This window comes from Nuphar pumila, chromosome 10 (genome assembly GCF_984573655.1).
Source record: "Nuphar pumila chromosome 10, dmNupPumi1.hap1.1, whole genome shotgun sequence".
Taxonomy (NCBI): domain Eukaryota; kingdom Viridiplantae; phylum Streptophyta; class Magnoliopsida; order Nymphaeales; family Nymphaeaceae; genus Nuphar; species Nuphar pumila.
Window position 1 is genome coordinate 28,665,571 of NC_143258.1, and position 288,358 is coordinate 28,953,928.

Below are 288,358 nucleotides of genomic sequence, written 5' to 3' on the forward strand. Positions count from 1 at the left end.
TTCGTGATTTCGCGGACGAAATCCCTTTTTAGGAGGGAAGGATGTAAGCCCCACTATTTTTCTGAAGGATTTTGAATGATATATATATTTCCATTGTGGCAAAAATTCTTGTTTCGGCATGAGCGTTGCTCGTAATTTTGGCAATTATCGCTTTCTGAGGTTCTGAATCGCGTAGATTCGCTCTACGAGGTGATTCAAGACAAACCGCGATGAATCAAACCTCAATACTTGGGGATTATATTTATATTGTATTCATATGGGTTCGCTCTGATTTTGGAGCCTAAAGGAGGAAAATATCTCGTTATTTCAAGTATTTGGCGAATAAGGGGTATATCGGTAATTATGAATCATACCGAGGCCCAATTGGGAAATTAAATATACTTTATGATAGGTTAAATCTTAATTCACAAAATGTAATTTAAAATTTTAGTTTTTGAATTAGTTTAAACAAGTCCATTTAAATACTCATTGTATTGAGTTTTATAAAAAAAAAAAGAGGTAAATTGCAAATTCGTAAAAACCTAGAAGTGGATTTTTGAAAACACTTTTACATGGGGTGGGTTTTGGCATTTAGAAAGATTTGGCATGGGCTCCACCTCAGCCAATGTCATATTAAGGGTTTATGAAAAACATATTTATAAAAAACCTCTTTTCAAAAAGAAGATTTTGAAAAGCTAGAAAAATCCAAACTTGGGGCCTTAGAATGGCATTTTTAGAAGTGGATGGGATCAGCCCACGATTTGAGGCAGTAGGCTGGGTGCCCCTTAGGGGGGTAGCCCCTACTCATTTCAAAAAAAAAATTTATATTTTATAAAAAAATGGGGCAATTTCCTTTGTGGTGAGGCTTGACCTTGACCTTGAAAGGTCAATGCCAACCACTCCCCTTAAATTAAGGGGAGTGGTTGGGGGTGGTTGGGGCCACCTTTGACCCCCCCCCCTCCCATAGGCTCTAGGAGAGGGTGGGGCGTGGGAGGGGGAGACCTCTCATCTCCCCTCCTTCCCTCCCCACCGTCAATCTCTCCTTCTCCCTTTTTAAGTAAGGGAAGGGAAGAGAGAGATGGTCGACACCCTCTCTCTTCTTCCTCTCTTCTCCAACTCTCTACTCCCTCCTCCCCTCACGTAGTGGTTGCTTCAGCTAGGCCAACCCAGCTTCAAGGTGAGCTCCCCTCTCATGCTTTTTCATTTAAGTTTTAAATTTTTTTTTGTTCGTTTTATTTTTCAATAGTGGTTTGAATGCCCCTTTGGGGCGGATGCTTGGAGGGTGCTGGGCTGAGCCTTCCATGGCCAGCCCAGGTCCCTTGATGGCCTGACTGGGTCCGTTGCAGGCCTTGCAACTGGCTCCAGGACTGACCCAAGGTCGGTCAGTCCGGGTCCCCCCCTCCCCCCCCTTTTTTTTAGCCATGCGCCAGCCATGGCTGGGGCGTGCAGCAGTCCCAGTCGGACTGCTGCAGCCCACCGGCTGACAGGGTGGTCTGGGCCACCCTGGACCCAGACCTACCCGAAGTGGACTCACCTGTAAGGTGATCCCACCGTTGGAGAGCTCCCTCCCCTTGTTGGCCTAACCGAACCACCCGGGTGCCTTAGCACCCGGTGGTTTTGTGTGGGTGTTGACCTGCGTGGTCAAAGGGGCCACAGCTCTAGCCCGAGCCACCCTTTGGCTCCAACCAGGGGCCTGTGCAGGCTCCCTTTTTGCCCCTTGCTTGCTGCCTAGGTGCAGCTGAGGGCCCGGTGCGCGTGGCACCCTGGTCATCCTCTTGGCGCACCCACATGGTGGGCGCACCAAGCTGGTGCGACTAGGCTCAACCCTCGGCTGGGTTAAGCCAGGTTCTACAGACCTAGGGTCTATAGCAGGTGGCTGGACCCCCCCCCCCCCTTACCTGTTTAGCTGCTGTGCAGCTTGAGGCCGGGTGCTTAGAGCACCCGGGCTTATGCTAGGCGCGCCCCTTGGTAGCGCGCTGGCCCCCTTGTGGGCCTGGTCTGGACCCATGGCTGGGTCAGACCAGGCGTGGCCTGCCCCCAGCAACCTCAGTTGCTGGGGTAGTCAGGCTGGGTCTGGACCCCCAGTGGTCCAGACCACCTCCTTGGTGTGGCGCCACCTAACCCGGGTGGGCGCCCCACCATATCCCCCTTGGCGCCCCTTGTGGGCTGTTGCGCACCCACTGGGTGCCCTGGGTCTGGACCCAGTTTTGGGCCAGACCAGGGGTGCCTATGGGGCACACTCCCATGTGCCCCAGCCCCCTTTTGTCGGCTGGGCCTGGACCAATAGGGTCTAGGCCAGATCGGTGGGTCTGACCCACTTGGCGGTGTGGTTGGGTTAGCCGCTCCCTCAAGGGTGTGGGCTAAGGCCCAACACCCTGGTCCGAACCCACGGCTGGGTTCAGACCAAGGGTTTTTGTGACCCAGCTGGGTCTGGTCACGTGCGGACCAGACCTCGCTTGAGGTCTTGGTTGGCCCGTTGGGTCCTGGGCTAAGCCTAGCACCCTTGTGGGCGCTCTAGGCTTAGCCGGGTGTTGACACACCCGGGTCTGCCAGTGTGGGCTGAAGCCATTATGGTTATCAGCCCCACTTAGACTGCCACTGGGCATGGACAAGGGTGGCAGGGCCCCCGTGGCCTAGCCACTTGTTCAGCCTCTCCGGGTTTTTGGTCCCCCGTTGGCGCCAAATCGGCACTGGGTGCTAAGGCACCCGACCACCTTGAAATTCCACTAGAGGGGGGGTGAATAGTGAAATACGATAAAGATCGATAAAAATAAAATAATCAGGCAATAAGGCACAACACATAAAACACAAAATTTATACTGGTTCGGTCAGTACCCAGACCTACATCCAGTCCCCAAGCAAACCACTTGAGCTATCCACTATAACATCCGAGTCACCGGATAAATAGTACAACACCCTCTTCCTCAGAGGTCTTCTTCTCTGAACAGAGAAGGGGCACACCCTCTTCCACAGAGGTCTTCTTCTCTCAACAGAGAAGGACAACACCCTCTTTCACAGAGGTCTTCTTCTCTCAACAGAGAAGGGCAACACCCTCTTTCACAGAGGTCTAATTCTTTCAACAAAGAAGGAAAAACAGTGAATAACAGAGTTACAATACTTCCTATAGAACCTTCAGAATGATATGAATGCACGAATGAAGGATTCTCAGAATGTTCTGTTTATCACTCAGAGGATGCTCTTTGTCAAAGAGCTGGACTTGACTTTTTCTCTTTTCTTTTTCTTTTTCTCTTTCTTTTTCAAGGCTCTCTTTTCAAATATCGAATAGGAGTTTTTCTCGTTGTAAGCTCACACGTCTATTCCATTCCATGTTGAATAGTTTATTTGAGTGTGTTTATATAGCTTTTGAAAAAGTAGTCGTTACATTTTGAAATCGTAGCCTTTTTGAAATGTGAAATGTTATGTCATTTCAAAAATATCTTTTAGAGAAATTCGAGAATGCCTTTTTCCATAAAAGTAAAATATAGGGTACACTAGTCGTTGTAATATTTTAGGTAATACATATTTTATGTAAAAAGTCCATTTCTTACAATAGTACATTGAACGTTGGATTGCAGTTTTGTCTTTATTCTAATTAATGATTTGAGGTACATAAGTACTTCTTTACTTTAAATGAGTGTAAGTACACTGAGTGCTTTGAGATATATATTTGTACATAGTCATGTCAAGTGTTTTCTTTATGTTGTGTTTTTCAAAGTCTTCAGAGAGAATGAGGACTAAAAGAAAGTCGACATTCTTTGAGAAGGATATTAACAAGGATTTGTTACAGGAGGTATTTAATGCTTTGTACAAAGAGAATGATGACTTCAAGTAAGTTGACATTCTATGGTTTTGTAAAAAGGTAACTAGAGTCCTTTCAAAAACATATTATATTTGTATTTCTTTGTGTAGCCGATTTTATGTTTTTGTCTTCTTCTTATATTAAAAACATTTCTTTAAAGAAGGTAACTAGAGTCTTTTTAAAAACATATTATATTTGTTTTTCTTTGTGTAGCCAATTTTATGTTTTTGTCTTCTTCTTATATTAAAAACATTTCTTTAAAGAAGGTAACTAGAGTCTTTTCAAAAACATATTATATTTGTTTTTCTCTATGTAGCCGATTTTATGTTTTTGTCTTTTTCCTACATTTCTTTTTCATGTTGTCTTGTATATAGTGTAAGGTACAATTATTACATGACAAAATATCTTTTTCATAAAGGGTTGTAAGAAGGTACAATTATTAGTTTTCAAAAAGGAGTTTTTTGAAACTATTGTATACTTTTATGATATAGTTTTTATGAATGAGTATGTAATATGCAATATGCATGTTCCTGAAGGTTCTGTTACATATGACTCTAAAGAAGAAAAAAAGTCTTCATCTTGAGGTATCCGATCTCTTCATTTGAAATTCTAGGAATGCATGGCTCATCAAGCTTTTTCTTCAAGGAGTATGATTGCATCATAGTTGTACTTGAACAGGAAGTCTCCATCCTTTTTGGGTGAGATATCCTTGCATCAAATACTCGTTAGATTTATGGCAAAACATATTCAGTCATAATATAACATTTTTCAAGAGGACATATTATCATATTATATGAAATCAAATACGACAGTGTATCATATTATGTGACATCAAAACAGAGTTTCTCAACATTCTCCCCCTTTTTGATGATGACAAAATATGCTCCCCTTGTCAAAAAGACATTATGCATAGAAATAATAATATGATAAAATATTTGAAAAATGTTTAAAGAGAGTATTTCTCCAATAATGGAGACAGGTTTTCTCCCCCTTTGTCATAGACAAAAAGGAAGGGATCAGAGTAAGAGAGTTATTACAGACCAAAAGTAATTAAAAGTTATTACAGATAAAAAATAAGTTTATCCCGAAGGTGGAGTAGGTTGATGTGGTCGAACGGCACGATCCTGCTGTTGAGCTTGATGAGTCTGCTGCAACAAGGCTTGATTGCGAAGGATACGATCCTGAGAGCGCTCGATATCCATCATTGCAGAGAAGTAATCAAAGGTGGATGTTGGATTGTCTTCATCAGAGCCGGGCATGTGCAGGGACCTTAGATTGAAAATGGTAGCATCGAGGACCTGAGAGGGACGGAGGATGACTTCGTTGTGAAGGGGTACTTTGAAGTATTTGAGAATGGGAGTTATGAAACACCCGAAAAGGAGAGGCTTGAATTTTTGATAGCGAATAAAAAGGTCGAAAAGAATATAGGACCAGCTTATCGGAGTAGAAGAAAAAATTCCGTAGATAAGAAGAGAGATTTTTCGAGGAACTAATCCCTTGCGGGGAAGCTTGGGATAGATGTTGTGGAGAAGAATCTGGGCAAGTAATTGAGCATGAGGTTGGAGATTCCTCATGTGCCATGGAAGTTGGTAGCAGTTGGTGCAGAGAAGTATTTTTCGAAGAACCAATCGTTCGATTGGGACTATGTTGTTGAGGTCGGTGGCGGAGGAATGTAGGTTTAGAATTCTACCTAGGTCGGAAGCATCGAAAAACATCAGCTTGCCTCGAACTTTGGTGGTGATTGTAGTTTGTTCATGATAAGTGGAAAAGTTTGGATAGAATAGTCGAACTAGTTCAGGATAGTAGGCAGCTTGGGATGAAGATCCTAGTAGAGGTTTGAGTTCAGGGAGATAGTTGTCTAGGTCAAATAGCATGAAGTCGTCGAAGTTAACCAATTTACCTTCATGAATGGGGCGAGAGCATAGTAAGTTGTAATCGTGAAACAGATCTGGATACCTTAGATCTGCTGCAGTAATCACATTGTTGGAGGAGGAAGAGGCCATTGCAAGAGTTTGTAAGGAAAAAAGGAAGACTAAGAAGGGCGAGTTTGAAGTGGGTAATAGTTTGTAGGATGATAGATAGATACGAGTGGAATTGGTGTGTGATGAACCAATCCATTAAATAGAAGTATGAAAATAATTTTGATAGGTTTTGAATGACATTGGAAGTGAGTGATTTTTAGAATTTAGTCAAATAAGGAAATCCGTGTGTAGTAAGTTAAGAGACTTGTGAATGACAAATCAAATCAATGTTTGAAGATAGTGTATTATATTGGGTTGAGAAGGACATAGTTTTGAAATAATTTGTATATATATAGATTTTACTATGGGTGAGTTTATCGACTAGTGAGAGAAGTAAATAATAGAGTATGGGGTGTCATATATTGAACTTAAAAGAGTGAATGATTTTTTAAAAATAATGGCCTAATAAAACAAGCAATTTTTTCTTCATGATTTTACTTTATGTGGAAGTATTCTAAAATCGTGAAGGGTGAATTTGGAATAGGACAAGATATGAGTAAAAAGAAATATATATTGATAAGCGTGGAAAAGAGTGAATAGACATAAAAAGATGATACGGATATGTAGAGCAATGAGAAAGGTTATAAAGAACAATAATCACTTGATTTAGATATGACATAAAGTAGAGTTGGAATAAATAAAGTTTTGCTTGAAGACAAGACTTTAATGAGTCTCGATTTTAGGGAGATATACAATAAGAGAGAGTCATGGTCACGGATGAAAAGTCACTTCATATGAGATAAGGAGAGAAAGAGGAAATAAAAAGGTGGTACTAGTAGTATTAAAAACAATATGATTTCATAAAGGATGTGAAGGATGACTGGATAATAGATTATACTTAAGCTATGAAATAACCGATGATATAGTAAAAGTTTACGTGAAATATAACCACTTAAGAGGTGATACAAAAAATAATAATCACTTTGGATTTTTCATAAGAGGTCATAAAAAAGAAAATATATCACATGAATATAATTTATTAAGAATAATAATGAGGAGTCATGTTTGGAGGTCGGCTAACTTTTTGTATAAGAGGTTGTCACAAAAAGACAAAAGATATAAAAGGTGTAATGAAATGAGTGATGTGATCCAAGTCATGATAACTTTTTACTTAAAGTAAATGGTTCTTATGGATATATGTAAAAGGAGATAGGACAAGAAGACATTATGAGAGTGTACTTGAAAGATGACATGTTGAAAGACATAAAGAATGTGTTATGATGAATGAATTTCTATGAGTATTGTGAGTATACGAAAATATGAAAACATAGTTTGACTTTGAATAAAAAACTTTTAAAATAAGATTTTATCAAAAGCAATACTCTTAATAAGTGTGATTAATTTACAAGTCACTTAGTTTGCATATTCCTAGTTCTCTTCTAATACGTGTGAAGTCTTCATGTTTTAATGGTTTAGTGAATATGTCTGCTAACTGTTGATAAGTGGGTATGAATTCGAGTTTAATTATGTTGTTTAAGACTTGTTCTCTTAAGAAGTGGTGTCTTATTTGAATGTGCTTAGTTCGTGAGTGTAAAATAGGATTCTTAGATAAGTTTATAGCACTAGTATTATCACAGAAAATCGTTGTATTTTCAAAATTTAGACCAAAATCTTTTAAGGTTTGTTTCATCCAGATAACTTGTGTACAGGCTAGGCTAGCAGCAATGTATTCGGCTTCAGTAGTTGATAAGGATACACAGTTTTGTTTCTTACTGAACCATGATACTAGTGAGTGTCCTAGCATATGACATGTTCCACTTGTGCTTTTTCTGTCAGATTTACTTCCAGCAAAGTCAGCATCGCTGTATGAGATTAGATCAAATGTAGAGGATTTTGAATAGAATAATCCAAAATCAACTGTGTCTTTTAAATATCTCATTATTCTTTTTACAGCTTTAAGATGTGATTCTTTTGGATTTGACTGAAATCTAGCACACAAGCAAACACTGAACATAATATCTGGACGGCTAGCAGTTAAATAAAGAAGTGATCCTATCATACCTCGGTATACCTTTGTATCAACAGACTTACCATCTTCATCTTTGTCCAAAACAGTAGTAGTGCTCATAGGAGTAGATTTTGAAGCAGTTGAGTTCATGTTGAACCTCTTCAGAAGTTCACGAGCATACTTAGATTGATTAATGAAAACTCCATCCTTGGTTTGCTTAATATGCAATCCAAGAAAGTAGGTGAGTTCTCCCATCATACTCATTTCAAATTCTTTCTGCATGGACTTAGAAAATTCTTCACAAAGAGTGCTGTTAGAAGATCCAAAGATGATATCGTCTACATATATTTGAACAATTAGGGTATGATTATTCACTAATTTAACAAATAATGTAGAGTCTGCTTTGCCAACAGAAAAACCAGTTTTTAACAAAAAGGTTTTAAGTCTATCATACCAAGCACGAGGAGCTTGTTTTAAACCATACAAAGCACGTTTGAGTTTGAAAACATGATCTGGATATTGTTCATTTTCAAATCCTGGAGGTTGTTTTACATAAACTTCTTCATTTATAAAACCATTTAAAAAAACACTTTTAACATCCATTTGATACAGTTTAAAATCCATATAGCTTGCATATGCTAAAAACATTCTAATAGATTCAAGTCTAGCAACAGGAGCAAATGTTTCATCAAAATCAATACCTTCTTCCTGGTTGTATCCTTGAGCTACTAGTCTAGCTTTGTTTCTAATAATATTACCTGTTTCATCTAGCTTGTTTCTGAAGATCCATCTTGTTCCAATGATCTGATGGTCCTTTGGTCTAGGCACAAGATCCCAAACATCATTTCTTTGGAATTGATTCAATTCTTCAGTCATGGCTAGCATCCAGAACTCATCAATGATGGCTTCATCAATCTTCTTTGGTTCAAGTTGAGAAATGAAAGCCATGTTTGCAATCCGTTCTAGCTGAGCTCTAGTTTGAACCCCCTTTGTCAGTTCTCCCAAAATCTGCTTTTGAGGATGATCTTTGATATCGACAAATGTTCTTTGATGATCATCTTCATTAGACTTAGCTGTGTTATCTAAAAATAAATCTGTACTTTCAATATCATCATCGTTAGTTTGCTTATGAACAGATTGATCAATAGATTCACAAAAACTAACATGCATAGATTCTTCAATAGTATTATAACTCTTATTGAAAACTCTGTATGCTTTACTATGACTTGAATATCCTAAGAATATGCCTTCAACGGATTTTGCATCAAATTTATCCAGGCTATCTTTTGTGTTTAGGATAAAGCATTTACATCCAAAGACTTTGAAATAGTCTATTCTTGGAGTTCTGTCATAGAATAGTTCATAGGGAGTTTTATTTAATAAGGGTCTAATGAGAACTCTATTTGTTATGTAGCATGCAGTATTAACAGCTTCTGCCCAAAAAGATTTAGCAAGATTATTGTGTTGGAGCATAGTCCTGGCAGATTCCTGAAGGGTTCTATTCTTTCTTTCTACTACACCATTTTGAGGTGCAGCTCTAGGAAAGGCAAAGTTATGAGAAATACCATGCAAGTTACAAAATTTTTCAAAAAGTTTATTTTCAAATTCTCCTCCATGGTCACTACGGATTTTAACAATAGAACAAGATTTTTCATTTTGTAATTTTTTACATAAGATTTCAAATTGACAAAACGTGTCACTTTTGTTTTTCAAAAATATTACCCAAGTAAATCTTGAGTAGTCATCTACAATAACAAAAATGTATTTATTGTGATTATGATTAGCTACTCTAGAAGGACCAAAAAGATCTAGGTGGAGAAACTTTAAAGGTCTTTTACTTGAAATGATTTTTTTTTATTTGAAAGATGATTTTGATAATTTTCCTAATTGACATGCATCACAAAAGTAATCCTTTTTAAAAGATATTTTGGGTAACCCACGTACTAACTTATTTTTAGCTAATTTAGACATGTACTTAGAATTTACATGACCCATTCTCATGTGCCATAAATGTTGAGAGTCATTATTAGCTATAAGGCAATGTTCTGTGATGTTTTCTAGGTATAGTTCATATATATTATTCTTTCTTATACCTTTTAAGATGATGTTTTTGTTGGTGTCTGCTATGAGGCATGCATCATGATTAAAGCTAACATTATAACCTGTGTCACACATTTGACTGATACTTAGTAGGTTATGTTTTAAGCCTTTAACAAGGAGAACGTCTTTGATAAGAGGTTTATCTATGTTACCAATATTACCAATGCCAATTATCAAACCTTTGTTGTTATCTCCAAAGGTGACGGTTCCTCCTTCTTTATGATGAAGAACAACAAAAAGGTCTGGATGTCCTGTCATGTGCTTTGAACATCCACTATCTAGTATCCATCTGTTCTTCTTGTTTGGAGCCTGCAAATCATTAAGTAAAATTTCTTTTTGGTACCCAATCGGGTCCCTTTTTGTTAGACTTTGGAACCCATATCCATTTGGATTTGGGTTTGTCTACAACCTTAGAGGAGTAAAAAAAATTAACATTATAATACTCTTTATTTGGTTCAGACGAATTTTTCACAAACGTGGTCTTTTGATTCATACAAGAAGGCTTATTGAAATGAGAGTAGCCAATACCATTCTTGTAGAAAGAGACTTTCTGAGAGGATAAGAGTTTATCCAAGTTCTCTTTACCTTTAGTAAAGTTGAAAACCGTTTTCATGAGGTTCTCAGTTTTACTTTTTAGCTCTGAAATTTCTACTTGCAGATTTTTAGTTTTGGAGCTAGTAGAAGAAATTTCAGACATAAGCATAAGGTTTTTCTTTTTCAACTCAGAATTTTCACTGCTGAGTTTTTCATTCTTTTGGGAAAGCTTTAGATTTTCAGATTTTAAATCTTTATTTTTAAAACTCAATTTTCTAGATTCTTCAAATAGTTCTTGAAAAGCATCTAGAAGTTCTTCAAAGGAAAAATTAGAGATTTCACTTACAGAACTTTCGTTTGCCATGAAGCACATATTTGTAGTTTCGGCTTCATCATCACTTGACTCTTCACTGCTTGATGGTTCTGAATCATCCCATTGAGCATGCAGAGCCTTTTTCTTGAAGAACCTCTTCTTAGGTTCCTCAGTCTTGGACTTTCTTTTGAGAAGGGGACAGTCACGTCTCAAGTGACCTGGCTTGTTACACTGATAGCACATGGGATCTTCCTTAGAATCTTTTCTTTCCTTGTGCTTGTTTGGAAGCCGGTTCCTTCTCATGAAGCGCTGGAATTTTCTGGTTAGTAGCACAATTTTGGATTCTTTATCTGAGTCTTCATTCTCAGATAGAGCTGGGAAAGCCAAAGTTTTCTTTATTGGTTGCTCTTCTTCCCTTCTTTCTTTCATGTGGACTTCATAGGCCATAAGATTGCCTATTAAGTCGTCCAAAGTAAGCTTAGATAAATCTTGAGCTTCTTCAATAGCTGTAGTCTTTTTCTCCCAATCAGTTGTGAGAGATCTCAAGATTTTCTTCACCTTTTCAGTCTGGGAATATGTTACACCCAGAGATTTCAGATCGTTGGTGATGTTAGTGAATCTGGTAAACATCTCTGTGATGGGTTCATCTTTGTTCATTTTGAACAACTCATATTTTCTAACAAGAGATGAGATTTTGGCTTCTTTCACTTTGTTGGTTCCTTCATGAATAACTTCCAAAGAATGCCAAATATCATATGCAGATTCACATATAGATATTCTATTGAATTCGTTCTGATCAATGGCACAATATAAGGCATTCATAGCCTTTGCATTTAGGTTTGCCATTTTCTTTTCTTCATCAGACCATAAGCTATAGTCTGCGGATGGAGATGTGTATGGATGCTCAACAATTTTCCATACAGCAAAATCTATGGATTTGAGAAATATAGTCATTCTGCACTTCCAGTATCCATAGTTGGAGCCATTGAAGAAAGGTGGACGAGATGCGTGTTGACCTTCAATATCACGAGCATAGGAGGTAGATGTCATTTGTGCTGGAAGACTTGTTACGTCGAAACCAGAATGATATGAATGCACGAATAAAGGATTCTCAGAATGTTCTGTTTATCACTCAGAGGATGCTCTTTGTCAAAGAGCTGGACTTGACTTTTTCTCTTTTCTTTTTCTTTTTCTCTTTCTTTTTCAAGGCTCTCTTTTCAAATATCGAATAGGAGTTTTTCTCGTTGTAAGCTCACACGTCTATTCCATTCCATGTTGAATAGTTTATTTGAGTGTGTTTATATAGCTTTTGAAAAAGTAGTCGTTACATTTTGAAATCGTAGCCTTTTTGAAATGTGAAATGTTATGTCATTTCAAAAATATCTTTTAGAGAAATTCGAGAATGCCTTTTTCCATAAAAGTAAAATATAGGGTACACTAGTCGTTGTAATATTTTAGGTAATACATATTTTATGTAAAAAGTCCATTTCTTACAATAGTACATTGAACGTTGGATTGTAGTTTTGTCTTTATTCTAATTAATGATTTGAGGTACATAAGTACTTCTTTACTTTAAATGAGTGTAAGTACACTGAGTGCTTTGAGATATATATTTGTACATAGTCATGTCAAGTGTTTTCTTTATGTTGTGTTTTTTAAAGTCTTCAGAGAGAATGAGGACTAAAAGAAAGTCGACATTTTTTGAGAAGGATATTAACAAGGATTTGTTACAAGAGGTATTTAATGCTTTATACAAAGAGAATGATGATTTCAAGTAAGTCGACATTCTATGGTTTTGTAAAAAGGTAACTAGAGTCCTTTCAAAAACATATTATATTTGTATTTCTTTGTGTAGCCGATTTTATGTTTTTGTCTTCTTCTTATATTAAAAACATTTCTTTAAAGAAGGTAACTATAGTCTTTTCAAAAACATATTATATTTGTTTTTCTTTGTAGCCGATTTTATGTTTTTGTCTTCTTCTTATATTAAAAATATTTCTTTAAAGAAGGTAACTAGAGTCTTTTCAAAAACATATTATATTTGTTTTTCTCTATGTAGCCGATTTTATGTTTTTGTCTTTTTCCTACATTTCTTTTTCATGTTGTCTTGTATATAGTGTAAGGTACAATTATTACATGACAAAATATCTTTTTCATAAAGGGTTGTAAGAAGGTACAATTATTAGTTTTCAAAAAGGAGCTTTTTGAAACTATCGTATACTTTTATGATATAGTTTTTATGAATGAGTATGTAATATGCAATATGCATGTTCCTGAAGGTTCTGTTACATATGACTCTAAAGAAGAAAAAAAGTCTTCATCTTGAGGTAGCCAATCTCTTCATTTGAACTTCTAGGAATGCATGGCTAATCAAGCTTTTTCTTCAAGGAGTATGATTGCATCATAGTTGTACTTGAACAGGAAGTCTCCATCCTTTTTGGGTGAGATATCCTTGCATCAAATACTCGTTAGATTTATGGCAAAACATATTCAGTCATAATATAACATTTTTCAAGAGGACATATTATCATATTATATGAAATCAAATACGACAGTGTATCATATTATGTGACATCAAAATAGAGTTTCTCAACACACCTTGCCGCCAGTGTGAGCAGCCCCCTACTGGACTCCGGCACGGGGTCCGGACCCCCTTACGGGTTTCAACAAGGATGGCACGACCCCGTGGAGTTCCACGGGAACTCCTTCGTGGCGATGTTTGCTCTTTCCTGCCGATAGGCGATGTTCGAGCCTTATAGCAGAATGCGTCGCTTGCTAGCAACGTACATTGCTGTTTCAGGCTTCGTTGCTCGTACCCCACATCCCCGTAGGGGTGGCAGTGCGGTTGAGCTTGCAAGCGGTGTCGTGACACACGCTCGCGTGGGTTTGTCTGGTTCTACGGACCTTTCAGGCTTTCAGTCTTGTTCATGCCCCATTTGTGCGAGCAGAGTGTGGTTGCACATCTGGATATGCTAATGTGGTTCCCATAAGCAGGGGATTAGGTTGGATTTTATCCCTTGACACTCGTGAGTGTCGGGTTCGCGAGGATCCTTTGCGGATGGCTTTGCTTTGCGAGTTTTGCTGCGTTATGTTAGTTGTATGCGTATTTGGAGGAAATACGTAGTCCCGGCTATGGACGCTCCTCGCATATACAATAAGTATTGTATATGCCTTTAAGCCTTGTACCGCTTAAATTTTGTGACTTGTGCCACTCTACACACTTGTTGGCGTATTGTTGCTCACAACATGATACTTGGGCAAAGTTATACCTTTGTGGGTTGTCCTGTTTCGCACGTGCAAGTTGGCACATCCTGACACGTATGTCACTAGCTCAATTGTCGAGTGTCTTCTTGTTTGGCTCCCTTTTGTATATTGATGGATATACGCTGCACCAGAGGCGTGCTTTGCACTCGACATGACATACACTTGATAAGAACTGAAAATATTATAGGGTTCGACACCTTTGACCCGTTGAGGTTCTGAGACTCGGTTGGAGTCTACAGGCAATGGCTCGGGTTTGTGAGAATGTGTTCATGTGTTCGTGTCACCTTGGGCATAAAATAAAATTGTATATTATCATCTTTACAGGCAGTGTGCTCGTGGTGGCCGTGTGAGGCTGAGCACGTGAATGGGCAGGCCAAGTCCTCGTTTGCGTATCCCACGGGGACCACGAGGCACGACTACCTCGAGAGGAGGTATGATTTGAAGCTTGAGCCTAAATAAGATAAACATGCCGCGCCCTATTCACAATTTGGTCACCCAGGGAGAGGGTGAATGGTACAACCCTGAGTGACGTGTCGTTACTACGACTTGTTTTTTTTAGAGGAGACGATGTGCCCTCTGACCTCCAGTCACTCAGAGTTAGGGAGGTCAAGGTTGCCCTCTACAGGGACCTTTGCTACTGCAATAGCACGAATTGCAATCCTTTACCCCTGCGAAAGGTTTCTTCTGGCTGCGTGTCGCCAGCAGGTGGTTTTCTCGTTCTGTAGCATCCCCGGTTACCACATTAGAAATTAAATAACAAACGCCGGGTGCATGTCTCACAGAACTTGAGGGTTTCCTTCACGTACCCGAATGAGGTAAAAAGATGAACATAAGAACTAACCAAACAGACTGACTTACTGTAGTTATTACTTTAGAGCAGTACACACTTTCGTTTAGTTGCTACACTCTGTTGGTTGGTTCCTCCTCTGCTACTTTAGCTGCTACTTTCTGTTGTTTAGTTTCTACATTGTTACTTTGTTGTTGCACTGTTACTTACTTGTAGTTTTACAGTCTTGTGGCACGTGCACCTTCCTGACACGCACTTGTACTTTATTTCAAATGCTTCTAACTGTTCCATCATGCTAGTTAGTCTAGTACTTAGCACACTTGTAGCATGTTGCTTACTTTCTGCTTTTCCTTGAAAATGATAATGTATGGATGGTTTGTCTCACCAACTGGCAAGAGTACTGACCCCGTTTTATGGGGGTACAAGTGACGAGTAGATGTAGCGCGATGCGATGGTGCACAGCAGGAGCCTTGAGACCCACACTTTGCAACAGATTCTGGCTTCTTCTGGTTTTGGGGTTTGAGGGGTTGTACCTCTTCTTTTTGTGAGACTGTCCCTTTTTGTACCCAGTCTCGTTTTTGTATCATTGTAACTATTGTGAAAATGAAAAATACTTTACTTGTCTACTGTGGTTTGGTTTTCTCACTATGGCTCGCTCAGACTTGCGGCCTTTGCTTCACCCCTGTTTCCCTCCTTTACTTTTGCTAGTTGTTTTTCACTCTGTATATCCTCAAAAAAAATTTTTTGCTCAAAAACCAAGGGTTTTTACAAGGTCGGGGTCTGGGGCGTCACACAACATTACGAAAAAATGAAAATTCAGAAAGAAGAAGAAGAAGTAGTAGAAGAAGAAGAAGAAGAAGAAGAAGAAGAAGAAGAAATTTCAGAACTTACCATAGCTTCAGAGGGGTTAGAGGAGAGGTGGACTTCTTCCGTACGCCATCGCCGGATTGAAAAGTCCAAAATTCATTCTCAATTCTCAAAATTTCTCTATTTAGGCTCAGAAATATCTTCAAATCGCAAATTTTCAAAGCCTTACTCTTGAAAGGAGACTGGAATCTCCAATTCCTGGTTCAGATTTGCATTTCATAAGACATGTCTTTGCATAGCATCGCATGAATATTTCATATCACTTCACGGCACAACACGTCATTTCGAGATTCAGAACTCTTAATTTTCGAAATTGTCAATCCAGATTCGAATTTTAACTTTTTCAAAATCGATTTCAAATCCCTGGGTTTTCAAAATTGCAAGTTTCTCTCATTTTAACACCCAGGATCCCGAATTACAAAAGTTTTCTTGGGAAAACAATCTGGATAGTTTTTAATATCGATTTTTAAAATGTCGTCAGTTGGAAAGAAGGGGACGCAGCTTTAAATTTAGAGATTTTATTTCAACTTTTGCAGAAAGACTTTGAATTTTCTTACAAAATCTCTACATTTTTACTATTTTGCCCTAAGGGGCCATCTTTCTTCTAAAATTTTGCAATTAAACCAAAATTTTGTTTCATATTTTCTAATTAGTCTAGTTTTATAAAAAAATCCAAAAAGAGTTTTATTTATTTATATTTTTACTGTGGTTTTGCTATAAAGAAATGATGTGGGACCCACCCTGAGGTGGCGTCACACTTGATTTCCCTTTTCTTATTCAATTTTGATTCCATGTAGGGTCCACCTTGAGGTGGCGCAAATTTATAAATTTTTCTCCTTAATTTTCATTTTTTATTTATTTTACAAAATAATCAGTGGGCCCACGCATAGGTGGCACCACACTAGAACTCCCTGCAGAGAAAACCAAGTAAAAAAAAACTTTATTTCAATTTTTTTCTTTAAATCAGGCTGAGGTGGAACCACCATAAGACCCCCCGTTTGTACTCGTTTTACTTTTATTTTCTTTACTTATTTTTTTAATAAATGCAGCCCAATATGGCACCATAGCCGAACCCTGCTCCAAAATGTTCACTTTATCTAAATTTTAGGAAAATAAACCAAAATTTTCAAGTAGCTAGGAAGTCGTCCCCCTCTTAAAACAACGAATTTTCAAAATTTTTGAATTTTGGTTTTTAAGATTTTCAAACATTTTCAAAAACCAGTTACGGAGCCTAAAAAAGCTTCAATCTTTTTGATAAAAATCCCTCCAAATCTTTAAAAAGGGGCCTTTTGATCGCACAAAAGAGGCGAATCCAATCCTCGACTTCCTCTCAATTCCCCCTTATCGTCTCTCTTCCTCCCTTCCCATCAGAGGACCCTCCTCCCCTCACGGTGGACTCCTTCCATCTTCCTCCATCAGAATATTCAAAGAGCAACCAGGGAGAGCGTGGTTCCCTCTGAAGGCTCGATCCACTGTTGATGGAAACACTCTTCTCAGCCTCTGCCGAGCCAAGGTGAAGATCATTTTTCTGCCTTTGCTTCATATCCCCTTTTTTTCCTTCTCTTGGATTGTTGATTTTCTGTTCATTGACGCATCATATGTAATATTGGTCTGCATATAACATCACCAATTTATGTTTTGCAATAAAAAAATTGACCCTCTGCTGGGTTACATCTGTCCCCGTTGTCGTTGTACATATTTCTGTTTTTTTTGTATCCTACATGTTTCCATTTCATTATATGCTAGTTGCAGATGAACCGCCATATTCTGTTTTGCATCGTTATATGTATCCTTAGTTCTTGCAAGTAGTATTTTCATTGAATCCACTTGAGATGGCACAATTTATCCTTTTCTTTTACGACATTTCCCCTGTACTCACATTCGGTTCATCGCTGCATCCTCCTTTCCATTTCAGATCAGCAACATCTCACGCATATCATTGAGTCAGTCTCTGTCTGCATTGTTCTGAATTACAAATTTTAGATTCATGTTATCTCTATACATTATACTTGTTTGATTTCATTTTATCGTGTGCATACTAGCCTTTTGATGCAGCATCATGCTCATGTCCATCACCTCAAGTTTAGCATCATTCGTGTAAGTTCTGCATCGTAACTGTCATCATAGGACCAGAGCAGTCCCCTGTAAGTTAAGCCATTTCACAACTCCATGGCATCAAGATACTGACAAAGGTAATCGGCACCAATGAAAGATTTGTTTGATGTGTCGATCTAACACAGATTCAGAATTGTAAAATATATATATTCTAGAATCAGATCCGTTTCATTGCAGTCTCATCCTTATGATGACTCATCTCTGCATTTGCATTTTCATATTGCCACTGCATATATTTTCATTCCATGGTGTACTGAAAGGTATCATTAGCCCATTAATGACCTCATCTGATATCCGTCCACTCATAGGTCTATACTGAGTATCTTGCATTTTAGTAGCATATGGCTTACCAGTGGATGCCTATATACTATTCATCTGTCACCATATTACGGCCTTGATTAGGTAGCTTCTTCCTTTGATCCATTTAGTGTTCAATCACCACGTCTCAGCTAATCTCCAGATTATTGCATTAGTCATGCATTGTATTCTGCAAACTCCTTCTGAAAATCTATCTATGGATCTGGTAGTTTCATGTTTATATATTATGTTCCTATAAGTAATAAGATGCTTGGATTTAGCTTAAGTGATATTGATTATATGTGTATATACGGTATGAGTTTTAGGATCTATGTTTCATTACATTGCATCATGACATGCCACTCAATGTATACATATCATCAGCTTAGGTATAATTCCTATGTACATTATAATTTTGTTTTTTTTTTTACCGCATATGCCCTGCGTTTGTTGGCCTATCACAATTTCATTTTTTTTTAAATTTAGTCATTTGTGGTAATTCTAATGCTCATAGCATCATCTTGATATTTATCCATTATTTGCACATTATTGATAATATGGTATATCCGTATGCAATGCATTTATCTCAGTCATTAGTAGCATGCCCTGCTACTATGTATCTGTTCATCCTAGTCACTTATGTACCTTGCCATTGCATAATATGTTGTGTCTGTCTCGTTTTCATTCCCAATCTACCATCGATGTATCACCACAGTCCATTTGTGGTTTCACCCTCTTGTTTATATTCTTTCCGTTTCTATATGCTTTCTGTGACAAATCTATTGCGATGTCACCTGTGTTGTTTGTTGGCAATCGGTCATGACAGAAATTATTTTGTAGAAAATAGTTTATGAACCGCCAAATCCTTTTATTAACTTTTGTGGTATATCTTGTTATAGAGTCTCTTATAATGATTAGAAATTGACCGTTCTGAATGACTCTCATCGACTCTATATTTTTCTTAAGTGATAATTTCACTTCTGCGCCTGTTGCATTGTATAAAGTGTGTGATTATGATACCTTATTACTATACGTGTTATATAGCTATGTTCAATATATGTCAAAAATACCATATACATCACCTGTAGGTTATCTACCTTGTTATCCAGACTTCTGTATTTGGTCACCCCAGCATATCCCTGCAACTTCATATCTATTGCATTCTTGCCATCCAGTTCCAGCCTATTGATATCATTACCGGCACCACTGTCTTTGTATACTCTATAAAAGAAATCATATTGCCATCTTGCATTAACACTCAGCCGCAACAACTTTTCCATTTGCATACTTTACTTCCAGCATTTCTACTATTATATCAGCATCTTCATTACATCTTAACTCGACATACCGTAGTGTGCATATTTACTGTTACATATCCATTGCCATCAGTATTTTAATCCCTGCACTATTAGTAATTTTCACATATGCATTACCTGTCGCATATTCATTATGTATATATCCACTATTTCCCTTACCTAGTTGTCTGTTGCACTTTCACCCCTATATGAGTATATTCATTGATATATTTATGTATCTCTCATCATCCTCTGCGCTTCATAATATTCATCATTCAAAACTTTTCATAGCATATCAGATAGGTCGGTCATCATGCATAAAAGCTCACGAGTGCCGTCAAGATCATTGTCAGATGGACAATAAAATGATGTGTTTCAATGAACTGTTATATGTTTCATAACACCTTGTTATGAATGATTCATAGCAGTTTCTAAATTGTTATGATCTCATATATTCATGGCATATTTCACATTCATAGCAAGTCCTTAGATCGTTGCAACTCTTTGGTGCATGTCATGTGCATTTCATATTTCGCATATGTCATAAGCAATTTTACCTCATATATATCACACTTAAGTAGATTGTATATACTTTTTTTTTTCATTCAGCTTAAGCATGGCATCCAGGCATTTTCATAAGCGTCCCATCCATATCTTAGACATTACATTTTTATTCATGTATGGATTTCCACTATAATTCGGGCATAATCACCTGCGCATTGGTGTTAAGGAGAGATTTTCAATCTCTCTTTTGTATGTTGTATTTCTTGTGCTAACTCATACTTGCAGGAAAAATCTGGGAGATGCTGATTCTTTTGGCTCCATTTTTTTATTTTTGCTTTATATCAGCAATGTAATGATTAAGTGTAATTTTGGAATAAAATTTATTTTATTGCTTAGATTAGGGCGCATATCATATCGTTTATTTCTGTAATATCCTGATTATGTGAATCATGCATTTCCTTTGAAAACCACTATGGATGAACACGAATGACACGTGCACCTGCTATTAAGGAGTTAGTAAACTCGGAGGATTCCGTATTTTTGGCCCTAGTCAGAATACGGACGAATCCCAGATTTACTATCTTCTCATTAGTCACACTGAGGCCTACACTATTAGGCTATTTTCAAAATCACATCATACTTTTATTTTTTGTAAAATATCATGGAATTAAATAAATTAAATTCTAAACATGTTCACGGCTACAGTCGGAATATGTAAAGAATTTACTTTAATTTAATACACATTTTTCAATGAATTTCTCAAAAATTTCCTGAATATCTTTATCAAAGTGCATTTCATCCATTCAAATCATTGGCATCATGGGATTACATGCATTCCTTATGCTTTTCTCAAGAAAATTTCATCTCAAGGAAATTGATTCCTCAAGGAAACTCTGAAAACTTTTCAAAGTTTGATTTTCCCAAGTCAAATTTTCCCATGATTTTTTCAGAAAGTATTCATTTCTTAGAATTCATTTTCAATCTTTTCAAGTGAGGCCTGCAAAAGTCAAAATTGTTTTTCAAGTCTTTAAAGCTACAACTCTTAAGATTTCAATTTCCTAAGACTTGATTTCTTTTCTCAAAAGAGTTTTCCTATGAATTTTCAATCATTTCCCAAAGAAAATTTTTAAAGTTGGAGTTTTTCTGACAAACATTTTCCCTTTCAATGTCTTTTCTCAAGAATTCCCACTATTTTCTAAGGATTCTCATTCCTTCATGGTTTTCCTAAAATCTTTATAAACTTCCTTAAGATTTTAAATCCTTTCATCAGGGTTTTTTTGAGAAATCAACTTTGATCTTTTACCTTAGAAATACTTTTCCAACTCCAAATCATTTTCTAAGCATACATCATGTTTTTCAACTTACATTTTATAAAATTTCATAGCACATGCCTGAATTCTCTGTGCATTTAGGATAGAACATGATTTTGTTAATTTAGCTAAGTCAAACATACATTTGGTCCTTGGTTCGATTACCCCTGGTAAAGGTGCCAGGAACGGTCGAACCTCGTACCGACAGGTCGAGTCCCATTCTTCAGAATTTTCCTGCTATTTTCAAAACGAAGGCGAGTATGTCAAAACAATTTTCAAACTCTGGTCAATTTTGACTCGCAGGATCATTTTTCCTCTTTCCTGCAGGGAAGGGAAAAATTTTGCGACGATAACAGGTTTGACGACCGTGATGGGACCTGTAAGACCTGCGAATTTTTATGAGAAATTTATTGTTTATTTGGTGTTGATATGTATGCTCGTGTGTATTTATGAGGAATAATACATAATTTGATGGGAATTGAATATGCTTTGTGTTTTGGGCCTTGTACGCGCGACCCGAAAATCAAGTAGTTTCACTGTGTAAGTAAGAAGTGTCTAATTCTGGACGAATTAGCTTCTGAAAATTTAAGGGTTAATTTATAATATGTTTTCATGATTTGTCCTCGAATTTGGGACTTCTACGATGTAAAAACCTCGTCAGTGCATGTGAATTACGAGTTTTGACCCTAGTTTGGACCTGAATCGTAATATGCTTAATCCTCGAAAACGGATGAGAATTTTCTTGAGAGGCTACGTGCATTTCGTATTAATTGGGGTTTAGTACAACACTAAATGATTTATCGGAGTTTATTTGATATTTTAAGGCATTAAATAAGTATTGTTTTGAAACTTATAAATTGCCGATTTTGGATCTTGGATCCGAGTCACCTAGAGGACCCAAACCCTGTGTGCGCCCCTCTAGGGAGATAATTTTGTCTATGATTGACCAGCTGGTCAAGGTTTGACCAACTGGGTGGCAATTTTGAAAAGAATTTGGATGAGTTTAAAACATAGGCCACGATTGGCCATTCCCTCTTTTTGAAACTCATGATGAGCCTTGAAGCTCATCATGAAAGGCATTTTCCAATAAAGGGGACTATGGGGTTGGCGCCTCATGGTGTTTTTGTAATTGTTTTAAAGTGATTCAAATAACAAAACCTGATTGGGTGAGTTGGGATGGCTCTTTTGTAAAACTTTTAAACATTAAAGGCCTTCTTAAATGGCGTTTTTGAAAGAAAAGTTGGAGATTTTAAAAGATGAACATGCATTGGGCGTGGAGCACTCTAGCCCTCCATCTTGCTTCAATTGATCCCAGCCGTCCGTCCCTCCTAACCCTACATACTTAAGGGAAGTAAGAGAGAGAAAGGGGCGATTTTATTGGAGCCTTCTCTCTCTCCTCTTTTGCTCTACTCTCTCTCTCCTCACTTGCTCTTCTTCCCCAAGGTGTGTGAGTGTGGTGTGGAGCACCACCTAGTTCCAGTCGTGGTACCTTCTCCATTTTCTCCCTTTTCAAAGCCGCGAAGGTGAGACACTCCTACACCTTTCTAAAATGTGGTTTTTGGTTGGGCAACTCCTAAGGGTTTTGCATTTTCATAAGCTTTCCTTCGTTGCGAAATGTGGTAGTTGCCACTTGATATCGTTGGGTTCTTTCATATTGGAAATGTTTTGGTACTCACTATTGAAATCACTTTGGGTTTTACTTATTTCTATGGTTTTTCATTTCCTGCAAAGTATTGAGCGAAATAGAGGTAAGACGCCATGGGTTTAAAATTGTATTTGTGCTTCTTGCGTTCGTCATAGTATGTTTCTTTTTCTCATTTCAGTCTATGGGTTTAGCGTGTGTGCTGTATTCTTTGAGTCGGTTCTAGGTTGCACAATGGTTGGAAGCCATATTGTGCGTTTTGTGGTGGATGTGCATCTTGTTATTTGGTAGTGTCGTGTCTGCCAAAGCCCCCTTTTCATTCAAGCATTTTCGTTTTGTTGGACATTCCAGCAAATGTACCCCAGGCTGACCGCAGCTGGGTCAGCCCGGGACGCCACCCTCCTCTTGTTTTCGTTCCAACCTTGAGTCAACCCCTTGCCAGCACCCATTGTGGGTGGCTGGGGGTTTCGTTGGGGCCTGACATGGTCTGGACCGAACCCGTCCACACCTGTCAAAGGCCATGGTCGGACATGGCCAGGGCGTTAAGCCCTTTTGCCTTTTTTTTTTGGGTAGCATTTCGGCCTTGGCTGCAGCTGGGTGCAGGCGGTAGGCCTGCACCCCCACTTCCCCCTTTCCGATGCTGGCTGTAGCCAGCTGGGTTTGGACCAATCGGTCCAGACCGTGCTCAGGGTTGAGAGCACCTTCTTTGGTCTAGACCAATCGGTCCAGACCTGGTCCGATTTGTGAGTCGGACCCAATGTGGGTTCGTGGGGTTCGGTCACCCCTTGTTGACCTGTCCAAGGCCTGTCGCCCGCATGTTTGTTGGGGCAATTTCCTCCTTTCCCAATTCGGTTTTTCCTCAGCCTATGCTAGCACCCATTTCGGGTGGCTGGTGTATTTTGCTTGGCCTAACATGGTCTGGGCCGAATGGGTCCAGACCTGTTAAAGGCTCCCAACCGAACCCAGTTTCGGTTATGGGCTCATTGTTCGTGCCCAGCTTTGAGCTGTTATCGTTTGGGGTGCTGCAGCGAGTGGGTGCGGACCGAGGGCTTGCGCTCCCGGTTGTTTGTTTTCAGCAGGTCCTGCATTGTGAGGGTCATGGCGCCCCATGGTGCCGGGTGGCTAGTGAGCCGATCGACCTGTGTTCAACCTTTTAGATGCTGGTCCCAGATTTTTAGCAGCTTTTACGCATAGTTAGCAGACCTCCGGGAGGCAGCCCATGCGGCTGCATGTATGCTTATGTAGCACAGGGTCGAATACCCCAATGGGTTCTTCAATTTTGACTCGTTGTGACTTAGAAAAGTGCACGGTTGCCAAAGTAAGCAGCAAAAGTACATATAGTTATATGTGCGCAAATAATTGATAATGTCATGAATATCACTATATGGACTTAGCCTTGCACGTGAGTTCGCTTTCACTAAGGAACATGAATATTTTGTAATAACACCTTATGGAATAAAATTAAAGAACATAAGGCTTTGGCATAATTGAGAAGCCTATGGCGTAGATCAAAGGAATTGAATGATCATGGCTCCTCCCTTGCCTGATAAAGTAGTTGAAACTACATGTATGTTTACTTAAGAGTTTTAAACACTTGCTTGTGGCATGATTTGATGGTAGTGGAATGGCATGAGCACGACCATACACGCTTTGGCAGGAAAGCGATTGCTCAATAAATGTAATTACTTGTTTTGCTCGCACTACTTGGATGCGATAGTCACTATGGCAAATGAATGGTTTTCCCTAAGCATTAAGGGATTCTATGGATATTGCAGTCGTGCAAGACTTACGCGATCTTGGAACTCTTTAGCGAGTTGTTAGCGAGATTGAGATCGCTCATGATCGAGATGTATGAATTATGAACCTTGGCACTGCTTGTAAGTCACACCTTACTGTGGCAAATGCTTCTAACTGTCTTATCATAGTGTGCAATATTTGAATTATCATAGACTAGTTCTTTCACCTATGACACGATGCACATACTTGTCCACTTGTACCTGTGTGCAGTTCACAATGACACATCCACTTGCATAACATAGCTTATTGTTAGCACTTTATGTTCTGTGATGCATACCTCACTATTCGATATGAGCTGTGACATGAATAGTTGTAGTTAATCATTCATGCTTTGCCTACTCGCACTGATTCATGCTAGTTGCAGTCCTTCGTAGATCCATGTATAGTTTATACTTGTTCATGCTGTATTTGCTCAAGTAATGTAAGTTAGCATGCTACGTTTACCTTGTATAGCTTGCTTTCAATTTCCACACTTTTGGTTTATCGTGTTTGGTTTGTCTCACCAGCTCGAGAGAGTACTAACCCCATTTTATGGGGATGCAGGTTTTACTTAGGCGTGCGATGGAGCTCGGTGTGCTGCAGCGGACTCTGAACCCACACTTCAGAACCTCGCCTGTTGGATCCTGACAGTTTGGTTTTGTATAAGGGAATGACTTGTAAAATTGTAAAATGATTAATAAAAGTTGTTTCATATACTGTTGTTTCACTCCTGTAGTGACCGCCCATGGTTTTCCGCTTGTTTCTTTTCCTTTCGGTTTTTTCCGCGCTTGCGCTTGGGTTTTCAAAAAAATAAAAAGTTTACTAAAAAATACAAAGGATTTTCAAGTCGGAAAATTTGGGGGCGCTACAGTTTTGGTATCAGAGCAGTGTTTTAAAAGAGATAAAGAAGTGTGGTTCAAGTCTCTGCACGCATCATCCATCGCACTGTAAGTATTTCTAGTTCAATTTCTGTTGTTTAATGACTTGTTCTGCTTGACTTGATGATCTTGTGTGCTTTCGGGTGTCGTCCGAGGTGAGACCCCATTTCATGTTAAGCTTCGTATAATCGGGCTTAAGACACCGATTGTCGGAACATAAGGGTTCGTTCGCGCTTGTGGATCTAGTTCCCGAGCTGTGTCGAGTCGACTCCGGTGAAGATTGGAGATCCTCTGACTGAGACTTAGGGGACTACTTGCATAGTTTGCTCTTCTCGTTCCACATTGTGTGGTGGAGACAATTGATTTAACGTAGCGCTTGTTGAGCTTTTGGCCTCATCGTGTTGTAGACGAGAATCGTCGTGTGAGGCTCGGAGCGGATGTTTTTCCTCTTTTCCAACCTTGTTGGAGTTGTTCGTGACCCAATCTTTGACGAAGGCTATCTCGTTTGATGCGACCCTTTTTGGACAGAAAGGCGGAAGCCTTGTCTGTGCCAGTGAGCCTCTGCGTATCCCATTGGAGGATACTATTGTTTTTCCCAGTCGTTCTTGGTGATGAGGACATATCTGTTGTTCCGCGCGTAGCCTGTTGCGCTCGTGTTGCCGGTGATGGCCTTTGACTCCTGAGAGGATTGTTTTCTAGGGATTGATACTACCGGTCATTTGGGTGTTGTTGCTCGTGAGAGAGCTTTGCGAGAATCTTTGTTCCCTCCCCCCCCCACAGCCTGGAGAATTGTGGCGTGTTGGCTCGGGAAGTGATTCCTGGTAGCACCAACTGTGCCGCTGGATGGAGTAGCTCTCCAGCGATGCCGTTAGCATGATGATTTGCTAACGATGCCATCAGGGTGGTGATTCTCTGATGATGCCATTAGGATGGTGATTTCCTAATGACGCTACTGAAGAGGTGATTCTTCAGTAATGCCGTTAGCGTGGTGATTCGCTAACGATGCCGTTAGAGTGGTGATTCTCTAATGAAGGTCATTAGAGTATTGATTCTCCAGTGATACCGTTGGAGTGGTGACACTTCAATGATGCCGGTTAGCGTGGTGATTCGCTAACGATGCCATCAGGGTAGTGATTCTCTGATGATGCCATTAGGATGATAATTTCCTAATGACGCTACTGAAGTAGTGAATTTTCAGTAATGCCGTTAGCGTGGTGATTCGCTAACGATGCCGTTAGAGTGGTGATTCTCTAATGAAGGTCATTGGAGTGGTGATTCTCCAGTGATACCGTTGGAGTAGTGACACTTCAGCGATGCTGTTAGCGTGGTGATTCGCTAACGATGCCATCAGAGTGGTGATTCTCTGATGATGCCATTAGGATGGTGATTTCCTAATGATGCTACTGAAACAGTGATTCTTCAGTAATGCAATTAGGATGGTGATTTCCTAATGAGGTTGCAGGAATGGTGATTTCCTTAGCGAGGCCGTCAGCATGACAGTTCTCTGACGATGCCGTTAGCGTGGTGATTCGCTGACGATGCCATTAGGATGGTGGTTTCCTAATGATGCCGCTAGGGTGGTGATTCCCTAACGATGGTGTGCTTAGCAAAGTTACGATTAACGATGTTACGATAAATGATATCTTGTGATGATGCTAGATGAGTATAGATAACTCTTGTATTTTGTCTTGTCATGTGATGATGACTTTCCTTGTTTCGTTAGAATGGTGTTTCTCTAACGTTTGTCCTCGAGAATAGTGGTTTCCTGTGATAGCGACCTTGTTTGGTGTCGCTTGAGATTGTTCATAGAACGTGCTTTCGTCGTGTTGTGTCGCACGATTGAATGTGATGTAAATTTTGTCTGAATTTTGTGTGTTTTATGCTCATGATTGTTGTTTGACTGCTGCGATTGTTGTTTCGCGAGCTAGGTTTTTCAAACCTACATTTTGAATTACTTTGCCTTTCTTTTATGATAGATGACTTGGAAGACTAGATGCAACGATGTCATGGGCACTGTGAACAACCTTGCAGAGGTTGTGCATCAGCAAGCGGTTGCAATGCATCAGATGGGTGAGAATCTTCAGCACGTAGCCCAGAGTGTGCAGAACAGTAGTGCAGTTACGTATAAGCGATTCATGAAGTTAGATCCTTCTGCTTTTATGGGTAAGACAGACCCTGAAGCCGCTGAGTCTTGGTTACGCGAGATAGAACGTATTTTCCGTGTTCTAGATGTCCCAGAAGAGAAGAAAGTGGATTTTGGCACTTATCGTTTGAAAGACCATGCTGAGAAGTGGTGGGACACTGTTTCTTCGGTCAGATTTAAGGACGCGATTGTTACGTGGGACGAATTCGTGAAAGTTTTTAACTCTGCTTATTTTCCGAAGCATGAACGCAGTAGGAAGATGCAAGAATTTCTGGACTTGCAGCAATGAACGATGACCTTGTCCGAGTACGTCACGAGATTTCATTGTTTGGAACGATATTATCCGAACATTTACGTTGCGGAGAGTGATTGAGCAATGAAGTTCGCTCGTGGTTTGAGAACTAAAGTGTTGACTACCAGACCGAAATCGCTCGAAGAAGCTATTGAGGTAGCTACTCTGTTGGATGAAGATCAACCCGAGCATCAGGCTCAAGTTTTTGTGATTGTAGCTGAGAAGCAACCTAGTGGGATGGAGTCCTCGCCACCTACTAGGGGGCGGAAGTGTCAAAAAGTGTAGCAGAATGTCCAGCAGAAATGACGTCAGCGATCGAATCGCCAGCGAAAGCAACCTCAGCGACTGGAAGTTCAGCGAAAGTGTCGGCTATGTGACGTAGATCACGCTTTTGGAACTTGTCCTCGTTTCTATGGCAAGTGTTTCAAGTGTGGACAACCTGAGCCTATTGCCAAGTTCTGTCTAGAGAAGTCTGTGAGAGACTTAGATGTGGCCGATTAGGCGCTGCCAGACGAGATCTGACCCTTCTGTTGACGCTTGTTGTTTTGTGATTTCGCGGACGAAATCCTTTTTAAGGAAGGTAGAATGTAAGACCCGCGAATTTTTATGAGAAATTTACTGCTTATTTGGTGTTGATATGTATGTTCGTGTGTATTTATGAGGAATAGTACGTAATTTGATAGAAATTGAATATGCTTTGTGTTTTGGGCCTTGTACGCGCGACCCGAAAATCAAGTAGTTTCACTATGTAAGTAAGAAGTGTCTAATTCTGGACGAATTAGCTTCTGAAAATTTAAGGGTTAATTTATAATATGTTTTCATGATTTGTCCCCAAATTTGGGACTTCTACGATGTAAAAACCTCGTCAGTGCATGTGAATTACGAGTTTTGACCCGAGTTTGGACCTGAATCATAATATGCTTAATCCTCGAAAACGGATGAGAATTTTCTTGAGAGGCTACGTGCATTTCGTATTAATTAGGGTTTAGTAGAGCACTAAATAATTTATCGGAGTTTATTTGATATTTTAAGGCATTAAATAAGTATTTTTTTGAAACTTATAAATTGGCGATTTTGGATCTTGGATCCGAGTCACCTAGAGGACCCAAACCCTGTGTGCGCCCCTCTAGGGAGATGATTTTGTCTATGATTGACCAACTGGTCAAGGTTTGACCAGCTGGGTGGCAATTTTGAAAAGAATTTGGATGAGTTTAAAACATAGGCCACGATTGGCCATTCCCTCTTTTTGAAACTCATGATGAGCCTTGAAGCTCATCATGAAAGGCATTTTCCAATAAAGGGGACCATGGGGTTGGCGCCTCATGGTGTTTTTGTAATTGTTTTAAAGTGATTCAAATAACAAAAGCTGATTGGGTGAGTTGGGATGGCTCTTTTGTAAAACTTTCAAACATTAAAGGCCTTCTTAAATGGCGTTTTTGAAAGAAAATTTAGAGATTTTAAAAGATGAACATGCATTGGGCGTGGATTCCTAGGGGAGGGGCGTGGAGCACTCCAGCCGTCCATCTTGCTTCAATTGATCCCAGCCGTCCATCCCTCCTAACCCTACATACTTAAGGGAAGTAAGAGAGAGAAATGGGCGATTTTATTGGAGCCTCCTCTCTCTCCTCTTTTGCTCTCCTCTCTCTCTCCTCACTTGCTCTTCTTCCCCTAGGAGTGTGAGTGTGGTGTGGAGCACCACCTAGTTCCAGCCGTGGTACCTTCTCCATTTCCTCCCTTTTCAAAGCCGCGAAGGTGAGACACTCCTACACCTTTCCAAAACGTGGTTTTCGCTTGGGCAACTCCTAAGGGTTTTGCATTTTCATAAGCTCTCCTTTGTTGCGAAATTTGGTAGTTGCCACTTGATATCGTTGGGTTCTTTCATATTGGAAATGTTTTGGTACTCACTATTGAAATCACTTTGGGTTTTACTTATTTCTATGGTTTTTCATTTCCTGCAAAGTATTGAGCGAAATAGAGGTAAGACGCCATGGGTTTAAATTTGTATTTGTGCTTCTTGCATTCGTCGTAGTATGTTTCTTTTTCCCATTTTAGTCTATGGGTTTAGCGTGGGTGCTGCATTCTTTGAGTTGGTTCTAGGTTGCACAATGGCTGGAAGCCATATTCTGCGTTTTGTGGTGGATGTGCATCTTGTTATTTGGTAGTGTCGTGTCCGCCAAAGCCCTCTTTTCATTCAAGCATTTTCGTTTTGCTGGACATTCCAACAAACATACCCCAGGCCGACCACAGCTGGGTCAGCCCAGGACGCCACCCTCCTCTTGTTTTCGTTCCAACCTTGAGTAAACCCCTTGCTAGCGCCCATTGTGGGTGGATGGGGGTTTCGTTGGGGCCTGACATAGTGTGGACCGAACCGGTCCAGACCTGTCAAAGGCCATGGCCGGACATGGCCAGGTTGGGCGTTAAGCCCTTTTGCCATTTTTTTTTTATAGCATTTTGGCCTTGGCTGCAGCCTTGTGGCTGCAACTGGGTGCAGGCGGTAGGCCTGCACTTCCACTTCCCCCTTTCTGATGCTGGCTGTAGCCAGCTGGGTGTGGACCAATCGGTCCGGACCGTGCTCAGGGTTGAGAGCACCTTCTTTGGTCTGGACCAATCGGTCCAGACCTGGTCCGATTTGTGAGTCGGACCCAATGTGGGTTCGTGGGGTTCGGTCACCCCTTGTTGACCTGTCCAAGGCCTGTCGCCTGCATGTTTGTTGGGGCGATTTCCCCCTTTCCCAATTCGGTTTTTCCACAGCCTATGCCAACACCCATTTCGGGTGGCTAGTGTATTTTGCTCGGCCTAACATGGTCTGGGCCGAATTGGTCCAGACCTGTTAGAGGCTCCCAACCGAACCCAGTTTCGGTTATGGGCTCATTGTTTGCGCCCAGCTTTGAGCTGTTATCGTTTGGGGTGCTGCAGCTTGGCTGCAGCGAGTGGGTGCGGACCGGGGGCTTGCGCTCCCGGTTGTTTGTTTTCAGCAGGGCCCGCGTTGTGAGGGTCATGGCGCCCCATGGTGCCGGGTGGCTAGTGAGCCGACCGACCTGTGTTCAGCCTTTTAGATGCTGGTCCCAGATGTTTAGCAGCTTTTACGCATAGTTAGCAGACCTCTGGGAGGCAGCCCATGCGGCTGCATGTATGCTTATGTAGCACGGGGTCCAATACCCGAATGAGTTCTTCAATTTTGACTCGTTGTGACTTAGAAAAGTGCACGGTTGCCAAAGTAAGCAGCAATAATACATATAGTTATATGTGCACAAATAATTGATAATGTCATCAATATGACTGTATGGACTTAGCCTTGCACGTGAGTTCGCTTTCAATAAGGAACACAAATATTTTGTAATAACACCCTATGGAATGAAATTAAAGAACATAAGGCTTTGGCATAATTGAGAAGCCTATGGCGTAGATCAAAGGAATTGAATGATCATGGCTCCTCCCTTGCCTCATAAAGTAGTTGAAACTACATGTATGTTTACTTAAAGAGTTTTAAACACTTGTTTGTGGTGTGGTTTGATGGTAGTGGAATGGCATAAGCACGACCATACACGCTTTGACAGGAAAGCGATTGCTCAATGAATGTAATTACTTGTTTTGCTCGCACTACTTTGATGCGATAGTCACTATGGCAAATGAATGGTTTTCCCTAAGCATTAAGGGATTCTATGGATATTGCAGTCATGCAAGACTTACGCGACCTTGGAACTCTTTAGCGAGTTGTTAGCGAGATTGAGATCGCTCATGATCGAGATGTATGGATTATGAACCTTGGCACTGCTTGTAAGTCACGCCTTACTGTGGCAAATGCTTCTAACTGTCTCATCATAGTGTGCAGTGTTTGAATTATCATAGACTATAACTTTCACCTATGACACGATGCACATACTTGTCCACTTGTACCTGTGTGCAGTTCACAATGACACATCCACTTGCATAGCATAGCTTATTGTTAGTACTTTATGTTATGTGATGCATACCTCACTATTCGATATGAGCTGTGACATGAATAGTTGTAGTTAATCATTCATGCTTTGCCTACTCGCACTGATTCATGCTAGTTGCAGTCCTTCGTAGATCCATGTGTACTTTATACTTGTTCATGCTGTATTTGCTCAAGTAATGTAAGTTAGCATGCTATGTTTACCTTGTATAGCTTGCTTTCGATTTCCACACTTTTGGTATATCGTGTTTGATTTGTCTCACCAGCTCGAGAGAGTACTAACCCCGTTTTATGGGGATGCAGGTTTTACTTAGGCGTGCGATGGAGCTCGGTGTGCTGCAGCGGACTCTGAACCCACACTTCAGAACCTCGCCTGTTGGATCCTGGCAGTTTGGTTTTGTATAAGGGAATGACTTGTAAAATTGTAAAATGATTAATAAAAGTTGTTTCATATACTGTTGTTTCACTCCTGTAGTGGCCGCCCAGGGTTTTCTGCTTGTTTCTTTCCCTTTCGGTTTCTTTCGCGCTTGCGCTTGGGTTTTAAAAAAAAAAGTTTACTAAAAAATCCAAAGGATTTTCAAGTCGGGAAATTTGGGGGCCCTACAGGACCTGTCCTTGTCTGATCAAAAGTGTGCTTGACTTAATTCAATTATCGAAACTGTCTTCACAAAATGTCAGCTCTTTTACTTTCTGATATCATGCAAACCTAGGTGTTGAGACTCTAACCTAGCTGACATTGACTACATATAGCCTAGGTATGATTTGGTAGGACTATATTGAGGAGATATTTTCATGCTCACATAGACTTAGGTCTAAACACAACTCTCCTCAATTTAGGATCTGTATGAAAACAATGTATGTTTCTTCAAAATTTTTAAAAATCTATCTCTCTAGGACTTAGAGCCTTCTATTTCTTGCATGTGATCATTTTTCAAACCCCCTTACCTATCTTTACCCGGTCTTCACGTTGTTGGAGTCTCTTCCAGAACCCTAGTTCGGGACAGAGGCTCACAACTAGGCCACCTATTTGGGTTGATGCCCCCCTACCACGTACTAATGGCCACAGTCCAAAGTATATCGGTAGGCGCTCAAGGATGTTGGGAAACCTTACCTTAGAACCAGAGTTGAAATTCTATGCTACGTACTTCGAGTCTCGACTCGAGTATATCGGCATAACTGGATTGTACAAAGATGATCTGAACCTAGAGTTAGGATTAGGATCCTATAACTGCTTTTCAAAATAATGTATTTAGAGTCAGCCTTTTAGTGAGTGCTGTATGTGCATAAATGTATGTGCAGGATATGATTGTATGTACTTTACCTTTCTCAATTCCTCATATTTCTCATTTTTTTCCAAAATATTAGACCATTTTCCAAATATCCTTATTTTTCCATTTTCATAAAATATCTGTCTTATTTTCTCCAAACCCTGGACAATCTTTTTCAAACCACCTCATTTCTCTCAAAACTCCAGGTGATTTTCCATTCTTCCGTTCTATTGGATCTCGAATTTTCCACCTCATTTTTATCCTACCTGCAATTTTCAAAAAATTCCTATACTTTTTCTAAGTCTAATTCCGAGTCTGTCTCTGTTTTTCAGTTCGATGACATCCAATCAAATCGATCCTATTTTTCCTGAAGGTTACATCTCTTATGAGGTGCGACAAGGCCGTCCTGAACATCGAGCCCTTAGTACCAGAACTTTCATTCCCCGGTGGTATTATTCATGGCTCAAAAGCTTTTCTCGAATGTTTCTGGACCATTTGAGTGAGTGTGGATTAGAATTGGCGTCAGCAGTCGGAAAACATACCATCAATGACAACCTGATCCATGCAATGGCGGAGCAATGAAACCCACGTACATGCACATTTTGGTTCCCATGGGGAGAAATGACCCTTTTATTGGATGAATTTTCAGAGATTATGGAATTACCTGTAAGACCTGCGAATTTTTTTGAGGAATTACTGTTTATATTAAGTTGATATGCATGTATTTCGTGTGGTTATGAGGTCTAATCGCATAATTAAGTATAATTGACTATGCCTTGTGTTTTAGCTTTGCACGCGCGACCCGAAAATCGCGTAAATACACTGTGTAAGTAAGAAGTGCCTAATTCTGGACGAATTAGCTTCTGAAATTTTAAGGGTTAATTTATAATATATTTTTATAGTTTGTCCCCGAATTGGGGACCCACACGACGAAAAAACCTCGTCAGTGCATGTGAATTACGAGTTTTGCTCTACGAATGGGCATGAATTGTAATACACTTAATTCTTGCAAACGAAAGACAATTTTCTTGAGAGGCATCTAGCATTCCCTATTAATTGAGGCTTTGACAAGAACTAAATGATTTATTGGAATTAATTTATTATTTTAATGCATTAATTAAGCATTGTTTTGAAACATTATGCATAGGCAATTTTGGATTTGGATCCGGATTGACTAGAGGACCCAAACTCATTGGGCGTCCTCTCTAGAGGACGTTTGTGGCTATGGTTGACCAGCTGGTCAAAGGTAGACCAGCTGGGTGGCATATTTTAAAGTTTTGCATGACTTTTGAAAGGGAGGCCACTATTGGCCATTGATCTTCTAAAAAAAACTCATGATAGAGCCTAGAGCCCATCATGAGGGGCGCATTTTCCAAAGAAGGAGCATGGGGCTGGTGCCCCATGGCATTTTTGAAACATTTTTGAATTAATTCAAATGCTAGAAATCGAGTGGCTAGCTTGGGCGGCAGCCAAGGGGCATCTCATGTAAAAAGTTCAAGTTTTAAAGCCTTTTTCAAAGCCTTTTTCAATGGCATTTTTGAAACCTTTTTGAAATGATTCAAAAGCTAGACATGCATTGGCTATAGGGGGGCGTGGAGCACCCCAACCATCCATTCTAGCTGGGTTAATCCCAGCCGTCCATTAGTTTAGCCCTAACTATATAAAGATTTAAGAGAGAGAAAGAGGCCATTGCCTTGGGCGGTTTTTTTTGTAGAGCCTCTCTCTCTTCCCCCTTTCCTTATCCAAACGTGAGTGAGTGTGAGAGAGAGTTAGAGATTTGGTGTGGGTGAGCACCTAGCTGGAGCTTCTCAACCGTAGCTACCATCTCCATTTTCCCCCTAAAGCCTCGAAGGTGAGAAATCTAACCCCCTTTCCTGTTGCATGGTTTCATGTTTTGGTTAAGTGTAGCATATATTCTTTCTTTCCCTCGTCCGACATGAAACCAAACTCCATTTGGCGCATTTTATGAAATGCGTGGAGATGTTGGTGGATTAGGTTATGAATGTGTTACATTTTCATGAGATTCTCCATCCCCTTTATCTCCAATGTGTGGTGAAAGCGTGAGCTACCTTTTTCACATTTCATTTTATACTTGTCGATTTTGATAAGTAGGTTTGCATGTAACATGTTGTGGGAATCGATTTCGCAAGTGCATCCGTGGTCTTTGGCATTTTCCAAAAGCTACTATTAGTTGTATTTTGGATTATGGATTTAACGTATTTTTCTAGCACCCTCTATGAAGGTGCTTGCGGTTGCTCAATGACTGGAAGCCATTTCTTATGCAGACGTTTTCCTTTGTTTGTGTAGCATCACGCTCTTTTGGTTGTTTTGCGTCCGACAAGGTTATTCTTTCAGAGTCTTGTTTGGTTGGCAAGGAGGCACTGCTTTGGCATAAGCTCAACAACCCACCTATTCAGGTTCGCCCTTTTTGGGTGCTAATGGCTTAGGTCATGCAAGCCGAGCCATGTTGGGAGGCACCGGCCTTCCTTCGATTTGGCCTTTCCATTGTTCTTATTTTTCTGTTCGGCTTTTCATCTATATTTTTTTTCTGTTCGATGGCCTAGCCCGTTCTGCTGGACATGTCCAACAGTATTTAATGCCCCTGACCGAACCTTGGTCTGGGCATTTTCCTCTTTCTGTATGGTCTGGAATGACCTACAGGCGAACCCACGTTGGGTTCATGGGTGTCGGTCACCCCAGTTTGCCCTGACATGGTCTGGACCGAATGTGGTCCAGACCTGTCAAAAGTCGGTCTCACACCTGTTCGGTTGAGGCATCTTCTTCGCCTTCATTTCCAGTTCTTGACGCAACTCTTTTGGGGGTCCCTGTGAGCCTGACATGGTCTGGACCAACTCAGTCCAGACCTGTCAAAGGCCTTGGCCGAACCCAATTCGGTTGGGGCGTTGAGCCTTGCTGCATCCCTGTAGTGGTTAGGCTGCAGCTGGGTGCAGGCAGCCAGGCATGGGCCCCTCCTTTGGCCGTGGGCTGGAGCCGACTTGGGTCTGGACCAGTCGGTCAAGACCTGGACCTTGTTGTTGAGCCTGCTGCAACCAAGTCGCAGCAGGTGGGTCGCCTTCGGGTGCAGGCTGATAGGCCACGTCTCTTCGTTGTTGGTAGTCGAACCACGTGGGGTTTGGACACATGGTCCAGACCATGTCAAGACTGAGTGTAATCGTTGTGGGTCTGGACCACTCGGTCCAGGCCTGGGTCTTCGCGTTGGCCGCAACCCGTGAGTTAGTTTTGCCTTGACCAAACTCTGTTGGTCCCGTCTGTTCAGCACCAGCAGCAAGTATCTTGCTGTCACCTCGCTGATTGGTGCTGCCTCTTCGGTTACGCAACATTGCCCGCATCGGGCCTGCTGTGTGTGCGTGGTGCCATGTGGCACCGGGTCGCCGATGGTCACAGCAACTGAATTTTTCTTCTTCACTGTGTCTTTAGTATTGATTAGCGGACCTCCGAGCTGCAGTCTATGGGCTGCATGCATGCTTACGAAGCGGGATCCAATATCCCAATGAATACATTACATGTTTTTGACTAGTTACGCTTTGCACGACGGGTGCGCATTGTCTAATGCGAAATTACAAAAGAGAATATGTTTATGATTGCGAAATCAGTGCAAACCCATCAATACGGGTATGTAAATGCATGCATGTGTACACTTTTTGATGTCTTCTTTTAAATCATTGTAATTTTGAAAAGATTTTTATATGTAAAACATGTGAAAACCAGACATCAAATAATAAAAACCGGTTCTCACTAGTGGATGAGACCGGGTCAAACTCAGGGAACAAGAATATTTCGTATTCAAACACACAAATCTAAACTATTCTTTATTATCGAATTATTAAAATGTAAAATGTTCAAGAAAAGTAAAAACAACTATCTATTACAACAAATGAATACCCTTCGCAGAGGGCGTAAAAAACAATATTTACAAACCCAGAATTAAATTCCTAATTCTAAACTGAAAAGTAAAAAGAAGCTTCTACCCTTGCACCCTTCTGTGTCACGTAATCACTTCAGCTCCACTCCTGTGCTATCCTGCACAAATCACAAGAACACGAGCAGTACAAGATACTAATAGAGATTACACTAAAAGTATACTAATTAAATGCTAAAATACTATGACTAACCTATTCACTAAGTAATTTTAAGAACTAAATTTAAAATCAAAATAACTGACAACATTCTCTTAACTAAATAAAACTAATTTCTAATTAACTAAGATGCAACTAAATGACTAACAATTACTTACTTAACTAATAGCTAATTAATCACTTAACTAACTAAACAACTTTTAACAAATCAACTTGACTAACAACTAACAATTACTTAACTAACAATTAAGATAACCATTTCACATGACCTAACTATAACTAAAAAAAATTATTCTACTAATCAGCTAACAAATCACTCAACTAACACCCATTCATCAGCAGTTAAAACATTCACACAACAAATTAAACTTTCCATTGAATGTAGATAAGCAATCAATTTGTAACAATTACAATCTAACAATGCCCACCTGTATTCCAATTAGCACATAGATAAAAACTTTACGAACTTGCAACAGACTGCTGTCAGAAAGCAGTAGATTCGTCCTCACACAGACCTCAAACAATTAATAGCATTCACCGGAATTAACAGCATGCTATATTGATTAGAGTTTCAAACAACAAACTCAAATACACAGTGGTCAGCAACAGTAACAACTCACAACAGAATTTCAAACAACAAGTACATAACTCAACTCTCACCCGAATTCATGACAATTACATTCAGAAATCTTTAATGACTACTGAAACTTACATTAACTAGCATTTGATCCAAAAATTTCAGGTATTCCATTGCTAGAAATCACATTAATCACTTAATCATCAATTAAAAACACAACAATCGGGATTCAATAAGAACTGACGGAAATTGTTGATCGATTTTGAAATTTAAAACTTGCTAGAAAAAAATTCAGATCCACACCTTACAGTAAAAGGCACGGTGATTTCTACAGTGATCAGACATCAGAAATAACAAATTCTTCCTTTTCTTTTCTCTCTTCTTTTCTGTCTTTTATTTCCCCTTTAAAAAGGCAAATAGAGGCTAGAAAGGCAAAGAGAAGGAAAAGAGGAACAAGAGGAAAATTTTTGCATGATCACAGTATGACACCCTATCGAATGTTTTTAAGTAAAATAAGGGTCTTTGCAGAATCAAGGGACTAATGGCGCTTGTAAGATGAAATAATACAAATTTGGTGTTTCTCTTGTCACACGTTACGGGCACCTTGGCATTTCACAAATTTATTTAAAAGTATCATAAGGTGTTACGTAACGTAGAGTCATGAAAAAGTACGTGCACTGCCACTCACCCTAGCACACAAGTTGTTGCACAATGAATGTACTCACATGCTCGTGTTCATGATACTTGAATGTATAAATCACGTTGGCTATTGAATGCATTCTCCCTAAGTACGTAGGGATTTCTCGAGACTCATGTTTAAGATTACGGTCTTTTGAGACTTATGCAACTCCCTGGCCTGACAGGTCTGGACCCAAGGCTTGTCCCATATTTTTGTTCGAATGGGTGTCAGCTTTCTCGCTTTCAGTTCGGGCCTGCTGCAGCCTTGTGCAGTTGTTGGGCTGCAGCTGGGTGCAGGCAGCAGACCTGCACCCCTCTCCTTTTATCGCGGGCCCAGCCCAGTTGGGTCTGGATGTTCAGTCCAGACCATGCCCCAGCTTGTGCATGCCCTCCATGGTCTAGACCATTCAGTCCAGACCTGGACTGGTTGTTGTGGCTGAGCCACGCGCGCGGCCTAGACGCCCAGTCTAGACCTCTGTATGCCGTTGAGCCGGTCCAGCATGGGTCTGGACCGATTTGGTCCAGACCTGGATCTCTTCTTGTTGTCGTGACCATCATTGGTGGTTTTTCCCTGGGCCAAACCCACTTGGTCCAGGGGGTTCGGTCCCAACAGTATGCGGTTTACGGGGCAGTACAACTTGCTGTCCATCTTCTTCTTCAGTTGGATCCTTACAACAAATGGGTTGTTGTCACTTCGTCGTGGGTGCTGCCGTAGTTCGGCAGCACAGCCCAAACCGGGTCTGCATGTGGGCACTTGGTGCCTTTTACACCATGTGGCTGGTAAGGTTGCCGGCCTTTTTGGGGACTGTTCCAACACAGCTGTTGAATATTCCTCCCTTTCGTTACGCTTTCCACTACAATAGAGAGCTCCAGACTGCAGCCTATGGGGCTGCATTAGTGCCTACGACTCGGGTCCCAATGGCCCGACAATCCCATAGTAGTTGACTTGCCATGACATGGACGTAGAGCGCGCGCGATTGCCTAATATATATATATATATATATAGTTAGGTATGCACGAAGAAGCGAAAATGGTCAATACTTGTAGAATAGATTTCACCCTTGTTTGGGATTATGGCCGTCCTTGCATAGCACACCAAGCGTTGCAAATGATGTACCTTGCTTCGTAATATCCATATTGCTTGTTCGCATACCTGGTGCATTATGCTCGCAAGTGATTGCTATCTTCAATACCTTTAAATAAATAAGGTTTTAGCGAGATGGAGTAATTCATGGCATATGACAAACCAAATAAATGAATATGGCACCTTCCTTGTCATGCGAAACTGGGCACCTTGACACTTCACAAATTATTATCATGTGTTACGTAACGTAGTGTCATGTAGAAGTTGTGCACGGCCATACACTTTGGCACGTAAGCTAGTACATGAAATGAATGGAGTTGAGGCACACGTATGGAAATTATTAGTCCTTTGAGACTTGTGTGATTATTAGAACTCCTTGGCGTGTTATTTCGGGCTGTAGACCCACTTCGCGAGACGAGCTTGCTTATGATTGAGATACATGGGTTATGCACTTTTACACCACTCGTGAGTCACGCTTTACCATGGCAACATGTTTCTAACTGTCTCATTGCGAGACTCGAGTTCCTACATCATTACACTGCTAGTTCTCTTGCTTCGTAGTGTTACATAGTTTGCCCATATACTTGTCACATAATGCACTCGTATGCTCACACACACTTATGCTTTACTCGTCTAGTTCGTATTATTGCATCTGATTTAGAGATGATGCTTCAATGAAATATCATATGTGTATGAATGTGTATTTCCTTGCACACTTAATTGTCTCTCTGAAATAATATATGCAATGCCTCGTGTACTTATAGTTGTGCAAAAGCTAGTAAACATGTGGTACCTTTTACACTTTGCACGTGGCACATCCTGACACTGTTACTGAGTAGTGCATACCTTGAGGAGGTACATTGCTTGAGGCATTGGTAAGCGCACTAAGTGCACTTACTTCAAGAATGAAAAGACTGAAAATATAACACCATAGGGTATAAATGTAAATGACTTGTTGTGGGCTCAGTTGGAGTCCTTGGGCAGTGGCCCTTGTGTTGTGAATGGACTCTTGTGTGATATACCCTGAATATGAAATAAATAATATGGTGTTGTGACTGCTTTCACGAGCAGTGTGCTCTGTTGGCCGCGTGAGGCTGAGCACGTGAATGGGCAGGCCAAGTCCTCATTTTGCATACCCCGCGGGGACCACGAGGCAAATTCTTCGTTGAGAGGTATGAATGAACATGAGCCTAAGAAAGATAAACCTACTTCGCCCCATTCACAAAAACGGTTCACCTTGGGAGAGGGTGCATGGTACAACCCTGAGTGACTTGTCGTTACTACGACACGTGTTTTGACAGGAGCTGTAGCGTCCTTTGGCCTCCAGTCACTCAGAGTCAGGGAGGTCGAGGTTGCCTATTTAGGACCTCACTACTGCAGTAGTATGAATTACAATCCTTGCCTATGCGAGCGTTTTCTCCTAGTTGTGTGCTGCTCGCATGAGGTTGACTCGGTCTGTAGCTTCCCCGGTTACCACACTAGGATTGAATAACAGATGTTGGGTGCATGTCTCACAGAATGCGATGTTCCTTCGCGTACTCGGAGGAGTAATCAAAAGAACTTAAAGACTAACCAATCAGCTGACTTACTGTAGTTTTTACTTCACTAGTTCAGTAGTTTTACTTCAGTTACTGTACTTGTTCAGTTGTTACCTCAGTTGCCTTTCTTATTCAGTTGTTACTTTGGTTACTTTACTTGTACAACACTTGTTACCGTTCAGTTACTGCTTTAGTCACTTGCTTTACTGTTATTTTAGTTACTTGCATGTTCTCAGCACTTGTTATAATTCACAGTACTTGGTTAATTATGTCCCTTGATGCATACCTCTATATATATAATGAATTGTGCAAATGGGCTGTTCGGTTGATTTCTCACCAGCTCGAAAGAGTACTGACCCTGTTTTATGGGGATACAGGTGTTTGCTTAGGCGTGCGATGGAGCTCGGTGTGCTGCAACGGATGCGAACCTACACTTCTGAACCCTTGTTGGATCTTGGCAGTTGTTGGTTTTGTATAAAGGATTTGGTTGTACATTTTGTAAATATTAATAAAAGTTGTTTCTTTCACTGTTGTTTCACTTCTGCGACCCGCCCTGGAGTTCGCCGCTTGTCTTCTTTTTGGTACTTCCGCACTTGCGCATTTGTTTTAAAAAAAAAAAAAGTTTACCAAAAAATCCAAAGGATTTTACAAGTCGGGAAATCTGGGGGCGTCGCATTACCAGAACCAGCTGGTCAACCAGGAGATCCGTTGGAGCATCAATTTTTTATTAATGTCAAGGGTTTGGACCCTCGAGATGCCCTAGCCCGTATGACAGGCCACCGATCTTGGCCCCTGATCTAGATGGATGTAAATGAATATGTCAATCTGCTTGAGTTGTACCATCAATACGGGGCATTCACTGAAGTCAACTCACTATCAAGGACAGCTAGAGAAAGAATTCAGAATGCAATAGTTCTATGCACCGTAGGATTGACCCTCTTCCTAGACGGACAAAACTACATGGATATCAGAATAATTCAGCTCATGAGAAGATGGGGAAGTCGACAGACCAACCGCCTCTCCATAGCCATGGCAGCGCTCGTCTTCTTGTACCGAGGGTTAACCCGTTTCACACTCGGAGAGTCCATTCTCGTTGAAGGTTTACGCGCTTCAATCCTGGTTCTTCCAGCACATTCCAGCCCGAGCAAATTCTTTCAGATACAATGGTCAAGAGCTCCTTCCAGTGGCACAATATCGATCCATAATCGACAACATTCAGGAAGATGACATCGTCTGTGACTACTTTGATCGACAATTATCCCCTCCCAGATACATGTATGCTTATGGCAAGCGATTCAAGTTGTTGGGACCATTCTTCTGCACTTATTATCAGCCAGAGCGATGTGTTCGACAATTCTCCCAGAGGCAGCAGTACATCGAAGCTCGACTACTATCAGGAGTTACGCCAGAATTTGATCTCATCTCTGCACAATGGTCTGGGGCATATCATTCTGCCTACTACGGCTGAGACTACTTTGTTACTCTCAAGTTCTTTCCTGGTCCTAAAGTGTCTGCCGACTATCATGAATGGTGGCAAATTGTTTGTCCACCTCTTTGTCAAGATCAATAAAATCATATTTTTCTTATTTCAATAAAATTTTCTCTCTTTCTATCATGGTTTGACGACCTCGCCTAGGTAACAAGGCACATTTTTCGTTGTTTATTTCTCTTGCAAAGAATGACAACACCATTGTCGTGATTTCTGCGACGACTCAATCCCTAGTAATAAGATACTTTTTCAATTGTCTACCATATTTCCAGCAAATATTTTTTCCAAAAAAATAAGTTCCCTCAGAATCTAATCGAGTCTTTGCCCTGCAGAGAGCATTCACAAGCATTTGATGGTTCAGACAAGATCAGGAAGAAAGACAACATCATCTCAGTACTCATCAGCTTCAGAAGAAGAGATGGACTCATCGCGTTCAGTCAGGAGTCAGGGCCAACAAGAGGTCGATGACATAGATCCACAGATGTATGCCATATTCCAGAAAATGATGAATAAAATGATGAGCGAGCAGGCCGAGACCAGTTCAAAAAAGAATCCATTTAGGCAGAAGTTCCATGGTCACAAGGCTAAGAAATCCATAAAGAATTCCAAGAAGCAGGTTCAACCAGAAGATATCTCAGATGGAACATAATCAGCGGAAGATATCGATGAAGAATATAAGGTGCCCCCAACATTTCAGAAATATGGCCGGGAGCAAAGGGGTGCCCGCAAACTAAAAAGTCAGGTCATAGAAGATCAGCTGCAAGCACAGTTCAGAGAAATGGCTAGAGTTGTCAAAGATCTACAAGCCCGGGACAAGTGCAAGAAAGTCTTCGCTAGTGAAAACTTCTATGATGACTTAGAAGGGGATGATGATCTTGAAAACCTTCCCCGAAAATTCATCAAGTTCGATGGTTCTGGCGACCCCAAAGCACATCTCACCATGTTTTTCGCCGAATGCTCAAGGTTCAAGAGGGACAACATAGCACTATTTCTATGCTTCCCCCGCAACTTGGAAGGAGTAGCAGCTAAATGGTATGCTGAGCATATCAACCCCATCAAACTCAAAGAGTTTGATAAAGTTGTAAATTTGTTTATTGAGCACTTTCTGTTCAACACGGAGGCACTCCCAACAGTCACCCAAGTGCTGGCCTGAACCAGGGGTTCGGTCCAGGTGGGTGTCTCGAGAGGCTAACCCGCAAGAGCCTACACGTTCAGGAAACGCCCGACGTTCCAACCAAAAACATGACCTGACCACGGAGTCTGGCCCTTCGAACCAGACCCAAGGGGTCATAGGAGACCCTGGTCTGAACTCAAGGGTTTAGACCAGGCACTGCACTCCACGTGCAGTCTGGACCAGGGCCAAAAGGGAACCGGTTAGACCACCCGAGTGCACTAGCACCCGACGCCTGCTACCACGCCAAAGCAAAGGCCAAGGGGGATATGAGGTCTGCGGTTTGGTCCTTTGGACCAAACCTAGGACTAGCATGGACCCTGGTTTGAACCCACATTCAGACCAGGTTGCTGCTAAGGGGTAGCAGCCTGCCACAAAGCACCCGACCATCAAGGTACCCGGGTGCGGTTAGCACCCGGCAACCCACTGTTGCGCCAGGGCAAAATGGAGGAAGGTTAGGGCACAGATCTGGTCCCCTGGACCAGACCACATGGTCTAACAAAACCTCTGGTCTGAACCCACGGTTCAGATCAGGCACTGTCATAAGACAGTGGGTCCAAGGCCAGGCGCCCATGACGGCAGGGCTACCCGGGTGCGGTTAGCACCCGGCGGCCTGTCGCCACGCCAAGGGAAGGGCTAAGGTCATCTGGGTGCACCTAGCCGAGCCTTGCTCGGACCAGGGTGCACCTGGCTGGGTTTGTCTCAGTAGGGGACAGACCAACCAAACAACATAGCAACTAAAAAAAAAAGGTAAACTGCAGAAAGGGGCTGGGGCGAACCAAAAATGAAAGGGGTGGCCACGGTTGGACTGGGCTACAACCGTGCCCAGTCCGGTGCACTAACCACCAAAGGGACTCAAGAGGTGCCCCAACCAACCTCATGACAGTGAGAGGGGTTAAGGCCACGACATGCACACACCAATATTGGTTGTTCACGCATGAAAGAGCTAAAACAAAAACAAAAAAAAAAAAATGAAAGAACACGTTTTTGGTTGCATGCAAACATCTAAGGGGGAAAACAACTATTACATGGTTATGTTGGTTGAATGGAAACCTACAAAAGAGAGAGTATACAATATAGCTATAATGGAAACTAGCATTGTAGAAAAAAAATAAAAGAAATATGTGAACCGAATGGAGATTTGGTGGCTTAGGTCCCTCTCCTTCCATGGAACGGAACAGAGAGATGATCAAGCACCACTCAAACACCAAATAAGCACCTAATCCGCCAAAATCCATTCATACATAGATGCATTCGACCCACTTGGCTTCACATTTCATACCATAAGCCAAAACTCCAAGAAAAATGAAAATACAACGTTGAAAATCCTCACCTTGGTTTTTTTTTTTTAAAGGAGATGGAGGAGAAGCTTCAGTTGAGAAGCTTAGGGGCTTCCACGAAAATGGTGTCTAACACCCACACACACCCCATGGTTTGGGGAAGAAGAGGAAAATGAGAGGGAGAGAGAGAGAGAAAGAGAGAGGGAGAGAGGGAGAGAGAGAGAGAGAAAATGCCACTATGGGCCTCTCTCTCTTTCTTGTAGGCTTCAATAAGGGAGGGAACAAGATGGATGGTGGAGATTGAACAAGGAGGATGGAGGGCTGGGGGGTGCTTTAACGCCCCTCCATGCCATGGCAAATCCATAATTTCCATGCATGGCCGCCCATGAAGGCCATACATTTTCTTCTTTTCAAATGCTTTAAAAAGATTTTCAAAAATGCATCCCTTGAGGTTTTAAAATACCATTAAAACTTTGAAAATTTAAAAGGGGAGCCCCAAGGTTGCCTCCCCACACTAGCCAATAGGAATGTGCCTCTTTTTGCTATTCTTGAACTCTTACAAGATTGCCATGGGCTGCCGCCCACTTGGCCAATCCTTGGCAATCTTTCAAAAAGAAAATGGAGATTTACCTCCATGCCACCGCTCAGACTGGTCAACCCTTGACCAGCTGGTCCACCAAGCCCTACATCATCCTATATGGGGGTCGACCAAGGGCTTGGGTCGCCTCCTAGTTGGACCTATGACCAAACCTAAATAGTAAATAATAATTAAATTTTATTTACACACACGATTTCAATACAATTTTAAGACAATTTCTTGTTTAAATTTCCAATTACAACTAAATTCTCAAAGCACGTCTTTAAATTTTCATCTCTTGCGAAAATCACTCTCGTTATGACCCATATCCTATCGATATACGCTTTCCACTAATTCACATGAAATAAAGAGTTTTTTTTCTCGTTTGGGTCCCAAATTTGAGGATTGACTAATCTTATGTATTATGAATTTGATTGAGGATTCTCGGAAATTTATATATCATAGATTGCCCTCAATCACTCTATACATCCTACTTACGCGATTTAGGACCTCATATATATATATATATATATATATATATATAATTATGAAAAATCTTTGTAATCATAATTTTGAGAAATTTGATAAATGAAGGAATCCAGAAGCGACACCACCTAGCTGGGTCTCATCTGAGGATTGAAATCAGTTAAAAATTGATTTTAAAACAAACCTAGATTGTTTTTCTAAAAAAAATAAGATCCTGGAGGTTAACAAATAAAAAATATTGATGCAAAACCCAGGTATTTGGAATTGATTTTGGAAGAAAAGTTTTAAAAATCGAATCTAGATTAAATATTTTAAAAAACCAGAGTGCTGGATCTAAAAAATGAGATGCAATGACACATGAAATGTAAACCCTGGATAAGGGACTTGGAATTTTGATCCCTGGCAGACACAAAGGATTTGGAGATCCTCCTCTGAGGATGAGAACTGCTAATTGAAATCGAACCAAAATGAGGATTGGATTTTGATGGTAGGATGGGGTATTGAAAATTTATTGTAAAATTTGGGCCACGAGCAACTCTGATTCAGATATCAACTAGATGGTTTCCTGAAGTCTGTAGAGAATGGGTCCCAGTGGCAAAAGAAAGGGCTTGTGAATGAAGATGAAAAATTTGAGGTGTTTATAAATGCCCCTTTTTGCTACTAAATCGGTTGAAAGCTGAGCTTAGTGGCAAAGAAAAACATGCCAAATTTGGACTATAAAATGCCCCAGTTTGGAGAACCTGACTGGGTATGAAAAAAAAATTTGCTCTGACGATGATGGTAGATATGACATGAAGAATGAAGAAGAAAATTCACCTCATCGAAATGAGGCTCCGGCTTAGCCCTTAACCTGGATGAGACAAAAAATACCTCGTGGAAGTACGAGGTTCATGCTTGACCCTTAACATGAAGGGGAGAGAAAATACCTCATGGAAGAACAAGGCTCAGGCTTAACCTGAAGAAAAAAAAAAGAATACCTCATCGAAGAACGAGGCTCAGGCTTAACCTTTAACCTGAAGAAAAAAAAAGAATACCTCATCGAAGAACGAGATTCAGGTTTGATCCTTAACCTGAAGGGGACAGATGGAATTCTCAAAAGGAGAAACCATGATGGAACCATCAAATTTTGCACAATAAATCCAGGAGGGGTTTGCAAAAGGAAGAAAATGGGTGTCCCTAAAGCTTGAAAAGGAATTGATTTTGGGCGTCTCATTGTTGAGACTGAATGACTCTTAAAACAGATGACCTTTCGTAGAGACAATTCCTGTTTAACCCTTTCCCTGAACGGGAACTGTCTATGGTGGGACAGTGAGGAACACATGAAAGTTTGCGAATCTAAGAGCCCAGACACTCAGATTAAAATAAAAAGGAAGGACCTTGAAAACTCCCGTTATCAAGTCCTAAAAAGGAGTAAAAACAATGCCAAAATATATCAAAATGGACATCAAGCTCTCACTTCATGTCGGGATAACTTGAAAATATTGTCAATAAGATAAAAATTGTAGTTGATTAAAAAATGATTGAAATGTAAGCACATTTATATGAAAATATATTATCTCTTCTACCTAGAGTATTACCACCAACTGGGCTAACTCCGTAGAATCTAGAATCAAAATCAAATTATTCCTGTTGAGTTTCTTTAAGGAAGCTATAAATTTCCTTGATATGAAAAGAAAGGAATTTGTTCTCAGTATCATAAAATCAATTGATGAAAAGGATATTGATAAAAGAATTTCACATAAATAAAGATAGTTTTTGACAGTTTGGTAGTTTGATATCTGGGGTTTTATCCATGATGATCTTTTTGCACTCTTTTAAGATATAGAAATTGAGTTTTCCTGGGTTTTGGCGAGAATTTCATCACACCAGCCTTCAACTTGGTGATGTTCTGATTTTCCCTGGAAGGACACATCACATACTCCTTCAACTTGGAGATGATCCACATCTTCTTTATTCTCGAGAATTGAATTGATAAAATGGTCTCTTTGGTTGCAAATCTCTTTATGATAATAGTGATTAAATATCTTTTAGGGATTGTCGGAAGGTTTATCGCATCAGCCTTCAACTTGACGATGATTTAAACTTTTCCTGGAAGGACACGTCATATACTTCTTCAACTTGGAGATGATCTGAGTCTCCTTTGGCCCCGAGGGTCTTACTCATTTATTTGTCTTCAACTTTACGATGATTGAGACATCCCTTTTGCAGATAGTTGATTGCATCTTGATTGATTAAAGAAATATTGAAATTGAGATTGAGTGAATTATTTTATATCGCTCAGGATATTTTCACTGCCTTATTACCAAAAGAATGACCTTTAAAAATATGTCATAGCTATGGTCAATATCAATTCATTTATGGCTTTTCAACTTCATTGAATCTTTCCTTTGTTAGTCATATCAAGGATTTTTCTTCATCCTTTTGGTCGACCAACAGAAAAGCTTGAATTTTCTTCTTTTTTTGCAAGAGTCTTTGTCCTTTTGGAGGGAATACTGAAGATAATATAAGGTAAAATTTTGTGCTATAAAAATTTTGAGATCAACAACTATTTTTTATAGCAAATTGGCAAAATATTCTTGAAATCCTTGGTGAAAGAAATCGCTTGAGGTCTAATTAACATATCCTTGGCTAAATTCTCCTCTCCTTTCCCCAAAGGAGAGACTTGGGCTTGACACTTACCTGAACGGGTAATAAGAAATACTCATCTCTTCCCTAAAAAGGAGGTGTTTGAAAAACAAACTTTCGAAGAGAACTAAAGTTTTCATCAAAACTCTCTATCTCTAAGCTTCTCTTATGGAAAGGTGGCCGATAACAAAGGTCGAGAAAAATATCATAGAGGAGTGAGTCCATCACACTCTCCTTGGAAAAAAGGTCCTCAACGATGGGATGGCCTAACAAGAAATGTTTGGGGGTTATAAGGAGAACGAGCTTCTGTCGAAACTCACCCTGAACAAAGGGTTCCTTGTGCGACAATAATAATAAAAAATTGCTTTGCAAACTGTTCATGAAACACGAGTCCCTTCAAACTCTCCCTAAAAAAGGGGTTCAGCGAACCAACAAAATTGCATGCGAAAAAAGCGGGCTCCCTCGAACTCTCCCTAGAAAAAGGGTCATTCACAAGAGAAATAACTGATAATTGATTTTGGGCCAATTGGCAGATGAGTTTGACATAAAGGTTGAATCTTGAGAGACCATGATTGGTGGATGCAACCCAAAGGTTGGAAAATAATGATTGACTTTCATAGAATTGATAACCCGAAGGTTTGCTTGATAAAAATTGATGAAATGAGTGACCCACATGTCTGATTGATAAAAATTAATTTGATAAAAAAATGATTGATAAAAATTGATTGATGAGAATTGATTGATAAAATCGACTGGTAAAAATTAATTGACCCGGAAGTCTGACCAATGAAATTGGTGACCCGAAGGTAGGTTTGATAGACTTGAGTGACCCAAAGGTCTGATAAAGATTGTTTGGCTCACAGATATGAAGATTGGCATTGAGCCAAAACCCTAATGCGAGACTAGTGTTTGGATTGAATTTTGGAAGAACGACCAGGATAAAAACTGGATTTTGAAGAAACGACAGCATGAACACTAGGTTTTGAAAGAGTACCAGCACGGACACTGGGTTTTGGAAAAGTACCAGCACAAATATTGGGTTTTAAAAAAAATACCAGCACGAGCACTGAGTTTTGAAAAAGTATCAGCACAAACACTGGGTTTTGAAAAAGTATCAGCATGAACACTGGGTTTTGAAAAAGTACCAACACGAACACTGGGTTTTGAAAACAAAGTACCAACACGAGCATTAGGTTTTGAAAAAGTACTAGCACAGACACTGGGTTTTGGAAAAGTACCAGCACGAACATTGGGTTTTGAAAAAAAATGCCAGCACAAGCACTGGGTTTTGAAAAAGTACCAGCATGAACACTGGATTTTAGAAAAGTATCAGCACAAACACTGAGTTTTGAAAACAAAGTACCAGTACGAGCACTAGGTTTTAAAAAAGTACCCTTCGATTGTGATAGGAGATTTTCAATCTTCACCCTCACAATGACTTGGACAATTTGTTGGGGTCGCAGGATTATCTCTTATCCTGAATGGATAATTCAATGTAAATGCAAATGGATGCGGATGAATGCAAACGAATGCCAATGAACGCAAATATATGCAAATGAATGCAAATAGATATGCAAGTGACTGATAAAAGATTTGTTTGATCCTGCCTGCATACAGGGTAAAAGACAAGTTTCATAGCAAAAGATGCCTCAGTGTATTCTGGGAGGAAGATGTTCAGATAAAAGAATAATTAATCATTATTTGAAGAAAATTTATTGAGGAATACAAAAGATAGAATAGAAGTTTTCTAAGTATAGAATTTTTTCAGATGTCGGGCATTGATAGGATTAGGTAATTCTACCCCATCTGCATTAATCAGATGATATGAATTGCGTGGTAATGCTTCTTTGACCACGTAGGGGCCTTCATAGTTTGGTGACCATTTACCACGTAGGCGATGCTTGAGATGAGCTGTAGATTTAAGGATCAGATCGTTAACTCAAAATCTTCTTTTGATGACTGACTTGGCATATTGCCTAGCTATCCTCTAACGATAAGATTGAGTGTGCTTCGTTGCCTTGAGTCTCCTCTCATCGAGTAAATCAAGCTCTACCAACCTCTGTTGATGATACTGATCGAGTGCTAGCTCTAATAAAGATGCAAATTTAAGAGCGAGCTTCTGAACATGAAGAGGTACCACCCCCTTGATTCCATAAACAAGCTCCAAAGGAGTTGCGTCGATTGGGGTTCGAATGCTGGTTCGATATGCCATAGTGCCTCATGGATTTTCTAGTGTCAATCACGACCCGTCTCAACGGTTCTTTCCAAGATGCGAATCAGAATTTTATTTATAGCTTCCGCCTGACTGTTCCCTTTGGGGATAGTAAGGAGCTGAGAAATGATGATGAATTCTGAATTTTGAATAAAAGGTCTTCATTCTCTAATTCTTGAAATGAGTTTCATTATCTAAAACAATGTCGCGTGGTATGCCAAAATGACAAAGAATATTCTTATGGATGAATGAGACCACATGTCGGCCTTCCACTGTACGCAAAGTGACAGCCTCCACCCATTTGATAAAGTATTATGTTGCGGCGAGAAAATACTTGTGTCCATTGGAAGCAGAAGGAGTAATTGGGCATATAATGTTGAAGGCCCACATAGAGAATGACTATGGAGATACGACTGATTGCAAATATGTGGCTGACGCATGAATGAAAGGTGCGTGCATATGGCATTGAACACACTTTTTCATGAAACGATAGCAGTCTTGTTGCATGGTTTTCCAGTAATACCCTGCCCAAATGATCTGCTTAACAAGGGTTTGGTAACCGATGTGGCCACCACAAATACCTTCATGCGCTTTTCGGATGACTTCCTTGGCTTCTTCCTCGTCCAACCATCTGGAATACTCAGCATTGAACCCACGACGATAAAGAACATCGGCAAGAATAAAATATCGAGCAGACATACGCTGAATTTCTTTCTGCTCCCTCTTAGACAATTCTGGTAGAAACTCACTAGTTTCAATGAAATTCTTGATATCTTGGTACCAAGGCTTCTTCTTTTGTTTCGCCAGGTTTATTTGCATAGCTGGAATGAAAGCTGGTTGATTGAGTTTGCCAATTTTGAAAGAGCGACAAGCTTCATCATCTCTGAAAGACATAATAGAGCCTAGGATGGCTAAGCCGTCAGCTATTTGATTAAATTCTCTTTTGATATGAAAAAGCTGGAATTCATCAAAGCTATCGATGAGAGCTAGAACGATCTTCTGATAAGGAAGTAGCTTCTGATCTTTTACCTGCCATTTGACTTTAACTTGGCTGATGACGAGCAGCGAGTGACCGAAAGCATGCACTCTCTTAACATTGAAGTCTTGCAGAATTCTCAAACCTTGTATTAAAGCTTTATACTTAGCCATATTATTAGTGCATTGAAAATCAAGTTTGAGGGAGAAAGGGGTCATCTTGGTGATCCGTCCACTGAAAAATGGTTGTTCAAGAATATACTTGAGAGGATTAAGTTTTAATAAAACCTTGACTTATGATGCTAACAAGTAATGCATCAATTTCTGACACATCCAGACCAATGCTAGGCATGTCTTCTCTATTTGAGAATACTTCTTCTCGTAGTCAATAAAAGTCTTGCTCATATAGTAGATGACATGCTCTACTCGACTGCCTTCTTCATACTATGCCAAGAATCCGTCACAAGCGGTTTGATTGACTGAGACATATAATAAAAGAGGCTTTCCCGATTCTGGCAGCTTTAGAACAGGAGGATTGAGAAGATACTTCTTGATATGTTTGAATGACTAGTGACACTCTAGTTCCCATTCAAATTTTACTCCTTTCTGTGAAGATGATTGAAAGGTTCACACCTCATGGCCAAATTAGATATGAATCGACGAATCAATTGCAAACGTCCCTGAAGACTACGCAATTCTTTGAGATTGGTCAGAGGTGGCATATCGATGATAACCTTTGCCTTAGCGGGATCTACTTCTATCCCCTTTTTGCTGATCATGAAGCCAAGTAGCTTGCCTGACTCTACTCCGAAAACACATTTCTGAGGATTGAGTCTCAACTTGAATATAATGAGTCGTTTGAAGACTTGACTCAAAGCATCAATATAGTCTTCTTCCTCCTTAGGCTTGACAGGATATCATCGACATATGCATCCATAATCTTGTGCATCTGGTCATGGAAAATGACTGTCATTGCATGCTGATAGGTTGCCCCAGCATTCTTAAGTCCAAATGGCATAACCATGTAACAGAAAGTGCCCCATGGCGTGGTGAAGGATGTTTTAGATTGGTCACGAGTGCCCAACTTGATCTGATTATATCCAGAGTATCCATCTATAAAGAAGAACATGACATAACCAGTGGTGTTGTCGATCAGGAGATTGATGTTGGGGAGCGGATAATCATCCTTTGGGGTAGCTTTAATGAGATCTCAAAAGTCGATACAAATTTGAACTTTACCGTTCTTCTTGGGAACTACCACAATATTTGCTAGCCAATCTGGATAATCTATTGCTCGAATAAATTCAGCTTTGAGTAAGTCCTCAAGTCCTTCCTTGACCTGTTGCTCAATTCGAGGATCCATTTTCCTCAACTTCTGCTTAATCAGTTTGACATCCGGCTTTAAAATGAGGCAATGTTCAACCAATTTGGGATCTAAACCTGACATGTCCTCGTACGTCCATGCGAACACTTCTTGATATTGCTTGAGAAAATCAATGAGTCTTTCCTTCTCATCTGTGCTCAGACTGGTACCGATTTTGAGAATCTTCGGATTATCTTCTAAACCAATATTGATGTCTTCAGTTGGATCCTGAACTAGGGATGATGGCTCATCTTGCTTCTGAGTCATTGCAATTTCTGGCAATTCTTGAAGAGATGAATCGAATTCTACAGCTTCTCCTGACTGCTCCGCGACCTTAATGCTCTCTCTCTTGCCTTGACCCGATGGATCTTTGCAGGCTTCAACATGATTGAAGGATTGACGATGAGCTTCCTTATTGATCGGGAAGACATTCTGAAATTTTAGGTAAAAAAGTAGCATTCAGAGAAATTTGCTTATTAATTGTGTAAAATAGAAAAAAAATTGGTAACAACGATTTTCAAAGACAAATTGTAAGGAGAGAAGAGAAGGATGGCATCCGGATAGTCGAGAAAAATCAATAGCTTTATTGAGACTTTGAATGAAAAGATAGCATTAAAGATAATGAATTGAAATGGGACATAGTCTCTACAAAATGCAGAAATTAAAGAGGTGGAGTAAAAGAAGAATGATGGTAGATGCTTCTAATGGATCCCCTTGACGAAAATAGTGTTCTTCTGAGATCCCCTACCCGTGAATCCCAATCCTGCCATGCGCGAGTGATGGTCAGGGATTACTGGCTCTAGCCGGTCGTCTCCGTTCTTACCCGAGCCTCTAAAAGGCTGATAACCATGCTTTAGTAAGAGGTCAAATTCCTTTTTTGGATTTTATGAATTGAGGGAACAAGGGATGATCCTTAAAGGTGTTGTAATCAAGGCGACCTTCGATCTTGAAGAAATATGGTCCTTGCCATCGGACCATGGCTATGGTATGCTCTGTTGCTGGTGCCGCGTGCAAACACTTAAATCTCGTGAATCTCGTAGCTATACAACGAGGGACAAGTACCTCGAAAGGTGTGCAAAAGCCAAGTGTCACGAACACATGGGAGAAGATACATTGTTCGAATCATCGAACCAAAGCCTCCGAATAATCTAATCTTATGCAAACCAATACACACAAGGTTATAGTGAATCGTATCACACACCACATGTTTTACATTTGGCGAACCACACCTAACAGAGAGTGCTAACTCCGATGCATTTAGCAATAACATGGCATGCGTAACACAATACATATTTAACTACATATAATTGCTATCAAGGCAGCGACAAAGACAATCTTTGTGAAAGAGTAAAGTGACAACTACGTCGTGCAATGGGGAATGTACGGCTAGTCAGCTAGCTAACTCAAGCAAAGGACTGTGAAACCACAAGGGCGGAGCCCGAACACTTGCTGCACCAAAACCGCAGTAGCAACAACCAAAATATGGTTGTAACCGGGCCAAACTCTTGCCTAAAACTCGCGGCATCATCCTTCTAGAATGCAGCCCAAGTACTGTAGCCGTACAATTCGGGAACGAAGTCTCCAATACTATAAAGATGATACTGCCATGCGAGTCCAAGTGGCTCTCTGGTCTGGACCACGGTACAGACCTAGGTAGCAGGTTCATCGGGTTGTGAGTCGTAGGTATAAATGCAGCCCCATAGGCTGGAGTCCAGAGCTCTCTGACAAAATTAAAGAATGAGACAAAAAGGAAGGAAGGATCCATCAGCTATGTTGGAACAGTTCCCAAAGAGGTCGGCAACTATACCAACCACACTAATGTAAAAGGCACTAAGCGCACACACACATGCTCAGCTTGGACTATGCTGCCGAACTACGGCAGCAGCCACGATGAGGTGAAAGCAAACCAATTGCTGCAAGGGTCTAACTGAAGAAAGGGACAGAGGGGGACAACAAATTGCACTGTCCCGCAACCCGCACACTACTGGGACTGAATCCCATGGACCAAGTGGGTTTGGCTCAGAAAGAACCACCAAGGATAGTGATGGCAACCAGAAGAGGTATGCATCACAGAACATAAAAGTTACTGATGTAACATCGTGAATTATACACAGATACAAAAATACACGTATGGGCATCGTGTCTTAAGTGCGAGAACTAGTCAAGTGGCAATACAAACATTGTGTACTATGATGGGACAATTAGAAACATTTGTCACGGTAAGACGTGACTCACAAGTTGTGCCAAGGTTCTTAAAACCATGCACTGCGACCATAGGCGAGCTTATCTCGCTAAGTGGGGCCATTTCCCTCAACAGGACTCGTCAAGGAGTTCCAGATGTCGCCTAAGTCTCACGAGACTGTGATATCCAACATGGATCTGAGAATCCCTACGTACTTAGGAAAAACATGAAATTTGCCAAAGCTGAATCATGTATTCAAATACAACGAATACGATGGTAGCATTAATTTAATGGTACACCTTATATATTTCATAATTTAGTAAAACCTTATTTCGAAGGCATTCGAGAAGGCATCAATAGCAACAATTCGCATTCCAAGTGAAACAAGCACAAGTATAGGGATATGCATTTATGTTATCCATATTAATGGGTTTATCAACATATATAGTACGTAGTTTGTTACGATCTCTTGCAACCATTAACTCATGATGATTGCATAAACAAACACGTGGTTGGCCGTGCCGTATAGGACAAGAGAAGTGCTGTCAACTTCTCACTAACGTAAAAACCTTAATTTTAGAATAGCATAAAACAAGGTGTCACAATGTCAATTACGTACGGCAAGAGAATAGCCCATGCTATATTTATTCCATTGACATGAGCCAATGATTCCTTAACTACGCAAAACCCTTATCTTATTTTGAAGCCTTCGATAGGGTGCCATTAGCACGAAAATCACACTCTATAGCAAAGCGAACACACGTACGCAAGTAGGAGTCCATCACACCATAACAATGAATTCGACATTACTTTATACATTCGTAACCCAAAAATACATAAGTTGCTTTGATCAATATCGTAGTTTTGTCTAGTCCATGGTAAGTCCAAAATTGAGAGATGGCCGGGTCATTTGAAAACCGTGTCTTAGGCACTTTTGCAGCCCATAAGGCTGCGGTCCGAACTTGCTAACCTGCCTACAATGTGCGGCACAACGAAGGAAAAACTAGTAGCGGCTGGAGCTAATCCAACGCGGACTTACCAACCCAGCAGCTGCATTGGTGCCATGGGCACACCTCGCAAAAGCAGCATGGCCCAAAAGTGGGCAGCACTGCTGAAACAAAAGAAGGCAGCAGCTGCTGCGATATGACATCAACCAGTTGGCTGCTGGTGCTGCGCCACCGAGACCACCAACGTGGGTCAAGGGAAAACCACCCGCACGATTTGCGGGCATCGCAAGGACCTGGGTCTGGACCGACTGGTCCGAACCCACCAAACTATTATATTCGGGCCTGACAAGGTCTGGATCACGTGTCCAGACCCCATGTGGGTTCGGCCATCAGCAAATGAAAGGGGCGCAGGCCCTTCAGCCCGCACCCAGAGGCGACCCACCTGCTGCAACTCGGTTGCAGCAGGCTCAATAAACACGGTCCAGGTCTGGACCGACTGGTCCAGACCTAAGATGGCTTCAGCCAACCACCAAGAAAGGAGGTGAGGACCCTCCAGCTACACCCAGATGCAGCCCAACAGTTGCGCCATGCTGCAGCAAGACTGAAAACTAAAACAAAACCTAACAAGGTTCCACGCCCTACCAACTGGGTTCAGCCCGGCCTTTGACAAGTTTGGACCGGATTCGGTCCAGACCATGTCAGATCCACAGAAAACCCCCAAACGGGTTGCACCAAAATCTGGAAATGAAGGTGAAGAAGACGTCTCAACCGAACAAACTATGGACAACGTCTTTGACAGGTCTGGACCACATTCGGTCCAGACTATGTCAAGGCAAGCTGGGGTGTCTGACACCCACAAACCCAACATGGGTTCGGCTCAAGGGATGCACCAGCTCAAACGGGAAAAGAGAGGGCGCCCAAGCTAACCCGTTTGTGGTTGGCCTGGGGTCACTCAAAGCAAAGGTGCGTCCAGAAATTTCTGGACGCCCAAAACAGAAAGCAAATGAGTGGAAAAAGCGAATGGGGCTCAGCCCGACCTCCCCGATCTAGCATAGCCTGAACCCAAGAGGGTCGGCATGGCTGTTGGACAAAAAGGACTGTCAAGGGTGTCCCAGCCAATGGAAAAATGCTGTTTGGAAGAGAGACTTAGCGGACACGTAACAGACCGAAGTATCAAGATGCAGCCTCCCCCCCTACCAAAGAGAAATGCACAACATGGCTTCCAGCCATTGTGCACTCCTAAAACACATCCACCATGCATGCTAGAACGCTCGATGTATCAAACAATAAGAAAATAAAACTTGAAACATTATCAAGCCAACATCGACTAAATGGCGAAATGGGAAAAAGCAAATGCATGAAGACATGCTCATCCAAAACCCAACTTACAATGCATGCATGTGTGCTCAATAAAATCAACAAAGACAAAGGAAAACTCGAAATGTTCTTGGACGAAAACCCATGTGGCGATATGTGAAAAGATAACTCACACAATGCAATGGAAAGCATGCACTCATGCTTAGTAAAAATCCACACGCATCATGCGTGTAAACATACCCATTAAACTCCACGAATCTGAATAAAACATGTATTAATAACTCACAAAAGCACATGAACAAGTATGCATTTGTTCAATCGAAATCCACACTATGGATAGGAGGCAATGGTGTCTCACCTTCGAGGCCTTACAATGGAGAAGAAGGAGGTGGTGTCCACGGATGGAGGGCTGCACTAGGTTCACACACTCACAAGGTCTCCTTTCTCTCACACTCACCACGGTTTGGAGAAGGGAAAGAGGAGAGAGAAGCTCCTCCCAAGAGAAAATCGCCCAAGGCATTTCCTCTTTCTCTCTCTTCACAACTCTAAATAGCTAGGGTTAATGGAGTGGACGGGTGGGATTAACCCAGCTAGGATGGAGGGCTGGGGCTCTCCACGCCCCCCTCCTAGGAGTCCACGCCCAATGCATGTTGCTCTTTTAAAACTTTTCATAAACCTTCAAAAATGCCACTTAAAAGAGCCTTTATAGTTTTCAAATATTACAAGGGCTGCCCCTAAGGCTCAGCCAATCAGTTTCTAGCATTTGAAATCCTTCAAAAATGTTGCAAAAATGCCATGGGGCGCCAGCCCCATGCTCTCTTTGAAAAGTGCGCCCCCTTATGATGCTTCATAATGGTGTTTTGAAAAGACCAAGGGCCAATGGTGTCCTCCTTTTCAAATGCCATGCAAAATATTTCAAAAGTGCCACCCAGCTGGTCAAACCTTGACTAGATGGTCAACCAAGACTAAGAACATCCTCTAGGGAGGACGCCCAATGGATTTGGGTCCTCTCCTAGTTGGTCCAGTCCAAATCCAAAAATCGCCATTTGTTATATTTCAAAACCACGCTTAATTAATGCACTAAAATATTAATTAATTTTCAATAAATCATTTAGTGCTCTAAATAACATCAATTAATATGAAATAGTCAAGTCCTTTCAATAAAATTGCCTTTCGTTTGCAAGAATTAAGCGTATTATGACTTCGGGTCCAAAACTCATAATTCACATGCACTGACGAGGTTTTTTCGTCGTATAGGTCCCAAATTCAGGGACAAACTATAAAAACATATTATAAACTAACCCTTAAAATTTCAAGGATAAATTCATCCAGAATTAGGCACTTCTTACTTACACTATATATTTACGCGATTTACGGGTCGCGCATACAAAGCCAAAACACAAGGCACATCCAAAATATACTTAATTATGTAATATAACCTCGTAATTATATGAAAGCATACATATTATCATTAAGTAAACAATAAACTCTTTAGAAAATTTGCGGGCTTTACATCCTACCCTCCTTAAAAAGGATTTCGTCCGCGAAATCACAAAACAAGGAGCAACAACAAAATGGTCAGATCTCGTCTGACAACGCCTAATCGGCCACAACTAAGTCTCTCGTAGACTTCTTAGGACAAAACTTGACAACGTGCCTGGGTTGTCCATACTTGAAACACTCGCCATCGAAGAGATGACAAGTTCCAAGGTCGTGATCTACGTCGCATCGTCGACACTTCCGCTGAACTTCCGGTCGTTGGGGTTGCTTTCGCTGGACATACGATCGCTGGGATCGCTTACGCTGGTTGTTCTGAGATACTTTCTGACGCTTCTGCTCTCTCTCACGCATCAATGGTTCGACAGTCTCAGGGTTTGTCTCATTCTCAAAAGCAGGAAGATTCAAATCTATAGATAGCTTATAGGTATCCGCACTATTGTTCTGCCCATCTTGGGCTACGTGCTGAAGATTCACACCCAACTATTGAATCGCAACAGTTTGTTGTTGCATAACCTCTACAAGGTTGTTCACAGCACCCAAAACATCGTTGCACCCAGTCTTCTCAGTCATCTATCATGACAAAAAGACACAGTAAATCAATCGATAGGTTTGACAACCATGCTTGCTAAGCGATAATCGCCACAATCATGCAGAAATCACGAGCACACAACACACATAATCAGGCAACATTCATTATAATTCAAACAAAAATCACATGGCAACACAATCGTGCAACTACACGACATAGAAACACGTTCTACGAACAATCATCAAGCGACACCATATCAGGCCGCTATCGCTAGAAAGATCAGACTTATAGATCACAACTAGCCATATCCATCAATATCAGAAGTTCAAAATCACACAAGTTACTCGCCGGATCGCTTGATCTGGGAAACGTACAACCTCACACGAATTTACCGCCCTAGATGGTTTACCTGGTCTTGGACAACACTGTAATATCCGAAAATTTCTAAGTTCTTTTCTATAGCATGGTGAAATGTCATGAATTTCGTGCCAATATAGAACCCTAATTTCTTTAAAAATTAATGTTCAAGTATATTTGTAAGGCTTAGGGGGTTTAATAAGGTTGAATTGTAGTAAATATAAACCCTACACGGTTTGAATAATTGAGAAAACCCTAAGTGATGCCTAATTGAAAATGTCTCTCTTAAAAAGAAAATGTTGAATTTTCTTTAAGTAAAGTTAATTAAATAATGTGAATTAACAAAAGTAGGTTGTGAACATATACATATTAATATGCTTAATAAGTTGTAATTAGTGGATAATTAATGTCTTTACATTTTATATGATTTGTGGTTGTATAAAACAAAAATGATTTTTGTTGGAATTCTATGGTTATTTAATTATAGTTTAATAAAATAGATTTTTGTTATAAATTAAACTCATTTTATTAGTTTAGTAGGAGCCAATAGGTGGGCCGTCCCATCCTATGTGGCATCTTACTTTAAATTTATTTTGAAATTTAAAAGTTTAGTGAAATTTAAGTTTATTCAAAACTTGAAAATCAAAGTGGAGATCAAGGGCTCCAAATTGAGTTTCATTAAAGTGATCAAGGGCTGGAATTAATTCCAGCCCATAACCTAACTTAGAGAGGGTTATAAAACCCTCCCACAGCCCACGCCCCCCTCATTTTGGGCTGAAAAAATTAGAGAGCTTCTCTCTCCCCCAAAAACCCTCTTCTCTCTCTCCTCTCTTTCCCTTCCCTATTCTCTTCTTTTTAGGGTTTCTTTTGGTTCTTGAGTGCAAGATCCAGACCTCAAGGGGTGTGAAGAGGGATCTAAGGTCCTCACCTTGCTGGAAGGAGGAGCTGATCGGTGGATCGAGCAAAAAGAGCTATTCATCCATTAAGAAATACATTTTTTTCAACAAAAGGTAGGGTTTCTATGCTTTTCTTGCAAGAACGAAGTTCTTGGCATGGATTTTGATGCTTTTTCATGAGTTTAGATCATGATCGAACCCTCCTAACCGTGGGTTTGACTCAGATCTAATGATCCATGGCAAAAACACATTTTTTCCTAAAGAAAACCATTTTTGAAATCAGGTTTATCATAAAAATTGGTTTCTTAGAAATAGATTTGTAAAATAGATTTGTATTTGATTTATTCCATGATTTTTATGCAAATATTAGTTTGGATTGATAGATTATGAATTGTTCCATCTACTGTGAATATTTTAGAATTTTTGAAATTTTATTTCATGCGTATTTCCTATTTCTTTTAATTTTTCTTGGGATTCGGGTGACTCGGTTTGATTCACCCAAATGCAAATCTCGAAATTCCAGGTTTTCCACTTGACCTCCATTCGATAAAATGGTTGTTTCTCCCTCGTCCCGAAAATTTTTGACAAACATATTGTTGTGTTGGAAAGCTAACTCCATTGTGCATCTACGGTAGAAATTTGGGCTCTATTCATGGACCGAGCACGTCTCTGTGACAGTCGAAAAAAAAACTGATAGGTCTGTAGTAAAACATGCATAACTCCCTCATGCGGAAGAGTTTTTATGAACGGTTTGCGGCTATGGATAGCTGACAACAATTCCTATATACTGTAAAAGTTTCAGCTCTGTTCATAGAGCAAAAAAATTTTTGTGAGTTCTGTACCAGTTAGACAAAGTTAAGAAATTGGAAAAAAATTAGGGCAAATTCATAAATCAAGGCTCAAAGGGTGCATAGTATATATGTTTTTATTCAATTTCTTTATAGAATTAGTATACATTATGTGAATGATTATGCAGGTCTGATTTTATGCAATCTTATATGATTATGGCATGAATTGTAAATGGAAGGTTACACATTAAAGATTTAGGATCAAAAGGTCCAATGAATACAAATTTATGTTTTAAATTCTAAAAATGTGTTGACTACATGTATGTTCATGATATCGTGATGATATGATTGTTTCATTGATATGGATGTTCATATATATTCTCCTTGTTGCATTGGCCATGTATATGCATATGCCTTATGATGTGTGAAAATGAATAAGATATTTATGCTACGCATGTGTTCAAGTGTCTGTTACAAGTTTAATTAAGTGATTTTGTCCAATGCTTTATAAGAATGCATCCATGACCATAAAGTGATTTAAGTTTAATGTTGCATAAAAAGTATGGCTGTAATCAAGTAATCATGCGACATTAAAACCCAAGATATTTGCTGGGAGAGTAGCAAATGATACAAAACTTCGTGGGGCAAGTCTGTTATGGGCACGGAAGGTTTCTCCTCCCCTCCCACGATTTTAGGGGGAAAACCTCTGCATTAGACTACAACATAGATGTTATTGTACTCATGAGGAAAAATTGATGCATCGGGTTGAAAGGTGTTGGGAATCTCTCTCGTATTAACGTCCCTCATCCTGTCTTAGTGAATGGACCTTACCAGGCTAAAGCCACCTCTGTATGTAAAACACATCCTGTGCCATGGTCCTTATCTGAGAATGTTTGCCTGTGTCGTATCAGCAAGGATAAGAAGTGTTAACTTAAATGGTGTATGCATTAATTTGGCATCGCATGCATCATCTAATTAAGAAAATGTAACTAAAGATAAGAAAATATGCATGCATTGAAAGAGCTTCTGCATATGGTAAGTCATTCATATTATCTGTTCATGCATGGTGTATTTTAAATGTATGGATTTATGTTTTTCTGTTATATATGAAAATTCTAAACATGCATGAGTTGTTGTATGATTGTTTAAGTTAAATTAAATGTTAAACCATGAAATTTCTATTGAAATCTTTGTCTTGTTATTCTGTCTTACAAGTTTAGCATATTTACTCTACTGAGACATGTTGTCTGACCCTATATGGTTTAATATTTTTTAGGTAATGAGTAGGTACTTACGTGCGAAGATGCAAGGTTGCGACGGGGACTGAGCCTACCTTTCCTCTGCTTCATGAATTCTGAACTCTGATTTTTACTTTAATTCAATTCAAGGACAAATGTGATTAATTTGGATATTTGTGAAACCTAAATATTATTTCATGCATAGTTAATTAGTTGTTAAAGTTTAAATTTTATAATTGTATGGTTGCAAGCATTCATCTGAAGTAGCACACCTAGTTTTATGCCCAATGTATTTTTCCGCTGTTAACTGCTAAAAGATTTAAATGTATTTCAAAAAAAAAAAATTCCACCAATTTTGGGTTATAAAAATTGGGGTGTTACAAACATGGTATCAAAGCATAAGGAAAGTATGGCTCAAAGCTCGTCCAACGGACCACCATCACTGTAAGTATGCTTCCATTTTATTTGTTTTGATGACTTATGAAAATTGTATGTCTGTAATTATTTCTGTTGATATATGCAGCAAGAATTAGAACGTAGATCTAATAGGGTCACATGAATGAGAATTTTTGGATTTATGTCCAACTTATAAGTAATCTGAATCCATGTGTGTGTTTGTAGATGGCCGGAAAACAACCCTCAGGTTGGACTGCTCAGAGGGACTTCATTTTTGAAGCCCTCGCGAATCTGACGGCCTATTGTCAGAACCAGGCCGACAACGGGGGTAATGGCAATGGTGCAGGCAATCAGCATGATGGTCACATAGCGGCACTAGTTGTCGCAACCAATGGAGCATCATACAAGCGCTTCATGGAGTTGAGCCCTTCTGCTTTCACTGGTAAGGAAGATCCAGATGCAGCGGAGGAATGAGTTCGCGCCATAAGCGCCATTTTCGAGATTCTTGAGGTTCCCGCTGAGAGGCAAGTTTCTTTTGCCACTTATCGGCTCCAAGGGGATGCCAAGAGCTGGTGGGAGATGACACGCGAAGTACGCTATACGCCTGATGAGCGACGCACCCTCACATGAGAGGAGTTTACAGCGGTATTCATGGACACCTACTTTCTCCAGTACGCGCGCGATCGTAAGAAACAAGAGTTTTTAGATCTTCGACAGGGGTCCATGAAGGTGGCAGAGTACACTACACGTTTCCGACATTTAAAGAAGTACTGCCCACATACTTATACCACTAATAAGGCGTGGGCTAAGAAGTATGTGCAAGGTTTACGTGATGGCCTGAGGACGAGAGTGCTGACCAGCCATCCTCAAAACCTCAACCAGCCAATCGAGATGGCCACAATACTTCAGGTGGGGAAAACTAGAACCAACTTTTTGGTTTTTTCTAAAAACAATCTCGATAGATCGTAACGATGTCTTTGTGATGTAGGATGACTGGGAGTCTTCTAAGAAGACTCAGCCTAGCCGTTTCGACAAGTCGAAGGGCAATGCGAATAAGGCCTCTCGACCAACAGCGGAGAGTAGTAAGGCACCGCCCGCAAAGAAGGCCAAGGGACAACAGGGCGGCACTCAAGCACCGCAGTCTTATGCAGTATGTAAGCATTGCAATAAGAGGCACCTTGGAGTCTGCTATAGAGTCTCAGATGCATGTCTGAGATATGGAAAACAGGGTCACTTCATCAAAGACTGCCCTATGAGGCCAGCTTAGAAGGGAACTGCCCATGTTCCTAGAGGACCATAGCAGCAGCGACCCCAGCAGTCTCAGCCGCAAGGTCAGAAGAAAGCTACAGGACGCGTGTATGCGACTTCTGCAGAGGAGTTGCAAGAAGATGCCAACGTCATTGAAGGTACAATCCCTATTGCAAAGTTCGATGCCAAAGTTCTTTTTGACACTGGTGCTACGCATTCCTTCGTATCCGTACGTTTTGCGAATTCGATTGGTGTCACGCCGACTTCGTTGGGATATATTCTGGAAGTTATCACACCTTCGAGCGGTAGCTCTATTGCTCGTACCTATCTATCTAGAGTAGAGGTTATGATTGAAGGGCAGAACCTCCCTGCCAATCTTATCCTGTTGGATATGGTTGGTTATGATGTAATTCTTGGCATAGATTGGATGTATAAGCATTACGCTTGTATGCTTTGTCGTGAGCGACACATTCAATTTGCTCGCTCTGATCAGCCTGTACTCGAGTACAAGGCATGTAAAAAGAAGAGCAAAGGACGACTTATCTCGGCATTTAAGGCACATCGTTGTGTAGAAAAGGGGTGTGAGGCCTTTTTGGCCAGTGTTTCTTTGATAGACCCCAATACTACACCACTGGAAGACTTGGACATAGTTCAAGATTTTTCAGATGTTTTTTCAGATGACCTGCCAAGCATACTGCCAACCAGAGAGGTGAATTTTGCGATAGAGTTGGTGCCTGGAACGACCTCGATATCTAAAGCACCCTATCGTATGGCCCCAGCAGAGTTAGAGGAGCTAAAGAAGCAGCTGCAAGAATTGATGGATAAAGGCTTTATTCGGCCTAGTGTTTCACCTTGAGGAGCTCCAGTATTGTTCGTCAAAAAGAAGGATGGGTCAATGCTTATGTGCATTGACTATAGGATGCTGAATCAGGTAACAATAAAAAACAAATATCCTCTTCCTAGGATCGATGATTTGTTTGATCAACTTCAAGAGGCCAAGGTCTTCTCCAAGATTGATCTTCGATCAGGGTACCATCAACTGAAGATCAAAGAATCCGACGTGCAGAAGACAACATTCAGGACGCGATACGGCCATTACGAGTTTTTGGTGATGCCCTTCGGGTTAACAAATGCCCCTACGACATTTATGGACCTGATGAATCAGATCTTTCGACCTTACCTAGACCTTTTCGTGATCGTATTTATAGACGATATCCTAATTTACTCCGAGAGCGAGGAAGATCATAAGGAGCATCTAAGGATTGTCCTCGAGGCACTTCGACAACATCAGCTATATGCTAAGTTCTCGAAGTGTGAGTTTTGGCTGAATCAAGTTATGTTCTTAGGTCACGTGATCTCTAAAGATGGGGTGTCAGTCGACCCTGCCAAGGTGGAAGCAGTCATAGATTGGAGACAGCCTAAGAGCGTATCAGATATATGTAGTTTTCTCGGGCTTGCAGGCTATTATCGTTGATTCATTCAGGATTTTTTGAAGATCGCTTCACCTATGACGAAGCTACTTCGTAAAGGAATTAAGTTTGTCTGGACTCAGCAATGCGAAGAAAGCTTTCAAGAGCTGAAGAAGAGGCTTACTACATCCCCTATACTCACATTGCCTTCTGGGCAAGGAGGCTTTGTGATTTATAGTGATGCATCAGGTATTGGTTTGGGATGCGTTTTGATGCAGCATGGTAAGGTAATCGCCTACGCATCACGTCAGCTGAAGGTGCATGAGCGAAACTACCCCACTCACGACTTGGAGCTTGCTGCAGTAGTTTTTGCACTAAAGGTATGGCAACATTATTTGTACGGTGAGCAATTTGAGGTCTTCTCAGATCATAAGAGCCTCAAATATATTTTCTCACAGAAGGATTTGAACATGAGGCAGAGACGATGGTTAGAATTTCTAAAAGATTACGACTTCTCCATTTCTTATCATCCAGGCAAAGCCAATGCAGTGGCTGATGCTTTGAGTAGAAAGGCTGGGAGCCTTGCAAGTTTTATCAGCAGTGAGTGGAGATTACTCAAAGACCTGATAGACTGGAAGCCTTTTGAAGCAGAATCAGGTCAGATTCATATCGCTAGTACAGCATTGAGGACAGAACTCATGGACCAGATCATCACCCAACAGAAGGATAATCCCGAATTCAATAAGATGATTGCAACATGCAAGCAAGATCAGTCAGCATTGCACTTAGAGGAGGATGGAAGCATCTGGTATGGCTAGAGGCTCTGGGTGCCCGCAGAGCCCCAGTTGAGGAAAGAGTTATTGTATGAGGTGCATCGTACCAGATTTACTATACATCCCGGGAGCACCAAGATGTATAAGGATCTTCAGAGGAATTACTGGTGGCCTGACATGAAGAGAGACGTCGTTGAGTATGTGTCGAGATGCTTAATCTGCCCGCAGGTCAAGATAGAGCACCAGAGACCAGGCAGTATGATGCAGTCGATTGAGATTCCGTAGTGGAAGTGGGAAGACATTACCATGGACTTTGTGGTAGGTCTACCCAAGACACGCCAACAGTATGACACCATTTGGGTGATTGTGGATCGCCTTACAAAATCGGCACACTTCTTACCGACTAGGGCGAATCAAACCTTGGAGAGTTTGGCGGAGTTATATGTCGACGAGATTGTCAGATTACATGGGGTACTTGTTTCGATTATCTCAGACAGGGATCCTAGATTCACGTCAAAGTTTTGGGGACAACTTCAGAAAGCTTTGGGGACAAAGCTTAAGTTTAGCACAACTTTTCACCCCCAAACGGATGGTTAGTCAGAGAGGACTATTCAGACACTCGAGGATATGTTGCGAGTGTGTGCATTAGAGTGGAAAGGTGACTGGAGTAAGCACCTAAAGTTAGCTGAGTTTGCCTACAATAACAGTTATCATTTGAGTATCGGCATGGCTCCATATGAAGCATTGTACGGGTGACCCTATAGGTCTCCTGTTTGTTGGAGCGAGGTAGGTGATCGAACTGTCGAATCGCCTATAGTTTTGCAGCATTATATGGATCAAGTACAGTTGATTCGTAAGAGGCTTTTGACAACACAGAGCCGTCAGAAGAGTTATGCAGATCCAAAGAGGCGAGAGGTTTGTTTTGAGGTTGGTAATCATGTGTTTGTTAGGGTATCGCCAACGAAGAGCGTTTTTCGGTTCGGCAAGAAAGGAAAATTGAGTCCGAGGTATGTAGGACCGTTCCTCATCCTCGAGAGGATAGGAGGCGCTGTGTATAGATTGGAAATTCCCCTTCAGTTTTCCAACATCCACGATGTTTTTCATGTGTCAATGTTGAGAAAATATGTACCAGATCCTACTCATGTTATTCAGTATGACGAGGTCGAGGTTCAGAGAGATCTCACGTTTGAGGAACGACCGGTAGAGATAGTAGATCAACGAGAACAAGTGTTGCGACATAAGTCAATTCCACTTGTTAAAGTACGATGGCAACACCATGGGCTTGAGGAGTGTTCTTGGGAGCCTGAGGCCAATATGCGAGCTAAATATCCACACTTGTTCGGTACGTAATGTTAACCAAATTTCGAGGACGAATTTTTTTAAGGGGGATTGGATGTAATATCCGAAAATTTCTAAGTTCTTTTCTATAGCATTGTGAAATGTCTTGAATTTTGTGCCAATATAGAACCCTAATTTCTTTAAAAAATAATGTTCAAGTATATTTGTAAGGCTTAGGGGGTTTAATAAGGTTGAATTGTAGTAAATATAAACCTTACACGGTTTGAATAATTGAGAAAACCCTAAGTGATGCCTAATTGAAAATGTCTCTCTTAAAAAGAAAATGTTGAATTTTCTTTAAGTAAAGTTAATTAAATAATGTGAATTAACAAAAGTAGGTTGTGAACATATACATATTAATATGCTTAATAAGTTGTAATTAGTGGATAATTAATGTCTTTACATTTTATATGATTTGTGGTTGTATAAAACAAAAATGATTTTTGTTAGAATTCTATGGTTATTTAATTATAGTTTAATAAAATAGATTTTTGTTATAAATTAAACTCATTTTATTAGTTTAGTAGGAGCCAATAGGTGGGCCGTCCCATCCTATGTGGCATCTTACTTTAAATTTATTTTGAAATTTAAAAGTTTAGTGAAATTTAAGTTTATTCAAAACTTGAAAATCAAAGTGGAGATCAAGGGCTCCAAATTGAGTTTCATTAAAGTGATCAAGGGCTGGAATTAATTTCAGCCCATAACCTAACTTAGAGAGGGTTATAAAACCCTCCCATAGCCCACGACCCCCTCATTTTGGGCTGGAAAAATTTGAGAGCTTCTCTCTCCCCCCCAAACCCTCTTCTCTGTCTCCTCTCTTTCCCTTCCCTATTCTCTTCTTTTTAGGGTTTCTTTTGGTTCTTGAGTGCAAGATCTAGACCTCAAGGGGTGTGGAGAGGGATCTAAGGTCCTCACCTTGCTAGAAGGAAGAGCTGATCGGTGGATTGAGCAAAAAGAGCCGTTCATCCATCAAGAAATACATTTTTTTCAACAAAAGGTAGGGTTTCTATGCTTTTCTTGCAAGAACGGAGTTCGTGGCATGGATTTTGATGTTTTTTCATGAGTTTAGATCATGATCGAACCCTCCTAACCGTGGGTTTGACTCAGATCTAATGATCCATGGCAAAAACACATTTTTCCCTAAAGAAAACCATTTTTGAAATCGGGTTTATCATAAAAATCGGTTTCTTAGAAATAGATTTGTAAAATATATTTGTATTTGATTTATTCCATGATTTTTATGCAAATATTAGTTTTGATTGATAGATTATGAATTGTTCCATCTACTGTGAATATTTTAGAATTTTTGGAATTTTATTTCATGCGTATTTCCTATTTCTTTTAATTTTTCTTGGGATTCGGGTGACTCGGTTTGATTCACCCAAATGCAAATCTCGAAATTCCAGGTTTCTCACTACACCTTCGTTCAGTAAAATGGTTGTTTCTCCCTTGTTCGGAAGAGTTTTGACAAACAGATTATTGCGTTGGAAAGCTAACTTCATTGTGCATCTACTGTAGAAATTTGGGCTTTGTTCATGAACCAAGCACGTCTTTGTAATAGTCGAAACAAAAACTGATAGGTCTGTAGTAAAACATGCATAACTCCCTTATACTGAAGAGTTTTTACAAACGGTTTGTGGCTATGAATAGCTGACAACAATTCCTATATACTATAAAAATTTCAGCTCTGTTCATGGAGCCAAAAATTTTCTGTGAGCTCTGTACCAGTCAGACAGAGTTAAGAAATTGGAAAAAAATTAGGGCAAATTCATAAATCAAGGCTCAAAGGGTGCATAGTATATATGTTTTTATTCAAATTCTTTATAGAATTAGTATGCATTATGTGAATGATTATGCAGGTCTGATTTTATGCAATCTTATATGATTATGGCATGAATTGTAAATGGAAGGTTACACATTAAAGATTTAGGATCAAAAGGTCCAATGAATACAAGTTTATGTTTTAAATTCTAAAAATGTGTTGACTACATGTATGTTCATGATATCGTGATGATATGATTGTTTCATTGATATGGATGTTCATATATATTCTCCTTGTTGCATTGACCATGTGCATGCATATGCCTTATGATGTGTGAAAATGAATAAGATATTTATGCTACGCATGTGTTCAAGTGTCTGTTACAAGTTTAATTAAGTGATTTTGTCCAATGCTTTATAAGAATGCATCCATGACTATAAAGTGGTTTAAGTTTAATGTTGCATAAAAAGTATGACTGTAATCAAGTAATCATGTGACATTAAAACCCAAGATATTTGCTGGGAGAGTAACAAATGATACAAAACTTCGTGGGGCAAGTCTGTTATGGGCACAGAAGGTTGCTCCTCCCCTCCCACGATTTTAGGGGGAAAACCTCTGCATTAGACTGCAGCGTAGAGGTTATTGTACTCATGAGGAAAAACTGATGCATCGGGTTGAAAGGTGTTGTGAATCTCTCTCGTATTAACATCCCTCACCCCGTCTTAGTGAATGGACCTGACCAGGCTAAAGCCACCCCTGTACGTAAAACACGTCCTGTGTCATGGTCCTGATCTGAGAATGTCTGCATGTGTCGTATCAGCAGGGCTAAGAAGTGATAACTTAAATGGTGTGTGCATTAATTTGGCATCGCATGCATCATCTAATTCAGAAAATGTAACTATATGCATGCATTGAAAGAGCTTCTGCATATGGTAAGTCATTCATATTATCTGTTCATGCATGGTGTATTTTAAATGTATGGATTTATGTTTTTCTGTTATATATGAAAATTCTAAACATGCATGAGTTGTTGTATGATTGTTTAAGTTAAATTAAATGTTAAACCATGAAATTTCTATTGAAATCTTTGTCTTGTTATTCTGTCTTACAAGTTTAGCATATTTACTCTACTGAGACATGTTGTCTGACCCTATATGGTTTAATATTTTTCAGGTAATGAGTAGGTACTTACATGCGAAAATGCAAGGTTGCGACGGGGACTGAGCCTACCTTTCCTCTGCTTCATGAATTCTGAACTCTGATTTTTACTTTAATTCAATTCAAGGACAAATGTGATTAATTTGGATATTTGTGAAACCTAAATATTATTTCATGCATAGTTAATTAGTTGTTAAAGTTTAAATTCTATAATTGTATGGTTGCAAGCATTCATCTGAAGTAGCACGCCAAGTTTTATGCCCAATGTGTTTTTCCGTTGTTAACTGCTAAAAGATTTAAATGTATTTCAAAAAAAAAATCCACCAATTTCGGGTTATAAAAATTGGGGTGTTACAAGCACACTTCCTCATAGTTCACCGTCTCCGCAGCTATCCGATCTTGGACAGTGTTTCCTCATAGAGATTCACCATGCTAGTCGGGTTACCTGGTCTTGGTCATACCTACCCTCGCAGATACTCCATACACAGTGATACATCAATACAATCAACTGATCAAGAGCATTGACCGCACTCAGGGTCAGAAGCCACTAACAAGGATTTAAGCACATATACACATCGTATCACTTGACATGGCACATCAGAACGAAGAATCACACATTCTTTCAACAAGGTTCCACGAACCATGATCATTCCTCGGATCTAAACATCCATCGCATGCTCTCGACGATTCTATTCAGATAGCAACACAATCATATCACAAAGGAGATTCACACTATGCTACTCATTACTGCCACTATAAGCATTACGCTCTCAAAATAAGACCTCAAAGCATGCGTAATCAAATTATCTCATCCTTAACATCACTAGGATAATAATTCGATCGTCGCTATGATAAATCAATCGTCTCCACCACACAATGTGGAACAAAAAGGGCGAACTACGCAAGTAGTCCCCTAGTCCTTAATCAAGAGCTCCAACTCTCGTAGAAGTCTACTCGAAACAGCTTGGGAAACTAGGTCCACAAGTACGAGCGAACCTTTAGGTTCCAACAATCGATATCTTAAGCTCGATATACGAGGCTTAAACATAAAATGGGGTCTCACATCGGAAGACACCCGAAAAGCACACAAGATCATCTAATCAAGCAGAATAAGTCATTAAACAATAGAAACTAAATTAGAAATACTTACAGTGCGATGGCCGATGCTTGCAGAGACTTGAACCACACTTCTTTATCATTTTTAAAACACTGCTCTGATACCAGTTCTGTGGCGCCCCAGAATTTCTACTTGGAAAATCCTTTGGATTTTTAAGGAACTTTTTTTTTGAAAACCGGAGAGCACAAGTGCAGAAAACCAAAGGGAAAACAAGTGAAACTCTGGGCGGGTTACAGAGAACAACAGTAGTAAGGAAACAACTTTTATTAAATACATTTACAAATTGTACAAATTATTTCCCTTATACAAAACCAAAACTGCCAAGATCCAGCAAGCATCAGAAGTGTGGGTTCAAAGTCCGCTGCAACACATCGAGCTCCATCGCACGCCTAAGCAACCTGTATCCCCATAAAATGGGGTCAGTACTCTTTCGAGCTGGTGAGACAAACCAAACTCAATATACCAAAGTGTGGAAATTGAAGCAGAGCTATACATGACATACATAACATGCACATTTACTATAATTAAGCAGTTAGAGCATAAGCAAGAGTACAGAACTACTCATAGAGCAATAACTACTCTAATTCATTCCACATTCTAGATTAACTAGTAAAGTATGCATCAAGGAACATAAATAACCAACGTGATGTGAACAATGTCGGGTAAGTGCGAAAGGGACAAGTACAAGCCAACTGAAAGGTAACAAGTTGTAGTAATCGTCACAAGTGCTGGAAACGAACAAGCAACTAGAGCAGCCATACAACAAGTAACTAGAACAACCAATCTGAACGTTAACGAGTACTAAGCAGCAAGCAACTATAGTAATAGCTGAAATAACTATAAAGCAAGCGCACAAGGCCGTAACAAACTGTACCAAGTACTGAACAACAAGGCAACCAAAGTAACAACTGAACAAGAAAGGCAACTGAAGCACAGACTAAGTGAAGTAGAAACTACAGTAAGTCAACTGATTGGTTAGTCTTTAAGTTCTTCTGATTACTCCTTCGGGTACGCGAAGGAACCTCACATTCTATGAGACATGCACCTGACATCTGTTATTTACGTTCTAGTGTGGTAACCGGGGAAGCTACAGACCAAGTCAACCTCATGCGAGCAACACACGGCTAGGAGAAAATACTCGCATAGGCAAGGATTGCAATCCATACTACTGCAGTAGTAAGGTCCTAAAAACGCAACCTCGTCCTCCCTGACTCTGAGTGACTGGAGGCCAAAGGACGCTACAGCTCCTGTCAAAACATATGTCGTAGTAACAACTAGTCACTCAAGGTTGTACCATCCACCCTCTCCCAAGGTGAACCATTTTGTGAATGGGACGAAGCAGGTTTATCTTTCTTAGGCTCATGTTCAATCATACCTCTCTACGAAGAGTTTGCCTCGTGGTCCCTGCAGGGTATGCAAAACGAGGACTTGGCCTGCCCATTCACGTGCTCAGCCTCATGCGGCCAATGGATTACACTGCTCGTGAAAGCAGTCAAAACACCATATTATTTATTTTCTGTTTAGGGTATATCACACAAGAGTCCATACACAACACAAGGGCCACTGCTCGAAGACTCCAACTGAGCCCATATCAAGTCATATCATTATTCATACCCTATGGTGTTCAGTCTTTTCATTTCATGAAGTAAGGGCATGTGGTGCGCTTACCAAAGCCTCAAACAATGTACCACCTCAGGGTACGCACTACTCAATAACTGTGTCAAGATGTGCCAAGTGCAAAGTGTAAGAGTATCACATGTTTCTATCTTTTGCATAAATATAAACACAGAGGCATTGCATTTATCATTACGAAGAGACAATTAAGTGTACAAGCAAATGCACATTCACATGCATATGATATTTCATCATAATTCCATTATACAAAGCATTGTCTCTAAACATTAACAATGGCACTCGCATATTTACAAGCAAGGCAAAATAGTACGAGTGTGTACTGAACAATCAAGTGTGAGCATGCATCATAATTCAATGTAATAGCATGAGCTAAGCGAGTAAACCTCACGTGCAAGTAGTCATGCATGTGCTGAATATGACAAGTACACAAACAAGCTAAGGCAATATTGCAGAACAACATGCCTCACGATGAGACAGTTAGAAACAATCAGCCATGGCAAAGCAACTCTCGAACAGATCAAGTGGTGTGCACAAACATACAAAACATGTATTTTTAATGTAAGCGAGCTCATCTCACAAAGTGGGTTTGCAACCTGGAAATAACTTGCTAAGGAGATCTACGACATGGATACACAAAGTATTGTCGTACAAACACTTAAATCTCGTGAATCTCGTAGCTATACAACAAGGGACAAGTACCTCGAAAGGTGTGCAAAAGCCAAGTGTCACGAACACATGAGAGAAGACACATTGTTCGAATCATCGAACCAAAGCCTCCGGATAATCTAATCTTATGCAAACCAATACGCACAAGGTTACAGTGAATCGTATCACACACAAGCGTTCACAAGCTTTATATTTGGCGAACCACACCTAACAGAGAGTGCTAACTCCGATGCATTTAGCAATAACATGGCATGGGTAACACAATACATATTTAACTACATATAATTGCTATCAAGGCGGCGACAAAGACAATCGTTGTGAAAGAGTAAAGTGACAGCTACGTCATGCAATGGGGAAGGTACGGCTAGTCAGCTAGCTAACTCAAGCAAAGGACTGTGAAACCACAAGGGTGGAGCCTGAACACTTGCTGCACCAAAACCGCAGCAGCAACAACCCAAATCTGGTTGTAACCGGGCCAAACTCTTGCCTAAAACTCGCGGCATCATCCTGCTAGAATGCAGCCCAAGTACTGTAGCCGTACAATTCAGGAACGAAGTCTCCAATACTATAAAGGTGATATTGTCATGCGAGTCTAAGTGGCTCGCTGGTCTGGACCATGGTACAGACATAGGTAGCTGGTTCATCGGGTTGTGAGTCGTAGGTATAAATGCAGCCCCATAGGCTGGAGTTTAGAGCTCTCTGACAAAATTGGAAAATGAGACAAAAAGGAAGGAAGGATCCAACAGCTATGTTGGAACAATTCCCAAAGAGGTCAGCCACTATACCAACCACACTGATGTAAAAGGCACTAAGCGCACACACGCATGCTCAGCTTGGACTATGCTGCCGAACTGCGGCAGCACCCACGACGAGGTGAAAGCAAACCAGTTTCTGCAATGGTCTAACTGAAGAAAGGGACAGAGGGGGACAACGAACTGCACTGTCCCGCAACCCGCACACTACTGGGACTGAATCCCCTGGACCAAGTGGGTTTGGCCCAGAAAGAACCACCAAGGATAGTGATGGCAACCAGAAGAGGTACGCATCACAGAACATAAAAGTTACTGATGTAACATCGTGAATTATACATAAATACAAAAGGACTCGTATGTGCATCGTGTCTTAAGTGCGAGAACTAGTCAAGTGGCAATACAAACATTGTGCACTATGATGGGACAGTTAGAAACATTTGTCATGGTAAGACGTGACTCACAAGTTGTGCCAAGGTTCTTAAAACCATGCATTGCGACCATAGGCAAGCTTATCTCGCTAAGTGGGGCCATTGCCCGCAACAGGACTCGTCAAGGAGTTCCAGATGTCGCCTAAGTCTCACGAGTCTGCGATATCCAACATGGATCTGAGAATCCCTACGTACTTAGGGAAAACATGAAATTTGCCAAAGCTGAATCATGCATTCAAATACAACGAATATGATGGTAGCATTAATTTAATGGTACACCTTATATATTTCATAATTTAGTAAAACCTTATTTCGAAGGCATTCGAGAAGGCATCAATAGCAACAATTCGCATTCCAAGCGAAACAAGCACAAGTACAGGGATATGCATTTATATTATCCATATTAATGGGTTTATCAACATATATAGTACGTAGTTCATTACGATCTCTTGCAACCATTAACTCGTGATGATTGCATAAACAGACACGTGGTTGGTCGTGCCGTATAGGACAAGAGAAGTGCTGTCAACTTCTCGCTAACGTAAAAACCTTAATTTTACAAAGGCATAAAACAAGGTGTCACAATGTCAATTACGTATTGGAAGGGAATAGCCCATGCTATATTTATTCCATTGACATGAGCCAATGATTCCTTAACTACGCAAAACACTTATCTTATTTTGAAGCCTTCGGTAGGGTGCCATTAGCATGAAAATCACACTCTATAGCAAAGCGAACACACGTACGCAAGTAGGAGTCCATCACACCATGACGATGAATTCGGCATTACTTTATACATTCGTAACCCAAAAATACATAAGTTGCTTTGGTCAATATCGTAGTTTTTGTCTAGGCCATGGTAAGTCCAAAATTGAGAGATGGCCGGGTGATTTGAAAACCGTGTCATAGGCACTTTTGCAGCCCATAAGGCTGCGGTCCGAACTTGCTAACCTGCCTACAATGTGCGGCACAATGAAGGAAAAACTAGTAGCAGCTGGAGCTAAACCAACGCGGACTTACCAACCCAGCAACTGCATCGGTGCCATGGGCAAACCTCGCAAAAGCAGCAGGGCCCAAAAGTGGGCAGCACTGTTGAAACAAAAGAAGGCAGCAACTGCTGCGATATGACAGCAACCAGTTGGCTGCTGGTGCTGCACCACCGAGACCACCAACGTGGGTCAAGGGAAAACCACCCGCACGGTTTGCGGGCATCGCAAGGACCCGGGTCTGGACCGACTGGTCCAGACCCACCAAACTATTGTATTCGGGCCCGACAAGGTCTGGACCACGTGTGTAAGATCCACGATTATAATTTTGATGTATATTGTAATTATATGTGAATCGATGAATTCTTATGTTTTGGCAACTTATAAAGTTTTTCTTATTTTGAGAACTGGGTTAATCGCGTAATTTTATGTTAAAAGAGCGATTTCGGGAAATCCAGACTAAATCAACCTCAGAAACTTTTAGCATAAGTTAGAAATAGGGTTGTAGTGATACACCCCGAATTTGAGATCCGAACGACGAAAGAACCTCATCAGTGCATGTGAATTACGAGTTTTGACCTAATTTTGGGCCCGAATCTTAGAACGCTTAATTTTAACGAACGAGAAGTGATTTTCTCAAGAAGTATCAACCATTCTACGTTAATTAAGGTTATAAAGAGAATAAAATAATTTGTTGTAATTAAATTATTATTTTAATTCATTAAATAAGTGTTTTCTTATGATATACATATTATGCGGGTTTTGGTTTTGGATCCGGAGCACCTAGTGGATCCAAAACCCATGGACGACCCCTATAGTGGACGTTCATGGCCATGGTTGACCATCTGGTCAATGCTTGACCAGCTGGATGGCAATTTCGAAAAGATCTTGCATGGATTTTTAAGCTTAGGCCTTCATTGTCCATGTATCATTCCAACACCCTCATGATGAAGCCTAGGCTCCATCATGAGGGGCGCCTTTTCAAAAGAGAGGGCTATGGGGCTGGCGCCCCATGGAAAAATTGTAATATTTTCAAAAGGTTTCAAATCTTTAAAACCCATTGGGCACGTTGGGTGGCAGCCAAGGGCGCCCCCTTGTAAAATCCCAAACTTTTAAGGCTTTTAATGAATGACGTTTTTGAAATTCTGCAAAATCTTTTTGAAAAACCAACATGCATTGGTTGTTGGGGGGCGTGGAGGTCCCCAACCCTCCATCTTAGAGGGATCAAATCCCAGCCGTCCAACCTTTTTTCAATGCCTATAAAACCCTTACAAAAAAATGGGTCCCCCCTTTTTGCTTTGGGCGATTCTTCCTCTTCACTTTCTCTCATTCTCTCTCTCTCCCTAACTCCCTCTCTTTCCCTCTCATTTGCCTTCATCCTCCATCGGTGGAAGCTCCAAGCTTGGTGTGTATAGCTGCAGCACCTACCTCATCTCCAGCTAGCTAAGGTGAAGACTCACCTTCCTTGTTGACCTACGGATCCACATGAAGCCATTGGCACCTTGCATCGATGCATGCAAGCCCAAGTGGCAGATTAGTTAGAAAAAATAAAATGCAGTTTTGATTATTGAATCCCCATTGTTTCATAAGTTTTTGTATTGCATGTTCTTGAAATAGATTTCCTTTTTGATTCCTACATTGACGTTTTTGGTCTTGTTCATTTGCTTCTCCTACACATGATTAGTTATTCATTTTCCATGATAATGCTGCTATGCCATGGTTTTTCCTTTGTTTGCTGATTTATTTCATGGCATCCTCATCATAGGGGTGTGTTGGACCGAGCTGGGCTCGACCAGCTTACACCCAACCCGACAACCCCCTTGCATTTCCTTTTTCTCGTGTCCTTTTTTTTGTGTGCATTCTTTCTTTTGGGTTTCGTCTAAACCCAGTTGCAGCCTAGCATTGGGCGTGGGTCACTATGTGACCACTTTCTTGAAGACGTGCGAAGGTCAGGCTGTTTATGGTTAAGGTGTTAACCTTTGGTGTTTGTTTTAGTGATGATGTTCTTTTTTTTTATGGTTTTCCCTTTTGAGCACCGGACTGGAGCTAGCTGGGTCGGCTTTAGGCATGCCCAGCATGCACTCTTTGTTGCTGTGAACCGAGCCCTGGGGCTCTGGTTCACGTTGGCAAGAGTGGCACGGCCGAGTCCAGTGGACCCAACCCCCCTTTGTCCCCCCCTTTTCGCTCCAAGATGGAGCTGGCGCCACCAGGGTAGTCGGTGCATGCACTTAGGGATTGGCCCTAGCCTTGTTTTCTTTTTTTTGGTTGTTGTGACATTGTTCGACTAGACCCTTCGGTTCAGGTCTGAACCGAGGTTCAGATCTGATGTTTTGACCACTTGGGCGTGGCACAAGGTGCCAACCCTACCTACACTTTCATGGGAGCCGGATGGAGCCTTGTGGTACCAAGCACCCAGGCCCTTTTCATTCGGCCATTGTGGGTTGCATGCAGGTCCGAACCAAATGGTTCAGACCTGTGCATGTGTTAGAAACCAGGCTGGCACTTGGTGCCAGCCACGGTTTTCAGGACGGGTCGGGTGCCAGCCGAATGGTGCTGGGCACCCGGGCCACGCTAGCTGACCCTTGCAGGTCCGAGTCTGAACCAAGGAGTTCAGACCTGTTGTTGGCTAACCGCCGCCAGGTCTTATAGATCAGGCCGTTTGGGTCCAACTCCTTGGGCTCGACTTGCGGACTTAGCCACGGTTGCCTTTGCCGAGGTTGGGACTAGCACCAACCGAACACCTTGGCAGGTAGGGTCCAAACTGTGAGTTCGACCAGACCTGGATGGTAAGCACAGCCGTCTGGTCCGTAGGACTAGACTACCTTTAGCTAAAGCTTGTTGGTGGCAAGTGTGTGTGGACCTTTGTTTTGGCACACTCACAGCCCGTTACGCCTTTAAATTCGGCAGATAACCCCTTCACACTATCAAACCAGTTCGCACCAGCCGTGATCCGAACCATAGTGGGTTCGGGTTGACCTTTGACTTCCCCCGTACCCTCTTGTTAGTTGATTAGGGTTTGACAACAGTGTTCATGCCTCGGGTTTAGAGAATTCGATATATATATATATATATATATACATATCTATAAATATATATGCCAGTGTACATATATAGACATGTATTTTGGTGCGAATGAGTAAGAGTATATGTACATATATGTATATATATGTATACATGTAAGGTCGTATCTTATTGCATGCAATGTCATGGGAACACGTTTATAAATACGCATACATATAGGTATAGCTAAGTATACACCTACTTGTCAAATACTAAATGATTACTTGATATGACCGTATGGACACGCGACACTCCGGTGTCCCGTCCTCGTGTTTCCCTTAGTGTTTCCACTTTCTGAACAAGGTAGGAGTTACATATTGTGGCCCTGCGTTCGTTTTGGCAAACTGTTTGTTGCCGGTCCGCGGACGCGGCACCCCGAACCGTGGCAATGCCAATGTAATACCCCTTAGATGGGTTACTTCAATATCACCTTCGACATGTAAGTGTGTCATGTTGCGTAAGGAAGATCCTTATGCCTTGAGTTACGTACAATACCTAGTCAGAGAACCCCGACAAACACTATTGCAAATTCACATATTTGGTAACTTCGTTGAATTACAAGTGTAGTTGAAATATCCTTGCTTCGAGTCCGCAGGCACGGCACCACATACCGTGGAAATAGCTAATGTTATTCCCATAAGACGGAATATCCAAGATTCGCTTCAAACACCTAAGTGTGTTGAACCACGTGTAACGGTCTTTTGGGTCGCTATTGCATCTTCCCTGCAAGAGCATCGATCCACCTTGGGGAAACCAATGTTATTCCCATTAGGCAGGATGATTGGTTGAATTCAATTTCAAACCCTTGAGTACGAAAATGTTGTTAAATGCAATTATAACACTAAAGTATGTAATATAGTGCAGTTTAATATCATGTAATGCCTCTGTGGTTATACTTGTGCAAAAGATAGAAATTGTGATACTCTTACACTTTGCACTTGGCACATCTTGACACAGTTGTGAGTAGTATGTACCCTGAGGAGGTACATCGCTAAGACATTGGTGAGCGCATTAGGTGCACTTACCTTATGTAATAAAAAGAGAGAAATTTGAACACCATAGGGTATGAATATTGAAATGATTTGTCGTGGGCTCAGTTGGAGTCTTCGGGCAGTGGACCTTGTGTTGTGTGGAATCTTGTGTGATATACCCTAAACAAAAAATAAATAATATGGTGTTTTGACTGCTTTCACGAGCAGTGTGCTCTGTTGGCCGTGTGAGGCTGAGCATGTGGATGGGCAGACCAAGTCATCGTTTTGTGAACCCTGCGGGGACCACGAGGCAGATTCCTTGGTGTGAGGTATGATTGAACATGAGCCTTAAGAAGGATAAACCTGCTTCGCCCCATTCACAAAATGGTTTACCTTGGGAGAGGGTGGATGGTACAACCCTGAGTGACTTGTCGTTACTACGACACGTGTTTGATAGGAGCTATAGCGTCCTTTGGCCTACAGTCACTCAGAGTCAGGGAGGTCGAGGTTGCCTTCTTAGGACCTTACTACTGCATTAGTATGGATTGCAATCCTCGCCTATGCGAGTGTTTCTCCTAGCCGTGTGCTGTTCGCATGTGGTTGATTCGGTCTGTAGCTTCCCCGGTTACCACACTAGACTTGTAATAACAGCCGCCGGGTGCATGTCTCACAGAATGTGAGGTTTCCTTCGCGTATCCGAAGGAGTAATCAGAAGAACTTAAAGACTAACCAATCAGCTGACTTACTGTAGTTACTACTTCCCTTGTGATGTGGACTCTACTCCAGTTGCTTTACTTGCTTCAGTTGTTACTTAGTTACTTGTTGCTCAGTTTGTTGCTTTAGCTACTTGCTTTCTCTGTTGCTATAGCGTGTTGACTAGTACTTGTCACCTTACTCTTACCCAACACAGGCACTTACACTTGTTAGCTTTCCTGCTTTTCATATGTACATGATACATGTATATATGCTTGTGGTTGTTTCTTCACCACCTCGCAAGAGGATTGACCCCGTTTTATGGGGATGTAGGTGACAAACAGGTGTAGTGCGGATGCGGTGATACACGGTGGAGGCTCAGAGGACCCACACACTTGACTTGCAGATTCTGTACCTAGTGGGTTTTTTTGGGTTTTGGTTGATGTTGGGATATATTCCCAGTTTTGTACCTTTTGTACTTTTGTAACTTTTTAAATTGTTGGGGTGTTTCCCCTTTTTACTTCACCGTTACACTTCTGTACACACCGTTGGTTACACTGTTTCCACTTGTTGCACTCATCTGTGGTGGCCGCCCAGACTTGCGGCTTTGTTGTCTTTATTCCCACACCTGCTTTCAGCTGATTTTCCACTTAAACCCTTTCAAAAAAAAAAATCCTGGAAATTCTAAGTTTTCCAAAGTCGGGGTTTGGGGCGCCACAGTGTTTGGTATCAGAGAAGAGTTTAAGTGTGTGGTCAGAGCTTCATCGTGCATCATCCATCGCACTGTAAGTATAAGTTAAGTTTCTTTATTTCTTTTATTTCCTGCATTTTAGATAGTTGTGTTTGTGGTTCTGTGTATGTGATAGATGTCGACAAACCCTACTTACGGCAAGATTTTGGAGGCTCTCCAAAACCTGACTCGAGGCGAAGAGGCCCTGAGTGGAGGTGTGCGACATTTGGCACGTAATGTGCATATGTTGGCACCTCCATGTGCCAGGTGTTTGGAAGATCACGCGGAGCAAATTTGTCCCCGTGAGTTGGCTGAGTGCCCCTACTGTAGTCTTCGTGGGCATGTCGAAGAGGAATGCCAGACGAAACAGAGGGATGAGCTCTGGAAGAGCAATGCGGAAGACATCGAGGATGTATCTTCAGTCTCTGGACCATTGGTTGTGGAAGTGGATAGCCAGGACAGAGAAAGGCGTGGAGCGATCGATTCTCCCCAATATTCTCCTGAATCCTACCCCTATGTTGTTTCTTCGGAGTACGTGTCGCAGATTCTGAGGGAAGTTCAAGAGATCTCTTACACGCCGCTGAGGAATGTTGTTTCTCCTCCACGTGTTAGGCCGAGGCGCTGTGGTAGTCGGAAGGATTACAGGGACTTCTACACCAGCAAGACATGAAATTGTGATGTGACGTTTAGAAACACTGAGTCAGTGTTTCATTTTGCTTTGGTCGTGCTTAAGTTGTTGGCAGCGTTTGTTTAACCCTATCTTGATGAAGGGTACTTCTATAACGTTTTAGTTTTCTTATTAATAAAATAGAAAGTTTTCCTATCACTATGCAATTGATAGCTGCTTACGTATAAATTTTTGCGTATTTAGATGGCGTGGTGCACCAGGTGTGACGACCTTATGGAGACTCTGAACAACCTTAAAGAGGTTGTAGGACGACAAGCAGAGACCATGAGAAACATGGGCGAGCACCTCCAGCAGGCCGCTGTTATCATCGCAAAATTTTACTTTTGCAAATCAAACTGACCTTTGAAAATAGTTTTTTGAAAATAACTCGCCTCCGTTTTAAAATGCGGGAAAATTCCGTAGAATGGGACTCGCCTGTCGGTACGAGGTTCAACCGTTCCTGCCACCTTTAACAGGGGTAATTGAACCAAGGATCAATCTTATGCTCTACTCTATTCAAATTGTCTAAATCATATTCTAATTTCTAAATGCACATAGAATCAGGCATGTGCTATGAATTTTCAGAAAATGCACATTTGAAAACATGATGTTTGCTTTGAATGATTGAAATATTCAGAAAATGTAAATCTTGGAAATGATATCACATGAGAAATCGTGAAATGGGATTTGAAATATACTTCTGAGAGAAATAAAAATCGATTTTGAGGAATCCTTGACATTTGGTGAAAATCGATTCTGAGACTTAGTTTCTCTGAATTCAAACTTTGAAATTGAAATTCTAACTTAGAAAATTTGAATTTGGAACTTGGGAAATACTTGAAATACCATTGGCAAATCAATATTTTGAGAAAATTGATTTTGAATAAGACTTAGAGAATTTTGAGAAAAGGAACTTCTTTGAATTGAGATTTGAATTGGAATTGACAAATGCATGAAATGAATGAATATGGATTTGAGGACTTGAGAAATACTTTTTTGTATTTTTGAGAAATGCAGTGCATTTTTGAAGTTAGCCTAAGAGTGTAGGCTGAATGTGGCTAATGTGAAGATTATAAATCTGAGTATCATTCGTATTCTGACTATGGCCATAAATACAAATTCCACCAAGTTTATAAACTTCATAGAAGCTAGTGCATGTGCCATTCGTGTAGACCATGGTGAATTTGCAAAAATATGCATGAATCATCATCCATCACATATTAAAATTATAAAAATAAGCTATATGCAATGCAACCTAAGCTAAGCAGGAAATGTAAATTCTTATTCCAAAGTTTAATTACAAATTACATCACTATTGAAATTTAAATACATGAAAAATAAAGTCTTCAATGTACTTGCAAAACTAGAAAACTTTGTTAATGAAAATATGTTGGCTTTTTTAGATTTATCCAGCAATATCAGGAAATTGTTGGATTTTGCTAGATATAAGCCTTTTTGCCATGATTCCCTTAAATCAAAATGATAAAGTATGAAATAAAATTGAATAAATAAGGAAGATAAAATATAAAATTTCGAAATTGGGGTCAAAATGACCAAAATACCCCTAATAACAAGACTATGGCCTTGAAATTAGGGTTTTTAGAAAGATATTTTGATAAAATGCAAGTTTTGAAATTTGAATGTAATAAACTAAGCTAAATATGATGTGACATGCTTAAAAATATGAAAATTAGGGTTAGGGATTTCGAAATTTAGGTCAAATGACCAAATTGCCCCCGATAGCAAGACTATGGCCTTGAAATCAGGGTTTTTAGAAAGATATTTTGGTAAAAATTTAGGTTTTATGCACTAACTGAAATCAAATGAGCACAAAATTAAACCTAAAGCATCCTAATATGATTATGAACATGATTAAACCCTAAAAATATATGCCTATGCACGAAAATCCAACAATATCACAAAAACTGTGATTTTAGCAGTGTTTTTGGATCTTTCAGGAACCCGGTTTTGCAATTTGCTTAATTCAGCCATCAAATGGATTTCAAAATCCATAAAAATTGGTACCTGCACTTGTTATAACCCTAATGTCGAATTGGAATTATAAAAATAATTTTTTGACATTAAATTAATCCGAAAATTGCATTAAACCCTAAAAATATGCTATTTTTGAACTAATTCACCAACCAGTCTCAGTCCAAGACCTGAACCAGGGGTCAAATCTCCATGGAAATTTATGAAATTTTACAGAGACTAACTAGAAAAAAAAAAGAGATTTCCCAATTTACAGATCGGCATCTCCGGTTAGGGAGAAACCCTTCTGGCAATCTGAGCTAAAATATATCACTCTTAACAGGGATTAAAACAGCTATTCCAGATTGAAAATACAGACATAAATGGCAATTCTAAACAAAAATCTCTGAAATTTTAGTGGTGAACAGTAGACAGAAAAATAATAATACTCACTTTTTACAGATCTAAAATTGGATCTGTGGTTTGGGATTTATGACTAACACAAGTCTGATTAGGGTTTTGGTAAACCCTAACGAGCTTTAAATTTAATAACAGATTTTCTAAAAGGGGAAAAATATTAAACAGTAGTAAAAAAATCCGAAACATTCACAGAAGAAAGATCTATTCAATGTGAATCCATATCACTTTACAGATCTAAAATCGGATATAAGATGAGAGAAATATCATCACAGCAAGTTACCTTCTTGATTTTAACCACGATTTTAAAGCTTTAAAAACCCGATTTGATGTCTGATTTTTTTGACAGGGTTTCCGAGATCCAAAACCTCTGATTTTTCTATAGTAACTCAATAACTCATGCATGCATCACATATAAAAAATTCAGAAATAAACAATGAGAACTGCAATCCGAAATAACATTATCTTTACTATTCTAAACCTAAAACACACAGAAATTTAAGAAACTTGAAAAACCATGCATTAACTAATGTAAATAAATAAAATAAACCATAAAACAGTAAATAAAACTTATTTCTATGCTATAGAACGTAAAACAAACATGAATAAACCATGAAAATAAATTAAAAATAGGGAATCAATGGCTGGAATTTGATATCACCTTTAAAACATAGATTTAACCCATTAAAAAGGGTAAATCATATATTTTATTGGTTAATAATGCAAAGAATCATGTTAAAATCAATTCTAATGGATTAAAATCTCTGTAAATTATCCAAAACAGGGTTAGATCACCTTCTTGGATTGTTCTTGCTGATTCTTGATGGTTCTTGAGGTGAAACCATGGTTGATCTTCCATAAGGAGGGGTGTCCAAGCCTAAATCTAGGTTTAAAGCATTAAAAAGCATTAAATAAAATAAGAAAAGTGAAGAAGTTCATACCTTGGAGTTGCAGCAATGGAGGAAGGGCTGGAGAGGAGAGAGAAGCTCCAAGAATCCAATATGAGAGAGATGGGAAAATCGACCCCCTATGGCCTTCTATTTATAAAAAAAATTTAGGTTAAAAATCAAATGTTTTAAAAAAATTGGACTCTTCTAAGGGGGGGCGATTTTTGGGTGGAAAGACCTAACTACCCCTAGCCTAAATTATCTAAACTAATGCCTAATTAACCCCTAGACTTTCCTAAAAAATCTCCAAATGTAATGCCACTTGGCATTTTCTACATTTGGCTTTTTAAAACACCTTTAAAAACCTTTAAAAACACTAGTTTTAAAAACTAACTTTCAAAAAATGAGTTTTTCAAAATGGTTTTGACTCTTCTAAACCTCTAACACTAACCAAGATATCAACTAACCCTAGTCTACCCCTGACTTAATCGAATATGGCACCACCCCGGGTGGGCCCTACTTGAGTTTTTCAAAAAGCGATTTTAAAACTTGAAATTGAAGGAGTTTTCAAAAGATTTTCAAAAGTAAACTTAAAATTAGGATTTTTGAAATGGCATAAGGTCCTAACTGAGTTAGAATTCCTCTGGATATGGTGCCAACTGAGCGGGCCCACATCGAATTTTGAACATTTTTGAAATAAACACTGAAAATGGCTTTGAAAAAGGGTTAAAATTGACATTTGAAATTCAAGATCTTTGAAAATAGGGTCTCAAGCGAACTGGAACTCCGGGTTAGAGGCCTGAACTCTTAGGACTCTGAGATTTTAGATTTTAAAAGCCAAATGAAAGAATTTTCAAAAGATTTTATCAAGAAATGATGAAATAAGTCAGAAAACACAGTGAGGGTTAGACTCCTAACTCGACCAAACTCTAAAATAGAGTCCTGAACTAACTGGACTCTGTAAAATGACCTAAAATTTGAAAATAATCGAAAAAGACTAAAAATGGAAGTAAAACAGACTTAAAAACAAACTCCTGACTGAATTAGGACTCTGAGACAGAGTCCTAATTGGACTGAAACTTTCAAAAATTTGAGAAATTTGATGAATAGAGGAATTCAGAAGCGACACCACCTCAATGGGTCTCATCTGTGAATTGAAATCGATTAAAATTTGAATTTGAAAGGAATCCAGATTGTTTTCTGAGAAAATATTTCGAAATATAAAATCCTGGGGTTGGAAAATGACAAAGTATTGAATGAAAACCCAGGTTTTGAAATTGATTTTGAAATAAAGCTTTAAAATTCAAATCTGGATTGAATGTTTTGAAATAGGAGTGCTGGATCTCGAAAATGAGATGCAATGACATGCAATGCTATGCAATGACATGCAATGCTATGCAGAATACATGCAATGATATGCAATGATCTGTAATGACTTATGAAATGGAAGTACTGGATGAGGGTGAAAATTTGGTGTGTTTACAGCCGCCTAGGGACAAGGAACACCTGCCCAGGTTCATTTTGCAGCAGTCCCATACAAGCAATTTATGAGCTTGAACCCTCCCTCGTTTGATGGGAAGTTGTCGCCAGAAGCAGCTGAAGATTGGATCAGAGAAATAGAGTGTATTTTCTGTGTGTTACAAGTTGGTGACGATTGGAAAGTACATTTTGGGACATACCGTCTCAAGAAGGACGCAGAAAGATGGTGGGCGACCACCTGGGAGATAAAATTCGATAACCAACCTGTAGAGTGGGACCAGTTTGTAGAGGCATTCTATGCAGCTTATTTTCCAGCTCATGAGAGGAGCTGGAAAATGCAGGAGTTTCTTGACCTCCAACAGCGTAGTTCTTCTCTTTCAGAATATGTCACGCGTTTTCGCAGCCTCTAGAGGTTTTGTCCGCACTTATACACGACAGAGGAGTGAGCTCTTAAATTTGCTCGAGGCCTGAAGCTAGTCTTACGGATGAAGGTGTACACACGTGCACCTACGACGGTCGATGAGGCTTTAGAGACGGCCTCTTTGCTTGAGTATGACTGGACCGAATCGCAGAAGACTCCCGCACCACGTCAGTAGCAACAGAATCTTGGCCAAAAGAGTTGGCCAAGGAAGAGGCATTTTCAGAAGAACTAGGGTGGAAGGAAGTTTCATCCTCAGTCAAAGAAGCAGCGCAGCAACAACAACAACAACAGTAACACCCACCAGATTCAGTATCAGAACCATAGACCCCAGTACCAGCAATGCCAGCAGCAGCAACAGAAGCAGCTTATCGCGGCCAGTTGTCTGAAATGTACCACAGATCATCCAGGGCGACCTTGCCCACGAGACACAGGTGGATGCCTTTATTGCGGAAAGATGGGTCATTATATCTGGGATTGCAGGAAGAAACAGGCGGATGACCAATGCAGGAATACGCCGAGTACTTCCCAGCCAGCACAACAGCAACAGCCTGCTACACAGCAGCAGCAACATCAACCATATCCGCCAAAGCTAGCGAACCAGAAGGTCATTGCCGGTCGAGCATACACGGCAACAGTTGAGCAAGTGACCAAGGCAGAGTTGGTCCAAGGTATGATTTCTGTAGCCAGACATGAAGCGTTTACTTTGTTTGATTGTGGTGCTACTCATTCGTTCATAGCAGCTAGATTCGCTCGCACTTTACCTTTGGCAGTCGAGTCCTTGAATTTTTCGTTGGAGGTTCGCACTCCAACTAGAGAGCAGTCTTTTTGTGACTCGTATATCCCGAACATCGAGGTGTCAGTGGCAGAGCAGAACCTGTCAGCTGACGTTATCCTGTTAGATATGACTAAGTACGATGTGATTTTGGGCATGGATTGGCTTTTCGAGTACCATGCTCAAGTCTTTTGTCGGGAAGGCAAGATCATTCTTTTTCGGCCTGATCGTCCTATTTTGGAGATCAAGCTTCCTCGACCTCTGCGCGACAGCCGCATGATTTCTTCTTTCAAGGCTCAGAGGTATCTGCGAAATGGGGGTACTGCTTTCTTAGTCAGTATTGCCCCAGTTGAACCCGAGATGGTTTTGATCGATGACTTGGACATAGTCTGAGACTTCGCCGACGTGTTTTCGGAGGAACTACCTGGGTTACCTCCGAGGCGAGAGATCGAATTTAGTATCGAGTTGATGTCTAGAACAACACCGATTTCCAAGGCACCGTACCGTATGGCTCCAGCGGAACTTGAAGAGTTGAAGTGTCAGTTGGAAGAACTTCTCGATCAAGGTTTTATTTGACCTAGTGCTTCACCGTGGGGAGCACCAGTGCTGTTTGTACGGAAGAAGGATGGATCCTTGAGGTTGTGCATCGATTATTGGATGCTCAACCAAGCGACAATTAAGAACAAGTATCCGTTACCGAGGATCAAAGATCTCATTGATCAGTTACAGAAAGTGAAGGTTTTCTCAAAGATTGATCTCAGATCGGGTTACCATCAGCTTCGTATCCGAGAGGACGACATTGCGAAGACAACTTTTCAGACTAGATACGGGTTGTATGAGTTCGTGGTGATGCCTTTTGGCCTCACAAATGCGCCAACAACGTTCATGAATTTGATGAACCGGATCTTTCGTCCATTTGTGGACTCGTTTGTGATAGTATTCATTGATGACATCTTGGTCTACTCGGAGAGTCCAGAGCAACACCGAGAGCATCTGCGAATTGTTTTGAGTACTCTTCGTGAGCATCAGTTGTTTGCCAAATTCTCTAAGTGCGAGTTTTGGCTCAAGCGAGTCATGTTTCTTGGCCATGTGATATCGAAGGATGGAGTATCCGTCGATCCAGCGAAAGTCGAAGCAGTTCTAGGCTGGAAGCAGCCTCAGAATGTGTCTGAGATTCGTAGTTTTCTTAGATTGGCCAGTTACTATCGACATTTTATCCAAGACTTTTCGAGGATCACTTTACCTTTGATGAAGCTGTTACGTAAAGGTGTTAAGTTCGTGTGGAACATTGCCTGTGAGGACTGTTTCCAGATCCTAAAGACGAAGTTGACAACCTCGCCGGCGTTAGCTTTACCCTCTGGTAGAGGTGGTTTTGTGATGTACACAGATGCCTCTGGTACCGGTTTAGGTTGCATGCTTATGCAGCATGGCCGAGTGATTGCCTATGCCTCCAGATAGTTGAAGACTCACGAGCGAAATTATCCGGCACACGATTTAGAGTTGGCAGCAGTTGTGTTTTCTTTGAAATCGTGGCAACATTACCTTTATGGGGAATCGTTTGAGGTCTTTTCAGACCACAAGAGCCTTAAGTATTTGTTCTCTCAGAAGAAGCTGAATATGAGGCAGCGACGATGGCTTGAATTCATCAAGGACTATGATTTCACGTTGTCTTATCATCCTGGTAAGGCAAACATTGTGGCGGATGCACTTAGCCGCAAAGCGAGTGGTGTTTTGGCTAGTCTGATGTGGAGCAAGAAGCTTATTGAAGAGTTCGTAGCCTGGAAACCTTTTTCTATTGGTGATGGTTCGATCAGATTGTCTGGTCTGACCATTCGATCCGAGTTTTTGCCGAAGATTGTAGTGGCTCAGAAGCTTGACGACAAGTATGACAAGTTTCTAGCCTTGGCTGAGCAGGCAAATTCTTCTTTCAGAGTGTCTGAAGATGGCAACGTACGTTTGAGAGATCGTCTTTGGGTTCCGAGCAACCCTGAGCTGAAGAGAGAAATTCTTGACGAACCTCATATGTCGAAGTACACGATTCATCCGAGAGGAACGAAGATGTTCAAGGACTTACAACGGAAGTATTGGTGGCATGGCATGAAGCGAGAGATAGCGACTTACGTGGCAAGGTGTTTGACTTGTCAGCAAGTTAAAGCGGAACATCAGCGTCCCGGTGGTACCTTGCAGAGGATTGAGATTCCTCAGTGGAAATGGGAGGATGTTACGATGGATTTTGTGGTTGGTTTACCACTGTCTAGGCGTAAACACGATGCGATTTGGGTAGTTGTGGATAGACTCACCAAGTCTGCCCACTTCTTGCCGATCAGAATCAGTCAGTCGCTTGAGAGTTTAGTTGACTTGTATGTTAGAGAGATCGTTCGATTGCATGGTGTGCCGAGATCTATCATTTTTTATCGTGATCACCGATTCACTTCGCGACTGTGGGGTCAGTTGCAATCTGCTTTGGGAACGAAGTTGAAGTTTAGTACAGCCTTTCATCCTCAGATAGATGGACAGTCCGAGCGGATGATTCAAACGCTAGAAGATATGTTGCGAGCTTGTATGCTTGATTGGAAGGGTGAATGGGATTCACACCTATGTTTGGTAGAATTTGCACATAACAACAGTTACCACGCTAGCATCGGGATGGCCCCGTATGAAGCGTTGTATGGTAGACCTTGTCGGTCGCCATCTTATTGGGACGGCATCGGCGATAGATCGAGAGAAGTGCCGATCGTTCTTCAGCACTATATGCAGCAAGTGCAGAAGATTCGTGAGCATTTGAAGGCAGCGCAGGATAGGCGGAAGAGTTACGCCGATAAGAGACGTGAATTGTCTTTTGATGTTGGAGACATGGTTTTTGTCAGAGTTTCGCCGACGAAGAGTGTGTTTCGTTTTGGAAAGAAAGGGAAGTTGAGTCCAAGGTATGTTGGACCGTTCGAGATCGTGGCGAGGATTGGTGAAGTGACATATCGTGTCGAGTTGCCTCCACAATATGCACGCATTCACAATGTGTTTCACGTTTTGATGCTCAGGAAGTACATTCCTGACCCATCGCATATCATTCGTTACGAGGATGTGGTCGTGCAGGAAGATCTGACCTTATAAGAAAGGCCTATCGAGATTGTTGATCGACGAGATCAAGTTTTGCGTACCAAGACTATTCCGCTAGTTAAGGTACGTTGGCAGCACCATGGCATTGAAGAATGAACAAGGGAACCATAAGCGAGCATGAGAGAGACGTATCCAGGACTTTTTGTAACCTCCTAAGGGTGATTTCGCGAACGAAATCCTTTTTAAGGAGGGGAGGATGTAAGATCCACGATTCTAATTTTGATGTATATTGTGTAATTATATGTGAATCGATGAATTCTTATGTTTTGGCAACTTCTAAAGTTTTGCTTATTTTGAGAATTTGGTTAATCGCGAAATTTTATGTTAAAAGAGCGATTTCGGGAAATCCAGACTGAATCAACCTCTGAAACTTTTAGCATAAGTTTGGAATAGGGTTGTAGTGATACACCCCGAATTTGAGATCCGAACGGCGAAAGAACCTTGTCAGTGCATGTGAATTACGAGTTTTGACCTAATTTTGGGCCTGAATCTTAGAACACTTAATTTTAACGAACGAGAGGTGATTTTCTCAAGAGGTATCTGTAAACACCCCAAATTTTCATTCATCTCTCCAACATTTCCACCAAGCATCAACATCCAGCCTTTGAAATTGCCGGAGGGCAAAATGGTCATTTTCTGAGCTCGGACCTTGTAAAAGTCTAAATTTCATTTGGAACTCTCAAAATTTCTCTATTTTTAGCTCAGATGTTCAAAATTTTATTCCTGACAGGAGACAGGCATCTCCAAGTCTTGGTTCAAGATTACATTGCATAAGACATGACATTGCATATCATTGCATGAGCATCTCATATCACTGCACTGTACAGCATGTCATTTCGAGGTCCAGAACTCTTGATTTCAAAATTTTCAATCCAGATTAGAATTTCAACTATTTTCAAAATCGATTCCAAAACCCTGGGTCTCCAAAATTATCAATTCTTCCCATTTTACCCCCAAGATTCTGAATTTCAAAATATTTTCTCAGGAAAACGATCTGGATAGTTTTCAATATAGATTTCAGCCACTTCACCTCAGATTTTGCCCTTTTGTCAGCTATTTCAACTACCATTCTTTTACAAAATCGCCCTACAGGGGCCAACTCTTTTCAAAAATTTCTATTTTATCAATTAATCCAGATTTTATGAAAATTCCAAAAAGAGGATGTTGTCGTGTCCTTATTTCAATAAAGAAGCAATGTGGGACCCACACTGAGGAGGTGTCACATAGGCTTTTCTTTTGAAAAATTTGAATTTTGAAAAAACCCAAAAATATAGGAGCCTTGTCCCCTAGATTGGCGCCACTTGTCTTTTCTCTCTCCTGCCATTTATCTGTCAAGTGTCAGTGTGGGGCTACCTTAAGAAGCCGCCACATGTCATTCCATGCCATGTGTCAGTATCCACCATCTTCACCCTGCGCCATGTGTCATTCCAAAGATCACTCTGAGATGCCAAGTGTCATGTGTTGTCTTGGCCAGAAAAAGCAAAACTTGTCTCCTCTGAGGTGGCGCCATTTGAAGTGTGTCTCTTGCAGAGGACACATGTCACTCCTAGCTTCCTCCAGAAAAAGGTAGGTTGTCTCCTCTGAGGTGGCGACACTTGAAGTGTGTCTCCTGCAGAGGACACATGTCAACCTCTCATTTCCTCAGAAAAAGCAAATGCCATGTGTCATTCTCTGCTCTTCTCAAAAAAAGTAAATGCCACGTGTCACTTCCTGCTCTCTTTAGAGAAAGCTAGAATTCAAACATTCAAATCCCTCCAGAGGTGGCGCAAATCCTGAACTTCACCTTTTCTATTTTGCCTGAGATGGCGCCACATGGCTTGGACCTCCTTCTCTCCCCTCTGCCACGTGTCAATCTCTGCTTCTTTCAGAAAAAGCAGGATGACACATGTCTTTCCCCTACTTTTCTCAGAAAAGTAGATGACACATGTCATGTCTAGCTTTCTTCAAAAAAAGTAGAAGACACATGTCATTCTTGGCTTTCTTCAGAAAAAGCAACTATTCAAAAATTTTCAGACAAGACCTAGGTGGCGCAAATCCTGGAGTTCTACCTTTTTCTACTTTGTCTATGAGGGCGCCACATGTTCCTTGCTTTTCCCTCTTGCCACATGGCATTGTAGGAGCCACTCTGAGGAACTGCCACATGTCCATCCTCCATTCCTCCAGAGCCAACCCCCCATTTGAAATTCAAATCACCTTCTGAGGTGGCACCATTTGGGAAGGCTTCTCCAGACAGCTGACACTTGTCTGCCACATGTCCAGACCTCCCTGCATCAGAAAAAGTAGAAACCCCCCCCTCTGAGGTGGCGCATTTGGGTTCTTCCATTCCTGTTCTCCTGCCACATGGCAATGTGGAGCAACTTGGAGGTGGTGCCACATGTCAGCCTCTCCTTTCTTGCAGAAAAGTAGAATTTGAATTCCTCTGAGGTGGCACAGTCTGCTTCTTCCACTCTTGTCCTTTTGACATGTGTCAAGAGCTTCCAGAGGTGGCGCCACATGGCATGCTCCTACTGTTTCCATCTTTACACCTCAAACCTCCTTTTGAGGTGGCGCCAATCCAGAGCCCCACTTGTCTTCATTTCTTTTATTTATTTTATATTTTTAATAAAAATAGCCCCTGAGGTGGTGCCATTTGAGAAGCTTCAGAAAATGAGGAATTTGAATTTCAAACTCCAAGAAAGTACCCCCTGAGGTGGCGCCATATGGAGAGCTCCTGCAGAGAAAATCAAGCAAACCTCAATTTTGAAAATTTTCAAATTCTGCTGAGGTGTCTCACCCACAAATTTCCCATTTTATTTTCTCAAAAAATCAAAATAGCACCCCCTGAGATGGCGCCACATGGAGGGCTCAGATTGAGTCTGTTTAAAATTCAAAATTTTCAGAAAAATTCTATAAAAACAAGGCTCCACGCCCAGCCTGAGGGAGCTCTTTTGGACTTTGAAACCTAGACTTTCTTCAGAACTCGATTTTGAACTTTGGAATTCACGCCCCTTTTGAGCTCAGTGGAGAAGGTGCAGTGAAGTACCTACATTGCTCGTGTTGTGGCCAATTCGATTCAAGCGTGGGTCGATCTTGGTGAATCATCCGAAGCCCGGATTGAAGGACAAACGAAGCCCTTAGTAGCAGTCCCTTTCAAGAGTTTCAAAGCTGCGTAACGAAGCAAGGTGCACCTCTTTTCCTCTTGATTTCATATCACGATTTGATTCGGGAGTCGTTTGAAGAAAGAGCTCATCCGAGGGATGGATTGAGCTATTCTCATAAAACGACAAATATAAAAATACATAATTATGCTTTATTGATGATTTTTAGCATTCATACATTTAGCTAGATTTAATTTGCATTTTATTTCGTTAATTTAACATGTTTCATGAGTTAATTAGGATTAATTTAGCATTTATTTCAATTCTGCTCAGTTTCAGTAGTTCTCTGTTTTTGACAGTCAGTCCACACGTCATTTTATGCATTTTATTTTTGTTAAAAATTCTAAAAAAATCATGTAATTCGCCCTTAGGTGTCTCTAGAAATGTGCCAAAAAGTCAGAGAGATTTGAATTCGTTTACTATGTTAAACGTTCAAAAAGGTGAGTCGGGTTTTATTACCCAGGATGCATTTTAAAATTCCTTTTCCGACTTGTAAAATCGAGATATCCATCATGGGAGATCCGATTTTCGATCCAAAAGATGTTCTGAACTCGGGAGGATGTCTAGTTTTTAACATGATGTTATCAGATTTTTCAGATTTTGTTTAATGTCTGACAAAAATCCGAGAGTTCTGGACACGTGTCAGAGCCTGATTTGGGCCTCTAAGACTTTGGATCGACTTAAGGCTATGGTTTATCTTTGGGTATTGCTCCAAATCCAAATCTGTAAAAAATGAATGTTATGTCCGAGAGGTCATCTATTTGCATATGAAAGCCTATGATTTTTAGAACAGTTGTGATATCTGTTTCGGATTTTTCTTGTCAGTCACCTGTTTGGTCATATTTGTCTATTCTGTCGATTCAGGAATGAAAAGGTATATTTTTATCTGTGTTTCTGTTGATTAAATACCAAAGTCATGAAAATGAAAGTTGTCCCTGTAGGTGTCGTGAGTAGCTCTGTTAAATATCAGAAATTTCTATGGCCGTGTTCCATTTTGTTAGCATTTTATATTAGATTAGGTTGATTTTTACCTCTGTCAGAACCAAATCCTTGTTACCGAACTCACCATGGCTCACATCCCGAGGCTGTAAAAACCAAAAATGTTTGATTTCAGGTCCTTTAGCAGTCTGAAAAATATTAGAAGTTTTTATGGTGTAAATTTTGCATTATCATATTAAGCATTGCATTTGGTTCGGGTCCATAGGCGAAATCCACCATTTTTAGAACTTTGTTTAAATTTTAGCATTCAAATCATATCATTTCGTGAGTTTTAGCATTCTAGGCTGTTTATCAGAGTAGGAAGATACTTCATGCCGAATTTGGTGTAATTTGGAATTCATTTGAGGTTCGGTTTAGCCATAATATCAAAACAGGGCCCCGCGGGACCTGGATCCAAGCAAAAAACAAGCGAAATTCGTTATTTGGATAAATTGCAAAATGTCAAATTCTGATTTTACAGTCCTAATGTGTTTAGCAGCATGTCATCATGTCTCATACTGCATTTCATCATCATTTGATTCAATTTGAATTTCGAAATCTCAATTTTACCAAGTTTTCCTTCAAAAAACCCTGATTTTAAAGGTATAACTTTACTATTAGGGGTATTTTGGTCATTTCGACCCCAATTTCGAATTTCAAACTATTTTCCACTGAATTTCTTGCATTTACATCATTTCAAATATCAAGGAAGCATGAGAATAAGGTTTATATCCAATTAAATCCAATAATTTCAGAATATTATTGGAAAATCTTGGAAAAACCCACATATTTGAGCAAACCTTATTTCAAGTTTGGCAGGGACATTCAAAAGAAGGAGCTGAAGTATGCAATTTCCATTTATTTCATTTATTTAGTGATGTAATAATGTAAATGTTGGAATAAGAGATTTAATTTTCTGCTTAGACTAGGATGCATATCATATAGTTTGAATTTATGCAATATCATGTTTATGTGATTCATGCATATTATTTCAAAAGCACTATGGATGTACACGAATGGCACATGCACCAACTCTTAGGGAGTTGATGAACTCGGTGGAATCTATATTTACGGCCCTAGTCGGAATATGGACGAGACCCAGATCCATCATCTTTCTACTAGTCACATTGAGCCTACACTCTTAGGCTATCTTAAAATGCACATCATATTTCTAATATTTTCAAAGTATTGTGCATTAAATCAACTAAACTCTGAACATATTCATGGCCACAGTCAGAATATGTGAAGGATTTATTTTGACTTAATACACATTTTTCCAACAAATTTCTTAGAAAATCTTTCAAAGTGCATTCATTCACTCATATCATTTGCATCATGAAATCATTGGTTTTCCCATGATTTTCTTAAGAAAACTTCATTCTCAAAGAAATCGATTTCTCAAGAAACTGTGAGGATTTTCCAAAATTGGTTTTCCCAAGTTGAGTTTTCACAGTTTTCCATGGAAACCAGTCTCTCAAGAAACTTCTAAGTTGGATTTCCAAAATCAAAGTTTTCCCTCGATTTTCCCTGGAAAATGTTATTTTCTTAAGATTTTCAAAAAGAGTTTTCCAATCTTTCTCAAGAATCAAAAATCAATTTTCAAGGGTTTCAAGGGTAAAATTCCCAGGATTTCAATTTCCCAAGTTTTGAATTTCCTTCTCCAATGAGTTTTCCTATAAAATTTCCATCATTTTCCTAAGAAAATTCTCAAAGTCCGAGTTTTCCTGAGAAGTGTTTCCCTTTTCAAATGTTCACCTTTTCTCAAGAATCACTTCTATTTTCCCAGGATTTTCAACTATTCATGATTTTCCCACATCTTTATGAACTTTCTCGTGATTTCAAAACCCCTTTCTTCTGAGTGTCTTGAGAAATTGACCTTTTCCTTGAGAAATATCTTTCAACTCCAAATATTTTTCAAGCATACATCATGTTTTCCCAAGCTGCATTTTCCAAAGTCTCATAGCACATGCCTGAATTCTTTGTGCATTTAGGATAGAATACAATTTCTATAATTTCGCTAAGTCAAGCACAACTTTGGTCCTTGGTTCGATTACCCCTGTTAAAGGCGGCAGGAACGGTCGAACCTCATACCGACAGGTCGAGCCCCATCCCATGGATTTTCCTGCAATTTTCAAAACGGAGGCGAGTATTTCAAAACAATTTCCAAAATCCGGTCAAGTTTGAAGCGCGGAAGCATTTCCCCTTTCTCTCCCGCAAGGAAGGGAAGACGGGAAAAATTTCACGACGATAACAGTATCAACCATTCTACGTTAATTAAAGTTATAAAGAGAATAAAATAATTTGTTGGAATTAAATTATTATTTTAATTCATTAAATAGGCATTTTCTTATGATATACATATTATGCGGGTTTTGGTTTTGGATCCGGAGCACCTAGTGGATCCAAAACCCATGGACGACCCTTATAGTGGACGTCCATGGCCATGGTTGACCAGATGGTCAATGCTTGACCAGCTGGATGACAATTTCGAAAAGATCTTGCATGGATTTTTAAGCTTAGGCCTCCATTGGCCATGTATCATTCCAACACCCTCATGATGAAGCCTAGGCTCCATCATGAGGGGCGCCCTTTCAAAAGAGAGGGCTATGGGGCTGGCACCCCATGGAAAAATTGTAATGTTTTCAAAAGGTTTCAAATCTTTAAAACCCATTGGGCATGTTGGGTGGCAGCCAAGGGCGCCCCCTTGTAAAATCCCAAACTTTTAAGGTGTTTAATGAATGGCGTTTTTGAAATTCTGCAAAATCTTTTTGAAAGACCAACATGCATTGGTTGTTGGGGGGCGTGGAGCTCCTCAACCCTCCATCTTAGAGGGATCAAATCCCAGCTGTCCAACCTTTTTCCAATGCCTATAAAACCCTTAAAAAAAATGGGTCTCCCCTTTTTGCTTTGGGCGATTCTTCCCCTTCACTTTCTCTTATTCTCTCTCTCTCCCTAACTCCTTCTCTTTCTCTCTCATTTGCCTTCATCCTTCATCGGTGGAAGCTCCAAGCTTGGTGTGTATAGCTGCAACACCTACCTCATCTCCAGCTAGCTAAGGTGAAGATTCACCTTCCTTGTTGACCTACGGATCCACATGAATTCATTGGCGCCTTGCATCGATGCATGCAAGCCCAAGTGGTGGATTAGTTAGAAAAAATAAAATGCAGTTTTGATTATTGAATCCCCATTGTTTCATAAGTTTTTGTATTGCATGTTCTTGAAATAGATTTCCTTTTTTATTCCTAGAGTGACATTTTTGGTCTTGTTCATTTGCTTCTCCTACACATGATTAGTTATTCATTTTCCATGATAATGCTGCTATGCCATGGTTTTTCCTTTGTTTGCTGATTTATTTCATGGCATCCTCATCATAGGGGTGTGCTGGACCGAGCTGGGCTCGACCAGCTTACACCCAACCCGACAACCCCCTTGCATTTCCTTTTTCTTGTTTCCTTTTTTTTGTGTGCATTCTTTCTTTTGGGTTTCGGCTAAACCCAGTCCCAGCACAATGGGACTGGGGTTGCAGCCTAGCATTGGGTGTGGGTCACTATGTGTCCACTTTCTTGAAGACGTGCGAAGGTCAGGCTGTTGATGGTTAAGGTGTTAACCTTTGGGGTTTCTTTTAGTTATGATGTTTTTTTTTTTTTTACGGTTTTCCCTTTTGAGCACCTGACTAGAGCTAGCTGGGCCGGCTTTAGGCGTGCCCAATATGCACTCTTTGTTGCTGTGAACCGAGCCCTGGGGCTATGGTTCACGATGGCAAGAGTGGCGCGGCCGGGTCCAGTGGATCCAACCCCCCTTTGTCCCCCCCCTTTTCGCTCCAAGATGGAGTTGGCGCCACCCGAGTAGTCGGTACATGCGCTTAGGGATTGGCCCTAGTCTTGTTTTCTTTTTTTTTGGTTGTTGTGACTGTGTTTGACTAGACCCTTCAGTTCAGGTCTGAACCGAGGTTCAGATCTGCTGTGTTGACTGCATGGGCGTGGCACAAGGTGCCAGCCCTACCTACCCTTTCGTGGGAGCCGAATGGAGCCTTGTGGTGCAAAGCACCCAGGCCCTTTTAATTCGGCCATTGTGGGTTGCATGTAGGTCCGAACCAAATGGTTCAGATCTGTGCATGTGTTAGAAACCAGCCTAGCACTTGGTGCCAGCCACAGTTTTGTTTCAGGACGGGTCGGGTGCCAGCCGAATGGTGCTGGGCACCCGGGCCACGCTAGCTGACCCTTGCGGGTCCGAGTCTCAACCAAGGAGTTCAGACTTGTTGTTGGCTAACCGCCGCCTGGTCTTATAGATCAGGCCGTTTGGGTCCAACTTCTTGGGCTCGACTTGCGGACTTAGCCACGATTGCCTTTGTCGAGGCTGGGACTAGCCCCAACCGAACACCTTGGCAGGTAGGATCCAAACCGTGAGTTGGACCAGACCTGGATGGTAGGCACAACCGTCTGGTCCGTAGGACCAGACTACCTTTAGCTAGAGCTGGTTGGCGGCAAGTGTGTGTGGACCTTTGTTTTGGCACACTCACAGCCCGTTACGCCTTTAAATTCGGCAGATAACCCCTTCACACTATCAAACCAGTCCGCACCAGCCGTGATCTGAACCATAGTGGGTTCGGGTTGACCTTTGACTTCCCCCGTACCCTCTCGTTAGTTGATTAGGGTTTGGCAATAGTGTTCATGCCTCGGGTTTAGAGAATTCGATATATATATATATATATATATATATATATATGTATGTATATATATACATATATCTATAAATATATATCCCAGTGTACATATATAGACATGTATTTTGGTGCGAATGAGTAAGAGTATATGTACATATACGTATATATATGTATACATGTAAGGTTGTATCTTATTGCGTGCAATGTCATGGGAACACGTATATAAATACACATACATGTAGGTATAGCTAAGTATACACCTACTTGTCAAATACTAAATGATTACTTGATATGATCGTATGGACACGCGACACTCTGGTGTCCCGTCCTCGTGTTTCCCTTAGTGTTTCCACTTTCTGAACTAGGTAGGAGTTACATATTGTGGCCCTGCGTTCGTTTTGGCAAACGGTTTGTTGTGGGTCCGCGAACGCGGCACCCCGAACCGTGGCAATGCCAATGTAATACCCCTTAGATGGGTTACTTCAATATCACCTTCGACACGTAAGTGTGTCACGTTGCATAAGGAAGATCCTTATGCCTTGAGTTACGTACAATACCTAGTTAAAGAACCCCAACAAACACTATTGCAAATCCACACATTTGGTAACTTCGTTGAATTAAAAGTGTAGTTGAAATATCCTTGCTTCAAGTCTGCAGGTGCGGCACCCCATACCATGGAAATAGCTAATGTTATTCCCATAAGACGGAATATCCAAGATTCGCTTCAAACACCTAAGTGTGTTGAACCACGTGTAATGGTCTTTTGGGTCGCTATTGCATCTTCCCTGCAAGAGCATCGATCCACCTTGGGGAAACCAATGTTATTCCCATTAGACAGGATGATTGGTTGAATTCAATTTCAAACCCTTGAGTACGAAAATGTTGATAAATGCAATCATAACACTCAAGTTTGTAATATAGTGCAGTTTAATAACATATAATGGCTCTGTGGTTATACTTGAGCAAAAGATAGAAATTGTGATACTCTTACACTTTGCACTTGGCACATCTTGACACAGTTGTGAGTAGTACGTACCCTGAGGAGGTACATCGCTGAGACATTGGTGAGTGCATTAGGTGCACTTACCATATGTAATGAAAAGAGAGAAAATTGAACACCATAGGGTATGAATATTGAAATGATTTGTCGTGGGCTCAGTTGGAGTCTTCGGGCAGTGGCCCTTGTGTTGTGTGGACTCTTGTGTGATATACCCTAAACAAAAAATAAATAATATGGTGTTTTGACTGCTTTCACGAGCAGTGTGCTTCGTTGGCCATGTGAGGCTTAGCATGTGGATGGGTAGGCCAAGTTCTCATTTTGCGTACCAAGCGGGGACCACGAGGCAGATTCCTCGGTGTAAGGTATGATTGAACATGAGCCTTAAGAAAGAGAAACCGGCTTCGCCCCATTCACAAAATGGTTCACCTTGGGAGAGGGTGGATGGTACAACCCTGAGTGACTTGTCGTTACTACGACACGTGTTTGACAGGAGCTGTAGCGTCCTTTGGCCTCCAGTCACTCAGAGTCACAAAGGTCGAGATTGCCTTCTTAGGACCTTACTACTGCATTAGTATGGATTGCAATCCTTGCCTATGTGAGTGTTTCTCCTAGCCGTGTGCTGCTCGCATGTGGTTGACTCAGTCTGTAGCTTCCCCGGTTACCACACTAGACTTATAATAATAGACGCCGAGTGCATGTCTCACAGAATGCGAGGTTTCCTTCGCGTACCCAAAGGAGTAATCAGAAGAACTTAAAGACTAACCAATCAACTGACTTACTGTAGTTACTACTTCCCTTGTGTTGTGGACTCTACTCCAGTTGCTTTACTTACTTCAGCTGTTACTTAGTTACTTGTTGCTGAGTTTGTTGTTTTAGCTACTTGCTTTCTCTGTTGCTATAGCTTGTTGACTAGTACTTGTCATCTTACTCTTACCCGACACAGGCACTTACACTTGTTAGCTTTCCTGCTTTTCATATGTACATGATACATGTATATCTGTTTGTGGTTGTTTCTTCACCACCTCGCAAGAGGACTGACCCCGTTTTATGGGGATGTAGGTGACAAACAAGTGTAGTGAGGATGCGGTGATACACGGTGGAGGCTCGGAGGACCCACACACTTGACCTGCAGATCCTGTACCTGGTGGGTTTTTTTGAGTTTTAGTTGATGTTGGGATATATTCCCAGTTTTGTACCTTTTGTACTTACTTTTGTACCTTTTGTACTTACTTTTGTAACTTTTTAAACTGTCGGGGTGTTTCCCTTTTTTACTTCACCGTTACACTTCTGTACACACCGTTGGTTACACTGTTTCCACTTGTTGCACTCATCTGTGGTGGTCGCCCAGACTTGCGGCTTTGTTGTCTTTATTCCCACACCTGCTTTCCGCTGATTTTCCACTTAAACCCTTTCAAAAAAAAATCCTAGAAATTCCAAGTTTTCCAAAGTTGGGGTTTGGGGCGCCACAACGTGTCCAGACCCCATGTGGGTTCGGCCATCAGCAAACGAAAGGGGCGCACGCCCTTCAGCCTGCACCCAGAGGCGACCCACCTGCTGCAACTCGGTTGCAGCAGGCTCAATAAACACGGTCCAGGTCTGAACTTACTGTTCCAGACCTAATATGGCTTCAGCCAACCACCAAAAAAGGAGGTGCGGACCCTCCAGCTGTAAGCCCCACTATTTTTCTGAAGAATTCTAAATGAAATATTTCTACTTGTTGAGAAATTCTTGTTTAGGCACGGGCAATACTCGCAATTTTTAGCAATTATCGCTTTCTGAGGTTTTGAATCGTGTGGATTTGCTCTACAAGGCGATTCGAGGCAAACCGCGACGGATCCAACCTCAATATTTATAGATTATGTGTATATTGTGTTCACATGAGTTCACCCCGGAGTTGGGGTTTAAACGAGAGAAATATCTTGTTATTTCACGGATTTTGGTGAAAAAGGGTATATCTGTAATTTTAAGTCATACCGAGGCCCAATTTCGCCGTAACTGAGAAGTTAAATATACTTTATGAAAGCTTAAACCTTAATTTACGAAATGTAATTAAAAATCTTGATTTTTAAATTAGTATAGATTAGTTCTTTTTAACGTTTATTATATTGAATTTTTTCAAAAAGAAAAGAGGAGGTAAATTGCAAAATCCTCAAAACCTAGTAGAGGGTTTTAGAAAAATGTTTTACAAGGGGTAGGTTTGTGAATTTAGAGAAGTTGACATGGGACCCACCTCAGCCCATGTCTCCTTTTAAAGGCTTATGAAAAGAAGTATTTACAAAAAACCACTTTTCAAAATGAGATTTTTGAAAAGTTGGAAAATTTTCTATTTGAGGCCTTAAAGAGGCATTTTCAAAAGTGGGTGGGCACAGCCCACGTTTTGGGGGACTAGGCTGGGCGCCCCTTAGGGGGTAGCCCTTGCCCCCTTTTTCAAAAAAAATAAAAAAATAAAAAAAAAGGGAAGGGAGGGCGATTTTTATGGTGGGAGGCCTTGACCTTACCTTGAGGGTCAAGGCCAACCACTCCCCTTTGATTAAGGGGAGTGGTTGGAAGGTACAAGGTACCTTAGACCCCCCCCCCCCTTAGGGTGTTAGAGTAGGGTGGGGCGTGGGAGGGGGAGACCACACATCTCCCCTCCTTCACTCCCCACCACCCATCTTCCCCTTCCCCTTTTTTAAGCAAAGCAAGGGAAGAGGGAGAGGGTCGATGCCCCCCCCCTCCCTTCTTCCACTTTTCTCCTCTCTCTCTCTCCTCCCACACTTCTCCTTCTTCCTCTTCTTCACTCCCTCCATTTTCCCCTCTTGGAGCTGTTGTTCAGCTGGGCCAACCCAGCACTAAGGTGAGGCCCTCCTTCTTTGTTTTTGTTTAATTTTTTTTTTTTGTTTCAAAAAAAAATTTCTGTGTGTGTGTGTGTTCGGTTCGTGGTGATGCTAGAGCCCCCCCCCCCCTTTTTTTGGGCTGGAGCTGGGCTAGGTGCTGGGCTGAGCCCTTGCAAGGCCAGCCCAGGCCGGTTGGTGGCCTTGCCGAGCCCACTGCTGTTGGGCTGGGCAGTTGCAGGCCCGGGGACGAGCCCCGGACTGACCCAAGTCGGTCAGTCCGGCCTTTCCCTTTTTGCTGGGTTGGCTGCAGCTGATGCTGCAGCCTTTGGGTTAGCTTGGGTGGTCTGGGCCACATTGGACCCAGACCTACCCGAGGTAGGTCCACCCATGGGTGAGCCCACCACGGGTGAGCCCACCGTGGGTGCGCGCACACACCCACACTACCACTTCCCCCTCTTTTCCCTTGGTGGGTGCACACGCACCACCCGGGTGCCTTAGCACCCGGGAGATTTTTTTTTTGGGGTTAAGGCCTGACCTGCCACATCGGGGCTGCAGGCCCTGGCTCGAGCCACCACTTGGCTCGAACCAGGGGCCTGCATGGGCCCCTTTCCTGGTGCTTTGACCGGGCCCAGGGCCCTTTTGGCAGGCGGGTGGCCTGGTGCGCATGGCACCTGGGTCACCTCTTTGGCGCAGCCACTAAGTGGGTGCGCCAGGTGGGTGCGACCTGGCTCGGCCCATGGTTGGGCTGAGCCAGATGCTACAGACTTGGAGTCTGTAGCAGGCAGCCTCCCCCTCCTCCTTGGCCTGGTGGCTGCAGTGCAGCCTAGAGCCGGGAGTTTAGTGCACCCGGGGCATGGTGCTGGGCGCACCACTTAGTGGTGCGCTGGCCCATTTTGGGCCTGGTCTGGACCCTTGGCCGGGTCAGACCAGGCGTGGCCTGCCCCCAGCAACTTCGGTTGCTGGGGTAGTCAGGCTGGGTCTGGACCTCCAGTGGTCTAGACCGCCACCCTGCCTTGGGCGCCCCACCTTGGCCACCTCCTTGGTGCCCACTGCGGGCTGGCGAGCACCCGCTGGGTGTTTTGGTCAGGACCCACCCCCGGGTCAGACCAGGGGTGTCTGTGGGGCACCCCAGATAGTGCCCTGCACCCTTTTCGGTTGGTCGGGCCTGGACCAATCGGGTCCAGGCCAGAGCCTTTGGCCTGGCTCACCCAACCGGGTGGTTGGGTTAGCCGCACCCCTATGGGTGTGGGTTAAGGCCCGACACCCTGGTCCGAACCCACAGCTGGGTTCAGACCAGGGGTCTTTCATGACCCAACTAAGTCTGGTCATGAGCGAGCTGGACCTCGCTTAAGGTCTCGGTTGGCCCGTAGGGCCCTGGGCTAAGCCTAGCCCTCTTGTGGGCACTTTAGGCTTAGCCGGGTGCTTGCACACCCGGGTTGGCGCATGCGGGCTGAGGCCAGTATGGCCGTCAGCCCCATGGGGCCAGTTCCTAGGCGGGGATTAAGGGTGACAGAGCCCCGTGGCCTAGCCACTTGGTCAGCCCCCCCCCCCCCCCCCCTCCTTCGGGTTTTGGGTTCCCAATGTTGGCGCCACAACGACACCGGGTGCTAATGTAAGCCCCACTTTTTTTTTCTGAAGAATTTTAAATGATATATACTTCATTGTTGGAAAATTCCTTGTTCGGCACGAGCATTGCCCATGAATCTGGCAAATTATCGCCTTCTGAGGCTCTGAATCGCGTAGATTCGCTCTACGAGGCGATTCGGGGCAAACCGCGAGGAATCAAACCCCAATATTTGTAGATTTGACTTATATTATATTCATTTGGGTTCGCTCCAAATTTGGAGCCTAAACGAGAAAAAATTCTCGTTATTTCTTTGAAATTGCTGAAAAAGGGTATATCGGTAATTTTGAGTTATACCGAGGCCCAATTTCATTGAAATTGGGAAATTAAACATACTTTATTATAATTTAAACTTTAATTCATGAGATGTAATTTAAAATTTTGGTTTTTAAATTAATTTAATCATGTTCATTTAAATAATGAAGTGAATTGGGTTTTTCATAAAGCGAATTGCAATTTTCGTAAAATCTAAAAGTATATTGTAAAACATAAAAGTGGGTTTTCAAAATATTTTGTATGGAGGATTGTCTTGGGCATTTTTAAAAGTGGTTGGCATGGGCTCCACCTCAGCCCATGCCATTTTGAGGAGTTATGAAAATAAATTTACAAAAAAAAAACTCCTTTTAATAGGCAATTTTGAAAAGTTTGTAAAAAACCAAAAGTTGAGGCCTTGTTTTGGGATTTCAAAAAGTGGGTGGGCATAGGCCCACGACTTTTTGGGCTGGAATCCCCCTAGGGGGTAGCCCCTAACCCCCCCCCCCCATTTATTTAAAAAAAAAAAAGTTTTGAATTTGAAAAAAACGTATATTTTGGCTTGAGGGTTGGCTTTGAAAAGTCAAAGCCAACCACTCCCCTTGATTCAAGGGGAGTGGTTGGGAGTGGTTGGGAGTGGTTGGGGGCCAGCCCCTTGACCCTCCCATTTGACCCCATAGGATCTAGAGAGGGTATTATGGAGGACCCTCCATCCCCCTTTTTCCTCTCCCCACCCTCCATCTCTACCTACCCCACCCTCTTTCTATTTAACCAAGAGAAAGAGAGGAGAGAGAAAGAGCTGACCCCTTTCTCTTTCCCTCTCTCTTTCTTCCCTTCCTCTCTTCTCCCTTCCTCCCTCACGTAGCAGACTGGTGGCTCCCCTCCAGCTGAGAAGCAGCTCCTCCTTCCCAAGGTGAGTAAAAAACTTTACTCTTTACATTTCGTTTCTAATTGTTTGAGCATGGGTTACATGCCCTTGGACGAACCGGGATGCACTTGCAAAGTGCATACTGGATCGTCATGGCTTCGAGCCATTGTATGCTCGACGGAAAAGCACGAGTTTTCATGTTTCTATTTGATGTTATACACGTTCTATTAGGCCTGAATTACATTTTGTTGCAAAAAAAAAAAAAAACGCTACTTGTTCTCGTTTTTTTTGGGTTGACAGGGAACCCTCCGGTAAAACGAGCATATCTCCCTGGATATGCGTCGAATCGGAAAGTTCTTGGGCATTTCGGAAAGCTCAGACGAAGCTGCACCACTTTGTAGTTGTCTACTTTGGATGATTCGGCATGGAGGGCTGACGAAAAACCTCGTCTTTAGCTGACAGGTTTCTGCGTCAGCAACCCAGGAACGTCCCGAGGGATGCCTGGTTCTTCGGCGATATCTCCTGGACCGTATATCGGAACGGGGATATCTTGGTTGATATTGAGAGCTGACAAAACTCTCTATGAGTTTCGTGTTTAGCATTTTGGCCGGAGCAGCCTGTAGACTGCCGAAAACCGGCAGCCTTTCGGCTGCACATTTTGGAATATATATATATATATATATATATATATATATATATATATATATATATATAAGTATATATTTTGGGGTGTTCGGGTTGCGTGGGAAGGGCTACAGCCCTGGTTCGAATCTCTACAAGACTCGAACCAGGGGGCTGCGTAGCCCGTTCTTTCCCCCTTCCTTGGTCCGCCAAATGGCAGCACGGAACTGGGTGCCCTTGGCACCCGGGTTTTCTTTTTTCTCCTTGGCGCACCCACTTGGTGGGGTGCCGGCCAATGTATGGCCTGGTCTGGACCCACGGTAGGGTCAGACCAGGAGCCACATACCTTAGGTCTGTGGCTGGCCATTAGTCTGTGGCCTTGTACAGTCTGGACCTGCATGGTCCAGACCATGAAGGCTGGTCGGCACCGACCTGCAGGGTGACAGCACCATTGGCGCACCTTTGGGTGCGGGTGCAGCCTGGTCTGGACTCTTCTAGGAGACCAACCAAGAGCCTGGGCTCAGCACACGCCCAGTGTGCTGCCCTGCCCCTTCTTGGGTTCGGTAGGGACTGGTCCCATAGGGCCCAGACCCCGCCCCCTTGTTGGCCCGCCTAGTCGGGTGTTCTGGGCTAGGCCACACCCCACGCGGGTGTGGGCTTAGCCCAACACCCTGGTCCGAACCCCCTGGGTTCAAACCAGGGGCCCTTCTGTTAACCTAGCTGGGTCTGGTCCTTGTTGGACTAGACCTACAGGGTGGACTAGGCCCAGCCATTTTGGGCCTAGCATCGCCGGAGCCACTGTGGGACTCCCTTGTTGTTTCGCCGGGTGCGGGAGCACCCGGGTGAGCTCAGTACCTGCGAAACCAGTGCTGCAGCCCAGCAGCACTTGGTCTGCATGTAGGGTGCAGACCAAGACGGTTGTGGGCCCAGTGGCCCGTCAGTGGCAGGCCCTACATAGGCCTTGCCTCTTTTTCCCTTGGCGCCAAGACCGGCGTCAAGCGCTAAGGCAATCGGTAGCTTCGCTACCTTTGGGCAGCCTTGAGCTGGACCCGGGCTCCTGTTCGGAGTTGTTAGCAGACTCGGTATGGGTGCCCGTGTCACCCATGAAGTTCCCACGAAGGTCCGATGGCAGCACCCGTTTCTCGCGTCGCCGCCAAGCGAAACTAGTTTGTTAAGGGGATAATGTTTATTGTCGTGGCGGTCGCATGCTTCGCATGCTCACACCCCACTGACAACCTTGGCAGTAAGGTGTTTGCGTCGTGACTTATGTCACGGTACACGTTTGTGTGTACTTCGCTTGCTCTCTTCGGACACTTGCGATGATTGGGCTTTGTGCTCCGGTTGCGCGGGCAGAGCGCGACTATACTCCGATAGCGGCGATGTATTTTCCATCCGGATGGGATTGTTTTGACCTCGCTCTCGACACGCTTGGGTGTTGATTTTTGTGATGATTCTACGCCGATGGCCTCTCTACGTGGGTTTTGGCCGCAGTGTGAGGGATGAAATATGCGTATTGGGAAAATACGTATTTCAAGCCCTGGTCGCTCCTCGATCATACAGAGAGCGTCGAATATGCATTTTGAGCCTTGTGCCGCTCAAAATTTGTAGTTAGGGGTACGTTACCTGCCTGTCAACGTATCGTTGCTCACAGCACGATACTCAGGCAGAGTTCTACCTTTGGGGGTTCTTCTTGTTTTGAACATGCAAGATGGCACGTCCTAACACGTGTGGCACTAGCTCAGTTGTCGAGTGTCTTCTTGTTTGTTTCCCATTCGTATATCGATGGATATACGCTGCACCAGGGGCGTGCTTTACACTCGACATGACATACACTTGGAAGGAACAGAACACACTATAGGGTTCGACACTTTTGACCTTTCGAGGTTTTGCGACTCGGTTGGAGTCTACGGGCAATGGCCCGGGTTCGTGAGAAGGTGCTCACATATTCGTGTCACCCCAGGCATAAAATAAAATGGTATATTATCGTCTTCACAGGCGGTGTGCTCGTGGTGGCCGTGTAAGGCTGAGCACGTGAATGGGCAGGCCAAGTCCTCGTTTGCGTACCCCGCGGGGACCACGAGGCACGACTACCTCGAGAGGAGGTATGACTTGAAGTGTGAGCCTAAATAAGATAAACCTGCCGTGCCCCATTCACAATTTGGTCACCCAGGGAGAGGGTGAATGGTACAGCCCCGAGTGACGTGTCGTTACTACGACTTGTTCTTTTGAGGAGCCGATGTGCCCTCTGACCTCCAGTCACTCGGAGTTAGGGAGGTCAAGGTCGCCCTCTACAGGGACCTCTACTACTGCAGTAGTACGGATTGCAATCCTTTGCCCCTGCGAAAGGTTTCTCCTGGCTGCGTGTCGCCCGCAGGTGGTTTTCTCGTTTTGTAGCATCCCCGGTTACCACATTAGAAATTAAATAACAGACGCCGAGTGCATGTCTCACAGAACTTGAGGGTTTTCCTTCGCGTACCCGAAGGAGGTTAAAAGATGAACATAAAGACTGACCAAACAGACTGACTTACTGTAGTTTCTACTTTAGAGCCGTACACACTTCTGTTCAGTTGCTACCCTCTGTTGGTTGGTTCCTACTCTGTTACTTTAGCTGCTACTTCTGTTGTTCAGTTTCTGTTTTGTTACTTTAGTAGTTGCACTGTTACTTACTTGTAGTTGTACAGTCTTGTGGCACGTGCACCTACCTGACACGCACTGGTACTTTTATTCAAGTGCTTCTAACTGTTCCATCATGCTAGTTATAGTCTTGTACTTAGCACACTTGTAGCATGTTGCTTACCTTCTGCTTTTCCTTAAAAATGATAATGTATGGATGGTTTGTCTCACCAACTCGCAAGAGTACTGACCCCGTTTTATGGGGATACAGGTGACGAGTAGATGCAGCGCGATGCGACGGCGCACAGCAGGAGCCTTGAGACCCACACTTCGCAGCAGATTCTGGCTTCTTCTGGTTTTGGGGTTTGAGGGGTTGTACCTCTCCTTTTTGTGAGACTGTCCCTTTTTGTACCCAGTCTCGTTTTTGTATCATTGTGATTATTGTGGAAATAAAGAATACTTTACTTGTCTACTGTGGTTTGGTTTTCTCACTGTGGCTCGCTCAGACTTGCGACTCTTGCTTTACCCCTGTTTCCCTCATTTACTTCCGCTAGTTGTTTTTCACTCTGTATATCCTTCAAAAAAAAAAATTTCCTCAAAAACCAAAGGTTTTTACAAGGTCGGGGTTTGGGGCGTCACAGCTAAGGCACCCGGTAACCCTGTCCCTTCGTTGGGCAGCCCCTTGGAGTGCTCGGACCTTTAAGGTTGCGGTCGATTTCGTGCCCCAGGCGTGCGGACCACACTTTTGGTTATGCCAATGTTATTCCCATTAGTATGAGATAATATTGATTTTCTCTTCCCCTGACACTTGTGAGTGTTGGATTTGCGAGAACCCCTGGCGGATGGCCTCGCTACACGAGAATTGTCGTGTTAATATGGTACGCGTGTGGTTTGACGAACTTGCACCAATGCGGGTTGTTCCATCTCATGAGAGCAAGTTGGCACGTTTGGACACTCACATCATGAGCTCACTTGTTGAGTTTCTTCGGGTTTGGACCTCTGTCGTATATTGATAGATAAACACTGCACCAGAGGTGCGCTTTACATGGCATACACTTGAAGAGGTATTCAAATTATCATAGGGGTTGACACTTTTGCCCTGTTGAGGTTTTGAGACTCGGTTGAAGTCTACGGGTAATGGCCCGGGTCAGTGAGAATGTGCTCACATGTTCGTGTCATCCTAGGCATAAAATAAAATGGCATAATTATCGCCCTCACAGGCGATGTGCTCGTGGAAGCCGTGTAAGGCTGAGCACGTGAAGGGGCAGGCCAAGTCCTCGTTTGCGTACCCCGCGGGGACCACAAGGCACGACTACCTCGAGAGGAGGTATGACCTGAAGTAAGAGCCTAAATAAGATAAACCTGCCGCGCCCCATTCACAATTTGGTCACCCAGGGAGAGGGTGAACGGTACAACCCCGAGTGACGTGTCGTTACTACGACTTGTTCTTTAGAGGTGCCGATGTGCCCTCTGACCTCCAGTCACTCGGAGTTAGGGAGGTCAAGGTACCCCTTTTTTTTCAGGGACCTTTACTACTGCAGTAGTACGGATTGCAATCCTTCACCCCTGCGAAAGGTTTCTCCTGGCTGCGTGTCGCCCGCAGGTGGTTTCCTCGTTCTGTAGCATCCCCGGTTACCACATTAGAAATTGAATAACAGACGCCGGGTGCATGTCTCACAGAACTCGAGGGTTTTCCTTCGCATACCCGAAGGAGGTAAAAAGATGAACATAAGGACTAACCAAACAGACTGACTTACTGTAGTTGCTACTTTAGAGCAGTACACACTTTTGTTCAGTTGCTACCCTCTGTTGGTTGGTTCCTACTTTGTTACTTTAGCTGCTACTTCTGTCATTCAGTTTCTGTGTTGTTACTTTAGTAGTTGCACTGTTACTTACTTGTAGTTTTACAGTCTTGTGTCACGTGCACCTACCTGACACGCACTGGTACTTTTATTCAAGTGTTTCTAACTGTTCCATCATGCTAGTTATAATCTTGTACTTAGCTCACTTGTGGCATGTTACTTACCTTATGCTTTTCCTTAAAAACGATAATGTATGGATGGTTTGTCTCACCAACTCGCAAGAGTACTGACCCCATTTTATGGGGATACAGGTGACGAGTAGATGCAGCGCGATGCGACGGCGCACAGCAGGAGCCTTGAGACCCACACTTTGCAGCAGATTCTGGCTTCTTCTGGTTTTGGGGTTTGAGGGGTTGTACCTCTCCTTTTTGGGAGACTGTTCCTTTTTGTACCCAGTCTCGTTTTTGTATCATTATAACTATTGTGGAAATGAAGAATACTTTATTTGTCTACTGTGGTTTGGTTTTCTCACTGTGGCTCGCTCAGGCTTGCGGCCTTTGCTTTACCCCTGTTTCCCTCCTTTACTTCCGTTAGTTGTTTTTCACTCTGTATATCCTTCAAAAAAAAAAACTCAAGGTTTTTACAAGGTCGGGGTTTGGGGCGTCACAGAGATTGGTATCAGAGCTGCAGTTTATAAGTGTGGTCCAAGACTTCTGCGTGCAACGTTCATCGCACTGTAAGTGTGATCTGAATTATTATTTTCAATTGTTTCTTAATGATTTCTGTTGTACTTAGCTTTGCATGCTTAACTTGTTGCATAACCTGTTAGATGCCTGCTGACTCGAGAAATGAGCGAATGCTCGGAGCTCTTATCAACCTGATTCGAGGCACAGGGGCCCTCGATCAAGCGGTTCAGCAAATTGTGCGGAGTGCCCGAATACTTGCACATCCGGCACCTCCTTGTGGGAGATGTGACGAGTATCACGCAGGACAGATTTGTCCTCGTGCCTTGGGCATATGCCCCTACTGTGGCTTTAGGGGTCATATAGAGATCGAGTGTCAGCGTAAGTTGGGCGACGAACTCATTAGGGGTAACGCTGAGACCAAGGAGAATGAGGCCCCCGAGGGCGGTCCGGCACAGTCAGCAGTTGACCCTGTGGGAGATGCAATAGTTGCACCAGGTTCTCCCGAGTACACGCCAGCATCCTACTCACGCTCTGTTTCTTTCGAGTACACGCCAGCTTCGCCTCCGGGGTCTCAGGCAGTGAGTCCTCCAGAGTATTCACCTGCTTCTCCTCCCCGTCCGATGCAGAGGCGATACGGAAATCGGAACACCTACCGCAACTACTACACTCGTATGCAGCGGTGATTGTGTTCGTTCAGATGTGAACATGTGTGGTCGGAACACTGAGTCAGTGTTCCTTTTGTAGACTTGCTTTGTTTTTGCATTGTGGCGGAGATTTATGTATTGTAACCCTGTTATAGAAAGGGTAATTTTGGCTTGTACTGGTGATATGTATATATATGCTTTTTAAGTAATGAAGTTATGTTTTGACTTGTCTTATCGCTTACACGTGTCTTCCTTTTTGCACAAGATGGCTTGGCGCGAGCGTTGCGATCGTATCATGGACACTGTGAGCAACCTAGCTGAGGTTGTGGGCAAGCAGGCTGAGGCCATGCGTGCTATGGGAGAGAACATGCGGACCTCTCAGGAGCGAGAGACCCCGGTTCCTACTCCCTCTCCAGTTCCAGCGACAGCCGTGCCCTATAAGCAGTTCATGGCTATGAACCCTCCCTCCTTTGATGGAAAGTCTACACCCGAGGAAGCTGAGGATTGGATAGGAGAGATCGAGCGGATCTTTCGTGTGCTGCAGGTCAGTGACGACAGAAAGGTAGACTTTGGCTCGTACCGGCTCCGGAAGGATGCCGAAAGGTGGTGGGCGACCACCTGGGATGTCAAGTTTGGAGGTGGACCAGTTACATGGGAGCAGTTCGTGGAGGTCTTCTACGCGGCCTATTTTCCGACCCACGAGCGCAGTCGTAAGATACAGGAGTTCCTCGACCTTCAGCAGGGGAGCTCTACCTTGGCAGACTACATCACGAAGTTCAGAAGCCTGGAGCGCTTCTGTCCACATGTGTACGTGACTGAGAAGGAACGAGCGATGAAGTTCGCTCGTGGATTGAAGTTAGCCCTACGCCTGAGAGTGTTCACGCATGCTCCCTCTACTCTTGAGGAAGCCCTGGAGACGGCTGTACTTCTGGAGCAGGAGTGGACCGACTCCCAGAAGACTCCACAGTCCAAGGGTAACCAGCAGCAGCAAGGCCAAAAGAGTTGGCCTAAGAAACGTTCATTTCAGCAGAATTCGGGTGGAAAGAAGTCTGCCCCGCCAGCAAAGAGGAATCACAACAACCGGCAGCGACAGAATCGCCAGCCCCAGCAGCAGCAACAGCAGAGACAGATGGTGGCAACATCAGGTTGCCTAAAGTGTCGGATGGATCATCCTGGCCGACCGTGTCCACGGGACCTTGGAGGATGCATCTACTGTGGCAAGATGGGCCACTACATCAAGGATTGTCGGAAAAAGCAGTCCGACGATCTGAGGAGGAACACGCCAGGAACATCACAGCCAGCGCCTCAGCGACTTCCTCAGCAGCAGCCGCAGCAGCAGCAGACGTACCCGCCGCAGCAATCTTCCCAGCAGAAGATGGTGGCAGGGCGTGCCTACGCAGCCACTATCGAGCAAGTGACCAAAGGGAGAGTTGGTCCAAGGTACTATTTCAGTCGCTGGTCATGCAGCTTTTACCTTGTTTGACTGTGGTGCTTCGCATTCTTTCATAGCTTCGAGATTTGCTAGTTCCTTGCCTATGTCTGCTGTATTGTTGAATTATCCGTTGGAAGTTCGTACGCCAACTGGTGATCAGTCTTTATGTACCTTGTACATTCCGAGCGTGGAGGTGTCAGTGGCAAGTCAGGACTTGCCAGCTGATTTGATCCTGCTAGACATGATGGAGTTTGATGTCATTCTAGGCATGGATTGGTTGTTTGAGTATCATGCTCAAGTTCTATGCAGAGAAGGCAAGGTGGTTTTATATCCTCCTGATCGTCCAGTTTTGGAAATCAGCCTTGCTCGACCTGTTCGAGGCAGTCGTATGATTTCGTCATTTAAGGTTCAAAAATATCTACGGAATGGGGGTACTGCTTTCTTGGTCAGTATCGCCCCAGTTGAATCAGTGCTAACCCCTATCGAGGATCTAGAGGTAGTTCGGGAGTTCCCCGATGTGTTTCCTGAGAAACTGCCTGGATTACCCCCGAAGCGCGAGATCGAGTTTTATATTGAGTTGCTACCTGGAACGACTCCGATCTCGAAGGCACCATATCGTATGGCTCCGGCAGAACTCGAAGAACTGAAGCGTCAGTTGGAAGAGTTGATGGAGCAAGGGTTTATCAGAAACAGTGCATTGCCGTGGGGTGCACCTGTTTTGTTCGTTAAGAAGAAAGACGGATCCCTGAGGTTGTGCATTGACTACAGAATGCTCAACCAAGCGACGATTAAGAACAAATATCCGTTGCCGAGAATAGAAGATCTCTTTGATCAGTTGCAGAGAGCAAAGATATTCTCGAAGATCGACCTCAGATCGGGTTATCATCAACTCCGGATCTGAGAAGAAGATGTCTCGAAGATGGCATTTCGAACTAGGTACGGGTTGTACGAGTTTGTTGTGATGCCTTTTGGGCTCACGAATGCACCAGCAGCATTCATGGATTTGATGAATCGTGTCTTCCGTCCGTTCGTGGATACTTTTGTGATCGTGTTTATCGACGATATCTTGATCTACTCAGAAACCCCTGAGCAGCACCGAGAACATCTGCGTATTGTGTTGGGAGTACTTCGGGAGCACAGATTGTTCGCCAAGTTCTCCAAGTGCGAGTTTTGGCTTCGACGCGTCATGTTTTTAGGTCATGTGATATCCAGTGATGGGGTGTCAGTTGATCCAGCAAAGGTCGAAGCAGTGTTGGACTGGAAGCAGCCTCAGTCTGTCACCGATATTCGCAGTTTTCTCGGGTTAGCTGGCTACTACCGGCGTTTCATTCAGGACTTTTCCAGGATTGCGCTTCCTTTGACGAAACTTCTGCGTAAGGGAGTCAAGTTCGAGTGGACTGACTCTTGTGAAGAAAGTTTCCAAATCCTGAAGACGAAGCTGACTACTTCTCCGGTGCTAGCTTTACCTTCTGGCAGAGGCAGTTTTGTGGTGTACACAGACGCCTCGGGTACCGGACTGGGATGCGTGCTCATGTAGCACGGTCGAGTTATTGCGTATGCTTCGCGGCAGCTAAAGATTCACGAGAGGAATTATCCGACTCATGACTTGGAGTTAGCAGCTGTGGTGTTCGCCTTGAAGTCCTGGCGACATTATCTGTACGGAGATACATTCGAGGTCTTCTCTGACCACAAGAGTCTCAAGTATTTATTTTCCCAGAAGGAATTGAATATGAGACAGCGTCGCTGGCTCAAGTTTATCAAGGATTATGAGTTTACATTGTCTTATCATCCTGGTAAGGCGAACGTTGTTGCAGATGCGCTTAGTCGCAAATCGAGCAGTGTTCTGGCTAGTCTAGTGTGGAGCCAGAGGTTGATCGAAGATTTCGTGGCTTGGAAGCCATTCGCGATCGGAGGCGGAACAATCAAATTGTTTGGGTTGGCCATTCGATCAGAATTCTTGCCTAAGGTTATTGAGGCGCAGAAGCGGAACACTCAATATCAGAAGTTTGTTGACCGAGCTCGTGAAGAGGGCTCAGTCTTTTGCGTAGACGATAGCGGTGGCATCCGCATGAAGGATCGACTTTGGGTACCGAATGACTCTGAGTTGAGAAAGGAGATTCTTGATGAGGCACATCTGTCAAAGTACACCGTCCATCCTGGTGGTACTAAGATGTTTAAGGACCTTCAGCGAAAGTATTGGTGGAACGGGATGAAGCGTGAAGTCGCAGCGTATGTCTCGAGGTGTTTGACTTGTCAGCAAATCAAGATCGAGCACCAACGTCCTGGTGGCACCATGCAGAGGATTGAGATTCCTCAGTGGAAATGGGAGGATATCACGATGGATTTTGTGGTAGGTTTACCGCGAACTAGGCGAAAGCACGATGCGATATGGGTGATTGTGGACAGACTCACCAAGTCTGCTCACTTCTTACCTATCCGATTTAGTCAGCCGCTTGAGAGCTTAGCAGACTTGTATATCCGAGAGATTGTACGGTTACATGGTGTACCTACGTCTATCATTTCGGACCGTGATCCCAGATTCACGTCACGATTATGGGGACAGTTACAGTCAGCTTTGGGAACGAAGTTGAAGTTTAGTACTGCCTTTCACCCTCAGACTGATGGCCAGTCAGAAAGGACGATACAGACATTAGAAGATATGTTGCGAGCTTGTATGCTCGACTGGAAAGGTGATTGGGATTCACACTTATGTTTGGTCGAGTTTGCCTACAACAATAGTTATCACGCTAGTATTGGTATGGCTCCGTACGAGGCCTTGTACGGGAGACCTTGCCGATCACCGTCATATTGGGATGATATCAGCGATCGATCCAGTGAATCGCCGATTGTTCTCTAGCACTACACTCAGCAAGTGTAGAAGATCCGAGAACGTCTGAAGGCAGCCCAGGACAGACAGAAGAGTTACGCCGATAAGAGGCGGCGAGAGCTTCAGTTTGATGTCAATGACATGGTTTTTGTGAAAGTATCACCGACGAAGAGCGTCTTTCGTTTCGGGAAGAAAGGAAAGTTGAGTCCTAGATACGTTGGGCCGTTCAAGATCCTTGAAAGGATCGGTGGAGCAGCCTATCGGATTGAGCTACCGCAGCAGTATGCTCAAATTCATAACGTTTTCCATGTGTCGATGTTAAGGAAGTACATTCCGGACCCGTCACATGTCATCCGATACGAAGATGTCGAAGTTCAAGAGGATTTAACGGTGGCCGAAAGACCTGTTGAGATCGTCGATCGTCGCGACCAAGTTCTGCGTACCAAGACCATTCCATTGGTTAAGGTACAGTGGCAACACCATGGCATTGAAGAATGCACATGGGAGCCAGAGGCCAGCATGAGGGAGAAATACCCTGATCTTTTTGTGGCCTAGCGTTCGTGATTTCGCGGACGAAATCCCCTTTTTGGAGGGAAGGATGTAAGCCCCACTATTTTTCTGAAGAATTCTAAATGAAATATTTCTACTTGTTGAGAAATTCTTGTTTAGGCACGGGCAATACTCGCAATTTTTAGCAATTATCGCTTTCTGAGGTTTTGAATCGTGTGGATTTGCTCTACAAGGCGATTCGGGGCAAACCGCGACGGATCCAACCTCAATATTTATAGATTATGTGTATATTGTGTTCACATGAGTTCACCCCGGAGTTGGGGTTTAAACAAGAGAAATATCTCGTTATTTCACGGATTTTGGCGAAAAAGGGTATATCGGTAACTTTGAGTCATACCGAGGCCCAATTTCGCCGTAACTGAGAAGTTAAATATACTTTATGAAAGCTTAAACCTTAATTTACGAAATGTAATTAAAAATCTTGATTTTTAAATTAGTATAGATTAGTTCTTTTTAACGTTTATTATATTGAAATTTTTCAAAAAGAAAAGAGGAGGTAAATTGCAAAATCCTCAAAACCTAGTAGAGGGTTTTAGAAAAATGTTTTACAAGGGGTAGGTTTGTGAATTTAGAGAAGTTGACATGGGACCCACCTCAGCCCATGTCTCCTTTTAAAGGCTTATGAAAAGAAGTATTTACAAAAAACCACTTTTCAAAATGAGATTTTTGAAAAGTTGGAAAATTTTCTATTTGAGGCCTTAAAGAGGCATTTTCAAAAGTGGGTGGGCACAGCCCACGTTTTGGGGGACTAGGCTGGGCGCCCCTTAGGGGGTAGCCCTTGCCCCCTTTTTCAAAAAAAATAAAAAAAAAAAAAAAAAAGGGAAGGGAGGGCGATTTTTATGGTGGGAGGCCTTGACCTTGACCTTGAGGGTCAAGGCCAACCACTCCCCTTTGATTAAGGGGAGTGGTTGGAAGGTACAAGGTACCTTAGACCCCCCCCTCCCCTTAGGGTGTTAGAGTAGGGTGGGGCGTGGGAGGGGGAGACCACACATCTCCCCTCCTTCACTCCCCACCACCCATCTTCCCCTTCCCCTTTTTTAAGCAAAGCAAGGGAAGAGGGAGAGGGTCGATGCCCCCCCTCCCTTCTTCCACTTTTCTCCTCTCTCTCTCTCCTCCCACACTTCTCCTTCTTCCTCTTCTTAACTCCCTCCATTTTCCCCTCTTGGAGCTGTTGTTCAGCTGGGCCAACCCAGCACTAAGGTGAGGCCCTCCTTCTTTGTTTTTGTTTAATTTTTTTTTTGTTTCAAAAAAAAAATTCTGTGTGTGTGTGTTCGGTTCGTGGTGATGCTAGAGCGCCCCCCCCCCCCCCCCTTTTTTGGGGCTGGAGCTGGGCTAGGTGCTGGGCTGAGCCCTTGCAAGGCCAGCCCAGGCCGGTTGGTGGCCTTGCCGAGCCCACTGCTGTTGGGCTGGGCAGTTGCAGGCCCGGGGACGAGCCCCGGACTGACCCAAGTCGGTCAGTCCGGCCTTTCCCTTTTTGCTGGGTTGGCTGCAGCTGATGCTGCAGCCTTTGGGTTAGCTTGGGTGGTCTGGGCCACACTGGACCCAGACCTACCCGAGGTAGGTCCACCCATGGGTGAGCCCACCACGGGTGAGCCCACCGTGGGTGCGCGCACACACCCACACTACCACTTCCCCCTCTTTTCCCTTGGTGGGTGCACATGCACCACCCGGGTGCCTTAGCACCCGAGAGATTTTTTTTTTGGGGTTAAGGCCTGACCTGCCACATCGGGGCTGCAGGCTCTGGCTCGAGCCACCACTTGGCTCGAACCAGGGGCCTGCATGGGCCCCTTTCCTGGTGCTTTGACCGGGCCCAGGGCCCTTTTGGCAGGCGGGTGGCCTGGTGCGCATGGCACCTGGGTCACCTCTTTGGCGCAGCCACTAAGTGGGTGCGCCAGGTGGGTGCGACCTCGCTCGGCCCATGGTTGGGCTGAGCCAGATGCTACAGACTTGGAGTCTGTAGCAGGCAGCCTCCCCCTCCTCCTTGGTCTGGTGGCTGCAGTGCAGCCTAGAGCCGGGTGCTTAGTGCACCCGGGGCATGGTGCTGGGCACACCACTTAGTGGTGCGCTGGGCCATTTTGGGCCTGGTCTGGACCCTTGGCCGGGTCAGACCAGGCGTGGCCTGCCCCCAGCAACTTCGGTTGCTGGGGTAGTCAGGCTGGGTCTGGACCTCCAGTGGTCCAGACCGCCACCCTGCCTTGGGCGCCCCACCTTGGCCACCTCCTTGGTGCCCACTGCGGGCTGGCGAGCACCCGTTGGGTGTTTTGGTCAGGACCCACCCCCGGGTCAGACCAGGGGTGTCTGTGGGGCACCCCAGTTAGTGCCTTGCCCCCTTTTCGGTTGGCCGGGCCTGGATCAATCGGGTCCAGGCCAGAGCCTTTGGCCTGGCTCACCCAACCGGGTGGTTGGGTTAGCCGCACCCCTATGGGTGTGGGCTAAGGCCCGACACCCTGGTCCGAACCCACAGCTGGGTTCAGACCAGGGGTCTTTCATGACCCAGCTAAGTCTGGTCATGAGCGAGCCGGACCTCGCTTAAGGTCTCGGTTGGCCCGTAGGGCCCTGGGCTAAGCCTAGCCCTCTTGTGGGCACTTTAGGCTTAGCCGGGTGCTAGCACACCCGGGTTGGCGCATGCGGGCTAAGGCCAGTATGGCCGTCAGCCCCATGGGGCCAGTTCCTAGGCGGGGATTAAGGGTGACAGAGCCCCGTGGCCTAGCCACTTGGTCAGCCCCCCCCCGCCCCCCCCCCCCCCCGCTTTCGGGTTTTGGGTTCCCAATGTTGGCGCCACAACGACACCGGGTGCTAAGGCACCCGGTAACCCTGTCCCTTCGTTGGGCAGCCCCTTGGAGTGCTCGGACCTTTAAGGTTGCGGTCGATTTCGTGCCCCAGGCGTGCGGACCCCACTTTTGGTTATGCCAATGTTATTCCCATTAGTATGGGATAATATTGATTTTCTCTTCCCCTGACACTTGTGAGTGTTGGATTTGCGAGAACCCCTGGCGGATGGCCTCGCTACACGAGAATTGTCGTGTTAATATGGTACGCGTGTGGTTTGACGAACTTGCACCAATGCGGGTTGTTCCATCTCATGAGAGCAAGTTGGCACGTTTGGACACTCACATCACCAGCTCACTTGTTGAGTTTCTTTGGGTTTGGACCTCTGTCGTATATTGATAGATAAACACTGCACCAGAGGTGTGCTTTACATGGCATACACTTGAAGAGGTATTCAAATTATCATAGGGGTTGACACTTTTGCCCTGTTGAGGTTTTGAGACTCGGTTGGAGTCTACGGGTAATGTCCCGGGTCAGTGAGAATGTGCTCACATGTTCGTGTCATCCTAGGCATAAAATAAAATGGCATAATTATCGCCCTCACAGGCGATGTGCTCGTGGAAGCCGTGCGAGGCTGAGCACGTGAAGGGGCAGGCCAAGTCCTCGTTTGCGTACCCCGCGGGGACCACGAGGCACGACTACCTCGAGAGGAGGTATGACCTGAAGTAAGAGCCTAAATAAGATAAACCTGCCGCGCCCCATTCACAATTTGGTCACCCAAGGAGAGGGTGAACGGTACAACCCCGAGTGACGTGTCGTTACTACGACTTGTTCTTTAGAGGAGCCGATGTGCCCTCTGGCCTCCAGTCACTCGGAGTTAGGGAGGTCAAGGTACCCCTTTTTTTTCAGGGACCTTTACTACTGCAGTAGTACGGATTGCAATCCTTCACCCCTGCGAAAGGTTTCTCCTGGCTGCGTGTCGCCCGCAGGTGGTTTCCTCGTTCTGTAGCATCCCCGGTTACCACATTAGAAATTGAATAACAGACGCCGGGTGCATGTCTCACAGAACTCGAGGGTTTTCCTTCGCATACCCGAAGGAGGTAAAAAGATGAACATAAGGACTAACCAAACAGACTGACTTACTGTAGTTGCTACTTTAGAGCAGTACACACTTTTGTTCAGTTGCTACCCTCTGTTGGTTGGTTCCTACTTTGTTACTTTAGCTGCTACTTCTGTCGTTCAGGTTCTGTGTTGTTACTTTAGTAGTTGCACTGTTACTTACTTGTAGTTTTACAGTCTTGTGGCACGTGCACCTACCTGACACGCACTGGTACTTTTATTCAAGTGTTTCTAACTGTTCCATCATGCTAGTTATAATCTTGTACTTAGCTCACTTGTGGCATGTTACTTACCTTATGCTTTTCCTTAAAAACGATAATGTATGGATGGTTTGTCTCACCAACTCGCAAGAGTACTGACCCCGTTTTATGGGGATACAGGTGACGAGTAGATGCAGCGCGATGCGACGGCTCACAGCAGGAGCCTTGAGACCCACACTTTGCAGCAGATTCTGGCTCCTTCTGGTTTTGGGGTTTGAGGGGTTGTACCTCTCCTTTTTGGGAGACTGTTCCTTTTTTTACCCAGTCTTGTTTTTGTATCATTATAACTATTGTGGAAATGAAGAATACTTTATTTGTCTACTGTGGTTTGGTTTTCTCACTGTGGCTCGCTCAGACTTGCGGCCTTTGCTTTACCCCTGTTTCCCTCCTTTACTTCTGCTAGTTGTTTTTCACTCTGTATATCCTTCAAAAAAAAAACTCAAGGTTTTTACAAGGTCGGGGTTTGGGGCGTCACACCAGCTACGCTCAGATGCAGCCCAACAGCTGCGCCATGCTCCAGCAAGACTGAAAACTAAAACAGAACCTAACAAGGTTCCACTCCCTATCACTTGGGTTCAGCCCGACCTTTGACAGGTCTGGACCAGATTCGGTCCAGACCATGTCAGGTCCACAGGAAACCCCCAAACGGGTTGCACCAAAATCTGGAAATGAAGGCGAAGAAGACATCTCAACCGAACAAACTATGGACAACGTCTTTGACAGGTCTGGACCACATTCGGTCCAGACCATGTCAAGGCAAGCTGGGGTGTCCGACACCCACAAACCCAACATGGGTTCGGCTCAAGGGCTGCACCAGCTCAACCGGAAAAAGAGAGGGCGCCCAGGCTAACCCGTTTGTGGTTGGCCTGGGGTCACTCGAAGCAAAGGTGCGTCCAAAAATTTCTGGACGCCCAAAACAGAAAGCGATTGAGTGGAAAAAGCGAATGGGGCTCAACCCGACCTCCCCGAGCCAGCATAGCAACCCAAGAGGGTCGGCATGGCTGCTGGACAAAAAGGACTGTCAAGGGCGTCCCAGCCAATGGAAAAATGCTGTTTGGAAGAGAGACTTAGCGGACACGTAACAAACCGAAGTATCAAGATGCAGCCTCCCCCCCTACCAAAGAGACATGCACAACATGGCTTCCAGCCATTGTGCACTCCTAAAACACATCCACCATGCATGCTAGAACGCTCGATGTATCAAACAATAAGAAAATAAAACTTGAAACATTATCAAGCCAACATCGACTAAATGGCGAAATGAGAAAAAGCAAATGCATGAAGACATGCTCATCCAAAACCCAACTTAGAATGCATGCATGTGTGCTCAATAAAATCAACAAAGACAAAGGAAAACTCGAAATGTTCTTGAACGAAAACCCATGTGGCGAAATGTGAAAAGATAACTCACACAATGCAATGGAAAGCATGCACTCATGCTTAGTAAAAATCCACATGCATCATGCGTGTAAACATATCAATTAAACTCCATGAATCCGAATAAAACATGTATTAATAACTCACAAAAGCACATGAACAAGTATGCATTTGTTCAATCGAAATCCACACTATGGATAGGAGGCAATGGTGTCTCACCTTTGAGGCTTTACAATGGAGAAGAAGGAGGTGGTGTCCACGGTTGGAGGGCTGCACTAGGTTCACACACTCACAAGGTCTCCTCTCTCTCACACTCACCACGGTTTGGAGAAGGGAAAGAGGAGAGAGAAGCTCCTCCCAAGAGAAAATCGCCCAAGGCATTTCCTCCTTCTCTCTCTTCACAACTCTAAATAGCTAGGGTTAATGGAGTGGACAGCTGGGATTAACCCAGCTAGGATGGAGGACTGGGGTGCTCCACGCCCCCCTCTTAGGAGTCCACGCCCAATGCATGTTGCTCTTTTAGAACTTTTCATAAACCTTTCAAAAATGCCACTTAAAAGAGCCTTTATAGTTTTCAAATATTACAAGGGCTTCCCCTAATGTAGTGCCCCAATACCCAGATTTCCCGACTTGAAAATCCTTTGGATTTTTTAGTAAACCCTTTATTTTTTTTTTCTTTTTCTTTTTTCGGAACCAAAATGCAAGCGCAGAAGAAACCAAAAGGGGGAGAAACAAACGAAAAACCCTGGGCGGCCACTACAGGAGTGAAACAACATTTGAATGAAACAACTTTTATTAATCATTTTTCCAAATTTACAAATTATCCCTTTATACAACCAAACTGCCAGGATCCAACAGGCGAGGTTCTGAAGTGTGGGTTCAAGGTCCGCTGCAGCACACTGAGCTCCATCGCACACCTAAGTGAAACACCTATATCCCCATAAAACGGGGTCAGTACTCTTTGGAGCTGGTGAGACAAACCAAACCACAATATACCATATGTGGAAAATCGAAAATAAGCTATTCATACAAGACATAGCATGATTTTCTACCACAATTGAGCAATGATAGCATGAATAAGTATAAAACACTGATAACTACCCATGGAGCAATATTGACAATTACTAGCGGTAACATAGCATGCATTAAGGAACATAATTAAGCAATGGATCAATATTTATAACAAGGTATGCATCACAGAACATAAAGTACTAATGTAACAATATGAAGGAATGTAACTAGCATGAATCAGTGCAAGTAGGAAAAGCATGAGTGATTAACTACGACTATTCATGTCACAGTTCATATCGAATAGTCAGGTATGCATCACAGAACATAAAGTGTTAACAATAGGCTGTGCTATGCAAGTAAATGTGACATGGTGAACTGTGCACGAGTACATGTGGGCATGTAGGTGCAACGTATCATAAGTGGAGAACTAGCTAAATGATGATAACAAACGTTACACATTAAGATGAGACAATTAGAAGCATTTGTCACGTAAAGCGTGACTCACAAGCAGTGCCAAGGTTCACAACCCATACATTGCAGCCATAAGCGAGCTCATCTCGCTAACCACTTGCCAAGGAGTTCCAAGGTCTCATAGGTCATGCACGACTGCAATATCCATAGGCTAAATCGCATAAGTTTCATACGACTGCAATATCCATAGTGCACCCTAAGGCAAAACAAGCATGATTATGCCCACGTTCCTTAGGTGACCAACACTCAAGATTCACTATCATGGGTTAGCGATTACATTCATTATCCAAATGCTATTGTGCTATGCGTGTGTGTCCGTGTGCATGTCACTCCAATACCATCGGAAACCACACCACGTCCAAGTGTCAACACTTGTAATTATACAAGTTGCTTTGATCCGTGCAAGACGAAAGAAAAGCCATAGTTATCTAAACGCATTGAAGAAGGTAATACTTGTACGCATTTCGCGCTTTATAACGAAACAAACGCAAGTGCGAGAAGGCTAAGTCCACATGATCATATCGATGACATTAACAATTAGTGGCGCATGTACGACTATATGTGATCATAATTTGCTATGGCAACCAAGCGCTCTTGTCTGAGACGTAACGTGTTAAAAATCGTGGTGTTATTGGAACATTGGCCCCGTGCCGTGAAGGCACACATGCAGCCGCATGAGCTGCAGTTCGAGTGCTAACGAACAACATGAAGAAAACCTTGGGGTATTGGACCCCCGGGCTACAAGCACACATGCAGCCAACGGCTCTGCCAAAAACAAGCAACGGGGGTGCAGGCCCACGGCCCGCACCCAACTGCGGTCAAGTGTGTTGCGGCTAGGCTGCAGCAGCCCCACTTAGCACCAGCTTGCTGGGCACAAGGGTGAAAAGCCCTTAACCGAACTCGGTTCAGTTAGAGACCTCTAACAAGTCTAAAAGGGGTGACCGAACCCCATGAACCCACATTGGGTTCAGCACTCAAATCGGACCAGGTCTGGACCGATTGGTCCCGACCAAAAAGAGGGCGCACTCACTTGTGCACGATCTGGACCGATTGGTCCAGATCCAGCTTGCTACAACCAGCACCGAAAAGAGTGAGGTGCAGGCCTACCGCCTGCACCCAGCTGCAGCTGCAAGACTGCAGCCAAGGCAGAAACAAAAATTCAGAAGCAAAAGGGCTTAAGGCCCAACCTGGCTAGGTTGGGCTCGGCCAGGGCCTATGACAGGTCTGAACCGAGTTTGGTCCAGACCATGTTAGGCCAGAAGTGTGACCAACCCTTTAGCCACCCCATGGGCTCGGTTCAAGGGCGTCATCATCAACCGAAAAAGGGAAAAAGGCGTCCAGGCTGTCCCAGTTGTGGTCGGCCTGGGGTCACCCGAAGGCAGAGGTGCATCCAGAAATTTCTGGACGCTCAAACAGAAAACAAAGGGTGGAAGGGGCAAATGTGGCTCAGCCCAACCTACCCCAAGGCTGACCCAACTGCAATCGGTCTGGGCTAACCCTGCTGGAACGTGTCCAGCAGCAAAAGAAGTAAAAATAACTAAAAATGAAAAAGCTTGATGCACATAGAGTCGTGGCTTGACCTGTTTGGACAAAACCAGCAGCACCCTCAAAGGGGCTAACCCGCATGAGCTGGGTTTGCTGGCCATGTGCCAATCGTGGCCTCCTTGCCTCCTGCAACAAGGCATTAGAAAAAACTTGCTGCAACAACTAAACCATGCAAAAACAAACTTGAAGCTTTTGAGGAAAAAGGCAAGGCTAAAATGTTTGCTTGTAAACACATTTTACAAATGCTAAAACGAGGTTTAAAAGTACCAATAATCATGAAAACACGAAGAACCGTATGGCCTTAAGCTATAATGCCAATATTTCATGAAGAATAAGCTTAAAAACATACTCAACCGAACATTCATAATGCATGCCACCCATTTCGTAAAACACATAAACGAGAAATGAGGAAGGAATGGAAATGCTCAAATTGCAAGCCAAGGTAGAACCTTGCTTCAATGAAATCCACAATAGGCATAGGGAGGGAGGTGTCTCACCTTCGCAACTTTGACTCAACTATGGAGATGGAGAAGAAGGTGCTTACGGCTAAAGCTGCACCACACTCACACTCACAAACTCGGTTTAGAAGAAGAAGAAGGGGGAGAAGAGCAAGGGAGGAGAGAGAGGCTCCTCCAAGAAAATCGCCCAAGAGAGGGCTCTCTTCTCTCTCTTCAAGAGTTAAGTGGGTAGGGTTAAAACATTGGATGGCTAGGATTTACCTAGCCTAGATGGAGGGCTGGAGTGCTCCACGCCCCTCCCCTAGGAATCCACGCCCAAAGCATGTCCATCTTTTGAAATCCCCAACTTTTCTTTCAAAAACGCCATTAAAGAAAACCTTTAATGTTTAAAAGATTTACAAAAGTGCCACCCCAACTCACCCTGTAACGCCCCAAATATTTAACTTGAAAATTTGGGAACAATTTTTTTTCTAAACAACAACGGAAAAGCTTTATTAAATCCTTCGTCAAATTATTTGGGCGGGTTACAAGTAATAGCACAGATTCAAGGCATTTAAGTAAAATAAATTCTTGCATTGAAATACTACAAGTTATTATTTACAACTTAATCATTTATTACAAGTCATATTCCTTAGGACATTCGAAGAAGATATGGTCACATGGCACTGTCGTAGCGACGACCGCAACTGCTCGTCATTCAGTTTCCTGAAAAACATTAATTCAAAAAGGGTCAGACTACCACATCTGAGTAAGAAGCATAATATCCATATGAATGTGCACAGTGTCACGTGTACAAGTATATGTGCAACATGTTTAGATAGAACTAATAACTATTTAACGAGTGATAAATGTACAGGTCACTAAAGTCAAGTATTTCATGATATATTCCATCAACGTCAAAGCACGATACATCATATGCATGAACCATATTTATATAAGCAATAACAACTTTGAAACTAATGAGGATGTACACCTGACTTAACTAAAGCAATTAATGTAGAGTGTGTATAAAGCACAAACATCAACATTCAACACATCATTTATAAGTTATCACAATTTCCATGTAACGGAAAATTAATTTGAATCATGCTCTACAGGAGTCACAACTTACTCCAACAACTTCAACATCGAGCAGTATGCAACTACTTAAAGATCTTTCTTAATGCACTAACTTTATGTTTCATCTTGTTAATTACCCTGTGGGTACGCACAGGCATTCAACATCGTAGCAAACCGAGACCACACGGGGGTTTATTATTTTATAACCCGTATGACTAGTCGTACGGATATCCAAAGGGGACGGTACTCCCCAATGGCTAGAACTACAATTAGGATGCACCCTGTACTTCTGCAGAAGACTTAGATCTACCACCTAGGACGAATTGGTAGTCCTGGCCCCCTAACTCCGAGGATTGAGGATCGGGTGAGACGCCTCGCTCTCACAAAAACAAAAATGTCCCACGGAGTTTGTACCATATACCCTCTCCAAGGTAGATCGTGGGTCTGGTAACATACACCATCTTTTAGGTGTACCCAGAGCCCTGGAAAACCAGTAACATATACCGTTGTCAGGTATACCCAGTATCCCGGGAACCAGTAACATATACCGTTTCAGGTATACCCAGAATCCCTTAATTATATTATATGTGCATAATTTTCATTCTTGCTTTGTTTGGATCCAGTAACATATACCCTCTTTCAGGTATACCTAGAATCCCAAATAGAAACTGGTAACATATACTGTCTTTCAGGTATACCCAGAGTCTAGAATTTTCCTTTATGTCATCAGGTATTAATTTAACTTTTGTTTTTGGTGCTAGGGTATACATATCGTACCCCTCTGGTTACGCCGCAACATAACATCATTCAACTTTATCAGTTCTTAAGTGTTCGTATGGCACTACGATGGTCCCGCAGAACGCAAGCTCGATTTTTTTTTTTTTTTTTTAACTTTCGCCTGATCATGGCATGTCAAATGACCTTTATTTAGCATTTTCTCTTCAAACAACATATACAAATCGACTCTGAACATGGAAATAATCATTTTCATGCAATTACCATGAAATCAATTCATATCATAAGTGCCCACATGGCACCACAAGAGTTTTGTATGCCTAGCTTTAAGATTGTACCACCATGCCATGTGGTCTTCCTTAATTGATTAGTTATAACAGGCATATGCATTTAACAAGTCACATACAAAACTATAATCAATATGAATACTTCATTGCTATCCCGTTCACTTGTCATATGCATCAATATGTTTAACCTTCTTTTCATAAGCATATAATAAAATTGGCATATTATCCAAACATGTGTACTACCATATGCTTTTACCATAGCTAATGTATGTACATGATAGAAAATCCCATACCCACTCTGAGTATGTGCATAATAGTGAATCTCAAATGCAACACATGTTTTATAAGAAAATCTTATGGCGGCTTCAGGTTCCTAGTAGGTTTGAAATATGACCGTCATAATTTAGATAGTGGATTTGTATTCATCGTCAGAAACAATACTTTATACTATCAAAATTTTCACCTTTCTCTTTGTCATGAACAAGATCGCGCATTCTTGATAGGTATGCATATTCAATCATGTGTGACAATTTACCAGTGATAACTTGGCAATGGCCGTTGAGACCTACCTACATATATATATATATATATATATATATACATACTTGATGTTCTGTATTTTATTTTCTCTCTAGGCTAGGGTGGACGCTTTCATACCCCATTATTCGTACGCCTTCATGGCACATAACTCTTCATAAGTGCTTCCATATAATACTACGAGAATTTGCATATGCTATCACATGATAGTTATATAAGTTCAATGGCAGTTGTAGGTTCGCATGTACTGTAATGTGACTATCATGAATCCCATGACAGGTTTTCGTTCATAGTGGAGTCACACTTGCTACAACTATTTGGAATCTGGAATTTATTTATTCATTTTGATTGATTCAATGATGTGCATGCAGATCGTGTAGGTTGATTGGCACAATTGCAAGAGCCACCACTAACATATCATGTATGTAGGTTATTCACATGCTGGAAACACATTTAAGTGTATAAGTGCATGCAACACCATTTTCAAATTTATATTAATATGCAAATAAACTCACAGGTACATATATGGCAAAAAGAAAATGCACCAAATCACAATATGAGAATATTATCTTCATATACAACGTCTAACACATGATATTAATTCATATATGCTTAAACAAAACAGCATATAGCGCTGTCACAAAAAAACACATGTACTGTTTCAAAATAAAATACAAAGCATATGTGCCTTTCCTAAATGTTAGTTTCATACCTTGTTTTTCTTTTTCTTTTTTTAAACTCTTAAGCATACCTTTGTATGTCTGGGTGCAGCCAATATTCCTGGGTGAATCACCCACTAAATGTTTTATTTCCCAACTTAACACATGTTATTTCACTAAGGAAAAATCTCAGCCACGTAATGTCAAAAATAAATCAGCAACCACTAAACTACCCACTAAATATTTTTTTTCCTAACTTAACACATGTTGGTTCCCTAAGGAAAAATCTCAGCCATGTATTGTCAAAAAAATAAATCAGCAACCAGTGCATAATTGTTTAATGTCCAATGCAACCTGCCTTGTTTCAAATTAACTTCCAAACACTCACGATTGGGGCAAGACCAACAAACATGAAGTAAAAAAATAAATTTATCGTTTTTCTTTTCTTCATTTTCAGCAGTCAAAGTATTCAATCTCAAGGGTAGAACGTGTGTATCTACCTATCACCGGTTACAAGCGCACAAACCACGACATGAGTGTATGGCTCATGTGTATAATTTTTTTTTTTCTTCTTTATGACCAGATCAATAGGCATGAACGTGGTTATTTATAATTAGGAAAAATTCAAAAACAACTAAAATTCTATGTATCCTAATCAATCGGTGTGAACCTTTTATGTGATTTTATAGACCCATGTGAAAAAGAAACCAAGCGATGGGGTCGTTCAGAATGTATTTACATACACACGATTCTATTATAAGAGTGTATAGACTCCGATGATAAAAAGAAACTGGTGATGGGTTCCTCCAGAATGTATTCGCATGAACATTTCCAAACGTCATTGAATATACCCGCTATAGAAACCATCGAGGTTATTATATATATATATATATATATATATATATATATATATATATATATATATATATATATATATATATATAAACTGAAAATGATGTCTATGACATGGTGATCTAAACTATGTCTATAATCTCCCAAGAAGGGCAGATCGACATTCCATGATAGGAGATTCAAACATAGCCTATGCAACAAGGACCGATTGGATCTCCCATTCACCATTTTTCATTTTAAATGGATGTATGTAATTTTTTTATAGATGTGCAGGGTGCTGCAATATACTTGTGCTACTGTGCATCAAACACACCCATAAAGATATAGTACCCCTTACCTTGTGAAGATAGAAAAACCTGTATTTGAGCTTTGTTCGACCTCTCACATTTTTTTTCTCTCTTAGTGACAGAAACAGCCTGGTTCTCGTCTCTAATGGTGGAGGAACGACTCGTTGAAGACCATAGTTCGGAGGTTAACTTGCTTCTACTCCTCACGTGCGTCGAATGATCCCTTGCAAGGTTTCCCTCAAAGCTAATGGAGGTGAGGTTAGAACGAAAATGGAGAAACCTCGGTTGATAATGGAAAACGTGAAGGGATAGAAAGATTGATCTCCAGAAGGTCGAATTTTGTAAAGTCTCACCAACTACCATTTTTTTTTCTTTCTTTTCATTACAGCCTGCCCAAAACGGCAGGCCATCTTCCATTCTTGATGTTGCCTCTTCACCTTCCTCATTAAATGATTTTCCCAAATGCTCTTTCCTCCTCCCAAGTTCATTATTGATTAAAAATCTTATTAAATTTGGTTGGGGCTTTCCCCTTTGTGAAAAACGCCCAGTCCACTTCGTGTGCCACCCCATTCCACATTTAAAATTGTCTTAAATGGGAATGGGTAACATCCTCTCTAATTTCAAATTCCAAAAATATAAAAATATATTTTATTTTTAAAAAAATAACCCTCTTTGTTGGTGCACAGGGGGAATCGAACTCAGGTCTCCACCATAAGGGCAAACGTTTCCCACCAGTGTACCATGATGTTTTTCGTTGCAATACCTTGCAACATTAATGTATTTAATCTCGTTGTGGCTGAACGATATTACCAACCAAAAACATTTTCTACATAAAAAGCATTATGTTACCTGAGGGATTTGAACTTGTGACCTCCACTTTGTAAGTCCATTGCCCTGACCAATGTGCCAACTCCTCTTTAGTTGCTCTTTCTTGCAACTATATTTTTTTTATCTCCTTATGAAAATCCGTCCAAGTCCCTATCATGTATGTTTTCATAGGATTTTTCTGCGAACGAGGGTTTCGAACCTAGGACGTCTCTCCTTGTCTTGTCTCTTGACTCAATATCTTTTAAGCATGGGTTGTGTCTCATCGTCCTCTTAATTGATTACGACATTATTCTTCTAGAAATTTTGAACTTTTATTTACTGCATTTTCGGAACTGATTGCGATTTAACCATTTTTGGATCTTGATTGCAATTTAACCAAATTTGGATCCATTAAGGTTCAATTGGATTCTAATTGGGTTTTGGATCCATCCAGGATTCGAATCCATACGTCGTATCCAAATCCAAATACTGGGTCCATTTGATCCAGTTTGGATTTCAAGATCCATTTGGATCGACTCTATATCATTTTATCATATTTATTTCAAAGGTTTTTATCCTTTACTTAGTTTGATAATTATCGAAATTTTGAGGGTTTTACATCCTTTCCCCCTAAAAAGAATTTCGTCCGCGAAATTCGTTACAAGGATTAAACAATTGGATTTGGATATTTTACTACGTGTGTTATACTTCATGAAAAAAATCAAAATCAATTGAAATTTAAACCTTGTAACTTATTTAAAGTCTTATTCAGGGTATCCACAATCCCTACCTAGATCATTATAGTCTTTATTTAGTAGAAAGTGATATATGACCTAAATATATCACCGGACTCAGATATGATTCAGTGTTCAACGCGTATCTAATCTCGATTCATCAGATTGTATATTTCTGATAAGATTCGATTAAAGTTTGGTGTTGGATGCAGGATCAGTATGTATACAAATTTGTGAGATCTATATCCAACAAAACTTATATATCTATGTGTAGGGCTTTATGAACTGAAATTAGTCAAACCTAAGTTCTAAGACTTATCACCATTCAATCGAGATTCAATCTAAAGCATTAATCCTGACTTTGTATTGGGGTTGCCTATTATGTCGCAACCTTAGTAAAGTGTTTAGTGAAACTAGGAGATCATCACACCTAGCTCCTCTAGACATCTAGTCGAACAACAAGATAACATATGTCTCCTGCATATCTTGATCATAACAAATATCGAATGATGTTTCAAGCAACATATCTAGGTTTTGGATTTTCATACAATAAATCAATTTCTTCAAGAATTTAAAACATAATTCAAATACTATATACTTACATAGCTCTTGCAGGGTCGCTGGAAGGCCATGAATCATATTTTCTTGTCCTGCTCTGATACCATAATTGTAACACCCCAAATATTTAACTTGAAAATTTTGGAATAATTTTTTTTTCTAAACAACAGCGGAAAAGCTTTATTAAATCCTTCGTCAAATTATTTGGGCGGGTTACAAGTAATAGCACAGACTCAAGGCATTTAAGTAAAATAAATTCTTGCATTGAAATACTACAAGTTATTATTTACAACTTAATCATTTATTACAAGTCATATTCCTTAGGACATTCGAAGAAGATATGGTCACATGGCACTGTCGTAGCGACGACCGCAACTGCTCGTCATTCAGTTTCCTGAAAAACATTAATTCAAAAAGGGTCAGACTACCACGTCTGAGTAAGAAGCATAATATCCATATGAATGTGCACAGTGTCACGTGTACAAGTATATGTGCAACATGTATAGATAGAACTAATAACTATTTAATGAGTGATAAATGTATAGGTCACTAAAGTCAAGTATTTCATGATGTATTCCATCAACGTCAAAGCACGATACATCATATGCATGAACCATATTTATATAAGCAATAACAACTTTGGAACTAATGAGGATGTACACCTGACTTAACTAAAGCAATTAATGTAGAGTGTGTATAAAGCACAAACATCAACATTCAACACATCATTCATAAGTTATCACAATTTCCATGTAACAGAAAATTAATTTGAATCATGCTCTACAGGAGTCACAACTTACTCCAACAATTTCAACATTGAGCAGTATGCAACTACTTAAAGATCTTTCTTAATGCACTAACTTTATGTTTCATCTTGTTAATTACCCTGTGGGTACGCACAGGCATTCAACATCGTAGCGGACCGAGACCACACGGGGGTTTATTATTTTATAACCCGTATGACTAGTCGTACGGATATCCAAACGGGACGGTTCACGACCGAGAGAGTACTCCCCAATGGCTAGAACTACAATTAGGATGCACCCTGTACTTCTGCAGAAGACTTGGATCTACCACCTAGGACGAATTGGTAGTCTTGGCCTCCTAACTCTGAGGACTAGGGACGGGGTGAGACGCCTCGCTCTCACAAAAACAAAAATGTCCCACGGAGTTTGTACCATCTACCCTCTCCAAGGTAAACCGTAGGTCTGGTAACATACACCATCTTTCAGGTGTACCCAGAGCCCTGGGAGACCAGTAACATATACCGTTGTCAGGTATACCCAGTATCCTGGGAAACCAGTAACATATACCATTTCAGGTATACCCAGAATCCCTTAATTATATTATATGTTCATAATTTTCATTCTTGCTTTGTTTGGATCCAGTAACCTATACCCTCTTTCAGGTATACCAAGAATCCCAAATAGAAACTGGTAACATATACCGTCTCTTAGGTATACCGAGATTCTAGAATTTTCCTTTATGTCATCAGGTATTAATTTAACTTTTGTTTTTGGTGCTAGGGTATACATATCGTACCCCTCTGGTTACGCCGCAACATAACATCATTCAACTTTATCAGTTCTTAAGTGTTCGTATGGCACTACGATGGTCCTGCAGAACGCAAGCTCGATTTTTTTTATTTTTTTATTTTTTTTTAAACTTTCGCCTGATCATCGCATGTCAAATTCCCTTTATTTAGCATTTTCTCTTCAAACAACATATACAAATCGACTCTGAACATGAAAATAATCATTTTCATGCAATTACCATGAAATCAATTCATATCATAAGTGCCCACATGGCACCACAAGAGTTTTGTATGCCTAGCTTCAAGATTGTACCACCATGCCACGTGGTCTTCCTTAATTGATTAGTTATAACAGGCATATGCATTTAACAAGTCACATACAAAACTATAATCAATATGAATACTTCATTGCTATCTCGTTCACTTGTCATATGCATCAATATGTTTAACCTTCTTTTCATAAGCATATAATAAAATTGGCATATTATCCAAACATGTGTACTACCATATGCTTTTACCATAGCTAATGTATGTACATGATAGAAAATCTCAGACCCACTCTGAGTATGTGCATAATAGTGAATCTCAAATGCAACGCATGTTTCATAAGAAAATCTTATGGCGGCTTCAGGTTCCAAGTAGGTTTGAAATATGACCGTCATAATTTAGATAGTGGATTTGTATTCATCGTCAGAAACAATACTTTATTTTTCTGTAATATATATATATATATAAAAACTGAAAACGATGTCTATGACATGGTGATCTAAACTATGTCTATAATCTCCCATGAAGGGCAGATCGACATTCCATGATAGGAGATTCAAACATAGCCTATGCAACAAGGACCGATTGGATCTCCCATTCACCATTTTTCATTTTAAATGGATGTATGTAATTTTTTCATAGATGTGCAGGGTGCTGCAATATACTTGTGCTACTGTGCATCAAACACACCCATAAAGATATAGTACCCCTTACCTTGTGAAGATAGAAAAATCTGTATTTGAGCTTTGTTCGACCTCTCACATTTTTCTCTCTCTCTTAGTGACAGAAACAGCCTCGTTCTTGTCTCTAATGGTGGAGGAACGACTCGTTGAAGACCATAGTTCAGAGGTTAACTTGCTTCTACTCCTCACGTGTGTCGAATGATCCCTTGCAAGGTTTCCCTCAAAGCTAATAGAGGTGAGGTTAGAACAAAAATGGAAAAACCTAGGTTGATAATGGAAAACGTGAAGGGATAGAAAGATTGATCTCCTGAAGGTCGAATTTTGTAAAGTCTCACCAACTACCATTTTTTTTTCTTTGTTTTCATTACAGCCTGCCCAAAACGGCAGGCCATCTTCCATTCTTGATGCTGCCTCTTCACCTTCCTCATTAAAGGATTTTCCCAAACGTTCTTTCCCCCTCCCAAGTTCATTATTGATTAAAAATCTTATTAAATTTGGTTGGGGCTTTCCCCTTTGGGAAAAACGCCCAGTCCACTTCGTGTGCCACCCCATTCCACATTTAAAACTGTCTTAAATGGGAATGAGTAACGTCCTCTCTAATTTCAAATTCCAAAAATATAAAAATATATTTTATTTTTAAAAAAATAACCCTCTTTGTTGGTGCACAGGGGGAATCGAACTCAGGTCTCCACCATAAGGGCAAACGTTTCCCACCAATGTACCATGATGTTTTTCATTGCAATACCTTGCAACATTAATGTATTTAATCTCGTTGTGGCTGAACGATATTACCAACCAAAAACATTTTCTACATAAAAAGCATTATGTTACCTGAGGGATTTGAACCTGTGACCTCCACTTTGTAAGTCCATTGCCCTAACCAATGCGCCAACTCCTCTTTAGTTTCTCTTTCTTGCAACTATATTTCTTTTATCTCCTTATGAAAATCCGTCCAAGTCCCTATCATGTACGTTTTCATAGGATTTTTCCGTGAACGAGGGTTTCGAACCTAGGACGTCTCTCCTTGTCTTGTCTCTTGACTCAATATCTTTTAAGCATGGGTTGTGTCTCATTGTCCTCTTACTTGATTACGACATCATTCTCCTGGAAATTTTGAACTTTTATTTACTGCATTTTCGGAACTGATTGCGATTTAACCATTTTTGGATCTTGATTGCAATTTAACCAAATTTGGATCCATTAAGGTTCAATTGGATTCTAATTGGGTTTCGGATCCATCCAGGATTCGAATCCATACGTCGTATCCAAATCCAAATACTGGGTCCATTTGATCCAGTTTAGATTTCAAGATCCATTTGGATCGACTCTATATCATTTTATCGTATTTATTTCAAAGGTTTTTACCCTTTACTTAGTTTGATAATTATCGAAATTTTGAATGTTTTACACGCCCAATCAGCATTGGTTATTTGAATCACTTTGAAACAATTACAAAAGCACCATGGGGCGCCAACCCCATGGTCCCCTTTATAGATAAACGCCTTTCATGATGAGTTTCAAGGCTCATCATGAATTTCAAAACGAAGAAAGTGGCCAATCGTGACCTATATTTTAAAACTCATGCAATTCTTTTCAAAGGTGCCACCCAGCTGGTCAACCATGTCTAAAATGGTCCTTAAGAGGGGTCGCCCATAGGGTTTGGGTCCTCTAGTTGACCCGGATCCAAGATCCAAAATTGCCAATTTATAAGTTTCAAAATGATACTTATTTAATGCCTTAAAATATCAAATAAACTCTGATAAATCATTTAGTGCTATGCTAAACACCAATTAATATGAAATGCACGAAGCCTTATAAGAAAATTCTCATCCGATTGCGAGAATTTACCGTATAACGATTCGGGTCCAAACTTGGGTCCAAACTCGTAATTCACATGCACTGACAAGGTTTTTACATCGTATAAGACCCAAATTCGGGGACAGACCATAAAAATATATTATAAATTAACCCTTAAATTTTCAGAAGCTAATTCGTCCAGAATTCAACACTTCTTACTTGCACAATATATTTATGCGATCTTCAGGTCGTGCGTACAAGGCAGAAATACAAAGCACAGTCAAATCTCATCAAATCGCGTGCTACATCTCAAAAATACACACAAACATACATTCCAACTCAAATCAAACAGTAAAGCACTCAGAAATTCGCGGGTCTTACATTCTACCCTCCTTAAAAGGGATTTCGTCTGCGAAATCACGAAACAACAAGCAACAACAAAAGGGTCAGATCTCGTCTGACTGCGCCTAATCGGCAACAACTAAGTCTGTCGAAGACTTCTCTAAACAAAACTTGGCAATATGCCCAAGCTGTCCACACTTGAAACACTTTCCACCGAAACGAGGACAAGCTCCAAAAGCGTGATCTACGTTGCTTTGCCGACACTTCCGCTTAACTTCCGGTCGCTGAGGTTGCTTTCGTTGGCGATTCGATCGTTAAGGTCGTTTCCGCTGGACATTCTGCTGCACTTTCTGACGCTTCCGCCCTCTGGTAGGTGGCAAGGACTCCACCACACTAGGTTTCTTCTCCGCTACAATCGCGAAAACTTGAGCCTGATGCTCGGGTTGATCTTCATCCAACCGAGTAGCTACCTGGATAGCTTCTTCGAGCGATTTAGGCCCGTTAGTGAACACCTTAGTTCTCAAAGTAGGCCTCAAACCACGAGAGAACTTCATTGCTCGATTGTTCTCCGCAACGTAAACGTTCGGACAATATCGTTCCAAACAACGAAATCTCGTAACATAATCGGACAAGGTCATCGCTTCTTGCTGCAAGTCCAGAAATTCTTGCATCTTCCTACTGCGTTCGTGCTTCGGAAAATAAGCTGATTTAAAAACTTCAAGAAATTCATCCCACGTAACAATCGCGTCCTTGAATCTGACCAAAGAGACAGTGTCCCACCACTTCTCTGCATGGTCCTTCAAACGATAAGTGCCAAAATCCACTTTCTTCTCTTCTGGGACATCCAGAACACGAAAAATACGTTCCATCTCACGTAACCACGACTCAACAACTTTAGGGTCTGTCTTACCCTCGAAAGCAGGAGGATCCAATTCCATGAATCGCTTATACGTAACCACACTACTGTTTTTCGCACTCTGGGCTACATGCTAAAGATTCTCACCCATCTGATGCATTGCAGCCGCTTGCTGATGCACAACCTCTGCAAGGTTGTTCACAGTGTCCATAACTACATTGCATCTAGTCTTCCAAGTCATCTATCATTATCAGAAGGCAAGGTGAGTCAAAAGGTAGGTCTGAAAAACCTAGCTCGCGAAACAACAATCGCAGCAGTCAAACAACAATCATGAGCATAAAGCATACAAAAATTCAGGCAGGAATCACATCACATTCAATTGTACGACACAACACGACAAAAGCACGTTCTACGAACGATCTCAAACAACACCAAACAAGGTCGCTATCATCGGAAACCACTATTCTCAACGACGAACGTTAGAGAAACATCATTCTAACAAAACAAGGAAAGTCATCATCACAGGCCAAGACAAAATACGAGAGTCATCTACACTCATCTAGCATCATCACAAGATATCATCTATCGTAACATCGTTAATCGTAACTTTGTTAAGCACACCATCATTATGGAATCACCACCCTGGCGGCCTCATTAGGAAACCACCATCCTAATGGCATCGTCAGCGAATCACCATGCTAACGGCATCGTCAGAGAACTGCCATGCTGACGGCCTTGCTAAGGAAATCACTATTCCTGCAACCTAATTAGGAAATCACCATCCTAATGGCATCGCTAGAGAATCACCACCCTAATGGCATTACTGAAGAATCACCACTTCAGTAGCGTCATTAGGAAATCACCATCCTAATGGCATCGTCAGCGAATCACCACGCTAACGGCATCGTTAGCGAATCACCATGCTAACGGCATCGCTGAAGTGTCACCACTCCAATGGTATCACTGGAGAATCACCACTCCAATGACCTTCATTAGAGAATCACCACTCTAATGGCATCGTTAGCGAATCACCATGCTAACGGCATTACTGAAGAATCACCACTTCAGTAGCGTCATTAGGAAATCACCATCCTAATGGCATCATCAGAGAATCACCACCCTGATGGCATCGTTAGCGAATCACCACGCTAACGGCATCGCTAAAGTGTCACCACTCCAACGGTATCACTGGAGAATCACCACTCTAATGACCTTCATTAGAGAATCACCACTCTAATGGCATCGTTAGCGTATCACCACACTAACGGCATCGCTGGAGAGCTACTCCATCCAGCGGTACAGTTGGCGCTACCAGGAATCACTACCTGAGCCAACTCACTACAGTCCTCCAAACGGTGGCGGGGGAAACGAAAATTCCCACAACGCTCTCTCACGAGCGGCAAAGCCCTGGAAATCGGTGTTGAGCCATCCTTAGAACACGACCCTCTCAGGCGTTAAATGCCATCATCGGCGACCCATGCAACAAGCAAAGCACGAAACCACAGATATGTTCTCATCATCAAGAACGACTGGGGGAAAATGACAGTGTCAAGTATCCACCTACGAGATATGCAAAGGCTCACTGGCACAGACAAGGCTTCCACCTTTCTGTCTGAAAAGGTTCACATCAAACGAGATACCCTTCGCCAAGGATAGGGCTACCAAAAATTCCAACAAGGTTGGAAAAGAGGGAAAACATCCACTCCGAGCCTCACACGATGGTTCTCGTCAAAGCCATCTTGTCTACAACACGATAAGGCTAAAGCTCGATAATCGCTATGATATATCAATTGTTTCCACCAACACAACGTGGAACGAGAAGGGTGAACTACGCAAGTAGTCCCCTGAGTCTCAGTCGAAAACTCCAACTCTCACCGGAGTCGACTCGAAACAGCATGGGAACTAGATCCACAAGCACAAACAAACCCTTAGGTTCCGACAATCAATGTCTCAAGCCCGAGATACGAGACTTAAGCACGAAATGTGGTCTCACCTCAGAAGACACCCAAAAAATACACAAGATCATCAAGTCAACCAGAACAAGTCATTAAACAACAGAAACTGAACTGAAAATACTTACAATGCGATGGCTGATGCGTGCAGAGACTTGAACCACACTTCTTTATCTCTTTTAAAACACTGCTCTGATACTAATTCTGTAGCGCCCCAATACCCAGATTTCCCGACTTGAAAATCCTTTGGATTTTTCAGTAAACCCTTTATTTTTTTTCCTTTTTTTTTTAAACCAAAATACAAGCGCGAAAGAAACTGAAAGGGGGAGAAACAAACGGAAAACCCTGGGCAGCCACTACAGAAGTGAAACATCATTTGAATGAAACAACTTTTATTAATCATTTTTCCAAATTTATAAATTATCCCTTTATACAACCAAACTGCCAGGATCCAACAGGCGAGGTTCTGAAGTGTGGGTTCAAGGTCCGTTGCAGCACACCGAGCTCTATCGCACGCCTAAGTGAAACACCTATACCCCCATAAAACGGGGTTAGTACTCTTTCGAGCTGGTGAGACAAACAAAACCACAATATACCATATGTGGAAAATAAAAAATAAGCTATGCATACAAGACATAGCATGATTTTCTGCCATAATTGAGCAATGATAGCATGAATAAGTATAAAACAGTGATAACTACCCATGGAGCAATATCGACAATTACTGGCGGTAACATGGCATGCATCAAGGAACATAATTAAGCAATGGATCAATATTTATAACAAGGTATGCATCACAGAACATAAAGTACTAATGTAACAATATGAAGGACTCTAACTAGCATAAATCAGTGCAAGTAGGCAAAGCATGAGTGATTAACTACGACTATTCATGTCACAGTTCATATTGAATAGTCAGGTATGCATCACAGAACATAAAGTGCTAATAATAGGTTGTGCTATGCAAGTAAATGTGACATCGTGAACTATGCACTAGTACATGTGGGCATGTAGGTTCAACGTATCATAAGTGCGAGAACTAGCTAAATGATGATAACAAACGTTACACATTAAGATGAGACAGTTAGAAGCATTTGTCACGTAAAGCGTGACTCACAAGCAGTGCCAAGGTTCACAACCCATACATTGCAGCCATAAGCGAGCTCATCTCGCTAACCACTTGCCAAGGAGTTCCAAGGTTGCATAGGTCATGCACGACTGCAATATCCATAGGCTAAATCGCATAAGTTTCGTACGACTGGAATATCCATAGTGCACCCCAAGGCATAACAAGCACGATTATGCCCACGTTCCTTAGGTGACCAACACTCAAGATTCACTATCATGGGTTAGCGATTACATTCATTATCCAAATGCTATTGTGCTATGCGTGTGTGTCCATGTGCATGTCACTCCAATACCATCGGAAACCACACCACGTCCAAGTGTCAACACTTGTAATTATACAAGTTGCTTTGATCCGTGCAAGACGAAAAAAAAGCCATAGTTATCTAAAAGCATTGAAGAAGGTAATACTTGTACGCATTTTGCGCTTTATAACGAAACAAATGCAAGTGCGAGAAGGCTAAGTCCACATTATCATATCGATGACATTAACAATTAGTGGCGCACGTAAGACTATATGTGACCATAATTTGCTATGGCAACCAAGCGCTCTTGTCTGAGACGTAACGCGTTAAAAACCATGGTGTTATTGGGACATTGGCCCCGTGCCGTGAAGACACACATGCAGCCGCATGAGCTGCAGTCTGGGTGCTAACGAACAACATGAAGAAAACCTTGGGGTATTGGACCCCGGGCTACGAGCACACATGCAGCCAACGGCTCTACCAAAAACAAGCAATGGGGGCGCAGGCTCACGGCCCGCACCCAGCTGCGGTCCAAAGTGTTGCGGCTAGGCTGCAGCTGCCCCATGTAGCACCAGCTTGCTAGGCACAAGGGCGAAAAGCCCTTAACCGAAATCGGTTCGCTTAGGGACCTCTAACAAGTCTAAAAGGGGTGACCGAACCCCATGAACCCACATTGGGTTTGACACTCAAATCATACCAGGTCTGGACAAAAAAATTTCCTGTTTGTCAGGGGCATTTTTCCACAATTTCAGTCTTTTTCCCATCTGTTTACTATTTTCCCCACAGTTTTTACCGAAACCTATCTCTTTCCTCCAAATCCTAGAGTCGCCGGATTCCGATCCGACTTGTCGGAGTGGTACAGCTCCGACCATAGGTCAAAACCAGAAAGTATAAAAGTCAAAAATCTTTGCCTAACTGTCCTATGTCACCCCATAAAATTTGTGAAATTTTTATGTAAGTTTGATATCCGAAATCCCCTTTAGAATCAACATTTTAGGCAAAAATCAGAAAATTTAGGGTTTTTATTTGAATTTCCATATTTAAAAATACAAAAAAATTATATTTTCGAGCTCCATTCTGTTTTTAGGGTTATTTTAGGTGTCCATGCCAAATTTGGCTTAATTCCAAGTTCATTTGCTCCATGTGTTAGTTTATCTTTAAATTCAGAAGCGAAAATCAGATTAAATTTGATATTTTATGATATTTTCACAATTTTAGGGTTTTATTCATGTAAAATAGCATGTAGAATCATTATATGATTAATTTAAATGTCATTTTCATTTCACATTTTCCATTTTTGCAAAATTTATTTCAGAAAACCATGGTTTCAAAGCCATAGTCTTGTTATCAGGGGTATTTTGACCTAAATTTCGAAATTTCAATCTTTAATTTCATAAATTTTCATTCATATCATCATATTCCATCATATTGTATTTGATTTATTTCATTTGATTTTTAAAATTCCAAAATTTACAAAATTTCTTTCAGAAAATCCTGATTTCAAGGTCATCAGGGGTATTTTTGTCATTTTGACCCAAATTTCGAATTTTCAAGTTTATTTTTGAAATTTATTCATTATTTATCATGTTTATATCAAAGGGGGTATGAATTTGGGTTTATATCTGAATAATATTCGATAATTTACCATATTTTCGGATAAGTTCAGAAAAACCTACATTTTTGTGCTAACCTTGTTTTCTAGTTTTGCAGGAACATTAAAAAAGAAGACTTAGCCACTTTATTTCTTTATTTTATTCAATTCAATGTAAAAAGCAATGTAATATTTGGAATAAGAGTTACATTTCTGCTTAGAATAGGGCCACATTGCATATAGTTTAATTTCTGCAAATTCAATATTTGATGTATCATTCATGCACATTTTTCCAAATTCACTATGGTTGACACGAATGGCACGTGCACAAGATCTTATGGAGTTTATAAACTTGGTGGGATTCGTATTTATGGCCATAGTCAGAATACGAAGAAAACCAAGATTTATGATCTTCATATTAGCCACATTCAGCCTACACTCTTAGGCTAACTTCAAAAAAATGCACTGCATTTCTCTAAGTTTCAAAAGGATTTCTCAATTCCTCAATTGAAATTCCCTTTCAAATTCATATTCATTTATTCATATTATTCAAATTACATTGTTTTCAAATTCATTTTCCAACTTCAATTTCAGAAAAATCAATTTTCCCAAGGATTTATCAAGCTTCTCAGGATTAGATTTTCTAAGAATTATGGGTTTTCAAATGAGATTTCAAAAGCAGTTCCTAAGTTTAAATCAATATTTTTCAATGTTTTTAACATTCTCAAATTTCAAAATCCCAAGTTTTCAGAAATCGATTTTCTCAGAGTTCCCATTTGCCTTTTCAAAAATCCTTTTCCAATGAATTTCCTGATTTTCTCAGAATTCTCAAATCCATTTTCTCAGAAAAGAAAATTCCAAATCTCAAAAATCGATTTTCCCAAGACTCAAGTTTTCCTAAGAATTCATTTTCCAATCCACTTTCTGATTTCGAATGAAATTCAATAATTTCCTAGAAATTCTAATTTCAAGCACTTTTCCAATCATTTTTCCAGCATATTTCAATTTTCCAAAGCAAACATCATTCTTTCAAAACTTGCATTATTTTAAAATTTCATAGCACAAGCCTGATTCTTTGTGCATTCTAGAAAAAATAGAGCATAATTTAGATATTTGAGTCAAGTTAAAGCACATAATTGATCCTTGGTTCAATTACCCTTGGTAAATGCGCCAGGAACGGTTGAACCTCGTACCGACAGGAGGATCCCATTCCACGGAATTTTCCTGCAAATTTTCAAAATGGAGGCGAGTTAATTTTCAAAACTTTGGTCGAGTTTGACTCGTAAAATCCGTTTCTCTCTTGCAAGAGAGGGGAAAAAATTTTGCGATGATAACAGGTTTGGTGACCGTGATGGGACCTATCTTTGCCTGATCAATTATGTGCTTTAACTTAGCTAAATTATCAAAATTATGTTCTATGAACTGTCAGCTTTTAATTTTTGATATCATGTGAACCTAGGAGCCTAGACTTGAACCCAACTGACATGGATTGCATGTAGACTAGGCATGGTTTGGTAGGACCATATTGAGGAGAATTATGCATGCTCACATAGACGTAGGTCTGAAATACAACACTCCTCAATCTAGGACTTGTATGAAAACAATGTTTGCTTCTTCAAAAAAAATCAAAATTCTATCTCTTTAGGACTTAGAGCCCTCTGTTTGCTTGCATGTGCTCATGTTTTCAAAAACCACCCCACCTATGTCTACTCGGTCTTCATGTTGCTGGGCTCTCTTCCAGAACCATAGTTCGGGACAGAGCCACACAACTGGGCCACTTATTTGGGTTAACGCCCCCCTGCCACGTACCAAGGGCCATAGACCAACGTATATCGGTAGGCGCTCAAGGATGTTGGGAAAACACAAGCCTAGACCCGAAGATGATTTTTATGCCACGTACATCGAGCCTCGGCTTGAGTATATCGGCATAGCATGATTGGACACAGTTGATCTGAGCCTAGAGTCAGGATTAGGATCCTAAAGCTCTTTCAAAATTGATGCTTTTAGAATCAACTTCTTAGGGATTGTTGTATGTGCATAATTGTTTGTGATTGAATGTATGATTTTCGTCTTATTTTCTCATATTTTCCCAATTTTTCCAAAATATCAGACAATTTTTCCAAAATACCTCATTTTCCATCTTTTGTGAAATATCTCTTTTTCTCAAAAACCCTAGACGATTTTTCTAAATTATCCATCTTTTCTTCAAAACTCCAGGTGATTTTCCATTCTTTCGTTCCTCTGGACTTCAAATTTCCAGCTTTTATTTTATCCTGCCTACATTTTTCAAAATTCTTGTATTTTTCCAATGTCTAATTTTGATCTTCCTATCTTTCAGTCCAATGGCATCCAGTCAGCTTGACTCTGTTTTTCCTGAGGGTCACATCTCCTACGAGGTGCGACAAAGTCTTTCCGAGCATCAAGCTCTCAGCACCGGACCCTTCTTCCCCCGGTGGTACTACCTTTGGTTCAAAAACTTCTCTCGTATGTTTTCGGACCACTTAAGCGATTGCGGGTTGGAACTGGCATCTGCAGTGGGAAAGTTGACAGTTAATGGCAATCTGATCCATGCACTAGCAGAGAGGTGGAATCCGCGCACTTGCACATTCTGGTTCCCATGGGGCGAGATGACACTAATGATGGATGAGTTTTCAGAGATTATGGGACTGCCCGAGCCAGCCGATCAGCCTGGAGATCCGTTAGAGCAGCAATTCTTGATCAATGTCAAGGGTCTGGACCCTAAAGATGTTGTAGCTCACATGACAGGGTGCAAGTCTTGGCCACTGATTGAAGAAAATGGGAATGAGTATGTGAGCCTGATCGAGATCTACCGACAGTATGGAGAATTTGCAGAAGTCAGCTCGCTATCCAGAACAGCTCGAGAAAGAATTCAGCATGCGATGGTTTTGTGTACTGTGGGACTTGCTTTCTTTCCAGATGGACAAAATTATGTGAATATCAGAATAGTTCAGCTTCTGAGAAGATGGGGGAGTCGACAGACCAACCGTCTCTCGATAGCTATGGCCACGCTCGCTTTTCTATACAGAGGACTGACTCGCTTCACACTTGGAGAGTCCATCTTAGTCGAGGTATGCACCTATGCTCTTCAGTCTTGGTTCCTTCAGCATGTACCGACCAGGGTTAGTTCGTTTAGATACAACGGCAAGGAGCTCCTTTCAGTTGCGCGGTACCGATTCCTAATCGATTATCTGCAAGAAGAAGAAGTGGTATGAGACTATTTTGATCGAGAATTATCGCCTCCTAGATACACCTATGCATATGGCAAGAGATTCAAGCTGCTTGGTCCATTCTTCTGCGCCTACTATCATCCGGAGCGGTGCGTTCGACAGTTTTCTCAGAGACAGAAACACATAGAGATGCGGCTGCTATCAAGAGTCGTGTCAGAGTTCGACCTTACATCAGCGCAGTGGTCCGGAAGATACCATTCTGCCAGATATGGCTCAGACTCTTTTGTTACTCTTCCACTTTTTCCCGGTCCTCGTGTCTCTGCTAGTTATAAAGAGTGGTGGCAAATTGTTTGTCCGCCCCCTCTTTTCCAAGTTTATTATTGATACAATCATGTTTTCCTTTCAATAAATAAAAATCTTGCCAATTCTTCAATTCTTGGTTTGATGACCTCGCCTAGGTAACAAGGCTTAATTTTCAGTTGTTTATTTTCTTTGCAAAGGAATGACAACGCAATTGTCGTAATCCCAAACGACGAATCAATCCCTAGTAATGGGATACTTTTTCAATTGTCTACCAAAATCCTCAACAAATATTTTCTTCCAATCAAAATCTCCTTTAAAAGCCTAACCATCAATTTTGCCCTGCAGAGAGCATTTGTGACATTCAATGGTTCAGACAAGGTCAGGAAAGAAAACTGCACCAGTCGAGGGGATCACGTATTCAACAGCTTCAAATGAAGAGATGGATTCCCCGCGCTCGGGCAAAAATCAAGGGCAGCAGGTTAAGGATGACAGTGATCCTCAGATGTATGCCATGTTCAAGAAGATGATGACCAAGATGCTGGCAGAGCAAGCAGAAGCTAGTACAGAGAAGACCCAAGTCAAGCCAAAGGCTAGGGGTCATACAGTCAAGAAGCAGGTGAAAATGTCTAAAAAACGTGTCCAACATGTTGATACAACTGATGAAGAAGGATCAGTAGAGGATTCAGATGAAGAGTTTGAGACTCATCAGGCATTCCGCAAGTCTACTCAAGGGCAAGGGTCAGCCCACAAATTCAAAGAGCAGTCCGTCAATGACTCTGACTAGCCGCAATTCAAAAATGTGGTCAGAATGCTTTGAGACATGCAGGCCCGCGACAAGGGCAAGAAAGTCTTCACCAGCGAAGACTTTTACGATGGTTTGGACGGGGATGACAATCTTGAGAATATCCTTAGAAAATTTATCAAATTTGATGGTTCTGGCGACCCAAAGGCTCATCTCGCCATGTTCTTTGCTGAATGCTCCAGATTCAAGCGAGACAACCGCGCACTTTTCCTTTGTTTTCCTCGCAGTCTGGAGGGAACAACAGCAAAATGGTATTCAGAACATGTCAACCCTATCGAGCTAAAAGAATTTGATAAAGTGGTAAACATGTTCATTGAGAGATTTCTGTTTAATGCTGAGGCGCTTCCCACCCTCAGTCATCTCTGTGGCCTCAAGCAGAGAGAAAATAAAAAGACCAGAGATTTCATTCACCGCTGGAGGTCAGCCTGTAATAAAATGAGGGACCCCATATCAGAGGGACATGCTCTGTCCCTAATTCTGAGTAACTTCTCACAGCCTCTAAGAGGTCTCATCTCTATTGCACCATCAAGGACATTCATTGAACTGACAGAGCGAGCCGAATGGCTCGAGTTGAGCATGGAGAATGGTTTCTACGAAGGCTTCACTTTCACCAAGAATAACAGTCAAAATGAGCCGAAGAAGAAGACTCATTTCACTCATTCTATCAGAAATAATAATTGGAACCACCGTAAGGGGCAGAACAAAGATTTCTATTATGGGGCAGGAAGTTCAAACAAGAATGATAAAAAAGGCAAGTCAGTCCCTCAATTTAATAAGTCACTTCAACTAGAGCAGGGACCAAAGCCCCGAGAAAAAGTGAAGCGTGAAGGGTGGAGTTATGACAGGAAATTCACTCTGCTGGACCAATCACTCGAGACGGTGCTCGGATATATGTTGACTAAGGAGATGGTCAAACTGCCCAGGCTGGTCGATCCCCCCGTTCCCATGGGAAAATTCAAAGATCAATTTTGTAAATTTCATAGAACGGTGGGACATAATATTGAGAATTGCTTTGTTCTCAAAAATATCGTTCAGGATCTCATCGACAAGAATCTTCTGGTAGAGGGTGCTGAAGATGAAAATATGGATATTCTGAATAAACCCTTTCCCCATCATTCTACGGCGGTCATCTCTGAACAGCCTTTTCAACCACAAGAGCATATCAGACCATGCTCTAGAAAAGACATGCAAGATCAACATCAGGTCCTTGTACTGCAGCAGGCTCAGTCCAAAGCTCAAAAAATGGATCTCATTACAGCTTTTGGTAAAATGAAAGTATCTGACAAACCTGCTGGGGTATCTCTGGAGGTGGCTAAAAGAATGCCATGGCTCTCCAAGCACTTTATTAAGCCCGCCACGGAGAAAAGTGAGACATGTGCACCAAAGCCGATAACTGCATTATCTAATGTCTCAATTTTGGATTTGGCCCCAGCTTCCGCTAAGCATCAGCAAGTGTTGAATGATCTCCTGCGGAAAATCAAGGTAAAACCAAGCATAGCTCCTGAAGACATGGCCCAGATAGTCAATCAGGCCATGACGAATGCTCCAATTACTTTTTCGGATGAAGACCTTCCCAAGCCTCATGTATTTCACAACAACGCTTTGTATGTTGTGATTCGAGCCCAAGGAATGATGGTGCCTCACGTGCTGATAGATGGAGGCAACAACCTCAACATATGCCCGGAAATGACAGCCACAGCTTTGGGCATCAAAGAAGAAGAATACATCCCGGACCCGATCACCATCCATGGGTTCGATAATCATGGTCAGACAGCGAAAGGAAAAAATTTCTTGGAGATTTTCATTGACTATTCAGTCCACTCTATCCTTTTTCATGTGGTCAATATGCCGCCAACGTATAATCTATTGTTGGGAAGACCTTGGATCCATAACACGAACGTTGTGTCGTCTACTCTGCATCAGTGCGTCAAGTGGTCAAAAGGTGGAATGATCACAACAGTCTTGGGCGAGGATCCGGAACAAAGGCTTGCACAACCCATGGTTCCCAGACCCACTTTTACTACTGATATCCCTAGTATTAGGGGCATTGATGAGGTCAGCTTTGAAGAAAATTCGGGAATACTGCAGACGGCAGAACGACCACATCATACAGTGGCCATGACTCGATGGAGAGGCCCACAGTTTTTCAAGATTGGAGGACGAACTGACTACAACACATTCAAAGATCATCCTCTGTTCTCTCAATTCATGAAGGCCAAAAAGGGATTCAATCTGTTAGTAAAGCATAGTTATCAGCCTTTTCAAGGCCTGGGCAAAAATGGAGATGGTCGTCTTGAGCCAGTAATTCCTCAGCACTATCTTCAGAGGGCCGGATTGGGCTTCAATGGCAAAAGATCTCAGAAGGGCACTATCTTTGTCAAAGGGATGCACTAAGGGCATCTGCTTGTCTTTCCATTTCTATTCTTTTGTTGGGATGATATCCCATTTCATTTTCATCGTTGTCATTTGATCAATTCAATCTTTCAATAAAGTTGCAAATTTCTTTCATCTGTCTGGATGCCATTTGCCTCTTTACTTCTCGTTATCAAATCTTTGCAAAATTGCCATTATTTTTCTCTTTTATCTTTCAAATTATTTTCTCAATAAAAGCAATTTGTTTTATGATGGGCGATTTCCCTGAATCAATTTATTCTCCAATTTTCAGAATGTCTTCCCGATCTATCAAGAAGCTCGTTCTTAATCCAAATGTCTTTTCAAAGCCAGCAGTGATTCGATAAGTCAAAATAAGAGCAGAATGAAGTTAGACTACAAAGCAGTCAGAAGAACCTGCAGAATTTGATTCAGCTCTTCAAGAATTACCAGAATTTGCAGCAATTCAGAAACAAGATGAGCCATCATCCTTAGTTCAAGACCCGACTAAGGATATCAATATTGGATCAGAAGACGATCCCAAAATTCTCAAGATTGACTGCAGTTTGAGCCCAGAAGAGAAAGAAAGGCTCACTAATTTTCTCAAGCAGCATGAAGAAGTGTTTGCATGGACGTATGAGGACATGCTAGGTCTGGATACTAAATTGGTTGAGCATCGCTAACCAAATGTCAAGCCAGTTAAGCAGAAGTTGAGAAAGATGGATGCCCGAGTGGAGCAACAAGTTAAGGAAGGTCTGGAAGACCTACTCAAAGCAGGGTTCATTCAAACCATTGACTACCTAGACTGGCTAGCAAATATTGTCGTTGTTCCCAAGAAAAATGGTAAAGTTCGAATTTGCATCGACTTCAGAGATCTCAATAAAGCGACTCCTAAGGATGATTATCCATTTCTTAATATTGATCTTTTGATCGATAGCACGACGGGTCATGCCATGTTCTCTTTTATGGACGGATATTCTGGATATAATCAGATCAAGTTGGCCGCTCGCGATCAGTCCAAGACATCTTTCACTACTCCTTGGGGCACTTTTTGTTATACGGTCATGCCATTTGGGCTTAAGAATGCTGGAGCCACTTATCAGCATGCTATGGCCGTCATTTTCCATGATCAGATGCACAAAATCATGGATGCATATGTCAATGATATTCTGGTAAAGTCCAAAGAAGAGGAAGATCACATCGAAGCTCTCAATCAAGTTTTTAGTCGGCTCATTCTTTACAAGCTAAGACTCAATCCACAAAAATGTGTTTTTGGAGTCGAATCTGGCAAATTGTTAGGCTTTCTAGTCAGCAAAAAGGGGATAGAAGTTGATTCCGCTAAGGCCAAAGCTATCATTGACATGCCACCCCCGACTAATCTCAAAAAACTGCATAGCCTTCAGGGACGCATGCAATCAATTCGGCGATTCATATCCAATTTGGCCATGAGATGTGAGCCTTTCAATCATTTGCTCAGAAATGGAGTGAAGTTCGAATGGGGACCAGAGTGTCAGCAATCGTTCGAACGCATCAAAAAATATTTGCTCAATCCTCCTATTTTAAAGCCGCCAGAATTGGGGAAACCCCTACTGCTATATATTTCAGTTAATCAAGTGGCTTGCGGAGGATTCTTGGTGCAATATGAAGAAGGCAATCTGCTAGAGCATGCCATTTACTATGTGAGCAAGACTTTCATTGATTATGAGAAGAAATACTCTTAGATAGAGAAGACATGTCTAGCTCTGGTTTGGATGTGTCAGAAATTGAGACACTATCTGCTGGCATCTGAAGTCAAGATTCTATCCAAATTGAATCCTCTCAAGTACATTCTCAAGCAACCATTCCTCAGCGGACGGATTGCCAAATGGCAAGTCCTCTTGATGCAATACGATCTGGAGTATGTCTCCCAGCAGTCTATCAAAGGTCAAGCAATTGCAGATCAATTGGCAGATTTCCCTCTAGCAGCGGATGTTAAAGTCGAGGATGATTTCCCCGATGAGCGAATCTGCAATGTTCAACAATCTCTAATTTGGAATTTATTCTTTGACCGTTCCAAGAATATGGCAGGAATAGGAATCAGGATTCTGTTAATTACCCTTGAGAAGAAAATGATCCCCTTTTCTCTCAAACTAGATTTTCAGTGCACTCACAATATGGCCAAATATGAAGCTTTGATATAGGGTCTGAAAATTCTACAAGACTTCAATGTCAAAAGAGTGCATGTTTATGGCAACTCTTTGTTTGTCGTCAATCAAGTCTTAGCTGAATGGCAAGTGAAGGATAAAAAATTACTTCCTTATCAGAAGATTGTCTCAGCTCTTGCCAGCAATTTCGAAGAATTCCAACTTTTTCATATCAAAAGAGATTTCAATCAAGTTGCAGACAGTTTAGCCAATTTGGGATCCATCATGTCTTTCAAGAGCGGAGAATCTTGTCGCTCTTTTGAAATTGGCAGACTTGATCAGCCTACTTTCATCCCAGTAGAGCAGATAAACCAGGCTGAGCAAAAGAAGAATCCCTGGTATCATGACATTAAGAATTTCATTGAGACTGGCGAATTTCCTCTAGAACTCTCAAAGAAAGAGCAACGAGTAATTCAGCGTATGTCTGCTCGATATTTTATTCTCGCCAATGTCCTCTATTGTCGTGGATTCAGTTCTGAATATTCCAGATGTTTGGACGAAGAAGAAGCCAAAGAAGTTGTGCAACAAGCACATGAAGACATTTGCGGCACTCATGTCGGCTACCAAACTTTTGTCAAACAAATTATCCGAGCAGGATATTACTGGAAAACTATGCAGCAAGATTGCTATCGTTTTGTGAAGAAGTGCGTTCAATGTCACATGCATGCACCTTTCATTCATGCGCCAGCGTCATATTTACAATCAGTCGTCTCGCCATGTCATTTTCTATGTGGTCTTTTGATGTTGTAGGCCCCATTACTCCTTCTGCTTCAAATGACCACAAATATTTTCTTGCCACAACAGAATATTTCACTAAATGGGTAGAAGCAGTCACTCTACGCACAGTCGAAGGTCGACATGTGGTCTCATTCATCCACAAGAATATCCTATGTCGTTTCGGCATACCGCATGATATCATGTCAGAATATGGCAGTCATTTCAAGAATGAGAGAATGAGGACGTTCTGCTCAAAATTCAGAATCCATCATCATTTCTCTGCTCCTTATTATCCTTAAGGAAATGGTCAAGCAGAGGCCACCAATAAGATTTTGATTCGAATCTTGGAGCAAACTTTGGAAACAGGTCGTGATTGGCATGAGAAGATTCATGATGCGTTGTGGGCGTATAGAACCACCATTCGAACTCCAACTAATGCTACTCCGTCAGAACTTGTCTACGGAACTAAAGTAGTACTGCCTCTACATGTCCAGAAACCTACTCTGAAATTTGCATTACTTCTAGAATTACCTCTTGATCAGTATCAGCAACAGCGGCTGGTACAACTTGATTTGCTAGATGAAAGAAGGCTTAGAGCAGCAGAGCATGCTCAATCATATCGTCAGAGGATAGCTAGACAATATGCAAAATCCATCATTGAAAGGAAATTTTGAGTCAATGATCTAGTGCTCAGATCAACGGCTTATCTCAAGCACCGCCCAGGTGGCAAATGGTCACCAAATTGGGAAGGTCCCTATGTTGTCAAAGAGGCATTACCTCGTAATTCATATCGGCTCATCAATGCTGACAGAGTAGAATTATCAGATCCCATCAATGCTCGACATTTGAAAAAATTCTATACTTAAATCATGTATTATTTTTTGTAATTCCTCAAAATTTTCTTCAATAATGATCAAATTCTCTTTTCCCAGTTACACTGAAGCATTTTAAAATTTTGTTTTTATCTACAAATATCATGTATGCAGGCAGGATAAACAAATCTCTCATTTCGCACGCATGTGCACTCATTTTATATTATTTTCACATTTGTATACATCTGCATTCATTGGCATCTGCATTCGTTGGCATGCATTTGCATCAAGTTCAGTTACCCATTCAAGATAAGGGATAATCCTGAGACCCCGACAACCATTCTCGTTATAATTCCCAAATGCTCTAAGAGCATAGGTCTCTTTAAAAAATTCAAGTCTCAATTTAAAACAAGGTATGTTTTCAAAATCCAGTGCTCGAGCTAGTATATCTTCAAAACCCAGTGCTTGAACTGGTACATTTTCAAAATCCAGTGCTCGAACTGGTATGTTTTCAAAATCCAGTGCTCAAACTGGTACATTTTTAAAATCCAATGCTCGAACTGGTACATTTTCAAAATCCAATGCTCAAACTGGTACACTTTCAAAACCCAGTGCTCGAACTGGTATATTTTCAAAATCCAATGTCTATGTTGACACATTTTCAAAACCCTGTATTCATACTGGTATTCTTTCAAAGTTGAACACTCGTGACTAGTGTCTCACTGGTTGGTCGTATCAGTCGACCTCTTGGGTTCAGTCTTCGCACTGATCATTCATTAAAATTCAAGTTCTAATTACCAATTTCGACCTTCGGGTCAATCAATTTTCAAATTTTCAATTTTGACCCTCGGGTCAATTATTTTCCAATTTCAAATTTCAAATATCAAATTTCAAATTTCAAATTTCAAATTTCAAATTTCAAATTTCAAATTTCAAATTTCAAAATTTCAAATTTTCAAATTTCCAATTTCGACCCTTTTGGTCACCCAATACCGATTTCAATCATTCCTTTTGCGAGAGACCCTTTGTACAGGGAGAGTTCGAGGGAGCTCATTCTTTTCGCATGCTATCCTTTGTTCACTTAGCCCCTTTTTAAGGAGAGTTTGAAGGGACTCGTGTCTTTGTGAACCGTTTGCAAAAAAAAATTCTAATTTCATACAAGGAATTTTTAGTTCAGGGAGAGCTTCGACGAAAGTTCGCTTTCCTTGTGACCACAATTTCATACTAGGCCATTTCATCATGGAGGACCCTCTTTTCAGGGAGAGTGTGATGGACTCGTTCCTTCATGACCAATTCACCGACCTCACCATTATCGGCCCCCTTTCCATAAGAGAATCCTAATGTTAGGAAGTTTTGACGAAAGCTTAATTTTTTTTCGAAAGTTCATTTTGCAAACACCTCCTCTTCAGGGAAGAGAGGAGTAATTTTTATTTCCAATTTCTGATACTTCTCCTTTGGGGAAAGGAGAAGAAAATTTTTGTCATGGATGCGTTGCGTTGTGATTCAAATGCTCGCTTTCACAAAGGATTTCAAGAACATTTTGCCAATTTGTCATTAAATATTTGTTGATTTCAAAATCTTTATTGCATAAAAGCATTACTTCAAAATACCTTAAGTATTACTTCTGAAAGAACAAAGCTTTCGCAAAAAAGGATTCAAAATTCAAAATCTTTCTATTGGTCAACCAAAAGGATGAAGAATAAATCCTCGATATGGCCAGCAAAAGGAAATTCAATGTTGTCGCAGAGCCATAAGTGATTGATATTGATCGCAGTCAATGGCATATTTTTAAAGATCATTCTTGGGAAATAAAGCAGTCGAAATATCCTGGGTGATACCGAAAAATCCATTCAATTTCCATATCTTCTCAATCACCTAAGCTGCAATTACATATCTGCAAAAGGGATCTCTCAATTGTCGTCAAGATGAAGATGAATTATACGAGTTAGACCCTCGGGGCCCAAGAAGATCTGGATCATCTTCAAGATGAAGGAGTTTGTGACAGATCCTTCCAGGGAAAGTTCAGATCACCGTCAAGATGAAGGCAATTGCGATGAGCCTCCCGACAAACCCTAAAAGATATTTAATTTCTGCTATCATCAAGATATTTCTAACCAATGAGCCAATAACTGTCAATATAATCCCTGAGAGAAAAGAAGGATCGGAATATCTCTGAGATGAAGGAGTTTGTGACGTACCCTTCCAAAAAAAAAGAGAAAAAAAAGTCAGGACATCTCCAAAATGAAGGATGATGTAATCCCCAAAAAACCCAAGAGAGCTCTAATTCTGCCAAAAAAAAGAGTGCAGAAAGATCATTATGAGAAAGAATCCCAGGATATCAGACTGCCAAATCTACCAAGAATCTTCTTTAAATTTTGTGAAATTCTATTATTAATATTCTTTCACCAATTGATTTCACAATATCAAGAATATCTTCTTTTCTGTTCATATCAAGGAAATTGATAGCTTCCTTGAAAGAAAGTCAATTGCAAACAATTTGAATTTGAATCTTAATTCTACGGAGTTTAAGCCCAGTCGGAGGTAATACTTCAGGTAGAAAAGAGGGAATATTTTCAAAACAATGTGCATCACTTTCAACCATTTTGAATCAACAACAATTTTCAACATTTTGACAATACTTTCTAGTCATCCTGGCGTAAAGCAAGAGCTTGAGATTCATCTTTGGTGCATCCTGACATCACTTATTATCCCTTTTAGGACTTGATAACGGGAGTTTTCAAGATTCCTTCCCTTCTGTTGGAATAATCTGAGCGCCTGGGCTCTCAGATTCGCACACTTCCCTGTGTCCCCACTGTCCCACCATAGATAGTCCAATTTTGGCTTGAGGTTAAGCCACCAATCCTTTCCCTTCAAAAGGTCATCAATTTCAAAAGTTATTTAGTCTCAGCAATGAGGCGCCCAAAATCAAACCCCTTTTTCAAGCTTTAGGGACCCCAATTTCATCCTTTTGCAAAACCTCTATCGGATGCATTGTGCGGAAGTCCGAAGGTTCCATCATGGGTTCTTTTTTCGAGAATTCCATCATATTTCATTCTCGGTCAGGTTAAGGGTTAAACCTGAGCCTCATTTTGATGAGGTATTTCATTTCCCGGTCAGGTTAAGGGTTAAACCTGAGCCTCATTTTGGTGAGGTATTTCATTTCCCGATCAGGTTAAGGGTTAAACCTGAGCTTCATTCTGATGAGGTATTTCATTTCTCGGTCAGGTTAAGGGTTAAACCTGAGCCTCATTTTGGTGAGGTATTTCATTTCCCGGTCAGGTTAAGGGTTAAATTTGAGCCTCATTTTGATGAGGTATTTCATTCTCGGTCAAGTTAAAGGTCAAACTTGAGCTTCGTTTCTACACGAGGTATTTTCTGTCCCATCCAGGTTAAGGGCAAAACCTGAATCTCAGTTCTTCGAAGCAAATTTTTCTTCTTTATTCTCCACTTCATATCTACCATTTTCATCAGGGCTAATATTTTCATATCCAGTCAGATCCTTCTAACTAGAGCATTTTTATAGCCCAAATTTGGTGTGTTTTTCTTTACCACTAAGCTCGTCTTCAAGCCGACTTAGTAGCAAAGAGGGGCATCTGTAAACAACCCAAATTTTCCACATCCATTCTCAAACAACCCTCCTCAGGTAGTGCCAACCCTGTTAGGTCAATGTAGGAGTCAAACCCTGAGTCAGTTTCAAAAAATTACCACTTTACCCATTTTCACTAGGAAAATTACCATTTTACCCCTAGGTCATCCCGGACCCCAGTCAGTCGGAGTCAACAAAGCTCACTAATCAGTTCAGAACATTTAGAATATCAATCATTTCTAGCTCATCTGAGCTCATAGTGAGAAAGTCATTTTCATTTCTGACCATTTCTTCAGAAATGGGATCATTTCTTCAGAAATGAACTCATTTCTCACTTAAATCCAAGCCAATTGTCTTCAAGTCAGTCATTCACAGTCAGTCATATTCTCCAGAGTCTAGTCTGAGCTCACCAAAAGTTCAAGTGCTCCAGTTTCAGTTCAAAACTATTTCCAAGTGTCCAGGAGCCCATTTTAGCCCATTTCAGCTCATCCAGCTGAAATTGAGTTGAATCCAGTCAATTGAGCTAGTGTTTGAGCTTCAATTTTAGTTCATGTCAGTATTACTGACCTTTAACCCAGCTCAAACTCAGCTCAGATTTGTAATTCACTTCACTCCAGTGATCATTCCGTACCATTTCTCTAAAAATGGCAGTATTTCTTGAAAATTTAGTTAGAAAGTCCAGTTGAGTCAGTACCATGTCAGTTCATTTGAGTTCTAAAACTCTAAAACCCAGCTCAATCCAGCTCATCTCAGTTCAATCCAGCTCGAACACCAATTTTCAGTGTCACTCTAACCCAGTAGAGTCTCGAAAACCATTTCTTGAGCTATTTTGTCAATTTTAATGCTTTTTAAACTGGTATAACTGTCAATCGGGGTCTAACATCTAAAATTCTTTATTCAGGGTCTGCATTTCGCATGTCATTTCTCATCATTTCATATAATTTCTCAGTATTTCATAACATTTCATCACATTTCATTTCATTTTCGAAGTCCAGAACTCCAGTTTTATAAATTTCAATCCAGATCGAGTTTTAAAAGCTTTCAGAAATCAATTTCAAACCCCGTGTTTCCAAAATTGACATTTTTACCCCTGGGAGTCTAAATTTGGAAATATTTTCTCAAGAAGAATAATCTGGATTTATTTCAAACTCAATTTTTTGAATTCTACACTGGATTTGCTTTGCAACGGAGTATTGAACTTCAAAATCCGAGCTCGTTTCAAAAAACTGCCAAAAATAGCTCATTTCGTCTGGAAATAAATTTGGAAGTATTTTCTCGAGAAAAACAATCTGGATTTCTTTCAAAATTAAATTTTCAAATTCTACACTGGATTTGCTTTGCAACAAGGTATTGAACTTCAAAATCTGAGCTCGTTTCAAAAACTGCCAAAAATAGCTCGTTTCGTCTGAAAATTTTCTGAAAAGACTATTTTGCTCCTTTAATCGTCAAAATGAATTTCAAAATCAAAATTTGGACCCGCTCTGAGATGGCCCATTCATTTACATTTCTATTTTATTAAAAAAAAGGATGTTTCTTTATATTTGTTTGTTTTTGTTTTTATTGATTTTTTTTATTTTTAGAGAGGTGGGACCCACAAGGTGGTCGCCCAAACCTCCAGCCCCTCTATTTCTTCTTTCCTTTTCTTTCTTCCTCTCCTTTCTTCTCCTTCCTTCTTTTCCTTCTTCTCTTCTTCCTTCTCCTTTCCCATGTACTTAGACCCCCCAGCTCACTCTCCTTCTTCTTCTTCTTTCCCTCTCCTTTCTTCCCTTTTCTTTCCTTTTCTCTTTTCCTTCCCCTTTCCTTTCTTCGCTTCCTTTTCTTTCCTTTCTTTTCTTCCCTTTCTTTCCTTCTTCCCTTCCTTCCTCCCCTCCTCTTCCGATTCTCCAGCCTATTCACGTACGCTGGCTGCCCATCTCTTATCTTCCTTTTTTTTCATTGGTTTCATTAAACCCTAAGTAAGGGGATTATTGATCCCTAAGTCTAATACAAGAAAAAAAGGAGAACGGCTAGGCATCTCTCTCTCTCTCTCTCTCTCTCTCTCTCTCTCTCCAAAACAGCCTTCAACTTTGGTTCCAACCACTTTCTTGGCAACATCTACCAGCCACAACCATTGGCAGCCATTGCCACAGCTGCAGCTCTCTCCATTGATGCATCATAGCAAAGTTCAGCCCACCTTCTTCAACAGTCCAGCATCTCGACCAAGGTAGCCCTCCTCTCCGATCAAGGTGACAGCCACAACAACAAGTCTCTACCTTCTTCAACAGTCCAGCATCTCCACCAAGGTAGCCCTCCTCTCCGATCAAGGTGACAGCCACAACAACAAGTCTCCTTCAAGGTAAAGTAAGAAATAAAAAAAAAGAAGCAAAAAGAAAAACTTTGTCTCAAGGTGCAATGAAAAATTTTCATATGATGTTTACATAGATCTAACACGAATCCAGTTTAAAACTGGATTCACGAGTTTCTTTATAGGATTGAATGATATGAAACGGTAGTCGCCCATGTCAACGCTATGCATGTAAGATGATCCATTCGGAAGATGAATCGGATCTCTTATGTCAAAAGCCAACAACAATCAATTTCATATCTCCTTTTTTTTATTTTATTTATTTATTATTATTTTATGTTATTTTAATCATCATTTTAGTGAAAATCATATGACTTAGGCGTTTAGCTTAATTATTTATTGTCTTTCTTTTTTTTCTTTTATTAGTTTCATTAACACATCTATTGCTTTATCATTTTTTTTAATTCATGTATAGAGTCTAGTTGTTATCTCATGTATGAATCTTCGTTGATAAATCCTAAAAATTTCGTATTAGACATTCTTGCGTGTTATTGATATCCTACAAAAATTCTAGATTGGTTTGAGGTCGGAAACTTCATTTCAAAAGTCAAGAACCGAATCAAGTTTTGAACTCTCCAAAAATTTCAATCTCTGATTTAGCAAAAAAGAACCTTCGAATTCACCCTCGTGGGGCATCCGGATTTTCCCCTAAAAATCACAGTGGATTAACAATGAAATCTAATAATGATCTGGAAATTTTGAGGTTTTTCCATTTAGTTTTGACCTCTGTCAAAAATTGGTTTTCCCAGACCTTTGGGAAAATCTTGATTTTCCTTCGTCAGGGTATAGACAGACCCTAATGCATCGAGTCTGCCCAATCCGTAGCTCGTATGCAAAAACATTTAACACAAAAGTTGTTTCTAACATGTTTTCCTGTCATTTCCTAAAATTTGGGGATTTTGAGAACTGTTTTAGTATTTTTTTCTGAAATTTTATTTTCTGTCAGACAGATTCCAATATCCCAAAATTCCAGAGATTCGGGTCTCTAATAACAGTGTGCCCTTTTCTAAACCATAACCCAAATCCCAGTGGTGTAAAAAGACAAAACTTTTTCCTATTTGTCAAGGACATGTTCTCACAATTTCAGCCTTTTTCCTATCTGTTTACTATTTTGCCCCACATTTTTTACCAAAACCTGTCTGTTTCCCCCAAATCCTAGAGTCGCCGGATTCCGATCCGACTTGCCAGAGTGGTACAGCTCCGACCATAGGTCAAAACCAGAAAGTATAAAATTCAAAAATCTTTGCCTAACTGTCCTCTGTTACTCCATAAAATTTGGGAAATTTTTATAGAAGTTTGATATCCGAAATCCCCTTTAGAATCAACACTTTAGGCAAAAATCACAAAATTTAGGGTTTTTATTTGAATTTCTATATTTAAAAATACAAAAAAATTATATTTTCGAGATCCATTCTGTTTTCAGGGTTATTTTAGGTGTCCATGCCAAATTTGGCTTAATTCTAAGTTCAATTGCTCCATGTGTTAGTTTATCTTTAAATTCAGAAGCGAAAATCAAGCGAAAATCAAGTTAAATTTGATATTTTATGATATTTTTTCCATTTTATGGTTTTATTCATGTAAATTAGCATGTAGAATCATATTAGGATTAATTTAAATGTCATTTTTATTTCACATTTTCCATTTTTGCAAAATTTATTTAAAAAAAACCCTGGTTTCAAAGTCATAGTCTTGTTATCAGGGGTATTTTGGTCATTTTGACCTAAATTTCGAAATTTCAATCTTTAATTTCATAAATTTTCATGCATATCATCATATTTTATCATATTGTATTTGATTTATTTCATTTGATTTTTAAAATTCCAAAATTTACAAAATTTCTTTTAGAAAACCCTGATTTCAAGGTCATCAGGGGTATTATGGTCATTTTGACCCAAATTTCGAATTTTCAAGTTTATTTTTGAAATTTATTCATTATTTATCATGTTTATATCAAAGGGGGTATGAATTTGGGTTTATATCTGAATAATATCTGATAATTTCCCATATTTTCGGATAAGTTCAGAAAAACCTACATTTTTGTGCTAACCTTGTTTTCTAGTTTTGCAGGAACATTCAAGAAGAAGACTTAGCCACTTTATTTCTTTATTTTATTCGATTCAATGTAAAAAGCAATGTAATATTTGGAATAAGAGTTACATTTCTGCTTAGAATAGGGCTGCATTGCATATAGTTTAATTTCTGCAAATTCAATATTTGATGTATCATTCATGCACATTTTTCCAAATTCACTATGGTTGACACGAATGGCACGTGCACAAGCTCTTATGGAGTTTATAAACTCGGTGGGATTCGTATTTATGGCCATAGACAGAATACGAAGAAAACCAAGATTTATGATCTTCATATTAGCCACATTCAACCTACACTCTTAGGCTAACTTCAAAAAAATGCACTGCATTTCTCCAAGTTTCAAAAGGATTTCTCAATTCCTTAATTGAAATTACCTTTCAAATTCATATTCATTCATTCATATTATTCAAATTACATTGTTTTCAAATTCATTTTCCAACTTCAATTTCAGAAAAATCAATTTTCCCAAGGATTTATCAAGCTTCTCAGGATTAGATTTTCTAAGAATTATGGGTTTTCAAATGAGATTTCAAAAGCATTTCCTAAGTTTAAATCAAGATTTTCCAATGTTTTTAACATTCTCAAATTTCAAAATCCTAAGTTTTTAGAAATTGATTTTCTCAGAGTTCCCATTTTCCTGAGAATTCATTTTCCTTTTCAAAAATCCTTTTCCAATGAAGTTCCTGATTTTCTCAGAATTCTCAAATCCATTTTCTCAGAAAAGAAAATTCCAAATCTCAAAAATCGATTTTCCCAAGACTCAAGTTTTCCTGAGAATTCATTTTCCAATCCACTTTCTGATTTCCAATGAAATTCAATGATTTTCCCAGGAATTCTAATTTTAAGCACTTTTCCAATCATTTTTCCAGCATATTTCAATTTTCCAAAGCAGACATCATTCTTTCAAAACTTGCATTATTTTCAAAATTTCATAGCACAAGCCTAATTCTTTGTGCATTCTAGGAAAAATAGAGCATAATTTAGATATTTGAGTCAAGTTAAAGCACGTAATTGATCCTTGGTTCAATTACCCCTAGTAAAGGCACCGGTAACGATTGAACCTCGTATCGACAGGCGGACCCATTCCACGGAATTTTCCCGCAAAATTTCAAAATGGAGGCGAGTTAATTTTCAAAACAATTTTCAAAACTTTGGTCGAGTTTGACTCACGAAATTCGTTTCTTTCTTGCAAGAGAGGGGAAAAAATTTTGCGATGATAACAACTATAAAAACATATTATAAACTAACCCTTAAAATTTAAAGGATAAATTCATCCAGAATTAGGCACTTCTTACTTACACTGTATATTTACGCGATTTACGGGTCGCACGTACAAAGCCAAAACACAAGGCACATCCAAAATATACTTAATTATGTAATATAACATCATAATTATACGAAAGCATACATATCATCATTAAGTAAACATTAAACTCCTCAAAAAATTTGCGGGCCTTATAGAGAAAATCTCTTGATTTCGTTTAAGTAGAAAATTAAGACTTCCAGAGTGTTTGAGCATATATTCGCAAAGATCCAAATATCTTAAGTATATCTGGCTCGCAGGAATCAGTTCAATTTGCATTTTGAGTATAAATGCTATTTTTACCGGTAAATGCCTCGTGAATTTTATTCAGAATTTGTTTGAAAATTTGTGGGTCTTACAATATTACCCCCTTAAAGGAATTTCGTCCGCGAAATTCAATTAAGAGTATAAGGCAAAAAGTTTAGGATACTTATCCTGCATATCAGATTCGGGTTCCCAAGTGCAATCATTGATTCCATTATGTTGCCATCTCACTTTAACAAGTGGAATGACCTTTGTTCTTAGCAATTGCTCCCATCGGTCCATGATTTCTACTGGCCTTTCCTCCACCGTCATATATTCTCGAATGTCTATATCTTCATGTTGGATGAGGTGAGAAGGATCATGAATGTATTTTCTAAGCATTGATACATGAAATACGTCATGTATTTACATGTATTCCGGTGGCAATGCTACTTGATAGGCAGTCTCTCCGATCCGACTCAAAACCTCGAAGAGACCAACGAATCTAGGGCTGAGCTTATCCTTCTTTCCAAAACAGAACACACTCTTAGTCTGAGAGACCTTGATAAAAACCTTATCCCCAACAGCAAAAGTGAGCTCCCTACGCTGTTGATCTGCGTAGCTCTTCTGTCGACTCTGAGCAGTCAGTAGCTTCTTTCTGATCATATGGACCTACTTAGTATAATGATGCAACACGATGGGAGAGTCCAAGGTTCGCTTACCCACTTTGCCCCAATGAATTGGTAATCGACAGGGTCGTCCGTATAAGGATTCATACGGTGCCATTCCAATGTTAGCGTGATGACTATTATTATAAGCAAATTCAACCAATGCTAAGTGGGAGTCCCAACCACCCTTCCATTTCAGCATACAGGCTCTTATCATATCCTCAAGAGTCTATATGGTTCGCTCAGATTGCCCATCAGTTTGGGGTGGAATGTTGTATTAAACTTGAGTTTTGTCCCCAGGGCTCTCTGCAGCTGCTCCCAGAAGTGAGAGGTGAACTTCGAGTCTCGATCAGATATGATCGATATCGACACTCCATGGAGTCTGACGATCTCCCGAACATAGATTTCTGCCAATCTTTTCGTAGAGTATTAAGTGTTGATTTGCAGGAAGTGAGCAAACTTGGTGAGTCTGTTCACGATCACCCATATTGAATCGTGTTGTCTCTTGGATCGAGGTAGTCCTACGATGAAATCCATCGTAATGCCTTCCCATTTCCATTCTGGAATTTCGATCTGTTATATTTTTCCGCCAGGTTGTTGATGTTTGATCTTGACTTGCTGGCAGATCAAACACTTCGAGGCAAACGTAGCCACATCTCTTTTCATACCCCTCCACCAGTACTTCTTATGTAAGTCCCAGAACATTTTGGTACCTCTAGAGTGGATAGTGTACTTGCTACTATGAGCTTCCCAGAGTACTTCCTCTCTTAGCTCAGGGTTATTTGGAACCCATATCCTTTCCTCATCCTTTTCGACACGAGCTTTTAATTCCAAGTACTGGGGGTCCTTGAACTGTTCAGCTATAATTCGATCAAGGATCTCGATATGGATTGTCAAACATGACAATCGGATTCTGCCAGAATAAGCCAAAAATGGCCTCCAGTTGACAAAATCCTCCATCAACTTCCATTGTCCTGCGAGGCTGACCAGAGTGCCAACAGTCTTGCGACTAAGGGCATCTGCAACTACATTCGCCTTTCTACGGTGATAAGAAAGCGTGAATTCATAGTCTTTGAGGAATTTCAGCCATTGTCGTTGTCGCATATTGAGCTCCTTTTGAGAGAAGAGGTATTTTAAGCTTTTATGGTCCAACATGACCTCAAATTTCTCTCCATATAGGTAGTGTCGCCAAATTTTAAGCGCAAACACCACTGTGGCAAGCTCCAGGTTGTGGGTTGGATAGTTTTTCTCATGGATGCTTAATTGTCGTGATGTATAAACGATCACATTGCCGTATTGCATCAACACGCAACCCAGACCCGTTCCTGAGGCATCCGTGTAAGCTACGAATCCTCCTTGACCAGAAGGTAGAGTAAGGACAGAGGAAATAGTAAGACTTTATTTCAGAATCTTAAAGCACTCCTTACACTGGTCATTCCATTCGAACTTGACTCCCTTTTTCAATAGTTTCGTCATGAGAACAATGATTCGGGAGAAGTCTTGTATGAACTTCCGATAGTATCCGGCAAGTCCAAGGAAGCTACGGACCTCAGTGATATTTTCTGGCTGCTTTCAGTCTATCACAACTTCCACCTTCGCAGGATCCACTGCGATCCCATCTTTTGATATTACATGACCGAGGAACATCACTTTCTCTAGCCAGAATTCACATTTTGAAAACTTGGCATAGAGTTGATTATCCTGAAGGGTTTTCAAGACGATTCTCAAGTGTTTATTGAGATGTTCCTTGTTCTCTGAATATACGAGAATGTCATCAATGAAGACGATGATAAAACTGTCCAAAAATGGTCTGAATATCTGATTCATCAGATCCATGAAGGCAGAAGACGCATTAGTAAGTCCGAAAGACATTACTACGAACTCATAATGGCCATATCTCGTTCTGAAGGCAGTCTTGAGTATATCCTCCTCCTTAACTCTGAGTTGATGATACTCAGACCTGAGGTCGATCTTGGAGAATACTCTTGCTGTCTAGAGCTGATTGAATAAGTCCTCAATTTGAGGCAACGGGTACTTGTTCTTAACGGTTTCCTGGTTAAGCATCCGATAATCGATGCATAACTGAAGGGATCCATCATTCTTCTTTACAAATAGCACCAGGGCTCCCCACGGTGATGCACTCAGATGGATGAACCCTTGTTCCATCAGTTCTTTCAACTAACATTTCAGCTCACTGAGTTCAGCTGATGCCATTCGATAGGGGGCTTTGAATATCGGTGTTATTCTAGGTAAGGATTGAATTCCAAATTCAACCTCACAAAGTGGCGAAAGTCCTGAAAATTCCTCAAGAAACACATCAAGAAACTCCCGCACCACCTCCAAACTCTCAAGGGACTGGTTAGTGGAATTTTTTACTGAAAGACTCAACAGGAAGACCACACAACCCTTCCTAAGGTATTTTTGTACCTTAAGTGCTGATATGAGTCATTTCTGTCGGACAGTGTAAACACCCCAAATTTTCACCCTCATCCAGTGTTTATATATTTCATGTCACTGCATATCATTACATGCATTTGGCATACCATTTCATTGCATTGCATAGCATTGCATGTCATTACATCTCATTTTCGAGATCCAACACTTCTGTTCTCAAAATATTTAATCCAGATTCGAGTTTTAAAATTTTTCTTTCAAAATCAATTTTAAAACCTGGGTTTTTAATCAGCATTTTGTAATTTGCCAACCCCCAAGACCTTATATTTTGAAATGTTTTCTCAGAAAACAATCTGGATTCGTTTTAAACTCAAATTTCAACTGATTTCAATTCTCAAGAGGAGGCCCATTTAGGTGGTGTCGCTTCTGGACTCCTTTATTTATCAAAAATTTCAAAAATTTTAGAGTCCTAGTTGGATCAGGACTCTGTATTTTCATTTGTTTGAATCTTTTTTGAACCTTTTTAAAACACCATTCTGATTTTAAACCAGTTATGGTCATATCCCTTGTCCATTTCCTCCATGTTGGCCGAAATCTTAGAGTCCTAGTTGGATCATGACTCTTTTTTCAGAGTCCCAATCAGATCAGAACTCTACTTTTTACTACCTGTTTTTGGAGAAAACCTTTCAAAATCTTCCGTTTTGGCCAAAATCCCAGAATCCTAGTTGGAATAGGACTCTTCTTCAAGAATCCCAGTCGAATTAGGACTCTTCTTCAGAGTTTCAGTCAGATTAGGACTCTGTCTTTTGTCACTATTTTTACCTGTTTTTAATCAAATCTTTCAAAATGAGTCAAAACTCAGAGTTTCAGTCAAAATAGGACTCTGTTAAGAGAGTCTCAGTTGGATCAGGACTCTGATTCTGATTTCAGTTTTGAGAGAATCTTTAAAAAATCTTTCCATCTATCAAAACTATTACACTTTTATCAAAGAATTTCAAAATTCTGAGATTTTATCCTAGAGTCCTGATAGAATCTGGACTCTGCCCCAGAGTTCTGATCAAATAAGGACTCTATCCAAAGTTTGTTTTCTCACTCCATTTTCACTAATTTTTAAAATTTCTGTTTAAATTTCATCATTTGCTTATCAGAAAACCAAAAATTCTTAGAGTTCTGATCGAATCAGGACTCTTTTTCAGAGTCCTAATCAGATCAGGACTCCGAATCAAAACTTTAATTTTATCCTGTTTTTAACTGTTTTTCAAAATTCTCTCATTTGTTTTCTCAGAAAATCCAAAAATCTGAGAGTCCTAGTTCAATTAGGACTCTGTCCCTAGAGTCTCAGTTGAATCAGAACTCTGTTTTATTTCAATATTTGCTATTGTTTTCACTGTTTTCACAAGTTCTTTCATCTGTTTTTTAGAAAATACCAAAAAAATCTAGAGTTTCAGTCCGATCAGGACTCTGTCCCAGAGTCCTAATCCAGTCAGGAGTCTGTTCTGAAGTTTGTTTTTACTTCTATTTTCATTCATTTCTATTTGTTTTTCAAAATTTAGGTCATGTTACAAAGTCCAGTTAATTCAGGACTCTATTTCAGAGTTTCTGTTGAGTTAGGACTCTAACCCTGACTGGGTTTTCTGACTTATTTTTTTACGAGTTCTGATAAAATCTTTCAAAAATTTCTTTATTTGGCTGTTAAAATCTAAAATGTTAGAGTCCTAAAATGTCAGAACTCTAGTCCAGAGTTCCAGTTCACTTGGAACTCTATTTTCAAAAACTCTGAATCTCAATTATTGATTTTAACCCCTTTTCAAAGTTATTTTCAGTATTTATTTCAATTTTTCAAAACTTCGATGTGGGCCCCCCTCAGTTGGCGCCATATCCAGAGGAGTTCTGACTCAGTCAAGACTCTATACCATTTCAAAACTTTCAATCTCAAAGTCTACTTTTGAATCTCTTTTTAAAAACCTCTTATTTTCAAGTTTTAAAATCATTTTTGAAAATTCAAGTGGGGCCCACTCGGAGTGGCTCCACATTTGAAGAAGTCAAGGTTAGACTAGGGTTAGTCATTGTCCTAGTTAGGTTAGGGGTTTAGAGGAGTCAAAAGCAATTTTAAAAATCCATTTCATTTAAGTTTTAAACCATTGGTTTTTAAAGGTTTTAAATTCAAGTTTTAAAAACCAAATGTGGGTCCATACTAGGTGGTGCCACATTTGGACTTTCTAGGGTTTAATTAGGTGTTAATTAGGGTTTAGTTAGAGTTAATTTAGGGTTAGGAAATCACAAAAAATAGTCCTCCCTTGGTGGTTTTAGATAGAGTTTGAAAAAGTCAAAGTTAGGTATTAATTAGTCCTAATTACATGGGTTTTGAAAAACTATAAAAAGGGGTCTTTAGAGGGGAAAAAGGAGGCTCTTTTATCTCTCAAATTTTCGTGGCTTCTCTCTCCTCTCCAGCACCTCCACCTTCCTCCATTGCAGTTTCAGCCCTAAGGTGAGTTATTTAATATTATTTCATTAGTTTTTATTAGTTTTTTATGATTTTATATTAGATTTCACCATTGGCACCTCCCCTTTCATGGATTAAACCATGGATTCAACCTCAAGAACCTCAAGTTCAATTTAAGAAGATGATCTAACCCTATTACATGCTGTTTTCCATGATTCTAATCCATTAGAATCATTTATTGCATTGTTTTTTATATTATTAACCAAGAAAACATGAGATTTAACCGATTAAATGGATTAAATCCATGGTTTCAATGGTAAAAGCAATTCCAGCCATGGATTCCCTGTGTTTTATTTATTTTTTTATTATATTAATGTTTATTACATGTCTTTCATCATAAAAATCAATTTTGCTTTGCTGTTTAGATAAATTCTTATGGTTTTCATGGATAAATCATATTGTTTTTAGTGTTTCTTAGATTTCTGCATATCTTAATTTCATATCAGTAGAAAGCATGTTAGTTCGTATTGAAATATTTATTGTAAATTATTGAATTTTTTTATATGTGATACAAGAATGTGTCAGTGAACTACTTTAAAAAATTAGACGTTTTGGGATTCGAAAACTCTGTTAATAAAATACAAAGTCAAATCGGAATTTCTGTTAATTAAAATCGTTATTTAAATTCAAGCATAACTTGCAGATGTGTTATTTCTTTCACCCAATATCCGATTTGAGATCCGTAAAATGCAGTGGCTTCGTGTTAATGTACTCTATTTACTGTAAAATTTTCATAATTTTTTGCCTCTGTTTGGTACTTGTGCTCTGTCAGAAAGTTGGATCCATCTTTTAAAACTCGTTATGATTTATTAAAACCCTAATCCGACTTGTGCTGATCATAGATCTCAAACCGTAGATCCGATTCATGATCTGTAAAAAAAAAAGTTTATTATTTTTTTGTCTAATATTCACTGCTAAAATTTCAGAAATTTTTGATGAAAATGGCTATTTTTTTCTGTATTTTCAACTGGAAGTACCTGTTTTAACCAATGTTAGATTCGTTATATTTAAATCCAGATTGCCGGAAAAATATCTCCCTCATCAAAGATGATTTTTCCGATCTGTAAAAAGGATATTCTCTGGTTTTTTGTTTAGTTTACCTATATAAAATTTTAGGAATTTTCATGGTAGATTGACCCCTGATTCAGGTCTAACACTGAAACTGGTCTGTGACCATGGGTAAAAATAGTTTATTTTAGGGTTTTAATATAATTTTCGAATTGGAATAATGTCAAAAATATATTTTTATGATTCTAATCTGATTTTAGAATAATAACAAGTGCAGGTGCCGATTTTTATGAATTTTTGAATCCATTTGATGCTTGAATGGATTAAATTGCAAAACAGGGTGCCCGCAGGATCTCGAAACACTGATAAAATCATAATTTTCATGATATTTCTTGATTTTCGTGTATAAGTTCATGTTTTTAGGGTTTGTTCATGTTTAGAATCATATTAGGATGCTTCATGGTCGATTTTATATTTATTTCAATCCTAAATCCAAAGTTTTTACCGAAATTTATTTAAAAAAACCCTGATTTCAAGGCCAATTTGGTCATTTGACCTCAATTTCGAAATTCTAAACCCTAATTTTCATATTTTTAATCATATCATATCATCTTTTGTTCAATTATTCCTCATTTGAATTTCAAAACTTGCATTTTACAAAATATCTTTCTGAAAACCCTAGTTTCAAGGCCATAGTCTTGCTATCAGGGTTATTTTGGTCATTTTGACCATAATTTCGAATTTTCAAATCTCATTTTCATATTTATTATATTTTATTTTATATTTTATTATGTTTATTTTAGAGAATCATGGAAAAAGGCTTATATCTAGCAAAATCCAGTAATTTTCAGATATTACTGGATAAATCTAGAAAAGCCAACATATCTTCACTAACAAGTTTTCTAGTTTTGCAGAGATATTGAAGACTTTATTTTTCTATATTTAAATTCAATTAGTGATGTAAATTAAATGTAAACTTTGGAATAAGAATTTCAATTTCTGCTTAGATTAGGATTTGCATTGCATATAGCCTAATTCTGCAAATTTTAATATCTGATGAATGCATTATTCATGCACATATTACAAATCCACCATAGTCTACATGAATGGAAAGTGAACAATGTAAGATCCACGATTCTGATCTTGATGTATATTGTGTAATTTTATGGAAATCGATGAATTTTTATGTTTTGGTAATTTCTGAAGATTTGCTTATTTTGAGAAATGGGTTAAATCACGTAATTTTATATAAATAGAGCGATTTCGGGAAATCTAGATTGAATCAACCTTCGAAACTTTTAGGGTAAGTTTAGAATAGGGTTGTAGTAATACACCTCAAATTTGAGATCCGAACGACGAAAAAACCTCGTCAGTGCATGTGAATTACGAGTCTTGACCTAAATTTTGGACCCGAATCTTAGAACGCTTAATTTTAACGAACAAGAGGTGAATTCCTCGATAGGCATCAACCATTCTACGTTAATTAAGGTTATAAAGAGAATGAAATAATTGGTTGGAATAAAATTATTATTTTAATTCATTAAATAAGCATTTTCTTATGACATACATGATATGCTGGTTTGGTTTTTGGATTGGGAGCACCTAGTGGATCCAAGACCCATGGACGACCCCTATAGTGGACGTCCATATCCTTGGTTGGCCAGCTGGTCAACCAACTGGATGGCAATTTTGAAAAGATTTTGCATGGATTTAAAGCTTAGGCCTTCATTGGCCATGTGTCTTTCCAACCCCCTCATGATGAAGCCTAGGCTCCATCATGAGGAACGCCATTTTCAAAGGGGAGCCATGGAGCTGGCGCCCTGTTATCGTCGCAAAATTTTTCCCGTCTTCCCTTCCTTGCGGAAGAGAGAGAGGGAAACGCTTTCGCGCTTCAAACTTGACCGGATTTTGGAAATTGTTTTGAAATACTCGCCTCCGTTTTTGAAAATTGCGGGAAAATCCATGGGATGGGGCTCGACCTGTCGGTACGAGGTTCGACCGTTCCTGCCGCCTTTAACAGAGGTAATCGAACCAAGGACCAAAATTGTGCTTGACTTAATGAAATTATCGAAATTGTGTTCTACCCTAAATGCACAGAGAATTCAGGCATGTGCTATGAAATTTTGTAAAATGCAGCTTGGGAAAAACATGATGTATGCTTGGTAAATGCTTTGGAGTTGGAAATAGTTCTAAGGCAAATGGTGGAAATCAATTTCTCAGGAAAACTCAGATGGAAAGGGGTTTTGAAATCACGAGAAAGTTTATAAAGTTGTGGGAAAATCATGAATGGTTGAAAATCCTGGGAAAATAGAAGTGATTCTTGAGAAAAAAGGTGAACATTTGAAAAGGGAAACACTTGTCAGGAAAATTCGGACTTTGAGAATTTTCTTAGGAAAATGATGGAAAATTTATAGGAAAACTCATTGGAGAAGAAAACTGAAACTTGGGAAATTGAAATCCTGGGAATCTTACTTTTGAAATACTTGGAAATCAATTTTTTTTATTCTTGAGAAAGATTGGAAAACTCTTTTTTTCAAAATCTTAAGAAAGTAACATTTTCCAGGGAAAATCAAGGGAAGACTTTGATTTTGGAAATCCAACTTAGAAGTTTCTTGAGAGACTGGTTTCCATGGGAAAATGTGAAAACTTAACTTGGGAAAACCGATTTTTGAAAATCCTCAGAGTTTCTTGAGAAATCGATTTCTTGAGAATGAAATTTTCTTAAGAAAGTCACGAGAAAACCAATGATTTCATGATGCAAATGATATGAGTGAATGGATACACTTTGAAAAGATTTTCTGAGGAATTGGTTGGAAAAATGTGTATTAAGTCAAAATAAATCCTTCACATATTCTGACTGTGGCCATGAATATGTTCAGAGTTTAATTGATTTAATGCACAATACTTTGTAAATATTGGAAATATGATGTGCATTTTTAAGATAGCCTAAGAGTGTAGGCTCAGTGTGACTAGTTGAAAGATGATGGATCTGGGTCTCGTCCATATTCCGACTAGGGCCATAAATATGGATTCCACCGAGTTCATCAACTCTCTAAGAGTTGGTGCACGTGTCATTCGTGAACATCCATAGTGCTTTTTGAAATAATGTGCATGAATCACATAAGCAGGATATTGCAGGAATTTAAACTATATGATATGCATCCTAGTCTAAGCAGAAAATTAAAATCTTATTCCAAAATTTACATTATTACATCACTAAATAAATGAAATAAATAGAAATTGCAGACTTCAGCTCCTTCTTTTGAATGTCTCTGCCAAACTTGAAATAAGGTTAGCTCAAATATGTGGGTTTTTCCAAGATTTTCCAATAATATTCTGAAATTATTGGATTTAATTGGATATAAACCCTATTATCATGCTTCCTTGATATTTGAAATGATGAAAATGTAAGAAATTCAGTAGAAAATAGTTTGAAATTCGGAATTGGGGTCAAAATTACCAAAATACCCCTAATATTAAAGTTATACCTTTAAAATCAGGGTTTTTGATGGAAATTTGTGTAAAAATTGAGATTTTGAAATTCAAATTGAAACAAATGATGATGAAATGCATGATGAGACATGATGACATGCTGCTAAACACATTAGGACAGAAAAATTAGAATTTGACATTTTGCAATTTATCCAAAATAATGAATTTCGCTTGTTTTTTGCTTGGATCTGGGTCCCGCGGGGCCCTGTTTTGTTGATATGGCCAAATCAAGCCTCAAATGAATTCCAAATTACACCAAATTCGGTATGAAGCATCTACATACTCTGATAAACATCCTAGAATGCTAAAGTTCATGAAATGATATGATTTGAAAGCTAAAATTTAAAGAAAGTCCTAAAAATGGTGGATTTCGCCAAAGGACCCGAACCAAATGCAATGCTTACTATGATAATGCATAATTTACACCATAGAAACCTCTGATACTTTTAAGATTGCTAAAGGATCCGAAATGGAACATTTTTGGTTTTTACAGCCTTGGGATTTGAGCCATGGTGAGTTCGGTAACAGGGATTTGGTTCTGACGGAGGTAAAATCAACCTGATCTAATATAAAATACTAAAAAAAATAGTAAACAGCCATGGAAATTTCTGATATTTAACTAAGATACTCATGACACCTACAGAGACAACTTTCATGTTCATGACTTTGGCATTTGATCAACAAAAACAAGGATAAAAATATAACTTTTCATGCCTAAAATAACAGAATAGACAAATGTGACAAAACAGAGGACTGACAAGGAAAATCCGAAACAGATGTCCCAACTATTCTAAAAATCACAGGCTTTCAGATGAAAACAGAGGACATCTGGTACATAACATTAACTTTTTACAGATTTGGAGTTGGATCAATACCCAAAGAGAACCTATCGACCTAAGTCGATCCAAAGTCTCAGAGGGACAAATCAGGCTCTGACACGTGTCCCGAACTCTCGGATTTTTGTCAGACATAAAAAAAAATCAAAAAAATCTGATAAAATCGGGTAAAATCTAGACATCCTCTCTAGTTCAGAACATCTTTCGGAGCGAAAATCGGATCTCCCATGAGGGAGATCTCGATTTTACAAGTCGGAAATAAAAATTTAAAATGCATCCCGGGTAATAAAACCCGACTCACCTTTTTGAACGTTTACCGCATTAAACGAATTTAAATGCATCTGAGTTTTTGGCACATTTTTAGGGACACCTAAGGGCGCATTCCATGATTTTTTTGGATTTTTTAACAAAACTTACACGCATGAAATGACGTGTGGACTGACTGACAAAAACAGAGAACTACTGAAACTGAGCAGAATTGAAATAAATGCTAAATTAATCCTAATTAACTCATGAAATATGCTAACTTAATGAAATAAAATGCCAATTAAATCTAGCTAAATGTATGAATGCTAAAAATCATCAAGGAAGCATAATCATGTATTTTTATATTTGTCGTTTTATGAGAATAGCTCAATCCATCCCTCGGATGAGCTCTTTCTTCAAACGACTCCCGAATCAAATCGTGATATGAAATCAAGAGGAAAAGAGGTGCACCTTGCTTCGTTATGCAGCGTTGAAGCTCTTGAAAGGGACGACTACCAAGGGATTTGTTCGTTCTTCGCTCCGGGAACGCTATCAGTTCAATGAAGAACGATTATCAATTCACTTGGAACACTATCAGTTCAATGAAGAACGACTATCAGTTCACTTGGGAACGCTATCAGTTCAATGAAGAACGATTATCAGTTCACTTGGAACACTATCAGTTCAATGAAGAACGACTATCAGTTCACTTGGGAACGCTATCAGTTCAATGAAGAACGATTATCAGTTCACTTAGAACACTATCAGTTTGATGAAGAACGACTATCAGTTCACTGAAGAATGAGGACCATTATAGAGAGTTGGATCGCTTCTATGAATGGTTTCAGCATTATCCCCTTATCCTGAACGGGGAATAGAAATTGGATGACCTGGCGGTCGAAATTGAGAATTGAGTGACCTAAAGGTCGAAAATTGGAAATTGAGTGACCTAGAGGTCAAAATTGAGAATTTGGTAATTGGATTTGAGAATTGGAATTTGAAATTGAAAATTGGGTGACCCTTGGGTCAAAATTGAGAATTGACTGATCCAAAGATTTGAATTGAAAATTGGTGGGCGAAATATCAAATTTGAGCAATTGACAGACCCTGAGGATCGAAATGACTTGGATCAACAAAGGAGAATGATGAGTTCGAGTCAAAGCTCGAATAAAACACAGAGATCACGAGTCGGAACCCGGATCAACAAAAGAAAATGAAGAGCTCGAGTCAGGGCTCGAGTAAGGTAATGAGATCACAAGTCGGAACCCGGATCAACAAAAGAAAATGAAGAGCTCGAGTCAGGGCTCGAGTAAATAAAGAGATCTCGAGTCGAAACCCGGATCAACAAAAGAAAAATGACAAGCTCGAATGAGATAAAGAGATCTCGAGTCGGAACCCGGATCAACAAATGAAAATAAAGATCTCAAATCTGAGCTCGAATGAATAAAGAGATCTCGAGTCGGAACCCGGATCAACAAATGAAAATGAAAAGCTCGAATCTGAGCTCGAATGAATAGAGAGATCTCGAGTCGGAACCCGGATCAACAAATGAAAAATATGGACCATCTTGAAAGTTGGAGTTTGAAAGAAGCCTGAATTGGAATTCAGATTTTCAGAAGAGAACCCGGTTAGGGGATCAAAATTTTGCAAATCACCATTGTGGGGACTGGATTTTTTGAAAAGAGGATTCTATCTGAAGAATTTTGTAAACTGGAGATTGATGGGAAATCATTCATAGTCTCAGGATTTATCCCTTATCCTGAATGGGAAGTGAAATTGGTTGCATAGTTAATGCAAATGCAATGCACATGCACATGAAATGCAAATGAAGTGCAAATGAATGCAAAATTAATGCAAATGAGTGCATATATATGCAAAATGAGAGAATGGTTTATCCTGCCTGCATACAGGATGTTTTGAGGTAAAGATAAATTTTCCAAAAAAAATGCCCCAGCGTAACTAGGGAGAAAATTTTGAATAAAAGAAGGATAATTGATGAATAAGGGGACAAGCTTCTTGACTGATAGATGTCCTCAAGATCATTCCTCACAAGAGAGACATTATGAAAAGGAAGAGGAAGTAAATAAGATAGCGCCAAGCTATTGAAAAAAATTTGATGACTTTATTAATGCTTTAAAATCAAGGAAAGAGAATGGGATTACATTATTCTTTTGAAAAAGCAAGATGGGAAATGAGAAAGTGTTGGCATTGTCATCTTCTTGAATGATTGTAGAAAAAATCTTTGTCAGGATGACTAGTCCTCCTTTTCATCTTCAACGAGGAGCTTCTTGTCAATGCAGTCTTGAACAATGTTTTTAAGGACAAAGCAGTTTTCTGTATCGTTCCCTACTGCTCGATGAAACTTGCAAAATTGTTCTTTGAATCTGCCCATAATTGCTGGAGGATCAACGGCTTTAGGCAACCGGACAATGTCTTTCTCAAGCATATACTCGAGGATACTCTCGAGTGTCTGATCCAGAGGGGTGAATTCTCGATCAGTTTTTCAGTCCTTGCACTTTGATTTTTCTTGATCTTTCTTTTGATGCTGAGGGCTGGATTGGAGAGGTTTATCACTGTTGATGTCCTTTCCTTTTTGCCTTTTGATTCTCTCCAAACTGTTGCCATGATCATTCTTGTTGCCTTTGAAAGATTTGGCCGCAAAAGTGAAGTGAGCCTTCTTCTTTTGTTCACCTTGAGGGTTATTCTTGAAAAATGTGAAGCCTTCATAGACTCCATTTTCCACGCTCATCTCGAGCCATTCTGCTCGCTCAATGAGTTCAACGAAAGATTTGGAGGGTGAGGTAGAGATTAATCCTCTCAAAGGTTGCGAAAAATTATTGAGGATCAACGATAGAGCATGCCTTTCTGATATAGGATCCCTCATTTTGTTGCAGGTCTCTCTCCATCTGCGAATGAAGTCCCTCGCCTTTTCATTTTCATTCTGCCTTAGATTGCAGAGATGACTCAATGTAGGGAGTGCCTCTGTGTTGAACAAGAAGCATTCAACGAACAAATTTGTGACTTTGTCGAACTCTTTCAGTTCTATAGGATTGATATGTTCCGCGTACCATTTTGTCGCGACTCCTTCCAGGATGCGGGGAAAGCATAAGAACAGTGCTCTATTGTCTCTCTTGAACCTAGAGCATTCAGCGAAGAACATGGCGAGATGGGATTTTGGGTTGCCAGAACCATCAAACTTGATGAATTTACGGGGGAGGTTTTCGAGATCATCATCCCCTTCGAGGCCATCATAGAAGTCCTCGCTGGTGAAGACTTTCTTGCCCTTGTCACGAGCTTGCAGGTCTTTTACCACTCTGGCCATTTCCCTGAATTGTGTCTGCAGGGGTTCTTCTGCAACTTGACTTCTTGGTTTGTGGCTCCTCCTTTGGCCATGTTTCTGAAATGTCGGAGGCACCTCATATTCTTCATCGGTATCATCTTCGTCTGAAGTATCTTGAACATTCTCCTTAGAGGACTTGGTTGACCTCTTGGCCACACGATCTCTAATTCTCTGACTGAATGGATTTTTGTCTGAGCTGGTGCCAGCCTGCTCACTCATCATCCTCTTCATCATTTTCTGAAACATTGCATACATCTGAGGGTCAATACCGTCATCTTTTGGCTGCTCTTGGTCTTTGTCTGACCTTGGTGAATTCATCTCTCCTTCTGATGTTGATGAGTAGCTGATACGCTGTGATGATGTTTTCCTTCCAGACCTTGTCTGAACCATCAAATGCTGTGAAGGCTTTCTTGTATTCTCTCTCTTTCTCAGCAGGACTCTGCAGGGCAAAGACAGGATCAAATTTTAAGGAATTTTTTTTTTTTTGATTTTTAGAAGGAAATATTGAAGAAAATATGGTAGACCATTGGAAGATTATCCCATTACTAGGGATTGAGTCATCATAAGGATTATGACAATTGTGTTGTCATCCTTTTGCAAGGGAAATAAACAACGGAAAATGTGCCTTGTTACCTAGGCGAGGTCGTCAATCATGAGGAAAACACCATTTTTAAAGGAAAGAGATATCTTTTGGAAAAACATTCCGCAAATGGGTTTAGAATAAGGAAAAGGCAAGTGGGTAAACAATTTCCACATTAGGAAAATAAGATGAAGAATTTTGCAAATAGATAAAAGGATTGAAAATCCAATGAGAGAAAACATATGATTTTTGAAAGTTGCAGGCAGGATAAAAATGCAGCTGAAATTCGAGATCCAGTAGAATGGAAGAATGGAAAAATCACCTGGAGCTTTGAAAGAAATTGGATATTTTAAAAAGTCATCCAGGGTTTGAGAAAATAAAGGAAAAGATGAGAGTGTGGATATTTGAAAAATATTTTTGGGAAAATATGAGGAAAATAAAAGTAGCATACAATCACATCCTGCACAAACATTTATGCATATTCAGTATTCCCTAAAAGGCTGACTCTAGATGCATCATTTTTAAAAACAGCTGTAGGACCCTAATCCTAACTCTAGGCTCAGATCATCTTTGTCCAATCCAGTTATGACGATATACCCGAATCGAAATCCGAGGTACGTGGCATATAATTTCAACTCTGGTTCTAAGGTAAGGTTTTCCGACATCCTTGAGCGCCTACTGATATACTTCGGACTGTGGCCCGCGGTACGTGGTAGGGGGGTGTTAACCCAAATAGTTGGCCTAGTTGTGAGGCTCTGTCCCGAACTAGGGTTCTAGAAGAGAGCCCAGCAACGTGAAGACCGGGTAATGATAGCTAATGGAAGTTTTGAAAAATGATCACATGCAAGAAATAGAGGGCTCTAAGTCCTAGAGAGATAGATTTTGAAAATCTTTGAAGAAACATACATTGTTTGCATTCAGATCCTAAATTGAGGAGAGTTATATTTAGACCTAAGTCTATGTGAGCATGAAAATATCTCCTCAATCTGGTCCTACCAAACCATGCCTAAGCTATATGCAATCAATGTCAGCTAGGTCAGAATCTAGGCTCCTAGGTTTGCATGATATCAGAAAGTAAAAGAGCTGACATTTTGTGAACATAATTTCAATAATTTAACTAAGTCAAGCATAATTTTAATCAGACAAGCACAGGTCCCATCACGGTCGCCAAACCTGTTATCGTCGCAAAATTTTTCCCGTCTTCCTTTCCTTGCGGAAGAGAGAGAGGGAAACGCTTTCGCGCTTCAAACTTGACCGGATTTTGGAAATTGTTTTGAAATACTCGCCTCCGTTTTTGAAAATTGCGGGAAAATCCATGGGATGGGGCTCGACCTGTCGGTACGAGGTTCGACCGTTCCTGCCGCCTTTAACAGAGGTAATCGAACCAAGGACCAAAATTGTGCTTGACTTAATGAAATTATCGAAATTGTGTTCTACCCTAAATGCACAGAGAATTCAGGCATGTGCTATGAAATTTTGTAAAATGCAGCTTGGGAAAAACATGATGTATGCTTGGTAAATGCTTTGGAGTTGGAAATAGTTCTAAGGCAAATGGTGGAAATCAATTTCTCAGGAAAACTCAGATGGAAAGGGGTTTTGAAATCACGAGAAAGTTTATAAAGTTGTGGGAAAATCATGAATGGTTGAAAATCCTGGGAAAATAGAAGTTATTCTTGAGAAAAAGGTGAACATTTGAAAAGGGAAACACTTCTCAGGAAAATTCGGACTTTGAGAATTTTCTTAGGAAAATGATGGAAAATTTATAGGAAAACTCATTGGAGAAGAAAACTGAAACTTGGGAAATTGAAATCCTGGGAATCTTACTTTTGAAATACTTGGAAATCAATTTTTTTTATTCTTGAGAAAGATTGGAAAACTCTTTTTTTCAAAATCTTAAGAAAGTAACATTTTCCAGGGAAAATCAAGGGAAGACTTTGATTTTGGAAATCCAACTTAGAAGTTTCTTGAGAGACTGGTTTCCATGGAAAAATGTGAAAACTTAACTTGGGAAAACCGATTTTTGAAAATCCTCAGAGTTTCTTGAGAAATCGATTTCTTGAGAATGAAATTTTCTTAAGAAAGTCACGAGAAAACCAATGATTTCATGATGCAAATGATATGAGTGAATGGATACACTTTGAAAAGATTTTCTGAGGAATTGGTTGGAAAAATGTGTATTAAGTCAAAATAAATCCTTCACATATTCTGACTGTGGCCATGAATATGTTCAGAGTTTAATTGATTTAATGCACAATACTTTGTAAATATTGGAAATATGATGTGCATTTTTAAGATAGCCTAAGAGTGTAGGCTCAGTGTGACTAGTAGAAAGATGATGGATCTGGGTCTCGTCCATATTCCGACTAGGGCCGTAAATATGGATTCCACCGAGTTCATCAACTCTCTAAGAGTTGGTGCACGTGTCATTCGTGAACATCCATAGTGCTTTTTGAAATAATGTGCATGAATCACATAAGCAGGATATTGCAGGAATTTAAACTATATGATATGCATCCTAGTCTAAGCAGAAAATTAAAATCTTATTCCAAAATTTACATTATTACATCACTAAATAAATGAAATAAATAGAAATTGCAGACTTCAGCTCCTTCTTTTGAATGTCCCTGCCAAACTTGAAATAAGGTTAGCTCAAATATGTGGGTTTTTCCAAGATTTTCCAATAATATTCTGAAATTATTGGATTTAATTGGATATAAACCCTATTATCATGCTTCCTTGATATTTGAAATGATGAAAATGTAAGAAATTCAGTAGAAAATAGTTTGAAATTCGGAATTGGGGTCAAAATTACCAAAATACCCCTAATATTAAAGTTATACCTTTAAAATCAGGGTTTTTGATGGAAATTTTGGTAAAAATTGAGATTTTGAAATTCAAATTGAAACAAATGATGATGAAATGCATGATGAGACATGATGACATGCTGCTAAACACATTAGGACAGAAAAATTAGAATTTGACATTTTGCAATTTATCCAAAATAATGAATTTCGCTTGTTTTTTGCTTGGATCTGGGTCCCGCGGGGCCCTGTTTTGTTGATATGGCCAAATCAAGCCTCAAATGAATTCCAAATTACACCAAATTCGGTATGAAGCATCTACATACTCTGATAAACATCCTAGAATGCTAAAGTTCACGAAATGATATGATTTGAAAGCTAAAATTTAAAGAAAGTCCTAAAAATGGTGGATTTCGCCTACGGACCCGAACCAAATGCAATGCTTACTATGATAATGCATAATTTACACCATAGAAACCTCTGATACTTTTAAGATTGCTAAAGGATCCGAAATGGAACATTTTTGGTTTTTACAGCCTTGGGATTTGAGCCATGGTGAGTTCGGTAACAGGGATTTGGTTCTGACGGAGGTAAAATCAACCTGATCTAATATAAAATACTAAAAAAAATAGTAAACAGCCATGGAAATTTCTGATATTTAACTAAGATACTCATGACACCTACATAGACAACTTTCATGTTCATGACTTTGGCATTTGATCAACAAAAACAAGGATAAAAATATAACTTTTCATGCCTAAAATAACAGAATAGACAAATGTGACAAAACAGAGGACTGACAAGGAAAATTCGAAACAGATGTCCCAACTGTTCTAAAAATCACAGGCTTTCAGATGCAAACAGAGGACATCTCGTACATAACATTAACTTTTTACAGATTTGGAGTTGGATCAATACCCAAAGAGAACCCATCGACCTAAGTCGATCCAAAGTCTTAGAGGGACAAATCAGGCTCTGACACGTGTCCCGAACTCTCGGATTTTTGTCAGACATAAAAAAAAATCAAAAAAATCTGATAAAATCGGGTAAAATCTAGACATCCTCTCTAGTTCAGAACATCTTTCGGAGCGAAAATCGGATCTCCCATGAGGGAGATCTCGATTTTACAAGTCGGAAATAAAAATTTAAAATGCATCCCGGGTAATAAAACCCGACTCACCTTTTTGAACGTTTACCGCATTAAACGAATTTAAATGCATCTGAGTTTTTGGCACATTTTTAGGGACACCTAAGGGCGCATTCCATGATTTTTTTGGATTTTTTAACAAAACTTACACGCATGAAATGACGTGTGGACTGACTGACAAAAACAGAGAACTACTGAAACTGAGCAGAATTGAAATAAATGCTAAATTAATCCTAATTAACTCATGAAACATGCTAACTTAATGAAATAAAATGCCAATTAAATCTAGCTAAATGTATGAATGCCAAAAATCATCAAGGAAGCATAATCATGTATTTTTATATTTGTCGTTTTATGAGAATAGCTCAATCCATCCCTCGGATGAGCTCTTTCTTCAAACGACTCCCGAATCAAATCGTGATATGAAATCAAGAGGAAAAGAGGTGCACCTTGCTTCGTTATGCAGCGTTGAAGCTCTTGAAAGGGACGACTACCAAGGGATTTGTTCGTTCTTCGCTCCGGGAACGCTATCAGTTCAATGAAGAACGATTATCAATTCACTTGGAACACTATCAGTTCAATGAAGAACGACTATCAGTTCACTTGGGAACGCTATCAGTTCAATGAAGAACGATTATCAGTTCACTTGGAACACTATCAGTTCAATGAAGAACGACTATCAGTTCACTTGGGAACGCTATCAGTTCAATGAAGAACGATTATCAGTTCACTTAGAACACTATCAGTTCGATGAAGAACGACTATCAGTTCACTGAAGAACGAGGACCATTATAGAGAGTTGGATCGCTTCTATGAATGGTTTCAGAATTATCCCCTTATCCTGAACGGGGAATAGAAATTGGATGACCTGGCGGTCGAAATTGAGAATTGAGTGACCTAAAGGTCGAAAATTGGAAATTGAGTGACCTAGAGGTCAAAATTGAGAATTTGGTAATTGGATTTGAGAATTGGAATTTGAAATTGAAAATTGGGTGACCCTTGGGTCAAAATTGAGAATTGACTGATCCAAAGATTTGAATTGAAAATTGGTGGGCGAAATATCAAATTTGAGCAATTGACAGACCCTGAGGATCGAAATGACTTGGATCAACAAAGGAGAATGATGAGTTCGAGTCAAAGCTCGAATAAAACACAGAGATCACGAGTCGGAACCCGGATCAACAAAAGAAAATGAAGAGCTCGAGTCTGGGCTCGAGTAAGGTAATGAGATCACAAGTCGGAACCCGGATCAACAAAAGAAAATGAAGAGCTCGAGTCAGGGCTCGAGTAAATAAAGAGATCTCGAGTCGAAACCCGGATCAACAAAAGAAAAATGACAAGCTCGAATGAGATAAAGAGATCTCGAGTCGGAACCCGGATCAACAAATGAAAATAAAGATCTCAAATCTGAGCTCGAATGAATAAAGAGATCTCGAGTCGGAACCCGGATCAACAAATGAAAATGAAAAGCTCGAATCTGAGCTCGAATGAATAGAGAGATCTCGAGTCGGAACCCGGATCAACAAATGAAAAATATGGACCATCTTGAAAGTTGGAGTTTGAAAGAAGCCTGAATTGGAATTCAGATTTTCAGAAGAGAACCCGGTTAGGGGATCAAAATTTTGCAAATCACCATTGTGGGGACTGGATTTTTTGAAAAGAGGATTCTATCTGAAGAATTTTGTAAACTGGAGATTGATGGGAAATCATTCATAGTCTCAGGATTTATCCCTTATCCTGAATGGGAAGTGAAATTGGTTGCATAGTTAATGCAAATGCAATGCACATGCACATGAAATGCAAATGAAGTGCAAATGAATGCAAAATTAATGCAAATGAGTGCATATATATGCAAAATGAGAGAATGGTTTATCCTGCCTGCATACAGGATGTTTTGAGGTAAAGATAAATTTTCCAAAAAAAATGCCCCAGCGTAACTAGGGAGAAAATTTTGAATAAAAGAAGGATAATTGATGAATAAGGGGACAAGCTTCTTGACTGATAGATGTCCTCAAGATCATTCCTCACAAGAGAGACATTATGAAAAGGAAGAGGAAGTAAATAAGATAGCGCCAAGCTATTGAAAAAAATTTGATGACTTTATTAATGCTTTAAAATCAAGGAAAGAGAATGGGATTACATTATTCTTTTGAAAAAGCAAGATGGGAAATGAGAAAGTGTTGGCATTGTCATCTTCTTGAATGATTGTAGAAAAAATCTTTGTCAGGATGACTAGTCCTCCTTTTCATCTTCAACGAGGAGCTTCTTGTCAATGCAGTCTTGAACAATGTTTTTAAGGACAAAGCAGTTTTCTGTATCGTTCCCTACTGCTCGATGAAACTTGCAAAATTGTTCTTTGAATCTGCCCATAATTGCTGGAGGATCAACGGCTTTAGGCAACCGGACAATGTCTTTCTCAAGCATATACTCGAGGATACTCTCGAGTGTCTGATCCAGAGGGGTGAATTCTCGATCAGTTTTTCAGTCCTTGCACTTTGATTTTTCTTGATCTTTCTTTTGATGCTGAGGGCTGGATTGGAGAGGTTTATCACTGTTGATGTCCTTTCCTTTTTGCCTTTTGATTCTCTCCAAACTGTTGCCATGATCATTCTTGTTGCCTTTGAAAGATTTGGCCGCAAAAGTGAAGTGAGCCTTCTTCTTTTGTTCACCTTGAGGGTTATTCTTGAAAAATGTGAAGCCTTCATAGACTCTATTTTCCACGCTCATCTCGAGCCATTCTGCTCGCTCAATGAGTTCAACGAAAGATTTGGAGGGTGAGGTAGAGATTAATCCTCTCAAAGGTTGCGAAAAATTATTGAGGATCAACGATAGAGCATGCCTTTCTGATATAGGATCCCTCATTTTGTTGCAGGTCTCTCTCCATCTGCGAATGAAGTCCCTCGCCTTTTCATTTTCATTCTGCCTTAGATTGCAGAGATGACTCAATGTAGGGAGTGCCTCTGTGTTGAACAAGAAGCATTCAACGAACAAATTTGTGACTTTGTCGAACTCTTTCAGTTCTATAGGATTGATATGTTCCGCGTACCATTTTGTCGCGACTCCTTCCAGGATGCGGGGAAAGCATAAGAACAGTGCTCTATTGTCTCTCTTGAACCTAGAGCATTCAGCGAAGAACATGGCGAGATGGGATTTTGGGTTGCCAGAACCATCAAACTTGATGAATTTACGGGGGAGGTTTTCGAGATCATCATCCCCTTCGAGGCCATCATAGAAGTCCTCGCTGGTGAAGACTTTCTTGCCCTTGTCACGAGCTTGCAGGTCTTTTACCACTCTGGCCATTTCCCTGAATTGTGTCTGCAGGGGTTCTTCTGCAACTTGACTTCTTGGTTTGTGGCTCCTCCTTTGGCCATGTTTCTGAAATGTCGGAGGCACCTCATATTCTTCATCGGTATCATCTTCGTCTGAAGTATCTTGAACATTCTCCTCAGAGGACTTGGTTGACCTCTTGGCCACACGATCTCTAATTCTCTGACTGAATGGATTTTTGTCTGAGCTGGTGCCAGCCTGCTCACTCATCATCCTCTTCATCATTTTCTGAAACATTGCGTACATCTGAGGGTCAATACCGTCATCTTTTGGCTGCTCTTGGTCTTTGTCTGACCTTGGTGAATTCATCTCTCCTTCTGATGTTGATGAGTAGCTGATACGCTGTGATGATGTTTTCCTTCCAGACCTTGTCTGAACCATCAAATGCTGTGAAGGCTTTCTTGTATTCTCTCTCTTTCTCAGCAGGACTCTGCAGGGCAAAGACAGGATCAAATTTTAAGGATTTTTTTTTTTTTTGATTTTTAGAAGGAAATATTGAAGAAAATATGGTAGACCATTGGAAGATTATCCCATTACTAGGGATTGAGTCATCATAAGGATTATGACAATTGTGTTGTCATCCTTTTGCAAGGGAAATAAACAACGGAAAATGTGCCTTGTTACCTAGGCGAGGTCGTCAATCATGAGGAAAACACCATTTTTAAAGGAAAGAGATATCTTTTGGAAAAACATTCCGCAAATGGGTTTAGAATAAGGAAAAGGCAAGTGGGTAAACAATTTCCACATTAGGAAAATAAGATGAAGAATTTTGCAAATAGATAAAAGGATTGAAAATCCAATGAGAGAAAACATATGATTTTTGAAAGTTGCAGGCAGGATAAAAATGCAGCTGAAATTCGAGATCCAGTAGAATGGAAGAATGGAAGAATGGAAAAATCACCTGGAGCTTTGAAAGAAATTGGATATTTTAAAAAGTCATCCAGGGTTTGAGAAAATAAAGGAAAAGATGAGAGTGTGGATATTTGAAAAATATTTTTGGGAAAATATGAGGAAAATAAAAGTAGCATACAATCACATCCTGCACAAACATTTATGCATATTCAGCATTCCCTAAAAGGCTGACTCTAGATGCATCATTTTTAAAAACAGCTGTAGGACCCTAATCCTAACTCTAGGCTCAGATCATCTTTGTCCAATCCAGTTATGACGATATACCCGAATCGAAATCCGAGGTACGTGGCATATAATTTCAACTCTGGTTCTAAGGTAAGGTTTTCCGACATCCTTGAGCGCCTACCGATATACTTCGGACTGTGGCCCGCGGTACGTGGTAGGGGGGTGTTAACCCAAATAGTTGGCCTAGTTGTGAGGCTCTGTCCCGAACTAGGGTTCTAGAAGAGAGCCCAGCAACGTGAAGACCGGGTAATGATAGCTAATGGAAGTTTTGAAAAATGATCACATGCAAGAAATAGAGGGCTCTAAGTCCTAGAGAGATAGATTTTGAAAATCTTTGAAGAAACATACATTGTTTGCATTCAGATCCTAAATTGAGGAGAGTTATATTTAGACCTAAGTCTATGTGAGCATGAAAATATCTCCTCAATCTGGTCCTACCAAACCATGCCTAAGCTATATGCAATCAATGTCAGCTAGGTCAGAATCTAGGCTCCTAGGTTTGCATGATATCAGAAAGTAAAAGAGCTGACATTTTGTGAACATAATTTCAATAATTTAACTAAGTCAAGCATAATTTTAATCAGACAAGCACAGGTCCCATCACGGTCGCCAAACCTGTTATCGTCGCAAAATTTTTCCCGTCTTCCTTTCCTTGCGGAAGAGAGAGAGGGAAACGCTTTCGCGCTTCAAACTTGACCGGATTTTGGAAATTGTTTTGAAATACTCGCCTCTGTTTTTGAAAATTGCGGGAAAATCCATGGGATGGGGCTCGACCTGTCGGTACGAGGTTCGACCGTTCCTGCCGCCTTTAACAGAGGTAATCGAACCAAGGACCAAAATTGTGCTTGACTTAATGAAATTATCGAAATTGTGTTCTACCCTAAATGCACAGAGAATTCAGGCATGTGCTATGAAATTTTGTAAAATGCGGCTTGGGAAAAACATGATGTATGCTTGGTAAATGCTTTGGAGTTGGAAATAGTTCTAAGGCAAATGGTGGAAATCAATTTCTCAGGAAAACTCAGATGGAAAGGGGTTTTGAAATCACGAGAAAGTTTATAAAGTTGTGGGAAAATCATGAATGGTTGAAAATCCTGGGAAAATAGAAGTGATTCTTGAGAAAAAGGTGAACATTTGAAAAGGGAAACACTTCTCAGGAAATTTCGGACTTTGAGAATTTTCTTAGGAAAATGATGGAAAATTTATAGGAAAACTCATTGGAGAAGAAAACTGAAACTTGGGAAATTGAAATCCTGGGAATCTTACTTTTGAAATACTTGGAAATCAATTTTTTTTATTCTTGAGAAAGATTGGAAAACTCTTTTTTTCAAAATCTTAAGAAAGTAACATTTTCCAGGGAAAATCAAGGGAAGACTTTGATTTTGGAAATCCAACTTAGAAGTTTCTTGAGAGACTGGTTTCCATGGAAAAATGTGAAAACTTAACTTGGGAAAACCGATTTTTGAAAATCCTTAGAGTTTCTTGAGAAATCGATTTCTTGAGAATGAAATTTTCTTAAGAAAGTCACGAGAAAACCAATGATTTCATGATGCAAATGATATGAGTGAATGGATACACTTTGAAAAGATTTTCTGAGGAATTGGTTGGAAAAATGTGTATTAAGTCAAAATAAATCCTTCACATATTCTGACTGTGGCCATGAATATGTTCAGAGTTTAATTGATTTAATGCACAATACTTTGTAAATATTGGAAATATGATGTGCATTTTTAAGATAGCCTAAGAGTGTAGGCTCAGTGTGACTAGTAGAAAGATGATGGATCTGGGTCTCGTCCATATTCCGACTAGGGCCGTAAATATGGATTCCACCGAGTTCATCAACTCTCTAAGAGTTGGTGCACGTGTCATTCGTGAACATCCATAGTGCTTTTTGAAATAATGTGCATGAATCACATAAGCAGGATATTGCAGGAATTTAAACTATATGATATGCATCCTAGTCTAAGCAGAAAATTAAAATCTTATTCCAAAATTTACATTATTACATCACTAAATAAATGAAATAAATAGAAATTGCAGACTTCAGCTCCTTCTTTTGAATGTCCCTGCCAAACTTGAAATAAGGTTAGCTCAAATATGTGGGTTTTTCCAAGATTTTCCAATAATATTTTGAAATTATTGGATTTAATTGGATATAAACCCTATTATCATGCTTCCTTGATATTTGAAATGATGAAAATGTAAGAAATTCAGTTGAAAATAGTTTGAAATTCGGAATTGGGGTCAAAATTACCAAAATACCCCTAATATTAAAGTTATACCTTTAAAATCAGGGTTTTTGATGGAAATTTTGGTAAAAATTGAGATTTTGAAATTCAAATTGAAACAAATGATGATGAAATGCATGATGAGACATGATGACATGCTACTAAACACATTAGGACAGAAAAATCAGAATTTGACATTTTGCAATTTATCCAAAATAACGAATTTCGCTTGTTTTTTGCTTGGATCTGGGTCCCGCGGGGCCCTGTTTTGTTGATATGGCCAAATCAAGCCTCAAATGAATTCCAAATTACACCAAATTCGGTATGAAGCATCTACATACTCTGATAAACATCCTAGAATGCTAAAGTTCACGAAATGATATGATTTGAAAGCTAAAATTTAAAGAAAGTCCTAAAAATGGTGGATTTCGCCTACGGACCCGAACCAAATGCAATGCTTACTATGATAATGCATAATTTACACCATAGAAACCTCTGATACTTTTAAGATTGCTAAAGGATCTGAAATGGAACATTTTTGGTTTTTACAGCCTTGGGATTTGAGCCATGGTGAGTTCGGTAACAGGGATTTGGTTCTGACGGAGGTAAAATCAACCTGATCTAATATAAAATACTAAAAAAAATAGTAAACAGCCATGGAAATTTCTGATATTTAACTAAGATACTCATGACACCTACAGAGACAACTTTCATGTTCATGACTTCGGCATTTGATCAACAAAAACAAGGATAAAAATATAACTTTTCATGCCTAAAATAACAGAATAGACAAATGTGACAAAACAGAGGACTGACAAGGAAAATCCGAAACAGATGTCCCAACTGTTCTAAAAATCACAGGCTTTCAGATGCAAACAGAGGACATCTCGGACATAACATTAATTTTTTACAGATTTGGATTTGGATCAATACCCAAAGAGAACCCATCGACCTAAGTCGATCCAAAGTCTCAGAGGGCCAAATCAGGCTCTGACACGTGTCCCGAACTCTCGGATTTTTGTCAGACATAAAAAAAATCAAAAAAATCTGATAAAATCGGGTAAAATCTAGACATCCTCTCGAGTTCAGAACATCTTTCGGAGCGAAAATCGGATCTCCCATGAGGGAGATCTTGATTTTACAAGTCGGAAATAAAAATTTAAAATGCATCCCGGTATTAAAACCTGACTCACCTTTTTGAACGTTTACCGCATTAAACGAATTTAAATGCATCTGAGTTTTTGGCACATTTTTAGGGACACCTAAGGGCGCATTCCATGATTTTTTTTGGATTTTTTAACAAAACTTACACGCATGAAATGACGTGTGGACTGACTGACAAAAACAGAGAACTACTGAAACTGAGCAGAATTGAAATAAATGCTAAATTAATCCTAATTAACTCATGAAACATGCTAACTTAATGAAATAAAATGCCAATTAAATCTAGCTAAATGTATGAATGCTAAAAATCATCAAGGAAGCATAATCATGTATTTTTATATTTGTCGTTTTATGAGAATAGCTCAATCCATCCCTCGGATGAGCTCTTTCTTCAAACGACTCCTGAATCAAATCGTGATATGAAATCAAGAGGAAAAGAGGTGCACCTTGCTTCGTTATGCAGCGTTGAAGCTCTTGAAAGGGACGACTACACAGGGATTTGTTCGTTCTTCGCTCCGGGAACGCTATCAGTTCAATGAAGAACGATTATCAATTCACTTGGAACACTATCAGTTCAATGAAGAACGACTATCAGTTCACTTGGGAACGCTATCAGTTCAATGAAGAACGATTATCAGTTCACTTGGAACACTATCAGTTCAATGAAGAACGACTATCAGTTCACTTGGGAACGCTATCCGTTCAATGAAGAACGATTATCAGTTCACTTAGAACACTATCAGTTCGATGAAGAACGACTATCAGTTCACTGAAGAACGAGGACCATTATAGAGAGTTGGATCGCTTCTATGAATGGTTTCAGGATTATCCCCTTATCCTGAACGGGGAATAGAAATTGGATGACCTGGCGGTCGAAATTGAGAATTGAGTGACCTAAAGGTCGAAAATTTGAAATTGAGTAACCTAGAGGTCAAAATTGAGAATTTGGTAATTGGATTTGAGAATTGGAATTTGAAATTGAAAATTGGGTGACCCTTGGGTCAAAATTGAGAATTGACTGATCCAAAGATTTGAATTGAAAATTGGTGGGCGAAATATCAAATTTGAGCAATTGACAGACCCTGAGGATCGAAATGACTTGGATCAACAAAGGAGAATGATGAGTTCGAGTCAAAGCTCGAATAAAACACAGAGATCACGAGTCGGAACCCGGATCAACAAAAGAAAATGAAGAGCTCGAGTCAGGGCTCGAGTAAGGTAATGAGATCACAAGTCGGAACCCGGATCAACAAAAGAAAATGAAGAGCTCGAGTCAGGGCTCGAGTAAATAAAGAGATCTCGAGTCGAAACCCGGATCAACAAAAGAAAAATGACAAGCTCGAATGAGATAAAGAGATCTCGAGTCGGAACCCGGATCAACAAATGAAAATAAAGAGCTCAAATCTGAGCTCGAATGAATAAAGAGATCTCGAGTCGGAAGCCGGATCAACAAATGAAAATGAAAAGCTCGAATCTGAGCTCGAATGAATAGAGAGATCTCGAGTCGGAACCCGGATCAACAAATGAAAAATATGGACCATCTTGAAAGTTGGAGTTTGAAAGAAGCCTGAATTGGAATTCAGATTTTCAGAAGAGAACCCGGTTAGGGGATCAAAATTTTGCAAATCACCATTGTGGGGACTGGATTTTTTGAAAAGAGGATTCTATCTGAAGAATTTTGTAAACTGGAGATTGATGGGAAATCATTCATAGTCTCAGGATTTATCCCTTATCCTGAATGGGAAGTGAAATTGGTTGCATAGTTAATGCAAATGCAATGCACATGCACATGAAATGCAAATGAAGTGCAAATGAATGCAAAATTAATGCAAATGAGTGCATATATATGCAAAATGAGAGAATGGTTTATCCTGCCTGCATACAGGATGTTTTGAGGTAAAGATAAATTTTCCAAAAAAAATGCCCCAGCGTAACTAGGGAGAAAATTTTGAATAAAAGAAGGATAATTGATGAATAAGGCGACAAGCTTCTTGACTGATAGATGTCCTCAAGATCATTCCTCACAAGAGAGACATTATGAAAAGGAAGAGGAAGTAAATAAGATAGCGCCAAGCTATTGAAAAAAATTTGATGACTTTATTAATGCTTTAAAATCAAGGAAAGAGAATGGGATTACATTATTCTTTTGAAAAAGCAAGATGGGAAATGAGAAAGTGTTGGCATTGTCATCTTCTTGAATGATTGTAGAAAAAATCTTTGTCAGGATGACTAGTCCTCCTTTTCATCTTCAACGAGGAGCTTCTTGTCAATGCAGTCTTGAACAATGTTTTTAAGGACAAAGCAGTTTTCTGTATCGTTCCCTACTGCTCGATGAAACTTGCAAAACTGTTCTTTGAATCTGCCCATAATTGCTGGAGGATCAGCGGCTTTATGCAACCGGACAATGTCTTTCTCAAGCATATACTCGAGGATACTCTCGAGTGTCTGATCCAGAGGGGTGAATTCTCGATCAGTTCTTCAGTCCTTGCGCTTTGATTTTTCTTGATCTTTCTTTTGATGCTGAGGGCTGCATTGGAGAGGTTTATCACTGTTGATGTCCTTCCCTTTTTGCCTTTTGATTCTCTCCAAACTGTTGCCATGATCATTCTTGTTGCCTTTGAAAGATTTGGCCGCAAAAGTGAAGTGAGCATTCTTCTTTTGTTCACCTTGAGGGTTATTCTTGAAAAATGTGAAGCCTTCATAGACTCCATTTTCCACGCTCATCTCGAGCCATTCTGCTCGCTCAATGAGTTCAACGAAAGATTTGGAGGGTGAGGTAGAGATTAATCCTCTCAAAGGTTGCGAAAAATTATTGAGGATCAACGATAGAGCATGCCTTTCTGATATAGAATCCCTCATTTTGTTGCAGGTCTCTCTCCATCTGCGAATGAAGTCCCTCGCCTTTTCATTTTCATTCTGCCTTAGATTGCAGAGATGACTCAATGTAGGGAGTGCCTCTGTGTTGAACAAGAAGCATTCAACGAACAAATTTGTGACTTTGTCGAACTCTTTCAGTTCTATAGGATTGATATGTTCTGCGTACCATTTGGTCGCGACTCCTTCCAGGCTGCGGGGAAAGCATAAGAACAGTGCTCTATTGTCTCTCTTGAACCTAGAGCATTCAGCGAAGAACATGGCGAGATGGGATTTTGGGTTGCCAGAACCATCAAACTTGATGAATTTACGGGGGAGGTTTTCAAGATCATCATCCCCTTCGAGGCCATCATAGAAGTCCTCGCTGGTGAAGACTTTCTTGCCCTTGTCACGAGCTTGCAGGTCTTTTACCACTCTGGCCATTTCCCTGAATTGTGTCTGCAGGGGTTCTTCTGCAACTTGACTTCTTGGTTTGTGGCTCCTCCTTTGGCCATGTTTCTGAAATGTCGGAGGCACCTCATATTCTTCATCGGTATCATCTTCGTCTGAAGTATCTTGAACATTCTCCTCAGAGGACTTGGTTGACCTCTTGGCCACACGATCTCTAATTCTCTGACTGAATGGATTTTTGTCTGAGCTGGTGCCAGCCTGCCCACTCATCATCCTCTTCATCATTTTCTGAAACATTGCGTACATCTGAGGGTCAATACCGTCATCTTTTGGCTGCTCTTGGTCTTTGTCTGACCTTGGTGAATTCATCTCTCCTTCTGATGTTGATGAGTAGCTGATACGCTGTGATGATGTTTTCCTTCCAGACCTTGTCTGAACCATCAAATGCTGTGAAGGCTTTCTTGTATTCTCTCTCTTTCTCTGCAGGACTCTGCAGGGCAAAGACAGGATCAAATTTTAAGGAATTTTTTTTTTTGATTTTTAGAAGGAAATATTGAAGAAAATATGGTAGACCATTGGAAGATTATCCCATTACTAGGGATTGAGTCATCATAAGGATTATGACAATTGTGTTGTCATCCTTTTGCAAGGGAAATAAACAACGGAAAATGTGCCTTGTTACCTAGGCGAGGTCGTCAACCATGAGGAAAACACCATTTTTAAAGGAAAGAGATATCTTTTGGAAAAACATTCCGCAAATGGGTTTAGAATAAGGAAAAGGCAAGTGGGTAAACAATTTCCACATTAGGAAAATAAGATGAAGAATTTTGCAAATAGATAAAAGGATTGAAAATCCAATGAGAGAAAACATATGATTTTTGAAAGTTGCAGGCAGGATAAAAATGCAGCTGAAATTCGAGATCCAGTAGAATTGAAGAATGGAAAAATCACCTGGAGCTTTGAAAGAAATTGGATATTTTAAAAAGTCATCCAGGGTTTGAGAAAATAAAGGAAAAGATGAGAGTATGGATATTTGAAAAATATTTTTGGGAAAATATGAGGGAAATAAAAGTAGCATACAATCACATCCTGCACAAACATTTATGCATATTCAGCATTCCCTAAAAGGCTGACTCTAGATGCATCATTTTGAAAAACAACTGTAGGACCCTAATCCTAACTCTAGGCTCAGATCATCTTTGTCCAATCCAGTTATGACGATATACCCGAATCGAAATCCGAGGTACGTGGCATATAATTTCAACTCTGGTTCTAAGGTAAGGTTTTCCGACATCCTTGAGCGCCTACCGATATACTTCGGACTGTGGCCCGCGGTACGTGGTAGGGGGGTGTTAACCCAAATAGTTGGCCTAGTTGTGAGGCTCTGTCCCGAACTAGGGTTCTAGAAGAGAGCCCAGCAACGTGAAGACCGGGTAATGATAGCTAATGGAAGTTTTGAAAAATGATCACATGCAAGAAATAGAGGACTCTAAGTCCTAGAGAGATAGATTTTGAAAATCTTTGAAGAAACATACATTGTTTGCATTCAGATCCTAAATTGAGGAGAGTTATGTTTACACCTAAGTCTATGTGAGCATGAAAATATCTCCTCAATCTGGTCCTAGCAAACCATGCCTAAGCTATATGCAATCAATGTCAGCTAGGTCAGAATCTAGGCTCCTAGGTTTGCATGATATCAGAAAGTAAAAGAGCTGACATTTTGTGAACATAATTTCAATAATTGAACTAAGTCAAGCATAATTTTAATCAGACAAGCACAGGTCCCATCACGGTCGCCAAACCTGTTATCGTCGCAAAATTTTTCCCGTCTTCCCTTCCTTGCGGAAGAGAGAGAGGGAAACGCTTTCGCGCTTCAAACTTGACCGGATTTTGGAAATTGTTTTGAAATACTCGCCTCCGTTTTTGAAAATTGCGGGAAAATCCATGGGATGGGGCTCGACCTGTCGGTACGAGGTTCGACCGTTCCTGCTGCCTTTAACAGAGGTAATCGAACCAAGGACCAAAATTGTGCTTGACTTAATGAAATTATCGAAATTGTGTTCTACCCTAAATGCACAGAGAATTCAGGCATGTGCTATGAAATTTTGTAAAATGCAGCTTGGGAAAAACATGATGTATGCTTGGTAAATGCTTTGGAGTTGGAAATAGTTCTAAGGCAAATGGTGGAAATCAATTTCTCAGGAAAACTCAGATGGAAAGTGGTTTTGAAATCAGGAGAAAGTTTATAAAGTTGTGGGAAAATCATGAATGGTTGAAAATCCTGGGAAAATAGAAGTGATTCTTGAGAAAAAGGTGAACATTTGAAAAGGGAAACACTTCTCAGGAAAATTCGGACTTTGAGAATTTTCTTAGGAAAATGATGGAAAATTTATAGGAAAACTCATTGGAGAAGAAAACTGAAACTTGGGAAATTGAAATCCTAGGAATCTTACTTTTGAAATACTTGGAAATCAATTTTTTTTATTCTTGAGAAAGATTGGAAAACTCTTTTTTTCAAAATCTTAAGAAAGTAACATTTTCCAAGGAAAATCAAGGGAAGACTTTGATTTTGGAAATCCAACTTAGAAGTTTCTTGAGAGACTGGTTTCCATGGAAAAATGTGAAAACTTAACTTGGGAAAACCGATTTTTGAAAATCCTCAGAGTTTCTTGAGAAATCGATTTCTTGAGAATGAAATTTTCTTAAGAAAGTCACGAGAAAACCAATGATTTCATGATGCAAATGATATGAGTGAATGGATACACTTTGAAAAGATTTTCTGAGGAATTGGTTGGAAAAATGTGTATTAAGTCAAAATAAATCCTTCACATATTCTGACTGTGGCCATGAATATGTTCAGAGTTTAATTGATTTAATGCACAATACTTTGTAAATATTGGAAATATGATATGCATTTTTAAGATAGCCTAAGAGTGTAGGCTCAGTGTGACTAGTAGAAAGATGATGGATCTGGGTCTCGTCCATATTCCGACTAGGGCCGTAAATATGGATTCCACCGAGTTCATCAACTCTCTAAGAGTTGGTGCACGTGTCATTCGTGAACATCCATAGTGCTTTTTGAAATAATGTGCATGAATCACATAAGCAGGATATTGCAGGAATTTAAACTATATGATATGCATCCTAGTCTAAGCAGAAAATTAAAATCTTATTCCAAAATTTACATTATTACATCACTAAATAAATGAAATAAATAGAAATTGCAGACTTCAGCTCCTTCTTTTGAATGTCCCTACCAAACTTGAAATAAGGTTAGCTCAAATATGTGGGTTTTTCCAAGATTTTCCAATAATATTCTGAAATTATTGGATTTAATTGGATATAAACCCTATTATCATGCTTCCTTGATATTTGAAATGATGAAAATGTAAGAAATTCAGTAGAAAATAGTTTGAAATTCGGAATTGGGGTCAAAATTACCAAAATACCCCTAATATTAAAGTTATACCTTTAAAATCAGGGTTTTTGATGGAAATTTTGGTAAAAATTGAGATTTTGAAATTCAAATTGAAACAAATGATGATGAAATGCATGATGAGACATGATGACATGCTGCTAAACACATTAGGACAGAAAAATCAGAATTTAACATTTTGCAATTTATCCAAAATAACGAATTTCGCTTGTTTTTCGCTTGGATCTGGGTCCCGCGGGGCCCTGTTTTGTTGATATGGCCAAATCAAGCCTCAAATGAATTCCAAATTACACCAAATTCGGTATGAAGCATCTACATACTCTGATAAACATCCTAGAATGCTAAAGTTCACGAAATGATATGATTTGAAAGCTAAAATTTAAAGAAAGTCCTAAAAATGGTGGATTTCGCCTACGGACCCGAACCAAATGCAATGCTTACTATGATAATGCATAATTTACACCATAGAAACCTCTGATACTTTTAAGATTGCTAAAGGATCTGAAATGGAACATTTTTGGTTTTTACAGCCTTGGGATTTGAGCCATGGTGAGTTCGGTAACAGGGATTTGGTTCTGACGGAGGTAAAATCAACCTGATCTAATATAAAATACTAAAAAAAAATAGTAAACAGCCATGGAAATTTCTGATATTTAACTAAGATACTCATGACACCTACAGAGACAACTTTCATGTTCATGACTTCGGCATTTGATCAACAAAAACAAGGATAAAAATATAACTTTTCATGCCTAAAATAACAGAATAGACAAATGTGACAAAACAGAGGACTGACAAGGAAAATCCGAAACAGATGTCCCAACTGTTCTAAAAATCACAGGCTTTCAGATGCAAACAGAGGACATCTCGGACATAACATTAATTTTTTACAGATTTGGATTTGGATCAATACCCAAAGAGAACCCATCGACCTAAGTCGATCCAAAGTCTCAGAGGGCCAAATCAGGCTCTGACACGTGTCCCGAACTCTCGGATTTTTGTCAGACATAAAAAAAATCAAAAAAATCTGATAAAATCGGGTAAAATCTAGACATCCTCTCGAGTTCAGAACATCTTTCGGAGCGAAAATCGGATCTCCCATGAGGGAGATCTCGATTTTACAAGTCGGAAATAAAAATTTAAAATGCATCCCGGGTAATAAAACCCGACTCACCTTTTTGAACGTTTACCACATTAAACGAATTTAAATGCATCTGAGTTTTTGGCACATTTTTAGGGACACCTAAGGGCGCATTCCATGATTTTTTTGGATTTTTTAACAAAACTTACACGCATGAAATGACATGTGGACTGACTGACAAAAACAGAGAACTACTGAAACTGAGCAGAATTGAAATAAATGCTAAATTAAACTTAATTAACTCATGAAACATGCTAACTTAATGAAATAAAATGCCAATTAAATCTAGCTAAATGTATGAATGCTAAAAATCATCAAGGAAGCATAATCATGTATTTTTATATTTGTCGTTTTATGAGAATAGCTCAATCCATCCCTCGGATGAGCTCTTTCTTCAAACGACTCCCGAATCAAATCGTGATATGAAATCAAGAGGAAAAGAGGTGCACCTTGCTTCGTTATGCAGCGTTGAAGCTCTTGAAAGGGACGACTACCAAGGGATTTGTTCGTTCTTCGCTCCGGGAACGCTATCAGTTCAATGAAGAACGATTATCAATTCACGTGGAACACTATCAGTTCAATGAAGAACGACTATCAGTTCACTTGGGAACGCTATCAGTTCAATGAAGAACGATTATCAGTTCACTTGGAACACTATCAGTTCAATGAAGAACGACTATCAGTTCACTTGGGAACGCTATCAGTTCAATGAAGAACGATTATCAGTTCACTTAGAACACTATCAGTTCGATGAAGAACGACTATCAGTTCACTAAAGAACGAGGACCATTATAGAGAGTTGGATCGCTTCTATGAATGGTTTCAGGATTATCCCCTTATCCTGAACGGGGAATAGAAATTGGATGACCTGGCGGTCGAAATTGAGAATTGAGTGACCTAAAGGTCGAAAATTGGAAATTGAGTGACCTAGAGGTCAAAATTGAGAATTTGGTAATTGGATTTGAGAATTGGAATTTGAAATTGAAAATTGGGTGACCCTTGGGTCAAAATTGAGAATTGACTGATCCAAAGATTTGAATTGAAAATTGGTGGGCGAAATATCAAATTTGAGCAATTGACAGACCCTGAGGATCTAAATGACTTGGATCAACAAAGGAGAATGATGAGTTCCAGTCAAAGCTCGAATAAAACACAGAGATCACGAGTCGGAACCCGGATCAACAAAAGAAAATGAAGAGCTCGAGTCAGGGCTCGAGTAAGGTAATGAGATCACAAGTCGGAACCCGGATCAACAAAAGAAAATGAAGAGCTTGGGTCAGGGCTCGAGTAAATAAAGAGATCTCGAGTCGAAACCCGGATCAACAAAAGAAAAATGACAAGCTCGAATGAGATAAAGAGATCTCGAGTCGGAACCCGGATCAACAAATGAAAATAAAGAGCTCAAATCTGAGCTCGAATGAATAAAGAGATCTCGAGTCGGAAGCCGGATCAACAAATGAAAATGAAAAGCTCGAATCTGAGCTCGAATGAATAGAGAGATCTCGAGTCGGAACCCGGATCAACAAATGAAAAATATGGACCATCTTGAAAGTTGGAGTTTGAAAGAAGCCTGAATTGGAATTCAGATTTTCAGAAGAGAACCCGGTTAGGGGATCAAAATTTTGCAAATCACCATTGTGGGGACTGGATTTTTTGAAAAGAGGATTCTATCTGAAGAATTTTGTAAACTGGAGATTGATGGGAAATCATTCATAGTCTCAGGATTTATCCCTTATCCTGAATGGGAAGTGAAATTGGTTGCATAGTTAATGCAAATGCAATGCACATGCACATGAAATGCAAATGAAGTGCAAATGAATGCAAAATTAATGCAAATGAGTGCATATATATGCAAAATGAGAGAATGGTTTATCCTGCCTGTATACAGGATGTTTTGAGGTAAAGATAAATTTTCCAAAAAAAATGCCCCAGCGTAACTAGGGACAAAATTTTGAATAAAAAAAGGATAATTGATGAATAAGGCGACAAGCTTCTTGACTGATAGATGTCCTCAAGATCATTCCTCACAAGAGAGACATTATGAAAAGGAAGAGGAAGTAAATAAGATGGCGCCAAGCTATTGAAAAAAATTTGATGACTTTATTAATGCTTTAAAATCAAGGAAAGAGAATTGGATTACATTATTCTTTTGAAAAAGCAAGATGGGAAATAAGAAAGTGTTGGCATTGTCATCTTCTTGAATGATTTTAGAAAAAATCTTTGTCAGGATGACTAGTCCTCCTTTTCATCTTCAACGAGGAGCTTCTTGTCAATGCAGTCTTGAACAATGTTTTTAAGGACAAAGCAGTTTTCTGTATCGTTCCCTACTGCTCGATGAAACTTGCAAAACTGTTCTTTGAATCTGCCCATAATTGCTGGAGGATCAGCGGCTTTAGGCAACCGGACAATGTCTTTCTCAAGCATATACTCGAGGATACTCTCGAGTGTCTGATCCAGAGGGGTGAATTCTCGATCAGTTCTTCAGTCCTTGCGCTTTGATTTTTCTTGATCTTTCTTTTGATGCTGAGGGCTGGATTGGAGAGGTTTATCACTGTTGATGTCCTTCCCTTTTTGCCTTTTGATTCTTTCCAAACTGTTGCCATGATCATTCTTGTTGCCTTTGAAAGATTTGCCCGCAAAAGTGAAGTGAGCATTCTTCTTTTGTTCACCTTGAGGGTTATTCTTGAAAAATGTGAAGCCTTCATAGACTCCATTTTCCACGCTCATCTCGAGCCATTCTGCTCGCTCAATGAGTTCAACGAAAGATTTGGAGGGTGAGGTAGAGATTAATCCTCTCAAAGGTTGCGAAAAATTATTGAGGATCAACGATAGAGCATGCCTTTCTGATATAGGATCCCTCATTTTGTTGCAGGTCTCTCTCCATCTGCGAATGAAGTCCCTCGCCTTTTCATTTTCATTCTGCCTTAGATTGCAGAGATGACTCAATGTAGGGAGTGCCTCTGTGTTTAACAAGAAGCATTCAACGAACAAATTTGTGACTTTGTCGAACTCTTTCAGTTCTATAGGATTGATATGTTCCGCGTACCATTTGGTCGCGACTCCTTCCAGGCTGCGGGGAAAGCATAAGAACAGTGCTCTATTGTCTCTCTTGAACCTAGAGCATTCAGCGAAGAACATGGCGAGATGGGATTTTGGGTTGCCAGAACCATCAAACTTGATGAATTTACGGGGGAGGTTTTCGAGATCATCATCCCCTTCGAGGCCATCATAGAAGTCCTCGCTGGTGAAGACTTTCTTGCCCTTGTCACGAGCTTGCAGGTCTTTTACCACTCTAGCCATTTCCCTGAATTGTGTCTGCAGGGGTTCTTCTGCAACTTGACTTCTTGGTTTGTGGCTCCTCCTTTGGCCATGTTTCTGAAATGTCGGAGGCACCTCATATTCTTCATCGGTATCATCTTCGTCTGAAGTATCTTGAACATTCTCCTTAGAGGACTTGGTTGACCTCTTGGCCACACGATCTCTAATTCTCTGACTGAATGGATTTTTGTCTGAGCTGGTGCCAGCCTGCTCACTCATCATCCTCTTCATCATTTTCTGAAACATTGCATACATCTGAGGGTCAATACCGTCATCTTTTGGCTGCTCTTGGTCTTTGTCTGACCTTGGTGAATTCATCTCTCCTTCTGATGTTGATGAGTAGCTGATACGCTGTGATGATGTTTTCCTTCCAGACCTTGTCTGAACCATCAAATGCTGTGAAGGCTTTCTTGTATTCTCTCTCTTTCTCTGCAGGACTCTGCAGGGCAAAGACAGGATCAAATTTTAAGGAATTTTTTTTTTTTTTTTTAGAAGGAAATATTGAAGAAAATATGGTAGACCATTGGAAGATTATCCCATTACTAGGGATTGAGTCATCATAAGGATTATGACAATTGTGTTGTCATCCTTTTGCAAGGGAAATAAACAACGGAAAATGTGCCTTGTTACCTAGGCGAGGTCGTCAACCATGAGGAAAACACCATTTTTAAAGGAAAGAGATATCTTTTGGAAAAACATTCCGCAAATGGGTTTAGAATAAGGAAAAGGCAAGTGGGTAAACAATTTCCACATTAGGAAAATAAGATGAAGAATTTTGCAAATAGATAAAAGGATTGAAAATCCAATGAGAGAAAACATATGATTTTTGAAAGTTGCAGGCAGGATAAAAATGCAGCTGAAATTCGAGATCCAGTAGAATTGAAGAATGGAAAAATCACCTGGAGCTTTGAAAGAAATTGGATATTTTAAAAAGTCATCCAGGGTTTGAGAAAATAAAGGAAAAGATGAGAGTGTGGATATTTGAAAAATATTTTTGGGAAAATATGAGGGAAATAAAAGTAGCATACAATCACATCCTGCACAAACATTTATGCATATTCAGCATTCCCTAAAAGGCTGACTCTAGATGCATCATTTTTAAAAACAGCTGTAGGACCCTAATCCTAACTCTAGGCTCAGATCATCTTTGTCCAATCCAGTTATGACGATATACCCGAATCGAAATCCGAGGTACGTGGCATATAATTTCAACTCTGGTTCTAAGGTAAGGTTTTCCGACATCCTTGAGCGCCTACCGATATACTTCGGACTGTGGCCCGCGGTACGTGGTAGGGGGGTGTTAACCCAAATAGTTGGCCTAGTTGTGAGGCTCTGTCCCGAACTAGGGTTCTAGAAGAGAGCCCAGCAACGTGAAGACCGGGTAATGATAGCTAATGGAAGTTTTGAAAAATGATCACATGCAAGAAATAGAGGGCTCTAAGTCCTAGAGAGATAGATTTTGAAAATCTTTGAAGAAACATACATTGTTTGCATTCAGATCCTAAATTGAGGAGAGTTATATTTAGACCTAAGTCTATGTGAGCATGAAAATATCTCCTCAATCTGGTCCTACCAAACCATGCCTAAGCTATATGCAATCAATGTCAGCTAGGTCAGAATCTAGGCTCCTAGGTTTGCATGATATCAGAAAGTAAAAGAGCTGACATTTTGTGAACATAATTTCAATAATTTAACTAAGTCAAGCATAATTTTAATCAGACAAGCACAGGTCCCATCACGGTCGCCAAACCTGTTATCGTCGCAAAATTTTTCCCGTCTTCCTTTCCTTGCGGAAGAGAGAGAGGGAAACGCTTTCGCGCTTCAAACTTGACCGGATTTTGGAAATTGTTTTGAAATACTCGCCTCCGTTTTTGAAAATTGCGGGAAAATCCATGGGATGGGGCTCGACCTGTCGGTACGAGGTTCGACCGTTCCTGCCGCCTTTAACAGAGGTAATCGAACCAAGGACCAAAATTGTGCTTGACTTAATGAAATTATCAAAATTGTGTTCTACCCTAAATGCACAGAGAATTCAGGCATGTGCTATGAAATTTTGTAAAATGCAGCTTGGGAAAAACATGATGTATGCTTGGTAAATGCTTTGGAGTTGGAAATAGTTCTAAGGCAAATGGTGGAAATCAATTTCTCAGGAAAACTCAGATGGAAAGGGGTTTTGAAATCACGAGAAAGTTTATAAAGTTGTGGGAAAATCATGAATGGTTGAAAATCCTGGGAAAATAGAAGTGATTCTTGAGAAAAAGGTGAACATTTGAAAAGGGAAACACTTCTCAGGAAATTTCGGACTTTGAGAATTTTCTTAGGAAAATGATGGAAAATTTATAGGAAAACTCATTGGAGAAGAAAACTGAAACTTGGGAAATTGAAATCCTGGGAATCTTACTTTTGAAATACTTGGAAATCAATTTTTTTTATTCTTGAGAAAGATTGGAAAACTCTTTTTTTCAAAATCTTAAGAAAGTAACATTTTCCAGGGAAAATCAAGGGAAGACTTTGATTTTGGAAATCCAACTTAGAAGTTTCTTGAGAGACTGGTTTCCATGGAAAAATGTGAAAACTTAACTTGGGAAAACCGATTTTTGAAAATCCTCAGAGTTTCTTGAGAAATCGATTTCTTGAGAATGAAATTTTCTTAAGAAAGTCACGAGAAAACCAATGATTTCATGATGCAAATGATATGAGTGAATGGATACACTTTGAAAAGATTTTCTGAGGAATTGGTTGGAAAAATGTGTATTAAGTCAAAATAAATCCTTCACATATTCTGACTGTGGCCATGAATATGTTCAGAGTTTAATTGATTTAATGCACAATACTTTGTAAATATTGGAAATATGATGTGCATTTTTAAGATAGCCTAAGAGTGTAGGCTCAGTGTGACTAGTAGAAAGATGATGGATCTGGGTCTCGTCCATATTCCGACTAGGGCCGTAAATATGGATTCCACCGAGTTCATCAACTCTCTAAGAGTTGGTGCACGTGTCATTCGTGAACATCCATAGTGCTTTTTGAAATAATGTGCATGAATCACATAAGCAGGATATTTCAGGAATTTAAACTATATGATATGCATCCTAGTCTAAGCAGAAAATTAAAATCTTATTCCAAAATTTACATTATTACATCACTAAATAAATGAAATAAATAGAAATTGCAGACTTCAACTCCTTCTTTTGAATGTCTTTGCCAAACTTGAAATAAGGTTAGCTCAAATATGTGGGTTTTTCCAAGATTTTCCAATAATATTCTGAAATTATTGGATTTAATTGGATATAAACCCTATTATCATGCTTCCTTGATATTTGAAATGATGAAAATGTAAGAAATTCAGTAGAAAATAGTTTGAAATTCGGAATTGGGGTCAAAATTATCAAAATACCCCTAATATTAAAGTTATACCTTTAAAATCAGGGTTTTTGATGGAAATTTTGGTAAAAATTGAGATTTTGAAATTCAAATTGAAACAAATGATGATGAAATGCATGATGAGACATGATGACATGCTGCTAAACATATTAGGACAGTAAAATCAGAATTTGACATTTTGCAATTTATCCAAAATAACGAATTTCGCTTGTTTTTCGCTTGGATCTGGGTCCCGCGGGGCCCTGTTTTGTTGATATGGCCAAATCAAGCCTCAAATGAATTCCAAATTACACCAAATTCGGTATGAAGCATCTACATACTTTGATAAACATCCTAGAATGCTAAAGTTCACGAAATGATATGATTTGAAAGCTAAAATTTAAAGAAAGTCCTAAAAATGGTGGATTTCGCCTACGAACCCGAACCAAATGCAATGCTTACTATGATAATGCATAATTTACACCATAGAAACATCTGATATTTTTCAGATTGCTAAAGGATCCGAAATGGAACATTTTTGGTTTTTACAGCCTTGGGATTTGAGCCATGGTGAGTTCGGTAACAGGGATTTGGTTCTGACGGAGGTAAAATCAACCTGATCTAATATAAAATGCTAAAAAAAATAGAAAACAGCCATGGAAATTTCTGATATTTAACTAAGATACTCATGACACCTACAGAGACAACTTTCATGTTCATGACTTTGGCATTTGATCAACAAAAACAAGGATAAAAATATAACTTTTCATGCCTAAAATAACAGAATAGACAAATGTGACAAAACAGAGGACTGACAAGGAAAATCCGAAACAGATGTCCCAACTGTTCTAAAAATCACAGGCTTTCAGATGCAAACATAGGACATCTCGGACATAACATTAACTTTTTACAGATTTGGATTTGGATCAATACCCAAAGAGAACCCATCGACCTAAGTCGATCCAAAGTCTCAGAGGGCCAAATCAGGCTCTGACACGTGTCCCGAACTCTCGGATTTTTGTCAGACATAAAAAAAAAATCAAAAAAATCTGATAAAATCGGGTAAAATCTAGACATTTTCTCGAGTTCAGAACATCTTTCGGAGCGAAAATCGGATCTCCCATGAGGGAGATCTCGATTTTACAAGTCGGAAATAAAAATTTAAAATGCATCCCGGGTAATAAAACCCGACTCAACTTTTTGAACGTTTACCGCATTAAACGAATTTAAATGCATCTGAGTTTTTGGAACATTTTTAGGGACACCTAAGGGCGCATTCCATGATTTTTTTGGATTTTTTAATAAAACTTACACGCATAAAATGACGTGTGGACTGACTGACAAAAACAGAGAACTACTGAAACTGAGCAGAATTGAAATAAATGCTAAATTAATCCTAATTAACTCATGAAACATGCTAACTTAATGAAATAAAATGCCAATTAAATCTAGCTAAATGTATGAATGCTAAAAATCATCAAGGAAGCATAATCATGTATTTTTATATTTGTCGTTTTATGAGAATAGCTCAATCCATCCCTCGGATGAGCTCTTTCTTCAAACGACTCCCGAATCAAATCGTGATATGAAATCAAGAGGAAAAGAGGTGCACCTTGCTTAGTTATGCAGCGTTGAAGCTCTTGAAAGGGACGACTACCAAGGGCTTTGTTCGTCCTTCGCTCCGGGCTTCGGATGATTCACCAAGATCGACCCACTGCACCTTCTTCACTGAGCCCAAAGGGGGCGTGAATTCCAAGGTTCAAAAATCGTGTTCTGAAGAATGTCTAGGTCGAATTTCAAAGTCCAAAATAAGCTCTCTCTAGGCTGGGCGTGGAGCCTTGTTTTTATAGAATTTTTCTGAAAATTTTGAATTTCAAACAGGCTCAATCTGAGCCCTCCATGTGGCGCCATCTTAGGGGGTGCTATTTCGATTTTTGAGAAAATAAAATGGGAAAATTTGTGGGTGAGACACCTCAACAGAATTTGAAAATTTTCAAAATTTGGGTTTGCTTGATTTTCTCTGCATGAAGCTCCCAGATTGCGCCACCTCAGAGGGTGCTCACTTGGAGTTTGAAATTCAAAATTGCCTTTTGTAGGGATCCCTCAGGTGGCGCCACCTCATGGGGCTATTTTTATTAAAAATGTAAAATAAATAAAAGAAATGAAGCCAAGTGGGGCTCTGTATTGGCGCCACCTCAAAAGGAGGTTTAAGCTGGAAACAGTAGGAGCATGCCATGTGGCGCCACCTCTGGAGGCTCTTGACACATGTCAGAAGGACAGGAGTGGAAGAAGCAGACTGTGCCACCTCAGAAGAATTCAAATTCTACTTTTCTGCAGGAAAGGAGAGGCTGGCATGTGGCGCCACCTCCAAGTTGCTCCACATTGCCATGTGGCAGGAGAACAGGGATGGAAGAAGCAAAATGCGCCACCTCAATGGGGGTGGGGGGGTTTCTACTTTTTCTGGTGCAGGGAGGTCTGGACATGTGGCAGACAAGTGTCAGCTGTCTGGAGAAGCCTTCTCAAATGGCGCCACCTCAAAAGGAGATTTGAATTTCAAATGGGGGTTGGCTCTGGAGGAATGGAGGATGGACATGTGACAGTTCCTCAGAGTGGCTCCTACAATGCCATGTGGCAGGAGGGAAAAGCAAGGAACATGTGGCGCCCTCATAGACAAAGTAGAAAAAGGTAGAACTCCAGGATTTTCGCCACCTAGCTCTTGTCTGAATATTTTTGAATGGTTGTTTTTTCTAAAGAAAGCCAAGAGTGACACGTGTCCTCTACTTTTTCTGAAGGAAGCTAGAAGTGACACGTGTCATCTACTTTTCTGAGAGAAAGTAGGGGAAGACATGTGTCATTCTGCTTTTTCTGAAAGAAGCAGAGAATGACACATGGCAGAGGGAAGAGAAGGAGGTCCATGCCATGTGGTGCCATCTCAGACAAGATGGAAAAGGTGAAGTTCAGGATTTGCGCCACCTCTGGAGAGATTTGAATATTTGAATTCCAGTTTTTCTGAAGAGAGCAGGAAATGACACGTGGCATCTACTTTTTCTGAGAAGAGCAGAGAATGACACATGTCACTTGCTTTTTCTGAAAAGAGTAGAGGATGCCATGTGTCCTCTGCAGGAGACAAACTTCAAATGGCGCCACCTTAGAGGAGACAAGCCTACTTTTTCTGGAGGAATCTAGGAGTGACATGTGTCTCCTACTTTTCTGAGAAAAGTAGGAAGAGACATGTATCAGTCTACTTTTCTAAAGGAGGGAGAGGTTGACATGTGTCCTCTGCAGGAGACACTCTTCAAATGGCACCACCTCAGAGGAGACCAGCTTACTTTTTCTGGACAGGACAACACATGACACTTGGCATCTCAGGATGATCTTTGGAATGACACCTGGCGTAGGGTGGAGACTGACACATGGCATGGAATGACATGTGGCGGCTTCTTAAGGTAGCCCCACACTGACACTTGGCAGATAAATGGGAGGAGAGAGAAAAGACAAGTGGCGCCAATCCAGGGGACAAGGCTCCTATATTTTTGGGTTTTTCAAAATTCAGATTTTTCAAAAGAAAAGCCTATGTGACACCACCTCAGTGTGGGTCCCACATTGCTTCTTTATTAAAATAAGAGCAAGACAACAACCTCTTTTTGAAATTTTCATAAAATTTGGGCTAATTGGTAAAACAGAAATTTTTGAAAAGAGTTGGCCCCTGTAGGGCAATTTTGTAAAAGGAAGATAGTTGAAATAGCTGACAAAAAAGTAAAATCTGAGTTGAAGTGGCTGAAATCCATATTGAAAACTATCCAGATTGTTTTCCTGAGGAAATATTTTGAAATTCAGAGTCCTCGGGGTAAAATGGGAAGAATTGATGATTTTGAAGACCCAAGGTTTTGAAATTGATTTTTTTAAAAATAGTTGAAATTCTAATCTGGATTGAAAATTTTGAAATCAAGAGTTCTGGACCTCGAAATGACATGCTGTGCAGTGCAGTGATATGAAATGCTCATGCAATGATATGCAATGTCATGTCTTATGCAATAGAATCTTGAACCAAGACTTGGAGATTCCTGTCTTCTGTCAGGAATAAAATTTTGAACATCTGAGCTGAAAATAGAGAAATTTTGAGAGTTGCAGATGAAATTTAGACTTTTGCAAGGTCCTGGCTCAGAAAATGATCATTTTGCCCTCCGGCAATTTCAAAGGCTGGATGCTGATGCTTGGTGGAAATGTTGGAGAGGTGAATGAAAATTTGGGGTGTTTACAGATGCCCCTCTTTGCTACTAAGCCGACTCATGGCCGAGCTTAGTGGTAAAGAAAAATACACCAAATTTGGGCTATACATAAAAAAAATGCCCCAGTTAGAAGGATCTGACTGGGTATAAAGAAATTAGCCCGAGGAAGATGGTAGATATGAAGCGAAAAATGGAGAATGAAGAGGAAAGATTCACTCTGTGAGAGTGAAATTCAGGTTTATGCCCTTAACCTGGATGGGACAGAAATACCTCGTATGGAACGAAGCTCAGGTTTGACCCTTAACCTGATTGGGGAATGGAATATCTCATAAAATGAGACTCAGGTTTGTACCCTTAACCTGATCGGGCGGAAGATGAAATACCTCATCAAAGGAGGCTCAGGTTTATACCCTTATCCTGATTGGGCGGAAAAATGGAATACCTCATCAAAGGAGGCTCAGGTTTGTACCCTTATCCTGATCGGGCGGAAAATAGAATACCTCTTTGATTGAGGCTCAGGTTTGTACCCTTATCCTGATCGGGAGGAAAATGGAATACCTCTTTAAATGAGGCTCAGGTTTATACCCTTATCCTGATCGGGCGGGAAAATGGAATACCTCTTTGAATGAGGCTCAGGTTTATACCCTTATCCTGATCAGGCGGGAAAATGGAATACCTCTTTGAATGAGGCTCAGGTTTATACCCTTATCCTGATCGGGCAGAAAATGGAATGGAATCCTCGAAAGAAGAGACCATGATGGAACCTTCGGATTTTGCACAATAAATCCGACAGGGTTTTCGCAAAAGGAAGGAAAATGGGATCCCTAAAGCTTAAAAAGGGGTTGATCTTAGGCGTCTCATTGCTGAGACTAAAATCAGCTTTTGAAATTGCCTTTTGTGGGAAATGATTGGTGGTTCGACCTCGAACCGAAATGGGACTGTCTATGGTGGGACAGTGGGGACACAGGGAAGTGTGCAAATTTGAGAGTTCACGCTCTCAAAGAAGGGAATGAATCAAGTCCTTAGGAGGGATTTAAAATTGGTGTCAGGATGTATCAAAGAACGGACATCAAGCTCTCACTTCACGTCAGGATAGCTAGAAAATATTGTCAAAATGTTGTTGATTCAAAGTTTTTGAAAATGCTGCACATTGTTGCAAAGATATTATTTCTCTTCTACCAAAAGTATTACCTCCAAACAAGGTTCACTTCGTAGAATCGAGATTGGAAATCCAAATTACTTGCGATTGACCTTCTTCAAGGATGCTATCAATTTCCTTGATATGAGCAGGAAAGAGAATTTGATATTATGAAAGCAATTGATGAAAGAGTATTGATAATAGAATTTCACAAATTTAAAGAGGATTCTTGATAGATTTGGTAGTTTGATATCCTGAGAGCTTTTCTCATGATAATCTTTCTGCACTCTTTTGACTCTCTGGTGTTTTGGCTACATTCTCCTTCATTTTGTAGATGTTCTGACTTTTTCTCTCTTTTTTTTCCTCTCTTTCTCTCTTTTGGAAGGGTACGCCACAAACTCCTTCAACTTGGAGATGTTTCAATCCTTCTTGGACGATGTTGGCTCATGGGTTTGAGATCTTTGGATGATAGCTGAAATTAAATATCTTTTAGGGATTGTCGGGAGGTTCATCGCATCTGCCTTCATCTCGACAGTGCTTTGGACTTTCCCTGGAAGGATTCGTCACAAACTCCGTCATCTTGGAGATGTTTCAACGATAGAGCATGCCTTTCTGATATAGGATCCCTCATTTTGTTGCAGGTCTCTCTCCATCTGCGAATGAAGTCCCTCGCCTTTTCATTTTCATTCTGCCTTAGATTGCAGAGATGACTCAATGTAGGGAGCGCCTCTGTGTTGAACAAGAAGCATTCAACGAACAAATTTGCAACTTTGTCGAACTCTTTCAGTTCTATAGGATTGATATGTTCCGCGTACCATTTGGCCGTGACTCCTTCCAGGCTGCGGGGAAAGCATAAGAACAATGCTCTATTGTCTCTCTTGAACCTAGAGCATTCAGCGAAGAACATGGCGAGATGGGCTTTTGGGTCGCCAGAACCATCAAACTTGATGAATTTACGGGGGAGGTTTTCGAGATCATCATCCCCTTCGAGGCCATCATAGAAGTCCTCGCTGGTGAAGACTTTCTTGCCCTTGTCACGAGCTTGCAGGTCTTTTACCACTCTGGCCATTTCCCTGAATTGTGTCTGCAGGGGTTCTTCTGCAACTTGACTTCTTGGTTTGTGGCTCCACCTTTGGCCATGTTTCTAAAATGTCGGAGGCAACTCATATTCTTCATCGGTATCATCTTCGTCTGAAGTATCTTGAACATTCTCCTCAGAGGACTCGGTTGACCTCTTGGCCACACGATCTCTAATTCTCTGACTGAATGGATTTTTGTCTGAGCTGGTGCCAGCCTGCTCACTCATCATTCTCTTCATCATTTTCTAAAACATTGCGTACATCTGAGGGTCAATACCGTCATCTTTTGGCTGCTCTTGGTCTTTGTCTGACCTTGGTGAATTCATCTCTCATTCTGATGTTGATGAGTAGCTGATACGCTGTGATGATGTTTTCCTTCCAGACCTTGTCTGAACCATCAAATGTTGTGAAGGCTTTCTTGTATTCTCTCTCTTTCTCTGCAGGACTCTGCAGGGCAAAGACAGGATCAAATTTTGAGGAATTTTTTGTTTTTGGATTTTTAGAAGGAAATATTGAAGAAAATATGGTAGACCATTGGAAGATTATCCCATTACTAGGGATTGAGTCATCATAAGGATTATGACAATTGTGTTGTCATCCTTTTTCAAGGGAAATAAACAACGGAAAATGTGCCTTGTTACCTAGGCGAGGTCGTCAACCATGAGGAAAACACAATTTTTAAAGGAAAGAGATATCTTTTGGAAAAACATTCCGCAAATGGGTTTAGAATAAGGAAAAGGCAAGTAGGTAAACAATTTCCACATTAGGAAAATAAGATGAAGAATTTTGCAAATAGATAAAAGGATTGAAAATCCAATGAGAGAAAACATATGATTTTTGAAAGTTGCAGGCAGGATAAAAATGCAGCTGAAATTCGAGATCCAGTAGAATGGAAGAATGGAAAAATCACCTGGAGCTTTGAAAGAAATTGGATATTTTAAAAAGTCATCCAGGGTTTGAGAAAATAAAGGAAAAGATGAGAGTATGGATATTTGAAAAATATTTTTGGGAAAATATGAGGGAAATAAAAGTAGCATACAATCACATCCTGCACAAACATTTATGCATATTCAACATTCCCTAAAAGGCTGACTCTAGATGCATCATTTTGAAAAACAACTGTAGGACCCTAATCCTAACTCTAGGCTCAGATCATCTTTGTCCAATCCAGTTATGACGATATACCCGAATCGAAATCTGAGGTACGTGGCATATAATTTCAACTCTGGTTCTAAGGTAAGGTTTTCCGACATCCTTGAGCGCCTACCGATATACTTCGGACTGTGGCCCGCGGTACGTGGTAGGGGGGTGTTAACCCAAATAGTTGGCCTAGTTGTGAGGCTCTGTCCCGAACTAGGGTTCTGGAAGAGAGCCCAGCAACGTGAAGACCGGGTAATGATAGCTAATGGAAGTTTTGAAAAATGATCACATGCAAGAAATAGAGGGCTTTAAGTCCTAGAGAGATAGATTTTGAAAATCTTTTAAGAAGCATACATTGTTTGCATTCAGATCCTAAATTGAGGAGAGTTATATTTAGACCTAAGTCTATGTGAGCATGAAAATATCTCCTCAATCTGGTCCTACCAAACCATGCCTAAGTTATATGTAATCAATGTCAGCTAGGTCAGAATCTAGGCTCCTAGGTTTGCATGATATCATAAAGTAAAAGAGCTGACATTTTGTGAACATAATTTCAATAATTGAACTAAGTCAAGCATAATTTTAATCAGACAAGGACAGGTCCCATCACGGTCGCCAAACCTGTTATCGTCGCAAAATTTTTCCCGTCTTCCCTTCCTTGCGGAAGAGAGAGAGGGAAACACTTTTGCGCTTCAAACTTGACCAGATTTTGGAAATTGTTTTGAAATACTCGCCTCCATTTTTGAAAATTGCGGGAAAATCCATGGGATGGGGCTCGACCTGTCGGTACGAGGTTCGACCGTTCCTGCCGCCTTTAACAGGGGTAATCGAACCAAGGACCAAAATTGTGCTTGACTTAATGAAATTATCGAAATTGTGTTCTACCCTAAATGCACAGAGAATTCAGGCATGTGCTATGAAATTTTGTAAAATGCAGCTTGGAAAAAACATGATGTATGCTTGGTAAATGCTTTGGAGTTGGAAATAGTTCTAAGGCAAATGGTGGAAATCAATTTCTCAGAAAAACTCAGATGGAAAGGGGTTTTGAAATCATGAGAAAGTTTATAAAGTTGTGGGAAAATCATGAATGGTTGAAAATCCTGGGAAAATAGAAGTGATTCTTGAGAAAAAGGTGAACATTTGAAAAGGGAAACACTTCTCAGGAAAATTCGGACTTTGAGAATTTTCTTAGGAAAATGATGGAAAAATTATAGGAAAACTCATTGGAGAAGAAAACTGAAACTTGGGAAATTGAAATCCTGGGAATCTTACTTTTGAAATACTTGGAAATCAAATTTTTTTATTCTTGAGAAAGATTGGAAAACTCTTTTTTTGAAAATCTTAAGAAAGTAACATTTTCCAGGGAAAATCAAGGGAAGACTTTGATTTTGGAAATCCAACTTAGAAGTTTCTTGAGAGACTGGTTTCCATGGAAAACTGTGAAAACTTAACTTGGGAAAACCGATTTTTGAAAATCCTCAGAGTTTCTTGAGAAATCGATTTTTGAGAATGAAATTTTCTTAAGAAAGTCACGAGAAAATCAATGATTTTATGATGCAAATGATATGAGTGAATGGATGCACTTTGAAAAGATTTTCTGAGGAATTGGTTGGAAAAATGTGTATTAAGTCAAAATAAATCCTTCACATATTCTGACTGTGGCCATGAATATGTTCAGAGTTTAATTGATTTAATGCACAATACTTTGTAAATATTGGAAATATGATGTGCATTTTTAAGATAGCCTAAGAGTGTAGGCTCAGTGTGACTAGTAGAAAGATGATGGATCTGGGTCTCGTCCATATTCCGACTAGGGCCATAAATATGGATTCCACCAAGTTCATCAACTCCCTAAGAGTTGGTGCACGTGTCATTCGTGGACATCCATAGTGCTTTTTGAAATAATGTGCATGAATCACATAAGCAGGATATTACAGGAATTTAAACTATATGATATACATCCTAGTCTAAGCAGAAAATTAAAATCTTATTCCAAAATTTACATTATATCATCACTAAATAAATGAAATAAATGGAAATTGCAGACTTCAGCTCCTTCTTTTAAATGTCCCTGCCAAACTTGAATTAAGGTTAGCTCAAATATGTGGGTTTTTCCAAGATTTTCCAATAATATTCTGAAATTATTGGATTTAATTGGATATAAACCCTATTATCATGCTTCCTTGATATTTGAAATGATGAAAATGCAATAAATTCAGTAGAAAATAGTTTGAAATTCTGAATTGGAGTCAAAATGACCAAAATACCCCTAATATTAAAGTTATACCTTTAAAATCAGGGTTTTTGAAGGAAATTTTGGTAAAAATTGAGATTTTTAAATTCAAATTGAAACAAATGATGGTGAAATGCATGATGAGACATGATGACATGCTGCTAAACACATTAGGACAGTAAAATCATAATTTGACATTTTGCAATTTATCCAAAATAACGAATTTCGCTTGTTTTTTGCTTGGATCTGGGTCCTGCGGGGCCCTGTTTTGATGATATGGCCAAATCAAGCCTCAAATGAATTCCAAATTACACCAAATTCGGTATGAAGGATCTACATACTCTGATAAACATCCTAGAATGCTAAAATTCACGAAATGATATGATTTGAATGCTAAAATTTAAAGAAAGTTCTAAAAATGGTGGATTTCGCCTATGGACCCGAACCAAATGCAATGCTTACTATGATAATGCAAAATTTACACCATAGAAACCTCTGATATTTTGCAGACTGCTAAAGGACCCAAAATGGAACATTTTTGTTTTTTACAGCCTCGGGATTTGATCCATGGTGAGTTCGATAACAGGGATTTGGTTCTGACGGAGGTAAAATTAACCTGATCTAATATAAAATGCTAAAAAAAATAAAAAACAGCCATGGAAATTTCTGATATTTAACTGAGATACTCATGACACCTACAGGGACAACTTTCATGTTCATGACTTTGGCATTTGATCAACAAAAATAAGGATAAAAATAAAACTTTTCATGCCTAAAATAACAGAATAGACAAATGTGACAAAACAGAGGACTGACAAGGAAAATCTGAAACAGATGTCCCAACTATTCTAAAAATCACTGGCTTTCATATGCAAACAGAGAACATCTCGGACATAACATTAACTTTTTACAGATTTCGATTTGGACCAATACCCAAAGAGAACCCATCGACCTAAGTCGATCCAAAGTCTCAGAGGCCCAAATCAGGCTCTGACACGTGTCCCGAACTCTCGGATTTTTGTCAGACATAAAAAAAAAATCTGAAAAATCTGATAACATCAGATTAAAAACTAGACATCCTCTCGAGTTCTGAACATCTTTCGGATCGAAAATTGGATCTCTCATGAGGGAGATCTCGATTTTACAAGTCGAAAATAAAAATTTAAAATGCATCTCGGGTAATAAAACCCGACTCACCTTTTTGAACGTTTGCCGCAGTAAACGAATTCAAATGCTTCCGAGTTTTTGTCACATTTTTAGGAACACCTAAGGGCACATTCCATGATTTTTTTGGATTTTTTAACAAAACTTATATGCATGAAATGACATGTGGACTGACTGACAAAAACAGAGAACTACTGAAACTGAGCAGAATTGAAATAAATGCTAAGTTAATCCTAATTAACTCATGAAACATGCTAACTTAATGAAATAAAATGCCAATTAAATTTAGCTAAATGTATGAATGCTAAAAACCATCAAGGAAGCATAATCATGTATTTTTATATTTGTCGTTTTATGAGAATAGCTCAATCCATCCCGAATCAAATCGTGATTTGAAATCAAGAGGAAAAGAGGTGCACCTTGCTTCGTTATGCAGCGTTGAAGCTCTTGAAAGGGACGACTACCAAGGGCTTTGTTCGTCCTTCGCTCCGGGCTTCGGATGATTCACCAAGATCGACCCACTGCACCTTCTTCACTGAGCCCAAAGGGGGCATGAATTCCAAGGTTCAAAAATCATGTTCTGAAGAAAGTCTAGGTCGAATTTCAAAGTCCAAAAGAAGCTCTGTCTAGGTTGGGCGTGGAGCCTTGTTTTTATAGATTTTTTCTGAAAATTTTGAATTTCAAATAGGCTCAATTTGAGCCCTCCATGTGGCGCCATCTCAGGGGGTGCTATTTTGATTTTTGAGAAAATAAAATGGGAAAATTTGTGGGTGAGACACCTCAGCAAAATTTGAAAATTTTCAAAATTTGGGTTTGCTTGATTTTCTCTGCATGAAGCTCCCAGATTGCACCACCTCAGAGGGTGCTCTCTTGGAGTTTGAAATTCAAAATTGCCTTTTGTAGGGATCCCTCAGGTGGCGCCACCTCATGGGGCTATTTTTATTAAAAATGTAAAATAAATAAAAGAAATGAAGCCAAGTGGGGCTCTGTATTGGCACCACCTCAAAAGGAGGTTTAAGCTGGAAACAGTAGGAGCATGCCATGTGGCGCCACCTCTGGAGGCTCTTGACACATGTCAGAAGGACAGGAGTGGAAGAAACAGACTGTGCCACCTCAGAGGAATTCAAATTCTACTTTTCTGCAGGAAAGGAGAGGCTGACATGTGGCGCCACCTCCAAGTTGCTCCACATTGCCATGTGGCAGGAGAACAGGGATGGAAGAAGCAAAATGCGCCACCTCAATGGGGGGGGGGGGTTCTACTTTTTCTGGTGCAGGGAGGTCTGGACATGTGGCAGACAAGTGTCAGCTGTGTGGAGAAGTTTTCTCAAATGGCGCCACCTCAAAAGGAGATTTGAATTTCAAATGGGGGTTGACTCTGGAGGAATGGAGGATGGACATGTGGCAGTTCCTCAGAGTGGCTCCTACAATTCCATGTGGCAGGAGGGAAAAGCAAGGAACATGTGGCGCCCTCATAGACAAAGTAGAAAAAGGTAGAACTCCAGGATTTTCGCCACCTAGCTCTTGTCTGAATATTTTTGAATGGTTGCTTTTTCTGAAGAAAGCCAAGAGTGACACGTGTCCTCTACTTTTTCTGAAGGAAGATAGAAGTGACACATGTCATCTACTTTTCTGAGAGAAAGCAGGGGAAGACATGTGTCATTCTGCTTTTTCTTAAAGAAGCAGAGAATGACACGTGGCAGAGGGAAGAGAAGGAGGTCCATGCCATGTGGCGCCATCTCAGACAAGATGGAAAAGGTGAAGTTCAGGATTTGCGCCACCTCTGGAGAGATTTGAATATTTGAATTCCAGTTTTTCTGAAGAGAGCAGGAAATGACACGTGGCATCTACTTTTTCTGAGAAGAGCAGAGAATGACACATGTCACTTGCTTTTTCTGAAAGAGTAGAGGATGCCATGTGTCCTCTTCAGGAGACAAACTTCAAATGGCGCCACCTTAGAGGAGACAAGCCTACTTTTTCTGGAGGAATCTAGGAGTGACACGTGTCTCCTACTTTTCTGAGAAAAGTAGGAAGAGACATGTGTCAGTCTACTTTTCTAAAGGAGGGAGAGGTTGACATGTGTCCTCTGCAGGAGACACTCTTCAAATGGCGCCACCTCAGAGGAGACAAGCTTACTTTTTCTGGACAGGACAACACATGACACTTGGCATCTTAGGATGATCTTTGGAATGACACATGGCGCAGGGTGGAGACTGACACATGGCATGGAATGACATGTGGCGGCTTCTTTAGGTAGCCCCACACTGACACTTGGCAGATAAATGGGAGGAGAGAGAAAAGACAAGTGGCGCCAATCCAGGGGACAAGGCTCCTATATTTTTAGGTTTTTCAAAATTCAGATTTCTCAAAAGAAAAGCCTATGTGACACCACCTCAGTGTGGGTCCCACATTGCTTCTTTATTGAAATAAGAGCAAGACAACAACCTCTTTTTGAAATTTTCATAAAATTTGGGCTAATTGGTAAAACAGAAATTTTTGAAAAGAGTTGGCCCCTGTAGGGCGATTTTGTAAAAGGAAGATAGTTGAAATGGCTGACAAAAAAGCAAAATCTGAGTTGAAGTGGCTGAAATCCATATTGAAAACTATCCAGATTGTTTTCCTGAGGAAATATTTTGAAATTCAGAGTCCTCGGGGTAAAATGGGAAGAATTGATGATTTTGAAGACCCAAGGTTTTGAAATTGATTTTTTTAAAAATAGTTGAAATTCTAATCTGGATTGAAAATTTTGAAATCAAGAGTTCTGGACCTCGAAATGACATGCTGTGCAGTGCAGTGATATGAAATGCTCATGCAATGATATGCAATGTCATGTCTTATGCAATAGAATCTTGAACCAAGACTTGGAGATTCCTGTCTTCTGTCAAGAATAAAATTTTGAACATCTGAGCTGAAAATAGAGAAATTTTGAGAGTTGCAGATGAAATTTAGACTTTTGCAAGGTTCGGGCTCAGAAAATGACCATTTTGACCTCCGACGATTTCAAAGGCTGGATGCTGATGCTTGGTGGAAATGTTGGAGAGGTGAATGAAAATTTGGGGTGTTTACACGCCCCATGGAAGGTTTGTGATATTTTCAAAAGGCTTTTGAATCCTTTAAATCCATTGGGAACATTGGGTGGCAGCCAAGGGCGCCACCTTGTTATTTGTTGAAGTTTTAAGGCTTTTAATAAATGGCATTTTGAAAGTTTTATAAAATCTTTTGAAAGACCAACATGCATTGGTTGTTGGGGGGCGTGGAGCTCCCCAACCCTCCATCTTAGAGGGATTAAATCCCAGCCGTCCATCCCTAAAGCAACTTCTATAAAATCTTTACAAAAAAAAATGGGCCCTCTTGTTTTGGGCGATTTTTCCTTCATTCTCTCTCTTCTCTCTCTCCCAAACCTCCTCTCTTCTCCTCTTGTCTTCTACCTACAGTCATGGGTATCTCTTGGAATAGGGAGCTGCTACCTGTCTTCTTCTTCTTCAAGCTGCTAAGGTGAGGAAACATCTTTCAATGCTCTCTTTATCCAACATGAAGCCAAGGTTGAAAACGCACCTATGCGTGCGAGCTCCTTCGGTGGATTAGAGTGATGAGTTCTTTACAAAGTTTTTTCTTGGGTTATTATTTTATATTGGCTCATGTGAAAGGATTTTATCTATTCCACCATGTTCTCTTTTTCCTTGGATGCATGATTCCACGTTTGGATTCTAATACATGATATGTCATCTTTTTATTTCTCCTTTGTTTTTGTTATTATTCTTCATTTTTACGGAAGTCGATCTTGGAGTTGCTGTTTGCTTCTTCTTGTGCTGGATGAGTTGAGTCTCTAGGGTGCGCTGGACCGAGCTAGGCTCGTCTAGCATGCACCCAACTTGTGTTGCATGCAATGGGTACCTGCCAGTACCGTGGGAGCATTTTAGCCAGTAGCACCCAAACAGGTCCATTCGGTGCTATGGGTGCAACCCAGTCCCAAACAATGGGACTGGTGCTACAGCCGCGGGTGGCCTGGAACATAAGGTGCTCCAGCCCCCTTTCTGCTAAGGGAAAACAATGATTTTCAAAATAGAAAAAAAATAATAAAATGAAATAAATAGATAGAAAATTTTATCTTTCGATACCTTGTTTGTTCTCCTTCTTTTGCTGGGTTATGATTGAGAGTTGGGACCGGCCCATGGCAGGCGCCCAGCTCCTTCTTTTCGTTTGGGTGAGAGCCTTAGGCTCTTGCCCTAAGTGTTGGTGTTGGCACGGTCGGGTCCTACGGACCAGACCCATCAACCATTTACGCTGAACCGAGTTAGGGATTGGCGCTCTTCGGTTGGCCCATGAGCCCAGCCTATGCTGCAAGCAAGAGTTTGTTTTTTTATATTTTATGTATCTTATTTCGTTGTTGTGTTGGGTTTAGACCAGGCTAGGTGTCGGTCTGAACCGGGGGTTCAGACCAGCACCATGGCCTGGTCCGAACCTGCTGTGTGGAGTGAACCAGCCCAACTATTACCTCCTTGGCTGTAGTTGGGTGCGCACCTTTGGTGCGGTGCACCTTTAGCATGTCGATTGGCTTTTGGTAGGCGCAGATCTGAACCATGGTTAAGACCTGGACTCCCTTGGCAGCCCAGCTAGCACTTAGTGCTAGCCGCGGCTCTACTATGTTGGAGCCGGGTGCCGACCATGGGTTGCTGGACACCCGGGCCTCTTTCCCTTTTTGGTTAAGCCTTTTAGGGCCAGGCCTGAGCTGAACAGTTCAGACCTTGGCATGGTCTAGTTGTTGCCTGGTCCAAGGGACCAGACACTCCGACCTACAGTTTGACACCATCCTATTTTCTTTAGACCTACCGGGTTACCCTTGTTAGGGGCTGGAACCAGCCCAACCGAACCTTGTAGCAGTCAGACCAGAACCTTTTGGGCGTGGATGTGGCAGCGGGGTCCGATGGACCAGACCCATATCCTAGTTGCATTCTGTTGGCAGCAAGTGCACGGATCCCTGTACGGGCACAGTTGCAGCCTCGTTCATGCCATATTGTGGTCGTTAACCTTCTTCACTATTAAAAATCAGTCTATGCTTACTTAGAACCGAACCATAGTGGGTTCGGGTTAAACTTTGACTTGCACCACACCCTTTCGTTAGTCGGTTAGGGTTTTGGGCATAAGTATACATGCCTCAGGTTTCAAAGAATTCGGTATATAGATATATATATATATATATGTATATATGTATATATATATATATATATATATATATATACACATATGTGTATATATGTATTTTGGTGCAAATGAACGTATATGTACGTGTACATATATATGTAGGCATGTAAGGTCGTATCTTAGGGAGTACAAATGAAATGGGAAACATGTATGTAAATACATATGCATATTAGTATAGCTAAGTACATACATACTTGTCACAACACTTAAATGATTATTTCGATATGACCGTATGGACACGCGACACTCCGGTGTCCCGTCCTTGTGTTTTCCTTAGATGTTTCCACTCTCTGAACTAGGTAGGAGTTACATGTTGTGGCCCTACGTTCGTTTTGGCAAATGGTTTGATTAGGGTCCGCGGGCGCGGCACCCCGAACCGTGGTTATGCCAATGTAATCCCCATTAGATGGGTTATTTCAGTATCACCTTCGACACGTAAGTGTGTCATGTTGCTTAAGGAAGATCCTTATGCCTTGATTACGTACAATGCCTAGTTAAAGAATACAGACGAACACTATTGCAAATCCACATATTTGGAAACTTCATTGAATTACAAGTGTAGTTGAAATATCCTTGCTTCGGGTCCGCAGGCGCGGCACCCCATGCCGTGGAAATAGCAAATGTTATTCCCATAAGACGGAATATCCAAGATTCACTTCAAACACCTAAGTGTGTTGAACCATGTGTAATGGTCTTTTGGGTCGCAATTGCATCTTCCGTGCAAGAGCAATGATCCACCTTGGGAAAACGAATGTTATTCCCATTAGACGGGATGATTGGTTAAATTCAATTTCAAACCCTTGAGTATGAAAATGTTGATAAATGCAATCATAACACTGAAGTATGAAATATAGTGCAGTTTAATATCATGCAATGCCTCTGTGTTTATATTTGTGTAAAAGATGGAACTTGTGATACTCTTACACTTTGCACTTGGCACATCCTGACACAGTTGTGAGTAGTACGTACCCTGAGGAGGTACATCGCTGAGGCATTGGTAAGCGCATTAGGTGCACTTACATTATGAAATGAAAAGAGAGAAATTTGAACACCATAGGGTATGAATATTGAAATGAGTGTTGTGGGCTCAGTTGGAGTCTTCGGGCAGTGGCCCTTGTGTTGTGTGGACTCTTGTGTGATATATCCTAAACAAAAAATAAATAATATGGTGTTTTGGCTGCTTTCATGAGCAGTGTGCTCCATTGGCCGCGTGAGGCTGAGCACGTGGATGGGCAGGCCAAATCCTCGTTTTGCATACCCTGCGGGGACCACGAGGCAAATTTCTCGTTGTGAGGTATGATTGAACATGAGCCTTAAAAAAGATAAATCTGCTTCGCCCCATTCATAAAATGTTTCACCTTGCGAGAGGGTGGATGGTACAACCCTGAGTGACTTGTCGTTACAACAACACGTGTTCTGACAGGAGCTGTAGCGTCCTTTGACCTCCAGTCACTCAGAGTCAGGGAGGTCGAGGTTGCCTTTCTAGGACCTCACTACTGCAGTAGTATGGATTGTAATCCTTGCCCATGCGAGTGTCTTCTCCTAGCCGTGTGCTGCTCGCATGAGGTTGACTCGGTCTGTAGCTTCCCCGGTTACCACACTAGGCTTGTAATAACAGACGTCGGGTGCATGTCTCACAGAATGCGAGGTTTCCTTCGCGTACCCGAATGAGTAATCAGAAGAACTTAAAGACTAACCAATCAGCTGACTTACTGTAGTTGCTACTTCACTTGTGTTGTGGACTTTACTCCAGTTGCTTTACTTGCTTCAGTTGTTACTTGGTTACTTTGCTGCCCAACACTTGTTATAGTTACTACTTTGAGCACTTGCTTTACAGTTACTGTTGCTTCTTTAGTTACTTGTTGCTCAGTTCGTTGCTCTAGCTACTTATTTTCCCCTGTTATCGTAGCTTGTTGACTAGTACTTGTCACTTTGCACTTACCTGACACAAGCACTTACACTTGTTAGTTTTTCCTGCGTTTCCTGTGTACATGATATATATACCTGCTTGTGGTTGTTTCTTCACCACTTTGCAAGAGGACTGACCCCATTTTATGGGGATGTAGGTGACGAACAGGTGTAGTGCGGATGCGGTGATACACGGTGGAGGCTCGGAGGACCCACACACTTGACCTGCAGTTCCTATACCTGGTGGTTTTTGGGTTTTGGTTGTTGTTGGGATATATTCCCAGTTTTGTACTTTTTGTACTTACATTTGTAAACTCTTTAAACTGTTGGGGTGTTTCCCCTTTTTACTTCACCATTACACTTTTGTACACACCGTTGGTTACACTATTTCCACTTGTTGCACTTATCTGTGGTGGCCGCCCAGACTTGCGGCTTTGTTGTTTTTCCCACACCTGCTTTCCGCTGATTTTCCACTTAAACCCTTTCAAAAAAAAAATCCTGGAAATTCCAAGTTTTCCAAAGTCGGGGTTTGGGGCACCACACACAAGCTCTTAGGGAGTTGACAAACTCGGTGGAATTCGTATTTATGGCCATAGTCAGAATATGAATGAGACCCAGATTTGTGATCTTCGTATTAGCCACATTCAGCCTATACTCTTAGGCTAACTTCAAAATGCACTGTATTTCTCAAAAATACAAAAGGATTTTCTCAATTCCTCAAAATCAAGTCTTTCAAATCCATATTCATTCATTTCATTCATTTGCAAATTCCAATTCCAGCTCTAAGAAATCAATTTTCTCAAAATTTCTCAAGTCTTATTCATAAATTGATTTTCTCAAAATTTTGAGCTTTCAAATGATATTTCAAGTATTTATCAAGTTCAAATCATGATTTTCCAAGTTATATATTCAATTTCAAAGTCTGAATTCATAGAAATCAAGTTTTTCCAAAGTTACTTGAAATTCCTCAAAAATCCATTTTTACAAAACACTTGGATTCTTCAGAAATCGATTTTCATTTTCCTCAAAAATATTCTTTCACCATGATTCACGATTTTTAAAGTGACATCTTTTCCAAGAATTTTCCAAGTATTTCAAATCTCAGAAGCAAACATCATGTTTTCAAATCTACATTTTTTCAGAAAATTCATAGCACATGCCTGATTCTTTATGCATTTAGGAAATAGAACATGATTTAGACAAGTTGAGCAAAGCTAAGCACACTTTTGATCCTTGTTTCGATTACCCCTTGTAAAGGCGCCAGGGACGGTTGAACCTCATACCGACAGGCGAGTCCCATTCTTCGAAATTATCCCACATTTTAAAACGGAGGCGAGTTATTTTCAAAATCTTTTTCAAAGGTCAGTTTGATTTGCAAAAGTAAAATTTTGCGATGATAACAGGTTTGGCGACCGTGATGGGACCTGTCTTCGCCTGATCAATTGTGTGCTTAACTTAGTTCAAATTATCAAAATCGTGTTCCATGAAATGTCAGCTTTTATTTCATGATATCATGTAAACCTAAGAGCCTATACTTGAACCCAGTTGACATGGATTGCATGTAGACTAGGCATGGTTTGGTAGGACTATATTGAGGAGAATTATTCATGTTCACTTAGACTTAGGTCTTATACAACACTCCTCAATCTAGGATTTGTATGAAAACAATGTTTGCTTCTTCAAAATTTTTAAAATCTCTATCTCTTTAGGTTTTAGTGCCTTCTGATTTTCTTGCATGTGCTCATGTTTTCAAAAACCACCCCACCTATCTTTACCCAGTCTTCACGTTGCTGGGCTTTCTTCCAGAACCATAGTTTGGGACAAAGCCTCACAACTGGGCGACTTATTTGGGCTAATGCCCCCTGCCACGTACCAAGGGCCATAGTCCAACGTATATCGGCAGGCGCTCAAGGATGTTGGAAAACTTGAACTTAGAACCGGAGAAATTGATTTTATGCCACGTACATCGGGCCTCGACTTAAGTATATCGGCATAGCATGATTGGACACAGTTGATCTGAACCTTAGAGTTAGGATTAAGGTCCTACAACTATTTTAAAACTTGTGCATCTAGAGTCAGCTTTTAGAGAATGTTGTATGTGCATACTTGCCTGTACAGGATGAGATTGAATGTTAGTTTCTTTTATTCCATTTTATTACATTTACCACAAGTTTTCTAAAATACTAGACAATTTTCAAAAATCCCCAGTTTCTCCATCTGTTTCCATATACTATCTAAAAATTCTTGTTTTATTCAAACCCTGGATGATTTTTCAAAATCTCCTTTATTTTCCTCAAAACTAAAGGTAATTTTCCATCCTTCCTTCCTTCTGGATCTCGAATTTTCTAGCTTCATTTTTATCCTGCGTGCAATTTTTCAAAATTTTTGTATTTTCGTGAGTCTTATTCCAAATTTTCCATGTTTTTCAGTCTGATGGCATCCGATCAACTTGATTCGGTCTTCCCTGAGGGTCACATCTCCTACGAGGTGCGACAAGGTCTTCCTGAACATCGAGTCCTCAGCACCGGATCCTTCATTCCCCGGTGGTATTATTCATGGCTCAAGAACTTTTCTCGTATGTTTCCAGACCATTTGAGCAATTATGGATTGGAACTGGCATCTGCAGTGGGAAAACAGACAGTCAACGACAATTTGATCCACGCACTTGCAGAGTGGTGGAACCCGAGTACTAGTACCTTCGAGTTCCCATGGGGGGAAATGACTTTGCTGATGGACGAATTCTCAGAAATTATGGGATTATCCGAACCAGCCGGTCATCCATGAGATCCATTGGAGAAACAATTCTTAATCAATGTCAAGGGTCTGGATCCCCGTGACACTTTAGCCCGCATGACAGGATGCAAGTCTTGGCCATTGATCGAGGAGAATGGAAATGAGTATGTGAACCTGCTTGAAATCTACAGACAGTATGGGGCATTTGTGGAAGTCAGTTCCATATCTCGAACAGCTTGAGAAAGAATCCAGCATGCGATGGTCTTATGTACTGTGGGATTAGCTCTCTTTCCAGATGGATGGAATTACATGGATATCAGGATAGTTCAACTTCTGCGAAGATGGGGAAGTCGACAGACCAGCCGCTTCTCCATAGCCATGGCTGCACTTGCCTTTCTGTACCGAGGGTTGACCCATTTCGCACTTGGAGAATCAATTCTAGTCGAAGGGTGAACCTATGCATTGCAATCTTGGTTCCTCCAACATGTGCCAGCCCGAGCCAGTTAATTCAGATACAATGGTGAAAAGCTTCTTCCAGTTGCGGGATACCGATTCTTGATCAATAACCTTCAGGAGGAAGAACTCGTGTGGGACTATTTTGATCGTCAGGAATCACCTCCCAGATATACTTACGCATACGGCAAGCGGTTCAGGCTACTTGGCCCATTCTTCTGTGCATATTACCATCTAGAGCGTTGTGTCAGACAGTTCTCTTAGAGACAGAAGCGCATAAAAATTTGTCTACTATCAGAGATCTTGCCAGAGTTTGATCTCACATCAGATCAGTGGTCCGGAGCATACCATTCTGTCAGACATGGCTGTGATTCTTTTGTTACTCTCACTATTTTTCCTGTTCCTCGAGTGTCCTCTGATTATCAAGAGTGGTGGAAAATTGTTTGTCCTCCTCCCCTTTGTCAAGTGTACTATTAATAAAATCATGTTTTTCGTTCAATAAAATTCCTTTAATTTTCATCCTATCTTGGTTTGACGACCTCGCCTAGGTAACAAGGCATAATTTTCAGTTGTTTATTTTCTTTGCAAAGGAATGTCAACGCAATTCTCCTAATCCCAGCGACGACTCAATCCCTAGTAATGGGATACTCTTTCAATTGTCTACCAAAATTCTCAGCAAATATTTTCCTCCAATCAAAATCTCTTTCAAAAGCCTAACCATCAATTTTGCCACGCAGAGAGCATTCGTGATATTCAATGGTTCAAACAAGGTCAGGAAAGAAAACTGCATCAGTCGAAGGCATGACTCATTCAACAGCTTCAAAAGAAGAAATGGATTCCCCACGTTCCAGCAGAAATCAAGGGCAGCAGGTTGAGGATGACATTGACCCCTAAATGTATGCCATGTTCAAAAAGATGATGAGCAAGATGCTGGCAGAATAAGCTGAAGCCAGTGCAAAGAAAATCCAAGTCAAGCAAAAGGTAAAAGGCCGGGCAGTGAAGGAGGCCTCGAAGGTAGCCAAGAAGTACGTTCAGAATGCTGACATAACCGATGAAGAAGAATCAGTGAAAGATTTAGATGAAGAATTTGAGACTCATCAGGCATTTCGCAAATCTACACAAGGGCAGGGGTCAACTCATAAATTCAAAGAGCGGTCCGTCAATGACATTGACTAGCCGTAATTCAAAGATGTAGTCAAAATGGTTCGAGATCTGCAGGCCCGTGACAAGGGCAAGAAAGTCTTTACCAACAATGTAAGCCCCACTGCTTTTCTGAAGAATTTTAATTGATATATATTCCATTGTTGCGAAATTTCTTGTTTCGGCACGAGCATTGCTCGTAAATCTAGCAATTATCGCTTTCTGAGGTTCTGAATTGCGTAGATTCGCTCTTCGAGGCAATTCGGGGCAAACCGCGATGAATCGAACCTCAATACTTGTGGATTATATTTATATTGTATTCATATGGGATCGCTCCGAATTGTGAGCCAAAACAAGAAAAATATTTCGTTATTTCATGAATTTTGGCGAAAAAGGATATATCGGTATTTTTGAGTCACACCGAGGCCCAACTTCATTGAAATTGGGAAGTTAAATATACTTTATGATAATTTAAACCTTAATTCATGAAATGTAATATAAAATTTTAGTTTTAAATTAGTTTAAACAAGTCCATTTAAATAACCATTGAATTGAGTTTTTATAAAAAGTAAATTGTAAAATTAATAAAACCTTGGAGTGGGTTTTTTAAATTATTTCAAAGGAGGTTAGTTTTGGCAATTATAAGAGGTGGTTGGCATGGGCCCCACCTCAGCCTATATTATTAAATAAAAAAAAATTTATATTATAAGTTAACTTTTCAAAAAAACTCACCTTTCAAAGGCATTTTTGAAAAGTTTCAAAAAAGGCTAACTAGGGGACTTAAAAAGGAATTTTAAAAATGGGTGGGCTCAGCCCACGATTTGGGGGAGTAGGCTGGGTGCCCCTTAGGGGGTAGCCCCTACTTAGTTTAAAAAATTAAATAAATAAATAAATAATCGAGTTTTGGCTTGTAGGAAGGGGTTGGCTTTGAAAGTCAAAGCCAACCACTCCCCTTGAATCAAGGGGAGTGGTTGGGGTTAGGTAAGGGGTCAGCCCCTTAGCCTACTTGCTGGGATTAGGGAGGGGATTGAGGAGGGCCCTCTATCTCCCCTCCTTCACTCCCCACCCCATATCCCCCTTCCTCTCCTTTTTAAGCAAGGAAGGGAAGAGAGAGAGGGTCGACACCCTCTCTCTCTCTTCTCCAGCTTCTCTCTCTCCCTCCCACACGTTGTAGCAGTCCAGCTGGGCCAACCCAACTCCCAGGTGAGCCCTCCTCTTTCCATGCCTTTTCATTATGTTTTGATTTTTTTTTTTTATGTTCGTTTGTTTTTCATAAGGGTAGAACGCCCCTTTTGGGGATGATGCTTGGAGGGCGCTGAGCTGAGCCTTGCTATGGCCAGCCCAGGTCCTTTTGGTGGCCTTGCTGGGCCCACAACATGTAGGATGGGCCGTTGCAGACCCTGCAACGAGCCCCAGACTGACCCAAAGTCGATCAGTCCGAGCTCCCTTCTTCCTTTTGGCTGGGCCGGCTGCAGCTTGGGCGCACAACAGTCCTAGTTGAACTGTTGCAGCCCACGGGTTGGCAGATTGGTCTGGGTCACCCTGGACCCAGACCCACCTGGGGTGGACCCCCGCCCCCCCCTGAGGTGAGCCCCCCCACCTTGTTGACCCAACCGCACCACCCAGGTGCCTTAGCACCCAGGGGTTTTGTGTTGGGTTTAACCTGTGTGGTCAAGTGCTGCAGCCCTGGTCCAAGCCCCCATTTGGCTCGAACTAGGGGTCTGCTTGGGCCCCTTTTTCCACCTTGCACGCTGCCTAGGTGAAGCTGAGGGCCGGGTGCGCGTGGCACCTAGGCCACCCTGTTGGCGCACCCATGAATGGGCGCACCAAGCTGGTGTGACCTGGCTCAGCCCTGGGCTGGGTTAAGCCAGGTGCTACAGACCTAGGGTCTGTAGCAGATGGCTGACCCCCCCCCCCCCCCTTTTCAATTTGTTGTTGCGGAGCAGCTTGAGGCAAGGTGCTTAGAGCACCCGGGCTTGTGCTGGGCGCGCCCCTTTGGTGGCGCGCTGGCCCCTTTGTGGGCCTGGTCTGGACCCACGGTTGGGTCAGACCAAGCGTGGCCTGCCCCCAACAACCTCAGTTGCTGGGGTAACTAGGCTGGGTTTGGACCCCCAGGGGTCCAGACCTCCTCCTTGGTGTGGCGCCACCTAACTCGGGTGGGCGCCCCACCATTCCTCCTTGGCGCCCCTTGTGGGCTGGCATGCACCCGCCGGGTGCGCTGGGTCTGGACCCACTTTTGGGCCAGACCAGAGGTGCTTGTGTGGCACATCCCCATGTGCCCCAGCCCCCTTTTTGTCGGCTGGGCCTGGACCAATAGGGTCCAGGCCAGATCTGTGGGACTGACCCACTTGGTGGAGTGGTTGGGTTAGCCGCACGCTCAAGGGTGTGGGCTAAGGCCCAATACCCTGGTCCGAACCCACGGCTGGGTTCAGACCAGGGGTTTTCGTGACCCAGCTGGGTCTGGTCACGTGCAGACCAGACCTCACTTGAGGTCTTGGTTGGCTCGTTGGGCCCTGGGCTAAGCCTAGCACCCTTATGGGTGCTCTAGGCTTAGCTGGGTGTTGGCACACCCGGGTTTGCCAGTGTGGGTTGAGGCCACTGTGGCTGTCAGTCCCACTTGGCCTGCCACTGAGCGCAGACAAAGGGTGGCAGGGCCCTCGTGGCCTAGCCACTTGTTCAGCCCCTCAGGGCTTTAGGTCCCCCGTTGGCGCCAAATCGACACCGGGTGCTAAGGCACCCGGTAACCTTGTCACCGTTTGGGCAGCCCCTTGGTGGGCTCCGACACGGGGTCTGGAGCCCTTGCGGGTTTCAACAAGGTTGGCACGACTTCGTGGAGTCCATGGGAACCCATCCGTGGTGACGTTTTCCTTTCCGTGCCAATAGGCAATGTTTTAGCCTTGAAGCAAAATTCGTCGCTTGCAAGCAACATACGTTGCTGCTTCAGGCTTCGGTTGCTCATACCCCGCAGCCCCGTAGGGGTGGCAGTGCGGTTGAGCTTGCAAGTGGTGTTGTGACACACTCTTGCGTGTGTTTGTCTGGTTCTGCAAACTTTTCAGGCTTTCAGTCTTGTTCGTGCCCTATTTGTGCGGGCAGAGTGCGGTCGCACACCTGGACATGCAAATGTTATTCCCATAAGCATGGGATTATGTCGAATTCTATCTCTTGACACTCGTGAGTGTCGGATTTGCGAGGATCCTTCGCGGATGGTTTTGCTACGCGAGTTTTGCCGCGTTACGATAATTGTGTGTGTATTTAGAAGAATACGTGGTCCAGGCTCTGGACGCTCGTCGCATATCCCGTAACTACAGTATATGTATTTTGTGCCTTGTGTCGCTCAGAACTTGTAGTTAATGGTACTTTACCTGCCTATCAACGTATCGTTTCTCACAGCACGATACTTGGGCGGGGTTGTACCTTTGTGGGTTTTCCCTGTTTCGCATGTGCAAGTTGGCACGTTTTGACACGTGTCACTAGCTCAGGTGTCGAGTGCCTTCCTATTTGGCTCCCATTCGTATATCGATGGATATACGCTGCACTAGAGGCGTGCTTTGCACTCGACATGGCATACACTTGGAAAGAACGGAACACACTGTAGGGTTCAACACCTTTGACCTGTTGAGGTTTTGAGACTCGGTTGGAGTCTACGGGCAATGGCCCGGGTTCGTGAAAGTGTACTCACATATTCGTGTCACCCTAGGCATAAAATAAAATGGTATATTATTGTCTTTGCAGGCAATGTGCTCATGGTGGCCGTGTGAGTCTGAGCACGTGAATGGGCAGACCAAGTCCTCGTTTGCGTACCCCACGGGGACTACGAGGCACGACTACCTCGAGAGGAGGTACGACTTGAAGTTTGAGCCTAAATAAGATAAACCTGCCGCGCCCCATTCACAATTTGGTCACCCAGAGAGAGGGTGAATGGTACAGCCCCGAGTGATGTGTCGTTACTACGACCTGTTCTTTTGAGGAGCCGATGTGCCCTATGACCTCCAGTCACTCGAAGTTAGGGAGGTCAAGGTTGCCCTCTACAGGGACCTTTGCTACTACAGTAGTACGGATTGCAATCATTTTCCCCTGCAAAAGGTTTCTCCTGACTGCGTGTCGCCCGCAGGTTGTTTTCTGGTTCTGTAGCATCCCCGGTTACCATATTAGAAATTGAATAACAGACGTCGGGTGCATGTCTCACAGAACTCAAGGGTTTTCCTTCCTGTGCCCGAAGGAGGTAAAAAGATGAACATAAGGACTAACCAAACAGACTAACTTACTGTAGTTGTTACTCTAGAGAAGTGTAGACTTTTGTTCAGTTGCTACACTCTGTTGTTTAGTTCTTGTTCTGCTACTCCAGTTGTTGCACTGTTACTTACTTGTAGTTTTACAGTCTTGTGGCACATGCACCTACCTGACACACACTTGTACTTTTATTCAAATGCTTCTAACTATTCCATCATGCTAGTTATAGTCTGGTACTTAGCACACTTGTAGCATGTTGATGACCTTCTGCTTTTCCTTAAAAATGATAATGTATGGATGGTTTGTCTCACCAACTCGCAAGAGTACTAACCCTGTTTTATGGGGATACATGTGACGAGTAGACGCAGCGCGATGCGACAATGCACAACAGGAGCCTTGAGACCCACACTTTGCAGTAGATTCTGGCTTCTTCTGGTTTTGGGGTTTGAGGGGTGTACCTCTCCTTTTTTTGAGACTGTCCCATTTTGTACCCAGTCTTCTTTTTGTATCATTGTGACTATTGTGGAAATGAAAAATACTTTACTTGTCTTGTGGTTTGGTTTTCTCACTGTGGCTCGCTCAGACTTGCGACCTTTGCTTTACCCCTGTTCCCCTCTTTTACTTCCGCTAGTTGTTTTTCACTGTGTATATCCTTTCAAAAAAAAAAAATTTTTGCTCAAAAACCAAAGGTTTTTACAAGGTTGGGGTTTGGGGCGTCACAGAGATTGGTATCAGAGCTGCAGTTTATAAGTGTGCTCCAAGACTTCTGCGTGCATCGTCAATCGCACTGTAAGTATGTTCTGAATTATTGCTTTCATTTGTTTCTTAATGATTTCTGTTGTATTTAGCTTTGCATGCTTGATTAGTCACATACCTTGTTAGATGCCTGTTGATTCTAGGAATGAGCGAATGCTCGGAGCTCTTATCGACTTGATTTGAGGCACAGAGGCCCTCGATCAAGCGGTTCAGCGAATTGTGCGGAGTGCTCGGATACTTGCACATCTGATACCTCCTTGTGGGAGATGTGACCAGTATCACGCGGGACAGATTTGTCCTCGTGCTTTAAGCGTATGCCCCTATTGTGGTATCACGGGGCATATTGAGATTGAGTGTCAGCGTAAGTTGAGCGATGAACTTGCGGTGGGTAACACTGAGACCGAGGAGAACGAGGCTTCTGCGGGCGGTCAGGCACAATTAGCAGTTGACCTAGTGGGAGATGCACGGGTTGCACCAGTTTCTCCCGAGTACATGCCAGCTTCCTACTCATGCTCTGTTTCTCCCGAGTACACGCCAGATTCACCTCCGTGGTCTCAGACAGTGAGTCCTCCTGAGTACACACCTGCTTCTCCTTCTCATTCAATGCAGAGATGATACAAGAATCGAAACACCTACCACAACTACTACACTCGTAGGCAGCGGTGATTATGTTTGTTCAGATGTGAACATGTGTGGTTGGAACACTGAGTCAGTGCTCATTTGTAGACTTGCTTTGTTTTGCGTTGTTGCGGAGGTTTATGCATTGTAACCCTATTGTAGAAGGGTAATTTTGGCATGTACTGGATATATGTATGCCTTCCTTATTTCAAGTATTGAAATTATGCTTTGACTTATCACATTGCTTATATGTGTCTTCTTTTGTTAAGATGGCTTGGCGCGAGCGTTGCGATCATATCATGGACACCGTGAGCAACCTGGACGAGGTTGTGGGCAGGCAGGCTGAGGCCATGCACGCTATGGGAGAGAACATGCGGACCTCTCAGGAGTGAGAGACTCTGGTTCCTACTCCCTCTCCAGTTTCAGCGACAGCCGTGCCCTACAAGCAGTTCATGGCTATGAACCTTCCCTCCTTCGACAAAAAGTCTTCACCTGAGGCAGTCGAGGACTGGATACGAGAGATCGAGCGGATCTTTCGTGTGTTGCAGGTCAGTGATGACCGGAAGGTGGATTTCGGCATGTATCGGCTCCGGAAGGATGCCGAGAGGTGGTGGGCAACCACCTTGGATGTTAAGTTCCCAGGTGGTGCAGTCACGTGGGAGCAGTTTGTAGAGGTTTTCAACGCGGCCTACTTTCAGACCCACGAGCGTAGCCGAAAGATGCAGGAGTTCCTTGACCTCCAGCAGGGGAACTCTACCTTGGCGGACTACATCACGAAGTTCAGAAGCCTGGAGCTCTTCTGCCCTCACGTGTACGTGACCGAGAAGGAACGAGTGATGAAGTTTGCTCATGGTTTGAAGTTAGCCCTTCGTCTGAGAGTGTTCACGTGTGCTCCCTCGACTCTTGAGGAAGCCCTGGAGACAACTATACTTCTGGAACAAGAATGGCAGAAGACTTCGCAGTCCAAAGGTAACAAACAACAGCAAGGCCAAAAGAGTTGGCCTAAGAAGCGTTTATTTCAGCAGAATTCGGGTGGAAAGAAGTCTGCCCCGCCAGTAAAGAAGAACCGCAACAACAACCGGCAACGACAGAATCGTCAGCCTCAACAGCAGCAGAGACAGGTGGTGGCAGCATCGGGTTGCCCAAAATGTCGGATGGATCATCCTGGCCGACCGTGTCTACGGGACCTCGGAGGATGCATCTATTGTGTCAAGATGGGCCACTACATCAAGGATTGTCGGAAGAAGCAGTCCGATGATCTAAGGAGGAACACGCCAAGAACGTCGCAGCTAGCACCTCAGCAGCAATAGCAGTCGTACCCGTCGTAGCAATCTTCCCACCAGAAGACGGGTAACCAGAGGACGGTGGCAGGGCGGGCCTATGCAGCCACTATCAAGCAAGTGACCAAGGGAGAGTTGGTCCAAGGTACTATTCCAGTCGCTGGTCATGCAGCTTTTACCTTGTTTGATTATGGTGCTTCGCATTCTTTCATAGCTTCGAGATTTGCTAGTTTTTTGCCTATGTCTGCTGTGTTATTGAATTATCTGTTGGAAGTTCATACGCCGATTGGTGATCAGTCTCTCTGTACTTTGTACTTTCCGAACATAGAGGTGTTAGTGGCAAGTCAGAACTTGCCAGCTGACTTGATCCTGCTAGACATGACAGAGTTTGATGTCATTCTAGGCATGGATTGGTTGTTTGAGTATCATGCTCAAGACTTGTGCAGAGAAGGCAAGGTGGTTTTGTACCCTCCTGATCGTTCGATTTTAGAGATCAGCCTTGCTTGACCTATTCGAGACAGTCGTATGATTTCGTCGTTTAAAGTTTAGAAATATCTGCGGAATGGGGGTACTGCTTTCCTAGTCAGTATCGCCCCAGTTGACTCTGTGTTAACCCCTATCGAGGATCTGGAAGTAGTTTGGGAGTTCCCCGATGTGTTTCCTGAGGAACTGCCTGGATTACCTCCGAAGCGTGAGATCGAGTTTTGTATTGAGTTGTTACCCGGAACGACTCTGATCTCGAAGGCATCGTATCGTATGTCTCCAGCAAAACTCGAAGAACTGAAGCGTCAGTTAGAAGAGTTGATGGAGCAAGGGTTTATCAGAAACAGTGCATTGCCATGGGGTGCACCTGTTCTGTTTGTGAAGAAGAAAGACGGATCCTTGAGGTTGTGCATTGACTATAGAATGCTCAACCAAGCGACGATTAAGAACAAATATCCATTGCCGAGAATAGAAGATCTCTTTGATCAGTTGCAGAGAGCGAAGATATTCTCGAAGATCGACCTCAGATCGGGTTATCATCAACTCCGGATCAGAGAGGAAGATGTCTCGAAGATGGCTTTTCGAACTAGGTACGGGTTGTACGAGTTCGTTGTGATGCCTTTTGGGCTCACGAATGCACCAGCAGCATTTATGGATTTGATGAATCGCATTTTTTGTTCGTTCGTGGATACGTTTGTGATCGTATTAATCGATGACATCTTGATTTACTCAGAGACCCCTGAGCAGCACCGAGAGCATCTGCGTATTGTATTGTAGAAGGGTAATTTTGGCATGTACTGGATATATGTATGCCTTCCTTATTTCAAGTATTGAAATTATGCTTTGACTTATCACATTGCTTATATGTGTCTTCTTTTGTTAAGATGGCTTGGCGCGAGCGTTGCGATCATATCATGGACACCGTGAGCAACCTGGCCGAGGTTGTGGGCAGGCAGGCTGAGGCCATGCGCGATTAGGGTTTAGTTAGAGTTCATTTAGGGTTAGGAAATCACAAAAAATCGTCCTCCCTTGGTGGTTTTAGATAGAGTTTGAAAAAGTCAAAGTTAGGTATTAATTAGTCCTAAATACATGGGTTTTGAAAAACTATAAAAATGGGTCTTTAGAGACGAAAAAGGAGGCTCTTTTCTCTCTCAAATTTTCGTGGCTTCTCTCTCCTCTACAGCACCTCCACCTTCCTCCATTGCAGTTTCAGCCCTAAGGTGAGTTATTTAATATTATTTCATTATTTTTTATTAGTTTTTTATGATTTTATATTAGATTTCACCATTGGCACCTCCCCTTTCATGGATTAAACCATGGATTCAACCTCAAGAACCTCAAGTTCAATTCAAGAAGATGATTTAACCCTATTTCATGCTGTTTTCCATGATTATAATCCATTAGAATCATTTATTGCATTGTTTTTTATATTCTTAACCAAGAAAACATGAGATTTATCCGATTAAATGGATTAAATCCATGGTTTCAAGGGTAAAAGCAATTCCAGCCATGGATTCCCTATGTTTTATTTATTTTTTAGCATATTAATGTTTATTACATGTGTTTTATTATAAAAATCAAATTTTCTTTGCTGTTTAGATAAATTTTTATGGTTTTCATGGATAAATCATTTTTTTTTTAGTGTTTCTTAGATTTCTGCATATCTTAATTTCAGATCAGTAGAAAGCATGGTAGTTCGTATTGAAATATTTATTATAAATTATTGAATTTTTTTATATGTGATACAAGGATGTGTCACTGAACTACTGTAAAAAAATCAGACATTTTAGGATTCGGAAACTCTGTTAATAAAATACAAAGTCAAATCGGGATTTCTGTTGATTAAAATCGTTATTTAAATTCAAGCATAACTTGCAGATGTGTTATTTCTTTCACCCAATATCCGATTTAAGATCCGTAAAGTGCAATGGCTTTGTGTTGATGTAGGCTATTTACTGTAAAATTTTCATAATTTTTTTCCTCTGTTTAGTATTTTTCTTATGTCAGAAAGTCGGATCCATCTTTTAAAACTCGTTATGATTTATTAAAACCCTAATCCGACTTGTGCTGATCATAGATCTCAAACCGTAGATCCGATTTATGATTTGTAAAAAGAAAAGTTTATTATTTTTTTGTCAACTATTTACTGCTAAAATTTAAGAATTTTTTCATGAAGACTAATATTTGTTTCTGTATTTTCAACCGGAAGTACCTATTTTAACCAATGTTAGAGTCGTTATATTTAAGTCCAGATTGCCGGAAGGGTATCTCCTTCATAGGAGATGATTTTCTGATCTGTAAAAGAGAGATTCTTTGTTTTTCTGTCTAGTTTACCTCTGTAAAATTTTAAGAATTTTCATGGTGGATTGGCCTCTAATTTGGGTCTAACACTGAAACTGGTCTGTGACCATGGGTAAAAATACTTTATTTTAGGGTTTTAATATAATTTTCGAATTGGAATAATGTCAAAAATATATTTTTATGATTCCAAACTGATTTTAGGGTGATAAAAAGTAAAGGTGCCGATTTTTATAAATATTTGAATCCATTTGATGCTTGAATGGATTAAATTGCAAAACAGGGTGCCCGCAGGATCCTGAAACACTGATAAAATCATGATTTTCATGATATTTCTTGATTTTCGTATATAAGTTCATGTTTTAAGGGTTTTTTCATGTTTAGAATCATATTAGTATGCTTCATGGTTGATTTTATATTTATTTCAATCCTAAATCCAAAGTTTTTACCAAAATTTATTTCAAAAAACCCTGATTTTAAGGCCATAGTCTTGCTATCAGGGGCAATTTGGTCATTTGACCTCAATTTTGAAATTCTAAACCCTAATTTTCATATTTTTAATCATATCATATCATCTTTGGTTCAATTATTCCTCATTTGAATTTCAAAACTTGCATTTTACAAAATATCTTTCTGAAAACCCTGGTTTCAAGGCCATAGTCTTGCTATCAGGGGTATTTTGGTCATTTTGACCACAATTTTGAATTTTTAAATCTTATTTTCATATTTATTATATTTTACTTCATATTTTATTATGTTTATCTCAGGAAATCATGGAAAAAGGCTTATATCTAGCAAAATCCAGTAATTTCCAGATATTACTGGATAAATCTAGAAAAGCCAACATATCTTCACTAACAAGTTTTCTAGTTTTGCAGGGATATTGAAGACTTTATTTTTATGTTTTTAAATTCAATTAGTGATGTAAATTAAATGTAAACTTTGGAATAAGAATTTTAATTTGTGCTTAGATTAGGATTTGCATTGCTTATAGTCTAATTCTGCAAATTTTAATATCTGATGAATGCATTATTCATGCACATATTACAAATCCACCAAGGTCTTTACGAATGACACGTACACAAAATCTTAATGAGTTGACAAACTCGCTGGAATTCGTATTTATGGTCATAGTCAGAATACGAATAAGACCCAGATTTGTGATCTTGGTATTAGCCACATTCAGCCTACACTCTTAGGCTAACTTCAAAATGCACTGCATTTCTCAAAAATACAAAAGGATTTTCTCAATTCCTCAAAATTAATTCTTTCAAATACATATTCATTCATTTCATTCATTTGCAAATTCCAATTCCAACTCTGAGAAATCAATTTTCTCAAAATTTCTCAAGTCTTATTCAGAAATTGATTTTCAGAAAATTTTGAGATTTCAAATGATATTTCAAGTATTTATCAAGTTCAAATCATGATTTTCCAAGTTATATATTCAATTTCAAAGTCTGAATTCATAGAAATCAAGTTTTTTCAAAGTTACTTGAAATTTCTTAGAAATCCATTTTTACAAAACACTTGGATTCTTCAGAAATCGATTTTCATTTTCCTCAAAAATATTCTTTCACCATGATTCACGATTTTTAAAGTGACATCTTTTCCAAGAATTCTCCAAGTATTTCAAATCTCAGAAGCAAACATTATGTTTTCAAATCTACATTTTTCAGAAAATTTATAGCACATGCCTGATTTTTTTTGCATTTAGGAAATAGAACATGATTTAGACAAGTTAAGCAAAGCTAAGCACACTTTTGATCCTTGTTTCGATTACCCCTGGTAAAGGCACCAGGAACGGTTGAACCTCGTACTGATAGGCGAGTCCAATTCTTCGGAATTATCCCACATTTTAAAACAGAGGTGAGTTATTTTCAAAATCTTTTTCAAATGTCAGTTTGATTTGCAAAAGTAAAATTTTGCGATGATAACAGACAGGTTTGGATAACCGGTATTCCACCTTAGGCAATCCCGGTCGAGATAGAATCACCCGACCCTCGTGGCACAAAATCCTAGCATTGTTTTGGGCCAACCAATTCATTCCCATAATGACATCATACTGCACCATATGGATTAAGATGACATCAGTAGGCAAGTGTTGCCCTGCTATCTCAATATCCAATTTTTCACACACCGGATACATTTGGTGCGTGAACCCAATGGGTTGTACACTTTGATCATTTTATCAACCGGTTGCATCGAAGCGTGGAGTTGTTCAGTGAAATCATCGGAGATAAAGGTATCAGTAGCACCACAATCAAACAAGATGTAAGCTGCATGTCCATTAACAGGTACGATGCCTTCAATCAGGTCACCATTTTTGACTTGTTCAGTCGTTACAGCATATACACGACTGTGAACACCCCAAAATTTTCAAAATGTCGTAAATATTCTCTTTTTTTGCCCATGACCCCATTTTCTGAATAATTGAGTCAGTTTTAAATCTAAATTGCATTGTATTTCTCAAATTTTACTGAAATTAAATTCGCTTTATATATCTGACTCGATTTCGGATCCGGATCCATTGACAAAATTCAAATATGAGCTTTGTCATCTGATTTATAAACCAAATTCTCAAAATTACCAAAATAACCTTTTGAAAGGCTTTGACAGTTCGTCCGATATCTGTTTGGATCCATCGCGTTATATTCCTCAATTCGAGGTTTAAAACTTGAATATTTTCTCAAAACTTGGGTCCAAACCCATTTTCTGAAGAAATTTCCCCAAAATAGCCTTGAAAACCCTCTTTTGTAAATATTTCTCAAAAATACAAAAAAATTTAGTTTTAAATCTTTGTTTTCTCGTAAATTTTAGGATTTTATTCCGAAAATATCAAAAAAATATAAAAAAATGAAGAAAAGAACAAAAAAATAAAAAAATAGGAACAAAAATCGGGTTTTGAAAAAACTCCTTTTGAAAACGCCTTCTAAAACCATTTTTTAGAAAAAAAAACCTTTGAAAAGAGCCGCCATTTTGAAAATTCTTCAAAAGAGTGGTCATGCCCTTTGGTAAAAGCCTTCAGCAAGATTTTTTCTAGGGTTTTTCAGAAACCCTCTCATTCTCTCTTCGCAAAGCACCCTCCTCCTCTCCACCGAATCCTCTGGAAGCCCCTCCATGGGCATCTCCATCTCCACCGTCGATCACCAACCACTCATCCGATTTTCCTCCATTCATCTACAATGGAAGCCCCTTCTGGAAGTTTCTTCTTCCTCTTTAAAAAGGGGCACACAGGGGAAGAGGGGGAAGAGGGTTTTTTTTTTCCTTTGATTAGCATCACGTCCTCCTTCATTCTCTTTCTTACCGCCGATGGTGAAAAGGTTGATCCTCTTCTAGTTCTAGCAAAGGAGTATCGCCCTTACCCGGATTCCCGCATTGCTTCGCTAAAGAAAAAGAAAGACTCGACTCCCCCCTTTCAGAACCCCCACGGCTATAGGTAAGCCGTCATTTTACCTTCCTTCTTTCAATAAAATTTCTGTTTTATTTTTCCTTTTTCTGTTGCTCATTTTCAGCATAATTCGCAAGATCAACCTGCATATAGCAGTGATGATCTGCGTAATGCTACATCAACAGAACCACTTTGTTCCAATACATTTTATGTTCTCTTTCTCATTTTCCATTTTCATTTTTTTAATGCTTTTAGTCCCCTCGATAATCAGGCAGCACATTAATTTTCTCTAATTTTTTTTTCTCTCAATCATCGTATTGTCAATTTCTATTAGCATTTGTTTTAATCTCTAACCCGTTTCTGTTTGGCCTCCCACTTCGATCATTGTTATTCTCATTTTTTTTCTTTCATGTAGAGCCTCATCTCTATTCTATTTTAGCATTTTGAGGTGTTTAAAATCTCGTTCCATCATGTGAGCATCACCATATATCAGCAACCCATGACAGTAGCTAATGATCTGGAACTCAGATCAGAGTTGTTGGAAAATCCAGCATCTGACCAAGGCTTGCTGAGTGAACGGATCTGCGCAAATTCTAGTTTGATAAAAAAAAAAAGCGAAAACTCTCCACAAGTAAAAAAAAAAATTCTGGGTCGCTGGGAACGATCCCACTCGTGATAACTGAATCTCTTCCAATCTGTTACAAGAGACATCTTACTGATCGTAAGTTTCTCTGCTAAAGGGGGTATTCTGTTCTGACTCACCACCAGATTCATTGGCTGATCATTCGTAAGATTCCACTTCCTCTTTTATTTTATCTGCTTTCCATTGATGTTTAATTTAAGGTGGATCACTATGATATATATAAAAAAAATTTTATGGCGTGGGTTTATGATTCATGGTAGCCTAAATCCACGTGGATGTGTTTCTTCAGCCCTTACCATCTTGTGAGTTTGAATGCTCATTAGAAGCTTATAATTGGTGGCGAGATAAACCTATCTTCCTGGATTTGATTGTGGCCTAAGAGCATGCCTGGCCCCAATGCGAACACTCCTTTTATCATCGACATTTCAGCAGTTTCTTACCTCTCTGTATCATAGCACTTAAATTCTGGTTTATAATTTTGTTGTAAACATTGAATCATGCTTTTATTGCTTGGTAATTCCAACATGAATCGTTACCTCTGTTGCATTAGGATCCATGGATGTGCTATAACATTTGAACTGATTGGTAGCCTCATTGTCATTTCTAACCCATTTGCAGGATTTCCTCATGGGTGGTTGTGTTCATCTGCATTCTAATGCTTGTAGATAACACTGTACATTGTTAAAGCCATCTAAGATAACATCACTTAAGCTGTCCCCTTTTAGTTCCACTCTCTAACATTCAATCAAATTTGATTTCCCTTTTGATAATGTCGTTTCTTGTGCCTTTTTTTCTTTCTTTTTTTTATTATTAATCGTTCATCACTATTTAAACTCTGGTTTTCTGAGATATTTCTATAAATAATCCTTATTGATAGTAAGCCACGACAAGGTTATGGGCATCGCCAGTATATCTTGCCTTGGCAGAAGACGCTAGGGTTTGACATGGGGCATGCACATCATTGCTGTGTAAAATCTGTCTCCAGAAGTATGCCTTGGTCAATTGGGCAGTACATAACAGTAATGGGGTTGCCGTCGCAGAGGAACACCTTCATTGGTCATATAACATCTCAATTAACTTGTATTAAATATGATGCTGGGAATCCTTTCCCTTAATGTTCTGATTGGACCAACTTCTCCTGAGTTTTAGAATTAGATAGTCTCCATTCTTCCATAATCGTCCAACCCTCCATCGCCTATATTATTGCGCAAATTTTCTGATTATGGGTTTATGTTTTGTCATGGTTTGAGGATCCGTGGTGGGGCTGTTGGCTATCCTGGAAATTTGTTTTTCTTTTTGTTTTTGCGAAGGGAGCCTATAGAAATATCAAATGTGATTAGGCCATTACTGGGGATGGTAATGGCCTTTTGAGTTACCAAATGCATACATATGGTGTCAAAGGATAAGATGGTAAAAAAAATACTCAGAAAGTAAATATGGCGTGCACAGGTACTGTCATGCCTCTTGACTTCAAGATCAATCTTTGTTTCCTTATATGCTTTTTACCTGTTTTTCTCAACATGATAATATCATCTATGATTGCCATCAAATAGCACAAATGTTGACTGCTCATGTATATGACTTGCTTTTTTTTTTGAATGATGAAATTTCTTTCCCATTGCAAGAAGCTGATCTACTTTATTTGGCTCAAAACTAAAAGAAAGGCATTGGATTCAGCTCTGCAATATTTATACTACCATCACTTCCAGCACTCCCTTTCCCAGCTTTCGTATTTTCTTGTGAGTTGATTAAACGCAAGCTTCTGTTTTGGATTGGCTGTAAGAAAATTCATTTCATTTAGTATAAAACTTGTGATCATGTGCTTTACTGAAAAATCAAGTACCTATCATGAGATTCATTTTGCGCCATTTTTTTTCAATCTTAATGCATGTTCTAAGTTTCTGTATCATAATTAGACACTATGCAGCATATTGCTTACATTTCATTTTTTTTTATGATCTCTATCGGTTATCACTACAACATCTCCATAAGTTGTACTTTTAGATGCACCAAACCATCTGCATTTGGACCTCCAATGTTTATCCTATGAATCTGATTGGAATAGGTAAAAGGGGGGGGGGGGTAACAATGCAACCTGTTGTAGGATTGCCCTCTGTCACCTGCAGCAATGCTTGCATTTCTTCCAATAGACTCTACTGAGTGTCACGTGACTATCTTTTCCATTGTCACTATTTGCATGTAGCATAGGTCATATGCTTCCATTTTACTTACCCTCATAGCTCATCGCCACTTACCTTCAGCCACGTCCCTCATCCATTACAGGCGACTGATCACGTGAGGCCAAGTGAAAGATCATTTGGCTGTAGCTTTCTCTTAATCCCTTCACAGCATTAAACAATACCCGACTATAATATTTGAAGTACCTACAACAGTATTAGCATTGGTGAAGGTCTTCTATACCCTCACCACCACCCTTCCCTTTACCATGACACTTTTTTTTTTACCTTCATCTGTACCACTGAATTTTCATTTTTGGTAGCTTCCAGCATTTGCAGACATATTGTAGTTATCATGCACTTACATCAGCACCAATATACTGGTGTGTCTCCTCTTTTATTTTTTTTTTAGTGCCTCCTATTCACTGTGTATATTTCCTGCTATATACTACCTGCAGTGGCTCCTTGTGATTGCCTAGCATAGCAACCCACTGGTTGTTGTGGCCTCTTCACTCTTATTATCCGTAAAATCATTTCTCATATTATGTTTGTTACAGCACCATGTTTCTCTTATTCCATTCCATGACTTGTTCATACACCTTACCATATCATGTATATATCTAAGCCTTGTATTATTTAAGATGCATCATAACATCACAATACATAGTAAATGTACTAAATATCTTACTAAGATACATGTGTGTTGTCTCATCAGTATAAATCCCCCTACTTTAAGTACATTATCCATATACTGCCTTGGGTAAATTCGTGTGTATTCTCCATTTTAATATAAACACCACCTTTAGGTAGAGATGCATATACTCATTCATTAATTTAGGTCTAATCATATACATGCTAATTTTAATATAACATCTCTTTTCCATGTTTGTCTCTTTAATTAACTTTGTTTTGCAGGAATATCCAGAGAATGTTGATTTATCTCTTAAGTTAGGGATTCTGATATCTCCAATTTCCATCCAAACGATGTAATAGTTAGACTATAAATGAGAATATTTTCATTCTTGCACTAGATTAGAATGTATGAGCATACACATTTCTCTAGAATTGTTTGTTTTTCATATCATTTTTCTTCATTTCAAAGTTTCACAAATGGGAACACGAATGACACGTGCACCATTTCGTAAGAGGTAACTAATCCTAAGTTGAGGATTTACATCAATGGCCATAGCCAGGATGTAAACAAAACTTAGGGTTTTTATCTTTTTATAAAATAACACTGGATCCACACTGGATCCTCTTCAAAAATCATATTTTCAAATATTTTTTCTTTTATTAGAGTTTAACTTAAAATTAACTCAAAATATATATCAATGGTCATAGTCGGGGTATATTGAGAGTTAATTTCATTTTAAACTCTATAAAAGCACAAGAATATGTTTTATTCTTCACCTGAATTTAAATATAGATTATTATATAAGACATTCAATGACCATAGTCAAGGATGTATTATATCTTCAATCTTATTTTAATTCGTTTAAAGAATGGAATAGCTTTTCAAAATTCTTTAAATTCATTTCATCATTTAGGATAGAACTGCATCATATTTTCAAAATTCCTTTTCAAAATCCAAGTGATCTCAAATATCTTTCTTCAATCTCTATTTCAATTCATTCTTCTATCTTATTTCAAAGATTTAAATTTCAATTTCAAAGTCCAATTTGACTTTGAAATTTCAAAATTCAATCTTTATATTCAAATTCCAATTTCCAAATCAAAATCCAAACTTCAAAGTTCGATTTAACTTTGAAGTCATTTCCTGCTTCAAAAACCAAGTTCATCTTCTTACCTTCAAATTCAAAATCAAAATTTAAGATTGATTCTGAATCTCAAAGCTTGACCCTCCCTAAATTTTAAATTCAATCTGGGTTTTTAAAATCCAGATCCATCTTTAAAAGTCCTATTTGGACTTTTTCAAATCCAAAGTTAGATCTTAATCCCAACTTGGATCCAGATTTCCAAGTACAATCTTCACTTTTTTTGGATCTCAGGCTTCAGATCCACAATCCATTTAGGATCCAAAATTCAACTTCCATCTTGGATCTCAGATTTCAAATCCAAATTCCGTTTTAAGACCCAGAACCCAATTCCACTTTGGATCTCAGACTTCAGATCTAGTTCCACCTTTAGGATCCAAAACCCAATTCCACTTTGGATCTCAGATTTCATATCCAAATTCCATTTTAGGATCCGGAACCCAGTTCCACTTTGGATCTCAGACTTCAGATCCAAAATCCATTTTTAGGGTCCATAATCCAACTCTATCTTGGATCTCAGATTTCAGATCCTAAATCCATTTTAAGATCCAGAACCTATTTTAGGTATCAGAATCCAACTTCATCTTGGATCCCAGATCTTGGATCCAATTTTATTCAGGATCCAGAATCCAATTTCATTCTCAATTCTAGATTTCAAAAACAATTCCATCTTCAGATCTAATCTGAACTTCCTAAATCCATTTCTATTTTTAAATACCATTTGATTTTCTCAAATCCATCCTAACTTCAAATTTTAAATCTAGAATTCAATATCACTTCAAATTTCATCTCCTTCTCTTAAAACCAGGTTCAAAATTTCAAATTCAAAGATAATTTCTGATTTTGAAAATTCATTCCTTCTCCTTTTATCTCAGCTTCAAAAATCATTCTTTTCAAATCAAGATTTATTTTCCCAAACTCTGATTATTTCAAAGACTTAGAACTTCTCTGATCTATCTCAAGTTCTAAGTTAAATTCTACTATTCAAAAACCATATCTTTACTCCATTATTAAGTTCATCTCAGAACACTTGGAAATTTTTAAAACATCTTTTAAAAAGAGCATACATCCCTGCATTTGCACAAGCATGATTCTTTGTGCATTTAGACTTAGAATAAATTCTTAGATAATATTTAGGCAAAGCAAAAGGCATAAATTAGATCCTTGGTTTGATTACCCCTGGTAAAGGCACCAGGAACAGTCGAACCTCGTACCGACGAGCGAATCCCGTCTCCCAATTTTCCCGCAATATTTTCAAAACGGAGCTGAGTAATTTTCTAAATATTTTCAATATAAGGTCAAGTGAGACCCCGCAAAAGAGTTCCTCTTCTCTTTTTTCTTTTCTTTTCCCTTCTCTCTTCTTTTTTCTGCCCTTTTTATTCTTCTTCTCTCAAAAAGGAGGAAAATAGAGGTCAGAAAAGGAAAAAGAGAAGGAAGAGAGAGAAACCACAAGAGAGGAAAATTTTTGCGATGATCACAATGACCTGCATCAGGCCTTTGTTCTACTCTAGGTGGTGGTCATTGAAATTATGGACATTGCGGTGCTTGTCGAGAGGGTCTGGCAGATCCGGCACTACTCTTCTGTTCATCTGCAGCCTTCTTGGTGCAATCCCTTATAAAGTGGCCCATTTTTTCACAATAAAGGCAACCACCAATGTCACGAGGACATGGCTTCCTAGGGTGGTTCACACGACGCTTCGGGCAGTTGAAGTTTGACTGCTGACCATTCAGAGTCGTGTTTTGTCTTGGCCTCACGACTTGTTGAGTATTGCTCCCACCTTGAAACTTCTTCTTTTGAAAGGGTTATCGTGAACCCTGACCACTTGGGAACGTTCTCTTACGGTTCCCACCATTAACTATGGGTTTTTTTTGCTATGATCACTTTAGATCACGCCCAAACCTCTTGGATTCTCGAAGTTGCTGTCACCGCAGCTTGAAAAGTCGAGGGCATGCTTGTTATCACACGAGATCACAACCCTTCTCGCAGACCATTTACATACTTGTCGGCCCTTTCGTGGTATGTCTCGAACAACTGAGAGCAATACCGCTCCAGGTTTTGAAATTTGGTGGTATAGTCGGTAAGACTCAAACCACCTTATTCCAATCCCATAAACTCCATCTTCTTTTTGTTTTTAGAGTGCAACGGGAACTAGTTATCCATGAAAGTCTTCTGAAAGTCCTCCCAAGGAACGACTTCGAGTTGTGAGAATTGGATCAACTTAGTGGTATCCCACCACTTCCATGCATTGTCCTTCAGTCTATACATGCCAAATTTCATCTTTTTCTCTTCTGGTACTCCCAATACTAGGAAGACACATTCTGTCTCCTCGATCTAGCTTTCTGCCAGCTCTAGATCGGCGCTGCCAACGAAAACTGGTGGGTCAAGTTTGAGGAACTTCTCATAAGTTATTCCTCCTAGATTCTCATTACGAGGTATTACTGGTTCTGGCCTCGTCTCATGGATGGCTATAACTAGGTTGTTGAGCGTCTCTAGTAGGAATTCTTGGGTATGAGACTCCTCGCTCGGTATGGTTCTCCTCGTCGTAGGAGCCATTTATCTATTCACACACAGGCATATTTTTAGTTTCTCGATATATATAGTGAAGTAAAACTTTAATTACTTATATACATTCATTTATACCAGCATCACCATTGTATACAAGTGTCATGCCACACTGACAGACATAGGCGGTGAGAAACTATATACATGAGTCTATTGACTCCAACACACAACCAGTTTCTTAAGAACTGGACTTCTTTTTCGACTTAAACAACCCAAAATAGAGTCGACTGCCACATTGCCTTGGCTTAGGCACAACCAGAGTTGGCTTGGGTAGCACTTCCGCACTTTCAAGTGAATCCTGTGGATAGATCAATGATGTTGGTCCACTTTCCCACTCTGTATTATTATGACTCGGGGAGTCCGAGATCATAACAGGATAATAGGAGTTGTATCCCTCTTCCTGGCCATTCAGGCTCAGCGTCTGTCAAGCCGCTCTATTTCCCCATATAATAGCACTATGACTCAGAGAATCCGAAATCATAATGGAGTTATAGAAGGAGTTGTTGCATCCCTTAATGAAGTTTAAGTCAAATTCCACCAGATGTGGTAATTTATCTGAAGTCAATGGGGTGTGGCTACTCCCAACACTTGTATGATGTGATCCACTAATACACGAGGTCTCATCCCTAAGATCAAGCGATCTCTGCCGACCCATATCGGTGGTATACCTCATTTGGCATTCGTTGGCAGAATGCCCAACTTTGCCACAATATTGGCAGTCTTGGATTTCATACGGGCATATCCACTCATCGTGCATGAACCTGCAACGATAGTAATAACCGCACGAGTCGTGAGTTGCCATCTATACAAAGATGCACTCAAATTAGAAAAAGTATAAAATTTATACTTATAGTTTGATACCGTAAACACGACGGATCTTGAAACAGGTTTCTCAGACACATGCTCTAATACCAATTCTGTAACGCCCCAGATTTCCAAAACAAAGCTAAGTTAAAAATTTTATGATTTTTTTTTCTTTGCAGCGGAACTTACAAAAGTTTTTAGCAGCGGAATCAGACGATAATAAGTCGTCAGTTTTAGAAAACTTCTGGCACATTACAGGTATGTGGCGAAGCAACTCATTGACCACCAAAGTGTTCCATTTTATTGAAAACCACATGTTTATTACAACATCACTGCTTGGAAAAGCAGTATAGGTTCAATAAAATGAAGCAATACAACTCTATCTAGAGAAACTTTGGAACTCGATGCCGCCTTACTCCGCATATCGCAACGCAGGTCCAACACCTGAAATCCCCATAAAACGGGGTCAGAACCACTGATGGTCTGGTAAGCAAACAATCATATATCCATTCAACTCAAGTAAATGTGTTGACCACTCAGGGTCGCAGTTCGTAATAACGATGCTCAAGTCTCTACGACTTAGCGTATATCACAAGAGCCTCCTTAGGGTTATGAGTTAAACATCCGCTCAAGTCTTCATGACTTAGCGCAAGCCTCTTCAGGGTTGTGATTTGAATAACCGCTCAAGTCTTCACGACTTAGCCTTGACCTCTTTCGGGTCTCAAAGGGATGTCTAGCTCAAGTCTTCATACTTGGCACATCTGTATCCCACGCATCTAAGGACAGCTCCTTGAGCTTCACTTAGTCGTGCGAATACAACACGGGTCTTTGCCCAGTCGGTCCAGTCGTATATCGATCATGACACCTTCAGAAAGGTTATGCAGGACTGACTCAACAACGTCCATCCACTCATACATTCAAGCATCGTTGAACCTAAGCTAATGCATTGTTTCGATATTTAACATCTTCCACCCTTGGTACGCAGGTGAAGCATTGTCTGAGCATCAACTCAACGTTCTGGGGTTGATTATTCCATGTATTTTAGATACCCTAGAGGCATGTTGACCCTATCCATAGTAGGGCGGTGTGTTTCAACCAGAAGAACCCTACTAGGCCCATATTCAGATGCATCCTCTACTTGCAGTAGTTGGGTTCATTCCTTAAATTTTAAGGATAACCACGACCCAAAACCCATGAGTGACTGAGGCCATCGTGGACTCTATCAGGTCCAAAGTAAATACATGTCACTCAAGGTTGTACCGTCACTGTCATTCCACAGTGAGCATAATTCTTGAAGGGGTCTTTCAGTCTTACGATTACTTGGTCAGATATTGCATGCCATTTAGGCAGCTCGTGCCTCAGCACTAAGGGAATATGTACCTGACCCCATTCAGTATGCCCCAAGCACGATCATCAACCGAGGGGGATACCCCTAACACGATCCTCAACCATGGGGTATGTGCAACCTTAAGTTTTATTCATATGCATGCTTAACTCTGCTCTCGCACTACGGCCATCACGAGCATCTCACCTCTTCCGGGTGAAAACAACACACTCTGGCTCTACGGCCCTTACGAGTCTAGTTGTGTAATTGTTCTCAATGAGCATGCATATGACACGATCTCAATAGATCGGCTGCTCGGCGTATTTTTACGCAACGAGTCCAAACCTTGTCAAGGTGCGACCTCTACTCTCGCTCAGCGGCCCTTACGAGTAAGGTGTTATTACAGGTATTTGGGAGATGAGTTATTTTGGCATCGTTCCAACAACGGACATCATTATGTCGTTCAATCGGTTCTGGCAACTCTTCTGCCAACCATTTCGTCAGCACCTCCCCTGCTCTATCGGCAGTGGTGCGATAATCTTTTCTACATTGTAGAAAGCATTCCATGAACTGGATAGTACTCTGTGTGGCGCCCCAAACCCCGACTTTGGAAAACTTGGAATTTCCAGGATTTTTTTTTTGAAAGGGTTTAAGTGGAAAATCAATGGAAAGCAAGTGTGGGAAAAATGACAAAGCCGCAAGTCTGGGCGGCCACCACAGATAAGTGCAACAAGTGGAAACAGTGTAACCAACAGTGTGTACAAAAGTGTAACGGTGAAGTAAAAAGGGGAAACACCCCAACAGTTTAAAGAGTTTACAAATATAAGTACAAAGGGTACAAAACTGGGAATGTATCCCAACAACAACCAAAACCCAAAAGAAAACCACCAGGTACAGGAACCGCAATCAAGTGTGTATGGGTCCTCAGAGCCTCCACCGTGTATCACCGCATCCGCACTACACCTGTTCGTCACCTATATCCCCATAAAACGGGGTCAGTCCTCTTGCGAGGTGGTGAAGAAACAACCACAAGCAGGTATATATATATCATGTACACAAGAAAAACAGAAAAAGCTATCTAGTGTAAGTGTCTGTGTCAGGTAAGTGCGAAGTGACAAGTACTAGTCCACAAACTACAGCAATAGGAAAAATAAGTAGCTAAAGCAACTAACTGAGCAGCAAGTAACTAAAGAAGCAACAGTAACTGTAAAGCAAGTGCTCAAAGTAGTAACAACTGTGAGAACAGTTGAACAACAAAGTAACCAAGTAACAACTGAAGCAAGTAAAACAACTGGAGTAAAGTCCACAACACAAGTGAAGTAGCAACTATAATAAGTCAGCTGATTGGTTAGTCTTTAAATTCTTCTGATTACTCCTTCAGGTACGCGAAGGAAACCTTGCATTATGTGCGACATGCACCCGACGTCTATTATTTAAGTTCTAGTGTGGTAACCGGGGAAGCTACAGACCGAGTCGACCTCATGCGAGCAGCACACGGCTATGAGAAAACACTCGCATAGGCAAGGATTGCAATCCATACTACTGCAGTAGTGAGGTTCTAAGAAGGCAACCTCGACCTCCCTGACTTTCAGTGACTGGAGGCCAAAGGATGCTACAACTCCTGTCAAACACGTGTCGTAGTAACAACAAGTCACTCAGGGTTGTACCATCCACCCTCTCCCAAGGTGAACCATTTTGTGAATGGGGCGAAGCAGGTTTATCTTTCTTAAGGCTCATGTTCAATCATACCTCACAATGCGGAATCTGCCTCGTGGTCCTCATAGGGTATGCAAAACGAGGACTTGGTCTGCCCATCCACGTGCTCAGCCTCACACGGCCAACGGAGCACACCGCTCGTGAAAGCAGTCAAAACACCATATTATTATTATTTTATGTTTTAGGGTATATCACACAAGAGTCCACATAACACAAGGGCCACTGCCCGAAGACTCTAACTAAGCCCACAACAAAACATTTCAATATTCATACCCTATGATGCTCAGTTTTCTTTCTTTTCATTACATAAGGTAAGTGCACCTAGTGCGCTCACCAAAGCCTCAGCGATGTACCTCCTCAGGGTACACACTACTCAATAACAGTGTCAGAATGTGCTAAGTGCAAGGTGAGGAAATATCACATGTTTCTATCTTTTGCACAAGTATAAACAACAGAGGCATCACATGATATGAAACTATACTATATTGCATACTTCAGTGTTATGATTGCATTCATCAACATTTTCATACTCAAGGGTTCGAAATTGAATTCATCTAACATTCCATCTTATGGGAACAACATTAGCTATTTCCACGGTATGGGGTGTCGCGCCTGCGGACCCGAAGCAAGAATATTTCAACTACACTTCAATGAAGCTTCCAAATGTGTGGATTTACAATAGTGTTCGTCAGGGTTCTTTAACTAGGCATAGTACGTAACACACGGCATAAGGATCTTCCTTACGCAATATGACACACTTACGTGTCAAAGGTGATATTGAAATAATCCATCTGATGGGTATTACATTAGCATTGCCATGGTTCGGGGTGCTGCGCTCGCGGACCCGCAACAAACCGTTGCCAAAACGAATGTAGGGCCACAATGTGTAACTCCTACCTAGATCAAAAAGTGGCAAACAACTAAGGAAACATGAGGACGGGACACCAGAGTGTTGCGTGTCCATACGGTCATATCAAGTAATCATTTGAGTATTTGACAAGTAGGTGTATACTTAGCTATACCTATGTGTATGCGTATTTACATATGTTTCTCATGTCATTGCATGAAATAAGATACGACCTTATATGTATACATATATATACGTATATGTACATATAACCATACTCATTCACACCCAAAATACATGTCTATATATGTATATACACTGGCACAAAAATATATATATATATACACATATACATATCGAATTATTTAAAACCTGAGGCATGAGTACTTATGCCAAAACCCTAACCGAGTGCACGGAGGGTGTGGGCAAAGCAATCACTAGTTGAATCGTCTGTGGTTCAACTTGAAGTAGCCACGGACTGGGTTTAATGGGGTAGAGTGTTAACAGCCATACTAAATGCATACTGGCTGCAAGTGTGTCAATACGAAGTTCCACACACTTGCCGCCAACCGGCTCTAACTAATAGGATGGTCTGGTCCTATGGACTAGGCTGTCGTGCCTACCATCAAGGTCTTGTCCAACGCATGGATTGGGCCATACCTGCTAAGGGGGTTCGGTTGGTGCTGACTCAGGCCCCGACAAAGGCAACCTGTTATCATGTGCAAGGGGACTAAGGTCGATCGAGGTGTCTGGTCCATAGGACCAGACTGCAGTCACGACATGCTAAGGTCTGAACCCTTCGGTTCAAGCCAAAGCCCAAAGGGGCTCTGCTGAAAGAGAGGCCCGGGAATGTTCAGCATTAAGCAACTGGCACCCGACTCCAATATGCGTGAGCCGCGGCTAGCACTAAGTGCTAGCTGGGCTGCCATTGGGTTCAGGTCTGAACCATGGTACAGACCGGCACCCACAAGGTACTCACAGGGTACCACGAGTGCTCTGCACTCAGGTGGTGCGCATCCGGCTCTAGCCGAGGAGGGGTGACAGCTGGGCTATGCTTATGCCACAGCCGGTCCAGTCCAGGCTATGGTGCTGGTCTGAATCCAGGGTTCAGACCGGCACCTAGCCTAGTCAAAAAATCCAACCAAAAAAAAGAATAACAAAGGTATAATTGAATGGTCTAGGCACAAAAGGAAAAGATCACATAAGTATTAAGTTATGTAAGCTGGGCGCCTAAGTGCTACGCGTGTACACAGGTCATCCGAACGGGGCTCAGCTCTAATGTCTGGTGAGCATGCCGGTTGGAGGGTCTGGTCGACTGGACCAAACCTTGCGCCACTCCCAACTCACGATCAGAGGTCCAAAGGGGCCGAACAGCCAACCCAAAGGGGGTCTGGCCTTGAACAACTAGGCTTACCTAGTCGGTTAGACCATGCGGTGCCCCAGTGCGCCAAACGATTGGACTCAACCAAAAACCAACGAGGGTCGAGAAATAAAAAAAAAAGATAAGAAACCGGCGTCACCTTGTTACTGAAATTGCCTAGGGGTTCCACTCCCAAGCAAGGCTAGTCACGACGTGACCCAAACCCAAAGGTAGGGCTGCAACCCCAGTCCCAATGTGTGGGGACTGGGTCGAGCCCAACACTTCAAGAAGAGAGCAACAAGGGAAGGTAAAAAAAAGAATTGTGCTAGTGGCTGGAACGCACCAACCGGCGTTCCAGCACCTTAATAGACCATCAAAACAGGCCAAGTGTAGACTGGACGAGCTCGGCTCGGTCCAGCACACCCAGAGATATCACAAGGTCCATGAACATTCTGGCAGAAAGGAGAATAGTAACAACATTGTATTAGAAGGGTAAACAACAACTAAGCATGGAAGGTGAGTAAACTGAAACGAGATTCTAAAAAAAAATAAAAAGGAATAGAATGTAAATGCATGCAGCAAGGTGTTGATGCAGAAACCATGGGGATTCAAGATTTAAAAGCAGAAAACAACATCACTTAAACTAATCCGCCTTCTTGGGCTTGCATGCATTGATGCATAGCACCATTGGCTTCATGTCAATCCGGAATCATAGGAATTAAGATGAGTCTTCACCTTTGCTATTGAAGAAGATGAAAGAAGGTTGAGGTGCTGCAGCTTCTCACGCCCAAGAGAGAGCCCACGGCTGGAGTGAGGAAACTTGAGAGCAAAGAAGAAGTTTGGGAGAGAGAGAGAGAGAAAGAGAGAGGAAAAATCGCCCACTAGCGAGAGGGGTCCATTTTTTTCTAAAGTTTTTATAGAGGTTGAGCAAAGGTTTGGATGGCAGGGATGTAATCCCTCCAAGATGGAGGGTTGAGGAGCTCCACACCCCCCAACAACCAATGCATGTTGGTCTTTCAAAAAGATTTTGCAGAATTTCAAAAACGCCATTCATTTAGAGCCTTGAAACTTCAACAAATAACAAGGGGGCGCCCTTGGCTGCCACCCAACGTGCCCAATAGTTTTTAAGGATTCAAAAGCCTTTAAAAATGTTATAAACCTGCCATGGGGCGCCAGCCCCATGGCTCCCTTTTGAAAATGGCACCCCTCATGATGGAGCCTAGGCTTCATTATGAGGGTGTTGGAAAGACCCATGACCAATGAAGGCCTCTACAAAAATCCATGCAAGAAATTTTTGAAATTGTCATCCAGCTGGTCATCCTTGGCTAGCTGGTCAACCAAGGACATGGACGTCCGCTATAGGGGTCACCCATGGGTCTTGGATCCACTAGGCGCTCCGGATCCAAAAATCAAAACCCCATATCGTGTGAATCATAAGAAAATGCTTATTTAATGGGTTAAAATAATAATTTAATTCCAACAAACTATTTTATTCTCTTTATAACCTTAATTAACATAGAATGGTTGATACCTCTTAAGAAAATCACCTCTCGTTTGCTAAAATTAAGTGTTCTAAGATTCACGTCCAAAATTAGGTCAAAACTCGTAATTCACATGCACTGACGAGGTTCTCTCGTCGTTCAGATCTCCAATTCGGGGTGTATCATAACAGCCGTATTCCAAACTTACCCTAAAAGTTTCAGAGGTTGATTCAATCTGAATTTCCCGAAATTGCTCTTTTTACACAAAATTACGTGATTAACCCAGTTCTCAAAACAAGCAAAACTTTAGAAGTTGCCAAAACATAAGAATTCATCGATTCCCATATAATTACACCATATACATAAAAATTAGAATCGTGGATCTTACACTCTGCTATATGATAGAGTATCTTGCTACGTTCTTTCTGAGCTATTTTTAGCTTCTTCAGAATTTTCTGCAACACTTCCTCTCTTTGATGAAGAAAGCGTGCGTTTCTTTTATCCATTTCAGCGACATCTTTCCTCTTTGAAGGGAAATCTTTACACTTAGCTCGATAAATGAATGTGCATCATTTTGCGTACCTTGCATCCATCAAGGTTGTTTGGAACCTTGGGCCATAGCCAGGACATATGTAAATGACTTAGTCTTTACGTAAAGAGTAGTTTTGCCAAAAAGCGAAGCCTTTCCAATAGGGGCTTCATTCGTCAAGCAAAATCTTGAACGAGGAGCGGTAAGGGAATCATATTGGTGATTTAGAGTTGATCTCTATTTGAACACTTACTTACATGCCATATATTTAGTATAAGAAGAAACCTGTGCCTTATACAGTGAAGACGTAAAGGAAATGCATATAATTAGTGTTCAGGGTGTGTAATTGAATGAAATATTCTACATATATATTTGCAAAAGGCAAGAGCCTTGGCATCATTCAATGCGACGATGTAATGTAAATGCATAATCGAAAGTGCATAATTGGAAATTGCAGAAAGCAGGGGGCCTTAGCATCATACGACGCGACGACGACTGGTAAATTACACAGCCTTGGCGATATAAGATGCAACAACCCATTTTCATACGATATGCACCAAGATCCATATCCAACGATAGTTATGAGGCGAGCGAGTGAACACCGAAGTGTCCTAGAGGGATCAACCAGAAACTAGGATGAGATATGATTTTTAAGAACACATATACTGCGCATTTGAACATATATATCCAACGATAGTTACGAGGCAAGCGCATGAACACCGAAGTGTCCTAGAGGGCTCAACCAAGAACTAGGATCAGATACTACTTCAAAAAGTATACGCTATATGCCAACAAGCAAATACTTGAGAGAAATGGATCAACGAAGCGAACTTGTTTCAAATTGAGGAAGAAGCGACTCCTGAACGCTCCAATGTTTCGAATGAGGTTCGATCCTTCCGTCGAGAGGTCAGACTAGGTCAGATGAGGTTGACCTAGTTGAGAAAGAGGTAAAGCAGGTCAAGTTGCTCAACCTAAGTAGTTTGAACCAAACTGGGTTCGATCCAAGTCAACTGGGTTGAGCAGGTTCGTTATTAGCCCAAGCAGGCTAAGTCTGGGTTCAGAAAACCAAACCAGAATCTAAACCAAAAAGGACCTTGACTTTGACTTCAAACCAAACTAGGTTCAAGTAAAGTCAACCAGGTTTGGATAAGGTCAAGTGGGTTCAGACTAGGTCAGGTAATGTGGCACCCCAAACCCTGACCTTGGAAAAACCTTAAATTTTCTATGATTTTTTTTAAAGGTTTTACTAAAAAACAGCGGAAAACAAGGTGTAAGGAAGGTGGCAAAGTCGTGAGTCTAGACGACCACAGATGAGTACAACAAAAGTAACTAACAGTGTAAATAAAAGTATAACCACAAATATAAAGAGGGTATACAACCCGACAGTTTAAGGTTTACAAAATGTAATAGTACAAAGTCTCAAAAATAGTGAATGTATCCCAAGCAAAACCCGAAACCACTGAGACAGGATCGGCAGCTAAGTGTGGGTCCCCAAGCCTCCAACGTGTGTCGTCGCATCATCATTGTACTTGTTCGTCACCTATATCCCCATAAAATAGGGTTAGTCCTCTTGCGAGGTGGTGAAGAAACAACCACAATATATATATCATATCTAAGAGGAAAAACAGGGAACCAAAACAAGAACTAACAAGTGTAGGTGTTTGTGTCAGGTAAGTGCGTACGTGACAAGTGCTAGTCAAGTGAAAGAGTAACAGAACTGAAGTAAGTGTAAGCAAGTAACTAAGAACAGTAACAGAATTGTAACAAGTACTGAACAAGTAAAGTAACTAAAGTAACGACTGAACAAGTAAAGTAACTAAGACAAATGCTGAACAAGTAAAGTAACTGAAGTAACTATAATATGTCAGTTGTGATTGGTTAGTCTTTAAGTTCTTCTTGTTACTCCTTCGGGTACGCGAAGGAACCTCGCATTCTGTGAGACATACACCCGGTGTCTGTTATTCAAATTCTAGTGTGGTAACCGGGGATGCTACAGACCGAGTAAACCTCATGCGAGCAGCACGCAGCTGAGAGAAACTCTCGCATAGGCAAGGATTGCAATCCATACTAATGCAGTAGTGAGGTCTTAAAAAGGCAACCTCGACCTCCCTGACTCTGAGTGACTGGAGGCCAAAGGGCGCTACGGCTCTTGTCAAAACACGTGTCATAGTAACGACAAGTCACTCAGGGTTGTACCATCCACCCTCTCCAAGGTGAACCGTCTGTGAATGGGGCAAAGCAGGTTTATCTTTTTTAGGCTCATTGTTCAGTCATACCTCTCAACGAGGATTTTATGCCCCGTGGTCCCCGCGGGGTACGCAAAACGAGGACTTGGCCTGCTCATCCACGTGCTCAGCCTCACGCGACTAACAAGAGCACATCGCTCGTGAAAGCGATCACAACACCATATTATTTTCTTTTCTAATTCAGGGTATAGTCACATGTGAGTCCACTCACGACAAAAGGGCCATTGCCCAAAGACTCCAATCGAGTCCAAACACAATCATATTCATTCATACCCTATGGTGTTTAAGTTTCAGTTTTTCCATTTCATGAAGTAAATGCACCTTGTGCATTCACCAATGCCTCAAGCAATGTACCAGTTGAGGTATGTACTACTCAGTACGAGTGTCAGGATGTGCCACATGCAAAGTGTAATAGTACCACATGCTTTCTATCTTTTTGCATAAACATAAGGAACAAAGGCATTATATAATTTCATTTCTGAGAGACAAGAAAATGTGCAAGCAAGTATACAGTTTCATGCATATGAAATTTCATCAATTTTCATCACTCCAGTAGTTGTTTCTAAATCATTAATATCGGCACTTTGCATAACATGAGATCATTCTCGTAGGGAAAAATTCATGATTTGGTGTACTTGTGTGTTGAGATTGAATTTAACAATATTCCCATATGTATGAGAATTACATTCGCATTCTAAGGTGGATCGTCGCTCTCGCAGAAGAAAAGATGCAATCGCGACACAAAAGGCCATCATAATTGATTTAACACACTTACGTGTTACTGAGGGAATCTGGGATATTCCCAACTTATGGGAATAACATTATCATATCCACGGTGTGAGGTGTCACGCCCGCGGACCCGATACAAAAATACTGAACAGTATTCGTGACTTGTAACCAACATAGACTCTATGTACGTGGAATAGTCCTCATCCGCTTACATCACTGGTCAATCAAAACGGAAACCTAGGTGTGAGTATTTTCTCAAGGAATGCGACACACTCACGTGTCACGAGCGAAATCAGGAAATATCCCACCTAATGGGGATTACATTGGCTATTCCACGGTTCGGGGTGCCGCGTCCGCGGACCCGAAATGAAACATTTGACAAGACGATCGTAAAATGAACACTATGTAACTCATAAAATATTTGTGGAAACACTTGGACGGGACACAAGAGTGCCATGTGTCCATTTGGTTGCACCGAAACACTCAACTATAGGTATTAACTTATATATATATATATATATATATATATATATATATATATATATATATATATATTTACAGCTACATTCAATGATGCATACCCCTTACATGTATATACATATGCATATATACACATATTTATATATATATATATATATACACCTATATATAAGGTTATCTAAAACACATGCCTCCTAACCGAACTGCGAAAGGGTGCGAGGCAAGACAAAAGACGTGTCTGGACCAACTGAGGTCCGACTAGGGGTAAGATTTCATGCTGTCATAAAAATAAAGAGTCATTTCTAGGGTCAGCCAATTAAATGGAGTAACTAGGCTGCAGGGATTCCGGCAATGGAATCGCGCACCCGCTGCCAATGCATGCCTACGGAAAAATGCGGGTTTGGTCCTCCGAACCAGACTGCTAAGTCCACCAAGGGAATCTGCTCTGACTCATAGCTCGGACCAGACTGCCGAAAAGACTTGGTTGGGGCTGAATCAGGCTGCCAAAATGGTAACCGCGGGTAACTGCAAACCTGGGTACTAAAGAGCTTGGACAGGGGTCTGGTCCATAGGACCAGACTGCGCTGTCAAGCACACGGAGGTCTGAACCTTTGGTTCAGACCTGGACCGAAAAGGGGCGGCCAAAAGATGGCCTGGGTGCCCAGCACCACACGGCTGGCACCCGACTCCTACAAGGAGAAAAATAGGGCTGGCACCAAGTGCCACGCCCGAGCTATCAATGCACTCAGGTCTGAACTTTTAGTTCAGACCTAAACCCAAAAAGGGTTAGCCGAAAGGTGGCCTGGGTGCTCAGCACCTTGTGGCTCGCACCTGGCTCCAACAAAGGAAAAAATCGGCTCAAAGAAAGAAGAAAAACTGGACCGGCCCAAGTGAGCCACAGTCTGGCTGGGGTCTGGCCCATGAACCAGACAGTTCCAGCCAGCTATAGCACTGGTCGGTTCAGACCGGTACTACAGCCCAAAACACTAAAAGAAAAAGGAACTGGCTTCCTATGCTGGGCATGCGGACCACCTGCAAGGTGCCCAGCTCCAAACACTTGGTAAACAGTGTTGGCTGAAGGGTCTGGTCCATACGACCAGACCTTGCGTCTCTCAACTCACAAACCACAACCCAATGGCTCGGTCCACAACTGCTAAAGAGGTTGGGCACCTGCCATAGGCTGGCCCCAACCTGCTAAACCGGCTGGTGACTCGTTGCGCCAACCACCATGAACCAAAAGAAAACAGAATATAAACACAAAAGGACATTTACTGTCGAAGGGTCAGAGGCTTTTTCCAGCTCTAATAGGGCCTGGTCACGCTGTGACCCAGGCCAAGGGCATGGTTGTGCCAGTCCCAAACACATTGGAACTGGGCTGAACCGATGCTAGGCCAAAAAGGGAGGTGGTGGCTGCGGCGCACCAGCCGCAGCACACCTGCACTCTAGTGGGTGCCAACGGGGCTGGGTGCATTCTGGACGAGCCCAGCTCGGTCCAGTGCACCCCAGCAATGGTAGCATGCCCAGCAGAAAGAGAGGAAAGGCAACATTAAAAATGAAACTTCAGAAAAGAAAAATGAAAGGAAAACAAGAAGAAAATGCTATTAGTAGAGTAGGAAAACAGAAAACCAAAATGCATATGCGTGCAACAACCCACAACCACGAATAAGGATGAATCAATGTCGAGACAAAGAAAGGGAATAGCTTATACAAACTAAATCCACTGATGGAGCATGCATACATGGATGCATTGGCTCCTCGGTTTCATGATGTACCGAAACCATGTGCAAAACAAGTTGAATCTTCACCTTCGAAGCTTGAAGGAAGGAGGTTGAGCAGCTGCCTTGCAACGTCAATGGTGAGGCACTCCCACGGCTATGAGGAAGAGGAAGTGAGAGAGGAGAGTGTGGGAGAGAGAATGAGAGAGAGAGAGAGAGAGAGAGAATGGATTTAGAAAAAATCGCCTCTCTAATGGGGTTAAAAATTGGCTGGGTTGAGATGGAGGGTGGAGAATCACCCTCCAAGATGTGGGGCTGGGGGTGGATCGTGGTTTTTCACCGCCGCCCAGATCCACCATATATCTTAAGAGATTTAAATTTTACTTTTTAAAATTTACAGGAATGCCATGGGGCTGCTGCGCCTCATGCATCCAATGGGGTTTATTCAAACTCATTATGGCTCTTCCCTCTTGGGAAGAGCCCTTGGGATTCCTTGAATCCCAAGGCAAGCTCTCAAGATCTCACGCACTCCCCAAGGGGGAAGGTCGACCCTCTCAAGCCATGCATGATCTCCCTTTTGCTTTATTATGTCATGCTATCATCATTATAAAAATTAAAATTTTATTTTAATTAGATTTGGGTAGGGCCAATCGTGGCCCTCCCTTTTAGAGTTACTCTAGTCTCTTACGAGACTGCCACTAACCCAGCTGGTCAACGTGACCAGCTGGTTTCATGGCCATGGTCGTCCCAAGGCCATCCGGAAAGGACGAACATGGCCTTGGTCGACCTTGACCAATGAAAGAAAAGATAATTTATTTTATCGATTTTATTTTAAATTGAATTTCAAATGTTTTTCCATTATGTACAATCATTTTATTTTACATTATCAATGTAAATGGAATTTCAAAGCTACCCAAGCAAAGAAATCTTCATTACAAATGAATTAGGTCTCGTTTAGGTCCTTGCTAAATTTCTAAGCGATCTCCCATAATTCACATGCACTGACGGGGGTTTTTCGTCGTTCGGACCTCAAATTCGAGGTAAGTCACAATATATCTATTCTAAACTTACCCTAAAAATTTTGGAGGTTAATTCGCTCTAGATTTCCTTCAATTGTCTTTTTACGTAAAATTACGCAATTTGACCCGTATCTCTATGTAGGCTAAATTATAAAAATTGTCAAATCAACAAAATTTCATCAGTCTCAACACAATTCGCGTAATATCATCACAAAATAAATCTTGGACCTTACATCCTTCCCTCCTTAAAAAGGATTTCGTCCACGAAATCGCCCATATTAGGTTACAAAAAGTTCTGGATATTTCTCTCTCATACTCGCTTCTGGTTCCCATGTGCATTCTTCAACGCCATGGTGTTTCCAACGTACCTTAACTAATGGAATAGTCTTCGTACGCAAAACCTGATCTCATCGATCAACTATCTCGATAGGTCGTTCTGTCAAAGTCAGATCTTCCTGCACTTCCACATCTTCGTAATGAATGATGTGCGATGGGTCAGGAATATACTTCCTTAGCATCGACACATGAAAAACATTGTGAATGTGGGCATATTGTTGAGGTAACTCGACACGATATGCCACTTCACCGATCCTTGCCAAAATCTTGAATGGTCCTACGTATCTCGGACTAAACTTTCCTTTCTTACTGAAACAGAACACACTCTTAGTCGGTGAAACTCTGACAAAAACCATGTCACCAACTTCAAAAGACAACTCATGTCGTCTCTTATCGGCATAACTTTTTTGTCTATCTTGCGCTGCCTTTAAGCGTTCTCGAATCTTCTGCACCTGCTGAGTGTAGTGCTGAAGAACAATCGACGATTCTCTCGATCTGTCGCTGATATCGTCCCAATAAGACGGTGATCGGCAAGGTCTCCCGTACAATGCTTCGTACGGGGCCATCCCGATACTAGCATGATAACTGTTATTGTATGTGAACTCAACCAAACACAGGTGTGAATCCCATTCACCCTTCCAGTTGAGTATACAGGCTCGCAACATGTCTTCTAGCGTCTGAATCGTCCGTTCGGATTGTCCATCCGTTTGAAGATGAAAAGTTGTATTGAACTTCAACTTTGTACCCAAAGCAGACTGCAACTGACCCCACAGTCGCGATGTAAACCGGGGATCATGATCAGAAATAATCGATCTCGGTACACCATGCAGTCACACAATCTCTCTGACATACAGGTCAGCTAGACTCTCGAGGGATTGGCTGACCCTGATAGGCAAGAAATGGGCAGACTTGGTGAGTCTGTCCATGACTACCCAAATTGCATCATGCTTACGTCTCGTTTGCGGTAAGCCTACCACAAAATCCATCGTAACATCTTCCCACTTCCATTGAAGAATCTCGATTCTCTGCATGGAACCACCGGGACACTAGTGTTCCACCTTGACCTGCTGATAAGTCAAGAATCTCGCAACGTACGTTGCTATCTCGCGCTTCATACCATTCCACCAATACTTGCGTTGCAAATCCTTAAACATCTTCGTTCCGCCTGGATGAATCGTATATCTCGACATATGCGCTTCATCAAGAATCTCTTTCTTCAGCTCAGGGTCGCTCGGAACCCAAAGTCTGTGGTGCCCCAAACCCCGACTTTGAAAAAACTTAGAATTTTTTGTGATTTTTTTTTTGAAAAGGTTTAACTAGAGAACAGCGGAAAACACAATGTACGTAAAACAACAAAGTCGCGAGTCTGGGCGGCCACCACAGGTGAGTATAACAAGTAACAACAGTGTAACCACAACGTAAAAAGGGTATACAACCCAATAGTTAAAAGTTTATAAAATCAGAGTACAAGTCTCAAAACGGAGAATACGTCCCGATCAAAATCTCAAAACACAAAACCACCAGGGACAGGATCTGCAGAAAAAGTGTGGGTCTTTCGAGCCTTCACCGTTTATCATCACATCCACACTATACCTGTTTGTCACCTACATCCCCATAAAACAGAGTCAGGCCTCTTGCGAGGTGGTGAAGAAACAACCACAAGCATATATATCATATCATATCAAAAGGAAAGCAGGAACATAAATGACAAGTGTAAGTGTCGTGTCAGGAAAGTGCGAAAGTGACAAGTACTAGTCAACAGAGCTGAAGTAACAGTGAAACAAGTAACTAAAACAACAAACTGAACTGTAACAAGTACTGAGCAACAAGTAACTAAAGTCACAACTGAACAAGAAAGGTAACAGAAGTAACGGCTGAACAAGTACAGTAACTGAAGTAAAGTCTACAGAAAGTAAAGTAGCAACTACAATAAGTCAGCTGATTGGTTAGTCTTTAAGTTCTTCTGATTACTTCTTCGAGTACGCGAAGGAACCTCGCATTCTGTGAGACATGCACTCGGCGTCTGTTATTCAAGTTCTAGTGTGGTAACCGGGGAAGCTACAGGCCGAGTCAACCTCATGCGAGCAGCACACAGCTGGGAGAAAACACTCGCATAGGCAAGGATTGCAATCCATACTACTGCAGTAGTGAGGTCCTAAAAAGGTAACCTCGACCTCCCTGACTCTGAGTGACTGGAGGCCAAAGGACGCTACAGCTCATGTCAAAACACGTGTCGTAGTAACGACAAGTCACTCAGGGTTGTACCATCCACCCTCTCCCAAGGTGAACTATTTTGTGAATGGGGCGAAGCAGGTTTATCTTTCTTAGGCTCATGTTCAATCATACCTCTCAATGAGGAATTTGCCTCGTGGTCCCCGCAGAGTACGCAATGTAAGACCCACAAAATTTTCTGAGAATTTACTGCTTACTTAGTGTTGAAATATATGCTTTTGTGTGATTACAAGATTATATCGCGTAATTGACTATGATTGATGATGCATTGTGTTTTGGCTTTGTACACGCGACCCGAAAATCGCGTAAATACACTATGTAAGTAAGAAGTGTCTAATTCTGGATGAATTAATCTTTGAAATTTTAAAGGTTAATTTATAATATATTTTTATAGTTTGTCCTTGAATTTAGGACCTATACGACGTAAAAACCTCGTCAGTGCATGTGAATTACGAGTTTTGCTCCAAGTTTGGACACGAATCATAATACGCTTAATTCTTGCAAACGAAAGGCAATTTTCTTGGAAGGCATTGGGAATTTCATATTAATTAAGATTATAAAGAGAACTAAGTGATTTATTTGAATTAATTTAATATTTTAATGCATTAATTAAGCATGGTTTTGAAATATTACAAATGGCGATTTTTGGATTTGGATTCGGATCACTAGAAGAGGACCCAAATCCATTGGGCGTCCTCCCTAGAGGACGCTTTTAGTCATGGTTGTCCAGCTGGTCAAAGGTAGACCAGCTGGGTGGCGTGTTTGATAGATTTTGCTTGGGTTTTAAAAAGAAGGCCACAATTGGCCAATGTTCTTTCCAAAACCTCATGATGAAGCTTGAGGCTCCATCATGAGGGGCGTCATTTCCTAAGAGGAGGCATGGGGCTGGCACCCCATGGCATTTTTGCAAGTTTTTTTGAAGTAATTCAAATGCCAAAAGTCGATTGGAAGGGTTGGGCGGTAACCAAGGGGCAGCCCTTGTAAATCCTTCATGTTTTAAAGCCTTTTTGAAACCCTTTTACAATGGCATTTTTGAAAAACTTTTTAAAAGTTTTAAATGCATTGGGTGTGGCCTGGCTATGGGGGGGGGGGGTGGAGCACCCCAGCCGTCCATCCTAGCTGGATTAATCCTAACCGTCCAACTTATAAACCCTAGCTATTTAGGTCTTGAAGAGAGAGAAAGAGGCAAAATGCCTTGGGCGATTTTTGTGGAGCCTCTCTCTCTTTCCCTTCTTCTTCTTCTCCAAAACCGTGTGTGAGAGAGAGTTGAGAGTGAGAGTGGTGTGGAGCACTACGTTGTTGCAGCTCCAGCCATGGGCAGCACCTCTTCCTCCATCTTTATCTCCTCCATTGTCTAAAGCCTCGAAGGTGAGACACTCCTACCCATGTCCATAAGTGTGGGTTTCGATTGAGCATTTGGGTTTTTCCCATTGTCGATTTTCTTGAGCTAATTGTATGCATTTTGAATAGCATTTCGTTTTGAGCAAGTTTTACACGTTCATGCATTCTTATGAGATTCCCTTTCATACATCATTGTGGGTTCGATTGAGCAAGGGTATGGGTGTTCTTATATTTTCGTGAACTACTACTACTTGTTTATTTAGAAATCATGGGTTTAAGGGGTGTGCTTGCATGCATTGAGATGGTGTTTTCGATTTAGCACGTTTAAATGTATTTTCGATATGCAATAAAGTATAGGTACCAAGAAATCATTTTTGGGTTCGGTTTGTCTTTATTTTCTATTGCACGACCATGCGTTATCCCCAATTTGTTAGTTTGATTCATGGCAGCCACGGTTCTGCCCTGTTATGGCAGCGAACCGTGCTGCCAAGGCTTTCATAATTTTTCTTTTTGGCAAGGAGTCCTTAGACCGACCCTTCATCCAGCAGCCGTGCCGACCCTCTTGGGTTCGGGCTATGCAGGCCTGGGTTGGTCGGGCTTAGCCCCTTTCTCCTCTTCAGCGCCTTATTTTCCGTTGGGCATCCAGAAATTTCTGGACGCATTTTTATGCATGGGTGACCCCAGGCCGACCACAAATGAGTCAGCCTGGCATCCTTTTCTTTTCCCTGTGGTGCGGGTGGAACCCGTGGGCTGAGCCCATTCGATGGGAGGGGAGTTAAGCCTTTTGTTTCTGGGTTTTTGTTCCAGCCATGCTGTGTTTGGGCTGCAGCTGGGTGCAGGCAGCTGGGCCTGCACCCCACCTTCTTTTGGTGCTTGCTGAAGCCAGCTGGGTCTGTATGTTCCGTCCAGACCGTGCTCAGGGTTGGAGCACTCCCTCCATGGTCTGGACCAGTCGGTTCAGACCTGGACGGTTTTCAATAGCTGGATCACACCCGTTCTGGACGCCCGGTCCAGACCTCACCTCTATTGTGCCGGCCCAGCATGGGTCTGGACCGATTCGGTCCAGACCTGAGCCTTCCCTAGTCGTCGTGACCACTTCTTGTGGCCTTCCTTTGGACCGAACCCACTTGGTCCAGAAGGTTTGGTCCCAGCAGCAAGCATGTTGCTGTCTTATCGCAGAGGTTGCTGCTTTATTTTGGTTCAGTAGGGCTGCTCATGTGGGGCCCTGCTATGTGTGCATGGTGTCCCATGGCACCAAGTGGCTGGTGGTCACAATGGCTGGTTTATGCAAGCTTTTCGTCACCCCTTGTTATTGTATTTAGTGAGCCTTCGGGCTGCAGCCTATGCAGCTGCAAGTGCATACGTAGCACGGGGTCCAATACCCCAATAACGTTATGGATTGTTTAGTGAGCTCCGGACTGCAGCCCATGGGGTTGCATGTGTGTTTGTGGTACGAGTCCAATTGACCCGATAATTCCAAGGATCGAACATGTCACACATGAGCGCACATTCCAAAAGAAGATATACAAATATGGATTTTTGTACGCATTATAAAATGGTAAAATTTACCGATGAGATGTAGTGTTGGACTTAGCCCTTTTTGCACGCGCGTCCGCCTTCGTAAAAGAACACAATGTTTTGGCTTTGTCAACCCACCAATGTGGGCTTTGCAAATGCATATCTCTATGTATATGTTTGCTTCAGCATAGAACACAAAGTTTGTGTAAGTGACTCCTTATCGAGTTCTTCCAATGAGTTTGCGTAATTAAGAATCTTATGTCATATGTTAGGCAAACGCATACATAGTTATGTTGGCACAGATATAGTACATTGTCAATTTGTGTAGTTTCACCCTCGTTGCTGGTATGGCCGCTTATGCAATTAATGCCTTGTTAATGATTCTTATATAATGAGGTTTTACACAACTACGAAACCTAAGGCGCATGTCATCAAATGAATGTAGTCATAGTAGTGCTTGTTATATTCTAATTGCACGAATCACTTTGGCAATTCCAATGTTTTTCCCTAAGTACATAGGGATTCTCGAGGCACATGTTTGAGATTATGGTCTTGTGAGACTTTTAGAACTCCTTGGCGAGTTCGGGTGCAGGCGATGGCCCCGCTTAGCGAGATGAGCTCGCTCATGGTTGAAATACATGATTTAAGAACTTTGGCACAACATGCGAGTCACGCTTTACCGTGGCAAAATGCTTCTAACTGTCTCATCATAACATGCAATGTTTTGTATTGTTGCTTGGCTAGTTCTCGTACTTATGACACGATGCACATACATGTCCACTTGTATATGTACACAGTTCACGATGTTACATCAATAATTTTATGTTCTGTGATGCATACCTCTTCTTGTTGCCGTGACCATCATTGGTGGTTTTTCCCTGGGCCAGACCCACTTAGTTCAGGGGGGTTCGATCTCAGCAATATGCAAGTTACGAGACAGTACAGATTGTTGTCCATCTCCATCTTTTTCTTCAGTTGGATCCTTATGGTTTGTTGTCATCTCGTCGTGGGTGCTGCCGCAGTTTGGCAGCACAACCCAAACCGGGCTTGCTTGTGTACACTTGGTGCCTTTTTCATCAGTGTGGTTGGTAAGGTTGTCGGCCTTTTGGGAACTGTTCCAACACAACTGTTAGATTTTCCTCGCTTTCATCTTTGCTTTCCACTTCGATAGAGAGTTCCGGACTGCAGCCTATGGGACTGCATTAGTACCTACGACACGGGTCCCAATGGACCAGCTGCCTAGGTTTGTACCGTTGTCCGGACTAGCGGGCCACGTAGACTCGCAGGTGTAAACACCCCAAATTTTCATTCACCTCTTCGACATTTCCACCAAGCATCATCATCCAGCCTTTGAAATCGCCGAAGGGCAAAATGGTCATTCTCTAAGCCCGAACCTCGCAGAAAGTCCAGATTGCATCTACAATTCTCAAATTTTCTCTATTTTTAGCTTAGATGTTCAAAATTCTATTCCTGACAGGAGACGGGAATCTCCAAATCCTGATTCAAGATTACATTTCATAAGACATGTTATTGCATAGCATTGCATGAGCATTTCATATCACTGCACTGCACAGCATGTCATTTCGAGGTCCAGAACTCTTGATTTCAAAATTTTCAATCCAGATTAGAATTTCAACTCTTTTCAAAATTGATTTCAAAACCCTGGGTCTTCAAAATTATCAATTCTTCCCATTTTACCCCCAGGACTCTGAATTTCAAAATATTTTCTCAGGAAAACAATCTGGATAATTTTCGATAAGGATTTTGATTCTAGCCCTTTCATCTCAGATTTTGCCCTTTTGTCAACAAATTTCAAATATCTTCCTTTTACAAAATCGCCCTACAGGGGCCAATTCTTTTCAAAATTTCTGTTTTGCCAATTAGTCCAGATCTTATGAAAATTCCAAAAAGATGTTTTACTGTCTTGTTCCTTATTTCAATAAAGAAGCAATGTGGGGCCCACACTGAGGTGGTGTCACATAGGCTTTTCTTTTGAAAAACCTGAATTTTGAAATATAGGAGCCTTGTCCTTGGATTGGTGCCACTGGACCTTTTTCTCTCTCCTCCCATTGCCCTGCCATGTGTCAGAGTGGGGTTCACCTAGGGGTGGCGCCACATGTCATTTTCTCTCTCCTTCCATCCTCTAACACGTGTCAGTGTGGGGCCACCTTAAGATGCCGCCACATGTCATTAGACATCCTCTTCATTCCATGCCACGTGTCAGTGTCCACCATCTTCACCCTGTGCCATGTGTCATTCCAAGGTCACCTTGAGATGCCACATGTCATGTGCTGCCCTGTCCTGAAAAAGTAGAGCTTGTCTCCCCTGAGGTGGCGCCATTTGAATTATGTCTCCAACAAGTGACACATGTCACTCTCTCCTTTCCTCGGGAAAAGCATACTGACACATGTCACCTTCTACTTTTCTCAGAAAAGAAAGTGACACATGTCATTTCTAGCTTCATTCAGAAAAAGTAAAGGACACATGTCATTTTCTGCTTTCTTCAGAAAAAGCAGACTGACACATGTCTCTCCCTACTTTTCTCAGAAAAGTAGGTGACACATGTCATTTCTAGCTTCCTTCAGAAAAAGCAGAGGACACGTGTCACCCCTGGCCTTCTTCAGAAAAAGCAACCATTCAAAAAAATTCAAACCCAGGCTAAGGTGGCGCAAATCCTTAACCTTACATTTTCTATCTGGCCTAAGATGGCGCCACATGTACTTGTCCCTCCTTCTCTTCCCTCCGCCACATGGCATGCTCCCACTGCTTCTAGATTCAAATCTCAAACTCCTTTTTGAGGTGGCACCATTCCAGAGCTCCCACTTGGCTTCACTTTATAATTTTAATTTTTTATTCAAAATAAACCCACCATGAGGTGGCGCCACATGAGGGCTCCCTACAAAAAGCAAACTTTGAATTTCAAACCCCAGGTAGCACCCTCTGAGGTGGCGCCATTTGGGAGACTCCTGCAGAGAAAATCAAGCTACATTTTGAAAATTTCCAAAAATCCCCTACTGAGGTGTCTCACTCACAAAATTATCATTTTTTATTCTCAAAAAATCCAAGTGGCATGCCCTGAGATGGTGCCACATGGAGGGCTCAGATTAAGCCTGTTTGAAATTCAAAAATCTCCAGAATTGCTACAAATACTAGGGCCCACGCCCAGCTGAAGAGAGCTCATTTTGGATTTGGCATTTCAACTTAGACTTCCTCTACTACACGATTTTGAGGTTCTGAATTCACGCACCACTTGGGCTCAGTGGACAGGGTGCATTGAAGCACCAACCTTGCTCACCTCAATCCCCATTCGATCTAGGTGTGGATCGATTTTTGTGAACCCTCGGAAGCTCGGGTCAAAGAACGAAAGAAGCCGTTGGTTGCCGCTCATTTCGGGAGTTTCAAAGCTGCAAGAAAACACAAGGTACACTTCCATCTCTATTGATTTCATTATAGTAAAACCCTTACTCGATTTGTATTGTCGTTTTGAAAAAAGAGCTCATCCGAGGGATGGATCGAGTTATTCTCATAAAATGACACATATCAAAAGATGTTTTTGATGCTTTCTTGATTAAATTTCCGCATTCCATCATGTTCATGCATTAAAATAAATTAGATTTATGTTTTATTTGATTTAAATAGCATGTTCCATGAATTTATTTAATATTTCATACATTCAGCTTCATTTAGGTAACCCTCTGTTTTTGTCAGTCAGTCCACACGTCATTTCATGCATTTATTTTTTCGTTAAAAATGCTGATAAAATCATAGTATGCGCCCTTAGGTGTCCCCAACAATCTGCCAAAAATTCGGAATGATTTGAATTTTTTTACTTCGGTAAAAGTTCAAAATAGTAGGTCGTGGTTTGTTACCCGGGATACATTTTGAAAATTTACTTCCGACTTGTAAAATCAAGATCTCTTTCATATGAGATCTGATTTTCGATTCAAAAAATGTCCTACACTCAGGATGATGTCTAGTATTTAATATTATTTTATTAGATGTTTTTGAATTTTTTTGTTGTCTAAAAAAAATCAGAGTGTTTGGGACATGTGTCAGAGCCTGATTTGGGTCTCTGAGATTTTGGATCGACTTAAGTCGATGGGTTCTCTTTGGGTATTGCTCCAAATCCAAATCTGTAATAAATGAATGTGATTTTTGGGATGTCCTCTGTTTTCATCTGAAATTTTATGATTTTTAGAACAGTCTTACTATCAGTTTCGAATTTTTCTTGTCAGTCTCTTGTTTTGTGATATTTATCTCCTTTGTTGATTTAGGTATGAAAATTTGTATTTTTATCCCTGTTCCTGTTGATCAAATGCCAAAATCATAAACATGAAAGTTGTTCCTGTATGTGTTGTTAGCTTCTCAGTTAAATATCAGAAATTTCTATGGTCGTATGCTATTTTTTATGCAATTTTACATCGGATCAGGTTAATTTTGCCTTCGTCAAAACCAAATTCTCGTTACCGAACTGACCATAGTTCAAAATTGCTTATTTTCATGTTATTTAGCAGTTTGAAAAATATCATATGTTTCTATGGTGGAATTCTCGTATTACTGCATTAAGTGTTACATTTGGTTCGGGTCCGCAGGCGAAATTTGCCCATTTTAGGATTTTCTATAAATTTTTGCATCTAAATCATGTCATTACGTGAGTTTTAGAATTCTAAGCTGTTCATAAGGGTAGAGGCGTGCCACATACCGAATTTGGTGTGATTTGGAATTCGTTTGATGCTCGGTCTAGCCGTATCATCAAAATAGGGCCTCGCGGGACCCTGATCCAAGCGAAATTCGTTATTTTTGATGAATGATAGCATGTCAAAAGTCTAATTTTATAGTTTTAATGTGTTTATCAGCATTTCATCATGCCTCATACTGCATTTCACCATCATTTGGTTCAATTCGAATTTCAAAAATCTCAAGTTTACCAAAATTTTCTTTAAAAACCCTGCTTTTAAAGGTGTAACTTCAATATCAGGGGTATTTTGGTCATTTTGACCACAATTTCGAATTTCAAACAATTTCTTACTAAATTTCTTGCATTTACATCATTTCAAATATCAAGAAAGCATGGAAATAGGGTTTATATCCAATTAAGTCCAATAATTTCAGAATATTATTGGAAAATCTTGGAAAAGCCCACATATTTGAGCTAATCTCATTTCCAGTTTGGCAGAGACATTCAAAAGAAGGAACTGAAGTCTGCAATTTCCCTTTCTTTCATTTATTTAGTGATGTAATAATGTAAATTTTGGAATAAACGATTTAATTTTCTGCTTAGACTAGGATGCATATCATATAGTTTAAATTCCTGCAATATCCTATTTATGTGATTCATGCATTTTATTTCAAAAACACTATGGATGTACACGAATGGCACGTGCACCAACTCTTAGGGAGGTTATGAACTCGGTGGAGTCCATATTTACGGCCCTAGTCGGAATATGGACGAGACCCAGATCCATCATCTTTCTACCAGTCACATTGAGCCTACACTCTTAGGCTATCTTAAAATGCACATCATATTTCCAATTTTGCAAAATATTGTGCATTAAATTAATTAAACTCTGAACATGTTCATGGCCACAGTCAGAATATGTGAAGGAATTATTTTGACTTAATACACATTTTTCCAACAAATTTCTTAGAAAATCTTTCAAAGTGCATTCATTCACTCATAGCATTTGCATCATGAAATCATTGGTTTTCCCATGATTTTCTTAAGAAAATTTCATTCTCAAGAAATCGATTTTTCAAGAAACTCTAAGAATTTTTCAAAATCGGTTTTCCCAAGTCAAGTTTTTCCACAGTTTTTCATGAAAAGGGTTATTTTCTCAAGATTTTCAAAAGAAGTCTCTCACCTTTCTTAAAGATCAAAATCGATTTTCCAGTATTTCAGGGATAAGATCCTTAGGATTTCAGTTTCCCAAGTTTCGACTTTCCATCTGCAAAGAATTTTACAATGAATTTCAATCATTTTCTAAAGAAAGCTTTCAAAACTTGAAGTTTTTCTGACAAGCATTTTCCCTTCATAGATTTACCCCCCTTTTCTCAAGAATTCTCTCCATTTTCCTAGGATTTCCTCCATCCACGATTTTCCCACACCTTTATGAACTTTCTCGTGATTTCAAAACCCTTTCATCTGAGTTTCCTGAGAGATGGACTTTCATCCTTTTCCTGAGAAATATTTTCCAACTCCAAAGCATTTTCTGAGCATACATCATGTTTTCCAACCTACATTTTACATAAAAAAAACCATAGCACATGCCTGAATTCTCTGTGCATTTAGGATAGAACACGATTTTGATGATTTAACTAAGTCAAGCACAATTTTGGTCCTTGGTTTGATTACCCCTGTTAAAGGTGGCAGGAACGGTCGAACCTAGTACCGACAGGTCGAGCCCCATCCCATAGATTTTCCCGCTATTTTAAAAAACGGAGGCGAGTATTTCAAAATAAATTTCCAAAATCCGGTCAAGTTTGAATCGCGGAAGCATTTTCCTCTCTCTTCCGCAGGGAAGGGAAGACAGAAAATTTTTTTGCGACGATAACAGGTTTGGCGACCGAGATGGGACATGTCCTTGTCTGGTCAAAATTGTACTTGACTTAGTTCAATTATCGAAACTGTTTTCACAAAATGTCAGCTCTTTTACTTTTGCTATCATGCGAACCTAGGAGCCTAGATTCTGACCTAGCTGACATTGATTGCATATAGACTAGGCATGGTTTGGTAGGACCAGATTGAGGAGATATTTTCATGCTCACATAGACTTAGGTCTAAACACAACTCTCCTCAATTTAGGATCTGAATGCAAACAATGTATGCTTCTTCAAAGATTTACAAAATTCTATCTCTCTAGGACTTAGATCCCTCTATTTCTTGCATGTGATCATTTTTTCCAAACCTCACTTACCTACTTTTACTCGGTCTTCACGTTGTTGGGCTCTCTTCCAGAACCCTAGTTCGGGACAGAGCCCCACAACTGGGCCAATTGTTTGGGTTAACGCCCCCTTACCATGTACCGCGGGCCACGGTCTGAAGTATATCGGTAGGCGCTCAAGGATGTTGGAAAACCTTACCTTAGAACCGGAGTTGAGATTATATGCCACGTACCTCAGATTTCGATTCGGGTATATCGGCATAATTGGATTGGACAAAGATAATTTGAACCTAGAGTTAGGATTAAGGTCCTGCAGCTGTTTTCCAAAATGATGCATCTAGAGTCAGCCTTTTAGGGAGTGCTGAATGTGCATAAATGTTTGTGCAGGATGTGATTGTCTGTATGTTACTTCTATTCCTCTCATATTTTCCCCAAAAATATTTTTCAAATATCCATATTTCTCACCTTTTCCTTTATTTTCTCAAACCCTGGATGACTTTTCCAAATATCCAATTTCTTTCAAAACTCCAGGTGATTTTTCATTCTTCCATTCTACTGGATCTCGAATTTCCAGCTGCATTTTTTATCTTGTCTGCAATTTTCAAAAATCATATGTTTTCTCTCATTGGATTTTCAATCCTTTTGTCTATTTGCAAAATTCTTCATCTTATTTTTCTCATGCATACCTTGATTATTGTGGTGGAAATTGTTTACCCACTTGCCTTCTACTTATTCTAAATCCATTTACGGATTGTTTTTCCAAAAGATATCTCTTTCCTTCAAAATGGTGTTTTCCTCGTGGTTGACGACCTCGCCTAGGTAACAAGGCACATTTTTCGTTGTTTATTTCCGTTGCAAAAGGATGACAACACAATTGTCGTAATCCTTATGACGACTCAATCCCTAGTAATGGGATACTCTTCCAATGGTCTACCATATTTTCCTCAATATTTTCCTCCAAAAATCCAAAAATTTTCCTCAAAATTTGATCTTGTCTTTGCCCTGCAGAGAAAGAGAAAGAAAGAGAATAAAAGAGAGCCTTCACAGCATCTGATGGATCAGACAAGGTCTGGAAGGAAAACATCATCGCAGCATATCAGCTACTCATCAACATCAGAAGGAGAGATGAATTCGCCAAGGTCAGACAAAGACCAAGAGCAGCCAGAAGATGACGGTATCGACCCTCAGATGTACGTGATGTTTCAGAAAATGATGAAGAGGATGATGAGTGAGCAAGTTGGCACCAGCTCAGACAAAAATCCATTCAGTCAGAGAATTAGAGATCGTGTGGCCAAGAGATCAACCAAGTCCTCTGAGAGGAATGTTCAAGATACTTCAGACGAAGATGATACCGAGGAAGAATGCGAGATCATTCCATAAATCACTCGCAAGCAAAAGGTTCAAACAGTGATAGATCCTCTTCAAGCGCAGTTCAAAGAAATGGCTAGAGTGGTAAAAGATCTGCAAGCCCGCGACAAGGGCAAGAAAGTCTTTACTAGTGAGGACTTTTATGACGGTTTAGAAGGGGATGAATATCTGGAGAATTTGCCCGTAAATTCATCAAATTCGATGGTTCTTGCGACCCGAAAGCCCATCTCGCCACATTTTTTGCACAATGCTCTAGGTTCAAAAGGGACAATAGAGCACTGTTCTTATGCTTTCCCCGCAGCTTGGAAGGAGTCGCAGCCAAATGGTACGCGGAACATATCAATCCTATAGAACTGAAAGAGTTCGAAAAAGTTGTGAATTTGTTTGTTGAACTATTCTTGTTCAATACTGAAGCGCTACCAACGCTAAATCACCTCTGTAATCTGAAGCAGGGAGATAGTGAAAAAGCCAGGGACTTCATTCGCAGATGGAGAGAGACCTGCAACAAAATAAGGGATCCTATATCAGAAAGGCATGCTTTATCACTGATCCTTAATAATTTTTTGCAACTTCTGAGAGGATTAATTTCTACCTCACCATCCAAGTCTTTCATTGAACTCATTGAATGAGCCGAATGGCTCGAGATGGGAATAGAGAACGGAGTCTATGAAGGCCTTACCATTGCAAAAAACAGTCAAGATGCCAAAAAGAAGGCTCACTTCACTTTTTCAGCCAAATCTTTCAATAATAGCAAAGGCAATAAGAATGATCATGGAAACAGTTTGGAGAGAATCAAAAGGCAAAAAGAGAAGGACATCAACAGTGATGAACCTCTCCAATCCAGCCCTCAGCATCAAAAGAAAGATCAGGAAAAATCAAAGCGCAAGGACTGGAGAACTGATCGAGAATTCACCCCTCTGGATCAGACACTTGAGAGTATCCTCGAGTATATGCTTAAGAAAGACCTTGTCTGGTTGCCTAAAGCCGATGATCCTCCAGCAATTATGGGCAGATTCAAAGAACAATTTTGCAAGTTTCATCGAGCAGTAGGGCACGATACAGAAAACTGCTTCGTCCTTAAGAACATTGTTCAAGACTGCATTGACAAGAAGCTCCTCGTTGAAGATGAAAAGGAGGACTAGTCATCCTGACAAAGATTTTTTTTCACAATCATTTCAGAAGATGACAATGCCGACACTTTCCTATTTCTCATCTTGCTTTTTCAAAAGAATAATGTAATCCCATTCTCTTTCCTTGATTTTAAAACATCAATAAAGTCATCAAATTTTTCAATAGCTTGGCGCCATCTTATTTGCTTCTTCTTCCTTTTCACAATATGTCTATTGTGAGGAATGATCTTGAGAATGTCTATCAGTCAAGAAGCTTGTCGCCTTATTCATCAATTATCCTTCTTTTATTCAAAATTTTCCTCCCTAGTCACACTGGGGCATTTTTTTAAAAATTTATCTTTACCTCAAAACATCTTGTATGCAGGCAGGATAAACCAATCTCTCATTTTGCATATATATGCACTCATTTGCATTAATTTTGCAGTCATTTGCATCAATTTGTATTCAATCATATTCATTTGCATTAAATTTGCGTCAAAATTCCCCTTCAGAATAAGGGATAAACCTGAATCATTTTCCATAATTCTTCAATTTCGACCCTCAGGTCATTCAATTCTTCAATTTCAACCTCCGGGTCACCCAATTTCCAATTTTCAAATTACCAAAATTCTCAATTTCGACCGCCAGGTCATCCAATTTGCATTCCCCATTCAGGATAAGGGAATAATCCTGAAACCATTCATAGAAGCGTTCCAACTCTCTATAATGGTCCCCGTTCTTCATCGAACTGATAGTGTTCCAAGTGAACTGATAGTCGTTCTTCATTAAACTGATAGTTTTCCAAGTGAACTGATAGTCGTTCTTCATCGAACTGATAGTATTTCAAGTGAACTGATAGTCGTTCTTCATTGAACTGATAGTGTTCCAAGTGAACTGATAAGTGTTCCAAGCTAACTGATAATCTTTCTTCATTGAACTGATAGTGTTCCAAGTGAACTGATAGTGTTCCAAGCAAACTGATAGTCGTTCTTCATCGAACTGATAGTGTTCCAAGTGAACTGATAGTCGTTTTTTATTGAATTGATAGTGTTCCAAGTGAACTGATAGTAATCCAAGCGAGTTGATAGTCGTTCTTCATCGAACTGATAGTGTTTCAAGTGAACTGATAGTCGTTCTTTATTGAACTGATAGTGTTCCAAGTAAACTGATAGTGTTCCAAGTGAACTAATAGTCGTTCTTCATCGAACTGATAGTGTTCCAAAGCGAACTGATAATCGTTCTTCATTGAACTGATAGTGTTCCAAGTGAACTGATAGTCGTTCTTCATCGAACTGATAGTGTTCCAAAGAACTGATAGTCGTTCTTAATTGAACTGATATTATTCCCACCTATGGTCATTCTTAATTGAACTGATATTGTTCCCAGCGAACCGATGGGCATTCTTAATTGAACTGATATTGTTTTCAACGAACCAATGGTCGTTCTTAATTGAAGTGATATTGTTCCCAGTGAATTGATAGTCGTCTCCTTTGGGGAAAGGAGAGGATAATTTTTGTCAGGGATGCGTTAAGAAGGACCTCAAATGCTCTCTTTCATCAAGGATTTCAAGAACATTTTGTCAATTTATTACTCGTTGATTTCAAAATTTTATTGCGCAAATTTTTACCTTAGTTTACCTTCAGCATTACTTCCAAAAGAGTGAAGCTTTTGCGAAAAGAGATTCAAAATTCAAATTCTTTTTATTGGCCAACCAAAAGGATGAAGAATAAATCCTCGATATGGCCAGAAAAGAAGATTCAATGTTATTGCAAAGCCACAAATGATTGATATTGATCGCAGTTATGGCACATTTCTAAAGACCATTCTTCTGAAGATGAGGCAGTGGAAATATCCTGAGCGCTAGCAAAAGAGAGAATTCACCCAAGCCATATCTCCTCAAAATCACCTAAGCTGCAATTAAATATCCGCAAAAGGAATCACTCCATTGTCGTCAAGATGAAGGCGAATTAAGCGAGCAGACCCCCGGGGCCAAAGAAGATTTGAAACATCTCCAAGATGACGGAGTTTGTGACGGATCCTTCCAGGGAAAGTCCAAAGCACTGTCGAGATGAAGGCAGATGCGATGAACCTCCCAACAATCCCCAAAAGATATTTAATTTCAGCCATCACCCAAAAATCCCTAACCCATGAGCCAACATTGTCGAAGAAGGATCAAAACATCTCCAAGTTGAAGGAGTTTGTGACGTACTCTTCCAAAAGAGACAAAGAGAGGAAAAAGAAAGAGAGAAAAGTCAGAACATCTCCAAAATAAAGGAGAATGTAGCAAAAAAAAAAACACAAGAGAGCCAAAAGAGTGCAGAAAAATTGTCATGAGAGAAGCTCCCAGGACATCAGACTGCCCCATTTATCAAGAATCTTCTTTAAATTCGTGAAATTCTATTATCAATATCCTTTCATCGATTGCTTTCATAATATTAAATTCTTTCTTTTCTGTTCATACCAAGGAAATTGTTAGCTTCCTTGGAGAAAGTCAATTGCAAACAATTTGGATTTCAAATTTTGATTCTACGAAGTGAATCTCGTTTTGGAGTAATACTTCAGGTAGAAAAGGAGGGATATTTTTTTTGCAACAATGTGCATTAATTTCAAATATTTTGAATCAACAACAGAATTCTTAACATTTTGACAATATTTTCTAGCTATCCGGACGCGAAGTGAGAGCGTGATGCCCGTTTTTGATACATCTTGACACCAATTTTCAACCACTCTTAAGGACTTGATTCCTTCCCTTCTTTGAGAGCATGAACTCTCAGATTCTCACACTTCCTTGTATCCCCACTGTCCTACCATAGACAGTCCCATTTCGGTTCGAGGTCGAACCACCAATCATTTTCTCGCAAAAAGCAATTTCAAAAGCTATTTAGTCTAAAAAATGAGGCGCCCAAGATCAATCCTTTTTCAACCATTTTCCTTCCTTTTGCAAAACCCCTGTCGGATTTATTATGCAAAATCTGAAGGTTCTATCATGGTCTCTTCTTTCGAGGATTCCATCCATTTTTCCGCTCAATCAGGTTAAGGGTACAAACCTGAGCCTCATTCAAAGAGGTATTCCATTTTCCGTCTGATCAGGATAAGGGTATAAACTTGAGCCTCATTCAAAGAGGTATTTCATTTTCCGCCCAATCAGGATAAGGGTATAAACCTGAGCCTCATTCAAAGAGGTATTCCATTTTCTACCCAATCAGGTCAAGGGTTTGGACCTGAGCTTCGTTCCATACGAGGTATTTCTATCTCATCCAGGTTAAGGGCAAAAAACCTGAACTTCACTCTCATAGAGTGAATCTTTCTTCTTCATCCTCCATTTCATATCTACCAATCTTCACCGGGCTAATATCTCTATACCCAGTCAGATCCTTCTAACTGGGGCATTGTTTTTAGCCCAAATTTGGTGTGTTTTTCTTTGCCACTAAGCTCGACCACAAGCCGGCTTAGTAGCAAAGAGGGGCATCTGTAAACACCCCAAATTTTCATTCACATCTCTGACATTTCCACCAAGCATCATCATACAACCTTTGAAATCGCCGAAGGGAAAAATGGTCATTTTCTGAGCTCGGACCTCGCAGAAAGTCCAGATTGCATCTATAACTCTCAAATTTTCTCTATTTTTAGCTTAGATGTTCAAAATTCTATTCCTGACAGGAGACGGGAATCTCCAAATCCTGATTCAAGATTACATTTCATAAGACATGTTATTGCATAGCATTGCATGAGCATTTCATATCACTGCACTGCACAGCATGTCATTTCGAGGTCCAGAACTCTTGATTTCAAAATTTTTAATCCAGATTAGAATTTCAACTCTTTTCAAAATTGATTTCAAAACCCTGGGTCTTCAAAATTATCAATTCTTTCCATTTTACCCCTAGGACTCTGAATTTCAAAATATTTTCTCAGGAAAACAATCTGGATAATTTTCGATAAGGATTTTGATTCTAGCCCTTTCATCTCAGATTTTGCCCTTTTGTCAACAAATTTCAAATATCTTCCTTTTACAAAATCGCCCTACAGGGGCCAATTCTTTTCAAAATTTCTGTTTTGCCAATTAGTCCAGATCTTATGAAAATTCCAAAAAGATGTTTTACTGTCTTGTTCCTTATTTCAATAAAGAAGCAATGTGGGGCCCACACTGAGGTGGTGTCACATAGGCTTTTCTTTTGAAAAACCTGAATTTTGAAATATAGGAGCCTTGTCCTTGGATTGGTGCCACTGGACCTTTTTCTCTCTCCTCCCATTGCCCTGCCATGTGTCAGAGTGGGGTTCACCTAGGGGTGGCGCCACATGTCATTTTCTCTCTCCTTCCATCCTCCGACACGTGTCAGTGTGGGGCCACCTTAAGATGCCGCCACATGTCATTAGACATCCTCTTCACTCCATGCCACGTGTCAGTGTCCACCATCTTCACCCTGTGCCATGTGTCATTCCAAGGTCACCTTGAGATGCCACGCGTCATGTGCTGCCCTGTCCAGAAAAAGTAGAGCTTGTCTCCCCTGAGGTGGCGCCATTTGAATTATGTCTCCTACAAGTGACACATGTCACTCTCTCTTTTCCTCAGGAAAAGCAGACTGACACATGTCACCTTTTGCTTTTCTCAAAAAAGCAAGTGACACATGTCATTTCTAGCTTCCTTCAGAAAAAGTAGAGGACACATGTCATTTTCTGCTTTCTTCAGAAAAAGCAGACTGACACATGTCTCTCCCTACTTTTCTTAGAAAAGTAGGTGACACATGTCATTTCTAGCTTCCTTCAGAAAAAGCAGAGGACACGTGTCACCCCTGGCCTTCTTCAGAAAAAACAACAATTCAAAAAAATTCAAACCCAGAGTGAGGTGGCGCAAATCCTGAACCTTACCTTTTCTATCTGGCCTAAGATGGCACCACATGTACTTGTCTCTCCTTCTCTTCCCTCCGCCACATGGCATGCTCCTACTGCTTCTAGATTCAAATCTCAAACTCCTTTTTGAGGTGGCACCATTCCAGAGCTCCCACTTGGCTTCACTTTATTATTTTAATTTTTTATTCAAAATAAACCCACCATGAGGTGGCGCCACATGAGGACTCCCTGCAAAAAACAAACTTTGAATTTCAAACCCCAGGTAGCACCATCTGAGGTGGCGCCATTTGAGAGATTCCTGCAGAGAAAATCAAGCTACATTTTGAAAATTTCTAAAAATCCCAGCTAAGGTGTCTCACTCACAAAATTATCATTTTTTATTCTCAAAAACTCCAAGTGGCATGCCCTGAGATGGCACCACATGGAGGGCTCAGATTAAGCCTATTTGAAATTCAAAAATCTCTAGAATTGCTATAAATACAAGGGCACATGCTCAGCTGAAGAGAGATCCTTTTGGATTTGGCATTTCAACTTAGACTTCCTCTACTACACGATTTTGAGGTTCTGAATTCACGCCCCCCTTAGGCTCAGTGGAGAGGGTGCATTGAAGCACCAACCTTGCTCGCCTCAATCCCCATTCGATCTAGGCGTGGATCGATTTTCGTGAATCCTCGGAAGCTCGGGTCGAACGACGAAAGAAGCCGTTGGTAGCCGCTCATTTTGGGAGTTCCAAAGCTGCAAGAAAACACAAGGTACATTTCCATCCCTATTGATTTCATTATAGTAAAACCCTTACTTCATTCGTATTGTCGTTTTGAAAAAAGAGCTCAACCGAGGGATGGATCGAGCTATTCTCATAAAATGACACATATCAAAAGATGTTTTTGATGCTTTCTTGATTAAATTTCCACATTTGATCATGTTCATGCATTAAAATAAATTAGATTTACGTTTTATTTCATTTAAATAGCATGTTCCATGAATTTATTTAATATTTCATACATTCAGCTTCATTTAGGTAACCCTCTGTTTTTGTCAGTCAGTCCACACGTCATTTTATGCATTTATTTTTTTTTTAAATGTTGATAAAATCATAGTCTGCGCCCTTAGGTGTCCCCAACAATCTGCCAAAAATTCGGAATGATTTGAATTTTTTTACTTCGGTAAAAGTTCAAAATAGTAGGTTGGGGTTTGTTACCTGGGATACGTTTTGAAAATTTACTTCCAACTTGTAAAATCAAAATCTCTTTCATATGAGATCCGATTTTCAATCCGAAAAATGTCCTGCACTCGGAATGATGTCTAGTATTTAATATGATTTTATTAGATGTTTTTGAATTTTTTTGATATCTGACAAAAATCAGAGAGTTCGGGACATGTGTCAGAGCCTGATTTGGATCTCTGAGATTTTGGATCGACTTAAGTCGATGGGTTCTCTTTGGGTATTGCTCCAAATCTGAATATGTAAAAAATGAATGTCATGTTTGGGATGTCTTCTGTTTGCATCTGAAATTTTATGATTTTTAGAATAGTCTTACTATCATTTTTGGATTTTTCTTGTCAGTCTTTTGTTTTGTGATATTTATCTGCTCTGTTGATTTTTGAATGAAAATTCGTATTTTTATCCCTGTTCCTGTTGATCAAATGCCAACATCACAGACATAAAAGTTGTTCCTGTATGTACTGTTAGTTTTTCAGTTAAATATCAGAAATTTCTATGGTAATATGTTATTTTTTATGCAATTTTACATCAGATCAGGTTGATTTTACCTCCCTCAGAACCAAATTCTCGTTACCGAACTGAACGTAGTTCAAATCCCGGGACTGTAAAAGACAAAATTGCTTATTTTAATGTCATTTAGCATTTTGAAAAATATCAGATGTTTCTATGGTGGAATTCTCGTATTATTGCATTAAGTGTTACATTTGTTTCGGGTCCGCAGGCAAAATTCGCCCATTTTAGGATTTTCTATAAACTTTTGCATCTAAATCATGTCATTACGTGAGTTTTAGCATTTTAAGCTGTTCATAAGGGTAGAGGCATGCCACATACCTAATTTGGTGTGATTTGGAATTCGTTTGATGCTCGGTCTAGCCGTATCATCAAAATAGGGCCTCGCGGGACCCTGATCCAAACGAAAATCAAGCGAAATTCATTATTTTTGATGAATGATAGCATGTCAAAATTCTAATTTTATAGTTTTAATGTGTTTAGCAGCATGTCATCATGCCTCATACTGCATTTCACCATCATTTGGTTCAATTCGAATTTCAAAAATCTCAAGTTTACCAAAATTTCCTTCAAAAACCCTGCTTTTAAAGGTGTAACTTCAATATCAGGGGTATTTTGGTCATTTTGACCACAATTTCGAATTTCAAACTAATTCTTACTAAATTTCTTGCATTTACATCATTTCAAATATCAAGAAAGCATTGAAATAGGGTTTATATCCAATTAAGTCCAATAATTTCAGAATATTATTGGAAAATCTTGGAAAAGCCCACATATTTGAGCTAATCTCATTTCCAGTTTGGCAGAGACATTCAAAAGAAGGAACTGAAGTCTGCAATTTCCCTTTCTTTCATTTATTTAGTGATGTAATAATGTAAATTTTGGAATAACAGATTTAATTTTCTACTTAGACTAGGATGCATATCATATAGTTTAAATTCCTGCAATATCTTGTTTATTTGATTCATGCATTTTATTTCAAAAGCACTATGGATGTACATGAATGGCACGTGCACCAACTCTTAGGGAGTTGATGAACTCGGTGGAGTCCATATTTACGGCCCTAGTCGGAATATGGACGAGACCCAGATCCATCTTCTTTCTACCAGTCACATTGAGCCTACACTCTTAGGCTATCTTAAAATGCACATCATATTTCCAATTTTGCAAAATATTGTGCATTAAATCAATTAAACTCTGAACATGTTCATGGCCATAGTCAGAATATGTGAAGGATTTATTTTGACTTAATACACATTTTTCCAACAAATTTCTTAGAAAATCTTTCAAAGTGCATTCATTCACTCATATCATTTGCATCATGAAATCATTGGTTTTCCCATGATTTTCTTAAGAAAATTTCATTCTCAAGAAATCGATTTTTTAATTAACTCTGAGAATTTTTCAAAATCGGTTTTCCCAAGTCAAGTTTTTCCACAGTTTTCCATGAAAAGAGTTATTTTCTCAAGATTTTCAAAAGAAGTCTATCACCTTTCTCAAAAATCAAAATCGATTTTCCAGTATTTTAGGGATAAGATCCTTAGGATTTCAGTTTCCCAAGTTTCGACTTTCCATCTGCAAAGAATTTTACAATGAATTTCAATCATTTTCTAAAGAAAGCTTTCAAAACTTGAAGTTTTTCTGACAAGCATTTTCCCTTCATAGATTTACCCCCCTTTTCTCAAGAATTCTCTCCATTTTCCCAGGATTTCCTCCATCCACGATTTTCCCACACCTTTATGAACTTTCTCGTGATTTCAAAACCCTTTCATCTGAGTTTCCTGAGAGATGGACTTTCATCCTTTTTCTGAGAAATATTTTCCAACTCCAAAGCATTTTCTGAGCATACATCACGTTTTTCAACCTACATTTTACAAAAAAAAATCATAGCACATGCCTGAATTCTCTGTGGATTTAGGATAGAACACGATTTTGATGATTTAACTAAGTCAAGCACAATTTTGGTCCTTGGTTCGATTACCTCTGTTAAAGGCGGCAGGAACGGTCGAACCTCGTACCGACAGGTCGAGCCCCATCCCATGGATTTTCCTGCTATTTTCAAAAACGGAGGCGAGTATTTCAAAACAAATTTCCAAAATCCGGTCAAGTTTGAATCGCGGAAGCATTTTCCTCTCTCTTCCGCAGGGAAGGGAAGACGGGAAAAATTTTTGCGACGATAACAGCAGGGCAGTAGCACCTTTATGGTGTTTTGGGGGCTTCGTTCCCGAGTTGTGTGACTGCAGCACTTTGGCTGCATTCTAGTTGGGTGGTGCTGCGGGTTTTTGGGCTGAAGCTTGGCCTTTGTTACAACCAGATTAGGTTGTTGTTGCTGCGGTTTTGGGGCAGCAAGCGTGCAGGCCCTGCCTTTATGGTTTCGCAGCCTCTTCGCATCGATAGATAGTTGGCTAGCCGCACACCCTAATTGCACGAGATCAATATATCTAAATAACTAGTTAACTAAGCCGCACATTCCAATTGCACAACATAGTTGCCACTTTTCGCAAACAAATATCCTTGTCAATGTCATGATAGTGAAAGTATATAACTAAATATGTTAGAGAAATATGTTTTGATCATACATGCAATAACATATTAAAATGCATTGGAGTTAGCACTCTGTGGTTCACAAATATGTAAGGCGACGTAAAGCTTGAAATGGTACGGTTCACTGGAACCATGTGCTTATTGGCTTGCACGAGATTAATTTATCTGAATGCATTGGTTCGATGATTCGAACACTTTATCTCCACCTTAGTGTTCATGACACTTGGCGTTTGCACACCTTCCGATGTACTGGTCCCTCGTTGTATAGTTATGGGATTCACGAAATTTAAGTATATGTACGACAATACTTTGTGTATATATGTTGTAGAAATCCTTGGCGAGTTTTCGGGCTGTAGACCCACTTTGCGAGACGAGCTCGCTTATGTTAAAGATACATGTTTTGTATGCTTGTGCACGCTACTTGATTTGTTCGAGAGCCGCCTTACCATGGCCAAATGTTTCTAACTGTCTCATCGTGAGGCACATTGAATTACAAGTGTTGTTTCAGGACCGCAGGTGCGGCACCCATACCGTGGAAATAGCTAATGTTATTCCCATAAGATGGAAAATATCCCAGATTTCACCATGAACACGCAAGTGTGTTGAACCACGTATGAGAATATTGTTAAACACAATCTTAACATTGAAGTATGCAAAGGGTATAGCTTGTGTGACGCCCCAAACCCCAACTTTGTAAAAACCTTGGGTTTTTTAGCAAATTTTTTTTTTGAAAGATATACAGAGTGAAAACAACTAGCGGAAGTAAAGGAGGGAAAACAGGGGTAACACAAAGGCCACAAGTTTGAGAGAGCCACAGTGAGAAAACCCAACTACAAAACAAGTAAAGTACTTTTCATTTCCACAATATTTACAATGATACAAAAAGGAGACTGGGTACAAAAAGGAACAGTCTCGCAAAAGGAGAGGAACAACCCCTCACACCCCAAAACCAGAAGAAGCCAGGATCTGCTGCAAAGTGTGGGTCTCAAGGCTCCTGTTGTGCGCCGTTGCATCGCGCTGTGCCTACTCGTCACCTGTATCCCCATAAAACGGGGTCAGTACTCTTGCGAGTTGGTGAGACAAATCATCCATACATTATCATTTTTAAGGAAAAGCAGAAGGTAAGTAGCATGCTACAAGTATGCTAAGTACCAAACTATAACTAGCATGATGGAACAGTTAGAAACATTTAAATAAAGGTACAAGTGCGTGTCAAGTAGGTGCACATGCCACAAGACTGTAAAACTACCAAGTAAGTAACAGTGCAACATCTAGAGTAACAGAACAGGAACTAAACAACAGAATGTAGCAACTGAACAAAAGTATACACTGCTCTAGAGTAACAACTACAGTAAGTCAGTCTGTTTGGTTAGTCCTTATGTCCATCTTTTTACCTCCTTCGGGTACGCGAAGGAAAACCCTCGAGTTCTATGAGACATGTACCCGACGTCTGTTATTCAATTTCTAATGTGGTAACCGGGGATGCTACAGACCGAGAAAAACCACCTGCGGGCGACGCGCAGCCAGGAGAAACCTTTCGCAGGGGCAAAGGATTGCAATCCGTACTACTGCAGTAGCAAAGGTTCTCGTAGAGGGCGACCTCGACCTCCCTAACTCCGTGTGATTGGAGGTCAGAGGGCACATCGGCTCCTATAAAGAACAAGTCATAGTAACGACACGTCACTCGGGGTTGTACCATTCACCCTCTCCTTGGGTGACCAAATTATGAATGGGGCACGGCAGGTTTATCTTATTTACGCTCAAACTTCAAGTCATAATTTGTAGCCTATGCTGCTGCCCTATGAAACAAATCAGCACTGACTGTTGTGTTGAGCCGTAGGCTGCTCCCACTAAGTCTATAATAGGTTGGATCTGACGACCCCAGCCCACCTAACGCGGACTCATCAATTAACCATGTGTGCCACTTTGGGTGGTGCGCTTTAGCTTGAACTGCAA